The sequence below is a fragment of the Onychostoma macrolepis genome, chromosome 02, assembly GCF_012432095.1.
Source record: "Onychostoma macrolepis isolate SWU-2019 chromosome 02, ASM1243209v1, whole genome shotgun sequence".
Lineage (NCBI taxonomy): Eukaryota > Metazoa > Chordata > Actinopteri > Cypriniformes > Cyprinidae > Onychostoma > Onychostoma macrolepis.
In genome coordinates, this window is record NC_081156.1 from 34,489,140 (window position 1) to 34,741,776 (window position 252,637).

General features: G+C 34.5%; 9 protein-coding genes across 16 annotated transcripts; 2 read left to right on the forward strand and 7 right to left on the reverse strand.

The window, feature by feature from the left end:
• Nucleotides 1–14,385: 14,385 nt before the first annotated feature.
• slc25a42 (solute carrier family 25 member 42) lies at nucleotides 14,386–31,666 on the reverse strand. Its single transcript, XM_058755631.1, has 9 exons — nucleotides 31,432–31,666; nucleotides 31,259–31,340; nucleotides 26,647–26,821; nucleotides 23,430–23,541; nucleotides 21,998–22,023; nucleotides 21,685–21,851; nucleotides 20,072–20,188; nucleotides 18,969–19,120; nucleotides 14,386–17,269 (listed from the first exon to the last, which is right to left on the reverse strand). Exons 3-9 carry the CDS (start codon nucleotides 26,734–26,736, stop codon nucleotides 16,944–16,946), a joined length of 990 nt encoding a protein of 329 aa, XP_058611614.1. The 5' UTR covers nucleotides 26,737–26,821; nucleotides 31,259–31,340; nucleotides 31,432–31,666; the 3' UTR covers nucleotides 14,386–16,943.
• Nucleotides 31,667–32,822: 1,156 nt separating this feature from the next.
• On the reverse strand, nucleotides 32,823–43,286 carry armc6 (armadillo repeat containing 6). Of its 4 annotated transcripts, none has more exons than XM_058793415.1 (8): nucleotides 43,133–43,286; nucleotides 42,366–42,500; nucleotides 39,411–39,496; nucleotides 37,253–37,820; nucleotides 36,309–36,454; nucleotides 36,104–36,235; nucleotides 34,839–34,976; nucleotides 32,823–33,609 (listed from the first exon to the last, which is right to left on the reverse strand). In XM_058793415.1, exons 2-8 carry the CDS (start codon nucleotides 42,484–42,486, stop codon nucleotides 33,397–33,399), a joined length of 1,404 nt encoding a protein of 467 aa, XP_058649398.1. In that variant the 5' UTR covers nucleotides 42,487–42,500; nucleotides 43,133–43,286; the 3' UTR covers nucleotides 32,823–33,396. The 4 variants fall into 4 exon arrangements, with proteins under 4 accessions (XP_058649398.1, XP_058649404.1, XP_058649390.1 ...); XM_058793421.1 differs by having other exon boundaries at nucleotides 42,366–42,497; nucleotides 43,133–43,265; XM_058793407.1 differs by having other exon boundaries at nucleotides 42,366–42,497; nucleotides 43,041–43,182.
• Nucleotides 43,287–45,311: 2,025 nt separating this feature from the next.
• On the forward strand, nucleotides 45,312–57,178 carry eef2b (eukaryotic translation elongation factor 2b). Its single transcript, XM_058751058.1, has 13 exons — nucleotides 45,312–45,468; nucleotides 47,854–48,068; nucleotides 49,111–49,292; nucleotides 50,306–50,517; nucleotides 50,748–50,926; nucleotides 51,435–51,540; nucleotides 52,290–52,542; nucleotides 52,625–52,820; nucleotides 53,818–54,184; nucleotides 54,345–54,698; nucleotides 55,112–55,294; nucleotides 55,386–55,518; nucleotides 56,781–57,178. Exons 1-13 carry the CDS (start codon nucleotides 45,466–45,468, stop codon nucleotides 56,972–56,974), a joined length of 2,577 nt encoding a protein of 858 aa, XP_058607041.1. The 5' UTR covers nucleotides 45,312–45,465; the 3' UTR covers nucleotides 56,975–57,178.
• A 3,178-nt stretch (nucleotides 57,179–60,356) lies between these two features.
• LOC131528778 (BTB/POZ domain-containing protein 2) lies at nucleotides 60,357–70,903 on the reverse strand. The gene is made up of 10 exons (XM_058758157.1): nucleotides 70,876–70,903; nucleotides 69,698–70,373; nucleotides 68,094–68,213; nucleotides 67,859–68,015; nucleotides 67,677–67,782; nucleotides 65,957–66,154; nucleotides 64,668–64,860; nucleotides 64,499–64,586; nucleotides 62,898–63,044; nucleotides 60,357–61,737 (listed from the first exon to the last, which is right to left on the reverse strand). The coding sequence occupies exons 1-10, from the start codon at nucleotides 70,901–70,903 to the stop codon at nucleotides 61,576–61,578; spliced, it is 1,875 nt and encodes a 624-aa protein (XP_058614140.1). The 3' UTR covers nucleotides 60,357–61,575.
• Nucleotides 70,904–72,310: 1,407 nt separating this feature from the next.
• Nucleotides 72,311–153,147, forward strand: LOC131552210 (protein unc-13 homolog A). Of its 2 annotated transcripts, XM_058795833.1 has the most exons (41): nucleotides 72,311–72,572; nucleotides 83,529–83,558; nucleotides 84,331–84,430; nucleotides 89,581–89,698; nucleotides 94,417–94,540; nucleotides 95,518–95,588; nucleotides 96,528–96,582; nucleotides 100,010–100,033; nucleotides 101,252–101,459; nucleotides 104,682–105,674; nucleotides 107,039–107,150; nucleotides 108,890–108,936; nucleotides 109,373–109,451; nucleotides 110,092–110,166; nucleotides 111,256–111,475; nucleotides 113,290–113,517; nucleotides 114,414–114,555; nucleotides 115,404–115,573; nucleotides 115,914–116,029; nucleotides 119,148–119,311; nucleotides 121,919–122,072; nucleotides 122,849–122,917; nucleotides 123,040–123,129; nucleotides 124,092–124,226; nucleotides 126,449–126,576; nucleotides 126,736–126,821; nucleotides 127,723–127,849; nucleotides 127,999–128,095; nucleotides 129,160–129,303; nucleotides 131,468–131,545; nucleotides 131,839–131,916; nucleotides 134,209–134,297; nucleotides 138,186–138,335; nucleotides 140,146–140,269; nucleotides 144,174–144,230; nucleotides 144,305–144,385; nucleotides 145,750–145,897; nucleotides 147,322–147,378; nucleotides 149,532–149,624; nucleotides 149,713–149,872; nucleotides 152,852–153,147. In XM_058795833.1, exons 1-41 carry the CDS (start codon nucleotides 72,551–72,553, stop codon nucleotides 153,141–153,143), a joined length of 5,535 nt encoding a protein of 1,844 aa, XP_058651816.1. In that variant the 5' UTR covers nucleotides 72,311–72,550; the 3' UTR covers nucleotides 153,144–153,147. The 2 variants fall into 2 exon arrangements, with proteins under 2 accessions (XP_058651816.1, XP_058651825.1); XM_058795842.1 differs by lacking the exons at nucleotides 72,311–72,572; nucleotides 83,529–83,558; nucleotides 84,331–84,430; ... (5 more) ...; nucleotides 101,252–101,459; nucleotides 104,682–105,674 and adding an exon at nucleotides 107,637–107,703 and having other exon boundaries at nucleotides 107,072–107,150.
• Nucleotides 153,148–164,026: 10,879 nt separating this feature from the next.
• Nucleotides 164,027–172,543, reverse strand: LOC131552251 (RNA-binding protein MEX3B). The gene is made up of 3 exons (XM_058795897.1): nucleotides 172,154–172,543; nucleotides 170,800–171,294; nucleotides 164,027–166,654 (listed from the first exon to the last, which is right to left on the reverse strand). Exons 2-3 carry the CDS (start codon nucleotides 171,248–171,250, stop codon nucleotides 165,336–165,338), a joined length of 1,770 nt encoding a protein of 589 aa, XP_058651880.1. The 5' UTR covers nucleotides 171,251–171,294; nucleotides 172,154–172,543; the 3' UTR covers nucleotides 164,027–165,335.
• Nucleotides 172,544–175,041: 2,498 nt separating this feature from the next.
• mbd3a (methyl-CpG binding domain protein 3a) lies at nucleotides 175,042–188,828 on the reverse strand. Of its 3 annotated transcripts, none has more exons than XM_058795970.1 (7): nucleotides 188,673–188,828; nucleotides 187,336–187,492; nucleotides 187,110–187,247; nucleotides 184,170–184,260; nucleotides 182,989–183,166; nucleotides 178,823–178,969; nucleotides 175,042–176,063 (listed from the first exon to the last, which is right to left on the reverse strand). In XM_058795970.1, the coding sequence occupies exons 1-6, from the start codon at nucleotides 188,684–188,686 to the stop codon at nucleotides 178,825–178,827; spliced, it is 723 nt and encodes a 240-aa protein (XP_058651953.1). In that variant the 5' UTR covers nucleotides 188,687–188,828; the 3' UTR covers nucleotides 175,042–176,063; nucleotides 178,823–178,824. The 3 variants fall into 3 exon arrangements, with proteins under 3 accessions (XP_058651953.1, XP_058651944.1, XP_058651960.1); XM_058795961.1 differs by having other exon boundaries at nucleotides 188,577–188,800; XM_058795977.1 differs by lacking the exon at nucleotides 188,673–188,828 and adding an exon at nucleotides 188,195–188,484.
• A 757-nt stretch (nucleotides 188,829–189,585) lies between these two features.
• On the reverse strand, nucleotides 189,586–192,442 carry LOC131552319 (cytochrome b-c1 complex subunit 10). The gene is made up of 3 exons (XM_058796010.1): nucleotides 192,378–192,442; nucleotides 191,098–191,224; nucleotides 189,586–189,983 (listed from the first exon to the last, which is right to left on the reverse strand). The coding sequence occupies exons 1-2, from the start codon at nucleotides 192,425–192,427 to the stop codon at nucleotides 191,104–191,106; spliced, it is 171 nt and encodes a 56-aa protein (XP_058651993.1). The 5' UTR covers nucleotides 192,428–192,442; the 3' UTR covers nucleotides 189,586–189,983; nucleotides 191,098–191,103.
• Nucleotides 192,443–193,994: 1,552 nt separating this feature from the next.
• On the reverse strand, nucleotides 193,995–243,445 carry tcf3a (transcription factor 3a). 2 transcript variants are annotated; one of them, XM_058795886.1, is made up of 20 exons: nucleotides 242,919–243,445; nucleotides 240,332–240,465; nucleotides 239,399–239,462; nucleotides 226,083–226,153; nucleotides 224,817–224,877; nucleotides 222,929–222,960; nucleotides 222,742–222,850; nucleotides 221,356–221,414; nucleotides 216,866–216,962; nucleotides 216,023–216,123; nucleotides 213,644–213,788; nucleotides 213,473–213,531; nucleotides 212,296–212,374; nucleotides 212,105–212,181; nucleotides 209,446–209,616; nucleotides 207,418–207,529; nucleotides 206,855–206,990; nucleotides 199,537–199,766; nucleotides 197,990–198,109; nucleotides 193,995–196,494 (listed from the first exon to the last, which is right to left on the reverse strand). In XM_058795886.1, the coding sequence occupies exons 2-19, from the start codon at nucleotides 240,383–240,385 to the stop codon at nucleotides 197,997–197,999; spliced, it is 1,770 nt and encodes a 589-aa protein (XP_058651869.1). In that variant the 5' UTR covers nucleotides 240,386–240,465; nucleotides 242,919–243,445; the 3' UTR covers nucleotides 193,995–196,494; nucleotides 197,990–197,996. The 2 variants fall into 2 exon arrangements, with proteins under 2 accessions (XP_058651869.1, XP_058651859.1); XM_058795876.1 differs by lacking the exon at nucleotides 199,537–199,766 and adding an exon at nucleotides 205,646–205,884 and having other exon boundaries at nucleotides 242,919–243,440.
• Between the last annotated feature and the right edge of the window lie 9,192 nt (nucleotides 243,446–252,637).

Genomic DNA, 252,637 nt, shown 5'->3' on the forward strand with positions numbered 1-252,637 from the left:
CTGGTGTTTGTGTGATTTGGGGGTTTGCACTTGAATATGAGGGTTCATGTCTGGGCTATTTTAGGGGAGGAGGGTGTCTGTCTGGGTTTTGAATGAGATCTATTAAAAGCGTCCACATGTGTGTGTGTGTGCTAATGTGGGGGTCGCAGGACAGAATAGTGTCTGGATCGGTGCATGTGTCCATTTGCATACTCCTCGCTGGCCGCACATATGCCGTTCAGTCTGAACAGATGCAGTGACAGGCAGACATGCAAATGACTCTCAAGCCCCGCCTCACAAAAAAACACACGCTGTAAATTCAGCGCATCATGCATCAACGGCCGGGGAAGCATTCGCCAAATGTGACGCACATGCACAAAACACCCTAAATAATAGTAGTGATGTCACTGTATTCTCCTGTGTGTGACAGCAGAGCAGCGCATCGCGGCAGCCAATCAGATCAGAGCAGGAACAGGAAGTCAAATGAGAGATGCTGACTTCACCCTTTATGTGCTGAAAAGGAATTAATAACTCACAGTCATAGATGTTAATGCCCCTGAAATAAGAAGAAATTTGAATTAAAAAATTTAAGTCGAATTTTTAAAGATGTCGAATGATGGGTTAAAGGTGTAAAAAGTGGAAAAACAACACAAGAGTTAATGGTTTAATCATCAAGGACACATTAAATTGATCAAAAGTGACAGATTTCTATTTGCTGTTCTTTTAAACATTCTATTCATCTGTGAATCCTGAAAAATAAAATGTATCACGGTTTGCACAAAAATATTGTGCAGCACGACTGTTTTCAACATTGATAATAATCAGAAATGTTATCAAATCAGCATATTAGAATGATTTCCGAAGATCATGTGACACTGAAGACTGGAGTAATGATGCTGAAAATACAGCTGCGCATCACAGAATGGAAAACATAAATTAGAATAATATTTTACTGTTTACTGTAAAGAGACTTCTTTCAAAAGCATAAAAAGTCTTACCAACCCCAAACTTTTGAACGGTAGTGTATATTAAAAAAATATGAAAATCAGAAAATAATATATATATATATATATATATATACAATTACATATTGTATTTTATATAATATATTTTTTATCATTATTTATCTATTTATATTATTTTAAAAAATAAAACGAAAATGCTTTATGTACTCATCGGCATACAGGCTTTGTAATTTTCAACCAAGCTATATTTTAAGTTGCAGTTAATAAAAATGGTTGAGTAAAATAGGCACATTATATCAATTTATTGATCCGAGGCCCCTGAACTGAATCAAATCGTAATCATATTGAAGCATGTTTTGAGATATCAGCAAACGTTGATGATATCTGAGAGAATCAATGTCAGATTGTATCTTGATGAAACGTTCGTTTTACACTCCTAATGAATATATGCTGTATATAAATCTGTTAAGCATTATATAATGCACACAGCTCATTTTATGCCTCAATTTTAGCTCCAAGTCTGATCAGTTAGTAAAGCAATGGCACTATCAATGCACCAGCATTTAAACAGTAAAAATGAATAGTGATGCATGACTCAGAAAGCCTACTGTTTGTTAAATGAAATGTCGATGTGCATTCAGTGCCTTTCTTTGACTCTGACTGACTGCAGTGTGAGATGAATGGAGCTGATAGTGACTAAAGCTCAAATTAAACAACGCATCTCAATCGCCAGCATTGCGCTCACGTATCCGCCAGAGAAGTTCAGGGAGTTCGCTTATCTCGCGATTATTAACCTCACCGGCAGACAATGCACGTCTAGACGGATCTGAACGTAAATATTAAGCCGAATGTGCTTTTGTGGGGCTCGTCTTGAAGCGTGGGAACGCGGGGAAAGCGTGCGGCCGTCTGAATGCCAGCGCAGCAGGTGAAGAAGGACCCTAGAGGTCAAGGTCAAACCCGTCTGGGGCCGCATGCAAATGAGCCGGCTGATTAATATGCAGCGAGGGTCCGTGTTTGCTCAAGTTCACGCTTCCTTTGTGTGATTCTGGTCTGAAGAGCGCTTGAGACGAGAGTGCAAACACGTCTCGTGTTCATTTAGAGTCTCTCTCTCTCTTTCTTTTGTGTCTGAAGTAACACACTCTTATAAGGAAGTGTCACTCATCTGACGTTTATCTGGGCGGTGTCGCCGTGGTAACGCTCAGAGAATTCTGGGAAGACTCCTTATGTTCCGGTGTCTTTACTGGCTCGTCATTTCTATGTTTTAAAGATGTAGAGCTCATATTTCACCTCCAAATCAAATTTGCATAAATAAATTGATTAGTCCTTTAAGGTTTTTTTGTAGCGTGGCATTATTTTCATGAGAAATAAGCACAATTTACCCTCAAATTCTTATTACAGTTGAATAAAATGAATATGAAAATGATAATAATAATAATAATAATAATATGATTTTACATACTAGTTTCATCCTACTGTAATACAGACTACTGTATTATTATTTTTTTATTATTATATATTTTTCATACAGTATTGTTTTAACTGTACAATATTTACATCATTCATTTACTCACATAAATATTCACATAATACAATTTTTTCATACCAGTTTCATTCTACTCTGAGACCACTGTATAATAATAATAATAATAATAGTATTATATAATAATAATAATAATAATGACATTATTCAACTGTACAATATTAACATTATTAATCTACATAAATATTTACATATTAATAATATAATTTTTCATACTAGTTTCATTCTACTGTAATTATTTTTACTATTATTATTACTACTACAGTAGAACATAAAATAGTAGTAAATTAATAATGCACATATTGTACCGTTTAAATAATAAAGTCAATATTTTTACTATTATTATGACATTATTATTTAAATGGTACAATGTTTGCATTATTAAACTACATTAATATTCACATAATAATATTTTTCATTATTCTACTGTAATAAGACTACTCTATTAATAATAATAATAATAATAATATAGTAAAAATAATGACATTTACATATATTTACATATTAATATAATTTTTCATACTAGTGTAATTATTCTGTAATAATAACAATAATTGTAAAAATAACTACATTTGAACTGTACAATGTTTATAGAATGTTTTTTGTTTTACTACTTTTATTTTGATTTAAATAAGTATTACTGTAAATGAATGAAAATACTGTATTACTGCTTCTAATGAGAATCAATGAGAATACTGCAGATAATGCAAATGCATAATGTGTGTCTTAATTATCATGAAAATAATGTTAAAATTCAGGGCCATTAAAGTCTTAATGGAGTCTTTATGCAAAAAAATTGCATAAAGTCTTTTAAAGTCTTTATGCAAAATATATTTTCTTTTTTTTTCTTTTGATTTTAGTGGTGAAATGTGACTCAAATGTGACACAGCCGTCATGTCCATTAGTTTTTATTCTTCCTCTTCACCATCATCTCACCTACAGAAGTTTATCTTAAATAAGGTGATTCTCACCTGATCGACGTTCATTTTTTGACGGTGGTGTTTCTGAGGAGAGTTTTATTGCTCAAATGTTGCTCATTTAAAGCTCAAGAGAGTTTGTTTTATCTGAAATGTTTCCTCTGAATAAAGCAAAAAACTCAATGTGAAAAGCTGAGTTCACACTGAGAGGGATGAAGATGTTTGGGATCTCGGCAAATCTGAGCACATCTCTTCTCAGGATAAAGTACTTTAAGGACACAGAAATGTAAGCTCGATGTGCAATTAAACGAGAGCATGTCATTAACTATAAATGCACTGGACGTTAAAAGACATGCTGCCATTAATTCTTTAAGCATCTCCTCCAGTTCACTTTCCAATTTAAGCTTGATTTGCTCAGTTCAGCTTTATTGGTGTGACTAAAGCTTCTAATGTTACGATCTGCAAACAGCATCTATTCGGATAAAACAACAACATTAACTGCTGTAGTTTAACAGAGCTTTTAATGGTCTCTGAACTCAGTAACGCTGCTTTGTGCTCGTCTCCTCCTCCTCTTTTCTCTCTGTCAGCTCAGTCGTTCTCTCGCCCGCTGCTCAAAACCTTTCCGCCGTGTCAACAGAATGTCCCGTCAGCTGGGGCTCCTGTCCATCATAACGTCCATCTGTCTGTCTCTCTGCGGCTCTGTGCCAAATCCTATGTAGGCAGCCTTTTAAGGCCACATCTGCAACAAAATACACTGTTTTGAAAGGTGGAGAGCAGGATTCTGCTGCTTTCTAAGATCATTTCATTGCATGTATCCTGCGTGGAGATTCACAGATACATTGTGATAAAATCAGGTGATAAAAATCCACCCTAGATTGCATACAAAGACAGAAATGTTGATTCGAAATTTATAAAGGGAAAAAAATCTTATGCATATATATATAATTAATTATGAAATACACATTTAATATATGTATGTACAGTATTTATATATATGCATGCATGCATATTCATTATTTATTTATATTTATAAAAAAAGTTATATATATATATATAGTATGCATATATTTATATTATTTATAAATATAACATATTATATGCATATATCGTTTTCATAGTCATGCATATTTTTTATAAATATCATTTATAATTAGTGCTGGGCAACGATTAATCAATGTTAATTATATGTAAATATTTATAAATTTAAAAACGTTTTTCATGCTTGCTAAATGCCAATATGCATTTTTTGATAAACAATATATAATAAACATGAATGTTTCTCTCTCGCTGCTGCGGTTGGATTTCAGCTCCTGAAGTCTTGATCAACTTTAAAGGTGTGCAGAATAAGTCGTACAAATAGATTTCGCTGAGCTGTTGGCCTGAATGAGGGTCAGTTTCTGCTTTCTCATCACCACATTATATTTGGAAGCAGATGACCAGTGCGTTTGGGCCACCTGCTTTTACCGTCAGGCATGTGGATCGGACAGCTATGAGGACAAACCCAGGGGTCCTGATTTCAGGGGTGGGAGGACAAGCAGCAATACTTGTCTTTGAAAATGAATACTAGTGTACTGCATGTATGTACTGCGTCTTGCCCGCAGTTTCGTAAGAATAGCATGTGAAAGCATGCAGTAAATACACGTTACACACTGTAGCACTGTTGCGACATGATACAAATGAAAACATTTTTTTTGCATTTTTTGTCTAACTTAATGGTATACACAATGTCGTATTTAGAAGTTTGGGATGCATACGATTATTTGTCTCGTCTGCTCACCAGGGCTGCATTTATTTGACCAAAAATACTGTAAAAATAGTGAAATATTATTACAATATAAAATAGCTGTTTTCTATGTGAATATCTGTTAAACTGTAATTTATTTCTGTGATGCGCAGCTGTATTTTCAGCATCATTACTGCAGTCTTCAGTGTCACATGATCTTCAGAAATCATTATAAGATGCTGATTTGCTGCTCGAGAAACATTTCTGATTATTATCAATGTTGAAAACACTTGTGCTGCACAATATTTTTGTGGAAACTGAGATACGTTTTATTTTTCAGGATTCACAGATGAATAGAAAGTTCAAAAGAACAGCATTTATTTGAAACAGAAATCTTTTGTGGTCTTTACTGTCACTTTTGATCAATTTAATGCATCCTTGCTTAAAAAGGTTTTAATTTCTTTCAAAAAATCCACATCATTCTATATATTCTGCCACTATAATACAAAATATAAAGAAATGTATCTATATATAAAGAAAAGTATCTATATATGTGTATTTTCACAGAATGAAACAGTACGAGTGATGACATTAGAGGAAGTGACTGATTTAGGAGTGTGTGTGTGTGTGTGTGTGTGTGTGTGTGCGTGTGTGCGCCGTACCATCAGTATTTGCCCTCTGGGTCTCATTTCATGGTTTAAAAAAAGATAATGAAAAGCTACTTGAAAATGGTCTATTAAAACCGTGGAGCAGATCACAGCACGCTCCTATTAACGGCGCAGACGAGAGGCAGCTGCTGTGAGCTCCGCGCTCGGCCTCATTCCCCGCGTCTCCGGAGGATCCAGCGGTCAGAGCAGAACCGGACGCTCCCAGAGCTGCCGACTGGTCAGCAGAAATAGTTTGACCTGAATCACAAATGCACCGAAGAGTCTGATACTGAAATAGTCATACAGACCGGCACTGAGAAGCTGTGTTTTAATGGAATAGTTCAGCCAGAAATGAACTTTTGCTGAAAATGTACTCCTCCAAGATTAGGATGAGTTTGTTTGTTTGTTCATCAGATTTGGAGAAATGTAGCAGTGCATCAGTGTCTCAGCAATGGCTGCTCTGCAGTGAATGGGTGCCATCAGAATGAGAGTCTGATAAAAACATCACAATAATCCACAGCACTCCAGTCCATCAGTTAACATCTGGAGAAGACAAAAGCTGAAACTAATCCAGCATTAAGACGTTTTGAACTAAAATACGAGTCCATAATCCATAATAACGCTTCCTCCAGTGAAAAAGTGTTCTGGTCTGAATCAGGAGAGAAATCTGCACAGATCAAGCACTGTTTACAAGCCAAAACAGCTCTAAACAAATATGTGGCTGGATTTTGATGCGAGAGACACCAAGAGATGCACTTTTTCACTGAAGGAAGCGTGGATTATTTTGATTGATGTAAATAATTGTTTTTTATTTTATTTTAGTATCATTGAGATACTATTATAGTTTTTATTTATATTCTGAATCACTTTTTTTTAATATAGTTTCTGTTTTTATTTAAATTTAAAAAAAATTCTGTGCTGTTTTTAGCACTTTTTGTTTGTTTTTTAAATATATGTCTGTATAGTTTTTATATACAATTTTATTCCAGTTTTAGTTTTAGCTATTTTAGTATTTGAGAAATAAAGTATATACTGTATATATATATATATATATATATATATATATATAAACACACACACACACACACACACACACACACACATAAATACATACATATATACAGTCAAACCAAAATTTATTCAGACACCTTCAACATTTCTCACATTATATCACAGTTTATTCGCTATAGTTTAGAAAATGCTAATAAAATATGAGAAGAACGCAGAGTTAAACTGTCAGAACTAATTCATCTTGATAATGTCAGATAACTTTGATAGAAAGGTATGCAATGAATTAAATTTAAGTACACAATTAGGCAACCGATTACCAAGCAATGCTTAATTTTGTTCAGTTAATGTTTACTTTATATGAAATATTGAATTTTTTAATGGTATTAATTTTAGTTTCTGTTTTAGTTAACCATAATAACCCTGAAGACAAGACAGATTTAATAAGGTAATCATAAAAATTGCCCTTACTAGGGCAAAAAATGTAAATCCATTCACAATAATGAAAAAAGTCCTTACTGAAAAGTTAATTTCTGACCACAAATGTTACACATTTTTAATCTTTTATTCTGTGAAATTGCTGTAAATTCAGGGATATTTCCTTGTAGTTTTCTGGAGTTTCTGCCTCCCTCTCTCTCTCTCCGCTGAGAGTTGGTTTCTGCAGTGGATGCGGAATAAAGGATTTCAGGGCTTTAACAGACAGGCGGTGACCTCTGACCCCGGCCCGCCGCGGGGATGCGGTTCCCATAGGCCACGGCTCCCATTCAGCGCACAGTCACGGCCTCTTAATGCAGCTCACAGTCTCTGGATTCAGTGGAGGTGTGATCCGATGACATGTATTTTTAATGAGGGGCGACGTCTTTGTTGGCCAGACACAATATCCCGGCGCTGGAGAATGAGAACGGGCCCCTGGCGGTCCCGCATGCAAAATCCCACTAGATGTTTTCCTTTTTAATCTGTCATTCTCTCGTTTCTCCACCTCTTTCTCTGAGTTCGGTGGCTTTGGCAGTCAGATACGGAAAAAAGAAGAAAAGTGTCCTAGAAAAGTTAGTCTCTGTTAGAGCCTGTGATAATGTTGTCACAAAGCAGACCGCCCAGAGATCACAGAGTTACCGTTAAACACAATCATACAGCGCTTTGAGAAAGTAAGATCGGGTTAGGAACTGTAAACATGGGTAGAAAGCATCTTCAGACCATTCACACACATTAACACACAGTGACAGTAAAGACGTTTATAATGTTACAAAAGATTCCTGTTTCAAATAAATGCTGTTTCTATTCATCTGTGAATCTTTACAAATAAAATGTATCACGGTTTCCACAAAAATATTGTGCAGCACAAGTGTTTTCAACATTGATAATAATCAGAAATGTTTGTTGAGCAGCAAATCAGCATATTAGAATGATTTCTGAAGATCATGTGACACTGAAGACTGCAGTAATGATGCTGAAAATACAGCTGTGCATCACAGAAATAAATTACAGTTTAATATACATTCATATAGAAAACAGCTATTTTAAATTGTAATAATATTTCAATTTTTTTGCTGTATTTATGAACAAATAAATGCAGCCTTAGTGAGCAGAAGAGACTTCTTTCAAAAACATTTGAAAAACTCTCCTAACCTTAAATCTGAGGACAGTAAAACAGTAAATGCAGTAAATTCCTCAAATGTTTGGTACATCTTCTCTAGAGTTTTAGATCTCAAAAATGTCTCAAACTGTGCTCAAATTGCCACAAATCGTCTATACATATTTATTTTATAGCTGTATTGGACTTGTGTCTATTGTCTTCTAAGGAACATCTGAGACAAAGTTGATACTTCATTCAAACAAAATTGAAGTCTCGTAAATTTTGTCTCATATTTGTGAAGATCTCGGAGTTTGACAATCAGTGCTGAAAACACACACACACACACACACACACACACACACACACACACACACACACGTTTGTTTTAGTGGTTTACGGGGACTCTCCATAGGCGTAATGGTTTTTATACTGTACAAACTGTATGTGCTATTGCCCTACACCAACCCTACACCTAAACCTACCCCTTACAGGAGACTACAGGCATTTTTAGATTAAAAAAAACACCATTTAGTATGTTTTTTAAGCCTTTTGTTTTACGGGGACATAGGCAGTGTCCTCATAAACCACCTTCAAATTGTAATACCTCTGTCATACCCATGTTATTATACAAATATTGTCCCCGTAAACCACAAAAACCAGTACACACACACACACACACACTCAGTAGTCTGCTCTAGTGTGACATTAACACACATCTGTCAGTCAGCATGTCATCAAAACTCACTATTTATTTACAAAAGCTTTTCCTCACATTTGGTTCATGGGTGTAAGTTACCACGGTAAAAATACCCTTGGTGTTACACAGTTACCATAAAACCGAATATTTATCAACTTTAAATGCTACTCAGTTTTATAAACATAGAAAATTAGACAAACATGTAAAACGTGCGTATGAAACATTATTTTTTGCTATTCAGAAATCCTTGATTGAACTGATCTGAGTGATGTTAAATATGCTGTATTTGATAGCGTTTATGATCTGTGTGTGTTTCCGTTGAGATGAGGTGGAGCTGTTGAACCTGATCTCCCAAAAATAATGTCTGGGTCTAAACACACACACACACACACATGGCTCTTATCACCCTGGACAACGACCTCTGTGTCTGTCTATAGGCTCAGGTCACTGCACAGTCTGTCTGGGCCTCTCTCTCACACACACACACACACACACACACACACACACACACACACACACACTCTCTCTGTCTGGGTTCCTAACATGACCTCTGGTTCCGGGGCAAAGAAACCCCCTGAGACCCAAATAACACGACCCACGGGACAATAAATGTAGACACACACACCTCCAAACGTCTCGCTTTCATGAGCGTCACATGATCACAAACATCAACTTATTACATTAAAGCGACAGTTCCAACATTTACTCACTCTCAAGATGTCCCAAACATTTAAAGCATTTTAAATATTGTAGAAATAGCAAACGAATGCCTGTATTCGCTTTTTAAAGCTGTTTCATGAGACATTAAAGCTTTGTTTTAACATGGAAAATTAATACAATAAAAACTACGACTGTCGAGGTGGAAAAATTCCAGTTTTTGATGTCCTATTCCCACACACACATCTCAACTGTACCACGCGGCTGAAAGTACAGCCTGATATGAATAAAAAAATGAATTCAAATTAACTAAACAATTACACTTGCAAGAACGCACATAACTTGTACTCAAAATGAGTCTAAAATGTAAAATAATAAGCCTAATTGTAATTAGGGATAAGCACAAACATTACTGTATATTCAGAAAATGTTAACAATTCATTTAAATACAGTTTTATTTATAATGCATTTTAATTTTGTAAAGTCATGATTTTGTTATAACGATTGCAATGGTTACTATTTACTATTTTTCAGTCTTATTTTTAATGCATTGAATTAAAACCAGTTGTTTGACCTTCAAACATCACTATAATTATTAATTATAATAGTAGTATATGAAACCCACAACAATTAAAAAACAAAAACATACAAAAATGTGCCATCCCTGTTTTAAAAGTGAGATTTCAACGATATTTTGACCGCTGAACTAGAAAATGCCCCAATGCCCTCAGATGATGAAAGATATTTCGAGAAATAACATGATACTGTTTGGTAACTATATGAATATTTTATGATTTTAAAATTCAAAGAGTTCCATGGTATTGCTTGCATTGTATATCCAATGGTGTGTTTTTTTACGGGTAATTCTATGGTATTTTTGTAAGTGTGAATAAAATTGAATGCATTTTTTCTGTCATTTAATCTCATATAAATACAGAACGATGGACTAATGTTTTCATGCTCTTTTCCGCAGTCCTGTGTCACCCTGAAGACTCACTGATGTCACTTCCTGTACTGCTGAACAGGAAGCTGGAATCAGCTGGAGGATGAAATCACCTGGAAACAAACAAACACCATCAGAAACAAGATTGTTTTTTTTTGAGGAAAATCGGTCCTATCTCTGGTTTTTATGATCTTGTTCATTTTTTTTTTTTAGTGCAGAAAACTAAAACACTGTGGATATTTGCTGATGTCCAGCATCACCTGCAGAAGCACATTCAACCAGGTAAGAGAATCTAGTAATGCACATGCCGTTGTTAAACACGCTTAGAGTTGCATTTCAACATATGCACATAACAGCTCTATTTCACACACACACACACACACACACACACACACACACACACACACACACTCATCTCAAGCTCTCAGGATGTATTACAAAATCTGTAAATGAATATTTTAATAACACTTGGACCTGTAATTTAGATTTACTAATGCAATGACCCTCAGAAACGCTTCATTCACCTGATTCAGTAATTAATACTGCAATGAGTAATTGCGTATCAGTAAAGCTGCAATTCATCATTGTGTACTTGAGTAATAATGAATGTGTGATGATTTTCAATAAAGCTTCTACGTATGATATTTGACACTGTCTGGTGTGAGTATTTGATATTGTGGTTTACGCCATTATATAAGTAGGTTTTAGGTATTTGATTGTAAAGTGTGTGTGCATGCATATTCTGCATGTAATGCAAAGTCGTGTATAAGTGTGAGATCAGAGTGTTTAATATTGTTGATCATTCATTCACTAACATGAAGACTTATTCTATGACATAAATAATGGATTAATGAGTAGAAATAACTTTATGACCACAAAGTAAACGAGTCAACTATTAATATATATAAATGTTTCACAATTGTGATATTAATGTTATGATGATAACATTACAGATATTGATACAACAGAGCTGACCAACTTTGTTCTTATTGCTTTCGAATAAAAATATATATTTTTTTAAAAATCACAAATTAAACATTTGTTTAATTATATGTTTTAGTAGATACACAAGGTTTCATGCCATGTAACTACTGGGGAACTGATACGGGAAGCCCAAAAACAAACCAAAAAAAGAGACTTTGAATCTGTCAATCAAATCAATCAATCTGTCGCATCTGTCAATCATCATTCAATCTGCAGACGCGCGCGCGCGCGTAAAAATCGCGCAAATGTCACTACAGGACAAAAAAAAAAAAAGTTGAGGCTTTTTCTCAAGAGTCTGACACTGAAATGGCTTTTTGCCTCCAGACGAAGAAAAAAAAGGAGAAATCATCTTTAAGAATATTCTTAATTCAACTTCGACCAAACGAGAAGCCAGTCAGGACCTTCCGTACGGATCGAACTAAATATAGAAATAAATAAGAAACCAACAAAATCCTATTTTAATATCGATCAGACGTTTTTTTGTGTTTTGTGTGTTTTTGTATTGTAATTGTGTGATGCACTGATTTCCAAATCAATCTGCTGGTGTGCACATGCGGGAGATTCTGAGCCGCTGGCTCTTTAAATAAAAAATAAAGATTATTTACATTCCACTGTGGACACGCCCCTTTCTGACATCCTCCAGTCAGCTGTTTCCACAACTGGGACATCATTTCCTGTGAAGTACAGTGAGCCATTAAACCAAATACAGTGCATGCAAGTTCTTATAAAAATTCTACATTTATTGGCATTAAAAAAAAAAAAAATGTATTGCATGTTAAATAAAAGCAATTCATAGCAGTAATAATAATCTATATCTGTATAGTGTTATTGTGGGAACATTTGCCTGATTACAGCATGAAAAGAGGATCTTCTGTGTATTACATGAGAGAGTGCAGTGACTCTGAGGAGGAGTGAATGGAGGCAGCAGCAGCGGAGGCTGCTGTGCTGTAAATTATTCATGAGCAATTTGAATACATGCAAATACATTGGCACAGCTCCAGGTACCTATGGCAACGCCCGATGACCCCGCCCACAGCATCAGCACCAGCACCAGCAATCCTGCATGTTCGAGTGCTTTTGTTCATCTGTGCGAGAGCTCGAGGACAAAAACAATTAAATCTGTGACGTCATACAACCACTAAATATTCAACAAATGCATATTCATATATGTAATGTATAATAATAATAATAATGATGATGATGATTGTAAAAGATTTTACAATATAAAACATTGTATTATTAAAAATAATAATGATTATTATTATTATTAATTAATAATAAATATTAACACAATAAATAACAATTTTATATTATTTTAAGTTTGTTGTTATTAATTTATCATTAATAAATAATAATAATAATAATAGTAATATGTTATATTTTTGTTACATTATGGTATATTATTAATATTATTGTCATTATATATACCGATAATAATAGATAATTTTATATTATTTTAAAATGGTTGTTGTTGTTAATTTATTATTGATAAATAATACAAAATAAACAGTAAATAATAATATTTTATTATAATATAACATTAGCAATAATATTAATAATAGTTATTTTATTATTTTCAAATGATGATGATTATGCACTTTCAAATAAGTTGTTTAGTTTCTAAAAATTATTTAGATTAAACATAATTAAAAAATAAACTATAATGAACTAAAACAGCATTGTATTAAGACAGAGGGGTCGATCAGGTCAAGTTCAGGGGTTTCTAGAATCAAAGCTGGATGAATAAACCCTGTTGAAACAATCCACATTCACCACTCTCAAAAATCTGGCTTGTTTCAACCCAATTTTAGGTCAAATATGGACTAACCCAATTGCTGGGTTAAAAATGGAATTCAAAAATTTAACCCAACAGCTGGGTTAGTCCATATTTGACCCAAAATTGGGTTGAAACAATTCTAAATGATCCTGTTAAAAAATATATATAATAATAATAAATATGTCTGTATATATATATATATATATATATAAAATGTATAATTTATATAAATTCTAATAAATAATATATTTTTCTTGCTTTTTATTGATATTTTTATTTATGTACCTTTTGATGCAATAATTATATTTTAAATGCTTAATGCTTATGTAAAGTACTTTGTTATATAAATAAACAAATAAGCTCAGTACAAGCACTATATGATGTTATATGGAAGAGATAGGGGCAAGTTGTCACAGTGTCTGTATCAGGTTTTGAATCAGAAGCCAAATAATACACATGCTTTCTTCTCTTTTGTGCGCTGGTTTGAAATTCTGTCCTTTAAACTAAAAATTGATGTACATTTTTTTTGGGAATCATGTGAACAATTAAATCACAATGACATAGTCACTATACAATGAAGGGAGAAATGAACTGAGAGCTGGTTTCTCAGGAAAAAAGCATTTCATACAAGTCCTCACGCTTTTCATATTTTGTAGTTAACTGCAATGCATTCGTTACAATTTCTGTTGTGCAAAACAATAGTTTGATGCTGTTGCGTTAATCTTTGCATTGCTATTTCGTGCTGTTATACATTTTTCCTGTTTTTAATCAGCTTTATGCTATGGAAAATAGCTTTTTTGTAACCCTAGAAAGTATATTTCATATTTCATGCATGGATATGCTTCTTAAACAGCAGAGATAAAAGACAAAGAGCCTCATCTGCTGCTTCATGCTGCCATCTAGAGGACATTACGACTCAAACACATTTCCCTCGAGTCATCCAGCAAATATGAATAAATGACTGAAAAGGCTTGATTGTGATGCCATTAGTTTAATATACATTCATTTGGCACAAATCTTTTCAATTTACAAACAACAGTCTTGAACCCAGATGCTTCCAAACGAGTCATTTTAGTGAAAGATTTGTTCGATTCTCTTGAAGCGGCAAGAATGAATCACTGGAACACGAATCACTTTGTAACGAACTCCACATTGAATCCCATCAGAGATTCTGCACCGAAACATTTCAATAAACATGAATTCTGCTTTCAAACACAGAGAGACTCCAGAACTGAAACTGCAATGAACAAACAGATCGACCGTGACTCGAAACATCGAATCTTTGAGTCGATTCAAACGAATCTCAGCGTTTTATTAGGCGTCTGCAATGTGTATAAAATGCATTTAATGCCATTTGTAACATTTTAAAAGACATCTGGTTGATAATCATTGTGCTTTGTGCGATTGTCAGGTTAGCAGGGATTTTAGTTTGTTCAGAAAAGACTGAGATGATTATGAGTAGATACAACGGCCCCAAGAAGTGTCTTAAAACACATTCGACATATCTGAATGCCACTAAACGAGATGAGAAAGTACCAAAATAAATGCCATTTGTTATAAAGAAAGATACACAAACAGGTTCGTTCAGTTTAAAACGTAAAACAGGTCAGATTCAGACACATTTGAAGTCTTGTTGGAGTCACTGTATCAATATTTCAGTTCAGAAATGAAGGTCCAGAAGAACAGTGTAATTACTGTCACTGTGAGTCATGAAGTATTTTAAAACCTCTCATGTCAGTAAATGAACAAACACACCAATGATGAAAGACCAAACACGGTATTTGTTCATAAACCAAACAACTAGTTGAGCACTGGTTAGTTACGGCAGTCAGTAACACTGTTATATGTTTATGTTCATATGCTTGCTTTCTCTCTCCAGGCACTTGGGAGCCGCAGATACATACGAGTGCAAGACGCAAAACACACACACACACACACACACACACACACACACACACACACACACACACACAGATCACGTCACTCTCCTGTCCTGAATTAATGATAACGGATAAAAAGGGTGAATCTCATGAAGAAATGACTCGTATTTCAGACCAAAATAAATTAAAAAGGATTGTCGTTTCTATATTAAAGGGGAAAAAGTTGAGTGAATAATATTATTGTGCGCATTAAAGCATAATTTAGGGGAAAATAATGCAAAAATGTATTACGTATATGTATATACGTAATTACCTAAAATTATGTATTAATTTTTAATTAAAATTATAATCTTAAATACAGTATGAAAATACTAACAGAAATTATATATGAACTATTATTATAATTACAGAAATGACCAATTAAGTACCACCATAAAGTACACATTTACACACATATATATATATTTATTATTCCTATTAATAAAAGTAAATGCAAGTATACTTTATGGTAGTAATTCTAATTTCTATCATTTTAATTTCCAACTATATTATATATATATATATATATATATATATATATATATATATATATATATATATATATAAAAATTATTTATCATTTTAATTAGAAATTCAAATTCCAGAAATTATAAGTACTACTGTAATGTACAGTACCTCTATTCTTTTAAATACATATTTTGAGGAAAAGCATTTAACTGTTGTGAAAATATGATGCCAAAAAAATAAAAGCGCTTTATGTAAAATAAAATTGAAAATATTCTACAAATATAATTAAAATTATTTTCCAATTATGATAATAATTTTTTTTCTATTTTACAGTGAAACACGACCTGGACGAGTTGACTGTTTTCATGAGATTTACCCTGATATGAACATGACAGATAAACAGACTCTGCTGTTCACAAACACACACACACACACACACATGTGCTGTAAACTTAAAATGCATGTGTGTATCTTCATCAAATCCCCTGATGTGTGTGAAAACACAGACATAAAGCGGGACGATGAAGAAAATAGTGTTTCCAGCAGACGCTTTCAGTCAGTATTGCACTTACAGGACGTTCTGAGACGGAGAGATGAACATTCAGTGTGTCTCTGTACCGAACACACACTCGCTCCGAACACACACCGCAGAAATCAGCTTCTTAACCTGTGTTCTTGTCTTGCTTTCCAATACAAACTTCTAAACGCACACATAAGATGCACAATAAGTTGTTTTTTGAAGAATTCATCAAAATGAAGTAAGTTTAGGCTTAAAACAAGAACAAACATGTGCCAGTGGATGAAGAAAAAGAATTCGCTTTCCCTTTGAAGCAAGACATTATTGGAAGATATTTTCTTCCCGTTTTAAGTGTAAACTCACCTCATTTTGATTCATTTTCATAAAACAAGACTTAATATCTTGAGTCATTTTGCTTCAAGTAAATGCATCTTAATTTAAAAATGTTTAGATATTTGTACAGGAAAACAAGACAAAAATACCAAGAAAAAAAATCATTTTTGCAGTGCACATATGCATATGCAACTTTAAACTAGTCACATGACGCCAGGCATTTCCTGTCCTCTTCATTGGCAGCATTTGCTCAGGTTAAAAACAAAAAAAAAACAATAAAATGTTGTGTTTTTCTGCTACCGCGCACTGTGGCTGAACTGCTGAAGTTTGCGAAGCAGGATCTGCATGAGGTCGAAGGTCATGAAGCTGATGCCGACGGCGATGGGCCCTTTGACCCAGTTCATGCTCAGGCCCTTGTAGAGGCCGCGGATCACGCCCTCCTCTGTCACGATCTCACGCATGGTGCCCGAGATACTGCCGTAGGTGTGTCCGGTGACGCCCGCCGTCTGCATGCGTCTGCGCACCACGTCCAGCGGGTAAGAGGCCGACTGACCGATCAATCCTGCGCACGCACCGAACGCCAGACGCTCGTACGAGTACGGCTGAGAGCGGCCCGTGTGCTCTGAAACAGAGAGATGCAAACAGGTAAACATTTATTCATTCACTTTTTAACGCCATGCCAGCATCAAGGCTATTTTCATAAATTATACAAGGTATACAATTAACAAAAGACGTTTCAAATCTACACCTAAAATACATTCAGGTGATACATTCCTAAATAAATCAGTTAAACACACCTCTGAATAAAACCGTTGACTATTTACATTAAAAATAGTACAATCCAATAAAATGTTTCACAGTCACTTAAGTTTGGCAAGTCAGGCATGATAGTGGTTCTTCATCTTTTAATAAATATCCATGTGTAAAGGCCCATTCACACCAAGCACGATAACTATAAAGATATAGGTCTAAAAATAGAGCACGAGCTTCAGCCGTGAAGACAGAACTCTGTCCTGGAATCCGCACATCAAGACGATGGTCGTAAGGGGGAAAAATGAGAAGATTGCACGGATCTGGGGCATATGCTGCACATGGAATTTCTTTTAAAGATCTTTGCTTTACATGCTGATTTGGAGTAACTTTAACTCTTTCCCCGCCAGCATTTTTGAAAAAAGTTGCCAGCCACCGCCAGCGTTTTTGCTAATTTTCACTAAAATTTCATGGCCCCCAGAATATTTTGTTGTATGGTTCTCTGAACATGCAATACATCAAAGTAAAATCAGACCTTCTACTTTCAAACAAAAAAAAGTCTTTGAACACTTGAAATGTCGGTAAGTTTCATAAAAAAGCAACATTTTAAGCAAAAAGCTGAGAAAATCGCATTATCAAATACTACATGAGGTTATTTTCTAAATAAAAAAAAAATACAATTTATGTACTTTTTAACCTCAAATGCTCGTCTTGTCTAGCTCTGTGTGCACTCCGGTTCAATACAGTTAGGGTATGTCAAAAAACTCCCATCTCATTTTCTCCTCCGACTTCAAAATCGTCCTACATCGATGTTTTACTTTTTTTTTGTTGTAAAGGGCGTTTGACCTTCTTTGCACGTTGAGGTCCACTATATGGAGAAGATTCCTGAAATTAAATCCTCAAAAAACTATTTCTTTACGACTGAAGAAAGAAAGACATGAACATCTTGGATGACAAGGAGGCGAGTAAATGATCTGTAAATTTTTGTTCTGGAAGTGAACTTTAAAGCTTTTATAAAATCAACATCATTATTAAAATCAAAAACTGTATCAGTTAATATTATTTACAGTAACTGGCCTAACATAAACTAAAAATGAAAAATACTTTAATAGTATACATTAATTTTATTTAAATGTTAATTTCAACATGTATTAATACATTAATATTAACAGATGCAACTTTTGTTGATTTTAATAATGGACCTAACATGAATTAAAAATGGAAAATACTTCAAAGCATTTATCAATTTTAGTTAAAGTTATCATGCATTAATACATTATTAATATCAAACATTGTATCCGTTAATATTATTTAATGGACCTGAGCTAACATGAACTAATGTTCACAAAGATTCATAAATATTGTAACAAATGTAATGCTTATTGTTAGTTAGTTAAAAAGTGTTACTGTGTTATTGTGGAGCAATTAAATAAAAACTAAACTAAAAGCAGTCAGTTATTTGAAACTAAAATGACACTGAAACCAAAATGCAAAAAAAAAAAATCAAGTGGAATTTTATTGAAATTTCACAGCTATAATAACCCTGAGAGTCATACAGAGTCTGGCTTTACCTGCGTGGAGTTTCTTGAGCGTCTCGTAGGTGAAGAAGCTGAGTCCCGCGTACGGCACGACGCCGAGGATGGTGGGAGTGAATCCTCTGTAGAGCGTCTGCAGCCCCTCCTCACGAGAGATACGGACGAACACGTGCAGGATGTTACTGTACCTGACCGTAAACGACATCACACAACGACAACACATCAAAACTCGCTTCATCTCGTTTGTCCAACTGGCTTCAAGATGATTTAAATATGACAAAACAAGCATTACAATATCCTAAAACAACTACAAATCTAAATGTTCTTTAACTGAATTCACCCCTTTAACAATGTGTTGTTGTCTTGGAAGAACCAGCATTCCCACAGCCTTGGATTTATTTTTAAAAATTGTGATTTCTAGTAGTCCTGGAAATGCACACCAAGGGCATTTCATACTCATTTTTCTAGTTATATCAAGCTTCTAAAATATTTTATCAGGTAGATATTGTGGGTTTTAAAAATCATTTTTAGTGTTATTTTAGTATTACTTATATAATATTATAGAATTTATTATTATTTTATCTTTTAATATTTTAGCTTTTATATTTATATTTACATTTTCATTTTTTTGATTTCAGTTTTCGTTTTATTGTTATGTTTATTTAGCTTTCATTTATTTTATTTCACTTTTAGTTTAAGTAATTTTAGTACTTTTAGTACTAATTTTTAAAACCTAATTTTACATAATTTTTTCAAGCCGATTTTCAAATTCTAATTAGATTTTTTTTATTATTTCAAACCAATTGTCAAATTCTAATTGTATTAATTTTTTTTTAATTAGTTTATTAAGTTTAAGCCTTTCATCTAATATTTATACTGTATGTTACTTCAGCTTTATTTCAGTTAACATTAACAACATCGATCCTTATCCAGTAAATCACGAACATTTCAAAATCCATTCACTGGTTAAAAAGTTTGGGATGCCTGAAGAGCAATCAAAGTTCTAGAATTCTGACGTTATATTTTGAATTTAAATAGACACTACTAATTTCTGAAAATTAAAATAAATCAGTATAGTAAAAAAAATCCAAACTGTGTCATTCCAGCAGGTGAAGGCAGTTTAGTGGGTGAGGTCTTACATCTCTTTGGGTGTGACGGCCATGCGCGCTCGGACCATGTCCAGCGGATACGTGATCATGGCAGCCGTGGTTCCTGCCAGCGAACCGGCCAGCAGCCGCGGCACAGGCGTCAGAGCTCTGCAAAACAACACGTCGTTTCATTTCTTATTTGTAAGCCGCTTTGGCTAAATAAACAAATGAAGAGTTCATTTGCAAAAACAGATAACTCCATTTTATTTATTATTCGTAAATCATGTTTTGTTATTGTGCCATCCAAGTAATTTCAATCAAACTGCAGTTGGGTTGTTTTGATTACGTAATAACTCAAACAAATACAGGTAACTTACAAAATTAAAGTTAATTGAAAGTGTGTTTTTTTTTTTATTAGGGATGTAACGAGTAACCGAATTAGCCGGCTGAAAATCGATTCAAACATGTGACAATTCAAATCAGTTGAGATGCCAAACAAATAGCGATACAATTGGAGTAGAGTTTATATGAATGTATCTCCGAGGGGAACTGACTGTCTTTAGAAAAGTTTGTGTGGTATTTTCTGTTCATCTTGCCTCTGAACAATGCATGAAAGTAGTGCAGCTCTGCTTTGTTTACAGCGGTAACCAAGGAAACACTGTATCGTTGCTGTTCATAAGCGCAGCTCTGCTTTGTTTACAGCGGTAACCAAGGAAACACTGTATTGTTGCTGTTCATAAGTGCAGCTCTGCTTTGTTTACAGCGGTAACCAAGGAAACACTATCGTTGCTGTTCATAAGTGGAGCTCTGCTTTGTTTACAGCGGTAACCAAGGAAACACTGTAGGTTGCTGTTCATAAGCGCAGCTCTGCTTTGTTTACAGCGGTAACCAAGGAAACACTATCGTTGCTGTTCATAAGTGCAGCTCTGCTTTGTTTACAGCGGTAACCAAGGAAACACTGTATGGTTGCTGTTCATAAGCGCAGCTCTGCTTTGTTTACAGCGGTAACCAAGGAAACACTGTATCGTTGCTGTTCATAAGCGCAGCTCTGCTTTGTTTACAGCGGTAACCAAGGAAACACTGTATCATTGCTGTTCATAAGCGCTGCATGTACGCTGCATCTTTGTTTGGATGATGATTAAAATGCAGTGGTTGCCTCTAATTTTAAATGGAAAGAGCACAGACAAAGCCTTAGTTTGTTTATATGAAGAGATTTCTTTTATTTGTGTAATTTGCTTATTTGATTCGGGGTTTGTTTTAAAATTTAAATTTAGTTTTGTTACATTTCAATTTCACAAAGAAATGTGCAGCAATAGCCTAATAAAAGGACACCTTCTCATTTACTGTATAACATCTTCAATCTCATTTTGTTAAAAAAAAAAAAAATTGTGAGAAAATCGAATCGTGATGTTCCTATTTTTAATATATTAAAAGTTTGTTTTATAGCAAAATCAGATAACTCCAACAGTCATCTTTTGGGAAAAGCAGATAACTCCACATTTAATGTTTCAGAGTTAAACAAAAACGCTCGTTTAATCTTTGTAATCTCCTCAGCTGACAATGTAGATCCCTGACAAAAAAGTGGCATTTATCGGTTTTTGCAAATGAACTCTTCAAATGTAAATGTGCAGTGGTGAAGCAACATAGAGTAAAATCTCACTCACTTGCCCTGGAAGCCATAATACTGTCCCAGAATCCTCTTGTATTGTTCATGAGCACAGAACTGGATGGCAGCGTATGGAATAACACGCACCATCGTGGCTGAGTTTCCCCTCCACAGACTGAAGAAGCCATCCTTCAGATATGTGCGGTAAATTAACCTGTACGCCTCCTGGAAACCACAAACATCCCACAATAAAATACAATTTTTGTGTTTTGTTGTGCAATTCAATTCAATACCATTTAAACTTCACAAGCATTTAAAATATGCAAAAACCACTGACACTTTACATTAGGTAAGTATTCACAAAGACTCACCTTAGCAGAGAATCTATTCGACGACACTAAAATGAGAAGATAAACAGAAATATTTAGAGTTTCAGCCGATGATAAAGAATAAATGAAACTTTCCAGCACTACATAAGATATGGATTCCTATGCAACATTTATTGTGCAACTACAAGGTTTATTACTTTACAAACAAGAAAGAAAAAAACAATTCATACATCAGTTATAAACAGGATATCAGCTTTAAAATGTAAATTTACACATTTTTTACACAAAGTTTAAAAACAAATATCTATTTTTGTTGTTTTGTTTTAACAATTCAATATTATACACAAATAATAATAATAATAATTTATTATTGTTATTGTTTTCATTTAAATATTTATAGTATTAAGTTATAAAAATTAAACTAAATATATTACAATAGTAATATTACTATTGCGATATTATTATTATTATGATGATATGTTATTATTATTATTAGTGTTTTTATTCTAGCAGGAATCCACTGGAAGATCTTAAAGATTTTATCTTGTTTGATTTTGACAGATTTATAAATGACTCTTATTACAAATTTGGAAAAAGATGACTGGCGTGTTGTCTTTTCAAATGCACGTCAGAAGTGACCCAAGCTCACTGGATCTAAACAAATCACACAAATGACCTATTTGGGGTGCAAAGGTGACAAGTTTGCATCCTTGTTAAGTTCACACAGGTGTGCTAGCAGAGAAGCACAGGTGAGGAGAATCACATGAACCGATCCACTCACGCGTGACACTAAAAGAATGACACTTGCTTTGATAATCTGCACCTAATGCAATGACATTCAGACATGTTTAAATACTTCAGCACATCTGTAAATGTTTAGTGAGTCAGTCAGGGAAGGTTAAAGTGCCCCTATTATGGGTTATGAAAGGTTCATATTTTGGTTTTGGGAGTCAACAACAGGTTGACATGCATGCAAGGTCAAAAAACACTTTCATTTTCCTATAATATGCATTTATTTTTACCTTATTGGCTCAACGACTACCAAACAATTCATTTAACGATTCATTTTTCCAAACGCCTCCTTTGCGTGACGCTAATCTGAGGTGATTGGTCGGTTTCATTTAAAGCAGTGTTTGTGAGCTTTTAACGCTCCAAAAGCGGCACCTAGTGGCAAAGAATGAATTTGCATTTTCATTCAGACCAATGCAAAAATCAAGTTTTCCCAGGTCTGCGCGGCGGGCAATATGCTAATGTTTCATGTTGACCTCAACACGAAGCGGCTTGGGATTCGTTTTAAAAACGACTCGTTTCAATGATTCAAGAGTCGACTCTTTCTTTTGAGAGACAATAACTTTATACAAGGTGCACTTTCAGATTTAAAACTTTGCAGGATGTTTTAATTCACTTAGAGCTCACTGCATGAAAGGTCATTTTCAAAAATCCATAATAGGGGCACTTTAAGAAGAGTTCTTGCCTTGGAAGATAATCTTGGTTCGGTCCAGCGGGGCGACGGCTGTTTTGGCTACAGCTCCTGCACACGCCCCCGAGATCAGAGAGTTGAAGACCGAGCGACCCTGTTTAAAACCCTGCACACACACAGATCACACATTAGTTCCGATTCATGAGGATTTCCACATTGAAACAAATAAATGCACCAGTCCATGTCTTCCAATAAATAACAGACACACCCAGTGTTAATGCTGTAACATGTCCAGGCATGAGCACATACTGTGGTTTCTGAGAAATACTCAAGCTTTCCCTCTAATCTTTATAAAGCAGAACAGGTTTATATTCACACTTCTAATCCGTATCCACCCACAAACCAATGACCTGAATGATTGTCCAAACACAAGTAGAGCAGGAACACTGGGTTAAGTTCAGCTCATCATGTCCCAGCATGCTGAGCGACTGAAAACCACAGACTCGTCTTCTGTTTGCGCAGCACTTAATCACTTTGATGCAAATTAATTTGCCCTGTTAATCAACATATGAAGGATCTAAAAACAACCTCCAATATGATCCTTTTCCTGATAGAAGAAATGAAAAAGGGTTTCTACATGCCACAGACTGCACAATTTGGGGGCGGCGGTGTAATTGTGATTTTTCTGATAAAAATGTAAATTTAAAATGCGATTTATAAATACTAAATAATAATAATAATCTAAAAATTACTAAACTTTACAAGCCTCTCAATTGGCTTTGTTTATTTATTTATTTTTATTTGGGGGGGGGGGGTTTGCACATTTTGACAATTTTTATATAAAGTGTTGTGATTACACATCAATAATGTCTATAAAATAATAATATTTATATTATAAGATTTAATAAGATTAAATAAGATTTTATTTAGTAATAATAATAATAATTATTATTATTATTATTATTATTATTATTATTATTTATTACTACTACATAAAACAAAATAAGAAATGTTAGTATTGTAATATTTCGCTGTATTGTACTGTATTGCAGCCTTCTCTCAGTTTGCTGTGTTTAGGGTTGCACAATTTAGCCAAGGTTTTGTGATCAATATCAATGTTTATATAATAATAATAAAATTATCATCATCATCATTATTACTAAATAAAAATCTAAAAATTACTAAAAAACTAAATCAGAAATATTACTATTATCATTTTGTATTGCAGTCTTCGTGAAAGCCATATTGTGATTTCAGTTTTATTCCCATTAATTGTGTACCTTATACAGACACAAACAGCTCATGTGAATTCTCATTAAACACTAAAATGTCTGATGGGTTTTACTGTAAATGTGCCGGTCAGCAACCCACATGGAAATAAAAACAAAGAAACGTTATGCAGAATGATGAATGACGATCATCATACCAACTATAATAACAGCTCACTGAAATAGAAACTGACTCTTATTCTAATTTTAAAAGTTTTACATTTTTTGAGCTTTAAATCATCCCACGCATCATCAAAATCATTCAATTAAAAATAGAATGAAAATACTCTATTTTAACACATCACACTTAGTAATCAAGCATGCAGGGTTGAAGAGGTCATAGTGTGAATAGCCACGACATGCAGTGAATACAGTCACATTATAATACTCTCAAGTGTCTTATTGTCATAATAAAACAGTCACTACATAATACAAATATAAAGGACACAAATTTGCTTTAAAAATTAATTTCATAGGAGCTGTCCAGGCTGCCAGGATTATTATAATTAACAGAAACAAAACCCTAAAAAAAACATTTCTCATTTCTTGAAATAAAATAAATGTTAACTGAAATAAAAATAAAATTTATAAAAATGTTTAAACATTTTATTTCTAGTTATTTCTAGCTAGTTGCTGAAAAGGAATATTTCTCATTTTCATTTAATTTAACTTGATGCACTAAATTAACTAAAACTAAAATACAAATAATTAAAAATATAAATTAAATATAAAGTAAAATGAAAATGCATTTAATTAAATTAAAAATATTATATATAATATTAAAGCACAGTGGGACTCTACAGCACCATTATTTTAGTTAACATTTATTTAGTTTCAAGTATATTTTTTAAATGGTTTTAGTTAACTATAATAAATATATTAAACTATTTAAAAATATTGGTAACACTTTACAATAAGGTTCATTAGTTAAACATTAGTTAATGTATTAACTAACATGAACTAACCATGAGCAATACATTTGTTACTGTATTTACTAATCTTCGCTAACATTAGTTAATAAAAATACAGATGTTCATTGATAGTTCATGTTAGTTCACAGTGCATTAACTAATGTTAACAAGATTTTAATAATGTATTAATAAAATGTTGAAATTAATATTAACAAAGATTCATAAACGCTGTATAAGTGCAGTTTATTATTAGTTAATGTGAACTAATGTAGTTAACTAATGAACCTTATTGTAAAGTGTTACCAAAATATTATATATAATATTAAAGCACAGTGCGACTCTACAGCACCATTATTTTAGTTAACATTTATTTAGTTTCAAGTATATTTTTTAAATGGTTTAGTTAACTATAATAAACTATTTAAAAATATTATATATAATATTAAAGCACAGTGGGACTCTACAGCACCATGTTAAGAAAACAGATCAATGAAAATACTACGGTTATTTGTAGTTAAGACCATCAGACGAGTGAAGGAACTTTCTTCAACAGACATTTGATCTCAAGATCACGGAGGGAAAACTAAACCCGTGACTGAACCCGGAAATTAGATCACGAGGTCACGCATTTTCCACTGATAAACTGGTCAAATGTTTTTAGATTTCTTCCTTGTAAGCCATCTTGATCTCATCTGTGAGTAATGCACTGGTAATTTGACTGGAAACACTGAGACGCTTCCCAAACACTGGTCTTCTGTTCTTCCTGCTGCATGAATAATGGCCAGCCTAACCTCACAAACCGGTTTTTACATCTGCATTCTTTAACACAATGACTGTCCATTGGTGATATGGTGCAATTATTTACATAGAAATACAATGCAACAGCCCTGTCATAATTTTCTTGCCCTCAAGTCATACCCAGATGATCACAAAAGATGTTCGTGCTCATAAATAAAGTCATACGGCTTTAGAATGACATGAGGATGAGTAAACAACGACAGGATTTTCTTGAAATAATTCAGTTGGAAAGGAACAGTGCAATCTCATTGGCTGTTCTTAGCTGTGGGCGGGTTCAGAAGGGAGTATTCTCACCTCTGATTGGCTGGAGGCCGGGCGTGGCAGCACTTCACCCTTTGTAAGCGCCCCCTGGTGTTCTGCGTTCCCCATGCCAACCTGATCCATTCATACACACCAGCGCACGCAGGGCTCGCCGGCCCGACACGCAAACACACACACACACACACACACACAGGCTCACAATCCAAACCTGGAACGACAAGAGAGAAATATTAGAAATCAACACCATATCATATAACGCTGCCAAACACATCACAGAGCTATTTTAAAATCTGCAAAGACGTCTTCTAGATAAGAGATGGACCTCACAAAACATGTCTAGCTCTTATTTTACCTTAAAATAATATGAAAAAAGACATTATATTTTGCATGAATAAGAAATTAAGGTGATTATTCAGAATTTTTGCACTGTGACATTATTTTTAAGACAATTTAACATCCAGTAAAACATTAAATGTTTTAATTTTCATGCAAATAATGTAATGCACAATAGGTAATACACTTTACAATCAGTGCTATTTTAGTATATTTGAGATACTGTTAAAGTTTCGTTTAATATTTTGAATACATTTTTAGTATTTCTCATTTTTTGTTTACATTTTTAATTTGAAAGTTGTTGTATTTTGCCATTTTTAGTTGTTCTTTTTTAATAAGTCTATTTCATTTTTATTAATTTTATTTTTGTTTTAGTTATTTTAAGTACATCAAGTTAAACAAAATGAAAATGAGAAATGTAGCTGAAAAATATGTTTATATATTTTATATTATTTTAGTTAACATTTATTTAGTTTCAAGTATATTTTTTAAATGGTTTTAGTTTACTATAATAAACCAGTTTACAATGAGGTCTTATTTGTTATCAACAATGTATTTTATTATAATTTATCAATTAAGAAAAATATAATGCACATTGTTTATTCGTGTTAGGTTACAGTGCATTAACTACTGTAAACAAAAACAACTTTTGATTTTAAATTATGTGTGAATAAACAATGAAATTGACATTAACTTAAGTAACCAATGTATAAAGTATTGTTCATTCACATTAACTAATGTAACTATTGTTAACAAATGAAATTTTATCGTAAAGTGTTACCAACGAAAAAGCTAATCTTGCATATAATCCAACAAAAAGCTTCCTTTTGTTTATGCAAAACAATATTTTTTTTTTTTTTTTTTGTGAAATATTTCACTCAGATTCACCCAGGCTTCTCCTTCTGTCTGGATGATTATTTGTCATATTAAATCACATTCACAGGATTTTCATCACCCTGAATGGCAAATAGTGAATTAATCAAACAGTTGTGATGAAATGAAAACCACTCATGCACAAAAATCCAATTGACTTCAATCAGGTCAGAGGAGCTGATCTGTGAATCCACGACTGACTCAAATAACATCTGAAAGGGTCACACAGATGCACCTCTAATAATAGCACAAATGCTGAATTATTCAGGGTCCTGACGGCCTGTGATATGAGGCCTGAGCAACACTGCCCGATATAGCATACAACTTCATTTAGTTTTCTAAACATAATCCAAACATGATTTATTCTGCTGCTGGTCGTTAGCAGGACAGTAATCAAAGAAGTGAGCAAAAATCAGGTTGACATTCACAATGACAACAAGGTGTTGTGGGAAAATTCAAGATCCTGCCAAAATGTTCACCCGTCTGGACCTCAAGGGTTAATGTGCGCAATGCCTGATCAGAAATGCTTGGTGTAGCCGATTTAACTTTGGATAATATACTCAATAGTGTTAAAACAAACTATTAATAATCATTTTTGGTAGTTGTAATAAATCAGAAATATTAGATGAAAAACAGAAACGTTGCCTTAGTGACTACCTGAAATAAATAAATTTAAGTACTAAAATTGCTAAAACTAAAATAATAATAAATCGAAATGAAAATATAATAAAATATTATTAAAATGCTAAACAAAATTAACTAAGTCCAACTAAAAGGACTTGAGAACCACCGTCAATCCCAACATCTACTAATGCATTTTTAAGATTAAAAGTTGTACGTGTTAACGCGAATATGAATTGTTTTTTTATTAGGTAACATAAGGTTAATAAATGCTATAAAAATTTGCTCGTTGTTAGTTCATGTTAATGTTAACAAATGAGACCATGTTAAGTTTTAGTTCAACTTGAAATACTAAATTAACTAAAACTGAAATAAAATTTGTAAGAACCATAGATATATATCTAAAGAAAAATAATAATTATATATATATATATATATATATATAAAATGACAAAAATAATAATTATTTATATTTATTTATTTGTTTAATTATTTTTAAATGGATAAAAATAATAAATAATACAATTCAAAATCTAAAAATAAAGTTAAAAATAAAGTTAAAGGGATAGTTCACCCATTTTTTACTTTTTACTATGGAAGTCAATGGCTACAGTCAACTGTTTGGCTACCAACATTTTTCAATATACTTCATTTGTGTTCAGCAGAAGAAAGAAACTCATACAGGTTTGGAACAACATGAGGGTGACGTAACGACAGAATTTTCATTTTTGAGTGAACTGTCCCTTTAAAATCTGAACTACTCAAACCACCCTGAACTAGCGGGTCAGTCAAACCTGAGCTCTATTCTCAGCGGTGGAGGTGAACGAGGCTCAGTGGGGTAAAGGTCCTTCAGGCTGACACACATTCAGCGCATACGAACACTTCAGACCCTCAAAGTCCTGCAGACGCACAACCTTGAAACACTGCACGGCATGTCACATGTGACACGACTCAGTCACCGTAATCCTGAGACTGTAGTGCTGCGAGATCCAGAATGACTTGCTAACCCTCGTTTAGTAATTCATGATTAGGCTTTTAACAGCTTTTAAACCCAGGGTTAAGCAACATTTCACAGTTGGGATTTTCATGCATGAAACTGCATTTTTATCTTCAGGAAACTAATCTTGGTTTAAATGTTTCACAACGTTCAAACACTGAAAAAAACTGGTGTTGAAATTATTTTCACTCAGAAATTACTATAAATTTCACACATAAATACAAAGAAACAGCAAGCATTACACGAAATTTAATGTAACTTTAGTAGAAAGACTAAAATAGTTTTTTTTTTGTAAATGTATTTATTTTAATGATCTTTACAACTTCATACTTTATCCTGGGTAAAATATTAACACTGTGAAACCTGCAACAAGATTACATTGTTAACCTAGGGTTAAAAATGACACGGGGTTAAAGAATCTCACGTGTGAAAAGGTTTTTTTAATGATTAAATCACCAAGGCAACTGAGAGCAGGACCTGTTCCCCACTGGGTTAAAGTATGGGACCATTTCCAAACCCTGTCTGCCTCGCTCTTTCTCAGTCTTTTATGCTCCCTGCGGATCCGATGACAGATCCACTGAAAGCCTTTGTGATTTGCAAGGAGAGGAAATACCAAACCACCAACAAAAACAGCAGCAGCAAACTAACAGCGACAGTATAAACACAAGCAACGGCTTATGTGGAACTGCGCACTGTTATACATGCACAGAAAACTGATGTTTACATACTAAAACGACAGGCTATAAATGTGACAAAGCAATGCTTTTAAATCGTTTAGATGCCACTAAATATAATCACCCTTGTGCACGTCCTAAAATTTAAAAGACAGCTACTGTATATATTTCCATGTATAAAGACCAAATTTATACTGTGCAAAATTATATATAATTGTGTAAAACATTCGATTTTTATTACATTATTTATTTATTTTTTAAACTTACTATAGTACTGTCCTGGTAGATGCATTATTTATTTTTATTTTTTATTTAATCTATTTTTTCCCCGATGATTTTAATGCATTTTAATTCATTAATTAATTTGTTAAAAAGTAAAATATTTATATATAATATTTACATGTTTTTAATACACGTTATTTAAAATTATTAACGTCTATTTGGCTTAATATTTACATTAACATTACATTTAGTCATTAATATATAATATTATCTATCTATCTATCTATATATATTATTTTTGCTCATGATATTTTTTGTCTCTAAACTTTCCCACATACCCCTAAACCTCAGTCTGGTTTCTTATTTATATATATATATATATATATATATATATATATATATATATATATATATATATATATATATATATATATATATATATGGTAATATTATTAAACATTACACACTTTTTCATACATCAAAACAATATTGTGTTTAATAAAACCAAGCTAGTCAATACCAACCTAAATACTTATTTATGAAACATAATAATTACGCTGTCTATTTTGCCAAACAGCTTACCAAGTAAAAGCATAAAATACAACATACCTGTCCTGTCAGCACAACATTAAAGCTAATTTATGCAAAACACCAGATTCATTTATAACCAAGGATTAGGATCGACCGTGTAAATCTATCAAATATAAACCACTTGTCAACACAAAGTTGTTTTTTTTTAAACACACCATGATTGTTTACAATTGTTTATTTAGCGAAATGACGTCAAATGAAATCGTCCGTTATTAAATATTTACTCGGATGAACTCGTGACACATTTCTCAATATCAGCATCAAAGTGCTTTAGCCTTTTAGCCTGTTAGCAAAACAACTGTTATCATGACATTTCAATGGAGCTCTAGCTTACCTGACTGTCTGACAGCACCTGTTGTAGCTCTCTGCGTAAAACCCCGAGAAAAACACCGACTTCACCGGAATCTGATGACGATCTGCTCAAACATTCCCATGCTGTTGGTCTGCTAAGCTCATAAACAAACATATGATGAAGTGATAAACTCCAGCCAGTCACTATCCACTTACATAAACGCCAGGCAGCCAGTCAGTCACCATCCACACTAAAAACCCGCTCGCGTCAAACTAACGCGAGGCTGCAGGCGTCCGTTTTGCAGAAAAGCCGGTTGAACACATTTTATTTCACTTTCACGGCTGCTGCTGTGACTTTGAGCTGCTTTACTTGCGCATTTCACGCGTCTGAGGCGCTGCTGTCACACTAGCACGCGAGCGTTGAAGGGCGAGGACCGGTGCATTGTGGGAGTTGTAGTCCGGAGCGGGCGCGCGCTTGACGTGGATAGGCTCGTTCGAGGGGAGTAAACAGTAGAAAGGGTGGGGTTTTAGAGAGAATAAGCCAGAAATAGCGAGAAAGGCGTGTATATGTTATGTTCACGTGTGAAGTATTATCGTAACGACGCCTTTGAACGCGATGCCATGATAATAGCAGGGTGTGCCGTATAATTAGCATGGTATCTGGTAATCAGATCATAATAATGACTATATATTTATTTAAAGCACTGCTGAAACACAACTTGTTTGCAGAAACTAATATCCAAAACTACATTACATTTTGGCAGCACCACTGAAGTTTGATATACAGTATCAGTACTGTACGATATAGTACATAGAATATCACTTTTACAATATATGAAATAAAAACACAGTAGTACCATTTAGGCCTACATATCTAAATAATCACGCGGTTTCATGGCATTGTCATTTTTGTAAATGTAGCATTGTCTCTATTAATATTTCAATTATTTTTATTCTTATATTTACCATTTTTACTTCACTTTTTCATTGTAGGTAATATTCTTTTAAATTTATTACAAGGTTTTTTATATATATATATATATATATATATATATATATAAATGTCTATTTTTAAATTATTACATCAAGTTAAACTAAATTAAACTATAAAAAACTGTACAAATATTAAACTAAATTAAAAACTTTAAACTAACAAGTTTAAGTTTTTATATTTTATAAATATTTTTAGATTTACATGTTTAGTTCAGTTAATGTTTATTTTAAGTAACAAAAAAAAAACTTATGGTTTTAACTTTAGTAATCATACAGTACCATGGTATATTTCTGTGTAATAGCACTACTGAACCATGATACCTTTTCAGAAAAAAGCAATGATCATTTCTACCAAGATACTTGTTACTATAATTAATGTTACTACAATAAAATGTGCATGAAATAAAAGCAAAACTTAGTTTTCAGCAAAATAATGAAATATTTTGAAGGCTTAATATACTTTTATAATATATATTATTGCATTTTGATATATAAATTTATTATGATTTTACAGTTGCAACTATAATTATGGTATTTCAGTATAAATTTATGGTACATTTTTGTAAGGGAATATTATGGTCAGTGTGTAATATAGAAATATCAGTGTGAGTCAAGAGCTGCTTGATTTAATCACAAACACTATCAGTTCCAGTACAGAGCGGATTTAATCAGAGCTTCAGCTAATATTGCAACACAGAGAACACTTGTGACTCATATTTTGGCTCACCTTGTGCATGAAGGGTATTCACATTAATTAAAAAAAAACAAAAAACACTTTGGAATGTTAAAAATAAGCATGAAATGTACTGCAGTGAATGCACATACAACAAGCAGGGTGATGGTCTTTAGATTAAATATATGATTAAATTTAAATCCAGCAATGCACTTCTGATTTAAGTACACTTTATTCTCGCTGTCAGCATCAGCTCAAATGAATCCAGACCAAGCACAGTGGTCATTCGTGGGTAAAAAACCTCATATAAACTATAAATAGTGGCAATAAAATGTTTAAACCACAAAACAAACACATCTACACTGTAACCTGTAATGCATCCTATACACGTGGACGTCAGATGCACTTCGATTCTACCGGAAGATGTTTGATCACATACATTTAGTATAAGCTCCACAGTTAGGACATGCTGTGGTATGATTTAATCGTGATTGTTTTGAGTTTACAGACATTCATCAGTGACTCAGGCTTCCCTTCTTGCCCGTCCAGAGTTCTCGTAGTTCCACCTGGCAGCCGAGGTCTCTGAGAGCGGCTCGACCCACGTCGCCGCAGTCCCTGTGAGCCGCCAAAGCCTGCGAGATCAGCGCCTCGGCTCCCATCTCCAGGATGAGCTGGCTGAAGTCTCGTGTGCGGGCCACCAGGTTCCTCAACAGCATGCAGGACTGTTTCTGGAACAGCGGGAAACGGGACATTGTAATCACTAAAAGAATTTCATTAAACAATACAAGTATCGGCTGGTTTGGTTTCCAGAAACAACAGGGAAGACAGGAACACTTATTTTGAAGCTTGCTTTGTTTATTTTTTTCACAAAACAAAGGGAACAGAAGCACAAAGAGAACAAAAAAAAGGCCAAAAGGACTTGAAAAAGTGTTTCTTGTGGAAGAGGATTAGGGCCAAGCTATAATAAAATATAAAACCCTTTTGAGAAAAAAGTTGTTGAACTTTGAGGAAAAAAAAAAAAGTCATAATAAAATGTTGAGAATAAACTTGTTAAATTATGAGAAAAAGTTTTTAAATACAGAGAAAAAAAAAAGTTATTTTTTATCGAAATTTAACGACTTTAATCTCGAGATTGTTTTTTTTTTTTATTATTACTTGGCTTTAATCCTCTTCCGTAGTTTCTCAAGAAGCAAAAAATAAAGATATAAAACTAGAATTAGGTTTAAAATATAAACTAAAATACAAAACTAGAATTAGGTTGTTTTGTGTTTGTCATTTTTATTTATTTTCTTAAAAAATATATTTGTATTTTTAATTTATTAGTTTTAGATTTTCAGTACATAAAGTTAAACTAAATGAAAGCAAGAAATATTGCTGTGATATACAGACTTTGAAATTGTCTTGGCAACTAGCTGAAATAAAATAATTTATTTTATTATGTTAAAGTTTATTTAATTTCAAGCAACAAATGTTTTTATGCTTTTAGTATTTTTTTATTTTATTTATTTAACTACATCTTATTTAATTTGTTAACTATAATAACCATTATCAAGTATTCACCAAGAAGCTAAATAAAATAAAATATAAGTAAACAAATGGAAAAGACTATCAAAGCAGAAGAAAGTACTTTAAATAAAAAAGAAAATAATTAGTTAAAGGCTTGTTTCAGGACCAATATAGTTATTGTTTTTGGTCAGGCCTTAAGAGCAAAATGAGATGCATTTTCACCTAGTTTTGGATGGCATAAAGGTATTCTGCAACTGAAATTGTGAAAACTTGTACTTTTTCTGTTACTGTGTCAGAATAAAGTCCTGTTCCTGTAGCTGAAACAGTAGAGCGTGGCACTAGCAACACCAAGGTTGTGAGTTTTTTTAACCTTGAATGCAATCAATGTAAGTCGCTTTGGATAAAAGCATCTGCTAATGCATCTGAGTCAGCGTGCACACTGCCGCTTTACCTGCACATTAACTTCAGCCGGATGAGTCTTCATGGCCTGCAGGGCCGCCAGCGCTCCGCCACACTCCATGATGACTTTACAGTTGTTGGGTTTGCGTAGAGCGAGAACACAGAGCGCCGCACATCCGTGCTCACACACCTGAACCCACAGCGGGAAAACAGAGACAAAGACACTGAGAGGAATTTCAGAGCTTAAGAACAGACTCGTTTCAATTAACAAGTGATTTTGAGCTGAAATGTGACACTGAAGACTGGAGTAATGATGCTGAAAATGCAGCTTTGATCACAGAAATAAATTACAGTTTAACATATATTCACATAGAAAACAGTTATTTAAAATTGTAATAATATTTCACAATTTTACTGCATTTACTGTATTTTTAATGAAATAAATGCAGCCTTGGTGAGCAGAAGAGACTTCTTTCAATAACTCATAAAAATTATACTGACTTCAAACTTTTGAACACTAGTGTATATAGCTACAAATGTAAATGTATTGATTGCATAATTAATAACTAATTACTACAAACTTTATTTCATGCATTTTCTTTGTGGAAACTAGACTTGTTTATTAATTATAACAAATACAAAAATATTTATAATAAAAAACTCTTAAAAATCATTATAAAAATGATTAATTATAAAAATATATAATTTTATAATTCTACATTTAATATTTCATTTTTATTCTTATTAATATAATTATTAGTGCTGTCAAATGATTAATCGTGATTAATCGCATCCAAAATAAGTTTTTGTTTACATCACATATGTGAGTGTAGTTTATATTTATTATGTATATATATAAAAATACACACATATGCATGTATATATTTAAGAAAAATATGTTATGTTTATATATTAAATATATTTATATATAATATAAATTATATGAATATAATTATATACATAAAATATTTAATGCATGTGTGTGTGTGTATTTATATATACATAATGAATATACAGAGTACACACATATATTATGTGAACAAAAACTTGGATTACTTTGGATGCGATTAATCGTGATTAATCGTTTGACAGCACTAATAATTATATAATTCTTAGGTGGTATATCAAACACTGAATTGTCTATTAACATTACTGTATGTTTCTGGAAACAGCAGGAATGTGTTGAGTGTATGGAAACTCATTTATGAGTAATTTACTATTAAACAGTTAATGTATTTTTAAAAAAGTTAAAAGTTAGTAAGAATTTGTGGACAGTAATTTGCTAATTGCCATTCTATTGCACTTCTGAGGACACACCTGTGCATTGGCCATGTGACGGTTCATCGCCATGACGATAAGCTCCGCCCCTCCGGCATTCACAATGGCATCTTTAACATCATCATTTCCTGCGATGGCCTTCAGTGCGCTGAGCACCTGCTTCACAAGCTCCTGGAAGACAGCAAGATGTTTGTTTGTATTCATAAGAAACGATGCCAAACCTCTCACTGATCCAGCAGCTCACCTGAAAATCCAGACTGTCAGCCAGGAGTGAGATTATGAAATTCAGCCCCCCGAGGTCTACGATGTCCTGACAAAACTCGTTTCTCACGGCCAGACGGGACAGAGTGGCACAGAGTTCACTGAGCACTGCTGTGCTCTCTGGATGAGCTGAAAACAACACATAATCAACAATCAATTATAAACATATATATGTGACCCTGCACCACAAAACCAGGCATAAGGGTCCATTTTTGAAACTGAGATTTCATCATCTGAAAGTTGAATAAATAAGCTTTCCATTGATGTAACAATATTTGGCTGAGACACAAATATCTGAAAACCTGGAATCTGAGGGTGCAGAAAAAAAAACAAAATATTGAGAAAATCGCCTTTAAAGTTGTCCAGATGAAGTTCTTAGCAATGCATATTACTAATCAAGAAGTTTTGATAGATTTACGGTAGGAAATTTACAAAATATCTTCATGGAACATGATCTTTAACTTAATATCCTAATGATTTTTGGCATAAAAGAAAAATCAATAATTTTGACCCATACAATGTATTGTTGGCTATTGCTACAAATATACCTGTGCTGCTTATGACTGCTTTTGTGCTCCAGGGTCACATATATGCATTCATTATAACTCTGCCCTGAATCATATCTCTTTAGGTAATATTAATAGGCCTTGTTTTTGCAAATCAACAAATCATATCACTTCATTATCACATCACCATATACACATAAATCTACAAAATAATATAATAGCATAAAATATATCCTAATGTTTACAAAATATGTTTATATATCATAGAAATTATATCAATATAAATATATACATGTAAATATTTTTAAAATATATACTGTATGTGTGCGTCTTTATATTTTGGATGCGATTAATCGTTGCTCAGTACTAGTTAATACATTTATTTATTTCTTCTTGCATGCCTAGTGGAAACTCGACTCACCTTTAGCAGCTTCAACGATGATTTTCAGTCCGTTGTGCTCCAACACAATCATCTTGGCGTGTTCATGGGCGTGTCCGAAGGGCACACGCACATCATCATCAAAGGTCATGACCCTCAGTGCGACACAGGCCTCCCTCACGACCTCGGGGTGCTTGATGTGGCGTGTGATGCTGGCGGTGAGCAGTGGCAGCATGCCTGCCTTCACCAGATCCTGCCGGTTGCTCTCGTGTTTCAGACAGCAGTGTCGCACCACACGGATACACAGACAGCTGAGAGCGGCGTCCGTCTGGTGCGCGGTTAAAGCGCCTATCAAAAACTCTCGCCCTTCCACATCCAGCAGATCCGGCTGGCCGTCTGTTAGCGCCGAGAGTGCAGCCAGAGCGACGGAAAGGGTTTCCTTCTGTCCAGCGGCTCTCTGGCAGCAGGCGAGGATCGTGGGATACGCTTCTTTTTGAGCGGCCAGGTATCGCTGTGCGAAGCCGAGAGAGCACTGCTGGGTGAAGACTCTCAGATCCTCCAGAACAGATGCGGACGATGAGGCCACTGCAGTTTTGAGAGACTCCAAAGCCTGGAAATACGCCACCGATAACATGTTAAAAACAAAACACGATAGTCTCTGTGGAAGTGAGGTTAGCTCTGCAGCATCTCGTGTGAAGATATACCTGAAGAGTAGTAGTGTACAGTTGTGCTCATAAGTTTACATACCCCTTGCAGAATGTGCAATGTGTTATTTTTTTTTTTTATGTAGTACTGTCCTGAATAAGCCATTTCAAATAACAGATGTTTACATATACTCCACAAGACAAAATAATAACTGAATTTATAAAATTACCCCGTTCAAAAGTTTACATACCCTTGAATCTTAATACTGCGTGTCATTTCCTGGATGATCCACGACTGTTTTTATATTTTGTAATAGTTGTTCATGAGTCCCTCGTTGGTCCTGCTGTTCTTCAGAAAAATCCCCCAGCTCCTGCACTTTCTTTGGTTTTCTGCATATTTGAACCCTTTCCAAAAGTGACTATGATTTTGAGATCCATATTTTCACACTGAGGGACTCATGCATAACTATTACAAAAGGTAAAAAACATGTACTGACGCTCAAGAAGGCAACACATTGCATTAAGAGACGGGGGGTGAAAACTTTTGAACAAGATGATGATGTGTAAATTCTTCTCATTTTGTTTAACGATCATATTTTTTCATTTAGTACTGGACTTCAGAAGCTACATAAATACTTACATGTTTCCCAGAAGTCAAAATAAGTACAATTTACCGTGATCATCCAATTAAAAAAAGTTTACCCCTTCGTCTCTTAATGCATTGTGTTGCCTTCTTGAGCATCAGTAAATGTTTTCACCTTTTGTAATAGTTATGCATGAGTCCCTCAGTCGTCCTCAGTGTTAAAAGATGGATTTCAAAATCATACAGTTACTGTTGAAAAGGGTTCAAATATGCAGAAGATGCTGGAAAACCAAAGAAAGTGCAGGAGCTGGGGGATTTTTCTGAAGAACAGCAGGCAGTTGAACTGTTCAGGACCAACAAGGGACTCATGAACAACTATCACAAAATATAAAAACAGTCGTGGATCATCCAGGAAATGACATTAAGTTTCAAGGGTATGTAAACTTTTGAACGGGGTCATTTTTATAAATTCGGTTATTTTTTTGTCTTGTGGAGTATATGTAAACATCTATTATGTGAAATAGCTTATTCAGGACAGTACTACATAAAAAATAACATGCAATTTTCATGCACCCTCTTATTTTGTTTCAATTATTAACATTTTGCACATTCTGCAAGGGGTGTGTAAACTTATGAGCACAACTGTATTTTTATTTAATGCCATGTCAGCATCTTATGCTATTTTCATGGCAAAAACAAGTAAAAAAATACAAGTATAACAAATACAATAAAAACCAGCAAACAAACAAACACACGTTACATTACATAAGATTTTTTACATTAACAATATAACACTTTTTCTGGCAAAATTATACTAAACTCTTTAAGTGAGTTCACTTCATAAAAGAGTTTTCTACATACATTAAAAGCGGGACAGTCCAATAAAATATGTTTGACAGAAAGGAGAATCTTGCAGAACATGCTTTGACTAGGGTTTTAAAAAAGAATTACAAATCTGTTTGAAATTTTATACCTGAAGAACCTCATGGGTCTGATCCTCTGCGTTTTCTTCAGAAGAAACTTTGGGCACCGCTTTAACAATGTTGCTGAGATCCACACCTGTGAAGACAAATCAAACCACTTCATTATCATATCACCATATACATCTACATCGACAATCCAATACTGTATAATGTATTCTAATGTGTACATTAATTATGAATGCAAAGGTCCCTATTATTACCATTTTAAATGACCTATAATCTTTTTGTAGTTCACTTGAAAAGTCCTGCTTTGTAAAAACTACATTTTTATACAAGCTCCTAAAATAAATGTGATGGAAAGTTTTTATTGATATTTTTGAACTCAGTATTATCAAATTAGGATATATATATATATATATATATATATATATATATATATATATATATATATATATATATATATATATATATATATATATATATATATATATATATATATATATATATATCGTTGCTTACCTTTAAAGTGAATAATAATATTTATAAAATAACTAGGTAAATGTTGTTTAAACTATTTTAAGATGGAGTTTAGTATTTTGCACTGCAGTCAAAAAGGTCAAACATTTAGAAGACTTTTTGAAATAAGCCTTTTATGCTCTAAAGCTGCATTTATTTGATCAAAAATATAGTAAAACAGTAATACTGTTAAAAAAAGTTCTTTTTAAGTTTAAAAACACATTTGCATGGATGTAACTATACCTTTTTGTTTCTTCAAATATAATTTATTTTTTTATTTAAATATTTTATATGAGCATTGATGTAACTTTATGCATGCCATGTAAGTATTCTGTTATTTATTTAAATATTATACAATCAACATCCCATTTAAGCATTTATATGATCATGAATGAACTATTTATTTGTTTACTTAAATAGAACATTAGTTGTCTTATATTTAAGCATTTATATAATCACTGATGTAAATGTATTTATTTATTAATGTATTTATTTTGTTATTTATTTGCATATTATACAAACAATATCCCATTTAAGCATTTATGAGCATGGATGTGACTATTTATTTATCTGTTTACTTAAATATTATACAGCTAATGTCCTTTTTAAGGTGACCATTTCTTTCTTTCTTTATATAACTGGTCTAAAGTTGATCATAATTAAGATCTTTGAATATTCTGCTCACTAAGACTGCATTATTTGCTCAAAATATAGTCAAAACAGTAGTACTGACAAAAAAAAAAAAAATTTATATATATATAGGTGCTGGTCATATAATTAGAATATCATCATAAAGTTGATTTATTTCACTAATTCCATTCAAAAAGTTAAATTGTATATTATATTCATTCATTACACACAGACTGATATATTTCGAATGTTTATTTCTTTTAATTTTGATGATTAGAGCTTACAGCTCATGAAAGTCAAAAATCAGTATCTCAAAATATTAGAATATTACTTAAGACCAATACAAAGAAAGGATTTTTAGAAATCTTGGCCAACTGAAAAGTATGAAAATGAAAAGTATGAGCATGTACAGCACTCAATACTTAGTTGGGGCTGCTTTTGCCTGAATTACTGCAGCAATGCGGCGTGGCATGGAGTCGATCAGTCTGTGGCACTGCTCAGGTGTTATGAGAGCCCAGGTTGCTCTGATAGTGGCCTTCAGCTCTTCTGCATTGTTGGGTCTGGTGTCTCTCATCTTCCTCTTGAGATTCTCTCTGGGGTTCAGGTCAGGCGAGTTTGCTGGCCAGTCAAGCACAGTAACACTATGGTCATTGAACCAGTTTTTGGTACCTTTGGCAGTGTGGGCAGGTGCCAAGTCCTGCTGGAAAATGAAATCAGCATCTCCATAAAGCTTGTCAACAGAAGGAAGCATGAAGTGCTCTAAAATCTCCTGGTAGATGGCTGCGTTGACTGTGAACTTCAGAAAACACAGTGGACCAACACCAGCAGATGACATGGCAGCCCAAATCATCACTGACTGTGGAAACTTCACACTGGACTTCAAGCAACATGGATCCTGTGCCTCTCCACTCTTCCTTCAGACTCTGGGACCTTGATTTCCAAATGAAATGTAAAATTTACTTTCATCTGAAAAGAGGACTTTGGACCACTGAGCAACAGTCCAGTTCTTTTTCTCCACAGCCCAGGTAAGATGCTTCTGACGTTGTCTCTGGTTCAGAAGTGGCTCGGTAGCCCTTTTCCTGAAGACGTCTGAGCGTGGTGACTCTTGATGCACTGACTCCAGCTTCAGTTCTCTCCTTGTGAAGCTCTCACAAGTGTTTGAATCGGCTTTGCTTGACTGTATTCTCAAGCTTGCGGTCATCCCTGTTGCTTGTGCACCTTTTCCTACCCAAATTCTTCCTTCCAGTCAACTTTGCATTTAATATGCTTTGATACAGCACTCTGTAAACAGCCACACCTTTCAGTAATGACCTTCTGTGACTTACCCTCTTTGTGGAGGGTGTCAATGTTCGTCTTCTGGATCATTGCCAAGTCAGCAGTCTTCCCATTATTGTGGTTTCAAAGAACAAGAGACACCCAGAATTTATACTGTAGGGATGGTCATTTATTCAAACTCAAATGTAAATATTCTAATATTTTGAGATACTGATTTTTGACTTTCGTGAGCTGTAAGCTCTAATCATCAAAATTAAAAGAAATAAACATTTGAAATATATCAGTCTGTGTGTAATGAATGCATATAATATACAAGTTTCACTTTTTGAATGGAATTAGTGAAATAAATCAACTTTTTGATGATATTCTAATTATATGACCAGCACCTGTATATTATTAGAAAATAATTATTAAAAACTTCTGACAGATTTTGTGTGTATATATATATTAGACATAAATATACATACATATGCATATATTCACTCAGGGTACACAAAATAATTAAGTAGACATATTAAAGTAAACTAAAGGATTTTTCATGAACATTTTCTTTAATAACTCGTGTTTTTATTTTAATAACTCACCCTGAGATTCAAACTGCTCAATGGCCTCCTTCAAAGCTTCGCTTCCCTCCATGTCAAACTCCTCAATGTTTTCTCTGACCACTGCATCAAAGGTCTCCTGTATTATTCTGCGTTTGGCCATGACTGCAACAGCTGCTGTAAAACATCACAACAGAGCTTTAGTTTGGCTTTCACAGCCTGACAACCAATGCATTCAAGAGGAAGCCGTAGATTGCGTTTGGTTTATTTGGTTATCGGTTAGGCAAGTTACTCAAAGAATGTAATATATTACTCATTACTAGTTTCTCCTTTCAAAAGTAATATTGGCAACAGTAATTAGTTACACTACTAGTTACTGCAAAAAGTAATAAAATATTAATTACAGTAATAATATTACAGTAACTAAATTACTTGTAACTAGTTACTGGCCAACACTGTGGTTAGGACATGAAACTAAAGCAGATAGGTCACACTAACAAAAAGCAAAATAGGGTTACCATGGTTTTTGGACATGTACCATGGTAATACCACTGTGTGCAGTAAAGTACCTTACAGAAATATGAAAATAGCACAGCGCGTTTAGTAATCACTCAATAATACTATGCTGTATATCACATTACCATCTGACAGCATCAATGGTACCGACACACTTCACTGCAATCAAAGCGTGACTAACACAAAAACGTTATTTATTACCGTTAGTTACACCACCTGAGCGTAACATTCACTCGAACCCAAAGCAAAACAAGCCGGTTTCACACAAAACTGATGATAATCCTGAAACTCACCGACACCCAGCCTAGACCTTCTGATAAAAAGGCCCTCTGGAGAAGAGTGGGCAGTACGCTAAAAGCGTAAGCATAGAACAGCGTCCGCACGCAGCGGAGTTTAACTGACGCAAGCGCTTCGTGAATTAAAGCGTTGCGTTGCGTTGCGTTTTCTTTAATGTGGCTCGGGTGAGATTCGCGAGAGAAAATAGGTTCCGCTTGATATACGTTTTTATTTGTTTATTTATTTTTTATTGAACATATTGAACAGAATATACATATACAATGGCACTGATAAATTTAAATAAATAAATAAAGGCAAATTGAGCAAGGCACGTATACAATATAGATGCAAAGTACCAATAAGGCTATATAGGAGAATATATAAAAGGAGAATATATATTTAAAAAAAAAAAAAATTTAAAAGAAGTGTAAGTTGGGGTCTCTTCATTCCTCTTCAAATAAATCAAGTTCACTTATTATTCTCCGCTGCATATACTTATGGATGTAGACGGACAAAACATTTTTCATATTTAAAAAAAAGTCGTATGCAACTGATATTCCACAAATTAATGTTTATTTAAAGTACCTTGAGGCTAATTTGGGTGTATATTTACACTTATCTGAATAACGATTAATGTACACTGACCCTTTTCGAGATAAATGAACATAAACCCCACCTTAGCCTAGGACTTTTACTTCTTTAAACTCTTCATAATATTGTATTTTAATTGTTAAACAAATAAGCCATTAAATTATTTACATTTATAATAAAATTATGCATTTATTGCAGTTTAACAACTGATGTCCTATTTAAGCATTTATATTTGCATGGATGTAGCTGTTTATTTATTCTGTTATTTACATAAATATTATGAAACTAATGTTCTATTTAAGCATTTATATGTGCATGTATTTGATTTCTTACTTATTTATTTCTTCTGTTGTTTCTTTAAATATTATATAATGCCCCACTTTATTTATATGTGCTTGGATGTGACTATTTCTTTATTTCATTGTTTATACTGCTATTTACTTAAATATTATACAATTCATGTCCCATTTAATAATTTATATGAACATTGATGTGACTATTTATTTAGTTAGTTAGTTATTTACTTAACTATTAGACAATTAATTTCCTATTCAAGCATTTTATGTGTACGGATGTGTCTATTTTATTTATTTATTTACTTGTTCTGTTTTTTACCTAAATATTACATAACTAATTTCATATTTGAGCATTTTATGTGTATGTGTGTGTCTAATTTTTTTAAATGTATTTTCTTTGTTATTCTGTTTTTTACTTAAATATTACATAACTGTCTTATTTAAGCATTTATATGTGCATGTATTTGACTACTTACTTATTTACTTATTCTGTTGCTTACTTAAATATTATATAATGCCCCACTTTATTTATATGTGCTTGGATGTGACTTTTTCTTTCTTTCTTTCTTTCTTTCTTTCTTTCTTTTATTTTTATACTGTTATTTACTTAAATATTATACAATTACTGTCCCATTTAATAATTTATATGAGCATTGATGTGACTATTTATTTATTTATTTAGTTATTTACTTAACTATTAGACAATTATATTACGATTTATTTATTTACTTTAGTGCAGTCAAACAATTAATCATGATTAATCGCATCCAAAAAAAGTTTGTGTTTATATAATATATGTGTGTGCTGTGTATATTTATTATGTTTATATAAATACACACACATGAATGCATATATTTAAGAAAAAATGTGTTGTATTTATATATAAAATAGCCTATTCATATTTATATATAATATGAATTATATATATATATATATATATATATGAATTATATATATATATATATATATATATATATAAATAAATAACATATATACATGGTTGTGTGTGTTTATATTTATACATTTTATGTGCACGGGTGTGTCTAATTAATTAATTAATTTATTTATTCATTTATTGTTATTGACTTAAATATTATATAACTAATGTCCTATTTAATTCAATTCAATTCAATTGAATTTAAGTATTTAAATGTGCATGATTGTGCCTGTTCATTTATTTATTTATTTTCGATTTTTCTTCCATATTTCAGTTATGCCATATGTAAATACTGTATTTCATCGCATCTTTCGCTCATGTGTGACGCCAGGGGGAGCTGTATTTTTCAGCCGAAGAAAACCGCGTCGCGTGCGTGCGTCATGACGCCGAGCTGAAAGCGTCGCCTGAATATAAACCCGCGCTGCGTCGTGACGCTTCCTTCTCCCCTGCCTGTCCCCACCAGCGGAAGGCAGCGCGCTCTCTGTTCTAAAATCAGTGCTGAGTGAATCCTGAAACATCTGACAAAATGGTACGTATCAGACATATTATTTGAGTCGGTAAAGATGTACAGCGAGCAGATGTTAATATCAGATGCAGTATTTGTGCGTTTAACGGGATTTTCAGTACAATGCGTGCGGGAAAAGGCCGGCTAGTTTTCCACCAAACAAAATGGCAGCGGCTGTTTTGCGGCGCGACTCATTTTTAAAATACTTTACAAATTATTTATCATTGTTTCTGACTAGATTATAATTCTTTTATCACATACTTCAGCGAGTATAACTCAAACTAAATCCTTAACTGGTAATTTTGAGGCGTTCGGTTTGTTTGTCAGGCCGGGCCTGGTTAGCATGTTAGCTAACTCTGCCACGTATTGTTGAAAGAATCGCGTGCTTGAGAAAAATCGCACCCGAAGCCCTCAGTTATCTGGTTTTGTAACTCCATATCCTGATTATTTAATTCCAATACTAGTTCTTATGTTTTCCCTCTGTTTGTGATGGGCCGCGTGCGGTTTTTATCACTTTGCCGGCCGGTTAACGTCAGGTGTCGGGTGTGTTCACACCGGCACGCAACAGTCACGTGTCGCGGTTTATCAGCGTGGCCACATCACGCACATGGCCGTCTATTGTTTGCGCAATGGCTTTTGGTAGGCCGTGAAATAACGCTAGTGATGGATATTTAAGGTGGTGCGTTTATTCTGGCCTTTGAGTAAAAGCCATTGCGTTTTACGCGGCAAAATAATACAAAAATTCGTTACCGCTTTACTGCCAGTTATATACAATCACGTTCAGCGGGAGTACGTTAACTAGTCGCATGGATCGGAATTACGTAATTTAATTTTAAAATAAACGTAACCGAAATCTGTTACAGTTACTGAGAGAAGTGCGTAATTAAATTAATTACTTGCGAAAATGTTAACGATTACGAAAGGGGTTACATTTGAATTTTTTCAGACATAAACAGATTTGATTGAGTTGTAACCCAAATTGCATCACAGCTTTAAAATATGGGACACCAATGTTTCAGGAGTTAAGGACACAGTACGTCGCCATGAAAATAGCATTGACGCTGGCGTTGCGTTAAAACGTGAATACATCAGGACACAGAACAGGACACGTGCTTCATGTTTTATTTTTTTATTTTTTCTTCAAAGCATTGTTAAATGCCAGTGTTTCTTGTCATAGCTATTTAAAGATTTGGTTTCAAAAACAGTTTCACAACTTAACTATTTCTTGTTATGATTTTAAATCAGTATTTAACCTTTTAAAAAAAAGAGCTGCTAAAGTCTGAGTTTGTGATGGCTGTGCTTTAAAATTAAATTATGGTCTTAATTCTGGTGATGAAGGATTTCATAAGTGACTAATCGCTGTTGGACACTACTGCACGATTAACCCTGCCTCCTTTAAACGTTTCAAAATGATTAACAGTTGAAAACATTCATTAGAAAATTAATCCAATTTAATCAGTTACACTACTTATTACATTTTAAGCTGTGTTGGGCTAGTTACTCAAAGAATGTAATGTTACTCCTTTCAAAAGTATTAGTTACTTTACTTGTTACTCTCTGGCAACAGTAATTAGTTACGTTACTTCTGTAACTGTGTATCTGCCAGATGAAATTCTTCTAGAATGTTACTAACAACATATTTCTGCCTCATCATTCGCAGTCAGAAGTTATTACAAACACTCAGTAGTGATTAACAGTGACATTCAAGTAGAAGTGTTGCATTCATCTCTTTAATTGTCATGTGTAGCTTGAAGTAATTTTTCTGTTACCCATATGCGATTAAATTTCGTTATGTATTTTATCAAATTACATGAGTTTGTAAGAAACGGTTTAATTTTCCAAAAATATTTTTAATATAATGTGCTGATCAGAGGGATGTAATGCCAGAGTAAAGCCACATGTGCATGTGCGAGTCATGAAAATTATGAAAAAAATCTAGGAATTATTTGATTGTTCGTTTTTAAATTAGCGGGGTTGAGGCATCAAAACTAACTAAGCTGTTTTATGTAAAGTAACTGTAGTATTACTCAAATCTTATTAGTTACACTACTAGTTACTGTAAAGTAATATTACAGTAACTAAATTACTAGTAACTAGTTACTGCCCAACACTGATTTTAAATGGGGTACCTTGTAATCTGTAACCCATTACATTTCCAAAGTAACCTTCCCAACACTGGTCGTGTTTAATATAAATGTCACATTTGATATCTACTTAAAGATGTCTAATTTGCTCTTTGCATATGGAATAAATGCAACATAAATGCTTTAGGCCTACAGAAGTTTTGATGTGTTAAGGACCATCTCTCTAGAAATCTTAATCTGTAACTAAGAGGTTTGTCAAGAACAAGTAAGTTGTTACAAGTGTAAATTGGGTTTGGGTGACGAATGTCAAATGTGTCTCTTTCAGGTGAACTTCACAGTCGACCAGATCCGTGCCATCATGGACAAGAAGTCCAACATCCGTAACATGTCCGTGATTGCGCACGTGGACCATGGGAAATCTACGCTGACCGACTCTCTGGTGTCCAAGGCTGGAATCATCGCTTCCGCCCGCGCCGGAGAGACCCGCTTCACTGACACACGCAAAGACGAGCAAGAGCGCTGCATCACCATTAAATCCACGTAAGACGCCCGCAAATGATTGCAAGCCTGTAATTAAATGTATATAAACATGCAAAACTAAACCTGGAAATGTGCAAGCCTGTAAAAGTGCAATTAAATGGCTGTAAATGTTATTGTGCATAACTAAACCTGGAAATACAAGGCAATTTTTTAAATTGCAAGTCTGAGTAAAACGCAGTTTAACGAATGATGTTAACATTTCCTCCGTGACTAAACTTAGAAATATCGATTTTAAATTCACAAGCCTGTAAACATGCAATTATATATGTAAACATTATTGCACGTGACTTAATACTGGGAGTTTCAAAATTGCAAGTCTGTAAATAAAATGCTGTGTAATAGGAAAAACATTATCATGCATAACCAAATCTGGAAAAATCAGGCTGTTTTAAATTTTCAATCCTATGAAATTGCAATTGAATAGTTGTAAACATAATGTGCTTATAACTAAACTTGGGGATATGTGGGAATTTTAAAATTGCAAGTCTGTAAATTGACCCTTATGCATGCTTATTAATGATGTTCAGTAGGGAGTGGCTGTGACGTTAATGAGGGCAAAGGCTGTGCAACTGCTTTTTCAGTGCTTTATGGTGTTGAGTCATATATAATTTCATACACTGGAGTAAAATTAAGTATTTGTTAGGGGTGGATTAATATATCGTGTCACAATATATTGCAAAACAAAAATGCAACATGTATCATGTTTAATTATAACAAAATTATATAATTTGGCATCAATTATGGTAAGCCCAGGAAGTCATTGATTTGACCTTCCATGTTTATTAATAATAAAACTAAAATGCATTCAATAAAATGCAATGTTTTGAGTGTATGTAGTGAGAGACAGAGTGCAGGCATATGTCTTAACAATCATATTTATGTATTTTCTTGTTCATTTTCTTTATTGCTCATAGCAAAATCAATACGGTTTAGCCAATAATCTATGACCTGCTTACTAGAACACAACAAAAGCCCAGCGGAGTGTCTAATACTGCTATACAAAGAGTTTGTTGTTGATTTCCCTGCCATGCCTCTTTCACAGTGCTATCTCCATGTACTACGAGCTGACCGAGAATGACCTGGCCTTCATTAAGCAGTGCAAGGATGGAGCTGGTTTCCTCATCAACCTGATCGACTCTCCCGGCCACGTCGACTTCTCCTCTGAGGTCACGGCCGCTCTGCGTGTCACCGATGGAGCTCTGGTTGTGGTGGATTGTGTCTCTGGTAAACATTTTACTGTGGTTCTACATCATACTATTGTTGATATGGTCTAAAGTCACCTTTCCACAAATTAAGCTTTTAAATTGAACCAAAAGTCTTAAATTCATATAGTTGTGGCTTTAAATGTTGCATCCACTGCAAAAAAAAAAAAATGGATATTTAGTGTCTTATTTTACAATACAAATATTTAAAGATCCATAAACATTTACATAAGGCAAAATGAAGTCTGAGAAATTGAAGAATTGAGTTTTGTCTGTCAATGGGATATGACTGGACCCATTAGAAGATGTTTATTCTGGTTTTAATCAAACTCAATTAATTTTAATCAAGTTATTTTATTAATGTGATTTGAGTATGAAATCTTGTTTTCTGAGAAATTGATCAAAATGAAGTGCCTTTGTACATAAATGAGAACAAATATCTGCCAATAGGGTCAGAAAAATAAACTTATTTTCCCTTTGAATTAAGCTTACTTTATGACCTTTTTGGCCGATATTTGTTCATGCTTTAATCACAAACTGGCCAACTTTTAATTAATTTAACACTTTACAGTAAGGTTCATTACTTAACATTAACTACATTAGTTAACAAACTAAGATTGAACAATACTTCTACAGCGTTTATTAATCTTAATGTTAATTTCAGCATTTACTAATGCATTAAAATCACAAGTTGTGCTTGTCAACATTAGTTAATGCACTGAATTAACAATGAATAAAACTGTAAATATTTATCATTGTTCGTTCATGACGCCTTATTGTAAAGTGTTGCTGAATTTATTTATTTTTTAACCCCTTCTATTTATTCCTTGGTCTTAAATTTAACTTCATAATACCTGCAGAAGTCCAGGTTTACATTTAGAGAACATATTGAAGCATTGTTACCTTCAGTTTATTGCTTATTCTCTTCACTTGCTCTTGAAAAGGTCTTAAATTTACCTTCATGAAACCCTGAAATGGTCTAAAATACTTTTATTGCTCAACTTACAGGATGTTAAATGTCTGCTTTTTGCGCAGGTGTGTGCGTGCAGACAGAGACGGTGCTGAGACAGGCCATCGCCGAGCGCATTAAGCCCGTGCTGATGATGAATAAGATGGACCGGGCCCTGCTGGAGCTCCAGCTGGAGCCTGAGGAGCTGTACCAAACCTTCCAGCGCATCGTGGAGAACGTCAACGTCATCATCTCCACCTATGGAGAGGACGAGAGTGGACCCATGGGCAACATCATGGTGAGAACATGCACTCATTCATTAATATGTGAAGTTAATGAAGTGCTAAAATGCAGTGTGGTCTGTGAGGAGAAACCATGCACCACTCTGATAGGCTGATGAACAGCTAACCACAATATCTGAGACCTGCGCTGATCGATTAGTGATTTCTAACACTTCCAGAGCTGCAGTCTCTCATCGGTTCTGTTTGTGGACTGTTTGTGCTCATCTCTCTCTCTGCTTTCTCCCAGATCGATCCAGTGATCGGTACTGTGGGTTTTGGATCCGGTCTTCACGGCTGGGCCTTCACTCTCAAGCAGTTTGCTGAGATGTATGTTGCCAAGTTTGCTGCTAAAGGTGAAGGTCAGCTGAGCCCAGCTGAACGCTGTAAGAAAGTGGAGGACATGATGAAGAAACTCTGGGGTGACAGGTGAGATTCATATCGATAAATGCAGTTTTGGCCAAAAAATAAATGAAGCTCTTTTGCGTTATATTAGTAATCTGCTTGAAGACTTAAGCTTAAGATTTTTAAAGTCTCTTCTGGTCACCAGGACTATTTGATTTAAAATATTTGATTTATATTGTGAAAGGTTTACAAAAAAAAGTTTTGTTGTAATATTAGAAACTGTAACTTATTTCTGTGACCAAAGCTGAATTTTCAGCATCATTACTCCAGTCTTCAGTGTCACATGATCCTTCAGAAATCATTCTAATATGCTGATTAGCTACTTAATAATCGGAAATGTTTCTTATCAGTTGAAAACCGTGATGCATTCTTTTGCCTGAAGGTTATTGGACTTGCACTATGTACATGAATAAGCATGAAGTGTGTATATAGCCTCAGTGGCATAAAACTATTGAATGGTAGTATAAATAATGGAAACAAATGTAAGCTATCTGTTAAGTGAAGTATTACTCATTCTCTGCTGCTTTTCCAGGTATTTTGACCCAGCCAACGGTAAATTCAGCAAGTCTGCCAACAGCCCTGATGGAAAGAAACTGCCCCGCACCTTCGCCCAGCTCATCCTGGACCCAATCTTCAAGGTACCTTTAAAGAGCCTCAAAGTGGTCGTCAGATGCCCATTTTCCACAAGTTCATATGATTCTTTAGGGTCTTAATGAAAAGTCTATACCATACTTTGGTTAATTTCTCAATGGTAGTTAAAACACCCGTTTTACTTTGTCAAAAACAGCTGTTTTAGTACATGTTGCTTTAAATGCTAATGAGCTCTGCTGACCCCGCCCCTCTCTTCTGTGGGGTGACGAGCAGACTGTGAACTTGAGCCGTGAAACTGGCTAACTAGCACATTATTAGGAAAGGTGATTTGCAAAGATTCGTTAAAAAACCTTATACTCGCTACTTCTGTACATGAAGCTGGATCACGAATGATTCGTGCGAACACATTTAGGTAGATCGGGATTGGCGCGTTTCGTTCAAAAAATGAAAGTAACGTTAATCCTCTGCTTCTTCAGCAGCTCAGATGTCGGGAGTAAATGACGACTGCTATATTCATTATTATATCCAACAACAAAACGCCTCAATCGCTTAAAAGAACTACGTCATTGTGACCGGAATCTCAGAACAGCCTGATTTGTGAAGGGATTTAAAAAAAACAAAAAAAAAACACTGGTTGGATTTTTATCATTATAGGGTGGATGTGTACACGCTTCCAACACACATTTATGTTCAAACAACTTGTAAAGTGAATTTTGCATCTGATGACCCCTTTAAATAGTAGTGCAGATCTCCTTTTGATACAGCGGTAATCACACCTCGCTTCCTCAATCTCCAGGTGTTCGATGCCATCATGAACTTCAGGAAGGAGGAAACCGCCAAGCTCGTCGAGAAGCTGGACATCAAGCTGGACACCGAGGACAAGGATAAGGAAGGCAAGCCGCTGCTGAAGGCCGTGATGCGTCGCTGGCTGCCCGCCGGAGAAGCTCTGCTTCAGATGATCACCATCCACCTGCCCTCTCCCGTCACGGCCCAGAGGTACCGCTGCGAGCTGCTTTACGAAGGACCTGGAGATGATGAAGCTGCCATGGGTACGATGCATTCATTTTCATGCGTTTACTTCGCTGTTTGCTGCATTTGAACTGTCTGACTGTCTTGTTGTGGTCTGCGCAGGTATTAAGAACTGCGACCCTAAAGCTCCCCTCATGATGTACATCTCCAAAATGGTGCCGACCACTGATAAGGGTCGTTTCTATGCTTTCGGCCGTGTGTTCTCTGGTGTCGTGTCCACTGGGCTGAAAGTGCGAATCATGGGACCAAACTTCACCCCTGGGAAGAAGGAGGATCTTTACCTGAAACCCATCCAGAGGTCTGCAGCGCTCGGGACTCATTAACACTAGTGATGCACTGAAATTACTTCTCATTTAGCCAAAAACCGAATAGTAGTTCGAATTTAACCAACACTATAGGAGTGGTATTTTAATTGCACAAGGCTGTTTTTATGTGTGACCTGTGCTGGTGAAATTGGTCTCAATGAGCAAATTGTTAAATTATTTTTCTCATTTATTTTCACAATGATATGGTTTGTTAGAATCGGACAAAAAACAAATTGTCTGTAGCTCAAAATTAGCCTGTGCACATTCCAACTCAATTATATCTTTTGACAATGTAGTCTGAACTGACATTAACTAGCATCAAAGAATAATAAATGCAGTGAAAGCATTTGTCAACGCAGTAATGTTAACAAATGAGACCTTTATTGTAAAGTGTTACTGATACAGTTGTTTCTAGCGACGCACCGAAATAAAAATTCTGTGCCGAAGCCAAAAATTCAGGATGCATTTGGGCCAAAAACGGAAAGTTATCTAATAAATCTAATTTATTTAATCGACACTTTGAATGAACAAAAGGTTTTTACAAAAATTTAAATTGCACACAAGGCAGTTTTTATTGAATTGGTTATTTCTACTCCCATTTGTTGGTGAAATATAAATTAAACGGTGGCAATAATACCACATTGAGTATAAAGACCATATTTATTACTTGTATTGTGTATTTGAAAAAGTTTAAACTTTCATATCAAAAGTAATAAAGCAAGAAGATAGCGATATTGGTAGTGCACCTACCATCCAATTAATGTTTAGTGACGTTTTGTTCATGCTTCACTTAAACTACACAGACTAAAAGATTTCTTCAAATCTATTATATTTTGTTTAATTGTGAATTTTATTTAGATTTTGAGATCGTTTTGTCTTGCCAAAGTTCATTTCCAGTTGTTAAAGTTGTGTGCATCACTAATTAACATGATTAAAACCAGGTCACGAAACTGTGCACTACTTTTCTGATGCAACGCTTCTTTATTCCAGGACCATTTTGATGATGGGCCGTTACGTCGAGCCCATCGAGGATGTGCCATGTGGTAACATTGTGGGTCTGGTTGGCGTGGACCAGTTTTTGGTGAAGACCGGGACCATCACTACTTTTGAGCAGGCCCACAACATGCGTGTGATGAAGTTCAGTGTCAGCCCTGTGGTCCGAGTGGCGGTGGAAGCCAAGAACCCAGCTGACCTGCCCAAACTGGTGGAGGGACTCAAACGCCTGGCCAAGTCCGACCCCATGGTGCAGTGCATCATCGAGGAGTCCGGAGAGCACATCATCGCCGGCGCTGGAGAACTTCACCTGGAAATCTGCCTTAAAGATCTGGAGGAGGACCATGCCTGCATTCCACTGAAGGTCTGTGCATGTTTAATGCTCGATTCTTTAGTGATGTTGTAACAGTTGTTATTAGACATTTGAAGGACTGATTTCGTAAGACCCAGAACTTTACAAGTTTCTATATTGTGCAATCATCCAGCCTTTCCTGTTGTAACCCGCATGTCTGGTTCTCCAACAGAAATCGGACCCCGTTGTGTCCTACAGGGAGACGGTCAGCGCAGAATCAGACCAGATGTGTTTGTCCAAGTCTCCCAACAAGCACAACCGTCTATACATGAAGGCCAAGCCGTTCCCCGACGGTCTCGCCGAAGACATTGACAAGGGCGACGTGTCATCCCGTCAGGAGCTCAAGACCCGCGCCCGTTACCTGGCTGACAAATACGAGTGGGAGGTCACAGAGGCCCGTAAGATCTGGTGCTTCGGACCTGACGGAACTGGACCCAACGTCCTGGTGGACGTGACCAAGGGAGTGCAGTACCTTAACGAGATCAAGGACAGCGTCGTGGCTGGGTTCCAGTGGGCCACTAAAGAGGTGAGACGTTCGAAGTTAAATGGGGTTTGGTTAACTAGCTGTCCTGTTGATGTCCTGGCTGGTCTGTGAGGAAAAATCATGCACCACTCTGAAGAAGTGATCGATAACCCCTACCACAAATATCTGAGACCTCCACAGGCACAGGAAAAAATTCAAATCTACAGTATCATTGCATTGAGTCTTGAAGGAAAATTTAAAAAGAGAAATTTTATACAAAGTAATACAATTATAAATTTAAATACTATAACTTCATCAGTTGTATTTACTAAATTGTCATATGCTTTTTAATTCAAAGTTGAGTTTTCTAAAATGTATTGCTTGTTGGATACTGAATCTGTCTCTCTCTAGCTTTATGAATCGAGGTTTTATGATTTGAGACTTGACTGTCCTCGTGGTTTGGTTTCTCTGCTCAGGGTGTGCTGTGCGAGGAGAACATGCGAGCCGTTCGTTTCGACATCCACGACGTGACTCTCCACACAGACGCCATCCACCGCGGCGGTGGCCAGATCATTCCCACGGCCCGCAGGGTTCTGTACGCCTGTCAGCTCACGGCCGAGCCCCGACTCATGGAGCCCGTGTACCTGGTGGAGATTCAGGTGAGACACCGTGTTCTTCAGTCAGCTTCACTGTGTGAATCCTCCTCTTTAACATACGAGCGTTTCTCACCCGTGTCTCTTCCTCTCTCAGTGCCCAGAGCAGGTGGTCGGCGGCATCTACGGCGTGTTGAACAGAAAACGAGGCCATGTCTTCGAGGAGTCTCAGGTCATGGGAACGCCCATGTTCGTCGTCAAGGCTTTCCTGCCCGTCAACGAGTCTTTTGGTTAGTTTCTATCTTAATCACATTAATAATGACCCTTTTTATCAAACAAATGTGACCCTGGACCACAAAACCAGTCATAAGGGTCAATTATTTATTTATTTTTAATTGAGATTTATACATCTGAAAGCTGAATAAATCAGATTTTTGGCATAAAAGAAAAATGTATAATTTTAACCCATACAATGTATTGTTGGCTATTGCTACAAATATACCTGTGCTGCTTATGACTGCTTTTGTGCTGCAGGGTCACACATGTGTTTATAATGTACTAAAAGTTCACTTTTGCCTAAAGTAATGTTCTTAAAGGGCAAGTCCACTTCCTGAATAAAATTGATCATTTACTCACCCCCATGTCATCCAAGATGCTCATGTCTGTCGGTCGCAAAGAAATTAAGTTTGAGGAAAACATTCCAGGATTTTTTTTTTCCATATAGTGGACTTCACTGAAGTGTAGAATCTCTGACTGATTCAGGCTGAGTTTGCAGTCTGAATTGAAAGTGCTGAGAATACAGGACTGAGCCTGTTCAAAAGATGAAACCGCCAACGCGTCTTTCTATTGTGTCATTCTCACTGTCCAACAACAAACGTACAGCGCAAGCAGTGTAGAAATGATGCATGAGCAGATTCTTTTGAAATTCATCTGTCAAAAGGTCCAAATCGGCCTCAAACTCATCAGTTAACGTACAAGTCATTTGGAGTGATTCCTGACTCACTGAATCGATAAAAAATAATGGCTGGTGGTTCAGAAGACAAATGAAGTTGAAGACGCATGTAGAACATTTTTCAGTTTAAGTACACAGTTAAAATAAATTTTTCAAATTAGTTTCTTACTCAGTTTTTTGGATTGAATCAAAGGACTCTGTCATACAGTTCCACAAAAGCAAAAAAAAAAAAAAATTCAACTAATTTTAATTTTTTTACTTTTTTATATATGCGCTTTGCATTTTAACTTTGATAGTAGTATTTGTTTGTATTATCTTAATATGAAGTAATTTTAGAATTGATAGTGATTTTTACAAGTGTGTGTGTATATATTAGTATATGATTTTAATAGTGGTAGTATCACTTGTATATTGTTTTGGGCTTTTTTTTTTTTTTTTTTTTTAGTACTAGTTTAATTAATTTGTAAACCTTGTATGATGATTTTAATTAAGTAGTATTTAATTTTAGCAGTTCTCATTCCTAATGAACGTGTTCTAGTCTCTCTTAAATCCATATGTTTGTGTTCAGTCTCTTAACATCTCGTATGTGTGTGTGTGCAGGTTTCACAGCTGACCTGCGCTCCAACACCGGTGGTCAGGCCTTCCCTCAGTGTGTATTCGATCACTGGCAGATCCTGCAGGGTGACCCCAAAGACCCCGCATCCAAACCCTTCCTGGTTGTGGGCGAGACACGCAAACGCAAGGGCCTAAAGGAGGGCATTCCCGCACTTGACAACTTCCTCGACAAATTATAAACGGCCGGACGACATCTCTCTGTTCTGTAGCCCAACCTCGACGCTTTACACTCATTCCTTCCCTCCTGCACTCTCTTCCTTCCCTCAGAGTTCAGCCGAGGGACTGGACTGTACAGGGCACAAACACCACACGTTTATCACATTCTGACAGGAAATTCAAGTGGATTATGTAAATCTAATAAAGAAAATAAAAATGGAAAATTACTCATGTGCATTTGTGCGGTGCTTCATTGCCAGTCAATGCAGATGTCTAAGGTCCATGACATTTTCTATATTTTCAAAATTTGTCTTATTTAGTTTGTCTACTGTGTCCTATTAAATGGTCCAGTGGTGTAACTTTTTAAGACCAAGTATTTCATGTAGTTTTTGAGCTCAGTAATTCTGTTCGTAATTTACGAGATTTGTCGAAATGCCTTACTTTAATAACATCAAAATACAAAGTTGTGATTAACTATTGTATTTTAATATAAAATACAATACAAAAAATGTATTTATATTTAGTTTATTAGTGTTGTATTTTTATTAGAAAAATGCAATCAAGCTTTGTGTAAATTATCAGTTTATTATTGGTATTGAGTTTATTTTTTTCCTTTTTAATGACTTTCTCCTCATTACTGATTTTGGTGGTCATGGTCATTATGACCATGTATTTTTACTTGCTGTAGTTTCTGTGAATTTAGACTCTTCTGACCTTTATTTGAAAAAATATATAATAAGAGCATATTTCACACTTAACTCCAAGTGACTAAATGACTAATTTTGTTTTTATTAAAATTACTAACTTGAGACAGCTCTAGAACTTATTTTTTTTTGGTTTGTATTTCTTACTCATTGAATATTTTTTTTCACTTGGTAATGCGTCAGGTTAAAGCTGCAGTCGGTAAGTTTTGCGTCTGTCGCCATCTCTGTTGGAAAACCTGGAATTGCAGCTGTGCGTGGAATTATCTTCCTTGCATGGGTTGTGCTCGGGAGTAGAGCCCTGCATGGGCCTCAAATTTAGGCCCTGGCCCAAGATACTCAGGCCCTATCCCGGCCCGTGTCCGACAGCTTATCAGAATTACCGACCTGAGCCCCCCCTTCTCCTACAATGGCTCATGTTTCAGCTATTAAAATAGTTCAGTTTTGTATGTAATGGCAAAGTGATATTTCGTTTTTTTTTTTTTTTTTTGTTAAATTTTTTTTAAGTTAATTTTGAAAAAATGTTTGGAGCATTTTTTGTTCGTTAAACAAGTTATTTCTTTCTAAAAGTAACGACCAAGCAGCCAGGGCAGACCGGCAGGCTGATCATAGCATGTTTGATCGATTTAGCCTTCTCAAATCATCACGACTTGCCTAAAATAAAATCTATAGATGTAATAACAGTTCAAGCATATAAAATGTTTAAACGTTAAACCTAGATAAATGTGCGCTGCGTCCAGTAGTTTGTGCGAGAGTGAAGCTAAAGCGCAGGACATGGAGGCGCCAGCGCAATCAATTACATTTTTTTTTTTCAATGGAAACAACTTAAAATAGGCCATAATTTTTCCTCATAAAGATAAGAGTAATACATTCGGAACTGTAAAGGGTCTACTTTTATTTGTGTGCACTCACAATATCAACAAAACGTCGTGCTTTTAAGAAAAGATACGCTTTCTGCCGTCTCGTCTTGAACAGGAGCGCTTCACAAAATGAACCGAAAGTCAGCGAATACATGCCTCACAGACATGATAAATATATATCTATAGAAAACTTTAAATTACTACTTAACGAAATAAATTAAATCGAAAACAAAAACTCATTCATTATTAATCCGTGAAGATGCACTTCTCTCTAAAGGCGCGTCTAATGAGGAGATGGATCCACACTGATGCAACACTGACACAGAAAACACTAGTTTATTAGTAAGTAATTCAAATATCGCCTTACTATTTCCCTCGGACACATTCATGGTAATTACTTTTGCTGGGGCTTTACGGCAAGCTTTATTGCGTGTATTTGAAGCAGAACAGCTGTGCTGACGGCGCGCGCGCTGCTACTGCGGGACTCTAAACACGGTCCAGCCGCTCTTCACAGTCGCGGCACGGTCTCGTGTTGTTTCCACCAGCGCGGCATTTTTTTTCATCACTAATTGATAATAATAATAATTCCTTACATTTATATAGCGCTTTTCTAAGCACTTTGCTTAGACATTGATGGATGTCTAAAATATAAAAATAAGGAGAAAACTAAAACAGACCCGAGGCCCGGCCCTCGTCTGAACTATGACGTGAAAACTGTCCCGAAGCCCGGCCCTAGGGGGGTAAAAAAGTTAGCTCGTCACATCAAACCATGCAAATTATTGTTATATTTTATTCTCAAATTATTAATGTTAACAACATCAGCATTGCATGACTAAGTATAGTGTGTTTTAGCATGTAGATTTCAATTTCTGTACAGTGTATTTCATATAAGTTCTTTTAACCCAAAATTTAAAGCAAACTATGCTCCGTTCAAACTGGTTTTCTTTAAAATGCAAATCTTGTGTAATCCCAGGCTATCTGTAATCAGAAGCACATTTAAAACTGGAATATAATTTAATTTCATTCACATGTGTTTCATAAACGCATAATCTTTTCTGGATTACAATCCACTATCATACATTTAATTATTCCAGCTGCTGTGATAAAAGGCTATAAACGATCCTCCACCTGCAGGATCTTCACATGCGATAGCATACTAGCCGGGACAACTTCTTTATGTTTACAGACGTGACGCAGTGCCATGCTCGAATTTCCCGCGAAAACCTACAGGTTCCACTCAAATTAGAAAACATTATAAACTAACCGTTGTGAATCGGTTATATTGTGTTATAGTTTTGAACACTGGCTGGTTATGTACTTGCTCAAATATTGATTTCCGATCATTTTTAACCAAAAAAAATTGACGGAATGCAGCTTTAAGGAAGTTAACTCAAACAGTGTTATTATTATACACTAGTCAACATTTGAAGTGGATCAAAACCTTTCATCAAAGTTGTCCTAAAACCAAAATGCTTTCTTGTCTTAAGAAAACTTTTAACTTTTTTCATCCACTTCAAATGTTGACTACTGTAGTGAACTAAAACCATAAAAAAATTACTAGATTTTATATAATTCTTATATTTAAAAAAATAATAATTAAAAATGCCAAAAACAAAATATTGACAGAAATAAAAATTAATTCGAAATATTAAACCATTTTAGTTTATAAAGTATAATAAAATAACACTGCACTCAAATGGCTAATCTAATAGGTCGAGGTCAATTTTTTTATATAGCACATTTAAAAACAACTAATAAATAACACAGATACTATAAAGAAAACAGATCACATTTGTGAGCATTAAATTCAGTCTGCACTCCTAAAAATCAAAAATGTTCAGATGTAAAGAATGATTCATCTTTATTGAACATGAGTAGTCATACAAAGACCCAACATAACCGACCATCAACAAATCAAGAAACACAAGCATGTGTTTGATCCGAACAGTCTTGCACGAGTGCTGAGGTTCACCCTGTAAATAAATACTGTTCCTGAATGATTCTCACGCTCTTGTTAAATTAAGTGCTGAATGCATGAGGAACATCGAAGGAAAACCTTGGCACAGAAGAGAAGATAACAAACCACGTTCCCAGACCGGTTTCCTCTGGTCTACAATCACACTGCTGTACAAAAACTCAACGCAAATTAAACTTAATTGATTTGATATAAATTCTTTTTCATATTATAATCTAAAATACACAATTTTAGTCCAAATGCACTGACAAAATATGTAATTACTGCTGTTTGCTTTTGTATGGCAGCATTTGCACAAATCATTAGTTGCATGCACATCAAAATTAGCTTTATTTAGATTAGAATTAAAGCAACAGTTCACCCAAAAATGAATATTTGTTGAAAATCCACTCAACCTCAGGCCATCCGAGATTAGGATGAGTTTGTTTCTTCATCAAGATTTGGAGAAATGTAGCATTCGATCACTTGCTCAGCAGTGAATGGGTGCCGTCAGCCATTAAAGCGACTGTTTAAAGTAAAAAACGTCTTAATGATAGATTTGTTTTGTCTTCTCCAGATGTTAACTGATGGACTGGAGTGGTGTGGATTATTGTGATGTTTTTATCAGCTGTTCGGACTCTCATTCTGACGGCACCCATTCACTGCAGAGCTACATTTCTACAAATCTGATGAAGAAACAAACTCATCTACATCTTGTAAATGTTCATTTGTGGGTGAACTATTCCTTTAACTGTAAAGCTCTTAAACTGTGAGTGAGGTGCAGGTTTGGCAAGAGTTTTAATTGCAACCCAGGTCGACTGATGCAAAATCAGATACACAAAAATAAAGATACATTTGCATGTTACATGTCAGTCAGTCGTGGGTGAGTAATTCACTTGCTGTTAACAGTCAGTGTAAATATGAGCCCTCAAAGTCTAATCGCAATCGTTACTATCGGTTATTAATGACAGAACCGCCTGAAGCCAGTTGTCCGTCTGTAACAGCGGCGAGAGGTTCACGCGCCCGTCTTTACTGTCAGTTCTCTGAATACAGCGTTACGGTCAAGTGCAATGTCATGTGCCGACGGAAAGCCGAGACGCCAGCGGAGACTACGTGTAGAAGATGACCTCTGGGATCTGGCCGTCCTCCACGGACGTGCCGTTGTTGTTTCCCGCGGCGTAGCAGAAGGTGAAGCTGGTCTTGGTGCCGGAGCCGGACGACTCGTGCGTGACCTTCCTCATGCCTTTAGTGCCGTAGTGCGAGTCCGGACCCTGAGACAGAGGAAGATAGAGATGCGTTATAAAATGCTTCACAACTCCAAGTGAACGTGGCTTTATTGTTTACCTCAAAGAGGCACAAAATCACTTTCATGGACTTTTAAATTAAATGTTCCCTCCTGGTGGAATGACCTGCCCAACTCAATCCTCAGCCATCTTCAAGAATCGGCTAAAAACACATCTTTATTTGACCCTCTAACTCTAGCACTCTCTATTCTAATTCTATTCTTAAAAAAAAAAGAAAAAGAACTTGCCCCTTTTACCTTTTAATAAATATCCATGTGTAAATCTTGTATGACCTAAAAGACACCTTGTAAAAACAACTTGGTCATACCTAGATTTAAAATGAGTAAAAAATATTTTTCTTACACTGGGATTTATTTCATATCGATGAAGTCATAAGTCAAAATTCAATAAATCTACTTAAGCATCAACACAATGGCAAAAAAACAGAGCAGCTGTGGAAACGGAGTTTGAAAGCTAGAAACCGTCATGTAATTGATTTTATTCAGATTTCAAAGCCCATACGAATGTGGTTTGGATCAGGTTTGTAAAAATCAGATTTTTGCAATGAATGAAATGCAGTTGTAGTGTTTATGCACCGAATGCTATTTTCATGGCAATAAAACTTAAAAAAAAAGAAAAAAATGTATTACACCTTTATTCTGCAGGGATGCATTAAATCGCTCAAAAATGAGAGTAAAGACATTTACAATGTTACAAAAGATTTCTATTTGAAATAAATGCTGTTCTTTTGAACTTTCTATTAATCTGTGAATCCTGAAAAATAAAATGCGTCGCAGTTTCTACAAAACTATTCAGCAGCACACTGAAGACTGGAGTAATGATGCTGAAATTTCAGCTTTGATCACAGCAATAAATAAACTTTATAACATATATTCACCTTTTCTTCAGTTGTTTTAAATCCTAATCATATTTCACTGTTTTTACTGTATTTTTGATTAAATAAATGCAGCCTTTCAAAGACATTTAAAATCCAAATCTAAATTATTCCAAACTTTTAAATGGTAATAACAATTGAAATAAACATTCTAAAAGTCTCTCTAATGACAAGAAATAGAAAAAAACTGAGTAACAAATCTCTTGGTGCGTTTAGTTTAAGCAGATTTACATTAACGATCAAATGACGTCACCTTTAACGTAGCACAGGCCGTGTAATTGACGTTGGGCAGAACTTCCACCGGTTCCTTGAACATGACTCTGAAGGTGCTGGCCGATCCGTCACAGCTGAAGCCGGTGTCGTTCTGACCCAGAACTGTGTTACTGTCAGTGTGAATGATCTGAAAGAGATTCGATCAATCACAATCACAAAACAACACTTTCAACCAGTGACATGTTCATCTGAGCGGCCCCAGACAAGATCGTGAATACTGATGTGATATTAAAACTATATAACCTCTAAAAACATGATAACTGCACGATAAATCCCTATAAATAAGCACACTGTAGGTTGATGATTTTTTTCAACTTTAAGTTAAAATCTATCTGAATGCATAAAGAACAGCGTACATTTTAGGTGTTTCACTATTAATCACCGTCCATCATTTATCAGTTCATCTAAATTGTGGTGTGACAAAAAATGACTTGAAAGTGCAAATAAATCATGGAGAGATTAATAAGAGGTCATAAAAACTACTAGTACAATCATTTTATTATAGAATTGATGTTAAATTTGAAATTTGACACTTAAATGATTGTAATTTTGCACATAACTATATATAAACACGTATTTGCCAGTGGCGTTTTAGTATCGAGATACTATTATGGTTTTCATTCATATTTTGAATCATTTTCTATTTTTATACTTTCCATTTTAATTTGATTTAGTTTTTGAATTTTTTATTTTAATTTATATCGTTTAAAAAAAAAAAAAATGTATTCAGTTTTAGGTTTATTTATTTTAGTACATCAAATTAAACTAAATTAAAATGAGAAATGAGCTGAAATAATTAAAAAAAGTTTATTTTATTTAACATTCATTTTATTTCAAATAATGAAAAAGGTTTTTTTTTTTTAAATGGTTTTAGTTTTATTTAACTATAATACCCTGGTATTTAGTGCAGCTAAATGTGCACAAGAAGTGAGAGTGAACTAATTAGAAAAGAGGACTATAGTTGAAAATCAGTGAAAACTAAGTATTTTTTATAAATAAAACTCAATAATTAAACAAATAAATAAAATTAAATAGTGCTAACACATATGTGACCCTGGACCACAAAACCAGTTATAAGTTTTTTAAAATTGAGATTTATAAATAAGTAATAATAAATACGAATAAGAATAAATAATCTTTCCATTGATGTATGGTTTGTTAGGATCGGACAATATTTGGCTGAGATACAACTATTTGAAAATCTGGAATCTGAGGATGCAAAAAAATCTAAATATTGAGAAAATCGCTCCAAATGAAGTTCTTAGCAATGCATATTACTAATCAGAAATTACGTTTTGAAATTCACAAAATATCTTCACGGAACATGATTTTTACTTAATATTCTAATGATTTTTGCCATAAAAGAAAAATGGATAATTTTGACCCATACAATGTATTGTTGGCTATTGCTACAAATATACCCCAGCGACTTAAGACTGGTTTTGTGCTCCAGGGTCACACATAGGATCTACATATATACTGTTTACACTGTCACTGAGCAGGGAATTGACAAGTTTGACATGCCTCACATTAAAATGCACTTGTATTGCTTAAAAATCATGTTTGGATTGACAGTCGCACCTGTATGTTGACCTGATAGTCTGTCGGTCCGTGAATGGATCCATAAAGCCCAAACCCCACAATAAATATCCTGCGATTCACAGAGAACCTGCAGAAAGCAGTGACTGGGTTAGTTGACTTCACAGGGGCGTTAGCGGTGTGAAGGAACACGCAGGCGTCTCTCTCTCACCGGATGCGGTCGCTGGTCCCGCTGTAACCCCAGCGGCTCTCCACCTGCCCGAAGCGTGTGATGCTGCACTCTTTCCCCCGCAGACAGCAGCGCGGCCGGTCGATGAACTCCACACGTGGTTTAGGATTCACTGTGAAGTGCAGGAACAGACTCACCACCTCTCTGTCCGTCAGAATGGCCGACTGAGCAGGACCTGTGTGAAACACATATTTGATACAAGGCCTTTCACTCAATCTCCTCCATGCTTTCTGTCTCTGATCGATAGTTTAGAGTTTTTTAATCCAGTAAAAGCTCTTTTAGTGTAATTGTACAAATGTCTTTCTGCTGTCCAATTTTGATCAAGTTAAACGTCAGAATAACTGCAGTCATGTTTCCAGATGAACACTTACTGAAGCAGCTCAGCTTTACTTGATTCTCCATCAATCATTTTTTCAATCACTCAAATCTGATTATCAGGATCTTTTGAGGAGCTTTACTTTCACTGTTCCTCAGCGGAGGAATGATCTTCATCTCACATCTTCTGAGGAGCGTTTATTTCTTCATCTCTCCATCAGCATTGCTTTATATGTTTGGATCATTTCAATCTCATCTTACTGAGACACATTATTGAAAGATCTCATTGATTTACATTGCAAGCAGAAGAATTTCATCATATGAATATCAGCATCTGCACCAAATTGCATTTTTTCCCTCACTATTCTCACTATATCATATTATATGATCCTGGACAACAAAACCAGTCATAAGGGTAAATTTTTCAAAATTGAGATTTATGCACGTTCACTTTCTCGTGGGTAAAGGAATATGAGTCCAGCAGATACCTGCGCACAGGTGATTCACTAAATACATGAATAAATGCATGAGGGTGCAAAAAAATCTAAATATTGAGAAAATCACCTTTAAAGTTGTTCAAATGAAGTTCTTAGCAATGCATATTACGAATCAAAAATGAAGTTTTGATATATTTACGGTAGGAAATCTACAAAATATATCCATGGAACATGATCTTTATATAATATACTAATGATTTTTGGCATAAAAGAAAAATGGATAATTTTGACTCATAGAATGTATTATTGGCTATTGCTACAAATATACCTGTGCTGCTTATGACTGCTTTTGTCGTCCAGGGTCACATATGAGCTTTAAAAGTCTCATGTATCAATATTATATTTTGTCTAAAGGTTCAATAAACTGTTCAATTTCCAAAAAAAATAAAATTCTGACTGGTTATTAGGTATTTCAGGCTTTACAGGGTTAATGCCATAAGCGAGGCATGTATAGAGCACCTGCGGCGAACTCCTCTATGGTCATGAGAGGGAAGCGGATGAGATTGAGGGCTTTTCCCAGCACACGTCTCTTGTTCTCCGGCGTGGATTGGAGCTGCTGTCGGTGAGCTTCAGCTTCTGCCCAGCGAACCGCCGCTACGAACAAATGCACCTCGCGCAACCCCAGAGTATCTCTCTCCAACACCGCAACCAGCGTGTCTGACAGAGACAAGAGAGAGACAGACGTCTGTGAGGATGCGAGGAACCAACTAGGGTTTTCATGACACCAAAAATATACACTAATCTGTAAGCTTTGGGGTTGGTAAGATTGAGTTTTTTAATGTTTTTGAAAGAAGCCTCTTCAGCTCATCAAGGCTGCATTTATTTGATCAAAAATACAGTGAAATATTATTGCATTTAAAATAGCTGTTTTCCATGTGAATATATAAAGAGTTCATTTGCAAAAACAGATAACTCTTGTTTTTAACAATTTTCAAAAATGATGTTTTTTCATCGTGCATTTAAATTAATCTCAATCAAACTGCAAAAGTAAAAATAACTTTAAAAAAAACAGCTAACACAATAAAACATGATAACAATAAAAAAAACATGATTTTTGACCATTTTAAAAAACTGAGTTATCCGTTTTTGCAAATAAACTCTTCATGTGTTAAACTGTAATGTATTTCTGTGATGCGCAGCTGTATTTTCAGCATCATTACTGCAGTCTTCAGTGTCACATGATCTTCAGAAATCATTATAAGATGCTGATTTGCTGCTCAAGAAACATTTCTCATTATTATCAATGTTGAAAACAGTTGTGCTGCACAATATTTTTGAGGAAACCGTGATACAATCTATTCTTCATTATTCACAGATGAATAGAAAGTTCAAAAGAAAAGATGATGTCTATTTGAAATAGAAATCTTTGCTGTCCCTTTTGAGCAACTTATGTGTTCTTGCTGAATAAAAGTATTAATTTCTAAAAAAAAAAAAAAAAACATGACTGTAATCTTCTGAATTGTAGTGTCTATTATTTTAAAACAGTGGCATGTAGTCTTTATTAATCAATTAAGTTCAAGTAAACACGGCCTCAAAAGTTAAGTAGTTAACAACTAACAAACAAAAAAAACTAAGAAATGAACACTTTACAGTAAGGTTAGCTAATTAATGTAACTAACACGAACTGACAATGAGCAATGCATTTGTTTAATTCATCGTTAACATTCATTAAAATAATAAAGCTCTTCGTTGCTTGTTCATGTTAGTTCACACTGCAATAACTAATATTAACAGATACAAATCTGATAATAATGTATTATTAAATGTTGAAATTAACTAAGATTGAAAGCATTTAGTAAAGTATTGTTCATTGTTAGTTCATGTTAACAAATGGAACTAAAAGAAAACCATAAAACTATGTAAATCACAGGCATGATTATTAAATGTTGTTTTATAATGAGTAGTTCACCCAAAATGAAAATTCAGTCATTTAAATCACCCTGTAAAAGTTTCTTTCTTCTGCTGAACACAGAAGTCAACAGAAGTCAATGGCTACCAACAACTCTTTGGTCAGCAGCAGCATTCAAAATATCTTCTTCTGTATACAGCAGGGTAAATATGTTGACAGAATTGACATTTATAGGTGAATGATCCCTTTGACACCGATTCAGTGCTGTCAGAGTCTGAGCAGCAGTCCTGTAACGCGGTATACCGTGGATTTGTTTCCATGATACAGTACCCAGATCAATATCTGTGAATCCCTCAGCAGCCAGAGCGTCTCCTGTGTTTTTGTCGATGTTCTCCAGGCACAGGCTGGCCAGCTGCGGCTCATCGAACAGTCTGGCCTTCAAACAAACCACACATCAGCCTATCAGATCCACAGGAGTCTGTGCAAACATCACAGGCGTGAATGAGCTCTACCTGTGTGAGCAGCATGAACGCATTGTCTGCGCGCAGGTTCTTCTTCAGAAACTCCACACAATGCGCCTCCAGAGCCGGAACGGCGTATTTCTTAGCGGTGTAGAGAGTCGTCATCACCGTCTCGGGTCCGATTTGAACCTCATCAGAGTACAGGAACCTGAAAAATGTCATTATTTACAAATCTAAAGCTTTCTGGAATGTATACGTACATGCACATTGAGAAAAACACTCATACTTGAGCAATGAGAGGAACGCTGCGGGTTCTACATCAGGAAGCTCGATCTCTGTGGACGTGGTGGCCATGCCTCCATTAAACATGGCATCAAATACCGCACTGCCAACGGCCAGAACAAACCTGCAATGGTAATATTAATATTGCAAATAATTATTGTTATAATAAATAATGCTTTTATAATATTATTAACATTTATTTAGTAAAAGTATCATTTTAAAGACAAAATAAGCACATACCCGCCAAAATCTAAATGTTTACAAGTTGGTAGTATTTGTTATAGCTTTGCCTTATTCTGATTTCACTTTAAAGTAATTGAAAATTACAAACAAATGCAGAAGTCAGAAATAAGGACATTTTATGGTAATCAAAACCGATTGAATATATATTTTTTTAAATAAATAATTAATGGTAAAGTTAATATATCTTTTTTCTCTCAATTCTGAAAAAGGTCAGAATTGCAAAATATAAATTCAATTTCAAGACATTAACTCACAATTGCAAGAAAAAGTTGGATTTTTTTTAAATTCTAGGGCTGAAATAATGTAAAAAATAAAATAAAGTTAAAAAAAATTCTGAGTTTATATCTTGCAATTCACTTTTTCCTCTGCTATATCAAAAATCATAATTACCTTTTTTTATTTCATGGCAGAAATGCAAGATATCTCGTAAATAGTTTAGTTAGGTTAGTTAATTTATACCCGCAGGTAAATTTGTTTTGCAGTAAAATGACAGTGACAAACAATTTCAATCTCACAATTATGACTTTTTTTCTCAGAATTGATTAAAAATAAAATCCAGTTTCTGAGATAAAAAGTTGCAAATACCTTTTTTTTTCCATCCTATGGGAATTTAAAACGTGAGTTAATGAATTGTCACAATGCAAAACTATTTTAATGATCAGTTTTTATTATAAAAACGTAAATGTTATTGGCACTCTTGTGTCTCGTGACCAGTTGTCAACTGGAAGCGCGCGCCATATTTGACTGCGCAGGCGCGCCGCGAATTAAGAGCGTCAGCTCAGCTGAGGGGAGGATTTTTGAACGAATGTCTTTAACTTCAGTCTGTTTCTTACACAAAGCTGTCAAATACCCTCGGAAGACTTGTTAAAATAGCGCACGAGATATATGGACTACTGTTATGATGCTTTTTATCATTTTTGGAGCTTTACAGCTCCAGTCCCCATCCACCTCCATTATACTGAAACGGGCGCATGAACAACCCGCTAAACATCTCGTGTTGTTTTTCACGGATAAAGCAAGTCATACAGGTTTTTAAGACGCCATGTTGGTGAGTAAGTGTGACCCTGGAGCACAAAAGCAGTCATAAGCAGCACAGGTATATTTGCTTTGCTAAGAACTTCATTTGGACAACTTTCAGATTCCAGATTTTCAAATAGTTGTGTATCAGCCAAATATTGTCCGATCATAACAAACCATACATCAATGGAAAGCTTATTTATTCAGCATTCAGACTGTGCATAAATCTCAATTTTTAAAAAAATTTACTCTTATGACTGGTTTTGTGGTCCAGAGTCACAAATTATGACAGAAGAGTCATTTTAATAATTTGCTGACTCAATGTCATCAGTGTATTTAGTGAATCACCTGTGCGCGGGTATCCGCTGGACTCCCATTCCTTTACCCACAAGAAAGTGAACATCACTCAGTACTTCATTATTGAACAAAAACGCAAATCTCTCTTTCACGGTGCTTTTCGTCGCCTGCCAGTTATAAACGGGCTCCCGGTACACGAGCACGGCGGCTGCGGCCGGGGCATGGGACAGAGACGAGTGTGTCGCCGGTGTCATCGCTGCGTTGTTTGACGGGTTTCCTGTCATATTCGAGGCGGTCGAAGCCGGCGGCCCCACCACCGCCGCGGCAGCCGGTTGAGAGTTCATGAGGTTCAGCGGAGGTCCTAAGGCAACACCGGGGATTTCCAGGCCCGCAGGCCCCGGTTGAGGATTTGAGCGTCTTGTCACGCTCTGAGAGCCTCCGCCGCCTCCTACTGATCCTCCGTGACTCGCAGCCAAAGCGTAAGGACTGTTGCTCGGTTGGCTGTTACCCAAAGGTCCGGGTCCGGAGAAATTTAAACACGGAACCCGACCGCTATTGTCTCCAGTAGCCATCTTGGACTGAAGCGCGCACCCGCTGAATGAGTAAACAAATCGCGAGAGCACCACATCCGGTCCCAAGTGTACATGTGTGGAGTTACATATATCATCAATATTTTGAAAACTAACTCTGATAATAGTGGAACAGAAGATATTTGTTCTCGAAATATCTATAAAATGAAAGTCCTATATATAAATATATAAAATCTATAAATTATTCAGTGATCAAAAGGAAATTAATTTGTCAATTCCCTGGTTTATATTTATATTATTTTACATTATTCTAGAATTATTTACATTATCTTATTCTTTCAATATTTTATTTTTTATATATCTGACACACATATTGTAAATTATTTTAATTTGCATTTTAATTTTTATATATTTTTTTATATCGTGTATACATATACAATTTGTAAATAAACAAAATATAAATACAAATATTAGCTATATATAAATATTTCTAAAATTAACTACAATTATATATAAAATATATTTTTTATATTCTAGCATTGTATTTAGAATATAGTCATCATGATTTTTAGAATTGCAGAAAGCAAGGATTCCTTTGTCTCCATCTTATTAAACATCCTCATAAACATTATATTGCATGCAAAAAGAAGTTCAAGAATAAATGATCTGTTGTCTCTGTATACATTTGATCTGGTTTACCTGGTTGATCACGTACTATTATGTCCATGTACGCATGCAAATGCCAGAAGACAAAGGATATTTAGCCTAACACGACGTCAGATCAATATTTCTTAAATGTCATGATGCCCTCATCTGGATGAGAGGGGAAGCGCCGCGGTGACGTCACGCATCCAAAAGCTGCAGCAAATGCAGTATCTGTGTAAAAAAGCCCTGTCATGAAATTGTATCCCCTATAACGATGTTGAGACACTGGAAATGCAGTTAGAATAGGAGTGAACGAACCAATTGTGTCAACCCAAAGTGCTTCTCTTACGTTTATGCATTTAGCATTTTATACACTGAAAGAGAAAACTCTGTAGTTCCAGGATTTTGAATTCGAAACATTTTTATATATTTATATTATATTATTATTACGTAATATTATATATATGAAACCTTTGGCTTGTCAAAAAAGGCAGGATGATGCAATTTATTATGATTAAATGTATTTATTTATTTTACAAAAGTCGGGAATAAAACAAAGGTTATGCCTATTGGAGTAGGTTTTACAAGAAAATATTACATTAGTCTTTCTACATCAAAATTTCATGTTTAATTAATGCATTACTTGCCATTTTTACTAGTGAAATTTACTAGCAATTTCTGAGTGAAAGATGTTTCCACCGCTTTTTTCAGTGTATGATTCAAACAAGAATGATTTAATTATCAAAATTTAAAAACTTTTGCAAGAATAACATTTTCTGCTAACTCTAAAGACTTGAAATAGTTATTTCAGTATCTATAAATGATCAATTATTCAGTAATAAAAAAAAGGTTTTCATGCAGTCTGTTTGAAAAGTTATCTCAGTGTTATTTCAATATTTTTATTTATTTAATTTTATGTATATATATGTATATACATGCATACATATCAAAACCAACAAAAGAGCAATAAAATGCAAGTGCTATGACACTTGCATTTTATATATATACACACACACACACACACACACACACACATATATATATATATATATATATGAAGAAAACAAGTAGAATAGAAAAAGAATATAGAAAGCTAGTGTTAGTTTTTTTAAGAAAACACACACACACACACACACAGACACACATTATATATTTATATTTGGATAAAAGCGTCTGCTAAATGTAATGTAAATATATATATTAGTCTAATATATAGGCTATTACACGTTTTATAATTTCTCATTTCAATCAATGTAGACGTCTCCTATATATGTGAAATGTTCCTCCGTTTTCTATCCAAATGGTAGATTTATCGTATAATAAAAGCGCAATACTTCGATCTGCTGTTATATAATTCCAGCACGTAGGCGCAGCTCTGCATGCGGAGGAGCGGGAGTCCCGCGTGAAACTCCAGCGCGTGGCGTGACGCTCCGTCTGCTTCTCATCGGCGTGACGTCACGCCGCGAGCTGAGCTGAGCTGTCCGCGCGCCGCTGGTGCTGAAGCAAGATGGCAGTGCGCTAGTGGCGCGAAACGGCCGATGAACTGAGGGGACCACGGGGAAAGTGCTTTATGAGAACATTTTCTGTTAGTTCGACTGTTTATTCACGCGTTTATTGTGTAAAAGCTGTAGTTATGGCTGTGTGTTGAGTGAGCGCGGCTGAATCCAATCACTGCAAGTAAACGGACTGTCCCGTTCCGGCGGAGGTCGACGCGACGCGGCGCGGCGCGATGTCTCTGCTGTGCGTCGGGGGTGAGTAACGGTCTATACATTTGCCCTTTGTTGGGACAGAATTTTATTTGTCAAAATAATCCGTTTATCATACAGAATCCCTTACAAAAAGTACCATATGAGAAGATTGAATCATTACCACACTCATTTACCATGGTATTTCACAGAGTGTCATGGTACTTTTTGCTAGTAACCTGTCTTGATTACAAAACCATGGTGTTTTCATATATATACCATGGTATAAAACTCAATGTCATTGTATCCTTCCTTCACAAAAAAGTACTATTGCAGTATCATGGGACTTTAAAATGAACCATGAAATTAATGGTATTTACATGGTATTTCAAGGGATGACCATGGTGCATGATCAAAATAATGTGGTATAAGTGAATGCTGTCACCGTGCTTTATCATGATGCATGACAAAAAACAAAACATGTTTTTGTCTTGCTAATGCTTGTCACTGATGTTAAGATGTGTTTGGTTTCTGTTTAGCAAAGGTGTTCGTGTTTTTTCTCTTTAATCAACCTGTTAATCAACCAGTCAAGTGTTAATATCAGAATTTAATGCAGACTCTTATTTGGACATTGCATTGATATTTTAAGGATCTGATATGTAGAAATGTGTTGTTATAAAGGGGATTGCTCATATTGTTCAGTGCAGGGTGGGAATCTCTAGCACGGCGTGGGAAATGCGCTCGTGAGGGAATCCTGTGTGTGTGGGTGTGTGAGCTTGATGAAATGACATTTCTTGTGAAGATTATTCTGGTCACGCTCTGTACGGTGCAAACCAGGGCTTCACGTTTCTTCAGGTTCACATGCATTAGCTTTGCAGGTAAAATGATTGATTGACAGGTTAGTTACGATCGATTTGGTTATCAGTGCCTCAGATGCCTCGAAACGACATTCACACTGATAACGCTGTGTGTGCATGCTCTGAAAGCAATATCTGTTCTGCAACATCCGTACTGCATAATAATCATAGAGACTCTTGTGCATCCAATGCACTTGAAAAACAAAGCATTGATAGCTGGATGATTGTAATCCAGCACGATTTTGCTCTGATGCATTGACACGTGGATGGCTCATTCTTATTCTGTGCTGCACCAGACTATAAAACACTAGCTGCTCTCTCACTAGTAGTGCTGGTCATACGAGGGTGAATCTCACTAAACCTGCCAAGATTCATGCTTGTATCATTTTATCCTAAAATAAAAAATAAAAAATAATTAAATAAATAATAATAAATTAAGTAAAGGTATAAATAATCGAATGTATGCACATACACATGTATATTTATATAATTCTCGAAAAAAATGTTATTTTTGCATTACACTATTTTTTAATGATTTTTGTTTGCTTATAATATATAAACATAACATTATATACTGTATATATATATGCTCATATAATGTCTTTTAGGCTAATGCAAAAAAACAAACAAACTCATTTTCATTACTATAATGCAAAAAGATACAGATGATACATACACTATATTGCCAAAAGTATTGGCACCCCCTTCTAATGAACAGGTTTGACTACTTTAGTAATTTCCATGAGTACAAATCTTAATGTTTAAGCATATAATGATATTCTAGGGAATTGTGTGCTTCTAATTTTAAAGCAACAGTTTGGACAGGACCCTTTTCTACTCTGTGTATAAGGCAAGGTTCAAAAAGAAATGATTGATTGAGTCAGTGTGGAAGAACTTGACTGGTCTGCAGAAAGCCAAGTCCTGATCCAAGCTGAACATCTCTGCTGTGACTTTAAATGCAGATCTTGAGCCAAAAACTCTTTAGCAAACACCAATGACTTGTACATATGTGATAGTCATTTTAGACACTTCCAAAACTGTTGCAACAGAGATGGAAATACAATTTTTAAATACATGAATTATGTTTCCATCTTTGTTGCCACAGTTTTGGAAGTGCCTAAAGAAGGGGGTGTCCCAATACTTTTGTCCATATAGTGTATGTACAAGTCATTGGTGTTTGGTAAAGAGTTTTTGGCTCAAGATCTGCATTTAAAGTCACACCAGAGATGTTCAGCTTAGATTAGGACTTGGCTTTCTGCAGACCAGTCAAGTTCTTCCACACTGACTCAATCAATTATTCATTATACACAGAGGCATTGTCATGTTAGAGTAGAAAAGGGTCCTGTCCAAACTGTTGCTTTAAAATTAGAAGCACACAATTCCCTAGAATATCATTATATGCTTAAACATTAAGATTTGTACTCATGGAAATTACTAAAGTAGTCAAACCTGTTCATTAGAAGGGGGTGCCAATACTTTTGGCAATATAGTGTAAATTAACATTATGCTTATTTTTAGGAGTAGATAGATATTTTGTGACACTATAGTGGAAAAAGCAAATTTCCCAATTCCCTTTATTGTAATGCAAAAATAAATGAATGAATAAATAATAATAATACAAATAAAATAAATATGTATGAAATTAAAAAATCATTACCATAATGCAATAAAAATAATCAAATAAATAAATAATAATAATATACAATTTACACTGTCTTTGCCATGGCAGTATTTGTTTTATTGCCCTTAATTTATGTTGATTTAAATAATAATAATAATAAAAAAAAGATGAATCTCATAGTTGGTTTTAAATACAGTAATGTGAATTTGGAGGGGGAGATACGCTTTTTTGTAATGGAAAATAATATCACAGTGCAAATAATCTTAGTTCCATTTTTTGGGGTGAAATATGAGCTGGAAATTGTGAGATTTACGCTTAAAATCTTAAACTTCTGACAGCAGCTACCATGTGAATTCAAGCCCCTCATCTGGGAATTCTGTCTCAATCCGCTCGCTCTTTCCCGCGCAGTAAACCAGAAACACTGAGATTTACTGGAAGTCCCTGAGTAAAGGCACAGCGACTGTTCAGGAAAGGGGTTATGGGTTTATTGCTCAATGAGACGACAAAGCTCTTATTCTTGATGTGCAGTTTGTCAGTGTTGGATCAATGTTCATTACAGGAGAGACTGTGTTGCATGAAGGGTCATGACTGAATTAAGCTCTTTACTTAAGATATCACAAAGACATGTGTTTGGTAGTATATTCTCAGGCACTCCACTAGTCAATTTGCATATATAACCTTCAACAGATTGTGTAGTGAAATCTAAAGATGAATGCATTACATAAGGCTATTGTGTGATATAACTCTTATGATGTTTGGTGGTGTTGTCATATGCTGAATGTAGGAGTGTTTTCACACTTATGTAATATTGAAAACGCTTTTGCAGTCAGCATGGGCGGAAAACATCCCACCTCCTGTTTCCAGCCAAACATCGCAGGGAAAATCAAAGTCTTCACAGTTAGTAATGTGTTTTGATGTTCATGAGGAGTTTTATTGCTCATAATTGATGTCTAAATGCTTTTGAAGAGACTAGGCCATAGGAAAGAAAAATCATGAATGCGATCTCTTATATTTTCTCAGTTATTTCTCTTAGATGGCGAGCAAATTGATACGCTTGCTTCTTAAAAACTCCTATATTTGTTTCAGAGGGAATCTTAAAGAAGTGGTTCACCCTAAAATGGAAATTGGCTGAAAATGTTCTCACCCTCAGGCCATCCATGATGTAGATGAGTTTGTTTCTTCATCAGATTTGGAGAAATGTATAGCATTGCATCAGTATCTCAGCAATGGATGCTCTGCAGTGAATGGGTGCCGTCAGAATGAGAGTCCAAACAGCTGATAAAAACACCACAATAATTCACTGCAGAGTGATGCAATGCTACATTTCTCCAAATCTGATGAAGAAACAAACTCATCTACATCTTGAACGGTTTGAGGGTGAGCACATTTTCAGCCAATTTTCATTTTTGGGTGAACTAATCCTTAAATAAACTCTCAAACTCTGCTCAGATTTGCTAAGATCTCAAAAGTCTGAAATCTCAGTATGAAATCTACTGACTATTTTAGGAGAAACATCTGAGACAATGTTACTTAAATAAAGCATCTCAGGAGACTTAATGGAGCCCTAAATTATGAAGGAGCAACGTCTGAGCAATAACATTTTCCTTTGGGCATGTCAGTAAAACCCATTCAAGAGTCCTTCTTTGCTAATTTCCTTTCACAGTCAGCTGGTTGTTTTCCTCTCGGCTGTGGCGAATAAATGGGGCCTGGGAGTCATTGATTACGATGTGTTGTTTGTGGGCAGCAGGTCCAGCTCTGAATTATTTATATTGGCAGTGATTTATGATTCTGAGCTATTATTAAGCACTAGTTTCCTGGGTTCTGCGATGCAGCGTCCTCTTCATTGATCTGGCCTGGGTATTGATATATTACAGTGGTCTGTTTTAACTGCACTCAATGAAACACCATACGATAGAGCTGCCCACCTCTCTATAATTCAATCTAAGATGGAGCTGAATGGCAAAGATTGCTTCCGGTTTGTCGCCGTTCTTCAGCATTTATTTGCTTGAAATGGAAAGAACTCCGTGGCTTAAAATAGACTGGGTCTTTCAGTACAGATATATAGTGGCCGCTCTGCCGGGATCGGGTCGTCATATTTCTGTCGACTATGCAGATATAAAGAAGCTGTATCAGACCAGAGGGTCTATTTTTATGTGCCTCTGACACATTTAACCAGCCTCACCTGCAAACTGGCACAAGCATGATGAAAGCAGGGCAGCGGACAGTGGATAGTTTTTTTTTTTACTTTTAAAACTTTCTTGTATTTGTTCTCTCATTCTGCTGTATTATGTCTATTGTTTTGTCTATGTACCTATCATCTACCCATCCATCCATCCATCCATCCATCCATCATTCTAGCTATCATTTTTCTAACTAAAATCCATTTATCCATCCACCGTTTTGTCTATTGTTTTGTTCATCCATCCATCTATCATTTTGTCTATCTACCATCCATCCATCCACGGGTTTGTCTATCATTTTGTCTATCTACCATCCATCCATCCATCCATCCACTGTTTTGTCAGTCGTTTTGTCCATTCATCCATCTATCACTTTGTCTATCTACCATCCATCCATCCACGGGTTTGTCTATCATTTTGTCTATCTGTTCATCCACTGTTTTGTCTATCATTTTGTCAATCCATCCATTTATCTATCCCTCCATCCACCATTTTTTCAATCGTATTGTCTATCCATCCATCCAACCATCCATCTATCATTTTGTCTATCTACCATCCATTCATCCACCATTGTCTATCATTTTGTCTATCCATCCATCCGTTCTTCCATTTATCCATCCATCATTTTGGCTGTCATTATGTCCGTCCATCCATCCATCCATCCATCCATCCATCCACCATTTTGTCAAGCATTTTGTCTATCCATCCATCCATCCATCTAGCCACCATTTTATCAAGCGTTTTGCCCATCCATCTATCCATCTATCATTTTGTCTATCTACCATCCATTCATCCACCGATCCATCCACCCACCGTTTTGTGTATCATTTTGTCTATCCGTTCATCCACTGTTTTGTCTATCATTTTGTCTATCCGTTCATCCACTGTTTTGTCTATCATTTTGTCAATCCATCCATTTATCTATCCCTCCATCCACCATTTTTTCAATCGTATTGTCTATCCAACCATCCATCTATCTTTTTGTCTATCCATCCATCCGTTCTTCCATTTATCCATCCATCATTTTGTCAAGCATTTTGTCTATCCATCCATCCATCCGTCCATCCATCCACCATTTTGTCAAGCATTTTGTCCATCCATCCATCCATCCATCCACCATTTTGTCAAGCATTTTGTCTATCCATCCATCCATCCATCTAGCCACCATTTTATCAAGCGTTTTGCCCATCCATCTATCCATCTATCATTTTGTCTATCTACCATCCATTCATCCACCATTGTCTATCATTTTGTCTATCCATCCATCCGTTCTTCCATTTATCCATCCATCATTTTGTCTATCTACCATCCATTCATCCACCATTGTCTATCATTTTGTCTATCCATCCATCCGTTCTTCCATTTATCCATCCATCATTTTGACTGTCATTATGTCCATCCATCCATCCATCCACCATTTTGTCAAGCATTTTGTCTATCCATCCATCCATCCATCCACCATTTTGTCAAGCATTTTGTCTATCCATCCATCCATCCATCCATCCACCATTTTGTCAAGCATTTTGTCTATCCATCCATCCATCCATCTAGCCACCATTTTATCAAGCGTTTTGCCCATCCATCTATCCATCCATCCATCCACCATTTTGTCAAGCATTTTGTCTATCCATCCATCCATCCATCCATCCATCCATCCACCATTTTGTCAAGCATTTTGTCTATCCATCCATCCATCCATCTAGCCACCATTTTATCAAGCGTTTTGCCCATCCATCTAGCCATCCATCTATCATTTTGTCTATCTACCATCCATTCATCCACCGATCCATCCACCCACCGTTTTGTGTATCATTTTGTCTATCTGTTCATCCACTGTTTTGTCTATCATTTTGTCTATCCGTTCATCCACTGTTTTGTCTATCATTTTGTCAATCCATCCATTTATCTATCCCTCCATCCACCATTTTTTCAATCGTATTGTCTATCCAACCATCCATCTATCATTTTGTCTATCCATCCATCCGTTCTTCCATTTATCCATCCATCATTTTGTCAAGCATTTTGTCTATCCATCCATCCATCCGTCCATCCATCCACCATTTTGTCAAGCATTTTGTCCATCCATCCATCCATCCATCCACCATTTTGTCAAGCATTTTGTCTATCCATCCATCCATCCATCTAGCCACCATTTTATCAAGCGTTTTGCCCATCCATCTATCCATCTATCATTTTGTCTATCTACCATCCATTCATCCACCATTGTCTATCATTTTGTCTATCCATCCATCCGTTCTTCCATTTATCCATCCATCATTTTGTCTATCTACCATCCATTCATCCACCATTGTCTATCATTTTGTCTATCCATCCATCCGTTCTTCCATTTATCCATCCATCATTTTGACTGTCATTATGTCCATCCATCCATCCATCCACCATTTTGTCAAGCATTTTGTCTATCCATCCATCCATCCATCCACCATTTTGTCAAGCATTTTGTCTATCCATCCATCCATCCATCCATCCATCCACCATTTTGTCAAGCATTTTGTCTATCCATCCATCCATCCATCTAGCCACCATTTTATCAAGCGTTTTGCCCATCCATCTATCCATCCATCCATCCACCATTTTGTCAAGCATTTTGTCTATCCATCCATCCATCCATCCATCCATCCATCCATCCACCATTTTGTCAAGCATTTTGTCTATCCATCCATCCATCCATCTAGCCACCATTTTATCAAGCGTTTTGCCCATCCATCTATCCATCTATCATTTTGTCTATCTACCATCCATTCATCCACCGATCCATCCACCCACCGTTTTGTGTATCATTTTGTCTATCTGTTCATCCACTGTTTTGTCTATCATTTTGTCTATCCGTTCATCCACTGTTTTGTCTATCATTTTGTCAATCCATCCATTTATCTATCCCTCCATCCACCATTTTTTCAATCGTATTGTCTATCCAACCATCCATCTATCATTTTGTCTATCCATCCATCCGTTCTTCCATTTATCCATCCATCATTTTGTCTGTCGTTATGTCCATCCATCCATCCATCCACCATTTTGTCAAGCATTTTGTCTATCCATCCATCCACCCACCATTTTATCAAGTGTTTTGCCCATCCATCTATCATTTTGTCTATCTACCATCCATTCATCCACCGATCCATCCCCTGTTTTGTCTATCATTTTGTCTATCCATCCATCCACCGTTTTGTCAATCATTTTGTCAATCCATCCATTTATCTATCACTCCATCCACCATTTTGTCAATCGTATTGTCTATCCATCCATCCAACATCCATCTATCATTTTGTCTATCTACCATCCATTCATCCACCATTGTCTATAATTTTGTCTATCCATCCATCCGTTCTTTCATTTATCCATCCATCATTTTGTCTGTCATTATGTCCATCCATCCATCATTTTGTCAAGCATTTTGTCTATCCATCCATCCATCCATCCATCATTTTATCAAGCGTTTTGCCCATCCATCCATCTATCCATCTATCATTTTGTCCATCCATCCATCCATCCACAACTCAAGCTCTCTCTCTTAAAGCACATGAATGAATGTGTGTATCTTTAACTGTGAAAACTTGTTTGTGAGGAACGAAATAAAGTGTAACGAGGGTGAATTCAGGGAGCCATTAAATGTCCAGTGTGCGATGAGTCTGATAAATGACATTATCTGCTGTTGGTCTGAGAGAGCAGAAGAAACGTCCAGGATTCATTAGAGACGCTGGGGAGGAAAACGCAGTGGACTCGATCAGACCGCAGAGAGACACAATGAGTCAGAACCCGAGAAACCAGCACCGAGCGAGTGTTTCCCGCTGAGGAATTTGCTGACGTACTGAAAACAGAATTAAGAGGCCATTGGGTGAAATTGAACTGAAGTCTTTATTTCTAAACTGTAGCATTTGCTGCTGGAAAGGCCAGCATTTATTGTGCTTGGATGATGGTTCTGGTGTCCCAGGGCCTCTGTTCTTTACACAAAGCTATCGAATGGTTTCAGAAGACTATAATATTTTAGTTATGGACTACTTTAATGATTCTTTTTGTTTTTCATGAAATGGGAATATTATATAGAGTGTTTTTTTAAATTTGATTTATTTTTGTGCTTTCCAAAAGCTTTCTAAAAAGCTCAAACAGTAGAGCATAACAATGCCAAGATCAATTAATTCCCAACAAAATTTACATGCATGAACTGATAAAAATTTGCAAGGTCAATGTAGCGTCCTTTCTTCAAATAAATGCTTTTGCGAAATGCATAAATGTAAATATCCTCAGAGGGTAGTTGAGAAATTGACATAATAAAGTAAATTTTTTTCACAATTTTGACATTTTTTCTTGCAATTCTGAGTTTATATCTAACAATCCAGACTTTGTTTGACTTTCTCAGAATTGTGAGATATAAACAATTCACAATTATGACTTTTCATATCTCGCAATTCTGAGTTTACATCTCACTATAGTGAGTTAACAGATGTTAATTGTGTCTTTATAACTTACAATTGTGAATAATGAACTGGTAATTCTGAGAAAAATTCAAATTGTGAGGATTAAACATGAAATTGTCAGAATTTGATGTAAAAAGTCGCCTTTTTAATTTTTTTATTTTTTTTATTTTTTTTATTCCGTGGCACAATTAAAAAAAAAAAAAAATCAGATTTGCGAGATGCAAATTCAGAATTCTGAGAAAAAAAGGCAGAATTGTGAGATGTAAACAGAATTCTGAATTTACGTCTCAACTTTTTTCTCAAATTGTGAGAAACGGTCACACCCTATAGACGTTTAGTTTGTTTTTCTCTCCTCGTGTTCTCTGACCTAGGCTGTATCCGAAATCTCCCCCTATACCCTCATGCACTATTCCCTACATTAGTCCACTCATACAGTTCACTTGAAGGAGAGAATGAAAATGAGTGAGTGAATTCGGACACTGATTATTAACTATTTAATAATCAATTTACAATGAATTTGTACCTGTGTTGTATTACGCCGTGGACGAGCGCTTTTAAAATGAATGGATGATTCAGCTGCGGGCGTCATCTTCTGGCGACACGCTGGAATTCATTCGGTGCGCGACTCTCACAGTGCATTATGGGTTATCTCTAGCCGTTGAGTGTACATCGGTTGTACACTCGTTTTTGCCGTGCATTGTGGGATTGAATGAGTGCACTCGAGAACGTCCAAAAATGGCTGTCCACTCATAGTGCCCTATTTGAGGCTATAGGGGGCGATTTCAGATACAGTCTCCCCTTAATTATGTCATTTGGTTCAGGTGTGTTTCATTAATTATCCTCATTTGCCTTTGTACTTAAGTTCAGGTCTGTTCAGTTTGTCTTTGTCCGGTCTCGTCTGCAGTATGTGTGTCTCCTGCCTGCCTTTATATGGATTAGTTAAAGACTGTTTGACTTCATCATCTTCGTGCGTGTTCAAACATGACAGAAACAAAGTCTGAATTGTGAGATGCAAACTCAGAATTACAAGAAACAAAGCAATTACTTTTTTTTTTTTGTATCTCATGGCAGAAACCAACTTTCATATTAATCAGACAATTCAAAAATGTGTCAGACTGACCCAGACCGTATTTATTTATTTATATATATTTTTTTAAATCCCTCTCTGACGTCATATCCTTTGGCGCTGTGTGGGCTCTCGCTGCATGAGTCTGTAGATGTTCTCCTGAGTAACTTTCCTCACAGCTCTCATCTTTTCAAATGGTTTTATTGGCCAGAATTCCGGTCAGCAGAGGTGCCGGAACGAATGCGAACGCATCGGAATTACTGCAGCACAGATACTGCAATAGCACTACAGTATGATTACCCAGAAAGCAACTCACTTTAGATAAGAGTGAGGATGAAAACCACATGAGGCGTATATGGAGGACGAGCAGTGAGTGTGTGTGTAGAGTCAAGGCTTTATAGCACACTCACTTCCTGTTTTAATGGCCGTTCAGAGGAAGAGGAGAGAAGATGAGCTTTGGGTGGGGTTGCATGGGGGTTCGGAGCGGGTTTGCATATTAATGCTCCTCTGCGCTGCATGCCATGTGCTACAGCAGGCATCAATAATGCATGGGAACACACGTCATCACAGTGCAGAGAGATGGAAAACTTCAAGAAATCCTGTATGAAGAGACTTCTGCTCATCAATAAAGCAAAAGGTCTTCGGTTTCTGAATATACACTGTATATGTATCAAACAGTTGCATTCACACAGTGGAAAGTTACGTTGTCAAACACCAAATGCAGCAGCCTTTTCTGTCTGAATGAGTTTTGCACAGACAAACACCAAAACATAGTGTCATTGTGTTTGTTTCATCTTATTTTGTTCTGTTTTATTGGCTCATTTTTACTAACTCTTACTCCTCTGTCTGTTTTTTACAGTGAAGAAGGCCAAATATGATGGACCCCAGGGTAAGTAAACATCACACGTGATTTCACAGCTTTTTTCCTTTCAATATATACATAAACATGTTCATAATATTCATAGAGTGCAATGCCAGGTTTATTAGAAGGCTAGATTAGTGCATAGTTAATGATACCTAAATTTAAAATAATAAATAAAAAAATTAAAATGTAAATTTGTTTATAAACTGTTCAGTACAATACTGTGTAACTAACAATGAAAAACCTTTTTCTATTTTCACATCATTTAGTTATCTAGTTTAATGTTAATTTATATAAATTATTAAAAAAAAATAAATAAATAAATAAATGTATAGAATAATTTATAAATTGTTCAACACAATACTTTTTGGTTTTACTGTACAACTAACAATGAAAACAGTGTTTTTTTTTTTTTACATCAAGTAATCTAGTTTAATGTTAAAGTATATACATTATTAAAAATAAATGTATAAAATAATGTATAAATAATATTTAAAAAATTGTTCAGTACAATATTTTTGGCGAAATACCATTTAATTTTTCTCATCATTTAGTAATCTAGTTTAATTTTAATTCATATGTCATTAATTCGTATATATCATTATTTAAAAAGAAAATTAATTAATTAAATGTATAAAATAATTTATACATTTATTTATAAATTGTTCAGTAGAATTATTGTTTTTTTACATTTAGTAATCTAGTTTAATTTTAATAAAAAACAATTAATTTATGCATTTATTCAGTACTTTACTTTTGGAAAACTGTATATGAATGCTATGATTACCTTTTTTTGCAGAGAAATTCAACACATACGTGACTTTGAAGGTTCAGAATGTGAAAAGTACGACCATCGCCGTACGGGGCAGTCAACCCAGCTGGGAGCAAGACTTCATGTTGTGAGTCCTTCATATTTTGAGAGTCTTCAGACTTTTGATTTATTTTTTGCTTTCATTTTCTCTTCATCTCTGTGTCCCTCTCATCCTGTTGTTTTTTCATGTCCCTTTTCTGTTTTCGTTCAGGTCTCTCCTGCACTCGTTATGGTCAGTGTTGTATTAGTATTAATCGAAACACATTTACTCTGATTATCTTCGTGCTCATTTGAGTTCTGTAACAGAGTTTGTGCTCTCATTTGATATTCCTGCTGCGTTCAGCAAGACATGAGAATCTCATTTGCTCAAAAGTTTCCCTCTCATGACTCAGCACACTTAATGGAGTTTTTAAATATGTTACGTTTACAGTTTCAACTTTGTCTCAGATGTTTTTCCTAGGACAAATAAAAATCTACATTATTGAGTCAACCATTTTATATTATAGAACTATAAAACTAAATGATTAAGCTAAAAAAATTAACATTTGATCTTAGTCTTGTTTGATGTGATATATTTGAGGTCTTGCTGAGATCTCTGACTTTTGATTGCGTTTGAGCGCAGTGTTGCGATCTGATTTGAAACTCTAGTGGAGACGCGTGAGATTACAGGGTTTTTCTCAAGAGAAGCATTTGAGAAGCAGGAGATTTAAAAAAAAAAAACACAAAGCATCTCCATTTGCTCTCTGTTACATCTATTTGCTGTCTAGGAGAAACAATTGAGATAATAACGAGATCTCATTTATGATTTTACTTTTCTGTGAGTTATGGTTGGGTGATATGGCAAAAAAAAAAATTGACTGATTTTAGATTTTTATTTATTTATTTTTTTAAACACAATTTTTTTCAAAACATCCTATATGCTCAAAATTATATATATATATATATATATATATATATAAATTATTATTTTTTTTAAAGTCAAGGCAATTTAAAATGACTAAAAATATAACACCAGTAGATTATTATTAACATTAAAAATTTTGTAAAAACAAAGGGGAAAAACAGCAGCTTTCAGCCTGTCAGCATCATGCAAACATGAAATATCAGAAAGTAGTAGTTCTTTCCATGTTTTTCATTCGACTGCTGCTTTTCCAATGTTTTTCTATGTAAAACATGCGAGTGACTGAATGTTTGGCTCGTGTCTTTTGCAGCATCTCGTGGATGAAACGGCATTGTGGAAGCTTATTATAATTGTGACTTTTTAATATCTCACAATTTTTACTTTTTTCTCAGAATTGCGACTTTATATCTCACAGTTCTCACATTTTTCCTCAATTCTGACTTCTTTTCTCAGAGTTGTCATATAAACTCTCAGTTCTGAGTTATAAAGTCCAGTTCTGAGAAAAAAAAAAGCCAGCTTACACTTATGTCAAAATGATGAATATTCGCGTATGCTAAACATGGTCGTATATAGGTTATTAAGTGAATGTAAACAGTTGAGAAACAAAACTTATGGGTAACGCACCATTCACACGGGACGTCGGCGTCAATGCTTGACGGAGGGCGTGTCTGAAACTTGGTGCTGATGCGACGGTCATAGTGACAGCAGCCAATCACATTACTTTTCTGGTGTTGCATGAACGGGATTGGCTAGCGTCTGCGCTAGGGTATTTGCATAAGGCAATCTGATTGGCTGACGCCTGCGTTGGTGCTTGAAAAGTATATTCCTTAAAAAATTTAAATGAATCAACAACATTATAAATTGTAAAATACAAATGCACTGCATGACGAAACATTTTTAGATTAGATGATTGTAGTTTAAAAATGTCTAAAAAAAAAATAATCCCCTCTCAAATTAAATTAAGAGTCACCTTGTCAAGCCTGTTTTGGTTTATGTTCATGTTTTCATGTCTTTTATTTTGTAGTTTGGCCACAGTCATGTTCTGTCATGTGATTCCCTTGCCCTCATGTTTCTTGCCATGTGCTCTATGTGTGATGTTGTGATTGGTTGTCTTAGTCATGTGGCTTGTTTCTCGTTGGTTGGTTTATTTCATGTGTCCCTTATTGTTTGGTATTTATAGCCCTCATGTCGCCATTGTTTCTTGTCGAGTATTGATTTGTCTAACTACTGTTTGTGAGTTTGTTCATGTTTAGAAGTGACGGGGAAATGAAGCTTTTCGAAGCACCGAGGCTTTGCCCTCAACTGTATCATAAAAAGGTTAATTGAAGCTTTTCAACACTATGTAGACTAATGACATCTTGTGGTCAAAGGTGGAAAAAGGTGCCTTTGCGCCCCCAGATGTCCGAGCCATTTTTGGACCGTTTCATATAATAAATAAATTTTTGCTACGAAAACCATATAACGAAATAAAAAATTAAAAACGTAATTTTACACAAGGTATGAATAAATGAATCTGTGAATAAATTTATGAAAGTATAAGCATGGTTCATGTAGGCATATATGATCAAAATGAATGAAGAATATTGTTTAGTTGATTAATATTATTATTAATTAGAAGTGCTTGTGAAGCGGGGATTACTACAAAATGAACATGCACAAAACTACACATGTACATATTTATTTGTATTATGATTCATTCATAACAAAGAAGTGAATGACACTTGAAACCTGCACAAGGGGTTTGCGTTATTTAATCAGAATACGAAGCAGTCACGTGGTTGTGTGCGAAAACGAAGCTTCGGACGTCACAGATCACATGGTTATGGTACAGTGCTTCACTGTGAAATGTTTTGTTTTTTTGATACAAGCTTCGAAGCCTCGGTGTCAAACGTCACATCACTAATGTTTAGCCATGCCATTTGCTCACTTTTGGATATCATTAAACTGCACATGGGTTCTATTTCAACTCTCTTCAGTGGACTCTGTTACACACCTAAAGGAGGTAAATTCCCCCCCATTTTCCAAATTCAGGCCCTGGCATGTTATAAATTCAAAATTGTAAGATATAAATGTTTATATCTCGCAATTCTGACTCCACAACCCACAAATGCGAGTTTACATCTCACAATTCTGAGAAAAAAATTCTGAATTGTGAGATTAAAACTCACAATTGCAAAAATGTATCATTTTTTTTACTTCATTCAAATGAATATGACTTTTCTAATAGGAAAAAATCTGTTTTTGCTATTAGGAAAATTTTCTATGCATCAAAATAAATGGAGTGACTTAAAATGAGATGCCCTTTTATTTATTTTTTATGTTTTCTCTAATTTTATTTTATTTATTTTTTAATTATTATTTTATTTGGTTAAAATTGTCTCAATTTGTATTTACAAAATGTGTAAATATGAGAAATATGTGAAGTTTGAAAGAAAAGAAAAGAAAGTCGCTATTTTTTATTTATTTATTTTTTTTGTTCAGTGGCAGAAACGGCTTCCATAAATCATGCTTTCATGTCTATTTCTATTCTCCTTTCTCTTCCTCGGTTTTCCTGATCTTCCTCTTATGTTGTGATTTACTCCGAGATCACCTTCTCTTGTTCTATCGCTGTCATCTTCACTTTATCTCCCTCTGTCGCCCCTTCATTCGCCTGCGTTCATTCACACGTCTTTCTCCGTGCGCTCTTGTTCATTGATAGCAGACAGATGAGCTCAAAGCGTCTGCGCTGGTGCAGCACGGCTGTTCTTACGTAACGCCGCTCTGCAGAGAATCTCCTTCTGCTCTCCACTACGTGACGTGCCTTTGATAGCGGCGATGTTCAGAAGAGAAAACTGCACTGCCTACTGGGTTGTGAAGCAGTATGCAGTGAAAAATGTTTCAAACAGTAGTGTGCAACAGCCTCAGCATATAGTTATGGCTGTTTTGTGTTTTAAATAAAGATTAAAATATATTATTGCTTCCATTTTTCATACTAGAAATGCAAGTTGAGTACACTGCATTTATAATTACTCTGTTGTATTGAATCTTACTCCATGCAAAATACACATTTAAGTACTTTCTTTTATTGCACTTCATCTATTTGTGTCTGTAGATTTATATTCCAATGAATATCTTTAAGGACGGTGAGTTTTTCTCCACTTCAGCAGCATTTACACCAAAACATACAGTTTTATTTCTATATATATATATATATATATATATATATATATATATATATATATATATATATATATAGGTTTATTCATACATCATTCACACTGATTTATAAAACATTTTATTCCTAGCGAAAATGAGTAATAAAACATCTAATACCTTTAACTCTAATGTGTCAATAAAATCAAACTAGAATTTTGGATTCATCCGGTGTTCAAATTTATGTTCTGGAAATGTATGCAAATGAGTGCATATTCAATTAGATGATGCCTCATTTGCATATTTAAACATAACATTTCAGAACTTGTAATACAAGACAGTTGTCTTAATGTGTTGTTATTAATCAACTGGGAAAATCTAGTGAGATAAATTAGTAAAAAAATTTTTATAGTATTTTAAGTGGGAATGTTTTCTGTTAAGCTTTATATAATTCATTTATTATAGCTTAGAATGTATACATTATATAAGCACTGTATAGCTTTATATATTATTATATGTATCATCTGTGGTCATTTTCAGCTTTCAGTATTTTAATTTGTTGTACGTGTGACTCACACAATACTTCTAAACCCTGAGAAATGTGGCATATAAAATAAAAAAATCCAAAATATCTGCATTTTTATTGCTTATATTCACATTTGACCACATAAGTAATAATATTTGAAACTACTCTGAACGTCTTAGAAATGTAAATGTCTAGTATTGCAGTCTTCACTCTTCTTGTGGTTTTCTTTCTAACAATGCGTCCTGCTGTTTTGTAAATTAGATGTGTTAAATTTCTCCTGGGCATGTTTTGTTTCCTATTTGTTTTCATTTTGCCGTGATGTAATTATGTAAAGCAGTTTAGTCTGTAAAATCCTCTCAGTGTGGTGCCAGCAATCAGATGCAAATGACTCTCGATAAACACTGAATCCAGACGAGCTCTTCACCCACGCAGCTCTCTGTTTGCTTCCCGCTTCATGCCAGGCTTGATGTTGATTACAATAAAAGCTTTTAACTTTCCTCTGCAGAACATCTCACTGTCTTTATGAAAGTACAAGCAGTCTTTTTCATTCAGTCTTTGTTCTTTTTTGTTTCCCAATTATAGGTTCATTCAGCGGTTTACTCTGCAGTGCATCGCTGCCTGCATTTATCTTCATTTAAAGGTTGCTCTGTTTTTTCGTTCTCTCTCTTTTTCTGTCCAGTGAGATAAATCGGCTGGATCTGGGCCTCACGGTGGAGGTGTGGAATAAGGGACTGATCTGGGACACCATGGTCGGCTATGTTTGGATCCCACTGCAGAATATCCGCCAATCAAACGAGGTCGGTGCTGCACTATTGGGTTTAAACGATAAGACTGATATGAGCGCCATTCTTAATACTGGTGTCAGTATGACAGCGAAAACTAAATGCTGTTTAATTAAAAAGTTAAATATCAAGTTTAATTGAAATATTAGTATACTTAGGATCTAATAGAGACTAATAGAGATTCCTGGGGCCGAATTCACAAAAATCCTTTTAAGAAATTTGAGAAAATCAGGCTTTTATGGAAGCTTGTTTCCCCCACATAATAAAAAAATAAATGTAATTAAAACTGATTATCTATATAAAAAAATAAAAAAGATAATTGCAACTTTTTATCTCACAATTCTGCCTCTTTTTTTGCAATTTTATATAAAAAAATTAAATTATATATTTTTTAATTTTGTATTACAAGGTTATATCTTGCAATTCAAATTTTACTTCTCAAGAATTTAAAAAAAAACATCAGAAGTGTGAGATAAACTTGCAATTGCAAGAAAAATTTCAGAATTCGCAACTAAAGTATTTTGTATTATTTAACTTGGTGAAAAGTGTCGCCATTCAGTTAACTATGTATAAAGGGTAGGCATAATAAGCAAGGCTTCTGCCTACACCTTTTTCGGTAACTATGTATTTTTATTTACTTTGTGAAAAGCACAATTAACTTTTTATTCTGTAAAAAAAAAAAAACAGAATTGCGAGATGTAAACTCGCAAAAAATTATGGTAGGAAAAAAATCAGAATTGGCAGATATCTCATAATCATGAGAAAAGAGTCATAATGGTCCATATTATTTTCGTTTCATATTGTTTTTTTTAATGCACCATATACCTTAAAAGTGTCATATGATGTTGCTAAAAAGAACATTATTTTGTGTATTTGGTGTAATGCAATGTGTTTACGTGGCTTGAGGTTCAAAAAACACATAATTTTCCACATACTGTACATTATTGTTGCTCCGCCTTTCTGAAACGCACCGATTTTTACAAAGCTCATCGTTCTGAGAATCGAGGTGTTCTCTGATTGGCCAGCTATCCAGTGCGTAGTGATTGGCCAAATACCTAAAGCGTGAGACGGAAATGTTACGCCCCTTACCTTATTGTGATGCCACGATGAGACAAAAACAATAAAACTCATTATAAACGAGGCATTTGTTGCACCGTGTAAACATTACCATGTCTGCATTTGTGATCGTAGAAACGCCAAACAAGCGCTACTCTACACTGCTCAAAACTTGCGTTTGAATAGTCAGTAGCAAATTCTATTAATATCGAAACGTACTTACAGGCTGTGAGTCAGAAGCACTAGACTGTCCTTGGAAAGTTGGAATTGCCCCACTTTATAGAAACAGCCTTTGTGCAAGCCAGCATTGTAGGCTACTCTCCTGCCAGGTTCAGGAAATAGTCCTCCGCAAAATGCGCTGCACACACTCTAATATTTGGGTTGAACTGTTCTGGAACAGTGTTGTAAATATAACTTAACCACTGATTTCTAGCTGTGTCCTCTTTTGGAAGCCCAAACAAAGTACTTTTGCTTTCACAACGAAACACAGTGTCTCCAGGACATGGTGCCGGCGGCAGCAACAATACTACAGCGAGAATAAAATTGATAAATATCAATATCGTATGATATGAAAAAAATATTGTCATAATATTTTAGCCATATTGCCCAGCCCTAGTTTTAAACACAAACTGATACATTTTTTGATACATTTTTAAATAATATCGTAAATAATTTTGCTTCTCAAGTAAATGTATATCTTGATTTAAGAATGTATTTGTACTGGAAAACAAGACAAAAATATCAAGTAATAAAATGTTTTGCAGTGTGATGCCAAGATGCCAAATTTTAATATCTATAGTTTTATAAGCTATGAAAGAGCAACATATGAGCAGTACAGTTGTTCTCTGTGGTGAGATCAGGCTTTAAATGAAATCTAACAAGGATGACAGTGGGTGTGATGTCAGATAAGAGAAGTGAAGGTCAGGTTTTTGATTAGATCTGGTTCAGACACGGGATGCGCTGCTGGATTTACGGCTGTAAAACACCTCAGATCTCCTCATGTGCGTCTGTGCCCTTTCTGTCCTGTTACGTAAGCCAATGCTTGCTTTATTTAAAGGCAGCAGTTTTATTGAGCCGCCTTCCATTTACTGCTTTTATGTACCGTTTTATAAATGACCCTGAGTTTTTCCTCATGCTTTCATAACGTGTCATGAATAATATATCATCTGCTGTCAATAACTGAGTATTTTCTTCTCTTGGCCTCTGACATTCTGCTGTTTGTGTGATTTATGTGATTTGAAGCCATCGAGGTATTTATTGTGTTTTCTAAGCATTGACTGAAGAACTTCCTCTAATTTCCGGAGAGATTTGTTATGTTTGTGCATTTGTTCTATAATATATGATTGTGTTTATTGCTGCTAGATTAGATAGTGAAAGAGTGCATTTAATGGATTTGGGATGAAATATAAAAGCAAAGCAGTGGTGCATTATTTAATGATTCCTCAATTTATGCATCTTGCTAAGGAGTGGTTTACTTTACTAAGTGATCGGATGCACAATTTTCATCATAAAACATTTTTTTTTTTAAAGTCCCAGAGAATAGGGCTGCGTGTTTTGGAGAAAATTGCTAATTAAACATTGAGAATGTGATTTATTTGTATAATTTTTTTGGCATTTAAAATAAAAAAAGCTCCAGGTTTGCTGCACTTATTTTTAGGGTTGCACAACTTGTTTGATTATATGTCAATATGACTAGATGATGATAATAATAATAATAATAATAATAATAATAATAATAATAATTTTATTTTTATTATGATCATTAGTATAACTAAACAAATATTAAATGTAAAATTCCACTGTAAAAAATATATTTAAAATAAAATTTTATTTTAAATGCACAAAATAATAACAGTTTAGCTATAAAATAATAATAATTTATATATTATTATATATTATTAATAAAATATTATTATTATTGTTGTTGTTATTATTAAATAAATATAAAACAAAATTGTAACATTGTTATATATTTTACTTTAAAAATCAGACATTTAAGAAAAATATCATAATAATAATAATTTTATTTTACTGTACAACTGTAAAAAAAATACTCTTAATTTATTCATTTTCAAACATTAAACCATAGAGCTTTTATTTTGGAATAAAAACCACATGAAGACCTTAAAGCTTTCCTTTTGTTGATACACACTTCTCGTTATAAGTTTGGGAAGATGGTTTTCTCATGTTTTGTTTCCAAATGCACATAAGTGACTCAAACGGATGCAGATGTGAGTTTGAGTCAGCATTTACTAAGATGCTGAAAACACTGGATCATGAGCTGCTCACGTGTAGATAACACAGTTCTGCGTTTCACTCTGAAAAACAGTACCTGCTGACTCATTTTACTTTTATTGACGTTTGGCTGAGAAATAAATGAGAAAGACCTTTATGTGGTACATTTAAGACATCAAGAGAGATTTATGACCTCAGATAAACACTGACCTCAGAGCTCAGCCAATCATTGGAGCCGTCTTGATGATGTCACAGACGAGAGAAGTCTAACGAGTCATCAGAAATCAAGGCGATGATTCCCAACGGCATTCTGGGAGCTCTGCTCTCTGTGACCGATCAGAGATGTGTATGAAGACCAGATGGGTCACTGAGAAGTTAATGTGCTGTGAAAGAGGAAGGTCCCACTTTTCAATTAAAAGAGTCGATCGCTTTATTGGCAAAGGCATCAGATGATGCGTTTCTGCTGTAAAGACTTGCTTTACATGCTTGTCCAGGCTGATTTATGCCGGTCTAACTGGGAGACTGACCTGAAAAATACAGTTTTTAATCTGTTCTAAGAAAATTTGGTTTCACTTAAACAATAGTTTGTTATTAAATAAGTAAATATTATATTAAAAAGCTGTCACTATTACAGTAAATCCAATTTCTGCTCCAGGCCTTAATCTCTGAAATCAGGGTATATTTTTGTTACCTGAAATAAAATAAACATTAACTGAAATAAAATTAAATATTAGTTGCCATGGCAGCATTTCTCGTTTTAATTTATTTTAACTTGATGTACTAAAATAACTAAAAAAATGAAATAAAAAGTAATGAAAACTAAATAGACATACATAAAAATTAAAAAAACTACTAAAAATGTCCAAAAAAAAAAAAAAGACAAATTTTGAAAATAAAACTGATTCAAATTAATAATTAATAAAATTTTACTTAATACAATTTATTTAAAAAAACTATAATAGTATCTAAATTATACCCAAGTAATACTTCTCTGGATTTGGTGTTTTATTTATTTGTTTGTTTATTATTATTATTGCAGATATTAATACACATTGGGTATATTTGTATTGGCATTTCTTGATCTATACAAAACCTTGGGTCAGCAACTGTTGTTTTAAATGCTTAATAAATAAAGGCTGACTTGAATAAAAATAATCAAAAATAATATAGTAAACTAAAGTTATTTGTGTTTAACTATGGACCATTATAAAAGAATATACAGTACAATGTATGCAATGTGTGTATATATAATACAATATGCAATTTATATTATAGATACAATTTATATATATTATAAATGTAATATAAATATTTTTCCAAAACTTTAAAAGTATTTGTATTTGATGACAAAATGTGCATGATGAGTCTGTAGGTGCTTCCCAGTTCACATGCTTTGTGTGTGTGTGTGTGTGTGTGTGTGTGTGTGTGTGTGTGTGTTTCAGGAAGGACCAGGCGAATGGCTGACTCTAGATTCTCAGGTCATAATGGCGGATAATGAAATCTGTGGCACCAAAGATCCAACATTCCACCGTTTGCTTCTGGACACGCGCTTCGAGCTGCCGCTGGGTGAGATTATACTCATCACAGCTACAACCACACAAATACAGCATCTCTAAAGACCTCGTGAAAGAAAAACTGAGGTTGTGTGACTTTTACTGCATGTCTGTTAACTTTGAGCTCGTCTATATGATATAGTAATCCTAAAATAAACGTTTAGCACATATATACACTACTGTTCAAAAGTTTAGGGGGAATCATTCTAATATGCTGATTTGCTGTCCAAGAAACATTATTTTTCAGGATTCACAGATGAATAGAAAGTTCAAAAGAACAGCATTTATTTGAAATAGAAATCCTTTGTAACATGTCTTTACTGCCAGTTTTGATCAATTTAATGCATCTAATAAAACTATAAAAAACTTACTGACAGTAAACGTAAATGGGTAAATGGACAAAAACAGTGACGTAAATATCACCAGTCACACACACAGACAACAGCAAATAGAAATGTTTTGAAGGTTTGAGATGTAAATCTGGCTGTTCTCTTTGGGCTATTAATATGTCCAAACTTACTGTTTTAATAGCAAATGCATGCAAAATTGTTCATTTAAACATCAAATTCATGTGCATGTTTAGTACTGCTGAAGCTGCTAGCAGTATTTTTGCTGAAAGTTTTTAATAGTTTAAAAAATGCACTTGTGAAGTCACAGACGGCCCTCAAACATCAGATGAGCCCTGTTTTCTGAACAAATGAGGTCTTGTTCTCAAAAAGACTGTGTTCAGCAGAAATACACCTTCACACTGAAACTCTCTCGCTCAGTCAATATAAATGACCTGCTTTCACTCTGAAGTGGCTCTGCTCGAGACATACGACATCTGAGTCTATTTCACTCTGCAGTTTGTTCTGGCCACTTAGACCGTTTGCTTTTTACATCACATGAGCTGGTGAATGTGAAACCGGACTTGGATCTCTTGATTGCTCAATCTGTTGATATGAGATCTGAGGCTAAGACGTTTCTTCTGTGTGTGTGTTTCTCCCACAGACATCCCAGAAGAAGAGGCTCGATACTGGGCAAAAAAACTGGAGCAGCTCAATGCCATGCGAGACCAGGATGTGAGTCTCGTCTCTCTCTGCTGTAGTTTCTGCATGCACCAGCAAAAAAATCTGTGACATTTCACTTTCAAAACAGTAGCATCTATACTATTCGCAATCGCAAATAAAACTTGTGAGATGCCATGTTGTCATACATAGTAGTGCTGGGCAATATAGCTAAAAACATTCTCAATATTTTTCCAAATTTTGGAGATATGGGACAGTAACTATTTTTTTTTTTTTTTATCTTAGTATGCTTATTCAGTGATTTGTAAGGGTTTTTATGTATAATAATAACCATAGAATGTGATGAAACAGTTTAAAATGAGTTAATAACTGGGCTGAGGTATATAAGAAATTTAATGGCTGCAGAAATAATTTTATTTCAGTATATACATTATCCCACAGTTGTGACCAACCATAAAACACACTTTTCAATAAAAATAATTATTGATTATTTCAAGGGGACACAACATTTTGATATTTTCATGTCTGAGAATAATTTGGGATTAAATGGGTTAATTATACAAATTAAGACCTTAAAAAGATCTCAAATCAGAGCAGAAAGTCATAAATTCATAAAGTCATGACATTAAATGTTACATGCACTGCAGAAATAAATATCTCCATCTGTATTTTTGTTTTTGTTTTTTCAATACAAATATCTATACATCTTTAAATAAAGGTACATTTGCTTGAGATGAAAAAATGAACATGAAGTCTTGTTTTCTCATAAACTGAACAAAATTAAGTGTTTTTATACTTAAAGCAAGAACAAATATCTGTCAATTGGGACCAAAAATTATTTTTCTTTCTCTTTTTTGATGAAGTGTGATCGATATCATTAATCTCTCATAAAGAGTTTACATTGCCTTTATAAATTTAATCTAGCAGTATTGCATTAATGTAACAGGTTTCACATGTGGCTGGTGATTAATATATGTATGATTTGTGTTGCAGTATTCATATCAGGAGGTTCAGGAGAGGCCGCTGTCAGTCCCGGGAACACAGTGCTGTGAGTGTGATGCTCTACATGCATGAATTACAGCCTAAACCATCATGAAATTAGCCAAAATATTTAATTTCCCCTTCTTTCACTTGTGAAATCCAACTACAGCCTTGTCAATGGATAATTCAGCTGTTCTCTTTCAGATATTCTCAAGCAAATATTAGTAAATGCTGCAAAGAAAAAAAATATATACACATTTAATTCAAACTATTTTATTGATTTGCAAATAATTAAAGTAATGTTTTATCTCAAGTCTCAACACCATATCTTTACGTCTAAAATGAGCATACAAGCTCTCAAGCCACTGATTCTGATGGTCACTTTTGAGAGCATCAGATCAGATTCAGATTTCACACATAATTCGGATCATCTTCACAGTTCTGAGCATCTAAACCACTAAGTGCTGTAGAGGTTGTCTTTCCCGTATGTGTGCCGCCGTTAATGTGATTTATGAATGATGGTAATGACCGAAGTCCTGCAGAAAGCTGAATGAGCGGCGGCGTGCATGAATGGACCTCTGACTTACGCTCTTATTTCACACACACACTCTAACACACACACACACACACTCTGCTGACACAGCTCCCGGGGGGGCAGGGCTAGAATGTGGGACCTTCTGATTGGCTGAGGCACGCAGCTGGGAATCATCACTGGAGCGCATCACTTTATCACAGAACACTGAGTCATCAAACCCATATTTTACTCTGTTGCAGGAAGAGACACAGACAGACTCTGTGACAAAGTCAACAATGCTGTCATACTAGACCGGCCTAGTACTGCGTTACCACCAAGATTTGAATAAAGTCTCTTCTGCTTACCAAGGCTGCATTTTTTGGTCAAAAAATACTGTATAAATTGTGAAATATTATTACAATTTAAAATAACTGTTTTCTATGTGAATATCTGTTAAAATGTAATTTATTTCTGTGATCAAATCTGAATTTTCAGCATCATTACTCCAGTCTTCAGTGTCACATGATTGATTTAATGCAGCCTTGATGAACAAAAATATTAATGTCTTTAAAAAAAATCATTCTGTACATTTGTTTTTATGTCTTGCTATTTATTTATTTTTCTTTTTTTCTTTTTTCATTTTTTTTTGCTTTATGCCAATGTATATGTCTAAGTATATCTAACTGGCTAACAAAGATAAAAAGAAAAGTGGCTTAATCTTAATTATCTGTACATTGCGTTGACAAATATGAAGAGATCACTGTATGTGTCAGACTTTTGTCCCTGTGTCTTGTTTTTCCACGTGCTCCCAATGTTTCAATGTCCATTAGTTTATTAATCCCCAGCCGTGTGTCTTTTATCATTTAGTTTACTCCACCTGTTTATGTTCTCCTTTATTGATTTCCCAGTGTTCTTAAACCCTGTGTCTCCCTGTCTCCCATGTCCGAAGGAGATGTTCATTAAAAGGAATATTGATTGTTCTCCTTGTCTCCTGCGTTCTCCTTGCTCCTTACCGGACCAAACTGAAAGCGAGCGGCGCCTTTTTTCCCCGTTTTCGTTTCGTTTCGTTTTTGCAAAGTCTTTTTGTTTTCCTGTTTTGTCCCACGGCATGGAAACCGCCGCATGATTCATTGCCCTGGCCCCCTGAGATCTCCCCTTTGTGGAGTATTCCTGGGAGTTCTGCGGGCTCGCCGCGGCGACGGCTTTCGATGACGCCACCATCCTCTCGCTGTTCAGGTATAGGGCCAACTTCCATCGTCCCGTGGACCTCCCAGACACCACAGGACTAAGTTGGAGGGAAGGGATCCTCCGATGTCTGGAGAGTGTCCTGCCCCAAGCCAGAACCAGCCTGCTGCCGTTCGCGGCTCTCTCAAGCCCGACGCCATTCGCGGCTCCCTCAAGTCCGCTGTCGTCCACGGGGAAGCCAAGCCCGCCATTCGCAGCTCACTCAAGCCCGCCATTCGCAGCTCACTCAAGCCCGCCATCCGCGGCACACTCAAGCCCGCCGTCCGCGGCACACTCACGCCCGCCATCCGCGGGGAAGTCAAGTGTCAGCACCAGCTCCAGAGCCGCTCCTAGCGAGCGCCCTCCAGTGCCCTCTTGAGCGTCAGCCAGAACCAGCCTCTACTTTCCCCAAGGATTTTTGGAGGGCGGGGCGGGGGCTGGGGCCGCGGCCTCGGAGGCAGTCCCGTCCAGCCCTCCTGAGTCTCCTTTGTCTCCGCTGGTCCCGTCCAGCCCTCCTTCGTCTCCTTTGTCTCCGCTGGTCCCGTCCAGCCCTCCTGAGTCTCCGCTGGTCCCGTCCAGCCCTCCTTCGTCTCCTTTGTCTCCGCTGGTCCCGTCCAGCCCTCCTGAGTCTCCTGAGTCTCCGCTGGTCCCGTCCAGCCCTCCTGAGTCTCCTGAGTCTCCGCTGGTCCCGTCCAGCCCTCCTGAGTCTCCTTTGTCTCCGCTGGTCCCGTCCAGCCCTCCTGAGTCTCCGCTGGTCCCGTCCAGCCCTCCTGAGTCTCCTTCGTCTCCGCTGGTCCCGTCCAGCGCTCCTGAGTCTCCTTTGTCTCCGCTGGTCCCGTCCAGCTCTCCTTCGTCTCCGCTGGTCCTGCCCAGCCCTCCTGAGTCTCCCGAGTCCCCTGACCCTCCATGGCCTCCCGAGTCTCCAGATCCGCCATGGCCTCCCGAGCTCCCCGCTCCACCGCGGGTCCCGGAACGGGCGCTGCCCTGGAGGCCATCTGTCCTGTCTCCAGGTCCTTTGCGGCCTCCAGAGCACCCACCCCCCTCCCCGTTAGATGTAGCACGGCGCGGGACGCGCCTTCCGAGAGGAGGGGGGAGGAGTAATTGTCAGACTTTTGTCCCCGTGTCTTGTGTTTCCACGTGCTCCCAGTGATTCCATGTCCTTATTTGTTTTTCCTGTCTCCTGTTCTCATCATTAGTTTATTAGTCCCCAGCCGTGTGTCTTTTATCATCTAGTTTACTCCACCTGTTTCTGTTCTCCTTTATTGATTTCCCAGTGTTCTTAAACCCTGTGTCTCCCTGTCTCCCATGTCTGGTATTGTTTGTCTTACCCCCGTGCTCCATGTTTCCTGGTGAAAACTTCATTAAAAGGAATATTGATTGTTCTCCTCGTCTCCTGCGTTCTCCTTGCTCCTTGCACAACGTGACAGTATGACAATTTAACAGCCTAAGTGTGTTTATTCATTTGTATCTGAAAATATTGGCAGGGCAAGTACAAATCTAATCTATAATATCTGCATGGTTAAGTGTAGTAGTGTTCATTTTAATAGCAATAGACTGATAATATTGGTAGTTTTGAATGTTGTATAAAAATAATCAGCATTATATCATCCTTTGCTCACCCTTATGCTTTACTGTTGTCATTGAACAGCTCTGGAAACACTCTCAGTGCAGAGAGACACTGTACTTTTCAGGGCAAACTCAGGTTAAATGTCAGCACTGCATTGTTGGTAATTCTGTCTTCTTTTGTCTCTCACAGGTAACTGGTGGGGCGACCAACAGAGTGAGTTTTCATATCTGTCATTATGAACTCATTAATCTGACATCTGCTTTCCTATTGGTTTTACATTTAGTTAATATCACCAGAGTGGATTTACTCACTCAACGAGTGTTTCATGCTTGATAAACAAACACACTCATGCTTTATGTGCTGTGAAGGTTGACACAGTTTTCACACTGACAGATATTCCACAAATAAACCGATTAATCATCTGCCTTTTGTTGCACAAAACTATGTTAATAGTAATTTTCTTAATGTTTACTGTTGAAGGCAGTTTATTTTGTTATTTAAAATATTTATTTTACAACACATTCACATATTTTGGATTTTTTTTTCTTTTTATGCCATATTTCTCTGGCTTTACAAGTGTTGTGTTTCACATATGCAACAAATTCAAATACTAAAACTGATATCTTTCAAACAGAAACTAGAATTTCTTTATTACTTCATAATAACTAAATACATGCTCTCATAATAATTAAAATACATGCTCATATCCATCACTACAGGTGAATACTGTAAAAATGTAACCGAGAATCGCCATGCTTTAATTTGCATTAAGACAATAGTTTTGTATTACAAGTTAAATATGCAAAAGAGGCTTTAACTTAATTAAACATGCACTAATTTGCATATATTTCCAGAAAGGAAATCTTGAACATTTGGATAAAGCCAGTTTCAAAATTCTTGTTTTATTATTAGAGTTAAAGGTTTTTACAGAGGTGATTTTTTTTATCATTCTATAAATCAGAAAATACTTTAAAAAGCCATGAAATAATAATGTTTTAGGAATATAAAATCAGTCAAATGTGAACAAAGCATTCTCTTAATTACTTTAGAATATAGAAAGGAATAAAACTATAAAATTCTGTGTATGTAAGTGGTGCTGAAGTGAAGAAAAAAATAATAATTTTGAGAAATGGCCTTTAAAGATATATATTGCGATTGAAAAATGCAGATGCAAATAAATAAAGTGTAATAAAATAAACACTTAAATGGGTATTTAGAGGAGTTTTCTTTCCACTAGTCTGAAAGAAGACATGTTATGTAAGCAAAATAGCATAACTCGAAATTGACCAATGTTTTTGCCTTTAGAGGCAGACTAAAGTGCATTACACTTCTCAAATAACACCAGGTCATGACAGATTTGTGTATGTGTTATGTTTTATCAGTCTTTTTAAGAAATACAAACGTGTCTTTGATTTGTGTGTATGTGTGTAGACAATGATCCAGACAGCGCGATGGATGACCGAGACAGTGATTACCGCAGTGAGACCAGTAACAGCATCCCACCGCCATACTACAGCACATCTCAACCCAACGCCTCGGTCCACCAGTATCCCATGGGCCAACAGCACCGCAGTCCGCACGCCCCCTACTCACGCTCCAACAACTGCGACCTGGACTACGATCACCCGAGGGGCGTCAGGTGAGAGAGAAAGAGTCATACTCAGCTCCATTTCACATTTACTAGTCCTGTGGTCATTATGGCAGCAGATTTTAGTAGACACTAGTAGGAACAGGATTAGACAGTGGTAGTATTGCTAGTTGTTAGTATATATATATATATATATATATATATATATATATATATATTAGGGCTGTCAGTCAAATTTTTTTTTTATCTAATTAATTACATGATGTTTCGATTAATCGGAAAATAAATTTGACTGTGAAAATACCCAGAAAAGATTATTTAAAGCTATTTTTGTGTTAAATGAGAAAGTATCAAGTAGATGTTACAAATTGTAGCTTTAGAAAGAAATGTTTTATTTGATTCGATATAAAATTTATTACACAAAAACATTTAAGCTACAACGGCCTAACATAAATTATGGAACATAAAAGAAGATAATTTGAGAAACATCTCAGTATTTTTTTTGTTCATACAATGAAAGTCACTGGTAACCAAAACAGCTTTGACGACGTGAGGGTGAGTAAATGATGACAGAATAAAAATGTTTTATGTGAAATATCCCTTTAATGTTTTTATTTTTATTTTTTAAATTTTTTTATGAAATGATACTCTAAATAAAAAACTAAATGTCTTCATTCGATTCGTTCAAACGGCTGATTCATTCAGGAATTCAGTAAACGGCTCTCTTTATGAATAAGCTGTGGAATCATTGATTCACTCAATTCGTTCAAAACGCGGATTCATTCAGAAACTAAACACCATTGCTCTGTTGCTCGAAGATGCACAATAGCCTAGTTCTGCTGTGGCTTTAAAGGTAATATATTCTTTGCAAAATTGAGCAAAAACACATAATATTGTGTTTAATATATAACACAATATCAACTTCTTATTTACTGAACTGTTGTAAAAAATCACATTTGCACTTGTTATATTCGGGACAAACAGCACTCGTGTAATATTGCTCTCCCTGCTTGTGTGATATCGTATGATATAAATATATGAGACAAAAACTCATACAGGGGCTTTTTTTGCACCAATATCTTGTATTCTTAGTGCATAACTGCATTTATGGGGTTGTTGCCCTGCATCATACAGTATTTGTCAACTGTATGAAATGTAAGATGATGTACAGGTCTAGGGGCGGGGCCAGTGCGTTAACTGCATTAAAATATTTTTTCATAACTAATTAAGTTAACGCGTTAAGCTGACAGCCCTAATTTTAAGTCTTGAAGTACATTTTGTAATATTTTGGCAGTTGGAGGTTTAAACAAAACATATTTTCAGTTTGAAAAATATATATTTCATTAAGTCACACTGTTTCTGACATATTTAGCATATATTTTAAATATATTTTGGCCAGACTTGTTTTATTTTTGGTTAAACCGATTCATTCATTATTAATGAAACAACCCTGAAACGATCATGACACAGTGAATGGGTACAGCGTGAGTGTGAGAAGGTGTTTCTCAGCAGGTATGAGAGTGTCTGTTTGCTCGTTCTTTCTCTTCGGTTTTTCTGTAATGGACTCATTCATCATGTCTGATCGCCGTGTCTTTTATCTCGCTCTATTTTCTGCTACTTTTTTCACCTCACAAAGACCTTTCAATTCTACTGTCTCCTCTGTTTCTCTTCCATTATTCAACAAGACGAGTTTTCATTGATTTATAAAAATACTTGACATCAGCCTGACTTTGCTTAAGGGCTCAATGGATCTGTTCCTGGATCAGCCCTGTTTGCTAAACGAAAAGCAGTAGTAGCAGTACTAACCCCTCTTGTATCTTCTGCTCTAGCTCTTATTTGCAGTGTCCAGTGCCAAGTTTCAAATATATGATTAGTACAGAAGCACTGAAAAAAAGTATTTTTCTTATACAAGAAATAAGATTAAGATAGTTTAGATATTTACTGAAAATCAAGACAAAAGTACTGAAGAAGATCATCACTTTTTGCAGTGCAGTATCTGAAATCAATGGTATCACAATAATATTTTTTTTTTTTCCAGTACAAATATCTAAACATTCATAAATCAAGATATATTTACTTGTGATGCAAAATTACAAAATATAAGTCTTGTTTTCTGAGAAATTCATTAAAATTAAGTCAGTTTATACTGAAAATTAGAAAAAGTTATGAAAAATATGGAAAAGTTTTTTAAAATGGAAAACAAAAAACAAAAACAGAAAAACCCATTGAAATACATTTGTTTTCCTAATTTTTCTAAGCATAAATCCACTTCATTTTGATTGTTTTTTTTTTTTTTTTAGAAAATGCAACTTTTTATCTTGTGTCATTGTGCATCTTAAGTAAATGTCTTGATTTAAGAATATTTAGATATTTGTTTTAAAAATAAAGGAAAAAATACTGAAGAAGAGCACCACTTTTTGCAGTGTAGTCTGAAATCAATGATATCACGATAAGAATGTCCTGTATTCCAGTACAAATGTCTAAACATTCATAATGACAAAATATAAGTCTTATTTTCTGAGAAAGTCATTAAAATGAAGTCAGTTTATACTGACAATTAGAAAAAGTTATAAAAAAACCACGAAAAGTTGTTTAAAATGAAAAAAAAAAAAAACTATGAATTTAGTTTAACTTGAAAGAGAAAACCGGTTTACACTCTTAAAAATAAAGGTGCTTAAAAGGTTCTTCACAGCGATGCCATAGAAGAACCATTTTTGGTTCTACAATGAACCATTCAGTCAAAGGTTCTTTAAAGAACCATCTCTTTCTTACCTTTTTATAATCTGAAGAACCTTCTTTTGCCACAAAGAACCTTTTGTGAAACAGAAAGGTTCTTCAGGTGTTAAAGGTTCTTTATGGAACCATTTAGACAAAAAAGTTCTTCTATGGCGTCGTGAAGCACCTTTACTTTTAACAGTGTATTTTTCTGACCCCATTGAAAGACATTTTTTTCAAATTTTTCTAAGCATAAATTCATTTCATTTTAATGTTTTTTAAAAAACAAGACTTTATGTCTTATGTCATTGTGCATCTCAAGTAAATATATCTTGATTTAAAATTTAGATATTTTTCCTGGAAATCTTTGTTGCAGCATAGCATCTAAAATAAAATAAAACAGCTAATACAGTAGTGCATATAATGCTGGAGAAAAGGACGTACAGTCAATAATGACCAAATTATTTGCGCAGAATGTGTGTAGACTTTCTGAATTTCAGTCTTTCCAAAATACAAAGTGCATGCCTAATCTTTTACTCACTTTTCATCCTTCTCCAGCCCGACCGGGAGCTATGCATCCTCAGCCGAGCTCAGTCACTGCAGTACTCAACTGAGCGAAGAGTACGGCGAGCGAGAACTTTATGACGAGAACGACTCGTACCACTCCTGCCACTCGTCCGTGTCCTACAGCAAAGGCTCGCCCGACTGGGACGAGACGCAGGGGGCGTACAGCGACGAATGCGCCTACAGTAAAGACGGAGGAGAAGAAGGAGCTCTATATGAGGAAGAAGATGATGACCTGTATCCAGAAGCGGTGGACATGTACGAGGGCGAGGAGGAATTTAACTATGAGGATGAAGATTTGTGTCCAGTGGCTGTGGACCAAGAGCTTCCGTTCACACCTACTCCAACCAGCACTGCCCCAACGCTGGACGTCCCATCAACCACCAGACCTCCTCTGGCGAAACAAGCCTCGCTTCATCAACAGTCTCAAAACGCCAGCCAACCTCCAGTTCAACCGTCCAACCAGACGCAACCCCAACCTCAAGCCAAACCCCCAAACCATCAAGTTCCCGCCCCCCAAAAACAAGCGCCGCCCCAACAGCAGTCCTCAGGCCCGATCCCTTCGGTTCAGTCCTTCTTTGCCATGGCTAAGCCGTTGACTGCCGTGTTTGGGTTGGGTGGATCTACTCCTTCACCACCACCACCTGCACCAACAACTCAATCCCAACCTCCACCAACACAATCCCAGCCTCCAATGGCTCAACCTCCTGCTCCTGCCGCCCAACAGATGCCTCCACCTGCAACTAAATCCCCTGAGCTTCCCGCTCCTGCCCCAATCACCAACTCCAAACCGCCTGCACCAGAACCTAAACCTCTAACCCCGACCGAGGAGAAACTGCCCACAGTAGAGCCACCAATAGAGGAGGAACCTCCACTTCAAGAAGACGACTTTCTCATGGAAGAACCTCCAAAAGAGGAAATAAAGATTGAGAGTCCACCTCCATCTCCTCCTTTTGAAGAGGAGGAACCGGTACCTGAACCTGAGAGGTACTTAAAACCAGCAAACCTGACTAACTTGGCTGCCTAAGATGCTTAAATGTCATTTATTGGATGATTTTAAAGCTGTTTTTTAGGATATTTGACCTGGTGTAGAGGGTCGATCAGCTTGTCTTCCAGCTTGGCCACCTGATAAGTAGCCAAAACCACTTTAAAACCAGAAAACCACACTTATTTGGCCTAAAATGCACAAACCACAATTATTAGATGATTTAATAGATGTTTTTAGGATATTTGACCTGGTTTAGATGGTCAGCCAGCTTGTCTTCTGGCCTGACCAGCTGATGAGTGCCCAAAACCACTTTAAAACCAGCAAACCAGATTAACTTGGCCACCTAAAATGCATAAACCACAATTATCAGATGATTTAATAGATGTTTTAGGACATATGACCTGGTTTAGATGGTCAACCAGCGTGTTTTCCAGTCTGACCAGCTGATGAGTACCCAAAACCACTTTAAAACCAGCAAATCAGACCTGTTTGACCAGCTTAAATACACAAACCAAAATTATTGGATGATTTAATGGATATTTTTAGGATATTTGACTTGGTTTAGATGGTCAAACATAATTTTTTCCAGCCTGACCAGCTGGTAAGTGCCCAAAACCACTTTAAAACCAGCAAACGAGACTAACTTGGCCACCTAAAACGTTCAAACCTCATTTATTGGATGATTTTAAAGCTGCTTTTTAGAATATTTGACTTGGTTTAGATGGTCAACCAGCTTGTCTTCCAGCCTGACCAGCTGATAAGTGCCCAAAACCACTTTAAAACCAGCAAACCAGACGAACTTGGCCACCTCAAATGCTCAAACCTCATTTATTGGATGATTTTAAAGCTATTTTTAGGATATTTTACTTGTTTGTAATGTTTTCCAGCCTGACCAGCTAATAAGTGGCCAAAACCACTTTAAAACCAGCAAACCAGACCTGTTTGACCAGCTAAAACATACAAAACACATTTACTGGATGATTTAAAAGCTGTTTTTAGTATATTTCACCTGATTTAGGTGGTCGACCAGCTTGTTTTTAAGCGTGACCAGCTGATAAGTGCAAAAACTCCTTTAAAACCAGCAAACCAGACCAACATTGATTGAATGGTTTAAAAAGCTGTTTTATAGGACAAGGTTTAGATGATCTACCACCTTGTTTCCCAGAGTGACAAGCTGATTAGTGCCCAAAACCACTTTAAAACCTGCAAATCAGACAAGCTTGGCCAACAAAACCACATTTTTTAATTGGATGAATTAAAGCTATTTTTAAGCAATGTGGATGAATCCAAGACACAATTCCAGGGAATTGTTAGACTAATTTTGTTGCATTATAGATGCAAACAATCTTGTATGTCTGTGCAGTGAACCGGTGGAGGAGGAGCCGGAGGAGCCAAAGGAGCCAGTGGACCCGGCGGTCAGAGCTAAGGAGAACTGGCTACGACTCTTTGAGAAAGTCCGACAACAGTTACAGGAGGTGAGGCAGTTCACTAGACAAAGTCTAAACTATCAAACTATTTCTGGACCCAGAAACGGTTTATTATATTGATTAATGTCTTGTTTTATGCAGTTTACAAAGAAATTCAAATGCTTGAAATCAGCATGAATCCAGAAAATCAGTTTACGTTATTTCACAAGGAAAAAGATGCTTTGTCTTAAAACAAATCTCCACAATCACTGCAAGCTCACATTCATTTTCTCTCAGTTTCATTCAGAAATGCATCACATTATAGATCTGAAATGGGTTACAAACAATATTTATTTTTATATTTTCGTACACATTTTCTGCCCGGTGCTTAAAATGTGATGAGACACCATGCTAATGCTAACGGCACTCTAACCGCTGTCATGATTATTTTGCAGTTTGCCACGTCCTCTTTGCTCCTTTTTTGTGTGCGTTGTTCTGTTGACACTTTATCCTTTTGTTGTCTGTTTGTATCCCACCGTTTTGTCGTCTTTCCAGTCTCTTTTCATTGCTTTAGTGATTTGCATGTTCGCTCAGATGACCCATGATTGGACGAGACTGTCAGGTGGGTCCGTTGTTGTTGGTGTGAACGTTCTGTGCTGGTTTTGTGTAAGTTTTTGACTTGTGTAGGCATTGTGTGCATAAAATATAGGCTAAAATAGTTGGCGGGAGTCATTCATTAAAAATTGCATTAATTGCTTTACATGAATTTTTACGTAATTACAAACATCACAAAATTGCTGCATCCCAGCTAAAAATTGGTTGTAAAATAGCTGAAACACATTGCCCATTTTGTTAAATACTGTATTTAATGCCAGTCAAATGCTATATTTATGCGGCAGGTTCATTGAATGATTGGTATTCTGTTGTTTTACTACTTTAGCCTGGTTGTTAAAGAAAATAGTTTTTGCAGTGTTATTTTAGTGTGATGTACTATTATAGTTTTTATAAATTTTTAAGTTTAATTTTTGTTTTATATTTTATTAAATAAAAATTTTAATAAAATTTTATTTAAAAAATTTTATTTAAAGATTTAATAATTTTGAGTTTTATTTTGTTTACATTTTTAAATGTCTATATATATATTAATATTATTTATATTAATATATATTATATATATTAATATGTATTTATTTATTAATCGTTTGACAACACTTATATATATTTATATATATATATATATATTAGTGTTGTCAAACGATTAATAAATAAATAAATACGTTTTGTTCACATAATATATGTGTGTGTACTGTGTGTATTTATTATGTATATATAAATACAAACACATGCATGTATATATTTTAGAATTTGTTTTATATATTAAATATATTTATATATAATATAAAATATAATAATATAAATGTATATACTTGTAAATATTTTCAAAATATATACTATGTATGTGTGTATTTATAAATACATAATAAATTACAGTACAGTACACACACATGTAGTATGTAAACAAAAACTTTTATTTTGGATGTGATTAATCGTTTGACAGCACTAATATATATAAAGTATTTTTTTATATTTTATTTATATATTGAGTTAATGTTTATTTCATTTCAAGCAAAATATTGATGGTTTTCGTTTCAGTAAACAATAACCCTGGTTTGTTGTGGTAAATCTTGTTGTGTTGCCGTGTTTGTGTTGAATACAGAAAACATTTAGACTCTGATCAAAGCTAATCAGCTAATAAAACTAATCAAAACTAATTTCTCTTTCTCTCTCTTTCCCTGTCTTTATCTCAGGCACGAGGAGAAACAGACTCTCAGTCGCTGTGGTTCGGTAAAGGAGGGTGAGTCAAAGTTTTTAAAGCAATCAACAACTAATACAAAGACATCAGTCAAGTGGACACGACGTAGATCTAATGTACACTCACATCCTCAAGTGTTTATCTAATCAGATTGATTCCTCAGACTTAAGACAGTTTTACCTGCTGTTAGTAAATGCATGAACTAATAAAATGCATACCTTGAATGCAATGGTTAAAAACATCTGCCAAATGCATAAATGCAAAAATAGCAACATTTCTGCTTCTGTATTAATGAGAGATGACATATTTTGCTCTGCACTCTAGTCAGAGAGTAAATGTATACGGTAATTTATTTCAAGGGATAATGGTTATATTGTTGATGACGAGGCAGTGAATGGATGTGATTTTCTGTGTGCCTTCGAGGAAGGGAAGTTATTTTCATGCAACATTATGCTTATGATTATGTCTATTTCTTCAGGATGGGCGGAGCGCTTTACAGCATTGACAGCATGCCTGATCTGAGGAAGAGGAAGACCATTCCTCTGGTCAGAGATCTGGTGAGAAACCAACAGCAGAACCTCAGAAAGCTTATCTAATGTTCAGTTCATCTGCATTGGGACGGATTGGTGTACTAGTTCCTGATAGTTTCAGTAGAAATTGGTTGCAATTACAAGTCACACTGCACTATAAAAAAATCAAAAGTACAAAAATTTCCCAGATTATCTAATAAATAAAATTCACCCTAGTATAGAGTAAAACAAGCACAGACACGCTTTAGTAATTGATGAGTACTACTTTAATACACTTACTGTGTCAGTGTTTCATTAGGGTAATACAGCCTGTGCATTCTTTTGATTGGCTGTTTGAGACACATTAGTTTCTCTTTTAAGATTAATTAAATGTGAATAACATTTTGTCTTGTTTTCTTTGCCTCTGCTGTCTGGACTCAGGCTATGGTAAGGATTTGTTATGATTAATGCATATTAAGGCACCATTGCCTTCTTTTGGTAAATGTTGCAGTTATCAGTGTTTTATAAGTAAATCTGAGACGTTCATGAGCTCTCTTCTGAAGAGGAGACACATGTGAGATGATGACTGGTTTTTTTCTTTGGTGAACCATCTGAGAAGACTCCATTTGCTCTCTATGTCATCTCATTGCTATGAGATATTAAGGGTCTCTCATGTGTGGTTTTTCAGTCTCTGGTGCAGAACTCTCGTAAGGCTGGAATCACGTCTGCTATGGCTTCTAGCACACTCAACAATGAGGAGCTGGTAAGTGACGAGCCTTTCTGGAAAATTCAATTTGGCCATTTTTGTCACCCATTTAATACTAAAGGCTCCACTGCATGTGAAATGTTGCGGCACCAGTATGTGAGTCTCTCATATTTGATGTGTTTTAGTTTTGGTATTATTAAATAATTTTTTTAATAATTGTTAAATGCTATAACTAAAATAAAAACTAACTATAATAACAATATATAACTATATTGACTATAATGCTGAAATAAAATAAAATATAAATGTTAGAGTTGAAGTACTGAAATGACTAAAACTTGAAATAAATTGAAATAAATTAAAAATAAATAGAAATATTAAAACAACAAAAACTAATAAAGATGGAAAAAGCACATAACAAATTTTGAAAAAAAGTTAATTCAAAATATTAATAAATATTGCTTTATTTTGTAAAGTAATTTTTATTTTTATTCCTGCATAAACTAAATGTCATGGTGATGAGTGGATTTATTCTTTTTAAAAAGAAAATAAATTTAGCTTTAAAAATAAAATATTAATAAATATAAAAATACGAATAAATACTATTTTTAATTATTTTATTTTAATTCTGATAAAAACAAAAACAAACAAAAGAAATTTAGTTTAATATATAAATCATAAATAAATATAATACCATTAAATATAAAAATATATATTTATTAATAATAGCTTTATATTTTTAACATGCATTCAGTAAGAAAATATGAATAAATACTATTTTTATCATTTTATATTTTATTCCTGCATAAACTAAATGTCATGGTGGTGAGTGGAGAGATTTAAAACAAGACACAAATACAATTCAAAAACAAATTATAATTTTAAATAATATTCTAATATAAATGATAGATGAATGAATAAATATAATATCAATGCATAGCTTTAAATAATTAAAATGTTTCATGAAACTGAACATAGAGTATATTGTTCAGCCATAAAAGTATTGATTCATTACTAAATCTTCAACTAAAATTAAAATGAAATCTGAACATGTGCTAATTTAAAATTTGCATGCAAATGGCATATGCTTAATTTTACGAATTAAATTTTTTTTAAAGTGGCTCTGGTGTGTTTGTGCTTGTGTAGAAGAGTCACGTGTATAAGAAGACGCTGCAGGCTCTGATCTACCCCATCTCCTGCACCACGCCGCACAACTTCGAGGTGTGGACGGCCACGACGCCCACCTACTGCTACGAGTGCGAGGGTCTGCTGTGGGGCATCGCGCGACAGGGCATGCGCTGCTCCGAGTGCGGCGTCAAATGCCACGACAAGTGCCAGGACCTGCTGAACGCAGACTGCCTGCAGAGTGAGACTTCAATGCTTACAGTGTGTGATTGTGACACATGGGGCTGGGGAGTAGCTAACTAAGTGTCAATGCTACTGTAGATTTTGCTTTGATTTTAACGTTTGAAGAGCCCAGGTGGAAAAAAAGTACACTTTCATAATGTGCTCTATTTTCACGCACTAATTTTGCACTTTAGTACTTCTTAAGATCATCTAAGTGTACTTAAATGTGCTATTTTGGGACACCGTGAATATAAACTAAAATGTGCTTTTAACATTCTATCTCTGTATTTCAAAAGGTTACACTTTATTTTGATAGTCCACTTCAGACATTCTACTAACTTTAAGTAACTTAGCAACTACATGTCAACTAACTCTCATTAATTTGCAACTACATGTCAACTAACTCTCAGAGTAGATTGTTAGGGTAAGTTTAGGGTTAGTAGAATAAGCTGACACATACTTGCAAAGTTTCTCATACTCGGTATGTTGTGGACCCATCAAAATAAAGTGTTACCTTTAAAAAATGTATTTACTACAAGTGCTGACTAAATACATTTGTTAAATACAGAGATAGCATGTTAAAAGCACATTTTTGTTCATATTCATGGTGTCCCAAAATTGCAAAGTTGAGTTAGATGATCTTAAGTTTATCTTAAGAAGGACTAAATAATCATTTTTAGTATATTAAGTACAAAATTAGTGTGCAAAAATAAAGCACTTTAATTATATTATGGAAGTGCACTTTTTTTTTTCACCTGGGAGCCGATAGAAATTTTCTTCTGAAATTAGCATTTTTATCAGGCTCGTATGTTTAAGTTATTTCACGTAAATGACAATGAAAAAACTATATTTTTGCAAGCAAATGCAAGGTTTCTTGAGGAAATGCAAAAGTTTTGAATGTGGAAGCATTGAAATATAATTTTTCCTCCCAGCTCATGTTTTTGAGCCCCTTTAGGGGACTTTTATTGACCAAACGTTATTTTTGTAGTCTAATTTATCTATTTATTTTTAGAAATAGATTTTTTTTAATGCAGTTTGACTTGAATAGGTTATTCCTTAACTTTCGTGGAATGATATTTTAAGTACATTTTTAAAAATAACTTAAATTATTAAATTTTTTAAAAAATTATTTACATTTAAAATATTATGCTACTACAGTCTTTCAGGTTTAGTTTTTCCCGAATAAACTAAATGCGATGGTGACTGGTGACGAGTGGAGAGATGCAGATGAAAAGAAACTAAAATGAAAAAATAAATGTAATTTTTAAATAACTACAAGTAGTAAATAAATCAAATAAATATCATATGAAATTAATATGAATAATTATTGTTTTAAATGATAAATGTTTAATTTTGAAATGCATTCAATAAGAGTTCATTAATAAACTGAACATAGAGTATATTGTTTAGTCATTAAAATAATTATAAATAACAAATATAATAAATAACAATGAATATAATATAAAATCAATTTAAATAATTATTTTTTTTAAATAAACATGTTTTATTTTTAAAAGCATTCAATTAGAGTTCAGTAATAAAATGAACAGAGTATGTTGTTTAGTCATTAAAATAATGAGAAATAATCAATAAATATCAATAAATATAATATGAAATAAATTTAAATAATTATTTTAAATAATAAACATGATTTATTTTAAATGCATTCACTAAGAGTTCAGTAATAAACTGTACATAGAGTATATTGAGTATATGCAAGCATTAATTAGTGTGTTAATATTAGATTTTAAATGTCTTAATCCTAAACATTATATAAGTTGTGGTTGTGGAAGAAGCGTTGTGCAGCACTGATGTTGTGGATGTGATGGTCAGGAGCTGCTGAGAAGAGCTCGAAGCACGGCGCTGAAGACCGAACGCAGAACATCATCATGGTTCTGAAGGACCGCATGAAGATCCGCGAGCGCAACAAACCCGAGATCTTCGAGCTGATCCAAGAAGTGTTCGACGTTCCCAAGGCGAGCCACGGGACGCAGATGAAACAAATCAAGCAGAGCGTTCTGGACGGGACGTCGAAGTGGTCGGCCAAAATCAGCATCACAGGTGAGCTCAGAATTACACTTATCAGGGATTTCAAAATTTGCGACCCGTGCTGGCAAAATGAGTTGAAATGTGCAGGGGATCATTTTGGGCTACAGACAAAATAAGTGAAAATTGAATTTGAGGTTTTCACAAAAATGAGTTCATTGAGCCCTTGTCTAGCGATCCCGAAGCTCCAAATAGTAATTAAACATCTAAAATGATCTTTATTTGTACATTTTCTGGCTGCTTGATTATGACAAAAATCATAGTCACGATTAGGGGTGGGTGATATGACCAAAATCTTATATCACGATATGACTAATTTTATATCATGATAACGATATATATATATATATATATATATCACGATATAATATTTTTTTTCTTTTAAAAAGGTTTTTATGATATTAAAATCTTTGATACCATAGAATTTTCATAAACCTTGTCACTAATGTCAATAATACAAGCCTAAAAATAGACAAAAAAACAACTCAAGCTTACTGAAAATAAATAAACAGCCAGTGATGAAATAAGTATAAGAAACTAATTGCAAGCAATAGGACAAAATGAACACAATAAAGAGATTTTACATTTGGTTATTTGTTTTTCGTACTTGAATGCTTTTCTTTAGATGTAAAATGGAAAAAGTAACGCATTATTTGTTTCTTTCTTATATTTGTTTTACAGCTTTTTGCATTTGTTCTTATTTATAATAACAAAGATGAAATAAAAATAGCTATATTGTGATTATTAATATAGTAATTATTATTAAGAAAAGAACTGGAGGAAAAGATGCCATGTTTCTAGGTGATTTTGCTTTGGAACCTTCAGAAAAGGCTCATTGTGACTCATTTTGCCAGCACAGGTCACATACTGTATGTGTGCAACGTCTCTAAAGACATTATTTTCTGTGTCAGTGGATTGTGCTCAGGGTCTGCAGGCGAAGGATAAGACGGGTTCGAGTGACCCATACGTCACGGTACAGGTGGGCAAAACCAAGAAGAGAACCAAGACCATCTACGGCAATCTCAATCCCATCTGGGACGAGAGCTTTCACTTGTGAGTTCATGAACGGCCAACTTGAAGTAAAATGTGAAATCAAAATCAAACCGTTTAGTTTCTTTTTTTTATTTACTTAATTTTATTATCTTTCTTAAAAATGTACATTGATTCTATGAGGTACGTAAGGTTTTGTTTTACTTATATGTAAACAAACAAAATAGCTTTATTACAATAATAAATATTATTTATAGCAACAAAAATAACAAATAAAACAGAAATAAATAAATAAAACTTAAACTAAAAATTGCATTTTATTATAAAGGAAAAAGTTGTGTTTTAAGCATCGTTATTTTATGTAATGTAGTGTAATGTTATTTTTACTATTATTATTATTATTTTGTTTTGTTTTTATTTAAAGGTTTTAGTAATTTTGTTGTGTATTTGTCATATTTATTCTGTATTTTTAGTTATTTATTTTGTAAATATGTCTATATTGTTTATTAAGTTTTAATTTTACTTTATTTTAGTACCTTTGTTTTTTTCCAAGCAGGATTATTTTAGTATCATTGAGATACTATTGTAGTTTTTATTAATATTTTAAATTTAGATTGTATTTTTGCATTTTCTGTTTTAATTTTAATTTTAGTTAGATTTTTAGTAATTTTGTTGCATTTTGGGGGATTTTTAATGTCTATATAGTTTTTATTTATTTTTATTTCAGTTTTGTGTATTTTAGTACATCAACTTAAACTAAATGAGAAATATGTAATTTTTTTTTTAAATTTTAGTTTATTTTGGTTAAAAAAAATTATTTCAAGTAATGAAAATGTTTATATAATATAAATGTTTTATAGTTTTGGTTTTAATTAAAGATAATAACGCAGGTTGTGTCTCTGGTGTTGCAGTGAGTGTCATAACTCTTCAGACCGGATAAAGGTGCGCGTCTGGGATGAGGACGATGATATCAAGTCTCGTGTGAAGCAGCGGTTCAAGCGGGAGTCTGATGATTTTCTGGGACAGACCATCATTGAAGTGCGAACGCTGAGTGGAGAAATGGACGTCTGGTACAACCTCGGTGTGTCAGAGTCGTTGCATGCTTATTTTAGCAGTACACTCTTAAAAATAAAGGAGCTTCACGATGCCATAGAAGAGCCTTTTTGTCTAAATGGTTCCATAGAACCTTTCTGTTTCACAAAAGGTTCTTTGTGGCAAAAGAAGGTTCTTCAGATTATAAAAAGGTAAAAAAGTGATGGTTCTTTAAAGAATCTTTGACTGAATGGTTCTTTGTGGAACCAAAAATGGTGCTTCTATGGCATCGCTGTGAAGACCTTTTGAAGCACCTTTATTTTTAAGAGTGTATCTCTATGAATATGATCTTTGAGGAATTATTAGATTCTCTCTTTCTCTCTGAACAGACAAGCGCACGGATAAGTCGGCCGTATCTGGAGCGATCCGCATGCACATCAGTGTGGAGATCAAAGGAGAGGAGACTGTGGCTCCGTACCACGTTCAGTACACCTGCCTGCATGAGGTACATGCAAAAATCATACTTATTAAACATATGTGACCCTGGACCACAAAACCAGTCATAAGGGTACATTTTTGGAAATTGAGATTCATACAGCATCTGAAAGCTGAATAAATAAGCTTTCCATTGATGCATGAATCTGGAATCTGAGGGTGCAAAAAAATCTAAATATTGAGAAAATCGCCTTTAAAGTCGTCCAAATGAAGTTCTTAGCAATGCATATTACTAATCAAACATTACATTTTGATATATTTACGGTAGGAAATTTACAAAATATCTTCATGGAACATGATCTTTACTTAATATCCTAATGATTTTTGGCATAAAAGAAAATCAATAATTTTGACCCATGCAATGTATTGTTGGCTATTGCTACAAATATACCTGTGCTGCTTATGACTGCTTTTGTGCTGCAGGGTCACAAATTAACATTATATTTAGATGTAGTACATGTTTTTGATGCATAAACCCAGCTAACAGGGAACATTCTTACAACTTTCACTAACGTTTTTAAAAGTTATATAAATGTTAGAACAAAATGTTTTTGAAGTAATGTTTATGTAACATTCTTATGAGTATTAATATTTGATATACGTTCTCATAACATTGAAAAAATGTTCTGAGATCAACATTCTCCAAACGTCCTTATGATGTTATTTGTATTTGATGAATGTTCTTAGAATTTTTTTTTTGTAACTTTTAAATAACGTTCTTATGACAAAAGAAAACAGGATTTTAACAAAATTTGAATGTTCCATAATAAAATTTTAACATTCTTAGAATAATAAAAAATAAATGGCCAAATAACATTGTTTTGTATGAAAATAAAGTTGGTAGAATGTTGGAAGAAATGTTTTTGTAACCTTTAAATAACTTCATAATCACAACAAGAAAACTTTTTAACGTTCAAAATTCAAAAATTGTAAGGTTTAGTTTTTTTGCTATTTTTAATTGTTCGTAAAACCTACTTTTTCGAACTCGTCCTAGGCGTTGCACCGATTGTCACAAAATTTGAACCAGATCATCTTCAGACCATGCTGGCAAATGTTATAGAATTCAAGTTGATTAGTCAAAGCGTTCTCGAATAGCACGAACAAATTCTACGAAAAGCATGCAAAAATGGACGTGAGGCTATATCTTCGCAACAGTTTGGCGTATTGAGACCAATCTTAGTGTGTGTTATGAAAAGCATGACCTGAGACTACCTGCAGTGTTTCGGCACTGTGCCCCCTAGTGGTCAGGAGATATGAAAAATGCATATTTTGCTTATAACTTCTGAATGGTCTAAACTTCTCTTTAGAGTCGGTGCATCATGCTGAGTCGAATAATACCCAGTTTTCCCATGTCAGCCATTTTGGGCGTCGGCCATTTTGAATTATGTTCTAAAACACTGTATTTTACGGATGCATTAGCATATCATTACAAAACTCAGTATGCATCTTCGGCACCATACCCTGATGGTACTCAAAAAGTTTGGGGGCAGCGCCACCTTGTGGTCAAAAGTTATAATGAAATTTCGAAAAATGCTAATAACTTTTGCTTACATTAGCCTATTGTAATGAGACTGATGTTGCTAGATTCCTTGTATGATGCCGAGAACACCGATGCCTATTTTACCAATATTGGCTGAACTTCCTGTCCACCATTTTGATTCATGTTGAAAACCTACTTTTTTTAACTCCTCCTAGACCGTTAGTCCGATTTTCACCAAAAAGTTATGAATTTCGTGTTGATGTACGAAACGGTTTTCGTTTAGCGCATCAACGAATTTGCTGGAAAGATGCCAAACTGCATCTGAGGGCTGTATCGCTGCAAAGGTTTGACATATTTACACCAAACTTTGTATGTGACACTGTCACCTCACACTGACCACGCCACATCAATTTGGTAACATCGCCACCTATTGGTCAAGAGTAATAAGCCATTCATTAACCTTTAATTATGAAATTTCCAAAAATGCTAATAACTTTTGATTGCATTAGCATATTGTAATGAAACTGGTCTCAAAATATCCCTTGGGTCATGCCGACAACATACATACCAATTTTCCCTTAGGAAATCTGAACTCCCTGTCCGCCATTTTGATTTATGTTAAAAACCTACTTTTTCTAACTCCTCCTCAAACGTTTGTCCGATTTTCACCAAAATCGAGTCAGATCATCTTCAGACTGTGCTGACAAAAAGTTATGCATTTCGTGTCGATTGACAAAACCGTTTTCGTACAGCACCGTTACAAATTTTAGGCATGGTGCCAAAATGAGTCTGAGGCTATATCTTTGCAAAGCTTTGACATAATGGCAACAAACTTTGTGTGTGCCATTGTCACATCACACAGAACACACCAAAATGATTTTATTACAGCGCCACCTGTTGGTCAAAAGTGATTTAATCATATTACTAGAGATTGAATTTGATTTTTCAGCCATTTCAAATACAATCATCCTAAAATTGTTTTTATTACTGATTGTTGCATTTGGTCTGATGCTCCATGCCATGCTAAACTCCTAATTTTGCCACTGAAGTGCTTGGCCCCGTAATTGCTGCTTGCAGCTATATTTGATTTATATTTTTGCTGCATCACTTTCAGTAGCTCTGCCCACTCTGAAATCTCATTGGTTCAAAATGACACTCAACATTGTATATTAAAAATCATATACTTTCTAATTGTCTAAGTTTCTGTCACTTTGCACAGAATATTCCTCACTTTCATTAAGGGTAGAAATTATGCTGGAAACCAGTGTTATTTTAGTATTAATTATATACTATTGTAGTTTTTATTAAAATTATTAATAAGCTTTTATTTTTACATTTTTATTTTTAGTAATTTGGTTATGTGCATTTGTCATTTTTTTTTTTTGCATTTAGGTTTAATTTATTTTTATTTCAGTTTTAGTTTATTTATTTTAGGTTTGTAATTTTAATGCTTCAACTTAAACTTATTTCAGTTTAATTTCTATTTCATCTAATATTTATATTTAATTTGATTTCATCTTTGTTTCAGTTAACAAAATTGTTTTTATTGATATTAAACCTGGTTCGTATGTGATGTAGAACTAAATCAGTGTAAAGAGATTCCTCCTCAGGATTAATCAGTGTGTACTCTCCCCATGATGCTTTGCAGCACATCTTCCACTACACCACAGAGAAGCAGAACAGCGGCGTGGTGAAGATCCCTGATGCCAAAGGCGATGACGCCTGGAAAGTGTACTACGATGAGACGGCGCAGGAGATCGTGGACGAGTTCGCCATGAGATACGGAGTGGAATCGATCTATCAGGCCATGACGTAAGCAGAGAACAAATGAACGACTCCATATTTACAATACTGATCATTATATTACTCCCTTGAAACGATCAAACAAACAAGAGAATGCATGAAAGAGAACCTCTTTCCAGAAATGAACAGTGAAAGTAGGTTCCTAAATGTTAATTGTCAAAAGTTGTTGAGCTGTGGAGCCCCTAATTGGAAATGGTGATGGAAAAAATATAAGCTAGGAGGAAAAAATTATATTTCAATGCTTTTGCATTTGAATGCAAAAGTTTCAGATTTTCCCAGAAGACAGGAGTGGGCCAAGCTTACACGCGCTAAACAGACGGAGCGCAATAGAATAATAGCACAATAATTCTGGGTAAAATATGCATTTTGCTAAAATATTTGTTGCTGGACATTAAATGTGCCTTTTGCAGAACTTAAACCTATATATAAGTGTATTTTTATTATCGCAGTAACTGTCAAGGGACTATTTATAAAACGTAAGCTAATACAGTCCTAATTACTAAGCTCAAATGAGTTAATGTGTGTTTCTCATAGCAGTTAAAATGTAGTCTTTTCTTTATGTATTTTCATTTTTTATTTAGTGATTTTAACTTTGAAGAAACGTCTTTGTAACCTTCAAATATCGTTCTAATAATCTGGACATTTTAACGTTCTTAGAATATTTAAAATAAACGTTCAAATAACGCTGTATTTTGGGTGAAAATAAAGTTAGTAGAAGGTTCTAAGAAACATTTTTGTAACATTCTTACAACGTCCAGTCAGTTCATGACGGTTAAAATCATATGTTGCCCTATTTTTTTGTGAAGGCTGCATGCATGAATCAATTTTTATCCCTTCTGTTTTATTGATTTATATTTTTTTTATATATTTAATATATAATATATATATTTTTTATATTTATATTAGCTCTGCCCACTCTGAAATCTCATTGGTTCTAAATGACACTCCACATTGTATATTAAAAATCATATACTTTCTAATTGTCTACATTTCTGTCACTTTGTCTTTATTTCTGTCTTTTCTTTATTGATTTTGATTTTAATGCTTTAAAGAGCAATTTTAGATTGTAGTGTTCTAACTATAAAGGGTACAGCTGTCATAAAGGTTTTGTCTAGTGTACATATATATATATATATATATATATATATATATATATATATATATATATATATATATAAAATGTTAATTTAGTTTACCTAGATGTACTAAAATAACTAAAATTAAAGCTGAAATAAAAGTAATATTATAAAAAATGTAAAAAAAAAAAAAAACTACTAAAACTTCAACAAAGTCTAACTAAGAATGAAAATGGAAAATATTAAAATTAGAGCTTTATATTAATAAAAACGTTTCATAGCTCAGGTGAAGATCTACAATCATCTGGTTTCTCTGATATTAATGAGCGTCAGTGAGCTGCTCGTCGACCCACGCGTGTATTCAGAGCGCTGCTGGAAACACCTCATTAGCCTCCAGCCACCAAAGACGGGACGTCCATAATAATGAGGACATGATTCATGCTCTGATCAGCAGTCAGATCAGCCCGAGTCTCAGGAGACGCTGAGAGAAGTGTGTGTCGTGAGTGTTAAAGACAACTAGCAGACTCTGCTGGATCGGGAAAACTCAAGCCTCGTTTAATCAATGTTCCTCATCAGCTGGACGCTATCACGACCTGTCTTTAAAATGATAAATTTGATATATTTAGCTGAGTTCAAAGATGGCATGTAAGTATTTGATGCAGGAATTGTAAAGCATCAGTGAGACACGATTGGTTGTGAAAAATGTGAGTTTAACATTTTCAAACTGAATTAGAAGTCATTATATGACAGTGCTGAGAAATATAGAGTATGACATTAAATTTAATTAGTAGCATCTCTGATGATTTCAGGCAGAATAACTGTAATGTTATGCAGTTGTGGTTGAAAATGACTTGAATCATGGTAGAGATTTTGAATGAAAGTTGCTGATATCGCGGAAAACATTTTGGTTAAATTATATTATTGGTAGGATTTTGGTAAAAAATTACTTTTATTGTTGTAAAGATTTTATTTGAAAATGACTTGTATTGTGGACTTGTATTTTGTTTAAATATAACTTTTACTGTTGCAAAGATTTTGATTGAAAATTACTTATTGTGGAATAGATTTTAGATGAAAATTACTTGTACACTGTAAAAAGTGATAAGTTGACTTAACTTAAAAAAACTGAGGAAACCCGTTGCCTTAAAATTATTAAGTAAATAATAATTAAAAAAAAAAAAAAAGTTAAGTGAATTATCAAGTTCACTTAACTTTTTTTTTAAATTATTATTTAATTAATAATTTTAAGGCAACGGGTTTCCTCAATTTTTTTATGTTAAGTCAACTTATCACTTTTTACAGTGTATCATGCTTTTTATTGTGTTAAGATTGTAGTTGAAAATTACTTCTATTATTATTATTATAAAGATTTTGTTAGAAAATGACTTACATTGTGTATATTTTGGTCATATCGTCCACCTCTTATTTAACAGGGATCTGCTAGAAAGTCATCGCATAATAATCATAATTATGAATGCATGAAGGAAATGTGTTTATCTTCAGTCCTGTAGTAAGTAACCTTGTCCTCTGTGTTTCTCAGGCATTTCGCGTGTCTGTCGTCGAAGTACATGTGTCCCGGTGTTCCTGCGGTCATGAGCACACTGCTGGCCAACATCAACGCTTACTACGCCCATACGACACAATCCTCCAACAACGTCTCTGCCTCCGACCGCTTCGCTGCATCCAACTTTGGGGTCAGTTCAGATTTCAACCACAAAATTACCTGCAAAACACTGTGTAGTAGATCTCAGACACCTCGTTGTTGTGTTACACTAATGTTTGGGGTCTGTGTTTTTTTAAAATAAGTTAATACTTTTATTCATCGGAGGTGCAATTGATCAAAAGTGACAGTAAAGACATTTATAATGTTACAAAAGATTTCTTTTTCAAATAAAATAAAATGTATCACAGTTTCCACAAAAATATTGGGCAGCTCAGCTATTTCCAACATTGATAATAATCAGAAATGTTTCTTGAGCAATGATTTCTGAATGATCATGTGACACTGAAGACTGCAGTAATGATGCTGAAAATTCAGCTTTGATCACAGAAATAAATTACATTTTACAATATATTCTAACAGAAAATAGTTATTTTGAATTGCAATAATATTTCACAATATTACAGTTTTTACTGTATTTTTAATCAAAGAAATGCAGCCTTGATAAGCAGAAGAGACTATCAAAAACATTAAAAGATCTTACCGCAAACTTTTGCTCAGGGGTTCGGCAAAGATGCATCAAAATGTGTTTTAAAATAAAATACCATATACCTTAATTTTTAGTGCATCAAAATAAACCACAAAATACAGCAGCCCCACGCCACTAAAGTATTTTGATACAAAATATGAAGCCATTTTTATCAACCCTATAAAATACAATATTTTGCATTTGAAATACATGCATCATAAATACTGCCCATCCCTGCTTTTGCTCCATAGTGTGTATTTTACATGTCTTTTTTCGTGCAGAAAGAGCGCTTTGTGAAGCTTTTGGATCAGCTGCACAACTCCCTGAGGATAGACCTCTCCATGTACAGAGTATGTACACACATTCAATAATATATGACTGAACACTTGTACAGCTGACCTCTATATCTGCTGATGAATTGTGTCGTAGAATGTGTATCTGTGTTTGTCACAGTTGTGTGTGTTTGTTTCAGAATAATTTTCCAGCTAGTAGTCCTGAGAGGCTGCAGGATCTGAAGTCCACTGTAGATCTTCTGACCAGCATCACTTTCTTCAGGATGAAGGTTTGTTCTGGTCATAGACCTTTAATGATTTAATGACATATGCTTTTTGTGTTATAAAATTTTCAGCAACATGTATAGGTCTGTAATAGTATAATTAAATTAGTTTTTATCCAAGTGCATTAGGGAACTAAATGCATAATTACAAAGGACTTTTTCTAATACTATGGACTATACCAGTGTTTGATGTCTTTATATTCTTTTGTATGTTTCTTGCCGCAAGGAGTTGCATTTGAATCTCATTGTACAATAAAGTATTCTATTAAATTCAAATATTAAATAAAAATAATAAATAATGAAAATCATAGATTCATGAATGAAGACAGAGATTCAAACAAACCTCAGTTTGCAACAGAACTAAAACGTACAATTAGAAAAGTGGTGACAAGAGAAACAAATTTTAAATTCCAAGTAATAATGATAATAAATAATATAGTAAATACAAATAAATTAATAATAATTTGAAAAATGCAATGAAACAACCCTTAAACTGCAACACAGTTATAACATAAGATAAAAGATTTAAAAAAAAATAAATAAAAAAAAAAAAAAAAATATATATATATATATATATATATATATATATATATATATATATATACATAAAGTTAATGCTTTTTAAATTCCAAGTAATAATGATAATAAATAATATAGTAAATAAAAATAAATTAATAATAATTTGAAAATGCAATGAAACAACCCTTAAACTGCAACACAGTTATAACATAAGATAAAAAGATTAAAAAAATAAATAAAATAAATAATATATATATATATATATATACATAAAGTTAATGCTTTTTAAATTCCAAGTAATAATGATAATAAATAATATAGTAAATAAAAATAAATTAATAATAATTTGAAAATGCAATGAAACAACCCTTAAACTGTAACACAGTTATAACATAAGATAAAAAGTGCATCTCATTGCCGAGAGGAATCACTGTTGTGTGTGTTTTCAGGTCCAGGAGCTGCAGAGTCCACCGAGAGCGAGTCAAGTCGTTAAAGACTGTGTGAAAGCGTGTCTCAACTCAACCTACGAGTACATCTTTAATAACTGCCACGAGCTCTACAGCCGGGAATACCAGAATGACCCAGTGAGTAATGTGTGTGTGTGTGTTTTAAAAGCCACGGAAAATTGCATGAGAAATCGCAGCTGTAGAAATGAAAGCCTTGCTATTTAATTGCAGTTTATGGGAATTACCGCATATATATTGTCTCAGACCCGAGACAAAGGGGTTTAACATCCTCAGTTAGGTCTTAAAGCAAAAGTGTCGATGTGAGTCAAACAACAAAAGACAAAGAGAAAATCACTCACTGCTCTTGACTGAATAACTCTTGTAACCTTAACCTCTATATTTAATTTATAAAGTGAACACTTAGATTTGATTACTGTTTTCTGTACCTGAATATTTCTGTTAGACATACCTGAGATTTGCATTGAGAAAGCATTGTTTTTTTCATTTGTTTTATCGCTCCATTATATTTATTTGTTCTGTTGCTTGCTAATTTGTGTATTTGTTTATTTATTTCATTGTTTACTTGTCTTTAATAGTGATTGAACTTCATATTAGGAAATTGGAATCGGTAATTGTGAAATTTCATAACCTTATTTATTAGAATACAAGATTACATGGGTATTAATTTTGCACAAAACACTTTATATTTGTCACAAATCAAGTTTATTTGTTTATACTGATTTAATATAGTGTGGATCAAATAAAATACTCTTAAATGCTGTTTGGCTGAAAATAAGTCTTTCTCCTTAAACTACCATAGTGACATTTATCTGTGCAATCCCAGTGTGATTTTGAGACACTATTATAGTTTTTATTAACATTTCAACTTAGGTTTTATTTTTATAGTTTTCAATTTAATTTTAGTTAAAGTTTTAGTATTTTTTCTTGTGTTTTTGTCATTCTTACAAAGTTTTTTTTAAATATTTTTTATCTTCTGTTGGAACCTTGTTAAATGTTTAGAACTTTTAAACTTTTGAAAGTTCTGTTGGAACCTTGTTAAATGTTTAGAACTTTTAAACTTTTGAAAGTTCTGTTGGAACCTTGTTAAATGTTTAGAACTTTTAAACTTTTGAAAGTTCTGTTGGAACCTTGTTAAATGTTTAGAACTTTTAAACTTTTAAAAGTTCTGTTGGAAGCTTTGGTTTAACTGAGAGCATCACACTGGACTGAATGAGTTTGTGTTTGTCTCTTCATGCTGATTTGATGCTGTTTAGTAATTCACATTCAGAGCGCCGCGAGCGCTGAAGTTCTTCTCATGGAAAATGAAATATTGATTATGGTGGAGGTTTTGTGGCAGTTATGAATGGAGAAGAAGCGCAGTGTGACGTGTGTTTATCCCTCTCGCTCTCTCTGCACTTCCACTGCAGAACTTTATTAGTAAGATGGAAGACGCGTCTGGAGTTTTTGACACCTCATACCCGCAGCGCTGACTGATGCTCCTGATGTGTGTAGATATGAGATGATAATGGCCGTACACACAGGAAGCATTCTTGCATGCTCTCTGCATTATTTTTTTAATTGCCAATTTGTGTAGATGGGCGTCTTTCTCCAGTAACTGTGAGCTGTATGACTGCTGCTTGAGAAACTGCAATGTTTCTAAAAAATGATGGAGAGAAATATGTAAACATACTTAAGTCAAGATATGTTTACTACACAAAATGACATAATAAGTCTTGTTTTCTGAAAACTGTAATCAAAATGAAGAGCGTTTCTGCAAATATCTGCCAATGGGGTCAGAAAAATCTACTTATTTTCTCTTTGACTTGTTTTCATTTTTTTGACCCCCTTTTTTTTTTCGTATTTTCTCTCGTCACTTCTTTTTATGTATTAATTTTGCTGTAATTGGAGGTTTGTATGAATCTCTGTCTTAAAATGTTTAAATGTATTTTCTATCATTTATTTATATATATTTATTTAATAATCTTTATTTATTTAACTTTTTTCTCTCTAACCTTATTATGTTACTTTTTTAGTTCTGTTGTAATTTGAAGTTTGTGAGTATCTTGAGATGTTTTATTTGCATTTTTCTAATTGTAATTAAAAATAAATAAGATAATAAAAATTTTTTTTATTTTTATTTTTTTTCCATTTTGATCAATTTCTCCAAAAAACAAGACTTCACATCTTATGTCGTTTAGCATCTCAAGTGAGTGTATTTAGATTTAGGATTGTTTGTACTGGAAAACAAGTAAAAATACTGAGGAACAGCATCTGTTTTTGCGGTGCAGGTGTCTTCTATTGAACTGTGTTTGTATTGGTATATTTTACATGATATCTCTCTTGTCTGTGTTCATATCCAGTCGAAGACGGTTCCTCCTGAAGAACAGGGGCCGAGTGTTAAGAACCTGGACTTCTGGTCCAAACTCATCACCCTCATTGTTTCCATTATAGAGGAGGACAAGAACTCCTACACGCCCTGCTTGAACCAGTGAGTGTGTGTTCAGACCGGAGACAATGGGGTTTAACATTATGATATTCCAGAATGATCCTTTACCAACCTGAAACCCAGTGGTTAGAGTAATACACAATAACAAAAGCAAGTTATATAACTGATCTGAAGGAAACCGAGCCTGTCTTCCTCCTGCAGGTTCCCTCAGGAGCTGAACGTGGGAAAGATCAGTGCGGAGGTGATGTGGAACATGTTTGCTCAGGATATGAAGTACGCCATGGAAGGTAAACACTGACTAATCACTAAACCTCTGACAAATGTTTCCTCTCGTATGAGAAACTGAAAAAATAATACAGCATTTAAGTAGTGAGTTTCTTGTTAAAATGTTATTTTCTCTTTTTTACGTGTTTCTCTTTTTATGTACAGTTTACATATGTGTCCCTGCAGCACAAAAGCAGTCATAAGCAGCACAGGCATATTTGTAGCAATAGCCAACAATACATTGTATGGGTCAAAATTATCCATTTTTCTGTTATGCCAAAATCATTAGGATATTAAGATCATGTTCCATGAAGATATTTTGTAAATATCCAACCATAAATATATCAAAACTTAATTTTTGATTAGTAATATGCATTGCTAAGAACTTCATTTGGACAACTTTAAAGGTGATTTTCTCAATATTTAGATTTTTTTGCATCCTCAGATTCCAGATTTTCAGATAGCTGTATCTCAGACAAATATTGTCCGATCATAACAAACCATACATTAATGGAAAGATTATTTATTTATTTCAAAGAAATGACCCTTATGACTGGTTTTGTGATCCAGGGTCCACATATATGATTGTATGTATTTATTATTTTATGCACTTTATTTTTTCTGTTATAGTTTTTTTCTATTATTCTTCAAGTTGTTTTAGTTCTTTTTGTAATCAAGGTTTGTTTGATCTATCTATCTATCAATCAATCATGTTTCATTTCTTGTAGTTGATTTAGGGTCTGTATGACTCCTCTATACTGCATTTTTTATAATAATAATGAATTAAATAAATAAAGCAAGTGTTAAAAGGGCTGGAATCAAACTCTACTTCTGTTCAAGCAATCATAACAAGTGTGAAAACAGTCTTGAAATCACATCTGTGATGGATATCCTGTTGTCTGTGATGTACTTCCTGTCTCTCAGAACACGAGAAACACAGGCTGTGCAAGAGCGCCGATTACATGAACCTGCACTTTAAGGTGAAGTGGCTCTACAACGAATACTGCAAGGAGCTGCTGTATTTCCAGGACCGCGTGCCGGAGTATCCAGCGTAAGCTGTTTCTAGTCAAGCGTCACTATTACTGGTGCTAATATTTAGAGTTACTGACTTGATCAGACTCCTCACACTAAATATTAAATGCAGTGGTCATCAGGGAAGAAATCTGCATGCTGCAAATAGTTTTGTCTTTGTCTTGACAGATGGTTTGAGCCCTTTGTGATCCTGTGGCTGGATGAGAATGAGGAAGTTTCCAGAGATTTCTTGCATGGCGCTCTGGTCAGAGACGCAAAGGACGGGGTAAATATCAGGGGTATACTGTTGTATTTTTAGTAGTGAGATGTTTGGGTGATACACAGGGGAGAGTTTAACATCTCCATCAGTCTATAGAGTCCAATTACCATAACATACTCACAAACACACACACAGGCCTGTCTGATGCATACTGCATAAAAACATGGCAAGTAATCCTTAAAATTCCAATTAGAGATGAGTGTTGACATACACTGCTAAAATTGAAAAGTCTCTTCTGCTCACCAAGGCTGCATTTATTTGATTAAAAATACAGTAAAATTTTGAAATATTATTACAATTTAAAATAACTGTTTTCTGTGTGAATAGCTGTTAAAATGTAATTTATTTCTGTGATGTGCAGCTGTATTTTCAGCATCATTACTGCAGTCTTCAGTGTCACATGATCTTCAGAAATCATTCTAATATGCTGATTTGCTGCTCAAGAAACATTTCTGATTATTATCAGTGTTGAAAACACTTGTGCTGCCCAATATTTTTGTGGAAACCGTGATACATTTTATTTTTCAGGATTCACAGATAAATAGAAAGATCAAAAGTACAGCATTTATTTGTAGTAATAATTTTTTAAAAACATTATAAATGTCTTTACTGTCACTTTTTCAGCTATGTAATGCACACCAAACTTTTATAACAACCAGAAATTAATTAAAAAATAATTAAAAATATATAATGTATTCAATGGTAATGATGGAACTTCCTCAAACCATTTTTAACTTTTTGCAATATGCCTTGTTTAGACAGATGTTTGTCATTTTTAAACCACTGATTCCCAAACTTTCTTTGTCAGCCGAACCGTTTTGATCTAAAATACTTACTTGACATTTAAAGTTAATATTTCAATACTTTATCATCACATTTGCATGTTAATGGTTCTCTGATATCAGTTAATAGTCACTTGACATGCAAATAAAAAATAATTCATCTTTTTTAGTAAGCGTTTCGTTTCGTTTTTTTAATTTATTGTGCATTCTAATCATAAAACGGCTTTTCAACACCTCGCAAACTCTGCTTTAAATTATGCTCTTTTATCCTGCTCATTTCTCCTACAGTTCCAGCAGACGTCGGAGCACGCGCTCTTCTCCTGTTCGGTGGTGGACGTCTTCTCTCAGCTCAACCAGAGCTTCGAGATCATCAGGAAGTTGGAGTGTCCTGATCCTCAGATCGTTGGGAATTACATGAAGAGGTTTGCTAAGGTGAAGTCAAGCATCACTGTTGTTATTATTATTGCACAAACAGTATTTTGGGTTAGTGAAACATCATGCACTAAGTAATAAAGATCAGTATGTGCATCGTCCTTCAGCATTTTTTTTTTTTAATCAATATACAGGTGCATCTCAAAAAATTTTAATATCGTGGAAAAAGTTCATTTGTTCTTATAACTTATTTCAAAAAGTGAATCTTGCATATATTTTAGATTCATTACATGTAAAGTAAAACATTTCAAAAGTTTTTTTGTTTTAATTTTGATGATTAGAGCTTACAGCTCATGAAAGTCAAAGATCCAGTATCTCAAAATATTATAATATTTACATTTGAGTTTCATTAAATGACCATCCCTACAGTATAAACTCCGGGTATCTCTTGTTCTTTGAAACCACAATAATGGAGACGACTGCTGACTTGGCAACGGTTCAGAAGACAATCATTGACGCCCTCCACAAAGAGGGTAAGTCACAGAGGGTCATTACTGAAAGGTGTGGCTGTTCACAGAGTGCTGTATCAAAGCATATTAAATGCAAAGTTGACTGGAAGGAAGAAACTGGGTAGGAAAAGGTGCACAAGCAACAGGGATGAACGCAAGCTTGAGAATACAGTCAAGCAAAGCCGATTCAAACACTTAGGAGAGCTTCACAAGGAGTGGATTAAAGCTGGAGTAGTCTTCACGCTCAGACGTCTTCAGGAAAAGGGCTACCAAGCCACTTCTGAAACAGAAACAACGCCAGAAGCATCTTACCTGGGCTGTGGAGAAAAAGAACTGGACTGTTTCTCAGTGGTCCAAAGTCCTCTTTTCAGATAAAAGTCAATTTTGCATTTCATGTGGAAATCAAGGTCTGGAGAAAGACTGTAGAGGCACAGAATCCAAGCTGCTTGGAGTCCAGTGTGAAGTTTCTGAAGTAAGAGATGATTTGGGTGCCGTAACGTCTGCTGGTGTTGGTAGCATTGTGTTTTATCAAGTCCAAAGTCAATGCTTCCATCTGTTGACAAGCTTCATAGCCCCGACCAAGTACTGAGTGCATAAATGAACATACCTTTAAACATAACTTTACATAACTTGAACTTTTCTGTTTTGAAAATTCTTTTTTTGATTGATCTTAGGAAATATTCAAATGGATTTTTGACTTTCATGAGCTCTAATCTTCAAAATTAAAAAAAAAAAAAAAACTTTTGAAATGTTTTACTTTACATGCAATGAATCTAGAATATATGAAAGTTTCACTTTTTGAAATAAGTTACCAAAAAAAGAAATGAACTTTTTCACGATATTCAAATTTTTTGAGATGCACCTGTATTTATTATTTTCACATCAGCAATTCACAGGATCACTTTTCAACACTGTTTCCTAACCACCCTTCCACCCCATCCCACCCTCGCTAGACAGAACGCTTAAATGGACATTATTGCGAGGCATTGAGCAGACGTGTAACATAAAATAAATAACAATAGTAATGATAAATAAAGAGGTTAAAGTAAAGAAGCATTATACTGTCACCTCAGCAATTTCAGTCAATGTAACATCCAATGCATGTATGCAATAAATTTGCCCCAAAAAAGACTTCTTTTTTTTTCAGATTAAACATTATTTTTTCAACAGGAACTTAGGACGATGGTTCTCTAAAGCCATACAATATGACTTGGTGATTCTTCTGATTTCCATTTTATAGCTATACATTTCTTTGCTGCTATCAGAGCCATCTTAACTAACCGTAAATTCTTCCTTTGATCAAGTTGAAGAACTGATTCATCCCCCAATAACATAAATCTCGGATCAGATGGAAGCTTAACATTAACAATTTTGTCAATAGTTTGTATTATGTTTTTCCAATAGGGTTTAAGTTTAGAGCAAGTCCAAAACATACAGTATGTAATAATGTACCAACCTTCAACATTCTGAATATGAATCACTTATCTTGTGTAATCTTTCAGGTGTATAATATTGAACTGTATCAATCTACGCCTACTATTAAATGAAAATGTTAAAGCACTTTTACAGATGAGTTCCCAAGTATCTTGTTCAAATGTACATTTCAGATCCTTTTCCCATTTAATTCTTGAAGATGATATATCCTCCCCCGTCCTTCAGCATTTGTGAGATATGAATAATTCCTCCAATCATGTTACTGTTTTTCTTTCTTTCAGACCATTGGAAATGTTCTTCTGTCTTACGCCGACATCATTGCCAAGGATTTTCCTACTCACTGCAAGAAGGAGAAAGTGGTGCGTCACATTAATGCGTTTAGTTATAATATTGCATTAGAACGTACTCATAATAAAGTCTGTGTGTGAGTCATTAGATGGAGTTACAGTAATTAGCTGACTGGCTTGAATTGCTCCCAGAGGAAGAAAACACACGCACAACGGTCTAGCGAGACTCATTCAGCTCACAGCACTTAATGAAGCTGTCACATTTAGCACTTTTCCTCACTTTCTATTGCTGCAGGGATTTCTTTTAATAGCGTGTGCATGTGTGCGTTAATGTCGTTTAACCTTCTCTATTCTGTTATTTTCAGCCTTGCATCATTATTAATAATATCCAGCAGTTGCGAGTTCAGCTGGAGAAGATGTTTGAGGCCATGGGAGGGAAAGACGTGAGTTCATGCACGTTAAAACATGCCATTTTAAGGAAATAGTTCACCTAAGAGTAGCATAAAATTGGTCTGTGATATGATAGTTTTGTGTGAAGAATGGACACAAATATCAGGTATTGCCCTCCACTGCAGCTTTCAAATCATAATTTTTAGTGTTTTGGTATGAAGTCTCTTCTGCTCACCAAGGCTGCATTTATTTGATCAAAAATAGAGTAAAAATTGTAAAATATTATTATAATTTAAAATAGCCATTTTCTGTGTGAATCTATGTTAAAATGTAATTTATTCCTGTGATCGAATCTGAATTTTCAGCATCATTACTCCAGTCTTCAGTGTCACATGATCTTCAGAAATCATTCTAATATGCTGATTTGCTGCTCAAGAAACATTTCTGGTTATTATCAATTTTGAACACACTTTTTATTTTTGTGGAAACCTGATATATTTTATTTTTCAGGATTCTTTAATGAATAGAAATTTCAAAAGAACAGCATCTTTTGTAACATTCTGCCACTTTTGATCGATTTAATGCATCCTTTCTGAATAAAAGAAATAATTTCTTTCAAGAAAAAAAGTCTGAACCTACTTAGCCCAAACTTTTGAACAACCAAAAGCATAATATATAATATAATTAAAAAATTTTTTTTTAAATGTGCCTTTTTAACTTCATGCAATATGTGTTGTTAAGACGGATGTTTGTCATTTTTAAACCAAACCTTTGTAACATTACAGATGTCTTTACTGTCACTTTAATGCAATTTCTTACAAAAATAAATAAATAATAAAGTAAAATAAAAAATAAATAAAATAAAAAATACCACTGACCCCAAACTTTTAATAGTGTAGTGCTACTTACATAACATGTCACTTCTTTTCATAGTCTTCTGTATTTGCATTGTGTAGAAATGAGAGTTTTTGTATGTTGAGGTTTTTTATGTTGCACACATAAAACTAAATAGGACAATAATGCAGATTACAACATTCAAATCTATAACGCAGCTGTTTCCGATGGAGATTTCCATAGTCTATGCTGTTTTCATTCATTTATTGAATAGCAGAATCTCTTCATCCATAAATGTCTCTCATTTAGCAACTTTTCCATTATCCATCCATCTATTCATCATCCCATCCATTCCCTCCTTCCTACTGAGTCATCCAGCAATAAAACATCCCACGCTCCATCTTTAGCATCATCTCTGACTCATTTCTGTTTTACTTCCTGTTCAACTCTCCTCACATCAGTCGCATAGTCGTTCGGTTCGTGTCAAACATGTTTGCCAGACAGCTCATTATTCTTGCTTTCTCACAGCATTTGCATTGACGTCATGCATCATTTATGACTGATATCATAAATGCTCCCTGACAAACAATCACATGCATGAATATTCATGACGTAAAGCATAATTCAAATGCATTATAAATGTTGGTCAGCTTTAATAGTCTGATTCACTGCTGGCACATTTCTGGATTCCCATTATTCACTGAATATTCAATAAATCAAAAGCATTCTCAGCGCATACTAAAAAGATTTGCTGGATTTCACAATGGGGGCGGAGCCTCAGTGTTAGACCGATGCCATTGGCTGGAACGAGAGGTGTGATGTCATCAGTCAAGTCACATATGTTTACATGGCATTCAGATTGTTTCAAAGCAGTTTCACATTAATAAACAGGAACTTAATAATGTAAATGATGTAAACTTTATCAGTTATGAAACAAATTCAGTTTCAGCTAAAAAGCAGCTCTACTGAAGACAATAGAGTCATTATTCAGCTCAATTCAACATTTTATTTATGTTGTATTTAATTTGTACAAAAATAACTAAAACTGAACTAAAAATAATAATCATTATATAGACATTAAAAAATATATAAAATTTATATTAAAATAACAAAACTGACAAAAATAAAACCAAGTCAAACTATTAATAAAAACTATTGTACTTTTATACTATTATAATAACTAAAACTGAAATAAAAAACAATAAATAATAAATAGACATTTTAAAAAAAATGACAAAAACAATAAAAAATACAAAATTACTAAATGTAATCAAAAATGTAAATAAAAACAGAAAATATTAAAATAAAAACTAATTCAAACTATTAATAAAAACTGTAATAGTATCTCATTGATATTAAAATAACACTGGTGTCAGTGCAGTTAAATAGATATTACTGAATATTAATTGTCTTCTAAACCTCAGCTGAGCAAGTCAAAGTTTTTCAGACTCAAACTCAAAATGATATTAAATCAGACTCATAATTATTATTATTATTATTTTTTTTTTCAGTTAAACGTGGAGGCCAGTGAATTTCTGAAGGATCTACAAGTCAAGCTGAACAATGTGATGGATGATCTCAGCAGGGTTTTCGCAGTGAGGTTGGTTTAGAGTATTGGAATATTCACAGGGTTAATAAAGTGCGTCATATTTCCAGAAGTAAAAATCCATGAATGTTGTACATAGAGAAATTTTATTGTCGTAAATTATAACTAAAGTTTTAAAAGAAAAAAAAACTAATGTTTTAAACCTGAATTATATGTGCAATGCTACATTATAAGATCATTTGAAAGATAATTCTGTTGTATTATTTTTTTAATGATTTTCAAAGACGTCTATTCTGCTCATCAAGGCTGGATTTATTTTATAAAAATGCAGTAAAAGCTGTGAAACGGCAATTTCAAATAGCTGTTTTCTGTGTGAATATAATGTAAAATGTAATTGATTGCTGTGATCACAGATGAATTTTTGCATCATTACTCCAGTCTTGATCCTTCAGAAATCATTCTAATATACCGTTTTACTGTTCAAGAAACATTTCTGATTATTATCAATGTTGAAAACAGTTGTGCTCCTGAATATTTTTGTGGAAACTATGATACATTATATTTTTTAGGATTACAGATGAATAGAAAGTTCAAAAGAACAGCATTTATTTGAAATAGAAATCTTTTGTAACATTATAAATAACTCTTAACTCTAGCACACTCTATTCTAATTCTATTCTATAAATAAATGTGCCCCTTTTAGACTTGCACTCTATTCATTTACTTGTTTTCTTAAAAAAAAAAAACTAACACTAGCTTCTCTATTCTTTTTGTATTCTATCTGTTTTCTTTGTATTTATTATACAATTAACAAAAGCAAAAAGGCCTCTAACGCTAGCTTGCTCTATCCTTTTTCTATTCTATCTATAATTAAAAAAAAAAAACTTGCTATGTGTACTGCATTACACTCTTAAAAATAAAGGTGCTTCACGATGCCATAGAAGAACCTTTTTGTCTAAATGATTCCATAAAGAACCTTTAGAACCTTTCTGTTTCCCAAATGGTTCTTTGTGGTGAAAGAAGGTTGTTCAGATTATAAAAAGGTAAGGAAGAGATGGTTCTTTAAAGAACCTTTGACTGACTGGTTCTTTGTGGAACCAAAAATGGTTCTCTATCTGTCGGTAACTATGAGTTGTGTCGTGACGACATTAGGGGATTCACTTGGGAGCCCCAATCATCTCTGACTTTAAGAGAAAACGCCAATGAATATTGGCTAGTGGATTTTGCATGCCTGCGCCACTCCCCGTGCATACAGTTATAAATAGGCGACAGGTGCATCCACTCATCAGATTTTTGCTTCGGAGCCGAGTGGATGAACGTGTTGATCTCCACAAAGCCATTCATCATCTGTCTGGAAGCTGTTCTGGTTGGGGTCACGGTGCGAACAGCGGTGTCCCTTTCTGCAGTGATTCCCCTGGGCACTTCAACTAAAAGAGTAGATTTCCTAAAAGAGCAAATTACGGTCGGTTCGCATCTTTTAAAAGACGCCGTTGCGGTCGTTTCCTATCCTCCGTCGACAGCCACGATCGTTGTCTTCAGTGTCTGGGCATCCAGCATGCTGAAGCTGCGTTCGTGGATTGTTTATGCATTCGTTTTGAGCGTGTAACCATGGCTCTCTCCTCACGGGGATGGGAGGGGCTCCCTCTGTCACTACCCGCGCTGGCTTCGTCTGAGCCATCGTTGAGCCATCGTCTAGTGCTCTGGGCGATCTGAGGGTTACAGTGAGAGCCTTCCCGCCGGGCCAGTCCCCACGGACCTCTCACTCCTCCCGCAGCAGCTGTTCTGTGTGGCTCCCCGGTGATTCTGCTGTGCCGTCTTACGGCGTGCCCAGCATTTAATTTGGCGCGCCGATAGAGGATCAGATGTCGATAGCAGCATCGGGGGATGGGCAATCGTCCTCTGAGGATGACGATTCGGTAGTACGAGGGTAGTACCAAACCGAGGTTGATGCAGGAGTTGCGCTTGGCGACTGACCTTGCCCTACGGGTGACGAAAGTCACAGCGTGGTCCCTCGGGAAGGCGATGTCCACACTTGTGGCCCAAGAGTGCCATCTATGGACTTCTGGACTGTTCGGCGACACTGTCGAGGACTGTGCCCAGCAGTTCTCAGCAGTACAGAAGCTGACTGAGGCCATCCAACACATCTTGCCCTGGTGTGATGCACCATCTGCCACAGCTCCGTCTACTTGTCGCCGTGGGCGCCCTCCTGCATCCTCCAGAGCTGCTGCGCCCCGTGTTGAATTATCACCTAGGCCGGCGCATCGAGCCTCTTGCAGGAGTGTGGCGCCCCCCCGTGTCCCAGCTGGCCCTGAATTCGTCCAGGGAGGCGATAAAGTGGCCCTGACACGGGCAACTCGGAGATGTGGGATGCTGCTCTTACTCAGGAGACGGCGAGGACAATGCCGCTCCTTCCCCCTGAGGAGGGTCGGGTGGAGAATCATTTATAGGTTGCATCCACCTAGGCTACCCCTGGTGCCCTCCTGGGATCTCTCTATTGTCCTGGCTGGACTGCAGAGGGGTCCCATTGAGCCGCTGGAATCAGTCGAGCTCGAATTTCTATCTGCTGAGACAGCGTTCCTGACCGCGCACATTTCCATCAAGAGGGTCGGGACCTCCAAGCATTTTCGGTGAGCGAAGAGTGCCTTGTGTTCAGGCCGGCGTACTCTCACGTTGTCCTGAGACCCTGGCCTGGATACATGCCCAAGGTTCCCACCACGCCCTTTCACGATCAAGTGGTGAACCTGCAAGCACTGCTCTCGGAGGATGCAGATCCAGCCTTGCCATTGCTGTATCCCATAAGAGCACTGTGCATATACATGGACCACACCCGGAGCTTCAGAAGCTCAGAGCAGCTCCTTGTCTGCTATGGAGGTCAGCAGAAAGGGAAGGCTGTCTCCAAGCAGAGGTTGGCCCAGTGGATAGTGGATGCCATCGCCTTGGTGTACCAATCCCAAGGCGAGCTGTGCCCATTTGGGGTGAGGGCTCACTCCACACAGAGTGTTGCCTTCTCCTATGCATTGGTGCACAGTGCCTCTCTGGCAGACGTCTTTAGAGCTGCGGGCTGGGTGACACCGAACACCTTTGCGAGATTTTACAGTCTTTGCGTTGAGCCAGTTTCTTCCTGTGTAATTGGCGGGAAGAACTAGCCGGTGTCATGCTTGCCATGCCATTTCCCCTCACCCGGGGATGCGAGCGCCTATTTCCTGCTCCAGTAATGTTCCCCGGACGGCGAACCCTGGTGGAGTTCCTCCAGCACCTCCGGCAGTCAGACTGGGCAGAGCAGTCTGACGCCAGGCCCAGTATCGGTGTTAGCTTGCCCGGGTCTCTGGTCAGCCCCTTTACTGGGCTAAGTGTCCATATGGCTTGATTCCCTGCAGGTAATCCCTTGCAATGCTATAAAGTTGTGACGAGGTTCAGGTTGTGTCGCTTTCCATAGACCCCTAATGTCGTCACGACATAACTCGTAGTGACCGACAGATAGGGACAGATAGGGTCTCAGTTACCTACGTAACCCTCGTCCCCATGCCACAATCTTGAACCATCGCTGGGTGCCAGGGACACATTCTCGGCTCTTCAGCGGAATACCTGATGAGTGGATGCACCTGTTGCCTATTTATAACCGTATGTACGGGGAGTGGCTCAGGTATGCAAAATTCACTAGCCAATATTCATTGGCGTTTTCTCTTAAAGTCACAGATGATTGGGGCTCCCAAGTGAATCCCCTAATGTAGTCACGACATAACGTTCTTCTATGGCATCGCTTGAAGAACCTTTTGGTAGCACCTTTATTTTTAAGAGTGTAGGCTAACTGAGACTTGTTATAGCACTTGCATATCATTGCTTTTTGTTGGTTTTGATTGCTTCCATTGTCCTTTGGATAAAAGTGTCTGCTAAATGACTAAATGTATAAATCCGAAAGATAATTCTGTGGTGTGTCTGCAGTTTCCAGCCGCACATCGAGGAGAGCGTGAGGGAGATGGGAGATATTCTCAGTCAGGTGAAAGGAGCAAACGTACCTGCTAACGGCAACGGCAACTTAGCACAGGACGCCGACAATGTCCTGCAGCCCATCATGGACTTCCTGGACAGCAAGTGAGCAACACACAAGTCACATGATCAGAGAGCGGAGAAGAGTCTTAGCATTTGCCGTCTAGTTGTAGCCAATGCACTTTTGTACGTTTTAAATATCCAGTGCATTGCGGTTCATCTTTTATATCATGATATTTTGGCCAAATGTTTTAAACAACATGTGAAACTGAGAGCCCATATAGCTACAATAAACTTTATAACCTGTAAATTGATAATGCAATTAATTTACTGCTTCAGATGCAGCCGTTCTAATAACGGACAAAATACATACCATTCACTCGTCAAAAACCTTGTTAACTCCATTTGAGCATGATTTTCAGAAAATGTTAAGTGCAAGTGTCTGATCATATATAAAGCCAAAATACCTACTCTGACGACACATTGTTTAATTATTGAGAAAAAATATATATATTTCCCCCTTTCTATCCTTTTTTTTTTTTGTGCTTAGTGGTGTGCCGTGGGATTTGTTTACTTATCAAAACTGTGCCGCGTGAAAAAGATTGGGAAACACTGGTATAGATGACTAGAAGCAACTTACTGTTCAGTGATTGGTTGCATCCACTGCCAGATGACATTTAACACGTAAGAAAAGTAACTGACAAATTAAAAACATGCAAGAAAAAAATGCAAATTTTAAGTTGAATTAAAACATTATTTTTGTGTTTTCTTGTTGTTTACCTACATTTTAAACATGAATTAACCATTTTAAATAAAAATACAAAAATTAAATAAAATAAATGAACATGCAATTTTAAAAGTTGCATTAAAAAAAAACGTTTTATTTTGTTTACCTACATTTTAAACATGAATTAACCATTTATATAAAAAGTTAAATAAAAGTACAAAATTAACATGCTATTTTAAAAATTGAATTAAAAACTATTTTTTATTTTTATGTGTGCCTACATTTAAATATGAATTAACAAATTTAAATACAATTGAATAAAATATTAAATTAAATGTAAGAAATTAATATACAATTTTTAAATGTTGCGTTTAAAAAAAAACAAAAAAAAAACTTTAAATTAAATTAAGATACAAAATTAAATAAAAAAAATAACAGGCCATTTTAGGTTGCATAATTTTTTTTAAATTATTTTTGTGTTTACCTACATTTTAAACATGAATTTTTATTTGTCAACTTGAAAAATTATTTATATAAATTTATTTATAATAATATATTAAGGGATACACTTTATCTTTTTCAATATCGGACGATTTTAAGTAGCCATCAAATTATGTGATTTATTTGTAAAATCAAAGCCGTATTTAACTGACTCCAAACATTTTTAATTGCAGTGTCAGGATCAAACTTGAACCAAGACTTACTCAGAATACAAAGAATAAAGATAAACAGCAGTAAAAGTTTAATGTGAATTAACTAAATATTTTATAGGCGTCACTTTAAGTGGTGGAGACAGATGTTGAATATGGCATAGCTCATGAATATTAATTAGGCTACGCACAAACAATTTTATGATTGCACATCACATCACAACTTTGTGATATACTGGTCCAGAGATCAGGCCTGTAATAAGTGTTATTTTAGTATAATTGAAATACTATTATAGTTTGGGTTATTAGTATTTTAAAGTACTTTTTCTTTTTATATTTTCCTGATTTCATTTTAGTTTTTTTTTATTTTTGTTATCATTTTAATTAGTTTTTTATGACTGTGTAGTTTTTATTATATTATTTATTTCATTTTTTTTTTTTTTTTTTTTTAATGAACTAAATGAAAATGAGAAACACTGTGACTTTGCACTTGTTAGTTTCTGTGTTAATAATGTTATGTGGTTTCTTCTTCCCTCAGTCTGACTCTGTTCGCTAAGATCTGTGAGAAGACGGTTCTTAAGAGGGTGCTAAAGGAGCTGTGGAAGCTGGTGATGAACACCATGGAGAAAACCATCGTCCTGCCGCCGCTGACTGACCAAACGGTGTGTGTTCATGCACACTCACACCACACAAACACTGCTGCAGCATCACAGTAACATGACATGGAAACCAGCTTCGTTAGGACACTACTATGATGGTACACTGTGCAGTAGCATTTAAGTACCATGCTATTTTTTTTCTCTTTCCTTTTTATTGTCCATGACGTTTTTTTTTTTTATATATATATATATATATATATATATATATATACACAACAGAAATTTACATGACGTTTTTAGAAAATGCTGTACTAATTCCTGGTGATGTACCAAATTTTTTTTACCGAACATTTTTATTTTGCGATAACTGTTAACTGTAGAAGTTTACTTAACAGTCAATTAATTAATGTAATTACTTTAATAATCAACACTCAAATAATATGCCAAGAGAGCTTTTTCTTTGCATAATAAATAAATAAATAAAAAATAATATTTATCCACTATAGAAATTCACACAATGTTTTGCAATATTTGTTTATTTTCATGGCTTTTCCAGGCCTGATATTTCCAAGATTATCCACAGTTTATATATTAGTGATGCACTGAAATTACAGTTTTATAGAAACACCAAAATCAAAAAATAAATGTTTATTTAGCTGAAAACTGAAATTAAATTAAATAATCAATTTAATTAATTAATAAATAATCAACACTCAAAAAAAGTGAAAGATAGCTTTTAAAAATGTATGTCAACTGTAGAAATTTAAGATTTTTTTGAAATTTTGATTTCTATTCATGACTATTCCATGCCTGATATTTCCAAGCACTGAATTTTATTTTATTTTTTTACCAAAACACTGAAAATTAAATAAGTTTAGCTGAAAACCAAAAACAAATCTAAAGCTTATTTAATAATCAATTAATTAATCAAAATAATTTCATAATCAACACTCAAATAAAAAGTTATTTAAACTGAACATAAGACAGTTTTATATCACCTTTTTAATAACATAACACTCAAATAAAAACTCAAGAGAGCTTTTTCTTTGCAGAATAAATAAAAAATGTTTACCCACTATAGAAATTTCCATGACTTTATCATGATTTATTTTCAATAATATTCCAGGCCTGATATTTCCAGGCACCAAAACAATTTTTTTTTACTGGAACACTGAAACTGAAATTAACGTTTACATTTAGCTGAAAACCAAAAATGTAATTTCTTTAAGTGATCAAACTCATGTTCTGCATACTAGGATTAAGTGGGTGTGATTTCGTCAGGAGGCTCGATGATTGATCAGATTTCTATAGGAGCCCGTGTGTTGCCATGGTGACACATATGATCCATATGTGCAGCATAAATCCTCCATGCAGATCAATACTAACGGCTCAACACTCCTCATCCATTAACTGTGATCCATCAGTGTGAGTCTGGATTAATGCTGATGTGCTGAGAGACTTCAGTCACATGACCACAAACCTAGTCAGCTGCCTACATAGGCTGTATTTTAAGACATCACAGCTTCACTGCCAACACTAAGGCTAGGGAGCGTAATTATGCAGCCTTCTAAGAAACCTTGTCTGACTAAAATCTAAGGCATGCATATGTCACAGAGAAGAAAATCCCAAAAATTTCCAAAAGGCAAGTTTATTTGTATAGTGCATTTCATACACAATAGTAATTCAAGGTGCTTTAATATAAATGCTTAAAACATATAAAATAAATTGCAGTCATAGAAATGTGCATAAAAATAAAAAAGAACAGTAAAAAGAATAAAATAGATTTATATACAGTTGTGTAAATATATTTATAATTTAAATGTATTCATTAATATATAGATTTATAATATAAATGTAATTAATTATAATTATAAGTATTATTATTATTATTATTATTAAATAATATTATTAATTAAATTCTTCAATTATTTAAAAACACTTTTATTAAAAGTAATACAAATATAATTGTAAGTAAATATAATTTAATTAATTAAATATAATATAATTCAATTAAGTAGGTTAATATAATTTAATTAATTCAGTAGAGATTATTACTAGTTTATTTCTATTGCACATTTCATACACAATAATAATTTTGCTTTACTTAAAATAACTTTTTTAAAAATTTACAAAAATTTTTTAACATTTTTAAGTTGGGTAAAAATAATAAAACCATAAAAAGTAAGAAATAAAATTTGGGGGAAATGAATCCAATATGGTGGACGAATGCATATATTTTTAATTTAAATGTCTTTATTAATATATAAATGTTTCAGTGTATTTATTATAATATAAATGTACATTTATTAAATGTATAATTTATTCAATACTAATTGGAAAATAAAATGTAATAATTGGATATTATAATAAATATTTTAATAAAATATTCTAATTGGAATAAATATTTGACTAAATATTTGTGTGGTGTATTTTTATAATATTGAACTATAAGTAGCAATATTTATGTGAAGTTGCTGCCTGCGAGTGCGTTTCAAATCAGTCATGTGTTCCACTTGCTGCCTTAGAAGTCAGCTGTCTATGTAGGGCACTAGGTTTTGGAACAGTTACCATCTCAGCATCTGATAAAGAGATTTGTGTCCTTTAGGGAAATTAGTGTGTTGCAGCGTTTGTGTGTGTGTGTGTGTGTGTGTGTGTGTGGGGTGATTTTCATTCTTCTCTTATTTCTTTTCATCATCATTCATCTTTCACCAGATGATTGTAAGTATAACAGCGTGTGATTCTGTGGTTCTGTCTCCAGTCTGTCTGTGTCTCTGTGAAACTCTAGCATGATGCACGGCAGACTGTCTTCTTCATTTCCTCTCAGCACTCAGCCTGGACTTCCTGTCTCCCTCTCACTGCTTCCTCTTTCTCTGTCCTTCACTCACATCTAACTGTAATCCAGCCGTGTGAGTCTGCATCAGGCTTATTATCCATCACTAAAAATAAAATTAAAACCAATAAAAACATCGTCATTACTCGAAATAAGAAATAATGTTAACTGAAATCAAATATATATATATATATATATATATATATATATATTTAAAAATCTTATTTTTAACTTGAAATATACTAAAATAATTAAAAATGAAATAAAAATTAATAAGAACATATAGACTTATTAAAAAACTAAATGACAAAAACACACAACAGAATTATTAAAACTTTAACTCAAATAAACCTAAATAAATTTTTTAATGGAAAATATAAAAAATAAAATGAAAACTATATTAGTATGTAAATTATACTAAAATAATAACACTGGTCTGGATGCCACTGTATTTATCAATACAGCATATATCAGAAAAATTGAATACATGTATCAGTGCTTGTATTAATCAGTAGTTTTTATTTACAATCTTTTTGTTATCAATAACTGTTTACATTTTCATATTGTCAGACCAGCCTTTTCTCTTTTCTACTGAAGTTTTGTGTCTGGATAGTTGTAAAATAATTTTACATAAATTATTATCAAATAAATATATAGTTTTTAAAATATTTTTAATTAAATTAAATTATAATAAATATAATTATATATTTAATATCAACATTAAATAGTTAGATATATTTAATTTTATGTATTTAAATATTATTTGTAATTTAATTATTTATTTTAATTTTAACATTTTTATAATTTAATTATTAGCTTGTCATGATCTCACAATGGTCATGTGACATGCAGGTAAACAAATACAATATTTACTCTTTTTTTGTTAGTGTTTTATTTTGATCTGTTTTTATTTTAACATTTATTTTGATTTAACATTTTTGTGATTTAATTGTGTTTTTAGCTTTTCACGAACTCAAAAACTCTCTGACACTAACGTGATCTGCTGTAATTTCAGCTGTAATCAAATGAAGCTTTTCTCTTTTCAGTAACTGTGAGAAAAGTCTTTGTGTAATTTATCACAATTTTGAATTGCTGTGAGATCTGATGTGTGTGTTTGTGTTTTGTCTGTGTCTGTAGGGCACACAGCTCATCTTTAATGCTGCTAAAGAGTTGGGTCAGCTCTCCAAACTGAAGGTGCGTTCAGACGGACTTCACTTCACCTCTCTTAACTATCATAAGGACGCTGATGGTCTGTTTGTGTCTTACAGGAGCACATGGTGCGAGAAGAGGCCAAAGCGCTGAGCCCTAAACAGTGTGCGGTCATAGAGCTCGCACTGGACACTATTAAGGTGAATCTGACCTGTCTGTTATCACACACTGACTAGAGTTAGTTTTGTCTGCTGTTTTTAATTTAGTCCTGTGTCAAATGTCTTTTCAACATGTCTAGTTTTAATTGACTGAAAATGTTTGTTTAGTTTTAGTCAATTAAAAATTAAAATCATGCTGCATAATGGTTAAACTGATAATCACAATTATTTTGCTCAAAAGTATAATTTTGCGATTACTGATCATGATTGTTGTCGGTTTGTAATTACAGTTTTTTAATTATTTACATTTAATTTAATTATTTACATTTATAATTATTATTTAATAGTGCTGTCAAACAATTAATCGCAATTAATCATATCCAAAATAAAATATTTTTGTTTACATAATAAATACACACAGTACACACACATATATTATGTATATATGAATACAAACACATGCATGTATATATTTAAGAAAAATGTTATATTTAACATTTATAAGAATATAAATGTATATACATGTAAATATTTTACTGCATGTGTGTGTATTTATATATACATTATAAATATACACAGTACACCTACATATATTTTGGATGCGATTGATCATGATTAATTATTTGACAGCACTATTATTTAATTAAATTATTTAATTTAGCTTGACAAAATTTGTTTAAATTTGTTTCTATTTTTTGCTATCAACATTTTTTTATTTTTCATACATAACTTCTTTTCTTTTTTTTTTTTTTTGCTATCAACATTTTTTTTTTCATACATAACTAAATTTGTTTCTATCCCCCAATTATAATATATTGTATAATTTTATATAAAATATTCAATTTAAAAAATGTCTACTTTGTAATTAAATTTGAATCTCACTAATAGCAATTTATACAACTATAGAGCTTGTATAAAAAGCTACGTTCTTGTTAAATTATAGATTTATATATACATAAAAATTGATGGTTGTTAAGGGAATTAATGTAAATAAGAAATATGATTTTAGCTGTTTTTGCTTTATTTAAAAAGACTGTTAATTTTAGTCAATTGGGATGTTAGTGGTTAAACTGATAATCACAATTATTTTCCTGAACATTATAATCATAATTACTCATCATGATTGTTGTCGTTTGAGAAATTACTGTACATTAGAAATATTGCACTTTCATTTATAAGCACAAATCGTAAGAATATCAACTTTGTTAGACCTCATCTAGTTTCCTGATTCATTATATTATCATAATTATAAACTCTCTCTACATTATGAAAATTGTGTCAGTGTCATCTCGTCTTAGTCGTGGAAAAAAAGGCCAACGACTATTTCTCATCATGGTTTTTGTGAAGGGAACGAACACTAATGCTGATGTTGTGTGTGTGTGTGTGTGTGTGTGTGTGTGTGACAGCAATACTTCCACGCAGGGGGTGTGGGTCTGAAGAAGACGTTTCTGGAGAAGAGTCCGGATCTGCAGTCTCTGCGCTATGCACTGTCTCTCTACACGCAGGCCACCGACAAACTCATCAGGAAGTTCATCCAGTCGCAGCACACTCAGGGTACGGTCCTTCTGCGCATTGCATTCTGGGATCACCTTATCGGTCAAACAAACATGCAGTGCTGCTTCTTTAGTCCGAACAAGGGATCTTTTAACACTGCGTACTGTTTGGAGAAAGATAAATACTGTCCATGTAGACAGCTCACTAGTTATACACTCTTACTTTGGTTTTCTTTTCTTCTCTACAATAATGAAATAAATATGGATAATTAAAATTATGAAATTCCATAATCTTAATAATTGAATGTTCGTCATTGTTTACTCTTTTTATTACCAATGAATTTACATTTTTTACATTAATTTTTGTTACTATATAAAGGTTTGTATAAAATTTATTACATTTAACTTTTTGTAGTTTTCAATTATTTTTTTCCAGACATATACCAATTTCCACAAATATTTTAGAGATTGGCAAAATTAATATTGGTATATTTAAAAATATGTTTAAATAAAATACAATAAATTTAAGTTTTTCTAGTTTGTATTGTCGTTTTTACTCACAAATAACAATTTATATAAATGTAATAATATTGCATTATATATGTGACCCTGGAGCACAAAAGCAGTCATAAGCAGCGCAGGTATATTTGTAGCAATAGCCAAAAATACATTGCATGGGTCGAAATTATAGATTTTTCTTTTATGCCAAAAATCATTAGGATATTAAGTAAAGATCATGTTCCATGAAGATATTTTGTAAATTTCCTACCGTAAATATATCAAAACTTAATTTTTGATTAGTAATATGCATTGCAAAGAACTTCATTTGGACAACTTTAAAGGTGATTTTCTCAATATTTAGATTTTTTTGCATCCTCAGATTCCAGATTTTCCAAATATTGTCCGATCCTAACAAACCATACATCAATGGAAAGCTTATTTATTCAGCTTTCGGATGATGTATAAATCTCAATTTCGAAAAAATTTTTGGTTTTATGGTCCAGGGTCACATATTATATAATGCTTATATAACTTTATATACATTCTTTGTTAAATTATAAGTTAATATAAAATATTTTGCAATATTTATTTATTTCTATGGCATTTCCACATCTAGAACACACTTAAAATTCCCACATACAGGTCCTCCAAGAACATGCGAGTCCTGGTTATTAATTAAAATAAGAAATATTATTTTAGATTTCATCTTGATTTTCAGCTGTTTTGCTTATTTAAACCTTTTTTGTTTTATTTAAAATAAATTTAAGTCATCTTGTTGCCCTTTTGGAAGCTCGCTGAGGCCCCCTTGTGGGTCCTCCAGTTGAGAACCACAGCAATGAGATTCAATGGAGATTTTTGCAGAAATCATGAGAAAAAGACTGACGTGTCTCCTGTAGAGTTCAAACATCTCTCACCTGATGATCTGAGCTCTAAACAAAAACAAAACTACATTCAACAAACATCTTGCTCTTCTCTTGTGTGTAGTTCATGGCGGTAAAGGCGTTCGATACACTCACAGTGAAGACGTTTATCCAGAGAAGGGTATGTATCTGCAGCTCTCCTCTCATGCACCTCATTTATATTCATGGATGCAGATATTAATCCATATTCATGTGAAGATCACCAGCTGGTCTGCATGGGAGCGTCTAGTTCTCGATCTCAAGTGTGAGATTTATACAAACTAAAAGATGTTTTGCATGGTTTTCCATAACAAAAATGTACTGTGGTAATAATAATTGTCTCAGAAATACAACACATGTACTTGTTGTTATTATTACTATGGTAAACTAAAATGATTACATTGGTAGCTTGAAATTGGCCACATTTTTTAGAAAAACAAAGCAGGGAAATTCTTGAAGATTCATAAAGAGTTTGAAGGAGTTGCATATTAATTATGATTTTACAGTATTAACTATAGTTACTATGGTGTTTTGGCAGAAACTATAGTGTTGGGGAGTAACTAGTTACATGTAACTACATTACGTAATTTAATTACAAAATAAATGTAACCGTAATCTGTTAATGTTAAAATGATGTAATTAAATTACAGTATGAAAATGTTAATGATTACAAAGAGGGTTGCATCTGAATTTTTTCACACACATATATAGATTTGATTGATTTCTTTCCCAAATTGCATTGCGTGCTTTAAAATATGAGACACCAATGTTTCAGTAGTTTAGGACACAGAACAGGACACGTGCTTCATATGCATTATTTTTTAAGATCTTCAGATTTTTATTTTGTTTTCCGAAGCATTGCCAGTGTTTCCTGTCAAAGCTATGCAAAGATTTGATTTCAAAAACAGTGTCATAACTAATAAACTATTTCTTGTTATGATTTTAAATCAGTGCTCCAGAACGATCTCAAAGAGGTGCTAAAATCTGATTTTGTGATGGCTGTGCTTTTAAAATTAAATTATAGTCTTAATTAATTACAGTAAAATTAAAAGTTACAGTAATCAGTGTTGAACGCTACTGTTAGGTTAACCCTGCCTGCTTTACATGTTTCAAAATGATAAACGGTTGAAAACATTCATTAGAAATTTAGAAAAGTAATGAGTTACATTACTTTAATGAAGTAATTGAAATAGTTACACTACTTATTACGTTTTAAATAGGGTAACTTGTAATCTGTAACCTATTACATTTCCAAAGCAACCTTCCCAACACTGGGTACTATGGTACATTTTTGTAAGGATAGGAATTAGAATTTATATACTGTAAGTGTCACGTGTACAGTTTGATTCTGCTGCCCTCTGCTGGAACAAGCATAACTCCGGCACAGATCAGGGATTCAGACTCTTTATTTGTCGGCTGAACCTCTTTAGCAAAACATTTACTTGAAGTCCTCCTTCAGAGTGATTTTATGTTAATATTTAAATCATTTAAAGACACATTCGCATGTTTACAGTTCTCTGATGTTGGTTAATGGTCAGATGACATGCAAGGAAAAAGATAAAATATTTAATCTTGGTTAGTAAGTGTTGAATTTTGATCATTTTTTTAATAAAAATAAACGACTGCACGACTGTCAAAAAAATTTAATTGTTTATTTTGTCATATATTTGATTGTTTTTATTTTTTAATTATTTATAGGACTGCATGACTGCCAAACAATGAAATTGTGATTTTAACTATTAGTAGTAGTAGTATTAACTATATATTAAAATATATATATTTACTGTTGTAAATTATAGTTGTATTATAAAATAAAGAACGATACAATAAGAATTTTTAATTTATGTTTTATTTTATAATATTAGTAATAATACTAATATTAATGTCTTAAATTTTTATTAAGACATTAAATCACAACGCTTTTATTTTGCCATAATTCTGGTGAAGTGCTGTAAACTTTTGTCTACAAAAAGGTTGGAAAGGTGCCTAAAAGGTTCTTCACAGCGATGCTATTGAAGAAGCATTTTTGGTTCCACAAAGAACCATCTCTTTCTTACCTTTTTATAATCTGAAGAACCTTCTTTTGCCACAAAGAAGCTTCTGTGAAACAGAGGTTCTAAAGGTTCTTTATGGAACCATTTAGACAAAAAGGTTCTTCTATGGCATCGTGAAGCACCTTTATTTTTAAGAGTGTAAAGTAAATGTAGTGCACAATACTTTCCCAAATACACATCAAAATAAATCTAAATCTTCAAAAACGTCCTATTTTATTCTGACCTTTGACCTGTTCCTCAGCCTCAGGCGTGGATGACGCAGTGGGTGAGGTTTCTATGACCGTGGAGATCTTCAGCGACCCAAACACAGGAGGACACAAAATCACAGTTAAAGGTGCTTCTGTGTTTCAGATCTGCTATACTGCCCTCTTTACTCGTGTCAGGACGGTGTTAATGCTGTTATTGTGTTGTGTGATTGACAGTGGTGGCAGTCAATGACCTTCGCTGGCAGACGCAGGGAATATTCCGGCCCTTCGTGGAGGTTTACATCATCGGCCCGCACCTCAGTGACAAGAAGAGGAAGTTTGCCACCAAATCCAAGAACAACAGCTGGTCGGCCAAGTTCGCCGAATCCTTCCAGTTGTACGTTTGTCACAGACGCTGATCGTATTTTTGCACGAACTATAACTCTGCTTAAGGCTACGTTTTTAGTAGTGCTGTCAAATTATTAATCGCATCCAAAATAAGAGTTTTTGTTGATATAATATATGTGTGTGTACTGTGTATATTTAATTATATATATATATAAATACACACACATACATGCATGTATATATTTAAGAAAAAGAAAAAAAAATTATATATATATATATATATATTAAATATATGTGACCATGGACCACAAAACTAGTCATAAGGGTCAATTTTTTTTGACATTGAGATTTATACATCATCTGAAAGCTGAATAAATAATCTTTCCATTGATGTATGGTTTGTTAGGATCGGACAATATTTGGCTGAGATACAACTATTTGAAAATCTGGAATCTGAGGGTGCAAAAAAATCAAAATATTGAGAAAATCACCTTTAAAGTTGTTCAAATGAAGTTTTTAGCAATGCATATTACTAATCAAAAATTAAGTTTTTTGGTATATTTACGGTAGGAAACTTACTAAATATCTTCATGGAACATGATCTTTACTTAACTTTATGATTTTTGGCATAAAAGAAAAATGTATAATTTTGACCCATACAATGTATTGTTGGCTATTGCTACAAATATACCTGTGCTGCTTATGACTGCTTTTGTGCTCCAGAGTCACATATTTATATATAATATAAATTATATGAATATAAATATATGCATGTAAATATTTTCAATATATATATTGTATTTGTGTGTATTTGTATATGCATAATAAATATACACAGTACACACACATATATTATGTAAACAAAACTTTTATTTTGAATGTGATTAATCGCGATTAACCGTTTGACAGCACTAGTTTTTATGAAGGGACAATATGTGCCCCCTATACCGATGATTTATTAATTTATGAGGTTTATTGTTTGATTGATTTATTGATTTACATTTCATGTCAAATAGTTGACTTTTTATTTTATTTTTTTATTCAAATAATTTTGACTGCTACTAGTTGATTTTCAGAATGGGTTTATGATGCCATTAATTTATGAGGGCATTTTCCTAAATACATAAAAAATTACATTATAAAATTATTTTTTATTTATATTTAGTTAGTTAAATTGTTTTTGTTTATTTAAATTTTATTAAAATTTTTAATAATTGTTTAGAAATTAAAATGTGAAAAAATATTGATTTGAAATGTTTAATAATTGATTTGTCTGCTACTAAAGGATTTTCAAAATGGGTTTATGATGTCAATAATTGATGGCATTTTCCTAACCATATAAAAAAAAAACATGTTTTTAAATTAATTATTTATTTACATTTTATGTCAAGTGCTTCCATTTCTAAGAAATTACATAATCTGAATAATTCATCAGAAATTTATTAATCTCAATAATTCTGATTGCTACTAATGGATTTTCAAAATGGGTTTATGATACCATTTATTTATAAATGCATTTTCCTAACCATAAAGAATACATACATACATATTCATTTATTTTCTGTCAAGTATTTCAGTTTATCAGAAATTAAATAATCTGAATCAGAAAAAATAATTATGATGCCATTAATTTATGAAGGCATATTTTTTATAACCTAACTGTAAAATAAATTTTTAAACTTTTAAAAATTAACTTTCATTTATTTATATAATTTTTTTCTTATTTAAATCTTATGCCTAGCACTTTATAAAAATTTTAAAAACTGTATCTTTGTTGTTATCATTAATTAAAACTAAAACTATTAAAATCCTTTTCATTAATTGAAATAAAGCTGAAATACAGTCAAATATAAATATTAGATAAAAAACATATTTCATCTATTCATCTAGTAAGTTCAGCATCTAATATTTATGTTATTATATTTCAGCTTAGTTTCAATAAACAAAATTAAACAAATTTTTAATAGTTTTAGGGATTTTAGTATTTAAACTTATTATTATTATTTATATTTAAATATCTTATTTACTTATTATAAAGTTCTTCATCTAGTAGGCTACTTATATTTGATCATACTGTATAAACACATATACAAAATAAACACATTTTTTATAGTTTTAGCTTTAATAATTGTAGTACTTCAGCTTAATCTTATTTCAGTTAGCATTCAGTTAGTTTTTAGAGTTCTTCGTCTAATATTTATATTTTATAGTATTTCAGCTTTATTTCAATAAACAAAAATGATTTTTAGTAGTTTTAGTAATTTTACTAAATATTTAAGTAATTTTATCTAAAACTACTAAAACTGAAAAAATAAAACGTAGAAAAAAAATTAAAAGCACTTAAATTGTAACATAAAAGAAAATTCGAAATATTAATAAATACTGTAAAAGTATATAAATTCTAACTAAATGGTACTGACATGAAGACAAGAATTACTTTATATGTTTTAAACTAGTTTTTTTTTACTATCCTTTGAAATATTTATTAATTTACATTTACAATAAGTAATTTAGCAGACGCTTTTATCCAAAGCGACTTATAAATGAGGACAATGGAAGCAATCAAAATCAATAAAAGAGCAATGATACGCAAGTGCTATAACACAGTACACGTAGCAAGGTTGTTTTTTTAAATTAAGTAATAAATAAAAAGAAAACAGATAGAATGGAAAAAGAATATATTTGAAATATTCAAATATATTAATATGTAAGGGATAATCAGCGGCTTGCCGTGCATTAAAGGATTTTTAATGCATGACGTGGAGGCCAAGAACCACTCGATGCACAGCGGAGTGCATTTAAAATCCTTTAATGCACGGCAAACCGTTAATATCCCATTTATTCAACGGTCATTTGCCAAGTTTATAGACAAGTTAAAACTAGTATTGCTCTTTGCAGCGCAATATTTGTCCGGAAGAGTAAAAATGGAATAAATGAAATTAATCGAGCTGTATGTCTAAATCAGTGTTTGGAGACACTACCGTTCTAGGCGTCACTGATGTGATTCTGTCTCTCGCTCCCTATCTAGTTTGCTGGGCAGTGAGCTGGGTCCCGAGGGTTACGAGCTGCAGGTGTGTGTGAAGGATTACTGTTTTGCGCGCGAGGACCGGACCGTGGGCATGGCTGTGCTTCAGCTGAAGGAGCTAACGTCCCGCAGCAGCGCCGCCGTCTGGCTCCCGCTCGGCAAACGCATCCACATGGACGAGACGGGCCTCACCGTCCTCCGCATCCTCTCGCAGCGCAACAACGACGAGGTCGCCAAAGAGTTCGTCAAGCTGAAGTCGGACCAGCGCTCGGCCGAGGAGGGCAGGGGGAGCTGAGGTGTAAACCACCAAACGAACGCAAACTGTCCCGCAGCACACAGCTGCAAAACACAGACACACGCATTTAAACATGCATACGTACATCTGCACAGACGAAAGCAATCCCAAGCGAATAATGATGTCAATATAAATTCCTGACAAATGTATGAAGAGTTCATTTGAAAAAACAGATAACAGTTTTTTCATTGTCCAATTAATCTCAATCAAACTGCAGTTGGGTTATTTTGATTAGGTAAAAAATAACAAAAAAATGCTAGCATAACAAAACAATAAAACATAATAAAAAAGGAGTTATCTGTTTTTGCAAATAAACTTTTCATATATTTCATCACAACTTGAAATGAACATCGACCCCCGTTTACTTCCATAACAGACCATTGCTTTCTGATGGATAAATCAAATCCTAAATGTTTTGTTTTCATTTTCATTTAAAGTTTTAGTAATTTTTATTATTTTTTTAATGTCTATATAGTTTTGATTTTATTTCAGTTTTAGTCTAACTCAATACTAAAATAATTCAACTAAAACTGAAAAAAATATGTAGACATTTTTTACAAAAATTACAAAACAAAATAACTAAAACTTCAACTAAGAATAAAGTGAAAACAGAAAACAAATTAAAAATCTCGACAAAGTGTAATTTAAAAATATTAACAATATTCAAAACTCAAAGTTCAATATTCAAAAATGTTCATTAGTTGCAACTAGCTGAAGGTTTTTTATATTTAATATTTAATTATTTATATTTTATAATTTATATTTAATAAATATATTTCAAGTACCATATTTTTTTTTATGGTTATATATATATATATATATATATATAATTTTTAGTTTCATTTTTTGTTATTTTAGTACATCAAGTTAAGTTTAAATGATAAATGTTTATTTCTTCAAAAGTCCTGCCCTTTTTTCTTATTAAAAAATCCTGTTTTACTTAGAAATATGTCGTATTATGGAAGTAAAGTGGGTCTGGAAATGCTCTTTCGTGTTGACTGTAATATTCTCACACATCTTCTGCTGAGAAGACTGTAGATTTAATTCTACACACTTTGTTTTGCACTCCAGGGGCCGCGTTTAAGTTTTACAGACAGCCCTAACCTTTAGCACAATGCTGGTTTAATGTTACGCTGTCTCTTATTGGTGCATAACACATTCCCTGACCAATCAGAGATCACGATACTGCTGAAAGATTCGTTCACGTCAAATCAGAATGTGCGCAATTTTAACATGACGTTCACATGCAAGACTTGCTTACTTGTCTTGAAATGTATTAAGAGCTGCACGATTTATAAAATTAAAATTAAATAAGTATGTGCACTGTGTTTCAGAGTGAAGCGCAGCATTGTGTTCATTTACACACGAGCAGCTCAAGATCCGGTGATTTTAGTGTCTCGGTTCACAAAATGCTGTTCCACATTAACTTGAGTTGCTTTTAATGTGCATTTAAAATTGCAATTTATACAAAACATCCTCCCAAACTTATGAGAAGCACTTATAAACCAGCTTTTGTCAACAAAAGAAAAGCTTTAAGGTTTAATCTTTAAGCTCCTGTGGTTTTCTCCCAAAATAAAAGTTTGATGTTTCAAATATTATATATTATATTATATGTTATATTATATTATATTTTTCTCAAATACTCATTTTTTTTATTTTACACTGAAATATTACAATAGTAATATTTCTTATTTTGTTTAACTTTTTTGTCAACTTTATTTGTATAGCAGTTTTCACAATACACATTGTTTCAGAGCAGCTTTGTAGAAAATCCTGTTAAAAATGTTAATATTAATAATATCTTAATTTCTTAATGCCAAAGAAAAAAGAAAATAGTATAAAAATTATTACATTTTTAAGTTATTATATATATAAAAAATTAGAATTTAAATAATTGTAAAAATTATATTATATTTTTTATATTTAATAATATGATAGATGCAACTATATGGCATGAAGAAATTAAGATATTTTATATATATATATATATATATATATATATACAGTGTGTATATATATATATATATATATATATATATATATATATATATATATATATAAAATTATCATTATGTAACCAGTTTTATATACATTTACACGATTTTGGTCCAATTTGTGTGTGTGTGTGTGTGTGTATATACAGTCATGGCCAAAAATATCGGCACCCTTGGTAAATATGATCAAAGAAGGCTGTGAAAATTAATCTGCATTGTTAATCCTTTTGATCTTTTGTTTTTTAAAGATCACAAAAATCTAACATTTCATTGTATTTTTGTGTTGTTTTTGAGGTTTGTGTTTGGATTATTGTACGGTTGGAAGATCCAAACATGGCCCATTATAAGATTTCTAACAGAGTCAGTCACTTATTGATTTTTTATCTGTTGGTATTTGATAGAATCCATGATGCCATGTGTCTAAACAAGATGTCCAGGACCTCCAGCAGAAATATAGGCCACAACATCAAAAATACAGCAGTATATTTCATTGTACACATGGGGTACTTTTTATCCCTGTGTTCACCAAACCCATCTTGAGTGTTTGCTGCTAAAAAGCTAATTTTTTAGTTTGATCTGACCATAGAAGCCAGTCCCATTTGAAGTTCCAGTCGTGTCTGATAACTGAATATGCTGGAGTTTGTTTTTGGATGAGCGAGGAGAATTTTTCTTGAAACCCTCCCAAACAACATGTGCTGATGTAGCTGCTGTTTGACTTTTTTTTTTTAAGGTTTTCTGACCCAGAGACTCAACTATTTTCTGCAATTCTCCAGCTGTGGTCCTCGGAGAGTCTTTAGCCGCTCAAACTCTCCTCTTCACCGTGCATCAGGACGATATAGACACACGTCCTCTTCCAGGCAGTTTCCTAACATTTTATGTTGATGGGAAATTCTTAGTTATTGCTCTGATGGTGGAAATGGGAATTTTCACTGCTCTAACTCTTTTCTTAAAGCCACTTCACTAATTTGTGAAGCTCAATTATCTTTTGCTGCACATCAGAAATATATTCTTTGGTTTTTCTCATTGTGATGGATGATTAAGGGAATCTGGGCTTTGTTTTCACCCCTATTTATATTTCTGTGAAACAGGAAGCCATGGCTGGATAATTTCATGTTCATAATCACCCTGGAGTGCTCAAAATTGTGAATATGAATGGGAATATACTTCAGAGATATTTTACTCATAAGAATTTCTAGGGGTGCCAATAATTGTGTCCAACATGTATTTGAGAAAAACATTTATTTCATAATGATATTTCCCCCCATTTTAAATTCTTATTATCCAATGAAAGGTTAGATTTTTTATTAAAAGATCAAAAGGATTAACAATGCAGATTCATTTTCACCGCTTTCTTTGATCATATTTACCAAGGGTGCCGATATATTTGGCCATGACTGTATTATGTAAACAAAAACCTTTATTTTGGATGCAATTAATCGTTTGACAGCACTACTATATACATATACAACCCAAATTCCGGAAATGTTGGGACGTTTTTTAAATTTGAATAAAATGAAAACTAAAAGAATTTCAAATCACGAGCCAGTATTTTATTCACAATAGAAAATAGATAACAACAAATGTTTAAACTGAGAAATTTTATAATTTTATGCACAAAATGAGCTCATTTCAAATTTGATGTCTGCTACAGGTCTCAAAATAGTTGGGACGGGGGCATGTTTACCATGGTGTAGCATCTCCTCTTCTTTTCAAAACAGTTTGAAGACATCTGGGCATCGAGGTTATGAGTTTCTGGAGTTTTGGTGTTGGAATTTGGTCCCATTCTTGCCTGATATATGTTTCCAGCTGCTAAAGAGTTCGTGGTCGTCTTTGACGTATGTTTCGTTTAATGATGCGCCAAATGTTCTCTATAGATGAAATATCTGGACTGCAGGCAGACCAATTCAGCACCCGGACTCTTCTACTACGAAGCCATGCTGTTGTAATAGCTGCTGTATGTGGTTTTGCATTGTCCTGCTGAAATACACGTCATCTGGAGGGGAGCATATGTTGCTCTAAAACCTTTATATACCTTTCAGCATTCATTGTGCCTTCCAAAACATGCAAGCAGCCCATACCGTATGCACTTATGTGCCCACATACCATCAGAGATGCTGGCTTTTGAACTGAACGCTGATAACACGCTGGAAGGTCTCCCTCCTCTTTAGCCCGGAGGACACGGCATCTGTGATTTACAACAAGAATGTCAAATTTGGACTCGTCTGACCATATAACAATTTTCCACTTTGAAACAGTCCATTTTAAATGAGCCTTGGCCCACAGGACACGACGGCGCTTCTGCACCATGTTCACATGTGGCTTCCTTTCTGCATGATAGAGCTTTAGTTGGCATCTGCAGATGGCACGGCGGATTGTGTTTACCGACAGTGGTTTCTGGAAGTATTCCTGGGCCCATTTAGTAATGTCAATGACAGAATCATGCCGATGAGTGATGCAGTGTCGTCTGAGGGCCTGAAGACCATGGGCATCCAATAAAAGTCTTCGGCCTTGTCCCTTACGCACACAGATTTCTCCAGTTTCTCTGAATCTTTTGATGATGTTATGCACTGTAGATGATGAGATTTGCAAAGCCTTTGCGATTTGACTTTGAGGAACGTTGTTTTTACGCACTCTTTCACAGATTGGAGAGCGTCTGCCCATCTTTACTTCTGAGAGACTCTGCCACCATCCCTTTTATGTTACAGACCTGATGTCAATTAACTTAAGTAGTTGCTCATGTTCTCCCAGCTGAATCTTTTAAAAATGTCTTGCTTTTTCAGCCCTTTGTTGCCCCCATGCCAACTTTTTTGAGACCTGTTGCAGGCATCAAATTAGAAATGAGATCATTTAGAGAACATAACAAATGTTTAAACTGAGAAATTTTACACTTTTATCCACTATGTTCTATTGTGAATAAAATATTGGCTCATGTGATTTGAAAGCCAACATTTCCGGAATTCGGGTTGTATATATATATATATATATATATATATATATATATATGCACTCAGTATTTAGCAGAAAAACTGCAATTAGTTTTTTTCCCAAATCATGCAGCCCTAAAATGTTTCATTGTAGCTGGTGGATGTTACAGATGTGTTTTGAAGTTTCCCTTTAAATCTAGATGAACTCACTAGTTGATCTTGCTAATCCACTAATCAGTAGTTGAATGACTAGTCAATGATCTTTAGTGAAGACAAGAGTGATTTTACTAGTCAGTGATTTTAATTGTGTTCATTCTGAAGTGACGTGAACACAGAAGATGATAATGTTGAGATGATGCAATACTCCTCGTGATGAAAAACATTTGCCTTCACATGCACTTACCCACAATGCATTGCGGCCTTGAGACACCCAGAAGCAGATCTGCTGACTCGGGCTTTGATTGGTTTGCGCTCTCTGGAATATTTTGCACTTTCTGCATGGAGTTGCTCTTCGTATCCGTCGCTCGTCTGCGTGCCGCCCGTCCTGTCCGTCTTCAGCATGTGAAGATGAGCCTTACCAACACTGTGACTCACTGCAGAGCAGATGCTGTGCATTATGGGCCTTTTGTTTGTTTGTGGAACTACATGGCCAATCTTTTCTCTGCAGAGCATCCATTAATGCTCAGTAATAGTCGATGGATTGTCGGTGATGTTGAGAATGAGGGGTTTATATTCTTACAGGCTGATGATGTGTCAGAAGTGATTGTTGTGCAGTGAAATGGTTATATTATTTTTAATATTTTAAATTTGCTTTCATTTTTGTTTTTTTAATTTTAATTTTAGTTTGTTGTTAATAATATAGGTTAAACTTGGTAACTAGCTGATATCAAGTAAAACATAAAAAACGTGGAATTATTTCAGTTAAAGTTTATTTTGAGCAACGTTTTCTTAATGATTTTTTTTATTTTATTTTTTTTTGCAGTAGATTTAATAAATTTTTATTTACGTTTTAGTTATATGACAAAAATGAAAATGTCAGCAACTAGCTAAAAAATATTTTTTTTTATATTTTATTTTAGTTTATTTTATTTCAAGTAACAAAAGTTTATATATATAATTTAGTTAACTTAAACCAAAACCATAAAAAAAGTTGTCTTCATAATTTTGTGTTGCCTCTGAAACAGTATTTTAGTATCATTGATATATTATTATAGTTTTTAATATTTTTTAATTAGATTTTTTTATATATATTTTCTGTTTTAATTTTAAAGTTTTTGTCATTTTTTTATAAGTCTACGTTTCAATTATTTTTATAATTTTTTTTATAGTTTTATTTAAATTTGTTATTTTAGTACATCAAGTTAGACTAAAATAAATGTTTCATTGTCAACTAGCTGAAATAAAATGTTTAATTTTTTTAATTTATTTTTTAGTTAAAGTTGTTTTTAAAAGATTTTAGTTTTATTTGACTATAATAACTCTGGTCGTTGATGCTACATCGAGGTTTGAAATGCAAAAAGCACTTCTGACATTCAGTCTGAATATTATAAGGGCAGAAATGTTTTCGTCTTCATGTTTTTGACTGCTGTGTCGTGTTGGAATTGCTTTGTTGTGAGTCGTCTTCAATAATGCATAATTCTAGAGCAATACACTGGACTCAAACTCTTTATGGATGCATTACAGGAATAATTCACCCTAAAACAATCATTTGCCCTCATGCTGTTCTAGTGCAAGATTTCCACTGAATTAGAGTAGAATCTGCTCGTGTCCACCTCAGAAAACTATAAGAAGTCACATGGATTTTAATGGCACTCTTTTAGTCTTTTTGGAGCGGCATGAGGGCGAGGCGTGATTTTGAGGTGAACTGTCCCTTTAAATGACGGATGATCAGTGTCAGACACGCAGGGATTCAGCCGTGCACATCTGCTGTTTTAGACTAAACCACAGTGCAATTAAGTGTCTTTGTAAAGTTAGTTGCCAGTTTGATTTAAACTGATTTCACATGGTTATGATGCCGAGTGTTTGCAGTTGTTATCGCTGTACATACATGCAGTTATTAGGAGGAATCTCACGGCTGCGAGCGTATTATTTACATGTACCTGTTGTTATTCACAATGATTCATCAGTGCACTAAAGAAAAAAATATTTTTATTTTTATTTAAGTTTGTATTCATAATTTTGTGCTGCCTCCAAAACAACTTTACTTTATGGCTGACACCATCAAGGCCAGCTATTTGTTAATGTCATACAGGTTTTAAAATATATACGTATTTATTTTATCATTATTTATTTATTATTTTGTTTAATGATTTTGTGCTGATTCTGTAATGACTTTACAGCTGATGTCAGGTTTAAAATTATCTTTAAAAATGTATGTTCATATATATTTTTATTTTATTTTTTAAGTTTGTCTCATAACTGCACCACTTCTGAAATTACTTTTACAGCTGATGTCATATATATATTTTTATTTTTTTATTTTATTTTTTTTTTAAAGTTTGAAACAACTTTACAGCTGATGTCATCTAAGCTGGCTACATGTTAACATACAATATACAATTTAAAAGATAACTAGAATAAATAAAATAAATATCAGTAAATAAATATTTAGTAGCTATATATATGTACCTATATAAATATATTATTTAGTTCAATACTTCATGTATTTATTTTTTAAGTTTGAAATGACTTTATGGCTGACATCTGCTGGCTACTTGTTACATAATTTTAGCACTAATATTTTTTGTTGCAAGAAATACGATTTCTTTTTCAAACAAGCTTTAAAATCACTGCGCTCGATTTCCTTTGAAAGCAAACGCATCGCAGCCATTGAATGTTGATTCACACGAGCCTTTGACATCAGAGAGACGTGATTTAAATCACACGCATTACACACACACGCTGAAGCACAAACGGGCATGAAGAAACTCATATGCATGCGTGCATGAGCGCAGAAGCTGCAGTGCTGCCCGTCCTCTCAGTAAAACCACGTGCATGATGGGAAGCCAGTAAACAGTCTCGCTGTTAAGCTGCCACTTACTGACCATTGACTTCACTGTTGATTTTCCAAAAGAAGAGCTTGTGAACTGTGTCTCTGATGTGAATGTCGCATGAGCGGGTGTTTTTATACTGAGGATGTTTCTAATTTCATTTTTAACCATTTTGATTGTTCTTAATGAGGATGATCGTGGAATACTGCAGCATTTGCTTCCTATTAAAACAATGATCAAGCAACTGTTTCTCTCGTCTTATTAACCACTCACATCAACAGGGAACGCAATGCTTGTTTACAAACTTAATCACATTTATTAACTGTAAAATGTCCCAGTCATCATGGGAAAAATGGGTTGCTCTCAAAATATAGACTTTTTAATCTCTGAAAAATTCTCAAAAGTTATTTTTTCTAATTATATTTTTCTTTTCTCATAAAATTGCCTTGTGTAATACCTCACAATGGTAAATCTTTATTGAATGTGATGTTAACAGAAATTTAACTGAGAATTTACTTAATTTTAAAGCTTCCTGCAGTGGTATTTATTATATGTAGCTAATATTCTGTTGTAATGTTTAAGATCTAAAACTAATTAAACATTAACATTTGAGGATTTGAGAAGATGGAAGTTTTATGATGGTTTTTAGTAACCACTATTTAAGAACAACTTTTTACATTTCTAGTTCCACTTAAGTGACTACCACATAAAATAAATGTTAATAATTTAATGCTGTTAAATACACTATGTACCAGTTAGAATAATGCACTTACAGTGGAACAGCAGAAAAGTGAAGGTATCGTTTTTATTAAAGAACTACATACAAATTTTGAGCTGTAACGATCTACTGCTCTAGATGAATGGACATCTGGTTATATTATTGATGACATGAATTACTTAAAGGAACACTCAATTTTTTTGGAAATAGGCTCATTCTGCAACTCCCTCAGAGTTAATAAGTTGAGTTTACCGTTTTGAATCCATTCAGCTGATCTCCGGGTCTGGCGATAGCACTTTTAGCATAACAGCATAGATCATTGAATCCGATTAGACCAGTAGCATCGCGTTCAAAAATGACCAAAGAGTTTCGATGTTGTCCTATTTAAAACTTGACTCTTCTGTGGTTATATCGTGTACTAAGACCGGCAGAAAATGAAAAGTTGCTATTTTCTAGGCTGATATGATTAAGAACTATACTCTCATTCCGGCGTAATAATCAAGGAACTTTGCTGCCGTACCATGGCGCAGTGATATTCGTAGTGCCTGAAAGTAGTCCCCAGCTATATTATAACTGGGTACCTGGCTGGGGACTGCTTTCAGGCGCTGCGTATCACTGCACCTGCTGCGCCATGGCACGGCAGCAAAGTTCCTTGATTATTACGCCGGAATGAGAGTATAGTTCTTAATCATATCAGCCTGAAAATAGCAACTTTCATTTTCCGCCGGTTTTAGTACACGATATAACTACAGAAGAGTCAAGTTTTAAATAGGACAAATATCGAAACTCTTGGTCATTTTTGAACGTGATGCTACTGGTCTAATCGATTCAATGATCTATGCTGTTATGCTAAAAGTGCTATCGACAGACCCGAGATCAGCTGAATGGATTCAAAACGGTAAAACTCAACTTATTAACTCTGGGGGAGTTGCAGAATGAGCCTATTTCCAAAAAAATTGGAGTGTTCCTTTAAAAGCCAAGGTTATAATAGTTAACTAAATCCATCACAAAACAGCTAGTTGCCAAAGTATTTTCATATTTTCTTTTCAATTTTAGTAAAGCACTAAAATAGCTAAAACTGATATAAAAATAAATAAAAACTATAGACATAAAAGACAACATTACAAAACTTTAAAATGAAATGAATTAAAAAATTTGTTTCTCAAAAAAAAAAAAACTAAACTAAACTACCTAACTAAAAAAACTCATTTACTAACCCTTCAAAAGAAAATGAACAAAACTATATAGATATATTAAAAAAACCTAACTATAATGCCCCCCAAAAAACCATTTACCAAAACTAAAAAAAAAAAAAAGTTAAGTTAAACTAAATGAAAATAAGAAATGCTGTGGCAACTAGGAGAAAATGCATTTATTTCACTTCAAGTACCAAAAGTTTTATGGTTTTGGTTTTAGATAACTATAATAAGACTTTTCTTTACTAAGGGACAAGGTTATAAAAACAATGTTAAATGGATTTGAAGGCAACACTAATCTATCATCACATGTGCCATACAGCTTTAATAACAGAAATAAAAACACAGACACAAAGGATTATTGTTTTACAGTACAAAAACGAAAACAAAAACAAGATTTTATTAAAGAAGCATAAAAAATAAAACTCTTGATACATTTCTTATAACCGTCAAGTCAGCTCAAATTATACGTGTATACAATTGTTCCAGCTCACGGTTAAAAGGTCCATAAACTTTCAAATAAAATATATTTCAATTTTAAATTTCTTCAATAATTTTTTCTCATTTTGTTATAAATTGCCTATATGTTGTACACAGGAAACAGAAATATGGAAAATAAAGATAAATTTGCTGTAATAAAAGGGTCACATTATAATCTGGGATATTTACGTCAAGGTAAGCAAATAAATTGTAAAAATAAAATGTGTAAAAAAGTTTATTTTTTTTGTCTTTTCATTTTTAGAAAATTATTAGCTAATGCCTCACGGCTTCAAGACATGCAGAGAGTTTAACTTACAAATAATGATACGTGTTTTAAAAACTACATTAACCTTTTCCGTCGTACGTTTGAAAACGAATCCCAATGATTGTAATTCAGGATATTTACAATTAGGCCTGAAATCCGGTTATTGAAATCGCTTTTGGTTCTGCGTACAAAACAAATTAAAGCGAAAGTAAAAGCAGAGCGAGTTTAGGGCATAAATGAATCATGGGGAAACAGCGTCTGACGTCGTTCCGATGCAAAACCGCCTGAGATCGTCCTCAGTGAACCCTGTTTGAGGAAAAAAAAAAACGAAAGGAAACCGTTCGACTTCAGGCCAATTCTTCACTAGTCACATGACCTTCATCGCCGATACCAAAACACGTCACATACACGCACACACAACCAAAAACTACTAGCTTCTTGTACCTTTCAACCAGTTACACTACTTTTAACGACGTTTGGGGACGAAAAGAAGAAAACGAGCGGCTCAGATTCGACACGGCTCTCTGTACAAATCACTAAAACTGGAAGAGCGGAGAGAAATTACGTCACAATCTTCATTCCCGGCAGCGAGTTTCACCACCAAGGCACCGCTAGCTCTCGAGTTCTGGCACGTTTAATATATTCGACACGCCAAAGAAAAATCTAAAAGCGCATCTAGAGAAAGAAACCTGTACAAACCGAAATGCATTCTCACTCTTACGTTCAAGGAGAAACGACTCGTGCATCGCTAAAACGTACGGAAGCCCTGGTGATTTAGCTGCCACGCGGACTAGCATCCCGTTTATTAGGACGACCTGAAGTGTAGTGTGTAACCGGAAGCCCTTTAGAGTGTGAAAGCATGGCTTGTCGCGTAAAAACCGTTTGGCGGGACAACAGATTTGTTCGTAGGCAGCGTACAGGGGTGCGCAATCATAAACAAAACACTCGCGCGAGGACCGGAAGACAGACGCAAACTCCAGCAAAAGACATTTCTGTGCGTCGCAGTCGCTCTCGCACACATTCACGACTAAACATTCGAAAGATAATTCAGTATGCTGTTTGATTCGAAAAGTCGTAACAGATAAAAACTCCTCATTAAATACTAGCAACCCTGTTTCTGGAGTGCAGGAATGAACCGACACGTGAATGTTTTAAGGTAGTGTGGCAAAAAGAGAAAATGCACGGTAATGATATTCATAACATGTACTATTCTAGCTATTTCAGATCCTACATCCACTAGCACGTCGCGTATCGACTCGTAACGCGTATAAATATTAAGTGTTCGATAATAAAACAGGAATATCTCTCATGTTTTGGTCTAAACGAGCGCAGCTTTCGCATTTTAAAAAAAACACGCAAAAATAATTTAAAAAACGACTGCATCGGCAACACGAAAAAACGCATTAGAAAAAAGTGCAGCGTAAAAGTTGAAAAATCTGCGAGTAGAAAAAGTCGGAAGCATGAATGGAAAAACAACCCACCGAATATGAACGGCTAGAGATAAGACGCAGTCTGACAAGTACTTGAGTGGGTAATATAGTCACTGTTGTTGTTATTATTATTATTATTACTGTCAATAAATCGGAATAGTGTCATATCTAATAATTACTCAAGGCAGTCTTCGTTTAAGAGAAGATCCGGATGCACTGTGTGGCAGGAGTGTGGCAAACGGGACACTCGGGATCCTGCGACTGGCAAATCTGACCAGCGCAATCCATGCAGAAGAGGTTATGGCCGCACGGGACGAGCGCGGCCGTTACCTCGCTTTCGCAACACACAAAACAATCCCGCGACACCATCCCGGCCAGGCCGCCCGCTTTGAGGCGTCCCAACATAGTGGACGCGATTCCCACTCCGCTTCCACCGCCTTCTGAATCAGTTGGCGAGCCACCCGGGAGCGACGACGCCGAGCAGGACGAGTATCCAGTGCTGCTTCCGCCGCTGCTGCTGCTTCCGCCCGAGAACGAGCTTCCGGTGCCCGTTTGGAGCCAGGAGAGCGTGCTTAGCGGGTCGCTTTGGGCCCGGCGGGCGAGTGGGTGATCTGGGTCGGGCGAGAGACGTGGAGTCACGGCACCTCCACTTGGGCCGCTGCTGTTGCGACGGACCGTCTGCGCCTGTGTCTGTGTCTGTTGCTGTTGCTTCGCCCCGTTCGCAAACGGCGCCCAGATATTCGCAGCGCTGAATTCAAAACCCAAATCTTCCGTCGTCGCCGGCAAATTCGGAGTCGAATCGCCCGCGAAGGAGAAGCTCCCGCCGGCGCTGCTCGTGCTAAACGGGCTGGTCGGGCTTCCCCCGCCGTCTGTCGCCCGTCGAGTCGCCGAGAATGATTCGGACGACATTTTGCGTGATGAATGGTGCATCTGCGGCGGAGGTGGAGGCGCCGAGTGAGTCGCACGCGACCAAAGAGCACCAGCCAAACCGAGTGACCCGAGACCCTCTAAACTCACATCGGTCCCATTGCTGTGGAAGTCATTATCACCTTGGAGGTCAACGAATGCGCCGGTGCGCAGAGTGATGTGCGTTTCGATCTCTTCTCGCGCGCGGTCCACGTTCTCAGGCATGCCGGTGACCTCGAATACAGGGTCTTTCTCACGGCTGGGCGTCACGATGTAGGTGTGCGTCTGCTGCTGGATGCGTTTGATCGTGGCTCCTTTGGGTCCCACCACTAGGCCCACGACGCGGTAGGGAACGCGCACCTGGATGGTGGTCTGTCCCGGGAGGCTGGGAGGGCCGGGAAGCGCGCCGGCTGTTCCGGGGCCACTTGTGCCAGCTTTGCAGCGTGAAGCGCGGATCATAGAGAAGTGCTCGGCCGCCGAGACGATCTCACGTTTGGCCATTTCCACGTCCTCGCGGCGGCCCGTCACGATGAACACGGGATCTTCTCCTCTCACAGGGGTTTTGATGTAGGTGTTTGTTTTCGCACGAAGTGCTTTGATCTTGCAACCTGCAAAAAGCGAGAGAAAAAAAAAACTTTAAAAATGGTGCAGTCAAGCCAAACTGACAAACATTTATTTATTGTAACACAAATAATTGAAATTGTTTCAGTAGTATAATGCTACTATTTACAACAAAATTACAGTTTTTACAAGGGCTGGGACAATAAATCGCGATTTGTGGATCGATTCAGAGATTTGCTGAATGCATCGTGATTCTCTCTGGAATTAATTCTGAGCTTAGTTTTTAACAGCAGATGGCACTCTAGGTTTGTTTTTAACCGCACACTCAATGCTCATGAAGAAGAGCCCTTGTGTATTCGGCTGAGTCATGTAAGTGGATAAATGCACTTGCACCTTGGCTTTTATGCTTTTATGACGTGACATTAAATGTAAACACAGCTCATTATAAACAACCTTGTAATTCACTTCAACCTTTTCGAACTGTATAAATGACCATTTTATGTTCAAGTGGTGTGTGTGTAAGGAACTGGAAGCAGCACTGTACAGCCGTTTCTAAAGCATGCAGTGCCATCTGCTGTTACTTTTTCTGTTTTTACTTTTTAAATTTGCTTTTAATGGGCAAAGTTTACCTGAAAGGCAACATGGTATATATCTGCACTTTTTAAAAAAATGTATTTGTCACCACAGGACCACTGAAAATGAACTAGCAAAGACAAAAGGTTGAGGAAAAAAAAAAAAAAAAAAGTTAAAATGCAAATTATGACAGGCATATTTCATATTTGTATATAATAATTCCAGTATATTATTAAAAGACAATAAGAGTGACTTTGACTATCATATAAATGTATAACCAAATCAATAAAGCCTTGTTTCTAGTATATTTTACAATACCATTTTAAAGAAGTCATTTTATTTACTTTTTATTATAAACCTTCAGTATTTGACATGCTACAAGCAAAATGCATATTTTCAGCAGAGAGAAACTGTAGTTTTTAAAACACCACAAGACAACTTAAAGTAGCAAGGATAAAAGGTTACAAACATATGTAAATTTATACATTATTATTGTAATTAAAATTATGTAATAAAATTATTGCAATTAAGACCGACATTATTGTAATTGAGACAATGTGGTATCTCTAGTTTTTAAATTCAGTTGTCACCACATAATCATTTAAATGAACTAGCAAAGACAAGAGGTTGAATAGAAAATGTCCAAGGACATATGTATAATTATACATCATAAATCACAAAATCATACTGGAATTATTATATTTAAAGTCATTAGTGATTATCATACTTCTTTATCATATACCTAAATAAATAAATAAATGTTTCTAATATTTGCAACTTGTATAGTATTTTAAATTAGCTTTTGAAATTAGTCAAAAGGTTTTAGGCAGATTTATACATCCCATTTTGACTCAATTCCAGTATATTACTGATCATTTAAGCCAGTGTAAGGTACACCGCTTTGCCTGTGAGAAACCATAAAGCGGATAACCATGTCACATTATATAGTTTCAGTAATGTTATGCTAGTTTTAGATAAAAATACATTGATATGTTATTATTAAAAAATATATTTAGAATACATTTATAATGATAATGACATACAGAAATGCAGTTTGGTAATGAGCTCACATTAAGGTATGCAAGTACTTCTAAAAATTAATTTGTCAGGACAATTTAAAATGTTAAATGAACTAGCAAAGGCAAAAGGTTCAATACTTGGCACATACTTGAATATAAAAATTAATTAAATTCAATAATAGTAACACTTTCTTTGACTATCATATGGAGCATAAAAGCAGTCATAGCACAGGTATATTTGTAGCAATAGCCAACAATACATTATATGGGTCAAAATTATAAAAAAAAATTGTGTAAAAAATTATTAGGATATCAAGTAAAGATCATGTCCTATGAAGATATTTTGTAAATTTCATACTGTAAATATATCAAAACTTGGTGTATTATATAACGCCATTTGGACAACTTTAAAGGTGATTTTCTCAATATTTAGATTTTTTTTGCACCCTCAGATTCCAGATTTTCATAGTTGTATCTCAGCCAAATATTGTCCTATCCCAACAATCAATGGAAAGCTTATTTATTCAGCATTCAGATGATGTCTCAATTAAAAAAAATGACCCTTATGACTGGTTTTGTGGTCCGGGGTCACGTATAAGCATATTACCAGGTCACATAAAGCCAACAAGTATAGCATTTTAAATGCATTTATATTTAGTCATTTTGCAGACGCTTTGATCCAAAGCAACTTACAAATGAGGACAATGGAAGCAATCAAAATCAATGATACGCAAGTGCTATAACAAGTCTCAGTTATCTTAATGCAGTACACATAGCAAGTATAATTACATAATAAAATTTTTTTTTTTTTTAAAACAATAGAAAAAGAACAGAGCAAGCTAGTGTTAGAGGCCTTTTTGCTTTTGTTAATTGTATAATAAAAAGAAATCAAATATAGTTAGTTTTTTTTTATTAAGAAAACAAGCAGTTAGTAAATGAATACAGTGCAAGTCTAAAAGGGGCAAGTATTTATTTTTTTAAAGAATAGAATTATAATAGAGAGTGCTAGAGTTAGAGGGTCAAATAGAGATGGAAGAGATGAAGATGAAATGCTTCATAATTTACTCAAACTGATAATACAGTGCAAAAAAATAAAGATTTAAGTCTTTCTTCATTCATCAGCGGCCGGACAGAGGCGCACTGTTCCTTTAAATCCGCACGGCTTACTTCACTCAGCCAATGGCGCGGCAGCTCAGTGACGTCATCGAGGGAAGCTGAACGCATGGCATTTCAAACAAAGAGAACAATGCCGAGCCGAGCCAAACCTCGCGCCGCGCGCAGAAATCACGCTTGTTTTACATAAACTAAAACATTTAAGATTACTTCTCATGGGTGATCAACAAATCAGAGCTGAAATGCGCCGCGCATTGCCGTCGTGCGCGTCCCCGGCCATCTACACTTGCATAACTCGTATCCTCACATGACCCCTGCCTGCGTTCATATATAACGCTCCGGATCCTGAACGAAACGCAATCAGAGATCGATAATCAGCAGACAGAGAGATGGGCGGGAGAACCGTGAAGCCGCAGCGGTCGATACGAGTCTCTATTGTCTGGTTTAGACATGAGCAGACCCCCTCCCAAACCCCTCCTCCACCTCCACAACATCCATCCATCCACCCCACGACACACTACTGGTGTTTATGAAGGACAAATATCCGCCAAAACGACAAAAAGCACCAAAACACCCGTACATGCGTGCCAGAACAACGACATAAGCATAACACATATGCAACTGGCCGCTCACTTCTGCTCATAACGCCAACTTATTGTTCTGATGCACTGCATTGCTTTGTTTATGATGTCCAGGAACACAGAATGGGAGTGAATATTCAAATCACAGCTTTTGCATGCAATCTCAGACGATTAAAGTGATGACTTTCCTATTGTTCAAATGCAATTAACCATTCCAGAACAAAGAATTCAGATAAACAGTCATATTTTCAATGCAACTAACCAGTAAACAACCTCAGACAGGTCACATGACTGATACCAGTAAGGTTATACTGTTTTATTGTTTGACTGCATTTATTTTTTTAAGCATATTTTGGAACATAAGTCATATTTTAACTACTTGCAATGATTTCCTATTGTGCAAATGTATTGCATTTATTGTTTATGTCTTGAAACAAAGAATATTACTGAATATTCCTATTTTGCATGCAAATAACTTCCTTTAGTGCTTTCATATTGTTAAAATGCATCGCATTTGTTTATCTTTTGGAAATGCTTCATAAGTTGCACGCAAATAACTACTTGCAATGCTTTCCTATTGTTCAAGTGCATTGCATGTGTTGTTTATTATCTCTTGTAACATAATATTAAAATACTCATATTTTGCACGCAAATAACTACCTTTAATGCTTTAATATTGTTCAAATGCATTGCATTTGTTTATCTTTTGGAACAATTTCATATGTTGCACGCAAATAACTACTTGCAATGCTTTTCTATTGTTCAAGTGCATTGCATTTGTTGTTTACCATCTCTTGGAAAATACTCATATTTTGCAGGTGAATAACTACTTCTTCTACTATCATCTCTTGCATCATAAAGAATGGTTGGTTTACTATCGTTTATGATCGTTTTAGTAAATATTACCTTGTCTGCCGACGATCTCGGCCACATGCTCTGATGTGGGCACCGGCACGCACTCGGTCATGTTGACGCTTCTCTTGCGGAGCACCGAGCTTTGTTCCCCGAGGATGGAGGAGTGCGGGCCAGCCATGTGGTATCCGCCGCCGCCTCCCGAGCCGTAGTACTCCGGAGAAGGCGAGCAGGAGCTGGGTGATTCCCGGGAGCCGTTGGTGTGCTCGAGCATCTGCAGATCGACGTATCCGCCTCCCCCGTTACAGTTCTCACCGGCCGAGGTCCCATCCAGACAGTCGACCTTCTCCATCGCCATGAGTGACAGCTGATCCAGAGCGAAGCGCAGCGCCTCCTGATGGTCCTCGTCCCTGGGCTCCTGCTCGGTGACCCCGCCGGATTGTCCGGTGCTGCTCACTACCATCTCGTGATCCATGATGTCAGGGTGAAACAACGGGCTAGGCATAGCTGTCCCTGCGTGTGCATCAGACAACGAACCAAGCGCGCTTTCTAGAAGGAAAAAACACACTTGTGACCCTGGAGCACAAAAGCAGTCATAAGCAGCACAGGTATATTTGTAGCAATAGCCAACAATACATTGTATGGGTCAAAATTATCAAAAATCATTAGGATTTTAAGATCATATTTAGTAAATCTCCAACCGTAAACATATCAAAACTTCATTTTTGTTTAGTAACATGCATTGCTAAGAACTTAATTTGAACAAGTTTAAAGGCGATTTTCTCAATATTTAGATTTTTTTTGCACCCTCAGATTCCAGATAGTTACAAATTATTCATCCTAACAAACCACACATCAATGAAAAGCTAATTTATTCCGCTCTCAAATGATGCATAAATCTCAATTTTAAAAAAAATGACCCTAATGACTGGTTTTGTGGTCCAGGGTCATATTTAAACCCATCAAACACCTTGAGAAGTGACACAAACCATCTAGAAACACTCAAAGCAGTCCGAGTCCACGTTAAAAAGCGACTGTGCTTGTTGTTTTCTCGCGCTCCACGCCGCGCGTCTCTTTTGTCTTTATTGTTTCTGCTGCTCTTTAGCTCCGCGTTAAAGTCTAACAACGCGGTTAACGTATATTTCATGACAAGCGGCAGTTATTAAGCTAAGTTCGCGGCAGGAGCTTGACGCGTGTGTCCGAGACTCCAAACCGGCAGAATCGTGAGTTTAAACGGAGATATTGGAGTTGAAAGTGAAGTGTTGTTAGCCGCGCCGCTAACCGGAGACGATCAGTCACATTGTCGCCTTTGTTTGTGGATCTCAGCCGCGCGCCACGCGGGCGATACGGAAACCGGCGAACAAGAAACTAACACGGACAGGCGTTAAATAAAGCGGCAAAACCTCACCTTATGTGCTCCCGTCCCGCTCGCCGCTCGCCGCTCGTATCGGGTGTTTTGTGGAGGATGTGGGAGATGGTGATGGTGGCTAACCGCTAGCGGAGCTGCTAACGTTAATCGTTGGGGGGCGTTGGAGAAAAAGATTCGTTTTAAAAGCATTCGCGGTCAAAATCGACCCCCAGCGCGCGTTCGGATCACGCGTCCCACCTCGGCACCACTCACTCGCGCGGTCTGCTCATTGTTTTTCTGGCCGTTTTCACGCGTGGAACGCTAGAGCGGTATTATAGCGCTTTCTCCGTCCGTTCCGCCGTCTTTGTCTGTCTGTGTGCAGACGCACGCGCCTCTCTCTCTCTCTCTCTCGCTCGCTCTCTCTCTCTCACGGCGCTGACGTCACCTACGCGCAACAATGGGTTCAAAGGCCACTGGCAAATATATATATTTAATTTAATGGATATTAATTATTGCTTTACTTTTAAGGATGCTATCTTGTATTATGAAAACAGAAGCACTAAAGATCTAGAATTTATTGTAAACCTTTTTATTTTATTAGCAAAATTCCACATACAAAATATCTTAATTCATCTCTTATGTTAAAGTTGTTTTGTTCTGATTTTGACTTTTATATTTCTCCAATAAGACAAAAAGTCTGTGAATATGTTTAAAATACTATGATACAATCTTCAATCCCCCTGGTACTTTGTAATATCTTTATTTGTTAAAATTGAATGTGAGCTATGCTTTTTGTTGTTGTTGTTGTTTGTTTATAATTTGTATTATTATTATTATTTGTATGTTCCTTTGTATTCTGCAATAAAAAAGGCCACTGGCAAATTTATATTTAATTTAATGAATATTAATTATTGCTTTACTTTGAAGGATGTTATCTTGTATTATGAAAACAAAAGCAATAAATGTCTAGAATTTATTGTTAACCTTTTTATTTTATTAGCAAAATTTGACATACATAAATTTGTCAGTTGTTTTGTTCTGATTTTGACTTTTATATTTCTTCAATAAGACTGTTAAAAAAATAAAAAGTCTGTGACTCAATCCCCCTCATACTTTGTAATATCTTTATTTGTTAAAATTGAATGTTTCGTATTTGTTTATCATTTGTATTATTATTATTTTTGTGTTCCTTTTTATTCTGCGATAAAAAAAGGCCACTGGCAAATAAATAAATATTACAATAATATATGCCCATGTACAGCCTATATACACACAATCTATATGTTCTAATGATTCAGTTTCATAAATATATTTTATAAATACATTTATTCATAATATGTTATTATATAATTCCATAAATCTTATTTTATGAACTATTGTCTATTAAATTATTTTTTTACATATTAATATGGAAAAGGATGTATACAATTTAATATTTAATTGGTGACAAAGGTGCGTGTGTTTTCTGTGAAATATATATATATATATATTATCAATGTACGGGTCAGTTTGAGTAAATTCTGAAGCATTTAAAATGCTATACTTGGCTTTATGTGATTGGTGCTTATATGTGACCCTGAAAAACCACAAAACCAGTCATAAGGATACATTTTTTTAAATTGAGATTTATACATCATACTGAAATCTGAATAAATAATCGTTCCATTGATGTATGGTTTGTTAGGATCGGACAATATTTGTCTGAGATGCAACTATTTGAAAATCTGGAATCTGAGGATGCAAAAAAATCTAAATATTGAGAAAATCACCTTTAAAGTTGTCCAAATGAAGTTCTTAGCAATGCATATTACTAATCAAAAATGAAGTTTTGATATATTTACGGTAGGAAATGTACAAAGCATAACACATGGAACATGATCTTTACTTAATATCCTAATGATTTTTGGCATAAAAGAAAAAGCTACAAAATACATGTAACTGTAATCAGTGACAGTTACTGAGAAAAGCTGTGTAATTAAATTAGTTACTTATGAAAATGCTAAAGATTACAAAGAGGGTTGCATCTGAATTTTTTCACACACACACCCACATACAGATTTAATTGATTTCTTTCATAATTTGCAGTGACTGCTCTAAAATATGAGACACCACTGTTTAGGACACAGAACAGGACACATTCTTATTCGATAACTGTTTTATTTTCTATTTAGGTTTATGTATATGCTTTAAAAAACAAACAAACAAAAAAAAAGGTTGTGTTTTTCCCCCCCCAAGCCATTGTTAGTTACATGACTTTAATAAAGTAACTGAAATAGTTACACTACTTATTACATTTTGTAACTTGTAATCTGTAACCCGTTACATTTCCAAAGTAACCTTCCCAACACTGCCGTAATGCACACAATCTGTTTTATATATTCTAATGATTCAGTTTCATAAATATATTTTATAAATACATTTATTCATAATGTTATTTCAAAATTCCATAAATGTACCAAATAATAAACACATTTTTCTGAACTATTGTCTATTAAATGATTTTTTACATATATGTATATACAATTAAACATTTAATTGGTGACAAAGGTGTTTGTTTTCTGTCACACACACATATATTTATACAAAATCAGTACTATTAAGTTTTACATTTAACTAAATATTAATATACATGTGATTTAAATTTCATAAATACCTTTTATGAATATTTATTCAATATATTTAAAATTCCCTAAATTTTGTTCTAAACATATTTAACTATTAAATACATTCAACAAATATATAATGTTAATTACAATTTCATAAAAATATTGAATACATTTATAAATACAATTTCAAAATTCCATAAATATACTGTATGCTATAAACACATTTAATAATAACTGTTGAGTACATTTTAAATATTAACACAAAAAAAAACATATGTATAAAATGAAACATTTAATTAGTGACTGATGAGATATTTGCATTAAAAGAAAACATGAATGTGCTGACGTGTTGAAAGACTTTTATTTTCCAAGTTTACAAAATCATGTTTCCTTCAGCTACAAGGTTTTTTCTTGCAAATAAAGGGCAACATACAAAAACACCTCTCCTGCATATTTCAAATGTGACTCTCCAATGCAATCATTTGTGAAGAACAAAGCATCATGGTATGAGTCAATCATCTATTAAATTCAATCATGGGTGTGTGAAGAATTAGTGTAAGGGAAAAACAAGCCATCTACTGAGCAAACACTGATGCATCGTGCAGATTTCTGTACTGTAAACACTCAGTCCATAACAATAAACCAGACTGCATCAGTGAATGATGACAAATGTACCAGCTTCACACAGCAACACAAACAGCTTGATCCAATCTGATGTAACTAAAAAAATAACTGTCCATTTCTTCTAATATTCAATGATATCAGCTATGCATTGACAAATTCATGAATACAAAAACCTAAGCACCAACGTAAGAGCTTATGTCATGTCTACACTCAAACAGCACTGTAACAAAAGCTAAAATAAAAAGGAACCAGGAAGAACTGAGCACCGTATTTGTACCAGCCATCACAAACCAGTATGTACATTATTTCCATAATCAAATCGTAAAAACATGCCATTTTGTTTGTATAAAAAAAAAAAAAAAACTAATTTGTGTAAAACTTTCATGATTTGAAACTAGCTTAAGATGTCTGAATAAAAAACCTAGGCATCCGTCTGAAACCCCGACTGCGTTACGCTGCAAAAACCCAAACCTGACGGAGCACAACCCCAAACTTTAAGCTCATACCGTACAAAAATAGAGTAAATCCACTTCAAACAAGTTAAAGGTAGAAAAAAAGTGAATTTGGTTTTAGAAAACTGCTTGAAATGTTATGGTAAAACAAATGTTCACAGTTGAGTTGGAGAAGAAAGGCAGGAGAGCGGCTGGTTTCTGCATAGGATCAGCTCAAGTCTGAGTGCGTCTTTGGGTTTGGGGAGGAAAAATACTGTCGTCCAGGTCGTTCCCATCGCCAGCGCTTTCCTGCAGACACAGAGACGACAAACTTAAACCAGATCTTCTTCAAAGAGCCGAATCTTTCAATACAGATCGGATCCTCGCCTTGAAATTGTGGTTTAATGCAGCTGCACTGGATCACAATTCATTGGTTTTCTAAAATGCTTGATGTGAAAGTAGGGACAGCAGCATTAGGGATATTTAAAAAAAAATAAAAATAAACAAACAAATAATAAAAAAACGTAAAAATACAGATTAAATATATAGTAATGAAAATTTTTTTTTTTTTAATGTAAAATAAAATTTTAATCTGTATACATAAATAGCAAATTAACTAAAAATAGGCTGGTTTCATTTTGCAAAGTGGATTTTTCCTGATATTTAATATGCTTATTGTTAATACACTTCATATTGCACAGCACATTTCTACAAAACCAGGAAAAATTGAGCACCTTATTTGTACCAGTTATCACAAACCAATTATTATCATCAAGATATTAGTCATAAATCATATCGTATTGCAACATTTGTTTTTGTGTGTAAACATGACGTTAGAGACCATCATGATTTGGCAAACAACAATAATAAAAAGAATGAAGTTTAAAAACACAATTTTACTGTACACATTAGGGGTGGGTGATATAGCCTCAAAATTATATCACGATATTTCACGTTATGACGATATGCAAAAAAATATGGAACGTTTTATTGGTGGTTGCTGCTGGCAGGCAGCAGCATTTATTAGTGCAAACACAATGAAGCATTTTCCATCCTTTTCCAGTGAGCTACTGTCATTGATGAATGACAGACTTCCTAATTCGAAGTGTACGTCTATTGTCATGAGAAGCAGCAGCATTATAGTGCGATAGTAGTGACCAGTGTTGGGCAAGTTACTCTAAAAAAAGTAATTACGGTTACTTCTCACAAATAGTAACTGAGTTACATCATTATAAAAAGTAACCAATTACCAGGGAAAGTAACTATTGCATTACTTTTTTAAAAAGAATGTTCAAATGTGTCAAATAACTCCAATATTAAGTGTTAAATGAATGAAATGGACACTACATGGAATAAATTATCATTTTTAAACATTGTACACTAATACAAAACAGTTTAAAAATACTTATTCAACACTGAACATGTTTTAACATTCAAGCAGACATTATACCAAACAAAGCACAATTTAACTTGAAATAAGTTAGTAAAATAATATTTTGTGGCCATTTGAGACCCCCTTCATGCAAATAAATGCAGCCTTGCTGAGCAGAAGGGAATTCTTTTAAAACATGAGAAATATTACAGATCCTAATTTGACCACTGTGTGTGAACGTTATAATAAAGGTATTAACCTCTTAACTGTCCCCTCTGAGGGACGCCTACGTTTACTTCACTATTTTACAATTAAATCCTAATCTAATCATGACAAACTATATCGTTGGAAAGGTCTAAGACTCCTAAATAGGTATTTTACCACTTTTTCTGTTAAAAAAAATTGTGTAGGAAAAGTAATAGATTAATTTATGACAAGAGTGCACCTGAAAAAAAAAAAAAAAATCTACATCATAACAGCAGTTCTGACCTTTGTCACAGAAAGTCTTCTTAGTTGCCTTTTTCACTATCACACTTTAGAAATCATATATCAGTTGAAAACTTAAAATCTCAAAATTCATCCTTTGAAACCCATTTTAAAATCAGACATTGCATTACCATGGAAATGGTACATTAAAATCATGTTACAAAATATTTTCATTCATGAATTATAAAAATGTAAGTTTGGATAGTGCACTATAATGTCTCGGTTCAAAACTGTGAGTGACAGTTAAGGGGTTAATAGAGCCATTGTAGTTATCGTCTTTTTAAATTTTATTGAACAAAACCGTAATATTACAAAACTAACATTTATTTTATAAAATTATTTATATTTATTATTTACTAACATTAAGTCCAGAGTGCTTCTTTTTGTTGACAGCAGCAGATTTATAGATTATTCTCATTGCTAATTTGGGAAGATGCATGTAGCACATTGTCACACGCCTTGTAAAAATTCATAAGGGTTACTGAGCAGCTGACGAGTAACAGTTTCAGCGCAGATTTCCCTCGCGGTGTGAACTTTGAACCCTGGCTCCTGCAGCGCTGTCTGAATGCGATTCATGCGTGTATCAGAAAACATAACTTTCTGCAGTGTATTTAATTGTTTAAGGCCTCTTCCTCTTCTCATCGGAGACATGAGATGCAGTACTAAACGGTCTCTCGCTGTCGGTGCTTGTAATGATTTTGCATCTTTCTCGGACAGTTTTAAATGCTTCCACACTGCTGACGTGTTTGCTGCATTAGTGCGCGCCTCTATTTGATCTGTTTGGTACAATTTATTCGGTCTTTTTGCTTATTCCGGTGCATCCTTAGTAAATGCATCACTGCATCCCTATATCATTGATATCGCGATGACACTATCATGTAAAAATTTATACCGGTATTATCGTGGACAGTATTATATGGCACACCCCTAGTACACATGAATTAAAAATAGGCTTGTTTTATTCCAAACTTTTTATTTTTAACTGATATTTTATGCAGTTAAGTCCCAAATGCCCTAAACTGAAAAAGACAGCAAACTGTACATTTCTACAACCATTCAAAAATAGTAAAGAAAGAAAGTAGTTAGAGACGTTCATATAATTTAATAAAACGATTATATATATATACTGCATGGAATTGTTTTTATTGGAAAAGCATCCTCCTCTGTAATTAAAGAATGGTCAATTAGTCGGATTTGTTCTTTCTCTTACAGCTATACAGACTCCATTTCCTCGTCGTTGGACTCTTCCTTCAGAGACTTGGCTTCGATGGTGGCTTCCTCTATGTGCGCGAGCATGTCTGCCATGAGCGCTTCCTCCAGCCTCTTCCTCACGTTATACACCAGATCTTCCTGCTTCCTGCGGACGAAGCAGTGCATCTCAATCAAGCACTCGAATATCCGTCATCATTAAACGGCATCTGAGATAAACATTCATTATCCTACTGTAACATACTGGAGCTTTCAGACTCCAAACATCCTTCCCAGTCCAACAACAGCATTAGGTTTATTTTACATGTTTAAACTTGCTGTTTTCACTTTCATTCAAGTTAAAATGTGACCCTGGAGCACAAAACCAGTCTTAAGTCGCTGGGGTATATTTGTAGCAATAGCCAAAAATACACTGTATGGGTCAGAATTATTGATTTTCTTTTATGCCAAAAACCATTAGTATATCAAGTGAAGATCATGTTCCATGAAGATATTTTGTAAATTTCTAACGTAAATATCAACTTAATTTTTGATTAGTAATATGCATTGCCAAGAACTTCATTTGACAACTTTAAAAGGTGATTTTCTCAATATTTAGATTTTTTTGCACCCTCAGATTCCAGATTTTCAAATACAGGTGCTGGTCATATAATTAGAATATCATCAAAAAGTTGATTTATTTCACTAATTCCATTCAAAAAGTGAAACTTGTATATTATATTCATTCATTACACACAGACTGATATATTTCAAATGTTTATTTCTTTTAATTTTGATGATTAGAGCTTACAGCTCATGAAAGTCAGTATCTCAAAATATTAGAATATTACTTAAGACCAATACAAAGAAAGGATTTTTAGAAATCTTGGCCAACTGAAAAGTATGAGCATGTACAGCACTCAATACTTAGTTGGGGCTGCTTTTGCCTGAATTACTGCAGCAATGCGGCGTGGCATGGAGTCGATCAGTCTGTGGCACTGCTCAGGTGTTATGAGAGCCCAGGTTGCTCTGATAGTGGCCTTCAGCTCATCTGCATTGTTGGGTCTGGTGTCTCTCATCTTCCTCTTGAGATTCTCTCTGGGGTTCAGGTCAGGCGAGTTTGCTGGCCAGTCAAGCACAGTAACACTATGGTCATTGAACCAGCTTTTGGTACCTTTGGCAGTGTGGGCAGGTGCCAAGTCCTGCTGGAAAATGAAATCAGCATCTCCATAAAGCTTGTCAACAGAAGGAAGCATGAAGTGCTCTAAAAGTGTTCCTGGTAGATGGCTGCGTTGACTGTGAACTTCAGAAAACACAGTGGAGCAACACCAGCAGATGACATGGCAGCCCAAATCATCACTGACTGTGGAAACTTCACACTGGACTTCAAGCAACATGGATTCTGTGCCTCTCCACTCTTCCTTCAGACTCTGGGACCTTGATTTCCAAATGAAATGCAAAATTTACTTTCGTCTTAAGAGAGGACTTTGGACCACTGAGCAACAGTCCAGTTCTTTTTCTCCACAGCCCGGGTAAGATGCTTCTGACGTTGTCTCTGGTTCAGAAGTGGCTCGGTAGCTCTTTTCCTGAAGACGTCTGAGCGTGGTGACTCTTGATGCACTGACTCCAGCTTCAGTTCTCTCCTTGTGAAGCTCTCTCAAGTGTTTGAATCAGCTTTGCTTGACTGTATTCTCAAGCTTGCGGTCATCGCTGTTGTTTGTGCACCTTTTCCTACCCAAATTCTTCCTTCCAGTCAACTTTGCATTTAATATGCTTTGATACAGCACTCTGTGAACAGACACACCTTTCAGTAATGACCTTCTGTGACTTACCCTCTTTGTGGAGGGTGTCAATGTTCCTCTTCTGGATCATTGCCAAGTCAGCAGTCTTCCCCATTATTGTGTTTTCAAAGAACAAGAGATACCCAGAATTTATACTGTAGGGATGGTCATTTATTCAAACTCAAATGTAAATATTCTAATATTTTGAGATACTGATTTTTGACTTTCGTGAGCTGTAAGCTCTAATCATCAAAATTAAAAGAAATAAACATTTGAAATATATCAGTCTGTGTGTAATGAATGCATATAATATACAAGTTTCACTTTTTGAATGGAATTAGTGAAATAAATCAACAACTTTTTGATGATATTCTAATTATATGACCAGCACCTGTAGTTGCATCTCAGCCAAATATTGTCCGATCCTAACAAAGATTTAAAGATTATTTATTCCACTTTCAGATGATGTATAAATCTCAATTTTGAAAAATTGTCCCTTATGACTGGTTTTGTGGTCCAGGGTCACACATTAGTAATTTTGTTGTGTTTGTCATTTTTGTTGTATACATAATTTTTTTTTCTCTTCTTTTTATTATTATTTTAGTACTTCAAATTAAACAATTTTTTTGACTATATAGTTATTAATTTTTATTTTGTTGTAGTTTAGATAACCAAAAGACAATTAGAAGTGTTGCTAAACAAAATAGCTGAAATAAAATAAGAACATAAAGAACCTTTTTTAAATTTTAATTGCGTTAAATGCTTCAATAACAGTTCTTTATGGATTTAGTTTTCATAAACGATAATAATCGTAGGTTAGACACAAAAAAAAAAAAAACAATGTAGATCTAAATGAGTTTATTCCTAAACAGAAGAATTCAAATGAGTTTTTTTAAAATCAGAGACTGTTATTGAATGACGGGGAAGTTTTAACCTACACTGGATGTGACATTAAACTCACAGAAAAGTGCTGTTTCTCATGTGATGAAGCCGTTTATACAGAGGTTTTAAAAGAGTCAAAAACAGCCTGTTTTACTGTAAGGGTCAGGCAATCATGTACAACTAAATTCAATAGAATACTCCCCAAGTGAACCTCAGGAAGAAAAAAACATTACATTATGACAAAGTAGTGGTGCTGGGCAGTAGGACCAAAAATTTATATCACTGTATTTTTCAAAATTATACCAGTTTCACGGTATGAGACTTTTTTCCCCCATGCATGACCGGGTGTGAACCACATTCTCTACCGATTGAGAGGAAAAACTGCAGTAGATTGACTTAGAATGCCCTATTTTACTGTCATGAGCGAATATTGTAGAAACATTCCACACTAAATAAGCCTCGTTCAGACTGTCATCCCAAATCCGATTTTGTGCATATTCAGATGGAATCGGATTTGAATAACTGACTGTTCACACAACATATGGACACACAAATCGGATATGAACAGTTGCGATAAGCGCTCTTTGGTTTTTACTGAATGTGCATTGGTTTCTATGGTAATGCTGTTGCGTTATGACTACGCTAAAAACAACAGTAACAGCAACACAGTTTGCAATACAGATGTTGTCTTACCATCGCGGTTGCGCTGTAATATTATATTTCGCCTTGTGAGGCAGTGGCAGAAACGCAGGAAGCTTAAATGTGCGGCTTTATTCCGTGCTGCTGTCTCCGCTACTTTGCTTTTTTTTTTTTTGGTCTCTGCTACTTTCAAAAGACAAAGAGGTACGTATACTAGCAGTACATTGTTTTTTTCAGCTTGACTTGCACTTCGCAAGGACACAAGCTTGTTTCTGCAAAGATGTTCAGCATGTTTTCTGCAAAAACATCTGACGTGTTTACGTTTTACGTGGCACAAGGACGTGAAAAAGCTACGCTAAATCCGATCTGACCGTTCAGACTGAAACGGATTTCCAGAAATGTGATTTGAATAGGACTCCAAACCACATACGAAAGTAGCTCGAAACGGATTTGCACAAATCGGATTTCATGTAGTTCGAGTCTGAACGAGGCTATAGTGACTAAACACAACCCATTAATACATAAAACCAGGAGTCACTCATTTATAGTCACAACATCGTCTGATAAAATCAACATGCATCTAACGTTACACTAAAGAGCGGCTAATGCAGTGGTTTTGGCTATGTTAGAAAAGTGCATAATATTAGCAGGCGAACTATGCCCATATTTATAATTTCAAACAGTCAGTAAGCGACAGGTGCTGTTTTGTACTCATTTATTGACAAATGAACGCCGGTATTCTGCATGAACTGGTATACCACCCAGCACTACAAAGAAGGCCTCCTTTCCTGCACAGTTTAGCCCTAAAACACCTGCTTGGGAGTTTCTAGTGATCATCTGGTTCAGGGTGTGTTTAATTAGGACACTGTGGAGTGTCAGCTTGTACCTGATGTCTTCGTCTGTCACCATGAAGGCTTTGCACAGAGGCTGTGTGGTGTTGAGCCAGACTCCGGGGTTCTTCTCCACCGCGGCGGACAGCTGACCCGTGATGGGAGCAGAGCTGGTGTGCAGGGCGCTCGCTAGAGCCGAGAGCAGCGTCTTATCCGTGTAACCCGGACCCACACCTGCCATTTCAAACACCGCACCAGTTACAAACACAATACTGCATTTAAGGGTGTGCGATATTGACAAAAAAAATTACTGAGATTTTAAATCGATGACGATATCGATATGATACCGATATTCTTCATATTCTGTGTGCTGGTCAGTTCACACTGAGAGAAATTAAACTTTTCCAATAAATTAATTAATTTTTACCTTTTAATGGGCATTTTTACCTTTATGAAGCCATTTTTTCTAAAAGTGTGATTTATCTTTTGAGTCAAATTCTTACATTTAATCAGTGAATTGTAGAATAAGACATCTGGGCTGTTACCAAGCAAATAAAATAAGGAAACACAGCTGCTGCGTCTGAAGAGGCGTTTAGATGCATTTACACACTACTGTTTAGTGCAGAACATGAATGCATTTAACCTGCGATTACAAATGCATAAATAATGTTTTGATATATTAAACATAAAACATTGAAAACGGATGTTTGAAATTATTTTAAAAAAAAGAAAGGATACTTTAAATGTAAAATGAAAACTGCCAGTAGGTGGCAGCAAGTCACTGTTAATAAGAGAATCGTTGCGATTGAACCGAATCATTTAAACGGTTGATTAATTCAGGAACGAATCACCGTCATGTTGCTCAGAGACGCAAAACAGTGCTGTGGCTGTGTTTGGAATTATTTTTGTCATCGAAATAGAGCAGAAACAGGCAATATGGTGTCTAAAACATAAGTCTCTTAAATAACTTGTTTTTTGAAAAAAAAAAAAAATCTACATTACATTTGTAATCATGTTAAATTTTGCAGATAAAAAGGCACTCTCTGTGTGATATTGATTAACTATATGAAATTATATAAATATATACATTTTCTGTCCCCCATATCTTGAATTTTGTGATCATTCTAAATGCATTTTAATAGACTGAATCATGTAGTGAAACAACGCAGACTTGTGTATGTGTGCTCTCTATAGGGGTGTATGTAAGTTTGTATGAGAGCTGCTCTTCCATTTTCACCTTGCAATCCTTTAGGAAGATCCATGGTCTTCACCAACTCCTCTGCGATATCATAAGTGTTGAGTCCGCTCAGCTTTTTCTCCCAGAACAGCTGTGAAATAAACAGACCAAAATGATTTAAAGTTTGCATCACTTCAGGTGTTATGGGAACCAATTGACTGGATTGCTGTTTATGGTTCTTTTTGATCATTTTGGAGCTAGACAGCTGCAGTCATTAGGCGCTTTCACACCACGTAGCTCTAGGAACTCGCCAGCAGGGTCGTTCCTAGAGAACCGATTTCTCCCTCAGGATTTCCTGGCTGATAGTGACGTCTTTATCCACGGCATTTACAAACTTCAACAACCGGTGAATGGAGGACGCCGTGATCGGAGTGTTTTTTTTTGGGGGAGGTGTGTATGTTGTGGGTTTTGGGATAACAGATGGAACGTAAACACAGTTTAAGTGATTGAAAGAGCATGAAAATCTGACTAAACCTCTTGTGACAACTTGCAGGGTTTCATATCATTGAGGCTGAGAAAAGAACACAACACAACAGGTAAATGCTGTTATGCATGTTGTGGAGTAAACATTTTCACATGGCTTTTTAAAAATGCCGGGTAGCCAGTGTTTCGTATGCATTTGGCCAATCAGCATTCCTATAGAACGGATTTAGACCGTACTCTGAAGTAGGAGCTAATTAAGTTACCCCAAATAGAGTTCCTAGAACTAAACACACTCCTATTTCCTGCAGTGCGAACGCACCAGAATGTGGGAACTTCCGCCAATAGTTGTAGAAACTATAAAAAGGTTCCTCTGTTGTGAAAATGCCAATAATTAGTGGTTGACCGGTGTTGTTAAAGTTTGGGGTCAGTAAGATATACGTTTTTTTATTTTTTATGAAATGTGACAAAGTATGAAAGCCTGCTTCCACCACAGAAAAAAAAAAAAAAAAGGTAACTGCAACTATCTTACAATTGTCTTTTTTTTTTTTTTTGCAAGACAGTCTCAATTAACCCTTTTTTTTTTTTTTTTTTAATACAGTGACAGAAACAGGCTTCCATATTAAAGACATTATAATATTACAAAAGACTTCTATTTCACATAAATTCTGTTCTTTTGAACTTTCTGTTCATCAAGGAGTCCTGAAAAATAAAATGCATGATTTGAATCTCAGAATGATTTCTGAAGATCATGTGACACTGAAGACTGGAGTAATGATGCTGAAAATACAGCTTTGGTCACAGAAATAAATTACATTTGAACAGATATTCACACATGTTACTTTAAACTAATATTTCACAATTTTACAGTTTTTTTTTTTTTTTAATACAGTGACAGAAACAGGCTTCCATATTAAAGACACTTATAATATTACAAAAGACTTCTATTTCACATAAATTCTGTTCTTTTGAACTTTCTGTTCATCAAGGAGTCCTGAAAAATAAAATGCATGATTTGAATCTCAGAATGATTTCTGAAGATCATGTGACACTGAAGACTGGAGTAATGATGCTGAAAATACAGCTTTGGTCACAGAAATAAATTACATTTGAACAGATATTCACACATGTTACTTTAAACTAATATTTCACAATTTTACAGTTTTTTTTTTTTTTTTTTTTTTTATAAATACAGTGACAGAAACAGGCTTCCATATTAAAGACACTTATAATATTACAAAAGACTTCTATTTCACATAAATTCTGTTCTTTTGAACTTTCTGTTCATCAAGGAGTCCTGAAAAATAAAATGCATGATTTGAATCTCAGAATGATTTCTGAAGATCATGTGACACTGAAGACTGGAGTAATGATGCTGAAAATACAGCTTTGGTCACAGAAATAAATTACATTTGAACAGATATTCACACATGTTACTTTAAACTAATATTTCACAATTTTACAGTTTTTTTTTTTTTGGGGGAGGTGTGTATGTTGTGGGTTTTGGGATAACAGATGGAACGTAAACACAGTTTAAGTGATTGAAAGAGCATGAAAATCTGACTAAACCTCTTGTGACAACTTGCAGGGTTTCATATCATTGAGGCTGAGAAAAGAACACAACACAACAGGTAAATGCTGTTATGCATGTTGTGGAGTAAACATTTTCACATGGCTTTTAAAAATGCCGGGTAGCCAGTGTTTCGTATGCATTTGGCCAATCAGCATTCCTATAGAACGGATTTAGACCGTACTCTGAAGTAGGAGCTAATTAAGTTACCCCAAATAGAGTTCCTAGAACTAAACACACTCCTATTTCCTGCAGTGCGAACGCACCAGAATGTGGGAACTTCCGCCAATAGTTGTAGAAACTATAAAAAGGTTCCTCTGTTGTGAAAATGCCAATAATTAGTGGTTGACCGGTGTTGTTAAAGTTTGGGGTCAGTAAGATATACGTTTTTTTATTTTTTATGAAATGTGACAAAGTATGAAAGCCTGCTTCCACCACAGAAAAAAAAAAAAAAAAAAAAGCTAACTGCTTTTTTTTTTTTTTTTGCAAGACAGTCTCAATTAACCCTTTTTTTTCTTTTCTTTTTTTTTTATAAATACAGTGACAGAAACAGGCTTCCATATTAAAGACACTTATAATATTACAAAAGACTTCTATTTCACATAAATTCTGTTCTTTTGAACTTTCTGTTCATCAAGGAGTCCTGAAAAATAAAATGCATGATTTGAATCTCAGAATGATTTCTGAAGATCATGTGACACTGAAGACTGGAGTAATGATGCTGAAAATACAGCTTTGGTCACAGAAATAAATTACATTTGAACAGATATTCACACATGTTACTTTAAACTAATATTTCACAATTTTACAGTTTTTTTTTTTTTTTTTTTTTAAATAAATGCAGCCTTGGTGAGCAGAAAAGTCTCATTCAAAAACATTATGAAAATCTTACTGACCCCAAAGTTTTTAATATTTCCTTTGTAAACAGCTGCACCACATGTGATGTTTACCTGTCTGGGCTGGTCAACAGCTTTCTGAGGGTCTGTCTTGACCTTGTTGCTAGGGTGATTTGTGACCTTGGTGACGGGCTGTTTGAAGATGGATGCCGTCTGTCGGACCGGCAGTGACGTGTTCAGATCAGGTTTACCCTGAAAACAGGCATCCGGACATAAACATCACAAACAGCACAATACAGAAAGCAAAACCTGCAGTGCACATCATTCAGTCAGTCTTTACCTTGCTCTGACTCTGATCGTAGCGAATCCGCTGCCTGTTCTTATTCAGTTTGCTCATGAGCATCTTCCCAGTGCGGAAATCAAAGGAGCTCAGATCCATGGAGTTTCCCAGATATCGGACCAGCTGTGGTTTACTCCGAAACTTCTTCCCTGTTGGACTAAGAGGGAAAGGAAAGATCAAAAAACAATCCTTACGGTCCAGACCGACAACAGCACTTCCACCGCATAACCGGTCAACCCAACATATGCACGTTTTACAAATAACCCTTAAACAAGAAAGAAAGATATGCATTTACACAAATCACCACAGAAAAAAAACAAACAAACAAACAAAAAAACACATAATTGGATGTTACATATACAGTGGTGGCCAAAATGATTAGAACACTAGTATTTTTTTTTTAACAGCTAAAAAAAATGGTTTTAAGTCAGTTATTTCTACATTTGCTGTAGTGTATCAGTAGGAAATATCAGTTTACATTTCCAAACATTCATTTTGCTATTAATACTAATAATGCAGTGAGATTTTTATCTAACAAAAGCCAGTACTCCACACAGAGATCTGATCATCATCAGTCTGTCTGATGATATATAGGTATAGGAAGGATATATATGGAGTATTTTTGAGTAAAGAATTACAATTAATACAGACCCACTAGAAATACCCCTAAAAACTTTGTTCGTACCATATTGACAATACCAGACTGTGCATGGTGAAAATGATAACTGGCATTTATATAAAATCTATATTGCATAAATTGAATAGTTCAGCTCATCCAGGATTCTCATGATAAATAAGCGATTATTAATAATCAAAAATCCGTCATTAATTGAACTTTTGCAGCAGCTGCATCACTTACCACAGTGTTATCCGATTAAAGGAGCTTTTTTTTAAATCATGTATACAGTGCAGACTCGAATATAAACGATAGACAGACTACAAGGAAATGTGTATTCAACTGAAACTAGAACAAAACAATAGATGAACTAAATCAACAGACAGGAACAAAACAAAAACGAGTTAGCTTGGCTGCTAGCGCAGATTAGCGCTCAGTGCTAACTCGCAGGAGACGCCAAAACACGATTCGTTTAATTTACGCACTACAAACGGTAATAATCTGGAATAATAACGTACTGGAGTAATCAATTAGCCAATTGAGGTCGAATTAGAGATTGTTAATTGATATATAAAGGCAGTTTTTGTATCGGCTCGCTGGTCTCCGGCTAATCCCGCTGCAGTACCTAAAATAATAGACATCACTTTTCCCCGCGGACAAGCCCGACTTTCTGGTCACTTCTTCCCTTTTCCAACCATTTGGGAGAGCCGAGCACTCCCACCTTTTCCTCTCCATGTTTCTGCCGGAGTCTCTCTGGAGGAAAAGCTGTGAATGTTTAGGGTTAAAGGCGGCCGCTGGAGCTGCTCTCTATCCCGCTCACCTCACGACCTTCTGACTCATGACTCGCTCTCTGTGAACCGAGAGTCGACTCGCAGTTCACTCATCTGCGGAGTAGTACAAACATCAAATACTACTTAATAAAATAAAAGAGCTGAAAACATATTTGCTGTAATTCTCAGAAAGCTTGTAGCGATTTACGAGTCCATAGTTGTTTAACAAAGGATAGCGATGAATGGAGACTCATAGAATCGGATCTTACTGTTCAGTCAGAATCGACTCACTGTATCAAAAAAGCTATTCATATCATGTAAAAGCGACAAAATCTTTTAAAGTATATTTTTAAAGACCAGCAATCATATATAGTAACCAATAAAACTAAAAAAAAAAAAAAAAAAAACACACACACACACCCAAAACACTTTCATTACTTGAAATAAAATATTAAAACAACACTTAAATGCACTATTTCGGCTAGTTGCCAAGGCAATATTTCTTATTTTCGTTTAGTTTAAATACTAAAACTAATTAAACATATTATATAACTAGAAATAAAAATAATAAAAAATAAAAGAAACAAAACAAAATGACTAAAACTTTAAAATTAAAAGAGAAAATATAAAAAAAATCTAATTTGCAAAATATTAACAAAAATCATAATTGCATATCAATGATCCTAAAATAACACTGGTGTATTGGAAGATTTGAAGCCTGACTTATGCACATTAATCCAAGAGTTTAACTGAAAATAAAAATCAATTACTTAATTATATATAAGAATCAGATGACCATAAAAACATATTGGTAAACTCGTGCGTATGTATAACTGGTGATCAAAGCATAACAGACACCTCAAATTCATCTTCTCTGATTTATTAACAAGCATTGCCAGTAACCCGCGGTTGAGCGGATGGCACTGAGATCACAACAGAATTAAAAAGTCGAGTTCAGGTCCACGATGACGTTCTCGATAACAGAATTACAGTGGATTTATTCCATGAGGATTCAGTGGAAAGAAATGATGAAGGTCTTTATAGAAACATTACATATACATCTTTATAATCATTAGATTCTAATCGTGAGGCTTTTCATGAGGGAAAAATGGACTGAACACTCCAAAAAATAAATATCACATTGTTCATTAGTAGTGATGAACAAAAGGAGGGCGATTCATTAGTCCAATTCACACAGTGGATCGACGTCTTCATCTCCAACACTGACAAACGTCTCCATCTTCAATCCATCTAAAGCAAGCCTGACCAACAGGAGCATAGAAAACAATAGAAGTAAGACATCAGCAGTCAAACGAAAAGTGACTGTCTTTGTTCAGACAGATAGTAAAAATACAGTTTTTTGGAGCAAAAATGACTCAAATCTATTTAGTTTTTGTTGTTTGAAGAGTTTAAAAACTAAGCCAAACATGAAATCTGATTCAGAAAAAAAGATTTTCATATCATACACCAGTCAAAAGTTTTTGAACAGTAAGATTTTTTTTAATGCTTTTTTTTTTTTTTAAAGAAGTCTCTTCTGGTCACCAAAAACAGTAAAAATTTGAAATATTTTTAGTATTTAAAATAGCTGTTTTCTATTTGAATATATTTTCAAATGTAATTTATTCCTGTGATTTCAAAGCTGAATTTTCAGCATCATTACTCCAGTCACATGATCCTTCAGAAATCATTCTAATATTCTGATTTGCTGCTTAAAAAAACATTATTATTATCATGATGTTGAAAACAGTCTGAGTAGAATTTTTTTTTTCACGATTCTTTGATGAATAGAAAGTTCAGAAGAACAGCGTTTATCTGAAATAAACCTCTTTTGTAACATTATGAATGTCTTTATCATCACTTTTGATCAATTTAAAGCATCCTTGCTGAAAAAAAATATTAATTTCTATACCCCCCAATAAATAAATACATAATAAATATACTGACTGGAATATTACAAGCCTTTTATTTCAGATAAATGCTGATTTTTGGATCTTTCTATTCAACTATTTTGAATATTGATAATAATAATAATCAGAAATGTTTCTTGAGCAGCAAATCAGCATATTAGAATGATTTCTGAAGATCATGTGACACTGAAGACTGCAGTAATGATGCTGAAAATACAGCTGCGCATCACAGAAATAAATTACAGTTTAACAGATATTCAAAAAGAAAACATTTATTTTAAATAGTAAAAATATTTCACAATATTTCTGCTTTTGCTGTATTTTGGATCAAATAAATGCAGGCTTGGTGAGCAAAAGAGACTTCTTTAAAAAAACTTACTGTTCAAAAACTTTTGACTGGCAGTGTCTATAAACATAAGTCCTTGTTCTTGAAGTCCAGACAGATTAATGATAGATAAACATGACAAACCTTCATCTAATCATCCTTCTTGAACTTTCCACTGATGTAGGGAACGTAGTCCAAGATGAGCCTCCAGTCTGTGAAGTGAACGAGAGCAACACCTCCAACTCCACCCCAGACCGCGAGCGTGGGAACCCTGGAGAACATCACATTCATCAGCAAACCATGAAGCTGCTGGATCATAGCTCACATGCAAAGGCCTCGAAATGATCAAACTTTACTGTTAAACCCGTTTCACACTCAATCTCCTCCATATCTTCTGTCTCTGATTGACAGTTTAGAGGTTTTTTTTTATCCAGTAAAAGCTCTTTTAGTGTAATTGTACAAACGTCTTTCTGCAGTCAAATCTTGACTGATTTTTCTCAAGTTAAACGACAGAATAACTGCAGTCATGAACACTTACTGAAGCAGCTCAGCTTTACTTGATTCTCCATCAATCATTTTTTAATAAAATCAGTGCGTCTCAAATCTGATCATCAGGATCTTTCGAGGAACAAAATCATTGCATTGCATTATATGTTTGAATCATTTCAATTTCATCTTATTGAGACATATTATTGGAGATATAGAGTGACGACTGATATTTTTTAGATCATTTTATGTCAGTATCTGCTCTACTGTTATAAAGATCTCATTGATTTACATCACAATCAGCAGAATTACATCAAATAAATATCAGCATACACCAAATTATACAGTTTGCGTCTCTGACTTTATAGGGTTAAAGACATGTTTATTTTAAAACTATTAAGAAATCAAGAAGATTATCAAAATAGAATCAAATAGTAATTAATGCAGTTAGAGGTTAAGGTAGGTTCTATGTTACTATAATAAACAATAACATAAACCAGAACACGAAGGTTTTTCAAGACAAAGGAAATAAAACTGAAAGTCAGACAGGCTGTAAAACAATCTTTTTTATTTTTTTTATCTTGTTGAACAGTGCAAGAAGCATTTTGCCACAATTTGACTGGCTTTTTATCGTTTGTATTGATGACTAACGTTACTGCGAGCAACAATCACGCCAAGATGGATACGAAAACACAAATAGCTGCCACATAAACACACACTACACTATCAAATAAATAGTATATGCACTATAAAGCAAAAGAAACAGTGGAAAGAGCACGACAGTTAGGTTTAGTGTGTTTTCTCGTGACCTGAGCTCATTAGCATTAGCAGGCTACAGTCAGGTCGTCACAAGGACAACACTATTAATAAAAACCGACACATCATATTAATAAAACAGCGGAGTCCTCCTGCTGTACGGAGTTTTACCATGTTCTTACCATGATTTCGCGATAGACACGTATTTCTGTCCGATTATTTTGCCCAACATGATCAGACGTGTGTGAAGAGCAGAACGGCCAGAGAAAACGCACGGCAAACTACGGAAGAAGCGTCATCAACTGAGCGACATGCGCGGAAGTTCCGTATTGAGGGGCTGTGACAAATTAAAAGTCCTTAAAAGTACGTTAAAATAATTTGCGTAAAAGGGAAATTGGGGTTTAAAGTCTTCTTTTTGATTTATTTTTGTCTTAAAGGTTTAATTTAACACGTCACAAAGAAGATGCGTATGAAAAATAAACATCATTTTAAAAAAGAACAATTTGTAAAACGGAAAGAAGAGAAGTAGCTTGATGTCCAGCAGGAGGCGATATGAGACTGAACATGTGTCAACAATTACATTTTCTTTTTTTTTCTTTTTAATTCTACATGCGTATTCTCCAGTGTTGGGGAGAGTTACTTTTAAAAGTAATGCATTGCAATATTGCGTTACTCCCTGAAAAGTAACTGGTTGCTTCGTTACTTTTTATGGAAGGCAATGCATTACTTTCGCGTAAATTGCATTAAGAACAAGACGCAGGAGAAGAAAGTTCAACACTACAACACTACAAATGTTAGGTTTATGTGAAGTCATTTTTGCTTATTCGTATGGCTGAACTGGATCATTGAAGGTCACCAGTAACGTTAATAAAATGGGATATTTCTGTTATTTAGGAATTATTATTATTCATTTTGAGGAATACTGAATCTTTTTTTGTGCAAACGAGATGAGCAAATGCATGTTGACATTAATTTAAAAAAGAAAAAAAAAAGTAACGCGTTACTTTTATAGTTACTTGAAAAAGTACAACTTACCCCCAACATCCAATTAGCATGCATATTACTGGGATATTGGCTGTTTATTATTACTTTAAAAGCACATATTAATGTCTTAAGACCTTATTCTAAATCCTTAATCCGACCCAATTCTTAAACTTAACTACTTTACTAAATATTAATAAGCATGCAATTAGGAGTACATTGAGGCAAAACTCAAAAGTTAATAGTGAGAATTGGACTCTAATCTAAAGTATGACCAGAATAATTTATGTAGTTACTTGAAAGAATTAAAAGAAGCGTTTCATGTCTATCATGTCTTTCTATTTTAGAAAGTAGTTAGTATTAAATACATTTTGGAGAGATCTAATCTAATTACACTATAGCAATTAATTACTTTTTTAGAGTAACGTACCCAACACTGCTCCTGAGCCCATGTGGCTGTATTTAACGCCGCAGCATGATGGTTTCTCACGCAATGCCATCTGAGGGGTCAAAGGTCATGCACATTCACCTGAGCTTTCCTGCCTTGACCTACACGTACTGTGATTTCTCTGGATTCCCTGAATCAATGTGATTTTTAAATCAATTTTATTGCATTTTACAAAGCATCCCAACTTCTCTGGAATTGGGGTTGTAAAATGATCCAAGTATCAGCAGTCGCTCTATATCTCCAATAACATGTCTCGGTAAGATTAGATTGAAATGATCCAAACATATAATGCAATGCTGATTGACAGATGAAGAAATAAAGAAGATATAATCAGTCATGAAGGTGGACGAACAGAATTGACACAAACAGATCCATGTTTACAAAGAAAGTACTTTATTTGCTCAAAGGAACAAGAATTCACTTAACATACATCTGGAATTCTCGCATCCCTCTTCATGTGAATTTATAAAATATTCTCAAGTCGAAGCCACAAGACGTGACGTCTGAATAAAAACCTGACTGACTCCAGGATAAAACTGAACAAAACGATGCAGGCACTAGTACAGAATCACTCCCCGCCGCCGGAGAATGAGGAAGGCCACTCTCTCGCTCCTTTAAGAGTTTACATTTTTGCAATACATAAACAAGAATAATTCATATAATCATCTTTTAGTTGTAAAAGACGATGTTAGTACTAACGAAGAAAAGAAAAAGATCTCTAGAGATAAACTCAGAACTGTGTTTCCTTTCAATTTGGATCGAAAACATCAAGAACGAAACCACTAATGTGGGTTTTGCAAAATTTGGGCACAGTGATTATTCACCTTATAAACAATAAGGAATATTTCTGTGTTAAACGCAAAATTGGCATCTCTAAACGACAAATTATTTCCAAGATCTCCCATAATAAAACTGCAACAGAAATATGAAACACAATTTGTTCCTGGCGTACATCAGCACTAGTTTTCGCCATTTATCTAACATTTAAAATCAACACAGATAATAACAAAAACAAGTAAACACAAACATTAAACAGAACTTTATAAAAGAAGTAAAAACAACAACTCGGGGTCGTCTTGTAAAGACCCTTGCGATCTATTTTTCTCTACTTTGTGTAGAAATATTGACAAGAAGTGGCAGCAAATTCATGAATCAACACGTCGAGTTGATCAAATGCACAACTTTAGCAATGAATCGCTAATAAATCTGAGTATCTGTTAACTACACACTAGTCAGATTTTGTATCGTGCGAGCAGAATCTGCTCTAAAGAATCCAAATTAAAGTCCAGCTTACGTCAAATCCAAAGCAAATTGATAGATGGCCTCAGAAACGTGTGGTAATACATGGCTGAAATGCTCAGACTCCGTCACACATGTGCATAAAGAAACGTTTCCGAGAGCTTTTCTCTGTGGTTCATACGCGTGGTTCGGTTCGCGACGATATACAACGAGTTGCCCGTAAATGAGACGCACACAAAAAGAAAATCTTATCCAGCGTTTTCCAATACTTCAGAAATCCACGATGAAAAAACACAAGGTCTGGTACTTTGGTGAATGATGGCAGATATTAGCGCGAATCCCACAAAAACACAATCAGATATTTCACCCCAAAAATAAAATTAAATAAAAAATTAAGCAAATAAATAAAAATATATTTTACCTGAAAAAAATAAAATAAGCCTACTTTTAGGATCATTATGACTTTTGCATTCATTTTTAATTACCTTAATGTGTCCAAGTGTTTTATTTTTGAGTGTTTATTCTTATATCCTTATATATTTTAAAATATTATACAGTAAAAATACTGTAATACAATGATTTACATTTAAATCAGCATAAAGGACAAACAAATACAATAAATGTACATTATTTTTACTTTTTTTTTTTTTTTTTTTTTGCATTATAATGAAATGTGTTGGTCGTAAAAAGTCAGAATAAAAAATCCTAATTTTTCCTAAAAAGAAAAAAATTATAATTTTCACCTCCCTTAAAATAAAATAAATTAAGAAATATTTACCTGAAGAAAACAAAGCCTGTTTTAAGGATCATTATGACTTTTTTTAAATCATTATCTTAGAGTTTTAATTTTTGTATTCTTATATCCTTTTATCTGTACTGTAATACAGTATTAAAAAAAAATTATTTAAATTTAAATAAGCATAAAGGACATATAATAAACACTAGTTTATGTATAATTTACATGTAATTTTTTCCCTTAAAGCGTAATTTTTTTTTTTTTTTTTTTGGATTATAATGAGAATGAGGCAAATGTGCTGGTCATAAAAATGAAAAATCGTAATGTTCCATTAAAACAGGGTTTAATTTTCCTTAAAATGAATTTCATATAATTTCTTTTGTTTTTAAGAGGTGAAATATGGCCGGTTTTGTGGGATTCACGCATTAGTGGCGATCCCCAAACAGAACCACAAACATTGTGTATCAAAACTGAACATTTCTTTCTACATAATAAACACAAATCGGTACAAAAGAAAGTCAAACTCGAATACATGAACTACAAAAAAAAAAAAAAAAAAAGGAATCTGTTCCCGCAGTGGAGCTTGACCTTGCGTTGAATACAAAGGCTCATGGGTGTGTGTGCTATATAACAGCACACTGTAAATGGAACGTCACAGCATCAAACAGCAGGACGGTCCGGGCCCGCAGACGCTGATTTCCACCGATGGTCCATGATTGCGAGCCGAACGAGCGGCTCGGGAAGTTACTGTGAGTATGTGAGTCTTCAACACATCTGTTTATCATATATAAATCACGAATGTGTGTGTGTGTGTGTGTGTGTGTGTGTGTGTGGACTCTGGAACAAGAACGGGAAGATAAGGCCACGTCGACGGAGAGCTTCCTTATGTCAGGATCTGTCGGGAAAAGCACAGAAACAACATAAGAAGCTCATCTAAATGCGTTTGCAAAGACGTTCAAGATGTAAAGCTGGTTTTCATTCATTCAGAGTAAAAGCAGAGTCGCAGCGGAAACAATGTATTCGTTCACTTCAAAAGCACTGAACTATCATCAGATACACACAGAAACTCAAAGCTCTTCACGACAACCCGTCAAAATAAGAGTTTGGTTGAACTCTGAGAAATTAGAAGAAATGTTACTACTGTACAGTAGAATGTATGTCTTAAAGTGATGATATTAATAATAGATTTTTTAAAAACTTTAAGGAATATCTCGATTTTTCTCCCACGTTTTAATTTAACAGCTGTTGTGTAGCACTGTTTGCCAAAATATGAAAAGGAATTGTTAACTTTTCATTACATTTTAAGAGTTTAAAAAAAGTTATATGCATTTATTTGATTATTACCGTTTAAACATTATTAAACCATAAATCCAGAAAAAACGGACAAAACTGAATTTCTAAAATATTAAATATTTCATAGGGAGCTAGTATTGTACATTTTTTTTATAAATTAAAGTTTTCCAAATTCAATTGATTATATATTATCTTTGACTATTAAACAAAATTTGCAAAAAATAAAAATAAAACAGAACTTGGAGGAAAAAACATTACATAAGGCCTTAAAATGTAATAACTTTTAATAAATTGTAGTTTAATTAGACAGGCTTTTTGAATACAATTAAATTTAACCATGAAAACAATCCATAAAAAATAAAACGGAGCAAAAAAAGAAAAAAGAATTTGGTGGGGGGAAAAATCATAAGGCCCTAAAATTTTATTTTTGTTAATAACCTGTTGTTAAATTATGTAGGTTTCATGATTTTAATTAATTAAATATGCTTTTTGATTAATAAAATTGAATATAAAAGATGGAATCCAGAATGATAAAAAAAATGAAATATGGGAAAAAATAATAAATAAATAAAATGGATTTAATAGCGCAAAAATTTATTTTTTGTTAAACTTTTATAAACAATTATGTAATTATTTAATCAGAATCCAGAAATTAAAACAAAAAAGGAATCCAGAATATTAGAAGTAGGAAAAAAAAAAAAAAGAATTTGTAAAATAGTAAAATAGAGGGCAAAAAAACATTTCATAGGCCCCTAAAATTTACAGAATTTTGTAATTAAATGCAATTAATGTAATTTTAGTTAAAAATGGAATTTAAATGGAATACAGAAATATTAAAACTGAAAAATGGAATGCAGAGTAATCAAAACAGAAAAAAGGAAATTTGGAACTAAATAAAAAAGAATTCTGGGAATAAAAAAAACTGATTTCATAGGACTCTGCCATAAACACGGTAAAAGCCTCTGGGTTTGATTTCCAGGGAATACATGAACTAATCAAATTCATACATTTAATGCAATGCAACTCGTTTCGGATAAGTGCATAAACCCAATATGAATATTCAATTGCTTCATCATAATCAGAGATGTGAAGCTCACCTGAGCGTTACATATGGCCGTGTCCGTCTCCACCCAGACCAGACAGCATCTGCGGATCTCCTGTGACCTTCTCCTCCTCTCTCCTCTTCAGACACGCAGCCTTCGGGTTCAGATTACGCTCTGAGCAAAACAGCCATTCAGATCAGATATTAATGTCTGTTTAACGTCAGACTGCAGAGTGATGAAGAAGCTCCAGTCAAACATGTATAATGAAGGAAGAGCAGGTGGGAGGAAGAAAGCACGTGATTTACTTCAGTTACTGTGAAGAACATGTCTGGCTCATAATTCATCCCAAAAACAACGAATTACTGTACTAACACACATATTCTCAATACTGCAATGTGACACATGAGACATACTTGTACTGTATTTTTAACTTTTATATATATTTTATTATTTTTATACATTGTATTTTTATATATTATGCAATTAAAATGATTATATTATATAATTATTATATAACGTGTAAAAAAAAAAAAAAACATTTGTTATATGCTATAATATACAATATAATAAACAATAGTTATACTATACATTTTATTCTATACACAATTTTTATAATACATTATAAAATTAAAATTTAATGTAATTTTTTATAACAATATATGTAAATATGCTATAATATAATACATGTTATTCTATACTCTATATTTTTATATTATATAATGTAAATTTAATATGAATATTTTATATAACAAAACATCATATAGAAAATGATCATTACAGGTATTAATAAATCAGGGTATTTATTGTTTTATCACTATTTTAGGGTTGCTCTTTTTGATTTTATTATTATAATACAATTTTTATATTTTATTCATTTTTATATATCTATAATATTATATCATTTAAATTATATTAATATAAAACTATTATAATATATTAACATTTTGCAATATTTATAACAAAAGATATATTTTATTTGATTATTTTTTTATCTATTTGATTTTTAATGTATTTATACCTCAGGTAACACTATTTATTCATATTAAAAAGTAAAGGGAATATAATGACAATTACCTTTAAGAATAATGAGAACTGGGAAAAATAAAAAAAAGAGAATTTATTTTTTTAAACATTTATTATAAAATAATTAGAATTCACCAGGAAAGCACCTTTAGTTTTCATGAAATGCCACAAATTGTAATGGTTAATTAACAAAACCAATAGTATCGTAGCCTGATTGCTTCACCATGGTAATACCATAGTTTTTAGACATATACTGTGGTAATACCATGCTTCTTTATTTTTGGGTGAAATATGATCTAGACATGTTTTTGTGACATTAACCCTAACATATTTAGTTGCTCCAATCATAACCAGCTCAAATCACAACTTTAAAATGAAGGATTGATAGGAAAGGCTGTTAATGTGGAAGAAGTTGTGCAGAAAGATGCTAAAGGTGAGCATCACAAACACACAGCAGCAGTCGAAGCGAGGAAAGAGACGCGGCTCTCAGCAGCAGCAGAAGCGGTGTGTGTGTGTGCGTGTGTGTGTGTCTGCTGACTCTCGGCAGGACGGTGGCGGCTCAGAGGGCTTGGTCCTACCTCGCACCTGTCTCTCCAGGCCCAGGATGACCTGCACGGCCTGCTGGAGGATGATGAGTTTAGTCTGAGCCTTGTCGCTCTTCAGGTGCAGCTGCACCATGCGGCCGAGCTCCCTGAAGGCCTCGTTAATGTCGCGCACTCGCACCCGCTCCCGAGCGTTATTGGCCATGCGCCGCTCACGCTCACGCTGCTCCTTCTCCTCCACCGTCAGACACTCCTCCGACACGCTGCTGCCAGGGGCGACCGGCGCTCGTTAGTCATTTAGCTTCTCGTTAAGTTCATTCTACAACTAAATCAACTGTCTCTGCTTCATTAGGTTTAAAAGAACCATACTACTCAACTACTAAGGACTACAGAAGAACCTGTTAATTGCAGTAAATTTGTTCCAAATGGTTCTTTAGTGTGTGTGTATGCATGTATATGTGTGTGTGTGTGTGTGTGTAATATATATATGCGTGTGTGTCTGTATGCGTGTATGTATGCATGTGTATATGTATATGTGTGTGTGTGTGTGTGAGAGAGATTACATATAAAATGTATATTTAAAATTATGATTTATATAATAAAATAAATAATTTATATATTTATAAATATATATATATACACACATTTGTATTGTATATTTTACATATATAATCTTAAATCATAATTTTGGATATAAATGATATACAATGTATGTAATTAATTGATGTAATGCATATTATTATTATTATATAATTTATGTTATTATAATTCATTGTATATTTTATTATAATTTTCATTATATAAACCATAATTTTAAATATGAATTATATATAATACATAATTTATACACACACACACGCATAAACACACACACACACATTATATTAATTATTTTTAATTATCAATATATATTTTTCATAATATATTACCAACTATCATTATAACAATATTTTATTTTTCATTATAATTATATAAATTATAATTTTACAAAAATTATAAATATGACTATACTTTTTACACTGTAATTACCATTTTATTAAATGCATATATATATATATATATATATATAAATAAATAATTTAAATATTCTTAAATATAGGTACTAATAATTAAAAAAAAAAAAAAATTATATATATATAATTTTTTTTTTTTTTCACTAAAGAAAATTTCCACAATGTTCCCTGCAGAACCCTAGTGTCATTAATCCTGTTTTACATGTTAAACAATACACAGGTATTTAAGATGTTTTCAAAAGCAGAAACAAATGCTGCATTTTAAATTCCATAACAACTTGAAGTGGTCTTGAACCGATTAAACCAGTTAAAACCGCACTGATTCCAGTTAAACGAGGGTTGCAGAGAGGGATCCAGTGGCGGTGCAGAGAGGAGAGCGGGACGCGACCGATCCGGAGCATCTTTCTTTCATTGTGACCGGACACGCAATTTCAAAGCAGACACAGCCGCTCGCTACGCATTAGAGTGTCAGTGGCTTTCAGGAGGCCTGTGGGATCTGCCGCGGAGCGAAAGAGCGCAAGACGAGAGGACAGCAAGATGAGAGAGATGCACCGTCTGCCAAGAACCGAACAGAAACACACACTGCCACTGAGAGAGCCAGACAGAAGACAGGATGAGGTGAATGCGACTGTCTCATCGTAAACGCATCCCGCTGCTGAGATGCATTTATGCAGCATGAGACTAAAAACCACTGCGGCCATCTGCAAAGAAAAGGGCTGAAGAACAGATGGAGAGATGGGTAAAAAGAAAAACAACCTGGCGAACAGAGGGTTAAACATGACATGCAAGCATTAATCAGACCATTACAATCTGAAGCGAGTAAAACGTTAAGGAAGAAACACAAAAGAACGAGTCCGTCTCTTCTAATCTGCGGGGTTAATGCCTGCGGAAAAAGCGTTTGACAGCGGATCGGAGGGGTTACGGACATGCAACAGTCAAATTGGGGAAAAAAGAAAACCATAAGGTGTATGAACACAGATTTAAAAAGGATTGAACAACTAGAAAGAAAAACAGAAGCATAGATGATGTCCACTGTGGAAATCAGGATGGTTGCATGCATTATGCATAAAGGGCTGCATTCATACTAGTCTTGAAGGAATAATCAGAATGCCATCATTTACTCAACCCTCATGTGTGAGGTTCTTTTGTGGAAATTAACTGGGAACAGATACCGCAAAAATGACAAAAAAGCACCATAAAGTAGTCCATGCGACTATTGCACATCATTTCAAGTCTTCTGAAGACAAATGAATGTGTTTTATGAAGAAATCGACTGAAATGTAACCCTTTATTCAATGAAAATCTCTTTGTGCATGTGTTTATTTATACTTGTCGCACCAAGATGCGTTTGCACAAGGGTTATTAATGTTAACTAAAATGAAAACTACTAAAAATATTTTTGAAATGATCAAAATTGTATTTAAGTTGAATTCAATTGAAATAAAATATTAGATGAAAAACAAACAAAGAAAATCAGAAATGCTGCTGACAACTAACTGAATAAGTTAAAATTACTAAAACTACTGGAAATAAAAAAATTAAAGAAAAACTAAAATTGAAAGTTATAACGTAAATATATAAAAAACTAATAAATATGACAAAGCTAAAAAATACTATAAGTTAAACTAAAATTAAGAGGAACAATGAAAACTGAAAATATAAAATAAATATTATATATATATATATATATATATATATATATATATATATATATATATATATATATATATATATTTATTATATAAATAAAAATATAAAACCTCTAATAGCATATAAAAAAGCCTAAATAACACTGGTTTACACCAAGTTTGATGTCAATGACACCAAAGTTGTTTCTTTAGTGTTGTGGAGCAAATAAGCTACAGCAGATGGGAAAGATTGTCAATAAACAGACTTAAGCCACACCAAGCCGACGGTCGGCCGTCGATAAGCCTCTGTAGGGCTAGTTTGTTTGGTGTGTGAACTGTGACCCTGCAGCACAAAAGCAGTCATAAGTAGCACAGGTATATTTGTAGCAATAGCCAACAATACATATGGGTCAAAATGATTGATTTCTCTTTTATGCCAAAAAAGCATTAGGATATTAAAGTGCCCCTATTATGGATTTTTGAAAATTACCTTTCATGCAGTGAGCTCTAAGTGAATGAAAACATCCTGCAAAGTTTTAAATCTGAAAGTGCACCGTGTATAAAGTTATTGTCTCTCAAAAGAAAGAGTCGACTCTGAATCATTGAAATGAGTCGTTGAGGTCAACATGAAACATTAGCATATTGCCGGCCCACTTGTTGGTCTTTTGGTGTTGGTCTGAATGAAAATGCAAATGAATTTTTTGCCACTAGGTGCCACTTTTGGAGCATTAAAATAGCAGTTTCACTGCACTTACAAACACTGCTTTATCAGGTTTACAGGCGAGATGAAATGAAAATGAGACCAATCGGACCAATCACCGCAGATTAGCGTCACGCAAAGGAGGGGTTTGGAAAAATGAATCACTGAGCGAATCGTTTGGGAGTCGTTGAGCAAGTAAGGTAAAAATAAATGCATATTATAAGACAATGAAAGTGTTTTTTGACCTTGCATGCATGTCAACCTGTTGTTGGGGACTCCCAAAACCAAAATATGAACATTTCATTACCCATAATAGGGGCACTTTAAGTAAAGATCATGTTCCATGAAGATATTTTGCTAATTTCTTACTGTAAACATACCAAATTAAATTTTTGATTAGTAATATGCATTGCTAAGAACTTCATTTGGACAACTTTAAAGGTGATTTTTTCAATATTTCGATTTTTTTGCACCCTCAGATTCCAGATCTTCAAATAGTTGTATCCAAATATTGTCCTATCCTAACAAACCATACATCAATGGAAAGATTATTTATTCAGCATTCAGATAATGTATAAATCTCAACTTAAAAAAAATTGACCCTTATGACTGGTTTTGTGGTCCAGGGTCCCAATTAGCGTCAGGGCCGTCGGCGCAAGTGAGAGCTCTGATCGGATGCTCAGTTTAGCGAACGAGTCCGTGCAGGAGAATTAAAGCAAAAGCAATGAAAACGAGTAAGTAAATGAAGGCGGCACAGACAGAAGGCTGCTCTAATTTTACGTTATCTTTCCCAAGCATTCCAATATGTCAATATTTTCATACCAACATGAGCCATTTAAAATTAAGAAGGTTATCAACATAACTGATATTCAAAATGGTAAGCCAGGGCTGCTTTGTTTACATTTCGTGTATCTGCATACATCTCGTGCAACCTTGTTTCGGTTTCTCCTTTTAAATGACGAATATATACTATAGATAGCTGCTAATATAGACAGCTAATTCCTCTCATGCAGGCACAGAACACGTGTTAGTTTGCAGTCACCGCTGGCTTTTGTCGCCGCTAGTTCTTTGAAGTCAGCATGGTGTGTCCCAGGCTTTAAAGCCATGTCTGTTTCCCAAACAAAACATAAGACTTAAAAAGAAGGAATATGGTGCACAAGACATTTGGGATACTCTTATGATGCTTTTTTTTTGGGGTGACGGTCATTGTACATTCACTCTAACATCCTTCAAAACTTTCCTAGAGTGAGTAAATGTCAATTTACATTTATACCTTTAACTATTCTAACTAGCTTTAATCTGAGGCTGTTAGTTGCATGAATCTTGCAAGCAGGTGAGATGAACAGAAAACAGGAAGGGACGAGTGCTAAACATGAAATGACAGACAGAAACACATGCACAGTTACAGAAAGTGCAGACAGTCCCACAATCACCCTAAACAGACACCTGTGTGGGCCGCGGGGAGGCAGGAGGCTTACGCAACATACTACATAATGCATGTCAAAAGAATTACCACCTAGATAAATTAATAACTTACATATTTTATTAATATATATTTACATTTGAAAAACCTAAGATACTATTAAAAGGCAATATTCTTGAGTTTAATGCAACTCGGCTGTTGTCAGGGTGTTGCTAGGCTGTTTCTAGGGCTTATTTTAAGGCAAGACACCACATGTGAATAGCGTAAAACAACTAATAGATTTCATCATACTCCCCAGTTGATTACTTACATCAAGTTTTCTGAAATGTTATTTTTAAATACGCAAATGAGGCATTATCTAATTAAAGATGCACTAATTTGCATAAATTTTCCTGAACATTGGATAAAGCCAGGTTCAAAATTCTAGTTTGATTTTGTTGACATATTAGAGTTAAAGGTTTATACAGAGGGGATTTTGGATTTCTCTTTTTATCACTCCAAAAATCAGAAAATACTGTCAACAGACAGAAAATGACATTTTCACCATGTTTTTAGGAATAAAATTTTCTGTAAATCAGTGTGAATGATATATGAACAAACCCCTCTGTAAAATCCTTTAGAATATAGATAGGAATACAACCCTAAGTTTTGGTGCATGTAAGTGCTGCTGAAGTGCAGAAAAAATCCCTCAAAGCCTTTAAACATAAGCATTTTCGCCATGTTTTAGGAATAAAATGTTATATAAATTAATGTGAATGATATATGAACAAACCCCTCTGTAAAATCCTTTAGAATATAGATAGGAATACAACCCTAAGTTTTGGTGCATGTAAGTGCTGCTGAAGTGGAGAAAAAAATCCCTCAAAGCCTTTAAAGATAAGCATTTTCGCCATGTTTTAGGAATAAAATGTTATATAAATAAATGTGAATGATATATGAACAAACGCCTCAGTAAAAACCTTCAGAATATAGAGAGGAATAAGACCCTAAGTTTTGGTGTATGTAAGTGCTGCTAAAGTGGAGAAAAAAAAACTTTAAAAAATATATTTTGTAATTAAAATCTATAGACACAAAAGTTTGATAAAATAAACAGTCAAATGTGTATTTCACATGTTTTCCTTCCACTAGTCTGAAACGCATTATGAAAAGCCAAATGGCCCAAAATCTCAAAACCAACAAGTGAATTTTTGCTTGTAGTGTCTTGCCTTAAAATAATTTTACTTGTATTGAACCTAGATGCATTTGCATTTATCCATCACGCATTTAATATCTCCAATCAACAAATCCGTCCTCCTCCCCTTGCACCCATTCAGGTGTCTCAACCACAGACGAATCTCTGCGGTGTCTGAGCACTGATCGGAGGTCAGCCGCACACACTGACCTCGCACTTGCTGCTCCAGGTTGAGAATAACGTTTACGGCCTGGTGAAGGACGAGCAGTTTGGTCTGAGGTTTCTCATTGTTCATGTGCAGCTGGCACATGCGGCCCAGCTCTTTGAAGGCCTCGTTGATGTCGCGAACGCGCAAACGCTCACGGGCGTTATTGGCCACGCGCCGCTCTTTCTCCCGCTCCGCCTTCACCTCAATCGGCAAGTCCTCATCATCGGCATCCTCGTCTTGACTTCATGGGTCAGAGGAACAAAGGGGTGAGAGGGGTTACAGGCAAAACAATCAGGGCACACTGACAGGGAACGACGTGTACCTCACGTCAAGGTTTTAAAATGGACCAATCAGAAGCTGCTGGAGGTGGGAATGTCGAGTATATTGATTGTTTACTGATGCAACTTAACTAGCAGTCAAAAGTTTGGAATAATTATGACTTTTTAAAAGAAGAAGTTTCTTCTGCTCAACAAGGCTCAATTTATTTGACCAAAAATACAGTAATATTGTGAAATATTATTGCAATTTAAAAAGTGTTTTCTATGTGAATATATTGTAAAATGTAATTTATTGCTGCGATCAAAGCTGAATTTTCACACGATCACACGATCCTTCAGAAATCATCCTAATATGCTGATTTGCTGCTCAAGAAACAACAGTACATGCTGCTTATTTTTGTAGAAATCATGATACACTATCAGTCAAAAGTTTGGGGTAAATGAAATTAAGGAAAAATATATCGAAGTCATTTATAATGTTACAAAAGATTTCCATTTCAAATAAATGCTGTTCTTTTGAACTTTCTATTCATCTGTGAATCCTGAAAAATAAAACGTATCACGGTTTCCACAGAAATATTGTGCAGCACAACTGTTTTCAATACTGATAATAATCAGAAATGCTTCTTGAGCAGCAAATCAGCATATTAGAATGATTTCTGAAGGATCACGTGACACTGAAGACTGGAGTAATGATGCTGAAAATACAGCGCTGCATCACAGAAATACATTACATTTCAACTTATATTCACATAGAAAAGTTATTTTAAATTGCAATAATATTTCACAACATTATTGTTTTTTGGTCAAATAAATGCAGCCTTGGCGAGTATAAGAGACATTTAAAAAAATCTTAATTATTCCAAACTTTTGACCAGTACTGTATATGTATTTCTCCTGGGATTAAATGAAGGTTTGCGGGGCGGCAAGTACCTCGTTCGTGTGTGGCTTTTTCCGTCTTTCTTCTCATCCTCTGATTTATCTGCAATAGACAGGTTTTCATCATCTTCCTTATCTTCCCGCTTTACATCGGAGCTGGATGAGTGAGAGGAGTGAGGCAGAGAAAGACCTGACAGACAAAAACAAGTTGAGATTAGCAACAGAAAATGCTGATGACACTGTGCGACAACAGCACTGTGAAATCATCCTGTAATTCTTTAAAGGTGATGTGTTTGATTTCTGGATGTTAAAATTAGACTCATAAATGTTGAACATTCATGCATTTGGCCGATGCTTTCATCCAAAGCCACTTGCAATGCATTCAAGGTATGCATTTTATCAGTTCATGCATTCCCTGAGAACCGAACCTATGAACTTAGCGTTTCTAGCACCATGTTTGAGCTTCAGAAATACTTTATATGTCTGAAAAGCATGCATGATACAAAAACATTTTGCATGCTTGTCTGCTAAAATACCTGCACAAAGCACATCATTTATGAATCTCAATCAATCAAATGTCATGAAATGAGCATTAAAACTCAAAGAGCAGCACTGACTGGTAAAGGCGTCGGACTGGGAAGTGGGCGGGGCCTGATGGGGGGCATGGTGTCCCTGCAGCAGAGCACTGGACTGTGGTAAACCTGCAGCATCATCACTGTGATTTGACATCTATAGGAAAGAGCAGGAGACAGTTAATACACGCTGATAGTGTGCACTCATCTGCCTTCTCACTCCACATGAGCTGTTCTGAGAGTCACTTTACTAGCATTTCACCATTTAAGAAAACAATCATCAGATACACAAAGAAACTCAAATGCCTTTACTACAACCTGCCAAAATAAAAGTACAGTTAAATTACTATTGTACAGTGGAATGTACTTCTCAACGTAATAAAAAGTAATACCATTTATTTAAACATTTTTAAGGAGTATCACAGAGTTTTTGTTGTTTTGATTTAAACAGTAAATGTATGTTATTTGCCCAAGAAAAGAATGAAATTATTCAAATTTCATTTGATTACATTTTTAAAGACTGTTGAAGTTTTATGCATTCATTTGTTTACCAATATTTTTGATAATAAATTTGTATAAAATCAAAACAAACACATCATTTCTGGGGTGGGGAGGATTCAAAAGCATTATTATTGTCACAATTTTAATAAATTTTTTAAATTGTTGAAGTTCTATGATTTCAATTGATTAAACATCCTTTTTGATTATTAAAATTTTAATAAACAATTAAAAAACAGAAACGGAAAATGCTGGAATTCAAAATGTAAGAACAGATCATTTACAATTAAACACCCAAAACGCTTCAACTGACTTAAAACATTATAAACAATACATTCAAATTGTCAATATTTAGTCATTACATTTTGTCTTGCTGAATGGCAAAATTAAATTTCGTTTTGATGGCAGTTAATTGTTTTGACAGTTCTCAACTAAATGTAGTGAAATGTGTCTAATCTCCATTTCATAGGGCACTTTTATTGTTACAAATGTAACAAATTATTAAACTGTTTAATGCATTCATTTGATTACCACCATTTTTGATAATAAATTTGTATTAAATCATAAAACACAATACAGAAAAATGTAAACTTGACAAGACTGAAAAAATTATGCACAAATTATTAGGGCACTATTAGTGTTAAATTTTTAATAAATCAATAAGGATGTCTAATTATCTGAATTCATAACAGTTTAAAAATTTTATTATTTATAAAACATTTATTTAAACCATTAAAAAATTAACAATCTGTGAAAAAATAAAACTTAATTTTGGAGCAAAAAAACAAAAAAGGCCTTAAAACACGTCATTTTAGACAGAGGGTCAGAATGAGGGTTGAAAATAATAATTTTACCAAATACTTATTTATTTTTGTGTGCAAAAAATTTCATTAAGATAAATAAAAATGCATGCTAATAAATCCATGCCATTACCAAATAATAACTCCATGTCATGACCCCTTAAAACAAAATTCATATTATAATGCTTGACTTGATCTGTACTTTCAGATATTTAAAAAAACTGTGCCATTTTACAAACATAAGCTCTCTCTCTATTATATATATATATTAAGGGAATTTGGGCTTTGTTTTCCCTCCTATTTATATTTCTGTGAAACAGGAAGCCAAGCTGGATAATTTCACGTTCATAATCACCCTGGAGTGCTCAAAATTGTGAATATGAATGGGAATATATTTCAGAGATATTTTACTCATAAGAATTTCTAGGGGTGCCAATAATTGTGTCCAACGTGTATTTGAGAAAAACATTTATTTCATAATGATATTTCCCCCCATTTAAAATTCTTATTACCCAATGAAAGGTTAGATTTTTGTGAATTTTTAAAATAAAAGATCAAAAGGATTAACAATGAAGATTCATTTTCACAGCCTTCTTTGATCATATTTACCAAGGGTGCCGATATTTTTGGCCATGACTGTACTTATTTTTTTGGTGCAAAAAACTTTATTAACACTGTAAGTAAACCTCAAGGAACATATTAAAATAATTTTAAAAAACATATGACGCCTTTAAAAAAAAATAACCCCTAGCTCATTGGGGTTGGAAACACTCACCAGGCCTGGCAGACGGCTGGCGAGCCCGAAGGCCTGACTGATGGAGCCCAGGGCCGCTGCACCGGCCGGATGTCCAGAGACGGCTGCGCTCAGTAAACTGTGCATGTCTGCACCCACTGCATGACGACTCAACACATGCAGCGCTTCACCCAGACGGTCGTCCATCTTAGTCTGCAAAAACCACAAATCACTCAAGCTGCCAAAGTTCATCAAATGCACAACGAAACAGTTTGCAACAGAGATTTGGCAATCAACGTTATTTCTGTGAGCCTTAAAGACGAAAGGGGCAAAAGTTAATTATGACAATTTGTTCTCTCAAATGCAGAACACATTTTTATCAACGGATTAGACATTTCTATAAATGTAGTTCAAAACCATTATAATACAATACAAAACATTTTAATTTTGCTGTTCAGGAGTGTTATTTTAATATCATTGAGATGGTATCATTAAATATTTTTAAATCAGTTATCATCTATATATTTTCCGTTTTCATTAGAGATGTAAAGTTTCATTCATTTTTCATAAAGTTTTTTTTTTTTTTTAAATACATGTCTATATAGTTTTCATTAAATTTATTTCAGTTTTAGTTATTTTCGTACATCAAGGTAAACTAAATTAAAATGAGAAATGTTGCCATGGAAACTAGCCGAAATAAAAAGTTATTAACATTTTGTTTTATACCAGTTAATGTTTATTTTATTTCAAGTAACAAAAATGTTTTTATAATGGGTTTTATTTTTAACTATAAAAGCCTGGTTCAGCACAACAAAATGGTTCAACACACTGAACTTTATAAAAAAAAAAACAGTGACAAAATTTGAAAGTACTGTTTATATAATATATTGCGTAAATTGGTGCATTCTGAAACCACAGTGAAAGTTAACACACTCCTGAAAAGAGTCTTAAGACCAAAGGAAACATTACAAGTATTCGCATTCCGCGCTGGTGGATTGTAATCAGGGTGTAAGCACTGCTTCAAAATGCCAAAAGAAGAAACAGGAGCAAGAGACAAAATAGACAATTTATTGAAAACTGCATTTAAACTCAAACAGGCTGATCAAAAGTTTAAGACCACAGCCTTAAAAAGTTAAAAATACAGCTTTCATGTCATTGTCCTTCAGGCAGTCACACTGTCATGATCTCCTGATGGCAAAGACAAAAAGGCTTTCTGTGTTTGAACGTGGCAGGATTGTTGAGACGCACATCGCTACCGAGGTTGGAAGCAGTAAGAGAGTCATTTTACATTTCTTAAAAGATCCTGAGAGTTATGGGACAAACAAAAAGTCAAGTGGTAGACCCCAAAACATGCAGGATGGTTCAAAAGAGCGACGTTATTCTCCTGGAAGAGGTTCTTCATCAGGTGGGTGTTGTGAACCGCAGCGCCGTCCTGTAGAAAGACCCAGTCATCACCACACAGACGAGGGTCCTCAGTCAAGAGGGATGCCTGCTGCAGCACGTCCACATAGCCTACAGATCCATTATCCCATCAAAGGAAAAAGCACCCCGGATCACGATGGAGCCGCGTAGAAAACATCTCCAGTGGGATCTCCTTGTCGTGCCAGTGACGTTGGAAGCCATCAGGACCATCCACGTTAAATTTCTCTCATCAGAGAATTAAACTTTCTTCCACCTTTCAGTGTCCCATGTTTGGTGCTCCCTTGCAAATTCCAAACAGGCAAGTTTGTGGCGTGGGACGTGACCTTTAAAGACGTTTTCTGTTCTTGAAGCCCTTCTCTGGCAGATGCCGTCTTATGGTTATTGGGCTGCAGTCAGCATCAGTAAGGGCCTTAATCTGGGTCGAGGATCAGGTCGAGGATCTTGGGATCTACCACTCGACTAGTTTGTCCCATAACTCTCAGGATCTTTTAAGAAATGTAAAATGACTCTCTTACTGCTTCCAACCTCGGTAGCGATGTGCGGCTCAACAATCCTGCCACGTTCAAACACAGAAAGCCTTTTTGTCTTTGCCATCAGGAGCTCATGACAGTGTGACTGCCTGAAGGACAATAACATGAAAGCCATATTTTTGCACAGATTTTAACTTAAGGCTATGGTCTTAAACTTTTTAAGTTTAAATGCAGTTTTCAATAAATTGTCTATTTTGTCTCTTGCTCCTGTTTCTTCTTTTTGCATTTTGAAGCAGTGCTTACACCCTGATTACAATCCACCAGCGCGGAATGCGAATACTTGTAATGTTTGCAATGTCTTAAGATTTTGTTCAGGAGTGTATATACAGTTAAATATAATGAAATGCACTACATAATTAAGTACTTCTGTATTTATAACGTTTCTATGTGGATACTGGATATTGATCATAAATACCAGGTGAAGTTTTATGGAAATTATCAATGCTATATGAAGAAATTATTATATAGCTTAATTGTATTTATTATAAATTGTACATATCTTGATTGGAGAATTATGCATATTTAAGTGTAAAATAACTGGAACCTTAAAGTGAAAATTAATTCAAATATACTGCATATAAACTAAATGCAAGTTCTTATATGTGGACTTCAAACACTGATCATGAATATCATTTTATGTTTCTAGAAATACAATCCATGCATATTTCACGTGCAACACAGCTCACAGTAAAATCTCCAGTTTATTTAATCTCTAGTTTTCTGCTCTATGGTGATGCAAAGGAACGTACCAGCGCCTGCAGTCCAGGCTCAAAACCGGGTGACGGCGCGGGCTGAGAGGAGCCTTTGGGCCACTGAGATGCAGAAGCTGAAAACACAAACACAGGAGTCAATAAGCCTTGTGTGTGGAGGCAACAGAGCAATCACGCAGCAGATGGCACTACAGAGCTGTTTACAAGACAAGAACCTTCAGGAAACCCACCAGCAACATGTGAAGGAGAGCCCACAGGAGTGGAAGGACTCGGGGAGTAGCTGTTGCTGTTATTGTCAGAGGGATATATCTATAAATCACAAGAGACAATATTAAGTCAGAGGGTTGAGCTGAAAGATATGTAATTGTTGTGTTTATCAGTAAATGTTATTTTGCATACATTTTTCAGCATGAATCACCCATAAACATTTCATCATACCACATGGAGTAATTCCAGAAATAATCACATTATATTTATGATCAATATCCACAGAGAAACTTGCATTGAAAAAATAAATAAATAATAAATATAGTTATTATTATAATTTTTTTTTATGGGTACATTAAATAATATGTATTTTCATAAAGTTCTCAAAACAATTTGGTGAAAATTTTGTGCTGCAATTTGAGCATTTTGCATCCGCAACTAAATCAAAAAATGAAAATGTGTTTTTATGCTATTAGTAGTTTGGACTAAATTTAGATAAATGTGTCTCATCAGTTGAGAAAATTAGTAAAACTGTTTTTGTTCAGGTGTAAAAAAAAGTATTTAATAACAATGACTTTAATTTTTTTTTAAAATTAACTGAAATAAAATTGAAAAATTATTATTATTATTATTATTATTATTATTATTTCAGTTAGTTGCCAAGGCAACATGTCTCAAAACAGAAATAATTTATAAAAACAAAAACATTTAAAAACAAATGAACATAAATGACTAAACATTTAACAAATTAAAAATAGAATGGAAAATCTAAAAATAAAAACATTTAAAAAAAACACTACAATAGTTTATTACTGAAGACACAAGCATAATTAATGAATCCAATTATATGTTTAGTCACAAAATTGCACTTCAGGAAATTCATCTTCCTATTACTCCAATTCAATATCCTGTGTAGCATTGTGTGTAATAATTCACAATTATTATTAAAACATGAGCCTATTATTAAATTCTGAATTTTCCACAACCTTCATAAGCAAAATTGATTAACCAGTAGTGTTTGACAAATCTTCCCCAAGCCTCCAAGCAGTTCCAAAGAGGTTTATAATAAACAAAAATTTAGTCATATCTCAAAATGATCAGCCATATCAGCCACTGGTTACTCGACTAGTGATATCTAGCCTCTGAAAAATGGTCTACCGGGAGTTTATCACCACATTATATTGTAAATGACACACTCACCGAAGCCAGCGCTTTCCCGATCTCGGCGCCAGAGCTGCCTGCGTTTCCAGCTCTGCTGACTGTGAACAGAGAATGAAGCTGTGTTTACAGGTGAATGTGTTACTCAGACGCACTGAAACGAGAGCAGGTTGCAGCTCTGGTTTGTGGTCGCGTCAGGGTGGAGAGTCTTACCCATGATGCTGTCGGAGCTGCTGATGGGCGGCGTGTGGTTGGGAACGCCGTATCCAGCCGAGGCGGGGTGGAAGCTGGTGGGTAAGTTGACCTCGCTCCCGTGCAGAGGGTAGTTCTGCGGCGACAGGGGCAAAGGCTGCCGCTTCTGCAGGCAACACACAAACACACACACACACACGCATGCAATTATTCACGAGCACGTGGCAAACATGTTATGGTATCTATCATGCAGCTCCGGTGCGGCCAAAAAGCAATAGAGACGCTGAAAAAGAGCAGGTTCAACATCAGGAATGTTCAATTGCTTTTCCACATGAAGGTCTGCGGTAATAAAATGCATTTCTTCTATGGTCTCTGGCTCATCAGAAAGGAAAAAAAATATCTAGATGAGGTCACCAGAAGCTATTTTTTAATCAAATGAATCTGAGATCACAACTGATCAGACACAACTAAGCCTTTAGAAATTATTAACCAAACGTCTGATCTCCAACCATCTGTGTGCATATATATATATATATATATATATATGTGTGTGTGTGTGTGTGTGTGTGTGTGTGTGTGTGTGTGTGTGTGTGTGTGTGTGTGTGTGTGTGTGTGTGTGTGTGTGTGTGTGTGTGTGTGTGTGTGTGTGTGTGTGTGTGTGTGTGTGTGTGTGTGTGTGTGTGTGTGTGTGTGTGTGTGTGTGTGTGTGTGTGTGTGTGTGTGTGTGTGTGTGTGTGTGTGTGTGTGTGTGTGTGTGTGTGTGTGTGTGTGTGTGTGTGTGTGTGTGTGTGTGTGTGTGTGTGTGTGTGTGTGTGTGTGTGTGTGTGTGTGTGTGTGTGTGTACACATGCATACACACACAGTCATGTGAAAAAGGTAGGGCACCCTACTGAATTCCATGGTTTTCTGTATCAGGAGATAATAAAAAAAATTATCTAGTTCTTGGAAAGTCTTAAATTTTGGAAATAAAGCCTCAGATGAACAATAATCACATGACATATCACACCGTGCAATTATTTGATTAACAAAAAAGCCAAGAGGGAAGAGCCATGTGTGACAAAGTTAGGACACCCTATGATTCAATTGCCTGTAGATCCACTTTTAGCAGCAATAACTTGAAGTAATCATTTTCTGTATGACTTCAGTCTCTCACATCGTCCTGGAAGAATTTTGGCCCACTCTTCTTTACAACGCTGCTCCAGTTTATTGAGGTTTGAGGGCATGTGTTTATACACAGCTCTCACCACATGATTTCAGTCGGGATGAGGTCTGGACTATGACTGGGCTATCGCAGAAACCTGATTTGTTTTTTTTTTTCAGCCGTTCTGTTGTAGATTTGCTGGTGTGCAATCTTGGCCGAGCTTTAGCTGTCGGACGGATGTCCTCACATTTGAGTCTAGAATGCTTTGGTATACATGCTTGACTCAGTGAGGTGCTCAGATCCTGTGGCTACAAAACAGGCTTAAAATCATCAGCCCTCCACCAAACGTGCCGCTGTGCATTATGGCCAGACTTCTCCACTTTGGTCTAATCTGTTCAATGGACGTTGTTCTAGAAGCCTTACGGTTTGTTCAGATGCAAATTTGCAAACCTAAACCGTGCTGCCATGCTCTTTTAAATAGAAGAGGCTTTCTTCTGGCAAGCCGTTCAGACATGCCATACTGGTCCCATATTTTTCTAACTGTACTGTCATGAATTTGATCATTTAACAGGTTAACTGAGGCCTGCGGTGAAGATCTTGGTTTGTCTGCCATTTCTCCGAGCGTTACACGGTCTGATCTTGGAGTGAATTTGCTGGGACGTCCGCTCCTGGGAGGATTGGTGTCTGTTTTGAATATCTTCCACTCGTGAATTAACTTCCTCACTGTAGAATGATGGACTCCAAATTGTTTGGAAATGTCTGTATCTTCCCAGATTGATGGCAGCAACAATTGCTTCTCTCAGATCATTGCTGATGTCTTACCTCCTTGGCATTGTGTTAACACGCACCTGAAGGCTCCAGACCAACAAACTGCCAAAACATCTGCTTTTATAGACATGCTCACACTTGCTGATGATCAGTTAATCAAAGGCCTGACTGCTACTTACCCTCTTAATTCCTATGTTAACAGTAAGGGTGCCCTAACTTTGTCACACATGGCTTTTCCATTTTTGCTTTATTTTTGTTAAATAAACAATGACACTGTGCAATATGTCATGTGTTGCTGTTCATCTGAGGTTTTATTTTCCACATTTTAAGACCTGGAAAGAACCAGTTTTTTTTTTTATTATGTCCTGAAAAGAAAAAACTATGAAACTCAATAGAGCGTCCTAACTTTTTCACATGACTGTATATATACACCATACACACACACACACACACATATACACATATACATACATACACAAGTGCTGGGCTCACCTGTGTGTTTATGGAGGGGAACGGAGCCGGCTGACCGATGTGAGGAGAGTTACTCATGACAGGAGAATAACCAGACTGTCCCCAATGATCCGGAAGCCCATCTGAGAAACCAAAACAACACAAAAAAAACATGTAATCCAAAGAAACCGGCCGGAAGATTAACCGTAAAACTACTGCAAAAGTAGCAGACACTGATGCTACATTACTCCGCTTATTACACGGCCACTTACCATGAAATAATCAAATAAATACACGTGAAATACTGAGTTTAAACTATTTTACATGATAGGAAAGTGCAGAGTGATATGAAATATATAAAACTAGAATATATTATCACAATGCACAACTATGAATGTTTTTTATAATTACAGCTTTTTTTCTGATTTTTGAATATTGGTATGTTTTGTACAACGAGGAAAGCTCTAGCCATTGATTAACCAGCTGTCTTTGATTGCTTACTAATTGTTTAAGAACACTTGATGTGTATCCTGAAGAAGGCCATGAAGCCAAAATGCACTTTTAACTGCTTTAATGATTTAGCCCAGCTAAATAAAGGCTTTTTATTTTTACTACACGAGTGCCTTGGAGTATTTCATCTTCTCAGTTTGATATTCACCTCCAAAAGAGCACCGTTGATTACGTGAAGAGACCAGTGCAGCATTCTTAGCTCCTATTGTTTTGAGTCACAGCTTTTTTATATTGGATATACATCTAAATATTTATGCATTTGCTCTAACATGAATTGAAACACACAATATGTACCAAATATGCATGATTGCAAAGTCTATTGTAACTTTAGAATATAGGTTTAAAATTCAATATTATCATCTTCTGTGCACATACCTGGCCAGAAAGAGCCTGGATAAAGGTTTCCAGCTTTGGATCCGGGGTATCCGTTGCCATCCGGGTTATAGTCCTCACCGGTGGAACCGGGATAAACCTGCCAGACAGAAGAAACCAAAGCTGGGATTCAGGTCATGGGAATGTGATGCAGAGCCCACCAAAGTCATCTGATCGTCCAGAAGACGCGGTTCTGCTTTAGCCGCAGTATGTGTGCATGTGCAATAAATTAGGAAACATTCATCAGAAAACGAACCCTGACTCAAGGGAAAGTCCAAAATAACACACCGAAGACCACAACATATAGCAGACAAGAGGAACCGCAAGCAGTCGCCAAAATAACTCTTGACATTTCAATGGCGAGTTTCCATAAATTTATCCATTTACATATTTTAATATGCTAATACTATATACTTTAAAATATACATTTAATTTAGAATTTAAAAAAAAAAAATTATAAATATTTATATATTTAAATATTTTCCAGTCAAGAAGCGGTACTTCACAATTTTATAAAATAAATCTGTGTCTATGATATTTATAGCTATCATTTTATTAAAATAAAATATTGTTTAGTCACCATTTCTGTTGTCATATATACAAAATACATGTAGCAGAACATATATTTTTTTAATAAAATGGTAAAAAGTAACCATTTTTTTTTTAGAATGTGTAAAATTGTATTTATTTAATATATATTTTAATAAAATGGCAACTTTAAGGTTACAATTTTATTTTTAAGATATGTAGTTTTATTTTATTTAATGTAATTTTGTAAATAAAATGGTAACTTATGTAACAATTTTAATATATTATGTTAATGTTAATTTTATTTTTATTTTATTTATTAAATATATACTTTATTTAATAAATAAAATTTCATTTATTAAATATTAAATATTACTTACATTTATAAAATACACACATACACATATATACATACACACATTATATATATATATATATATATATATATATATATATATATATATATATATATAATATTTTAAAATGCTGAATTGTTGCACCGAGACACAATAAGAAATTATTCATTAGCCAACTAGTATTTTGTTGTATTCTGCATCAACCTTTTTAATACTGTGAATACCTAAATACTTAAATACCTTTTTAATAATGTGTTTGATGTGAAGCACATTTGATTAAACAGGGCTTTCTTAACATGACTAGTTGTTCAGGCGATCCACCATTGAGATTTTTTATGAACATCTTTAGTTTTCACACAAAAGGCACGACGTGAAAACACAGTATACTTTGTTATTTGCTAAAACAAAAGAAACAACAATGCACGCCTGTCTAGCCGTGAAAGGGTGTTAATATAAATGAACATGCGACCAAATTACAAGCCAATTAAACACAACAAAGGGGTCAAAAACAAGCGATGCACCAGCGATCTGATGTCAATGATGGAGAAATCCAAAGAAAAGAACCACATGAAATGTGCGTAAATAAACGAAATGAAATAGAAGACGAGAGAACGAAGGAGATGCATGAACACAAGAAAGAAATAAAGAGAGAAACTGAGAGAGAGAGAGATGCATTCCCAATTACAGAGCCATCTGCCCATTCCTGGAGAGCGGCCAACACCACAGACAGCTGGAGACACGCGGAGAGAACGAGCAGGAAAAATGAAGGGAAAGAGAAATAGATGAGGACAGGGAGAGTAAAAATAGAGGCACTATTAGAGAGCCACAGAGACAATAAGACCAATGTTAAGAACAGTGAACTGCTGTACGGTTTAAACAGGTAAACACTGATTAAACTCATGAGGTTATATGAGATGGGTCAAAGACGTCTGCATCAAATTCAATTCACTAAATGATTTTATATACATAGGATGCATATTAAATGCAAGATCTATGTTAATGTTTCAAATAACTTGTGATATAATGTTCCATCGTAGTAACATATTTGTGCAAAAATTAAACGACATACTTATGTAACCATACTAAATTTTATTATATTTTAAATTAAAACATTTTGCAGGCAAATGAGTAAAGCCTAGTGGTTTGAAGGATAGTGGCAAAGATTGATATTAAGATATACATTTATGATTTAACGTCATATCAGCACAAATGGCTATATTCATGCCAAAATAAACCGTGTTATGATTACAATATCATTTAAATATATTGGTTACAATAGTTTAACAAAAACAACCAACATAGCAAAATTTACCTATGTACTTACAATAACAATAATGAAAATAGTAATAATTATATAGAATTTTTCAATTTAATGCATGATAAAAAAAATTCCAGGAGAAACCTTTTGAAAAAGGTCCATTAATATATTCTGCCTAACAAGATTTTTTGGATTATGAAGTATTGGTTAAAGTGAATGACTTATTTTGATGCTTGAAAACCCCTATTCTTTGTGTGTGTGTGTATGTATTATACAAGCATAATTTGGGTATTTGAGATGATCAGCTGTGTCCAATAGACTGATTAAAGCGATAGTTCACTCAAAAAGAAAATTCTCTCATCATTTATTCACCATGTCGTTCCAAACCCAAATGACTTTCTTTCTTCCATGGAACATAAACGAAGATATTCTGCATAATTTCCAAGTTACTCTTGGCTCAACACACCCAAACTATTAGTCTGTGAAAACATAAACGTCTTGACAGCTTCTGCTCACCGGGATGATTTTACAGTAATGAACAGAGCAGATCAGAAGCTACATTTCCACAGAAAGAAAACATAAGGAGTGGAACAACATGAGGGTGAAGATCAGGGTTAAATCACAGCTAACTTAAATCCATAAAAAACAAAAAAAAACATTTTAGTTACTTAAAATAAAAGTTAACTGAAATAAAATAAAATATTAAATAATGTAAAATAAAATATATTAGCTTGATGCACTAAAATACCTAGAACTTAAAGGGGTCCTCTTTTACAAAGTCTTGATTTTGTTTTTTTTTGTGGCCAAAATCACATTTTAGATGGGATGTCAACAACAGCTTAAAAATAACTGCGTTTACTGTGTACAGATAAGTGCAACGGTAATATGCATTATGTTTATATATACATACACACACTAAAACAAACAAAATGACTAAATATGCAAATAAAATTAAAACAAAATATAAAAGATTAAAAAAATTAACTAAACTATATCCCAATGATACTATGATAAGTACATAATTTTGCTTTTAAAATGTCTACATTTCAGTGTACATTTGCTGTTTTCAAAAATTTCATGAAGAAATTAAGTAAATACTGTGTCAAACATTCACATAATATCTATTGTGTGCACATCTCATATAATTACTGTACAGAAAATAACTTGCACCGGGTAAAAAAAAAATAAAACACAGATAAGTCACATTTTATTATAACAAAAATGTAAAATACCAGCAAATAAAATGAAATGGTATTATAAACACTATAAACATGTATTTTAGTTTATCTCACTCCAGAACGAATACTTTAAATAAAACATTATTCAGAACAGGATGACAAACATAAATATAGAAAACAAACTAATTATGGTGTTATTTATTATTATTAAAAAAAAAAAAAAAAAAGCCAAGCAATAACAAATTTAAAGCTAAACTAAAATTACCAGCGTATGGATCAAATCAAAATGTGTGCATTTTGTGCATGTTTTACATACTTGATATTAATTGCATTATAGAATTCACTTCAGAAATAAAAGTCGCAGCATGTTTAAGATAATAAGTGTGACACTGTAATGATAAAATGTGACTTATCTGTGTTTTTTTCCTCAATAATGCAGTTTTGACCCACTACGACTTACTTTCAGTAACACACAGCAATATTTATGAATATTTTGACAATATTTACTCACTCACAAATTATTTGAAAACAACACACAGTGAAATTAAGACATTTAAAGCTAAATCTCAATGTACTCACCATGTACTTTCTCTGTGCATTTATATTATATTTAATAATTATTATATTTTAAATCATATTGCATTTATCAAAAACAGTGGGAATGTGGCCTATGAAGACTCAAGTATTATAAACTCACTATATGGTTATTGAAAGTGGTTTTAAGTTGGTTCTCATAAAGAGTAATGCAGTAAATTGTATTTAGCGTCTTACATTTTGCTCTGCATTGAAATGAGGAGGAATGAATGGGTTTGAATTCAGCAGCCCTGCTTCAAACAGGAAAAGACACAGGAAGTAGAACATGCACCACTGCCTACGGCAACCCTCCAAGGCCTCATGGGTATTAGTAGATGAGCGCTTTGTCCATGCAGAGATTTGCAAGGGAGGCTGTTTCGACTGCATGTGAGCATGAATGCACGGCTGCATACACAGCAAACGCACTCATAACATGCAAAGAGAATACATGCACAGTTCACAGTATGCATGTAGTATGTGACAAGAGCCCTACAGGAAGTGTGTGTGTGTGTGTGTGTGTGTGTGTGTTTTGGGTCAGACTGACGGCACGTGGCATGATAATCTGGGCTCAGACACTAATGAGGGCACGTCAACACTCACCGAAGACACAGACGACGGCAGGCCAGAAGGAACCTTTCGGATCTTCTTGGGCAGTGGATCTGAAACAAAAGCATTATTAGCGAGCCATCAAGACCGCAAAGCTGATTTACACTTAAGGTGATCGGTCGACATGATTGACGAGCTGATGCAAACGAAGACACCTCATGCTTTTCAAAAACCACACTCATTTTCATGAGCGACTCCGTGTCGTCACTGCACGAGCCCACAAAACCAATATGCATGAAGGGAAATAGCACAAAATAAACCCTTGAAACGATACAACACACAATGCTGATCACTAGAGCTGCACGTCGTTGCATTGAGATATAATCAATATTGCGATAAGGCTTAGTGCACAGCCTGCCATTTAATAATTAAATGTATGTGCTAGTGAGAGAAACGTGGCATTTACACATTTTAGCTCATTATACATTAATTTTCTCTGAATCAAATCATTCGAAACAGCGCATAATTTTAACAAACTGTTGAAAATAAAAGCTCAATGGTATACCATTTGAAAATAAAGAAATTAAGATTTAAATATTAGTATTGTAATTTTATTTAGAATTTTTCTATTTTACAGTACTAATTTTAACATGTCCTATTTTATTTAAAATGTATACTAATTAGCAATTAAAATAAAACGATAATTAAAAATGTAATTTACATGTAAATATAATTAACTTTTACTTCAGCAACATTTTTCATTTTAATTTAGTTTAAGCACCAAAACAAATACAAAACTACAAAATTAAAGTGAAACATACAATTATTAAAATAATAAAATCATTTAAATAATGTACTTATATACTTATTTTTTAACTTTATTATTATTATTATTAATAAAGGTATTATTTAACTTATTTTAGCAATATTTTTCATTTTCGTTTAGTTTAAAGTAATAAAGTTTAGTTACTAATAAATAAAACCAAACTAAACACACAAAAACGAATAAAAATGACAAACACAACAGAATAAAAAATTTAAATGGAATACAGAAAATAGAAAAATAGAATCTATTCTAATTTTTTTTCCATACTGAAAAAAAAAAAAAAAATTGTTTCAAAATGTTTCACAATCAAAAAAAGCCTTTATAAATTATTTTTTTATTTTTATGTGGATGCATTTAACAACAAAATTATTTAACTGATTCCAGAATGATTTATTCATTACACAAATCCTGTATTTTTTTATATCTCAATATATGAAAAACAGAAAAACAAGGGTTTGTTTTGCAGAAGCCTGTACATCATTGCACTTAATGGACGTCTCTTCCTGTCTAAGTGGGCTGTTCTTGGCCCACTTAATTTTATACAATTTGTTGGTCATTATACAAATATTGCTACCAACTGATAAATCACAAGCAGGTATATAAGCTCATCTCACCTATGCTGGAGTCGGCGACCCTCCGGCGGTGAGGACTGTAGAACTGAGAAGGGACTTTCATTCCCGGAGGAGAAAGCCCATCGTTAATATCAGCGGGCAAGAGCTGCGGCTAAACACACAAAAACAGAGTTCAGTGAAGACAGACTGAAACCCAAAACTGCTCAACTACTTAAAAACAGTTCATTACCTGAGTAACGGGGTATCCTCTTTCAGATTTCCCTGCAAAAGACACAAGAAACTCTTATATTCAGCCAAACTGCTCGAGTATTACACTTGGATTACCAATGACTAGCCTGCAGGGAATCTGAAGTGAATTTCTGTCGTTTACGTGTTTGTGCTGCTGAGAAATCTGGAAATGCACTGAACATGTCAACATGAACTTTTGCATTTTCAACCCGTTTAACTTCCGTAATGTGGCAAAACATGATTTTTGATTAGAAAAGGCAAGAATAGATTTTATGCATCTGGAATTGATTGAAAAAAGTTAGTCTAGTTTGCCTTTAAATACGGTAACGGATCTATAAACTAGGTACTAGTAAACTAACATGACAACAAATTAATGCATTACAATTTCTCCAGTCCAGTCACAGGAATTGATTTTAGATTTGAATTCAATTATACTTAAATTTGAAAAATTAAAAAAAATATATAAACATATACACGAATATACATAAATTAATGAATAAATAAACAATACACACACACACATCAGGGGATATTACAATTAAATAAAACTAAAACCATAAAAATATTTTTAAATTACTTAAATTTATTTCAGCTAGGAGCCATTCTCATATTTAATTTAGTTTAACCTGAAGTACTAATATAATTAGTTCATAAAAATTATAATAGATAAAAAAATAAAAACTATAGATGTGTGAAAAAATAATAATAAATAATAAAATAACAATAAAAGGAAAAAATTTACCTAAAATTAACCTAAAATTAAAAATAATAAAATACATTAAATAAAATATTAACAAAATTATATTAGTGTGTATGTATGTATATGTGTGTGTATAAGTGCTGTCAAACTATTAATCGCATCCAAAATAAAAGTTTTTGTTTACATAATGTGTGTGTGTGTACTGTGTATATTTATTACATTTAGTCATTTTGCAGACGCTTTTATTCAAAGCGACTTACAATTGGGGAATACATAAGCGATTCATCTTGAAGAGGCAATCAGACAGAGGAAGTGCTCGCAACACCAAGCCTCAGGCATTGTTCAAATAAGTACAAGCTAGCAAGGGAAGGAATAAATAAAGAAAAAGAGAAAGTTTTTTTTTTTTTTTTAGTTTAGGATGAAGTCAAGTAGTGTCGAAAGAGATGAGTTTACAGATGTTGCTTGAAGATTATTATTATTATTATTATGTATATATAAATACACACACATGCAAGTATATATTTAAGAAAAATGTTACGTTTATATATATATTACACACACACACAATATTTTATTTATATTCAAATATCATTGATATTTTTTGTTTAATATATACATATAGCTATATATTTATAGAGCAGTATAACTGAGGTACTAGTAAACTATCACTACATGAAATATGAATGAGCGTGGGATGGAGGGGGAGTGTGGTTTGTGATTTATTCATTGACTGATAAAGACGGTCTGAGGGTTGCTGGACTCCATCTGTCTGCGTGTGACCTCGACTGGCTGAGGTGCAGCGTTTATGGCTTTAAGATTGGGCACAAACAACAAATCGCCCCATTATAAATGCCTAAGTGGTAATTAGTTCAAAAGCAACCCCCACCCGGCTGTAAAGCCCAGAGCGGGCCGGTTAGGAGCGTGGATTAACCCCCCTCCAAATCCCAGCGTGACCTAAACCTGCTCAGGACAGCAGGCAATGCACGGGTTTGTGTGCTCATGTGTGGTTAAACTTCAGACGCTGATCTGCAGCGGAAATGAGGTCAGATTTGACGTGTAGTGCATCACTAACAAACAACAACAAAGAAACCACACCTCATCCATGAAAATATGATCTATGATTATAAAAACCAACCTCTTAATAGCCTAAATTTTGCTGTTCTGAACTCCATGTTGTGCATTAACTTACCGTCAATCTCTAAATTGTACATGCCGTCGTGTTCAGGGTAGTGAGGACCGTCTCCATACAGCTAACACACACAAAAACAACACACACCATAATACATTATAAATTCATGATCGGCAGCACTGAGAATGCAAATTTTAAGTAATTGCATCATGAAATATCAACATTAAAGAAAGTTAACATTCTTACATAACTTAAAAATTCCTCTTCAGTCCACTCACAAGATTTACTGGAAGTAAAATTATTTTAATTCAAATTTATAATATAATTTTATGTACATTTAAATTATAAAAAATAAAAATAAACAAATTAAAAGGATATTTTTACTATTTATCTATTAAACTTTATATTTAATTGGAAATTATATTTAAAAGTAAAAATATGTTTAAAATATACTTACAATTGCTTAAAGTTAATATAATTTTTATATACTGAGTAGGTTATATACAGCTATAAAATGAGGTAATTTATTTATATTTTCATATTTCTTTTCAATTTTTAAAATTAAAATAAATTATGCTACTTTCATATTTTTAAATATATATATATATATATATATATATTTTTTTTTTTTTGAAAATATTTTAAAAATGTAGTATATTAAAACATTCTTAAAATTCTATATTTTTAAATGCGTTTAATGTTATATATAAATATACTGTATATATATTATATATGCACACAACAAAAAACTAATATATATTAATTTTTCTTTTTCTCCTGCAAAAATGTCTTTTTTTCATATTAATGAAAAAGACTCATGCAGCAGGGGGGGAACCTGTTTAATATTAAAGTTCAAAGAGAAATGGTCATGAAAAATGTTGGCACCTTGAATAAAATTACAGCCTGCTTGTTTGTGAGCAAAATAGGTCACGGAGAGAATAGGACGCATCATTCACACACGTGATGCGTCTAACATTCATGGAGTCTGACAGGTGAGAGATCAGCGCTAAACAGGGCAGGTAAACATGAGCATTGCTAACAATGGCCGGCTAATCTCAGCCACTGACCGACTGACCTACAAACACGCGTCTGCTGGCCTTCCCATCTACAGCTACATGCAGCTCTGCTTTAAACAAACCATCACAAGTCACAACACGAGACATCCTGAAGTGGACTAGATATCGGATTCGTTTCCTTTAGGGATTAAGCAAAGCATCACCAGACACCGGAGACACTCTGTCCTCACTCACAGAAATAATTTCTGCATTTCAACAGAGTCTGCATGCGATTATGACAGAGTGAATGCACATGGGTGTGTTTTCGTACCCGTGCGCCGAATGCGGGACCGTTTGCTTCTCCTGAAGCCCAAGAGCCGGAGCCACTTCTTTCATCTAAACCTGAAAACAAACAAACAAACATTATCAATACTTACAACTACATATGCACTGATATAGAAATGTTTGCTGATAACCAATAATTATGAATTTGATATTATAAATGTATACCATTTTATCTACACTAATTTGAATGTTTTTGAGTCTCTTCTGCTCCCTAAGGCTGCATTTGTTTGTTCAGAAATACAGTAAAATTCTAAAATATTATTACCATTTAAAATAACTGTTTGCTATGTGAATATATTGTAAAATGTAATTTATTTCTGTGATGCGCAGCTGAATTTTCAGCATCATTACTCTAGTCTTCAGTGTCACATGATCTTCAGAAATCATTCTAATATGCTGCTCAAGAAACATTTCTGATTATTAATGTTGAAAACAGTGATGCATTTTATTTTTCAGGATTCTTTGATGAATAGAAAGTTCAAAAGAACAGCATTTATTTGAAATATAAATGTCTTGCCACATAAATGCATTTAGTGTCACTTCTAATAAATTTAATGCAGCCTTAATGAATAAATGCAATAATTTCCTTAATATAAAAAAAAAACTAGTGTATTTTTTAAAACGCATCTACATAATCTCCAATTAAGTATAGCAGATACAACAAACAACATACAAAAAACCATTTTATATTTGAAAACATGCCACAGAAAATTAAATGTGTTTGTGCAAAACTAAAAATTGACTCGTCAGTGGTTTGCATGCACGACTAGTAAACTAATAAGCCTTAACGAAGCCCTGTATACTTAGGCTGATTTCAGGTTGACGAGACGAGCTTCTTAAGCCTCTTTCACACGAGGTTGTTCAGACACAACAGATTTCATGTGTTAAATCGTTCTCATATTCTGTGTTTATCAGCATTATCAGGGGAGGTAATGACCCGACTGAAGCTCGATGGTCGAAACTGTCTCTGTATCTGCCATCTTTACCAGCTGATGTGTGATTTGACATGTCTACCAAACCTCAAAGGTTTCAAAACCACAAATGTCAAATGAGACCAAAAGCACAAAGGCTGGAAAGATGCAGAACGGAAGAATTTTAAAGATCGACGGTGCAGAAATTTCCCGAAAACCGTCTCCCCCTTAACGCTCTGGAGAGAAGCAGCTTAATTGTGTGCTGCTTTGCATAATTGTGCATATTAATGAGGTCTCTGCTTATGAATATTCATAATTTTTGTTTTGTTGTCTAATTAAAAAGGGGGAAGGGGGGCGATCATGACAGCGCCGGCGACGGAGCGGAACAGAAGTACAGCGGACGAGTGAATTACGACTCGAGAGCCATTGGCGTGACAAACGCGATCCGTGGACGGGGGGCAGGGGGGGTGGGGTCGCAGGCTTGTGTCAGCAAATTCAATAAAACGTCAAGGGAGGACGCAGCGGCGCACACTGCCGAGTGCACACTCCACCGACGGAGCAGAACCAGCAAAACAGGAAGAATTATTCAAGCACTGCCGAGACGAGCTGCTCACTGCACACAATGAGGACGGAAATTCATTACGAACGGCGTTTTTAACAATGACTGGACTTCCTGTGGACGGCTAGAGATCGCAGCCGTTCGAAGGAGAGACTCCATCCACGGAATGAAAAATTATACATACATATATTGCATTCAAAACTAAATAGTTATAACATTTTTTATAAAGGGTACAAAATACACAGCAAATAAAGTTTTAATCATAAATGTGACCCTGGACCACAAAACCAGTCTTAAGTGTCAATTTTTCGAAATTGTGATTCATATATCACCTGAAAGCTGAATAAATAAGCTTTCCATTGATGTATGGTTTGTTAGGATCGGACGATATTTGGTTGAGATACAACTATTTGAAAATCTGGAATCTGAGGGTGCAAAAAAAAAAAATATTGAGAAAATTGTTGTCCAAATGAAGTTCTTAGCAATGCATATTACCAATCAAAAATTAAGTTTTGATATATTTACGGTAGGAAATTTACAAAATATCTTCATGGAACATGATTTTTACTTAATATACTAATGATTTTTGGCATAAAAAAAAAAAAGTATAATTTTGACCCATATAATGTATTGTTGGCTATTGCTACAAATATACCTGTGCTGCTTATGACTGCTTTTGTGCTCCAGGGACACAAGCGAGTATGAAAGTATGAACAGAATCAAAATGCAAAAATAAGGATTTAAATATCAAAATTAGCTTATAATCCAGTGGTAACCGATTTACTACAAAATAAAAGTTACAACATTTTTGGATTGAGCACAATTAAGGTAAACAAAATGTAAAAACAAGCAGTTTATATTTATATATATATATATATATATATATATATATATATATATATATATATATATATATATATATATATATATATATATATATATATATATATATATATATATATAAATACACACAGACATATTAAATCTATATGCTACAAAGAAGTGTGTTACTAAATTATTAGACTAATCAAAAACAGGCAGTTAAATATCAATATCATTATTAAATTATTAGATTAACTTTAAGCGAACGTTTTATGATGCAATCAATACAAAAGAAGGCAGTTAACTATCAATATTGGCTAATATACATCCAATACTAACTAGTGCTGTCAAACGATTAATCCAGATTAAAAATCACATCCAAAATAAAAAAGTTTTTGTTTACATAATGTGCGTGTCTGTACTGTGTATATTTATGATGTGCATATATAAATACACACTCATACAGTATATATTTTTTGAAAATATTTACTTGTATTTAAACGTATATATATTTGTATTATATAAATATATTTGATACACAAATATAACATTTTTCTTAAATATATACATGCATGTGTGTGCATTTATACATGCATAATAAATATACACAGTACACACACATTATGTAAACAAAAACTTTTATTTTGGATAAGATTAATCGTTTGACAGCACTAATATTAACCAATATGCTACAAAAAAAATAATAATAATAAAATTATGAAATTATTGGATTAACCTTAAGTGAATGCTTGATTTCTGTTAAGGTAACCAAAATATAAAAATAGACAGTTCAACATCAATATTGATCCACAAAGTGTTAAATTGTCATCAAGAAGTTCATCAAACAGTAAAAACCGGCAGTTAAATATTAATATCGGCTAATATATATCCAATATTAATTGATATATTATTAAAAAAATATATTAAATTATGAGTTATTAAATTATTAGATTAACTAAGTGAATGCTCGATGATGGTTAATTTAATTAAAATATAAAAATAGGCAGTTAAATAGCAATATTAGCTTATATATGCAATATTATCTGATAATATTGATTATCTGATAATATAAAATAAAATATTGTGTATTAAATTATCAGATTAATTGTAAAAGCGATCAAGTGTTCACTTAATCAAAATGTAAAACAGGCAGTTAAATATCAATATTATACTAATACATACATACCACACCAATATTCTACAAAATAAATAAAATAATCAAACTCTAAACAAGTATATTGTGCATCCCTAGATAGGATGCTGCCCATGTAGGCAATGAAAGACAAGGCAGCTCACTAATTGTGGGTAATGTTAAGCAAGAGGCCTTGTTGACATCAGCCTAACAAGAAAGTCATTTCAGAGGAGCAAGTTGTTATATTTCAATAAAATTATGAAGACTTGTCAAATAACATGAACCGATGAATCGTTCACAATGAGACCAAGAATGTGTATTAATAAGAGCAAGTATGGTCAATTTTGATGCTGATCATGAGAGTTTGAGGCAGAGGGAAGTGAGATTGGTATTTACAGCGATCCGTGGCGGGTGGGAGAGAAAGACAGAGATGAAAGACAGCTAATACTGTGAAATACGGCGCGAGAAAACAACAGGAGGGTGATGACATATCAGCACAGTATGAAAAAAACCCCTCAAAAATAGAGGTGATCCATATTCATAAGCGCACTGAATATTCACTCCAATTAACAGAACTGATTAGTGGGTGGAAAAGTGAGAAATTCATTCAGAAAAAGGCCCTTTTCCTCTCCAGACGGCCATAAAAATCTCTTTACATTAAAAGCAAACGGCTGGAGTTATGAGACATTCCCCTCCGCACCTGAATAAACAAAACTTTGCTCCACGAGCCCAATAAAAAGCGTCTGCTGCGTGTTTGGGCGTCTAATGCCTCCAGCTGATCCGCAGAGGCCAGCGACCTCTCCAAACCACAACCACGCTTTATGTACACCGCAAACAGGTAGAGCCGGCGGACGTGCACGATTCCAGAAAAAAAAAAAAGTCAAAGCAATCAAACAAATCAGATCAAAGTTTAGGAATTATGTTGTGCTATATTTGTCTAAGTTCCAGCTCTGCTTACTCAGTCTATTAAAACACCCCTGAAGGAGGTCAGATGTGTGACGTTCACTTGTTAGAGAAGGAAATGCAGCGTCTGCGAAATAATGTAAAACAGGTGATTTCTTTCAATCAGAGGAATCATTATTTTAACCAAACAGCCACCGTGCCCAAGTGAATTCAATGTTTAAATAAATAAAAAAAAACAGTAAAAATGAAGACGTTTTGAAACTGAACACAAGTAATGCAAAAAAAATTATATATAAAAAATATATATATATATATATATATATATATATATATATATATATATATATATATATATATCTCTATCTATCAAAAATAGTGGTAATCAAATTAATGCATTTTTTACATGCATTTGATCATATTTTATATTTGTTTGTAATTATATTTGAATTAAATAGGTAAAATTAAATTATAATTAAATAAAAATAATTAACATTAAATAAACTTAAAACTTAACTTATTGATCAAATAAATTACAAATAAATTACTAAATTGGTGAAGTTTTATGAATTCAACTGCTTAGACATCCTATACAATTACAGAACTTAAACCATTAAACAAGATATTAAGATAATATTAGATATTAAATAGTATTATAAGAAAATATTAAAATAATTAAATTAATAATTAACATTATAATTAACACTGTTATTGAAAAAAAGAAATTAATAGTAAATTACAGTTTTGTGAGTTCAACTGATTAGACTTTTTTTAAATTAATAAAATTTACTTCAACCATTAAAACAAGATCTAGAAAAATTAATAGAAAACAAGGATTTTTAGAAAAAAAAAAAATACAACAGTGTGGACAAGTGTAGACTGGCATTTTGAGTTTATTAAATCATAAAATTGTAAAATTAAAGTAAATAATTTTTAAAAATCGAAATAAAGCACTTACTAAAAAAGATGAACGCTTTTATTAAATATTAAAATATTAAATTATATTGCATGTCATGTGACCATTAACCAATATCAGATAATTGTGAACTATTGAAAATTGTAAATACTTTAAGGAACTTCAGGTAATATTTTAGGTCAATGGGATCAGCTGACAAAAACATTTAAGAAACCTTGGACTAGAATGACTTCAACGGCAATATCAACCGTAAGCATTTTAAAGCATGTAAAATGGCAGGCAAACACATCCAAATCCTTTGTATTTTTGCACTTTGACACCTGTTTTCAAAAATTAGCATTTTCAGGCCACCAAATTGCCACCGTTTTGTAAACGAACGGTCAAAATGCAAAAAAAAAGCTGTTTGTTTGTTTTATTTGAAAATTGTGTCTTGTAAACACCTCCTAACTGAATCCTAGAAGAACTTATGATCATTAATGAGGCATTTACATGACACCATTTTCAGCAAAAACAGAAAACGTATGCGTTTTGGTCATGCATTTACACAACATCAGCATTTTTGGGGGTCTTAAAGGATAGTTCACCCAAAAATGAAAGTTCAGTTATCATATACTCACCCTCAAGTTGTTCCAAACCTGTATGAATTTCTTTCTTCTGCTGAACAAAAAGGAAGATTTTTTTTTTTTTTCAAAATATCTTCCTTTGAGCTCAGCATAAAAAAGAAATGTATACAGGACTGGAACAACTTGAGGGTGAGTATATGTTTTGAAAAGAAGGTTCAAAAACAAAAACAAAACAAAAAATTATATGGGTGCAATTTGTATCAAAAAAATCTAGACATTTGATCACTGAGAGCAGGTTGTAGTTCTTAATTTATGAGCAGATGAATCACGGCCGTCCTGTTGTGTCATCCTGAGCTCCACGCTACCGACCCGCATAGACACGCTAATTACACGGCACGACAGAGGCGTTAGCCGCGGCCGTGGAAGACTTTCTGTCCCGAGGGGATCGTGAGCGAGTCGGTGAGCTCAGAGTGACTCAGGACAGATACATTCACACACAAAGACAGCAGAGCTATAATTATGAGGAGAGAAATGCCGAGCCAAACGAGTCATGCTTGAGTCACGACTACAAGGGTCCCAGATACACAAACATATCAAAACATCGCATTCAAGAGATACAGCCTCTGAAACAAACACCATTTATTACTAGATCTCACTCCATCTGACTCATACAGCAGGTTACTTTTATTTAGTCTGCATATCGAAAGTCTTAGTAGAGTATATGACACCGGTCTTGTTATATAGGGATAGATGATATCAAATCAAGACAGTGAATGTTGATATAAGCTGCTAATTTGACAAGTTAAAAATATCCTACAGATTTCTCTGCAAAAACTGATTTTTACAATATTGCACTGAAAGAGATTTTTAGGTAACACTTTATTTTAAGGTGTCATAATACAGAGTAATTACCTAATTAAGTACTTAGTAGTAGCCGTTGAACTTGCATGAAACAAAATGTACTTACCATGTAAATAAGTTATGGAACAGCCTGTAATTACAGTTTGTAATGTAGATGTAATAGGCAGCTACTGTTACACATACAGACCGAGTCTGTTACACAGCTACTAGTACACTTAAGTATAATCTTGATACACTTTATTTTAAGTAGCCTGTGTAATATTCTGTAATTTTAATGTAATTAGAAAGGTATTACATGTATTTCAGCTGTGTACTGGTGGGTTAAATCAAACTAAGGTGCAGCTGGATAAGGTGTACAGTATAGATACACATGAAGTACACTTAAGTACAATCTTGATGCACTTTATTTGAAGTAGCTTATGGCTGTGTACTTACATTTATAATTACGTTGTATAAAGTCTGCAACATATATGTAACAATCTTTTGGTTACATAAGTAGCTGTGTAACAGACTCGGTCTGTATGTGTAGTGGCCTATTACATCTACATAATTACTAACTGTAAGTACAGGCTGTTCCATAACCTTAGTTACATGGTAAGTACATTTTGTTTCATGTAAGTACAACGGCTACTACTAAGTACTTAATTAGGTAATTACTCTGTATTATGGACACCTTAAAATAAAGTGTTACCGATTTTTACAATATCGCATTGAATATTTTCAATTAGTATTGCAATAATGGCTGTGTGGCCTAAATGAAGAGTCAAAAAAATATATATTTCAGAGCCAATACATTAAAAATAAACTTTAATATTTCCTTTATAATTTTTTTGAAGTATATTTCAGTTCAAATTGGACTAGAATGACATAAAAATGCAATATTTACCATAAATATTTTGAAGCATGCAAAATGCCAGGCCAAAAAAAAAAAAAAAAAAGATTTATTGCTACTCATAAGCATATCTCAGGTCATTTTAATGTAGTCTGCATATCAAAAGTCTCAGTCAAGTATATAATATCAGTCTTGTTATTTAGGGATATTGAGTATTTACAATACGTGCAATGAGTTTGGTAATATAAAAAAATAAATCAAGAAAAGCCATTATAGCCAGTCTAAGCTGTTAATATGAAAAGTTAAAATTTCCTTTAGATTTCTCTTAGTGTTCATTTAGCAAAGACATGATTTTTTTTTTTTTTTTAAACAGTATTTTGATTCTTGCATTGAACATTTTCAATCAGTATTACAACAGCTGTGCGGCCCAAACGACGAGCCCACAAAAACTTAAGCTATTTCAGAGCAAATACATAAACAGAGACTTAAAAAATAAACTTAAAAATATTAAAGTAAATATTTAAGGTCAAACAGTTCAGCTGACAAAAAACATTGGTAACACTTTACAATAAGGTGTCATTTGTTAACATTAGTTAATGTATTAACTAACATGAACAAACAATGAACAATGCATTTATTACACTATTTATTAATATTTGTTAATGTTAGTTAATGAAAATACAGTTGTTCATTGATTATTCATGTTAGTTCACAGTGCATTAAATAATGTTAACAAGCACAACTTGTGATTTTTAATAATGCATTTGTAAATGCTGAAATTAACATTAACTAAGATTAATAAATGCTGTAGAAGTATTGTTCATTCTTAGTTCATGTTTACTAATGTAGTTAACTAATGAACCTTATTGTAAAGTGTTACCAAAACATTAAGGAATCCCTGGACTATAAAGAACAATATTTACTATTCTGAAAACATGAATTATTACTAGTTCTCACTCATGAGTGCACCTCAGGTCATTTTAATTTAATCTGCATGTATATCAGTCTTGTTATTTAGTAATGGCAGCATACTGAATATTTACAATAAGTGATATAAAATCAAGAAATGCAGTGAATGTTGATATAAGCTGTTAATTTGACAAGAACTCTCTTAGTGTTCATTTAGCAAAACCCTTTTGCTTTTTTTTTTTTTTTTTTACAGTAGACTACTGTATTTCTTGCATTGAACATTTTCAATCAGCTGTTTGGCCTCAATGATGAGTCAAAAGAAAAACATCTGAAGTCCTTTCAGAGCAAATACATGAAGTGATACGCTGAATTTTATCACTGTAGCAGCAAGATGATTCTTCTTTCCTACACATGAAAACTCTTTGCATCTCTCTGTATTTTTAACTCAAGTTCTGCTGTTATAAATATCTCACTTATTCTCAGTTTCAGGTACTCAGTAAATGAAACTGTGGCCGGTGAAACACGCAAACGGCCTCCTCAAACTTTAGAGCAAATCCTACTTCTCACTGCATCTTTGTGTCATAAAACACAATAAACTCCCACTCAAATCAACACAGAATGTCAAACAATCGACTAATAAATTACAAAGCGCAAACACTGGGCAGGACGTTTCACTCGCTATTCAAAGTCACAGAAAAAAAGGCTAAAAGAAAGCATGTGGTTTTAGTCTTTGATGAGCAGATACGTCTCGGCTGGATTCAGTCATAACACTCATATTCTCTCAATCAGCGCGATGGGAGTGCCGTGCTGAAACCATACGCTTCTCCACATGGCATCTATTGAGTTATGAAGAACTTTTGTCCTTTGTGTGGAGGATTGTGCCGTTTGGACAAAGACACCAAATGTCTCTTAGAGGAGAGCGTCTCCGGACCGGATCTGATTTCAAACAGAGCCGATCACACTAGATTAAAAGAGACAGTTCAGCCAAAAACCAGAGCGAATAAAAGACGACAGAACGTTTATGTCATTCTAAACCTGTATGACTTACTTTCATCAGAAAAACACAAAAGAAGATATTCTGATAAACGTTGGAGTCCAAACAACATTGGACACTATTAGGGATGGGTATCGTTTACATTTTACCGATACCGATACTGCTTTTCGATACTAATCAGTGCAAAAAGATATGATGTGAAAAGTTGTTGAAAATTTCAAGTTATTTTATTACTGCTGAACTTTAGCAACTGTATTAAAGTTCTTCAGTCAAGAGCAGTGAGTTATTTTTCTCTTTGCGTTTTATTTTATTAACATTAAAGGAATAGTTCATCCAAAAATGAAAATTGTGTCATCACTTACTCTCAAGTTGTGTTAAACCTGAATGAGTTTCTTTCTTCTGTTGAACACAAAATAAGTTATTTTGAAGAATGTGGGAAGCCAAACAGTTGCTGGTCCCCAGTGACTTCCATTTTTTTTTTCCTACTATCAAAGTCAGTGGGGACCAGCAACTGTTTGGTTGCCCACATTCTTCAAAATAACTTATTTTGTGCTCAGCACAAGACAGACATTAATACATGTTTGATACAACATGAGTAAATATTAACAGAATTTTAATTTTTGTGTGAACTATGTCTTTAATGATAATCGCATGTTTAGTACTGTCGCTTTAAGAGCTGCAAGCATCTGTTTTTCTCTCAACTGTTTACTTTCACTTTAGACATAACTAACTGTGTTTATATGTAAACCTTGTGTGTTTTTGACAGTATTTGTGCAATCAGACGATAACTAAGATAGCTAAATAATCAGGTGCTGTTTGACCGACCGTGTAAGTGCTCTGAATAAGCACACATCAGAACAGCACGCGAATTAAATGTTTAACCGGCAAGGCTTTAAAGCACATGCAAATAATGTACTTTTGTGATTGCAAATAAGTGCAGTGTCTTGTGAGTGTAACTCTACCGCTGAATTAACGTTTGATGTGAATGTGTCTCGCGAGTTGCAGTCAGAGCCGGGAGAAATAGTAAATACAGCACATTGCTTGAGGTAGATGTTGTGTTTTGTTAGTAAATGCTTCATTATATTACTAGTGTTGCCTCCTTTGTTCACTATTATATTCACTATTCTAATTCGCCATTAACATTGAAGTATACAGAGATAAAACAACGCAAATATCGGTAACAGTATCGTTTGTCCTGAAGCTTATTGGTAGTCCGGTATTGACCCAATTACGTACCGGTCCAAAACAATACCGGTTCTCGGTACCCATCCCTACACACCATTGACTTTCTTTGACAAAAACAGGGCATTATGAAATCCATTTTATTATTTCCCAAATTGAGGTTTTTCCCATTTTAATCTGTTCAACTTTTTTAATTTAATGGTTTAATTAAATTTTAGTAATCAAAAAGCATGTCTAATTAATTGAAATCATAAAATGTATACAATTTAAGAACCATTAAAAGTTTAAAAATAATTACATTTTTAGGGCCCTATGAATTCAGTTTTATTTGTTCCCCAAATTTCATTTTATTTTTCCCAAATTTATTATTATTTTTTTTACCATCTACATTTTTCTGGATTCCTTGTTAATGGTTTAATAAAATGTAATAATCAAAAAGCATGTTTAATGGTTTCATAAAATTAACAGTTTAATAATTTCTTATTTTTCTCAACAATATGGCCCTATGAAATGTTTTATTTTTCCAAAAATATTCAGAAAGAGTTGTCTGTTTTTAATTTTATGAATTTCTGATTTAATACAGATTTATTATGAAAAACAGTGATAATCAAATGAAGGCACAAAATATTTTAATGTTTTAAGCTTTAATGGCATGACAATTTTAAAAATTTGACTTTTTGGTGCCAGTTGTGTTGTAGAATAGAGGTTTACTGTTAAAATTTAAACTATTTAAGGAGTATTGCAGTATTTTTCTTCCGTGTTTTAAGGAATAGTTCACCCAAAAATGAAACTTAGTCCAAGATTTACACACCCTCAGGGCATCCTAGGCATATCTGACATTCCTCTTTCAGACGAACACATTCGGAGTTATATTCCACATTGTCCTGTATGTTCCAATCTGTATAATTGCAGTGAATGGTGCCCCTGTTTCTGAATCCGAAAAAAAAGTATCCATCCATCATAAAACTACTCCACATGGCTCCGGGGTGTTAATAAAGGCCTTCTGAAGCGAAACTATGCGTTAGTTTAAGAAAAATGTTGATTCTTAAAACTTTATAAGCTGTAATGTGCAGCTTGCGGTCGCTCAAGCAGGCGCGTTCACGACGAGGCGGTCGATCGTATGAAGCAGGCGTATCGAAAGGTGCAACATAAGATCCGGAAAGAAGACTGTAGTCTCACGAGAGTAAGCTTCGGGGAGAAGCGTGTAATCTCACGAGAACCAAGTTTTGCGTACAGCACAGGAAAACCATGTGAACGAGTAAATTGTATCTGTTTTGATTAAAATGGTATTTAAATAAGTTGGTTACAGGTGTTTTGTTGTGCTTTCTCCTCTGTGCATCCGCGTTCGTCACTCTCTCCCCGGATCTTACGTTGCACCTTTCGTTACGTCTGCGTCATTTTGTGATGGTTGGATACTTTTTTTTCAGATTCAGAAACAGGGGCACCATTCACTGCAATTATACAGATTGGAACATACTCCTGTGTGGAATATAACTCCGAATGTGTTCGTCTGGATGAGGAATGTCAGATATGCCTAGGATGCCCTGAGGGGGAGTAAATCTTGGACTAATTTTCATTTTTGGGTGAACTATCCCTTTAAATTTTATTTTATATATTATTATTTGTACTTTTAAGTGTATATTCTACTGCACAACAGTAGTATTTTTCACAATTCGCAGTAATGTGTCAAATTCTTCAAGTTAAACTGAACTTTTATTTTGGCAGGTTGTCATGAAGACTGAGACTTCATATTAAAAGAATTTCTGCAGTTTAATATTTACAGACACTTGTCCATACAGTGAATCGATTAAACCCTAATTTTAATTTATTCATTGATTAAATTTTCTTTTAAAAATAAAATTCTATGTTATACAGTTTACCAACAGCAGGAAAATATGACGTCACGGTCTAATGCTTCTGTTTTAGGTTAATACAAAATATATCTCATATATATATATATATATATATATATATATATATATATATATATATATATAGAGAGAGAGAGAGAGAGAGAGAGTAGTCAACATTTGAAGTGGATCAAAACCTTTCATCAAAGTTGTCCTAAAACCAAAACAATATACCCACTTTGATTAACTTTTTTGATCCACTTCAAGTGTTGACTACTGTATATAAATATGCACATAAAAACACCAAAATATACCATCTACTCAACATCTCGGTGACACAACAAAATAAAAACGCTCTTTCTGAATGAAAGTTTGTTTTAGTTAAACTGTAAATGGTGATGTGTCACCCATTCAACTGAAAAACCTCAATCAAAAAGAATGCGATTTCTCTAGAATGTCTCTAATGAAGAGAGACTCCATTTGGGTGAGGTGGTGCAGTTGGCGGGGGGCTGTTTTGCATGTTGTTTTAATGTTTGTTGACATTGTTCGCAGGGGTGAGAGGATGACTATCATTTCCCATCATCCCCTCCTCCCCCATGATGGAGGGTCGACAGCTGAGAACATGAAGCGAGAGCAGGACGGATCAGAATGACGAGGATCAAACAGGCTTCGCAAACACTCAGACTCTAACGACATCGACACGTGTGCAGCGCAAGAAAGTTCTGCATGTGGGATTTACTATGTTAAAATCCATTTTCCAAAAGCGTGAAAGCTGTCTGCAAATTATATTATTTCCTTTGTATCCTGAATTAGTCATTTCTGTAATCAGAGTAGTAATAAAAGTCAAAGTGAGCGAATTTAAATTGCCTACCAAACTGACTGTTGGGTAAAGGAGGGCCTCGGTTCTTCCCGTTTGACACCGGATGAGGAAACATCTACCGAAGAGAGAAAAAAAAATTATATTAGCAGAGAAAATACACATCATTGCTTCAAAAAAACATTATATGCGTATTGCAGATCTTATGCATCAGTAATAGTTAACAAATAACATTTTATTTTTCAATATTCATTTGTGTTTTATATTATTTTTTCCAGGTTAAAATTAAGTGTAAATTAAATTTTTTTGTTGTTTAAATACAGAGCTTATAAATTATAATTTGATAATCTTGTTATAATTTAATTATAAGATTTTATACTAAATCTATTAAGTAAACCAGGTAATAAACATTAACAAATTAAGGAAAGTTTATATTTGAGGTATTATGGTCATCTAAAACCAAAACCTAAAAAAATAAAAAATAAAAAAAAGTACTTGAAACAAAATAAATGTTAACTGAATAAAGTAAAATATAAAAAACTGAAAGGCAACATTTCTCATTTTAATTTATTTACCATATACTAAAATTAAGTAAAACTTGAAAAATATTTAATGACCATATAGACAAAATCTACTAAAAATGATAAAAACAATGAAAAAAAATATATATATCTAAAATTTATTCATTTATTTATTTTTTCCCACACAATATTTTACAATATTTTCTATTGTTATATTATATATCATGATATCATTTTGTGTCTATAACACCTCAAAGTAAAAAAGGCAATAATAACAATAATAAAAGGTACAATATAATAAAACCACACGTGTGGCCTAGCAACGGCCTTTAGTTATGACTACCATACAACACAGTCACAACACAGCAGTTTCTTGCACCTTAATGCATGTCACACTGCTTGACATTTGATGTCAACTATCCATGAATATCCGTTTTTAAAACCAGCAGAAGAGTCTTTGACTTACAACACTGAAATCCAACAGGTCGTTCAGCTCCATGTCGGTCCCCACCGTCGCCATCCTGATCCTGTGTATTCTTGATCTGCTTCTCTCGCTCGACGTCTCTCTCTTTCTCTCTCAGCTCAAACAGGTTTATGATCCTGCAGGGAAGGAGATGCGTAATGTACAAGCATGCTTTCATATCATCTATGAACTCTGGATCTAGTAATCAAATCTGACGTGAATGCACATGATCCAAAATAATCCGACTGCTGCTTCCATCTGAAGAACTACTCTACATTACAGACCTGCTGTAATAGTGCGTTTTCCCAGAATGCACCACATCTGAACTCGGTTAACCACCAAAAGAGACCACCAGCGAGTCTCCAGTCCAGGCGCTCGAGAAATAACCACCCACTTACCCACACCTCGAGTATGGGAACTAGTTAGTTGCACAAACAACTATGATTCCTAGAATTAAACAATGCATGTGTAACATTTCCATAGCGTGAAATATCAAATTTCTATACATGGAATTTTTTTTTTTTTTAGAGATAATAGGGATGCAAGCTCTTATATATAACATTTTGTTTTAATTTCTATACAATACATGCTTTTCAATCCAAAATATTGAAAAAAAAAGCTTTCAGAAGACAAATGGCACGTCACGCAGAACCAAACAAAGCGCTGCGATTTTACACTTTTCCTTAAATCATGAAGCAACTCATTAAACATCAGCAGCACTGCATCACACAGACACAAGAAAAGTGAGAAGCCTTATCCAAAAATACTTTCGCCATCATGACTGCGCCAACAACACCTTCCCTGGAATCATAATCAGCACCTTCATTGATGATCAACAGGTAGATGACTGTGAAACATTAAAGATCACAAATGCTACAATGAAGCCAACACAATAATGGCTTTACTTTCACTTTGGGGATGCACAGTTTACACTGACAAAAGAATATCAAAAAGTGCTTGGGGCATGTAGCATGGAATTACCATGGCTTTGAGCTTGTAGTATGATTATACTGTGATGTTTTTAAATGAAGTCTCACCAAAGCTCCATTTATTTGTTCAAAAATAATTGTTTTATGTGTGAATGTCAAAATGTAATTTATTTCTGTGATCAAATCTGAATTTTCAGCATCATTACTCCAGTCTTCGGTCACATTATCCTTCAGAAATCATTCTAATATGCTGCTTTGCTGCTTAAGAAACATTTCTGATTATTATCAATGTTGAAAACAGTTGTGCTGCACAATATTTCTGTGGAAACTGTGATACATTTTAGTTTTCAGGATTCACAGATGAATAGAAAGATCAAAAGAACAGCATTTATTTGAAGTTGACTATTTTGTAACGCTATAAATGTCTTTGCTGTCACTTTTGATCAATTTAATGCATCCTTGATGAATAAAAGTAGTAATCTCTCTAAAAAAAATACCTGATTTTACCTAAATGCTTGAACGGTAGTGTCTGCAATGGAAATACCATGGTTTTGAGAGCAAACAACATTGGGAATAAAATCCCAAAAAGTACTACACCATTTTGAAAATACAGTGTAAATACCATGGAATTTTAGGCTATAAGTTTCAAGACAGTGGGTAAAATAATGTTTTTGGGCATGTATTTTAGTATGAATTGATGTTTTGGCACCAGTGTATGACCATCATGACATTTCTATGGATTTGTTTACTTGTAGCATGAAAATACACGCATACATTATATATATATATATATATATATATATAGGCTATATGCTTTATGTGATATCACTGCACCATGGTGTTACCACAGTATTTCTTCTACAACACGTGCAAATGCAGTATTATAGATCCAACATCCAAAAGATGAAGTTAACCCATAGGACTCAACACAAGCTTGATCAGCAACAGGCCGAAACACATGAAGACTTCAGGCCACGTTCACCCTAGATAGTGAACAAGACCCCCCACCCCAACCTCTCCAACACAAAGAAACACACGGTCCTCGACACAAAGTTTGAAAACTACACAAGAACAACAAGAAACACACCATATGGGAGAATAGAGATAATCAGAGTATGTAAACACCTCCACTAGTTTTCCAAACAAGAAAAGATAGGAAAGCCATTCCAAAAAGTGGAAAAAGGAAAAGTTCTTTCCCAAGAAAAGTCAAATTATCAGACCAGGACATTAGAAGAACTGCAAATAGGAGGAAACTCCAAACACAACAAATGTAAAACGCATCAACCTAACTTCGCAGATGACTTTATTTAACCCAAGTGCAAACTTTCATCTGTTATAACCATCAAAAACTTGAAATACACTAATTGCAGCAAATATACAAGCGAAAGAGGCAGCAGATGTTCTATAAAGTTGTAAACACACAGTTACTGTGGTAAAAAGGAGCTATACAGGGGGTTTTAAACTTGACATTGTTGCCAGTATTGAACAAAGAAGCCGTTTCCTCTGGACTCGAACCCCGCACACACACCGAAGCTCATAGACAAAACACTTCACACACATTTACTGTGCATAAAAAAGTTAATTAATCACAACAGACGCGGTAAAGTCAAAAATATGCACGTTTATGCGTGTAAAATACGATAAACGCGGTAAATACTCACCGTTCCTCGCGTCACGCGTGCGGCATCCAGCGGGAGAGAAACGCGCTTCAGCCCGAGAGGAAAAACAGAAAAGTTGGGGGACAAAATTTCCCCCCTCCGCGCCTCAGGTCCCGCTAATTCACGGTGCAAAACGCGTCCAATTTCCCGGGAAACGCGAACAGTCCGTGTCGAGAGTTGTTACAATGTAACTGCGCTCAAATGTAACTCTGCCTAAAGTTCTATTCTAATTCTTTTGAGCGCTACAAATGTAACATCTCATCTTCCGAGGAGACATTTTAGCACCGTCCACATTGTCAGCCCCAACAGTGTATCCCTCCGCGCTGAGGGAGACGTTATAGCGGTGTCCGATTTCAAACGCCCAGAAAACTAGGACTGGGTTTATGACGCGATTACTTTGATATTTACCATACACTCAACACAAATAAACTGCTAAATAATGCGGGCAACAGTATATCTAACTTTATCGTAATATGAGCAAGATTTTGCGGTAAAATGCGCCGTACTAGACTAACGCGCGGAATGAGACGACGCACGGTTAAAGACAGATGGACTGAGAAACAGTGCGAAATGGAGCGATAGACCCGCCGAACTGGCCAATAGGGTTCCAGGAACGTTTGATTGACATATTCGGTGACCAATGAAAACACGTTTAACACTAAAGCCAAACCCCTCTTCCCTGCACACCCTACCCAGGTTTTAAAAGAATGGCAACAGGAAGCCATGGAATACTGTGTATTTTTTGTTTTACGTAAAACGTTTAGCGCTAATTCGGTGGTAGAACCGTGATCGCAGAAATTCAGATTCGTTTCAAAATATCTTCGGATCAAATTAAAATGCTACAGAATGCTAACAGTTGGGCACATGAAAAAAAAGAAAAAAAGAAAAAAAAGGCTAGAGCACACTGACAAAAGTACCATGGTATTACTAAGCTGTTTAGGTATCACAGTACCGTCATGTAGCCTATAGCTGTCATGTAAATATGAGTGTGAATAAATATGGTAACCATTCAAAACCATGCTATGTTATGTGACAACACGTAGCCCACACAGCCAAAAAAAAAAAAAAAAAAATCGATCAAATATGTATTTTAAATATATGTTAAATGTGTGTTGTAAACAGTGAATCTCAATGAAATATATTTTTGACATTTTAAATATATTTCGTTTCAACCTTCACATACCACAATGTATTTTAGAGGCGAGAAAACATATTTACAATCTTGCAGTTTTAAAGCATATTTATATATTTTTAAATATATTTTCAAAAAATGGGCAGAAAACATTGGTAGAAAGTATATTTTGCTAAATATATTTTGAAAAATATTTTAGTAATATATATATATATATATATATATATATATATATATATATATATATTTTTTTTTTTTTTTTATTATTTATTTATTTATTTTTTTACAGATGTATTTCTGTCAACATATATGGGCCACCACACTACTGTATTGAGAAACTGGAAATGGTTGTTAAGATAAATGATACAGTAAACTAAAATGAAATACACAAATTGAGTTTATAGTTTCTACCTATTCATATACCTATTGATCCCATGGGTCTTATTTCAGATAACATACAACATATTGATATGCTTTCAAAAGCAATAAACCCGTTTCTTTTTTCACCTCGAGTTTGTTAAAACAGCACGCTGGTGTAAAGGCAGCGTTAGCACTTCCTAAATCTATCTTAGATTTGGAGAGCTAACGCCTTGGATAATCTAAAACTGAATGAGCCATAATCAGAACTGAAGCGAAGCAAATGGCTTCTGGCTGGAGGTGTGAACAGGGCTTTCAGGGGCATTAAAGAGGAGGAAGCGCCGACATTTGGTGTTGTGGTGGGAAAACAGAAGCTGCACCTCGGCCCTTTAACTGGTGTTTTTTTGAGGTCACTGCGGCGCACAAACCACACCAGGGGAGAGATTAATATGAACAAACAGCAGCCTGATGATTCATATCTGTAATATATCTGTCCTCAGGTGTTGACAGTGAAACTGGCATTTACAAATGAAAACGAGTCCAGGTAAACACTGACATTAACGTCAACACACAAAATCAAAATTCACCCTGTTTACGTTCTCGTTTCATGGTCTGACTGTGAACGAATCATCAGCGTGCGAACAAAAATGTTTTTCCTTCATAATCTTTCATCAAAATGCGTTTTCATGCATTTTATTGTTTTCAAGAAATCTCAATAATAGAAAAACAAGCTATTATCCAGCCGACAGGGAACGTCCGGGCAAGACTCGCTCAAAGTTATGAACAAACGTTCTTTCATGAACGTTATAATAATGTTCTCACTACGTTATAGCACAAAAAACAATTATTTTTACGTCATTTATGGTTTTTCTGAAACATTTTAGTTGGACGTTCATCTAATGTTTTTTAAATGTTACTTTTGAATGTTCACGAAACATTCTGAAACATTTCATGTTTGTAAAAATGATGCAATTTTCCGTAACGTTTGCATAACAAAGACTCGGAACGTTAGCACAATGTTCTTAGAACATGTTTTTGTTTGCTGGGAATATTGGTGAAAAGGAGTAAGAAGTGCTTTTCAGCTGACATCAATCTAGGCCAGACCTGACAGCCAAATAACTATTTACGGACACATTTCACAATCCAATCAAATGGATAAAATCAAGTTCCTCTCTCCGTTCATAAATACGTCACATTACAGAAGCAAAATGGGTTGCGAATGCTTCATATTGCCAGCTAAATGGCAGATAATGTTGCAAATTGGTGAAGATTACATTACGCATTCCTCATCCAGCAACATCAAACCTAGTTTTAAACATTCAGGTCATAAATATCTCTCTCCGGCTTTGGTAAACGAAGCAGGTCTGCTGTGATTGTGGAGGTTTAGTGCTGTATTTCTGGAAGGAGCAGACGAGACAGCAGCATCATGTCAGCCGAACACTAATCCACAGAAACACAAACACAGACGCTCAAAGAGGCATGTCAATCAGTTTAACCCCACAATGAATAGAGCTGTGTGTGAGAATTTAACCCTGCGTGGGGGGTTTACTAACTTTTTCATCATGTTGTCTTCACCAGTGACCAGACAGTCCACAATACTTTGTTTCAGTCATTTGGTAACGTACTCTATATAAATAAAAATAAAATAAAATAATTTAATTTAATGCATTTGATTATTTTTATTTATAGAATTAAACCACGGTAAATAGATTACTGTATTATTTCAAACTAAATTAAGCATTTTAAACTCAAACTGCATTAAAACAGACCAAGAAAGAGAAAAATGTAAATCTAATACTGAGCAGATAAATTAATTTGTGCATTTGCCACATGCACGTCAACTCACAGATACCCATATAAAATCACTTTTTCACTCAGAATGTTTTTTTTTTTATTTAATGAATCTATTTATAGAATTATACCATGCTAAACATATTAATGCATTATTTTAAAACTAAATCGAGCCTTATTTGTATATTCGACACATGCATTTATATGTAAATTCATAGCTACTTATATAAATTCACTTTTTTCACTGAAAATGATTTATTAATAAATATTTTTATGCATTTAATTTATATTTTATTTCTACAATTAAACCATATTAATGTGTTATTTTAAACTAAATGAATCCTTTTAAACTCAAACCAAATTAAAACAGGTTTACCATGCTAAACATATGAATGTATTATTTTAAACTACATTTTTCATATTTTCTGAAGAAGATGCTGTTTGCCCATGCAGCATTTCCAGAGAGCTGCTATGCAGTTCATCACATTTTATTATTATTCACGGAAGTTTAACAGTTTATAATAGTTAGATTTTTTTGGAATATGTGTTTCACATTTTAAATGATGTGCTGTCCAACGCACGCACGCTTCTCAAATAACATCCCTGCCCGCACAACTTGATCTTGAGGTCTGTGATGAGTGCTGATGTTTATACTCACAGCCGAGATGAGCAGGCGCCGCGGCTCAGACCCGGTCCGCGCTCGACTAGCTGCTCTATTGAGTCGATGGGCCCGTGAATGTGCAGGACTGAATGCAGGGCCAGCTGCGTCTGGCATCAAGTGCATTCATCTCAGGGTTTGGAGAGCATCGAGCAGGATTAGCTAACTGAAAGCATCCGCCAATACCATCGAAACCATGGCAACCAGCACCTCGCACAAGCGACGCATACAAGAGAGGAGATACGCTGAGCGTTACAACGGATAAGGGTCAAAACACACAAAATACACACGATGAGACGGTCCTGTGATATCTGGAGACCGACCGTGGCAGCTGCGCACGACATGAATGGACTGATGATTGCAAAAATATGACCAATTAGAATGGAATTCCACAATCCTTGAGATGATAAATACACTTGACAGAAGAACGTCATTGAGAAGGACCTTAATAAAGCTGTATTTCACAAATCTAATTTCTCTCTGAGTGCAAAATCTAAGATTAGGATGAGTTTGTTTCTTCATCAGATCTGGAGAAATGTAGCATTCCGTCACTATCTGATGTGAATGGGTGCCGTCAGAATGAGAGTCCAAACAGCTGATAAAAACATCACAATAATCCACAGCACTCCAGTCCATCAGTTAACATCTGGAGAAGACAAAAGCTGAAACAAATCCATCATTAAGGCATTTTTAACTAAAATACGAGTCCATAATCCATAATAACGCTTCCTCCAGTGAAAAAGTGTTCTGGTCTGAATCAGGAGAGAAATCTGCACAGATCAAGCACTGTTTACAAGCCAAAACAGCTCTAAATAAATAAGTGGCTGCATTTTGATGAGAGAGACAACAGCAGATGCACTTTTTCACTGGAGGGACTTGTATTTTAAAAATGTCTTGCTGGATTTGTTTCAGCTTTTGTTTTCTCCAGATGTTATCTGATGGAGTGGAGTGGTGTGGATTATTGTGGTGTTTTTATCAGCTGTTTGGACTCTCATTCTGACGGCACCCATTCACTGCAGAGCATCCATTGCGGAGACGCTGATGCAATGCTACATTTCTCCAGATCTGATGAAGAAACAAACTCATCCTAATCTGGGATGGTCTGAGGGTGAGCACATTTTCAGACAATAATAGTGTCATTATTCAGCTCAACAACAGTGTAAATGTTACAAAGGTCATTAATTATGAATAATATCACTGAATATGAATTGTCTTTTAAACCCAGATGCGAGTAATTCTTCATTTAAACCAGTGATAGACATCATCTTGCTGAAAGGAAGACTGACAGACAGGTATCTGTGCACCTGAGAGTGCAGAGTCATATCACAGCAGTGGGCTTTCCACTCTGAAACCCTCAACCAGACTTACTGTGAACAGGAAAGCAGCGTTCATGTGACCCAGATCAAACCCTCGACTGCCTACACACGTCTGAGCCCAGCGCTGGCAGCTTCACTCAGATCAATGCATTCCAATTATTAGCAGTGCATTATTTAAGAAACAACATTCAGAACCCTTGCATAAGCTGGCATATTCCTGAGTACAAGTGTGAAGTAAAAGGAGTGGATTGTGATTGGTTAGGTGTGGTGAGGTGTGTTTCTTATCAGAGCCGACAGTGTTAATGTTGTGGGATGATTCTGCACCTGCTTCTAGCGAATCTCGTCTTTGATGATACGCTGGCAGCCGTGTCTCTGGGCTCGTGGTTTGTGTTTCTCAAGAAAAACCAACCAGTGTCGAGAGGGACAGCAGTGTACACACGTACACACACACACGCATGCATGCAGCGAGACCACCACACAAACAACTTCAAAGGGGCTTTTTCTTGCTCTAGTTCACACACATGTACTACTTCCTTTGACACTTGCAGATATTTCTCAAGACATTGCATGCATCCTCGTCCCGCAGGTTGGGAGGGATTTTTAAGGTACAAATGAAAAAGCACACGTTTTTGCATTTCCTGACAAAACTGAGCAAAACTCCTGGGTGCCCAGCTAACAAAAATACGTTCTAAGAACGTTATGCTAACGTTCATTTTAAGTTACAAAACTGTTATTTCTGAATGTTCTCTAAAAGTTCAAATAATTTTATTTTTAAATGTTTTTTTCTTGGTTATACAGATGTTAAGGGAACATTCCAACCAAGATTATGGGAATGCTTAATTTAAACGTTTTCTGAACATTCGGAAACAAATAGTAGCATTTATAAAACGTTAGACAAACTTACATTTCAGAAAAAAATTCCATGAATGCTGCATGAATAACATTTTTGTGCTAATGCTTTGAGAACATAACTTTGATTGAACATTCTATTAACATTACTGGAAGAACGTTGCCAGAACGTTCTGAGAACGCTCCCTGTCCGCTGGGTTACATTTGAAAGTTTTTCGTAACATTTAAAAAATGTTAGATTTACATCAAACTAAAGCATTTTAGAAAAAAAGTTTCCATGCACAATGCATAAACAACATTTCTGTGCTAAAATTTTGAGAACATTAAAGACCAGATAACATATATATATTAGAACAATATTAGAAAAAGTTTGTTTACAACTTCTGAAAAAACACTGCGAGAACGTTTCCTGTCAGCTTTGTTACTTGTGAATCTTTTTGAAAATTAGTAACATTTAGAAAAAAAATGTTCCATGCACAGTGTATAAAAAACATTAAATCCCACTTTGAATAAATGTTCTATTAAGGTTACTGGAAAAACATTTGTTCATAACTTTGCCAGAATGTTTTGAGAATGTTTCCTGTCAGCTGTGGTGTTTGCAAGAGGGGCTTTTTAAAAAACATTTTTTTCACAGGTCCTGCACCTTCTCATCTGAGATCTTTTCACCTGTTTTATGCTCAGTAAAGCAGCAGACCTCCTCTCTTCAAACAACACATGGTTTTAAGGAGTCATTCTCATCTGGTGCAGCATCTCAGAGTCTCATCTATCAAGATTACACAGAACGAGAAGCAGAGATTGATCTGTCTTTCTCAGAGCAGATGTCGCCGTCCTCCGGCTCAGTTTTCAGCATTTGTCAGCCGTCCCGTACGCCGGGGTTCCCTCGATGTCATTTTTGGGGAGACCCGGTGTGTCTGAACACCCACGCTCAGGTTACAGTGCACGACACACGCTTCCTGAGAACACACTCCTGCAGCTCGACACGCTGCTACTGTGCAATGCTGCGGTCGCGGCGGCGCTGATGAGGAGAGGAAGTGTGTGTGTGTGTGTGTGTGCAAGAGTGTGTGTGTGTGAACACAGAGCTTCAGCTCCATTAAAGAGCTACCAGGAGACCTACAGCAGCTTTATTTACTGACTGCAGCAAAGAGCTTCATGCAAAAGAGCACAAGGAAACTAAACACACTATGCAAATTTTGCACAGAATTTTGCTCTGATTTGCAGTCTGGATGCATCAAAGAGAACTGCACAGAGAATTTGCAGATATGAGTTGACAGATTTCACAGAAAATCTTTTTTTTTTTTTAGCTTCAGATTCTGATTCCATCCAGACATCAAAGATCAAACATGATATTTTGAGCTGATTTGTCACAAGTCTGTTGCATTTGTTGTGTTCGGAACGACCTGAAAGTCTGTTAGTGTGTGATCCTCCTTTTTATGTTTAGTATTTTCATATTACAAGTTTTCTGAAATGTTGTTTAAATATGCAAATGAGGCATCATTTAATTAAATATGCACTCATTTGAATACATTTCCATAACAGAAATCTGAATATTGAATAAAGCCAGATTCAAAATTCTTGTTTGATTTTGTTGACACATTAAAGGTTTTTTGGATTTCGTCTTTTACTTCATAAGAAAATAGTCAACAGACAGAAAAAAAAAAAAAATCTTCAATCAGTGAGAACCAACAAACCCCTCAGTAAAACTATAGATACTTACATTTAAATATATGTACTGAAATTGAAATCTACAGACGCAAACAAAAAGTGTATTTTGGATGTTCTCTTTCCACCAGTCTGAAAGACGACATGTTATTGAAGCAAAATAGACCAAAATCTCAAATTTCACCAGTGCATGAAAAAATGCTGTCTTTGCCTGTAGTGTCTTCTAGATCAAATATTGCTCAAGAACTACACATATCTGCTTAATAAAATGTATAAATCTAGTTTTTTTAAATGATTAGGCACTATGGGTACACTCCCATATTCTGTCATCAGTGACATCAAACCATGACTCAAATCGATCGTAACAGCCCCTTTACGGTCAAGAGTGTTTTGCCACTGTTACTGGCATCTTCCCCATAACCGTAGGCGAAAACATTAATGAAACCACAAAGAGTTTGACACGGGCCAGTAAATAACCATAAGACCCAAAAAACCACATTGCAACATGTTAAAAAAACACTCAGAAGACTTAGCAAACACCCTGTGCATTGTGACTGTTATTCCTTTAGAATAAAGAGAGTTCGTAATGTCATACTGACTGTTATATTAGGATCACGTGTGATCAAGTGGACTATTTTCTTACAGATTAAAAACGGGAAACGTCTACCTGCCATTGATTCAATGCAACGACTGAAAATCAGTTCTAAAAAATGGTTTTAAACACCTGCAACTAATAATATGCATTGCTTACATTAGTGCTCCTCAATGCAAGTGAAAGAATGCATGAGACAAACAGAGAGAGAGACAGATGAGATGCGGTCGTCAGGGGAGCTCTAAACAACATCTCCGTCTCTCTCTCTGCATATGTGAAGTCACGGCTTGCCAAAATGGTAATATGACATCGTTTGGGTTTTGCAACACATATGCTGCAGTTTCAGGCTTTGCCAAGACACCTAAACCCACTCGCTGGCGCTCGCACCGAGGGTCAGACTGCAGCGGAAAACAAACACGCAAACACAAATAAGGCCTCAGGGGAAAATCATTTATCATTATTTATTGAGTAATGCATCTAAGCAACTAAATAAATAATGCTGAAGGTCTGAACCCGATTCATATGAAAGCTGTTTCCGACGTGGAAACAAAAGGTCATTGCAAATTTTCATATAATTATCATTTTTTGGTCAGAATTCTGAGTTTACATTTCACAATTGTCTTTTTTCCCACCAAATAAAAAATTAAAATAACTTCACAATTGTGTTTATGTCTTAGATCTAAAATTGTGAGAATTTTTATTTTTATTCTGTTTTTTCAAATTTACAATCTCACAATTCTGACTTTTCTCTTATAATTCTGAAGTTTATTAATTTTTTACATTTCACTTTTTTTTCGTCCATTTCTTCCACAAAATAAAACATTAAAAACTGCAACTTTTTCATCTCACAATTCTGACATTTTTTTCTCAGAATTGCAAAAATCCAAATTTGTGAGATATAAACTCCATTCAAACTTACTTTTGATTTTAGATTTAAGACAATGCCACACATTGAAAGAATCTCGCAGCAGCGACATCATAATATTTGCATGCTGAACCATGACTGATCAAGATGTTTCTAAATGTCACACTATTTTTTGCTGTCTTGCATACATTATTCCCCTCAGAAAAGGCAAGTTTAGTTTAAATGATTTTGTTTGGTCTGTATATTTGATCAACCGTCCTTATTCAGAGGACAAAACACAGAATTTCTCAGCGAGGTTTGAATAACGGGTGCATGTGTCTCTCCTCATTCTTTTTTCATCAGCCCATCCCCCCGTTCTTGCAGATTAGAATTCATTAGCAATCAAAGAGCCTCTGTGGAACTCCTGCTCTTAATTACCCACTCATTTGCATTTTTGCATATTAATGACTGCAGAGTTTGCCGTCTGACTGCGGCAGTGAGCAAGGCTTTAAAGTCACCCCATG

What these genes read in the sequence shown, in the direction of transcription:
- slc25a42 (XM_058755631.1), bottom strand. Translation starts at nt 26,736, where the DNA reads ATGGATCAGGTTGGCATGGGGAACGCAGAACACCAGGGGGCGCTTACA. An exon ending in CGGCCTCCAGCCAATCAGAG is followed by an intron (nt 23,542 to 26,646) that starts GTGAGAATACTC and finishes GTGTGTGTGCAG; the next exon opens with GGTTTTAAACAGGGTCGCTC. An exon ending in GCTCAAGAAACTCCACGCAG is followed by an intron (nt 17,270 to 18,968) that starts GTAAAGCCAGAC and finishes TCTCTGTTTCAG; the next exon opens with AGCACACGGGCCGCTCTCAG.
- armc6 (XM_058793397.1), bottom strand. Translation starts at nt 43,068, where the DNA reads ATGTTACGCTCAGGTGGTGTAACTAACG. An exon ending in CTCAGGTGGTGTAACTAACG is followed by an intron (nt 42,501 to 43,040) that starts GTAATAAATAAC and finishes GATGTTTTACAG; the next exon opens with CAGCTGTTGCAGTCATGGCC. An exon ending in CGGCTGAAGTTAATGTGCAG is followed by an intron (nt 33,610 to 34,838) that starts GTAAAGCGGCAG and finishes CCGCTGTTCCAG; the next exon opens with AAACAGTCCTGCATGCTGTT.
- eef2b (XM_058751058.1), top strand. An exon ending in AGATGATGAAGCTGCCATGG is followed by an intron (nt 52,543 to 52,624) that starts GTACGATGCATT and finishes TGGTCTGCGCAG; the next exon opens with GTATTAAGAACTGCGACCCT. An exon ending in GCCCGTCAACGAGTCTTTTG is followed by an intron (nt 55,519 to 56,780) that starts GTTAGTTTCTAT and finishes GTGTGTGTGCAG; the next exon opens with GTTTCACAGCTGACCTGCGC.
- LOC131528778 (XM_058758157.1), bottom strand. Translation starts at nt 70,903, where the DNA reads ATGGACATAATAGTACGTGATCAACCAG. An exon ending in CGTTCATGCTGCTCACACAG is followed by an intron (nt 67,783 to 67,858) that starts GTAGAGCTCATT and finishes GTTTGTTTGAAG; the next exon opens with GCCAGACTGTTCGATGAGCC. An exon ending in GGGACCAGCGACCGCATCCG is followed by an intron (nt 64,587 to 64,667) that starts GTGAGAGAGAGA and finishes TGCTTTCTGCAG; the next exon opens with GTTCTCTGTGAATCGCAGGA.
- LOC131552210 (XM_058795833.1), top strand. Translation starts at nt 72,551, where the DNA reads ATGTCTCTGCTGTGCGTCGGGG. An exon ending in AGCAGGGTTTTCGCAGTGAG is followed by an intron (nt 134,298 to 138,185) that starts GTTGGTTTAGAG and finishes GTGTGTCTGCAG; the next exon opens with TTTCCAGCCGCACATCGAGG. An exon ending in TTCGCCGAATCCTTCCAGTT is followed by an intron (nt 149,873 to 152,851) that starts GTACGTTTGTCA and finishes CTCCCTATCTAG; the next exon opens with TTTGCTGGGCAGTGAGCTGG.
- LOC131552251 (XM_058795897.1), bottom strand. Translation starts at nt 171,250, where the DNA reads ATGCCTAGCCCGTTGTTTCACCCTGACATCATGGATCACGAGATGGTA. An exon ending in CGAGATCGTCGGCAGACAAG is followed by an intron (nt 166,655 to 170,799) that starts GTAATATTTACT and finishes CGCTTTTTGCAG; the next exon opens with GTTGCAAGATCAAAGCACTT.
- mbd3a (XM_058795961.1), bottom strand. Translation starts at nt 188,686, where the DNA reads ATGGAGAGGAAAAGGTGGGAGTGCTCGGCTCTCCCAAATGGTTGGAAA. An exon ending in ACGATCAGAGTCAGAGCAAG is followed by an intron (nt 187,248 to 187,335) that starts GTAAAGACTGAC and finishes GCCTGTTTTCAG; the next exon opens with GGTAAACCTGATCTGAACAC. An exon ending in CTGTTGACCAGCCCAGACAG is followed by an intron (nt 184,261 to 187,109) that starts GTAAACATCACA and finishes TTTATTTCACAG; the next exon opens with CTGTTCTGGGAGAAAAAGCT.
- LOC131552319 (XM_058796010.1), bottom strand. Translation starts at nt 192,427, where the DNA reads ATGTTGGGCAAAATAATCGGACAGAAATACGTGTCTATCGCGAAATCA. An exon ending in GTGTCTATCGCGAAATCATG is followed by an intron (nt 191,225 to 192,377) that starts GTAAGAACATGG and finishes GATGTTCTCCAG; the next exon opens with GGTTCCCACGCTCGCGGTCT.
- tcf3a (XM_058795876.1), bottom strand. Translation starts at nt 240,385, where the DNA reads ATGGCGACGGTGGGGACCGACATGGAGCTGAACGACCTGTTGGATTTC. An exon ending in TCCCCTCCATAAACACACAG is followed by an intron (nt 213,789 to 216,022) that starts GTGAGCCCAGCA and finishes TGTTGCCTGCAG; the next exon opens with AAGCGGCAGCCTTTGCCCCT. An exon ending in AGCCTGGACTGCAGGCGCTG is followed by an intron (nt 209,617 to 212,104) that starts GTACGTTCCTTT and finishes TGGTTTTTGCAG; the next exon opens with ACTAAGATGGACGACCGTCT.